This window comes from Apium graveolens, chromosome 10, assembly GCF_009905375.1.
Source record: "Apium graveolens cultivar Ventura chromosome 10, ASM990537v1, whole genome shotgun sequence".
In the NCBI taxonomy this organism is placed as follows: Eukaryota; Viridiplantae; Streptophyta; class Magnoliopsida; order Apiales; family Apiaceae; genus Apium; species Apium graveolens.
In genome coordinates, this window is record NC_133656.1 from 240,430,401 (window position 1) to 240,715,037 (window position 284,637).

The following is a 284,637-nucleotide window of genomic DNA, read 5'->3' on the forward strand; positions in this document are numbered from 1 at the left end:
CATGAACTGTAAATGCAATAAATGACATTTTTTGGTAAAAAAAAATATAAGCAGATCAATTAACAAGATATGGATAATGGAAATATAATTACAGAAGTCATTTAAGTTTTAACTATTTGATAGGGCCTAAGCCTGAAGATGATTTTTAATTTACGGCAAGTTGTCAAATGCCAGAAATAATCTATAGGGCTTGTAGCCAAATCTTACCCTATTTGGTTACCATGATAACCGATTGTATTTGCTCCTTGAGTTTAAATCCGTTTATCATTAACTATTTTATGATAATTTATTTGCTTTGAATATTAAATTATTGTTATACTTATTTTCCTGCGCTTTTTTCAAAGAGCACATTTAGCGTTGAGCATTGCACTTATGCTCCAGGACGCCTGTTTAGCGTTTCTGCATTGCACTTATGCTCCAGGACACCTTTGCGTTTAAGTGCACATATCAGATTTAATATCACCGAGTATGACTATTCAGATAGTACAATCATGAACAATGAAACAGAACCTACATAGAGCAGCTTGCATTGCCTACTATTAATCAATGAACTATATTTAAGTTGGTAAATAATAATTTAATTAGTTTTATCTTTCACTTTTATAAAATGATGAAATCACGTTAGTAGTAGTAGAGTAAATAAGAACAACTAAAGCAGTTATATTATGCTGGCTTTGTTCCATCAGTTATCATTTTTTTAACTTTCATTCTTTCCCATATCTATTCTGCATATGCATTACAGGACAATGCATTTTAAATGCCAAACAAAATATATCGACCAATAATAGAAACCATAATACTCTACGCATTAAACATCAGCAATGATCAAATCAAACGGAAAAAAAGCACCAAATGTTCATCATTTTTAAGTACCTTCCAATCCTTGAAGTCAAATCTGAAGATAAAGTGACTGTAAGACACCTCTCCAGAAGCAACAGCATTTGCAGCAGGAGCATTCTTGGGTGCTGGGATAAGCAAACAAACAAACTATATATAACCTCGCAACAAGCACATGTTACAAAATCTTTTTGAATTCATTTTTAACCAGATAACTGATTGGTAACGAAGAATCTTACAAACTATATGGAATCCCTCCTTTTCATCAATTGTAATCTCAGCTCTGCCATCTTTCACAAGAAATGAGAGGGCAATATATTCTCAACAGTTTCCGCAAATGATTCTCTGTCAGCACTATCCTTTCAAGCCTTACCCTCCTATTCTTCCTCAATATATTGAACATTGTTGCCATATTCTTATCAGTTTCGGTTCTTCTTCTGCAGATTCATCAAGCTACAAAGACAATTACATAAGTTCAATGACAAATTAAGCAAATCCAACTGGCTATAATATCAAAATCAAACAAAACTTAATCAAAGATGCAAGAAACTAGCTACTACAGGTAGAACCAAAATTGATACAAACTAACAGTTCTGTAACCGTTTTGCAAGTAATAGTGATCTTCTAAAGCGTACCCATAACACTGTACAACTTAAGAACTAAGTGCATTGGGCTTAAGGCTACACATACTAAGACTTGTAGAGGGCATTGTATTACCCTCAATTCATTCAACAGTTAATTACAAAAAGGACTTTTAGTTGACAAGAAAAGAATGTAGCAAACAAAGGGAAGAAATATGCTTTCCAACTCTTCAGGACGAGAACTTTCAGTTGGTCTCACGTGCTTTTGCGAGTAGCAACTGCGCGCTGCTTCATTTCAACATTCAGGGCCCAAGCCTTAAAAAAAGGAGGCACCAAACAACTCAGTGATGGCAGTCAATACAAACAGATACAATTAAATAGAAAAACACAAGCAGATATACATTGTGCAGCATCCGGGTGCCCTTTTAAAAGCATGAGGCACGTCTAAACAACTTTCTTCCAATCAATTGAGGCTCCACCCTCTACGCCAAAATCTCTGACAAGACAGGCGACATAATCAGAAGGAGTTATACCTTCATTACAGTGTGCCTTAACAGAAGTCATCAAAGTACTTGTAATATTTAGCAGAGCTTCAGCATCTGCTACCTGCTCTCGAGGTTTTTGTACTGATAAAATAAAATTGACAAACACAAATTAATGAAAATGCTTAGAAAGTGAATAATATCTCATAACCGAAACAAAACGAACGGGAATCATAGAACACACAAACTAAAATCAAATAATAAACATCACCAGAACACATATTAATTTAATAATTACACAATGAGAGAGGGAGAGAGGTACCTAGCAGATGCAAAGACTCGACTTCATTGATGATGGAATTGAATTTGTCAGAATCAACCCTGGAGATATCATCTCTCATCTGTAACATCAACAAAACAACAATTAAAACACACAAACACATATGCACTAAGAAATGGAGAGAGGGAGGGAGATAGAGAGAGAGGAGAGGGAGAGAGAGAGATGAGAGAGAGAGAGAGAGAGAGAGAGAGAGAGAGAAGAGGAGGAGAGGGGGGAGAGAGAGGGGAGAGAGGAGAGGAGAGGGAGAGAGAGAGAGAGAGAGAGGGAGGAGAGAGAGAGAGAGAGAGAGAGAGAGAGGAGAGAGAGAGAGAGAGAGCAATACCACTGATGAGATTCTTAACAGCGAGATAACGAGATCGAAGAACTCTCCGTCGTTTAACACCGTCTTCACCGAATCATCAGATGCTCCCCCACTGTTATCATCATTATTATGGTAATTACTACTACTTGCTTGGCCTTTAGCCATTTCTGACACTCAATTGAAAAATTGAATTAAAAAAACATATGAAAGGGGGATAGTGAGAGAGATGAAGAAACTAAACCCTAGATAAGAACCGGGTCGATTCAATTTTATAAAGTGGATCCGAATCGGAAATGGAGGGATGAAAATTTGAGAATTGGAGCCTCCTCAAATTTTCAAAACCGCTACAATTATGGATTCAACCGCCCTTTCTGACTCCATTTTTTCCTTTTTTTTACTATTAGAATTCGTTCCCACTTGAACACCAAACACAGTTGCATTTGTAATAACGTGCTCGATTCGATATTCTTGTTTATTTGATTTATATTATTTTTTCAAATTTGGTGATAAAATATGAAAAAAAAATCCCATTAAAACTAAAAGAAATATTTTATGAAGGAGCGATTATACCAGTTTTGACGTTAGAAAAAGTCCGATAGATAAAACTGTTGGTGACGAAATGAGAATGTTGTGTTTGGTATGTGTTGTTTCATGTTAGATAGATTGTCGATTGTCTTTTTTACAAGGCAATTTATGTGTTTGCATCTATCATAAAACAAATAAGAGAATATAAATTGTGATGATTTGAACATGTTCGAATAAGACATATATCGATTTAAGTGTGACGATGGAAGGTTTAGTATTATCGGAAACGAAAAGAAAAGGAATACCGGGACGATTGAGATAGCCTACTTTCACTATATTTGAGAGCTTTAGGCCTTCTTGAAAATATGGTACCAAATAAAATGTCTTGGAGATATCGAATTATGGGTTGATGTTAGTTATATATAATATTAGTCTATTCTTTTTTGTTTGTTATTGTGTTTTTTTTATTATTGATATATTATGAATTTCAATCATCATTGTCTTTGATCATGTTAAATTTATTTATAGATCATACTTGTATTTTTGGTAGGTAGAATTTTTTTGTCTTTGATTTTTTTTACGCGAATTCAATTATTTTCAAAGCAACAGTTTTATAAGAGTTCTCGAGTAAGATTGAGTTCGAGTTACCAAATAACATAACACATGCTCTGCTATTGGCGTGTTAGGTGATAAAAGCATATTTTTAATATTAAAAGGTTATTCAATAGATTGACCGCTATACCGATGTTATTATATGGTTATGAGTGTTGGTCATGAGCGTTGGTCATTAAGAAAAAAGTTAAAAAAACGTAGGCCGGAGACAACAGAAATACGAATGTTGCGTTGGATGTGTGGCTGCACATTTCCGGGATATATTTTAAGTGATGCTTACAAAAGAATTTTAGGTGTTGAGTTGATTTTCAAGAAAATACGGGAGGGTCGTTTATGTTGACATGGTTATGTCCATGGAGGACGTTCCTCAACCTCGATTCTCGATTCGAAGGCTTGAAAGTATGTTAGTTGGAGGAAGAGAAAGAAAGGCAAACTTTATATGACACGGCAATATCAATTGAGTTTGGACATGTCCACTCTAACTCTTATTGGTCATGTGACAATAGAAACGACTGTTTTGAGACGTTGTATTTGTGTAGTTGAGGGTGGATCTCATGGTTTTAAAAGGGTTCGATCGTAACGTTTACAGGTAAGTCCCGTGTGAAGAAACTTGAGGCTCGGATAATGGTATTTTAGTATTCGCGGTAGTTTTACCAATGCACATATATCAGTTTCTCTTTTGTCTTGCACTAAGTCGGGTGTCTCGCAAAAAAAGTCTTTATATTATTTCAAAATGGGGACAGGATATACTTACATTCAATCCTTCAGAGACCCCGTTGTAAGGTGGTAAACTGGATATATTTTGTTTAATTTGGTTTACATTTGCATGAGTTGTATCATATATATAAGAGTAAGGCAAATGCAAGATGCGAAATAACTATTGCTATTGTTATAATTTATCACAAAAAAAAAAAATAATAAATTATCGCAGATAACCCGCAGTCGCTACCCTTCAGGTACACACTAGGTAAACCCTAGTGGCTCACACAAAAACCTGCAAATCACGTGAACCAAGATAAATCGCATTAAACGACATGCTCTGTCTCAAGAGGCATAATCATAAATAGAAATTCAACTACAATTTCAGTTACATTTTTGCATTCAAAAAATTTCAAATTTAACTAAGTTTTTTCTTTTTCCCTCTTTCCTAAATTTCATTTAAATTTCACCGCTATACATATCATTACTAGTTGCTTGGCGATGTGACATATATATTCATGTCATGTTGAGGGAAAGTATTTGGGACAGTTTTTGCAAAATAATATTTATTTTCAATTTTCAATTTTCATCTATTCATATTTATTTTCTAGTCCCACGCCTCATTAAAACACTTAAGACGTAGTTTTCAAGTTTTTCACATTAAATTTTCTCATTTTTGTTGGAATGTGACATATTATTTTAGATTTGTGTGCCTCATGAGATTTTGAAGGATTTAAAATAATTCATAAATTTTAAAAGATTTTTGTTGATTCTAATTGTCCGCTGATTTGGACGAAATTGATAAAAAAATGTTGCAGATTCTTGATGATTTTGTGAAATTTTTTAGAAATCCTTCAAATCTCATATATTTTGCCGAAATTTTAAAAAAATAAAAAATGTTATGACAAATTTATCAAAACCCTCCATTTTTCCAAGTAAAACAAATTCAATGGACTTTGAATACTTTCAGATTTCAATATACTTCTTAAAATATATTATATATATAATAGAGCAAATAGGGGGTTTGTGAGACATTTTATTTATGCTAAAATTACTAGTTTACCCCCCACTATTATATATTATTGATATTGTATTTAATGCGCATGTATTAATTATATCTAATTTATGTATATGTATTAGTTAGTCATCATTACATACAGTTATTACAATTTCATTATCTATATTAATAATTTAGTACTTAATATTAATTTTACATTTATTATTTTAAGGGGATATATTCATTACACCGATTATATTCAAGGAAAACAACGCTATTAGAGTTACTGGACTTGAGCACGAAAAATGTAAACTAATTTTTTATGGTAGAGGTAATTGAGATTTTTATAAGAATATCGTTCGATCAAAACTAAATATAAATAGAGACGTACTCGAGTTTTCGTAAATGAAAAATTGATTATGACAATGATTGTTAATCGCAGGGTGAAGGAATTTGTCAATGAATTTATAACGGATACATATGTGAATTGTTTATAAAATAATATACGGGGTTTGTTAGACATTTTATTCATGTTAAAATTACTATATTGCTCCATATTATTATTATATAATAATGACATTTTATTAAATGCATATGTATTAATTGTATTTAATTTTTTATAGGAATTGAATTGAATTTAATATACATGTATTAATCTTTATTATATATAAGCATTACAATTTTATCATTTATATTGAGACTTTAGTACTTTACATTAATTATATTTATCATATTTAATTTTAACATAAATCGATAACAAAATGTATAAAATTTATCATTTTGAGGGAATATATTCATGATACCAATTATATTCAAGGAAAAAATATTATTAGAGTCAGTGGACTTGAGTACGAAAAATGTAAACTATTTTTAATGGCAACGGTACCGTAGAATATTATAAGTATTATTCGAGTAAAACCAAACATAAACATTGTCAAATTAGAGTTTTCGTAAATGTCAAATTTACTATGACAATGATTGTTAATCGCATGTGAAATAATCTGTTAATGAATTTAAAATGACATTTACAAAATATACACATGCAAATCAATATGAAGAGTCGTTTATAAAATAAACATAATTTGCGTATTCAAAAAAGTAAATTATAAAACAGAAAATACGCATGCATGTAACAATATATATACATATAATTTGTTTGTCATCTTTCATATTAAATTATCAGATTTAGACTATAAACAAAAATAAACTCATGACAATATAATAAATATCGAAATTTCATATTTAAAAGAATAATTAAATAAAAGGGATCATTAATATTACAAAACATTAACATTTTAAGATACCAATCATATAACTAATTTAACAATCACTGATTTACTATAAACATGTAGATATATATTATATTTTAGAAAAATTAATAGTTATTATAGAATTTTCCCGTGCCTTACACGGGGTAAAGAGCTAGTTCAAATTGAATATCTTAAAATTTTGAAAGATTTTCTTAAATCTAAATTGAATATACTCAAATTTTAATAAATTTTTACAATCCAAATTGAATACCTTCGAATCTTATATAAATTTTCAAAATCTAAATTGAATAGCGTAAAATTTAAAAATCCTTAAAAACATCTCGAATACGACCCTTTTAGTATATCAACAAGCGAAACATATTTTATGAAAAGATTTGAAATGGAATTGGATTTGAGAGCATGTCCAACAATGGTTGTAAAGGGGTTGCCAAATATTATTACGTGGATGACAATTTTGATTACGGGGAGATATATGGTTGCCAAAAGTTGTCCACCAAGATTACCAAAATTGACAATTTCCCAAAATGATTAAAATTACATATCAAGGGTAAAAATTGGATATCAATAATATATTTTTTAATATATATGGTATTTATAATTTAATTTAGGAATCACATATATAACTTTTGTAGGTTGTTAAATTATTAGAATATAATGTTGTCAAATTGATATAAATTGAGTAAAAATAAAATATACATATTAATATACACGATGATTCGATAAGGTTGGCAACTATTTCGGCACCCCGTTTGGATACTCTCACAAACCAGATCCGTTGCCGTACGTGTGGGTTATTTTATCTACTGTTGCCCGCAAATTATTGAAACAGAAAAAAAATATCTCGAAATCCCCCAATTCAAATTCAAACGCTCCACTTTCAATCTTTAAAACCCCCCTTTTTTGCACCGATATTACCAAAATTAAACTCATTTTAAAGATGAAGGCATCAATTAAGTTCCGGGATGAGCAAAAGCCCCTAATTAGAGCTAAAGTGCCTTTAAGCATTCTAGGGTTTCCTTTTCAATCCGGTATTGTCGCCGGCGATACCAAAGAGCTCTCTCTCAATCTCTCCACTTTCTTCGACTCTGGTCCTTCTCTTAAGCTCGCGTATCGGCCTAATGACTCGTTCAATCCTTTTGGTATCGTTTTTAAATCCGGTATCGGTCATTTTGGATCTCCGATTTCGAGTTCGATTACGATGAGCGCCGAGTTTAGTTTTGTTAGTAAGCAAAACCCTAGGTTTTTGGTTCATTTCAAGCCGCGGATCGGCGATTTCACTTTGAAGAAATCGCAGTCGTCTGATTTTGTGGCGAAGTTGAAAGTCAACGGCGATGATGAGAAGGTTGTTGACTCGAATTCGAATTCGAATTCGCCGTCGCCGGCGGTGTTGAGAAACGGTTATTTTAACGATGAGAAGTTGAGTGTGTTGCCGGCGGCGTTTGATGCTGGTGTGGTGAAAGGATGTTTGACCGGAACGGAGGTGACGGCGAGGACGAGTGTGCCGGTGAGAAGCTACGCGGCGGTGAATTTCCGGTGGGGAGTGAGGTTGCCGCCAGTGGATGATGTGGATGCGAAGACGTTGTTGATGAAGAATGAACGGACGGCTGAGATTTCACTAAGGAGGTTTCCTGTTTTGGTGATGAATAAGATCGGGATCGAACACGTGGCGGTTGCGAAGGATAAGAAAGAGTGTGATCAAGTGGTGGAAGGAAGTGGTGACGTGGTAGCGGCGTGTTTGGATGTGAGGCGTCAGATGGAGGCAATTCAGGTGGAGAATGCGAAGATTAGAAGAGCTGTGGAAGATTTGAGCTCGGAGATTGTTAAGGAAAGGAAAGAGATCAAATTCTCCGGTAGAGGTGATCGGAAGTCGCCGGAATTTGTTGATTTTGAGATTAATAGTAAGGCTTAATATGTATTCTTTGTGCTCGGATTGAGTTTAAAGTTCATTTGTTTTGGAAATTTAGGTATGAGAGTATTATTTATTAAATTTGTGGAATCAATAGAACAGAATCTCTCTGTTCTTTTTGGCATAGCAGCAAAACTATTAAAATTTCAAATGGAATATTATGTGACTGAATTGTTAGCAAATTTCGGATGAGCTAGAGAAGCCGCACCGAAGAGTGCACGATGTTATTAGTTAACCGTTTTACAAAATGTAAAGGAATAGAATTGAAACCAGACACGATCACGATCACAGGGAAAGGCGATGTGTTTACCTGTGATCGTGTTTGTGTAGTCCAGTGTAGTCCAATGCTCCAATCTTTCCCTATTTAACTCTCTAACCTGGTAGGAATAGCGAACCTATTATGAGCATTACTCCAATCAACAAAGTTTAGTTTTGCTAATCAAACTACCTCATCTGTGACAGGAAGTTACCATTCCAATCAAGCTGGTTTCTAGGCTGCCATAGATATACCAGCATTCATTGCAACCTCAGTTTTAGCAGCCATAGTCCATACCTTAAGACCCTTCGCAATCCTATCTGCAAACACCATAGCAGCCACACCTACGATAGGAACCCGAGAAGCTTGCCAACACTGCTGGACAAAAGGACAACGCAACAACACATTGAGAATGGTCTCTGGTGCGTCATTACATAAAGGGCAAGTAGTAACTGTAGGTACATGTTTCAGCTTCAGTTGAAAGCGAGTTGGTATCTTTAGTTGCCAGGGACTTCTAAAAAAACCTTAATTAGGTTTTAGCCGATTACCTTTAATCTTGCAGCAAAAGATTAACATTTTTGGCAGAAAACAAGCCAGATTTTTCCTTTAACCAATACCAGGAACCTTGTTCGATGTTTCTGCTTAAAATAACATTCCAAACCAAATCTTGATCTCTACCAGCACGAGCTAAAACCTCTTCATCCCATTCCACAGCATCAGTCCACAGTTCTGCCATGAAGAGCAGGATGAGTAGACTGAATATACGGATTCAAATCATCAGCTAGCCATTGGTCCTTTAATTTACTCGCTTGATTTCCCGACTTGATAGATTATCTAGCTCCTGTCCTAACGAAAACTTGGGAATCTAGTACACTTCTCCAGATGTAGGTGGGATTATTAGCATTGCAACATAGGTAGAGGAAAATCCATTTTTGAATAATTCAACCATAAAATACTTCTATATTTCCAAAACTGTCTTGTTCTACATGACATGTTTAACAATTGTAATTGTAAAAAGAAGAAGCTATAATCACATCTCAGTTTAATGGCCTTTAGTGCTTTACCGTACTATCCAAAGTTTATAACTTTTATAAACTTTTATATGAGATCCTGTTAGGATAAACAACGGTTTCTTTCACCCTGCACAATATGCATATTGAAATTCTGTTGATCCGCAGTTAGGATCAGGTAGATGAAGTTGTTGCTTATGTTATTATGAGCTATCCCTATTGCCTGACTGCTGCTATTCTCTTCAGTAGACATCACAGGGCCATACTAAAATCTCCGAAACCAAGACTATTTATCATGTGAACTAGGGATGGATTTACTATCGTCAAAGAGTTGAAATCCAAATTGAAATCTGCAGCTAGTCATGTAGAAACCCATCTGATTGAAGGGGCAAGTCACTTTCAAATGGAAGGTGCTGATAAATACGGTACTGAGATGGTGAATCTTATTGTGACATTTATTTTATCACTGTGAATTGCTATATCATCGCAGCATCAGGAGCCTGATCTTTGAACTCCCACAGGAGATGCATTAGGTGATCATCTATCAGATGTAAACTAAATTTTCCAGCTGCGCGCTCTCATCTGCTTACTGTGAGTGCTGCAACATATTAGAAAAGAATACAGCACAATATCTGCATTTCATAAAATTCCCTATTAGGCTTGGTGAAATCTTTTCCAAACAGTATGTAACACATTTTGTCAAATTTCTTTAGAAATATATAATTTTGTAGCATCTTTCGTCGTTATTACTTGACAGTTATATTGTTGCTTTGTTTAACGTGAACAATCTGTTTAAATGTGAACAGGTGCATACATTAATTATCCACACCATTTGTAATGAGTCGTCACAAGAAGTCGAGCCTTTGCCACTACAGTTTTCGAAGTTGAACCTTTGCGACCAGACTATCCATCTATTGGTATTTCTTTACTTCCTCAAGCCTCAACGATACGTTGTGAGATTTAACTGGTATTAAATCTTTCTAATGGGGTTGCAATGATTGAAACAAAGCTCCAAAAGTAAGTTCTTGGTAATGCGCAGTTGTTAAAGCGTACAGATCATTTTCACATTTTTGAATTAGCCGATGTTGTGGGCACAGACGTGTCTGCTGCATTCTTATACTTTCAATAATTAGAGATAAAGTTAGGGGAAGATCCAATCTTGTCGATTGCTACATGATTATAACTGTGGTTATGGTTGAAACTGAGAACTACCTGCACTTATTTTTCAACTTAAAAACAGTGTACATCAATGATTAGAGTAGTAAATCTTTAAGATTACAACCAAGTCTTTAATCATAACATAGGAGCTGAAGTAGAGTAGAATGTAAGTCTTTTCTGGCACTCAGATCAGTCACAGCTAAGTCTTTTACTTACTACAAATAATGCTGGTGCTGCAGTGCTGCTGCTTCTACCATGTGTGTGTCTGGCAAATACACATAAGAGGCACATCCTTATGTCAAAGTTTCGAATTCCAGGATGAAAAATTACCCATCTTTTTGTTCATTGATTTTGTTGTGTTTAGTATAAAAGATCTAAACTTATTAGAAGGTTTACTAAACAATTACATAATTGAGGAATATATTATTCATACATGTTGGCCACTTGGCTAGCCAAAAGAACTATTGCATGGGGCCTAAGCTGCAAACTGTTAGAATAGTATAAGATCCTATTCAGACGTTCCTCTACTGGCTTAAGGTTTTAGTGCGACTGGTTATTTAACATGGTATCAGAGCTCGGTTTAGGAAATGACTCGGGTTCGAGTTGTTGTCAATCGTAGCAAAAAGTATCGTACGATCAAGAGATGATTGATCTTCCGCGCTAAGGCTAGCATCTCATCTCATCTTTCATCTTATTGCTTCGAGCTCTCTTCTGTTAAAAAGTATAAGATAACCGAGGCCAAACTAGCAAGTAGTCAGTGTATAAAGAGATGGAGTTGAGTAGATAATTCCAAAGATACTCTGACTTAGTCCAACCTTACTTGGTACATACTAACACTAAGTGGCTGGAGGGACCATCTTGATTGACATATTCATTGTCTCTTCTGATGAAGAGACTCTAAACTCACATATTTACCCAGGTGGTCTCAGAACTGTGAATCTGAAGAAAGGACTCTATCCATGCATCCTAACAGAAAAGAAAATAACACAAAAAACTAGAGCTGTTCGCGAACCGAGAAGTATGAAAGCTTGTGAAGTCATGAACTCCCATAATTTATGGAATGCAACCTTACATTTGCACAACAGAGGAAATGTACAAATTCAACACCTCATAGCATGTACATCCTCTAAGTCACATAATTGAAAATTAAAACAGATAAAATTTGGTTAAAGAAACCTTAACCCCCACATCACCCCCCTTTCCCACCACACTATTGTAACAAAAACATGAAAGAATTTAAGAGATTATAGAAAGGTCCTCACACACTTCTAGCCATCATTTCTTGAAACATCCTGTATGATTCTTGCTTCTCCAGCTTAAATTTCTCATGGCAATTTGCAATGAACATGTCAGCTAGCTTATCAATCTCATTCATATCATTGGTCTTTTTTGAATCCTCGTTAACTTTCTTTTCAAGCCAATGAAGGTACCCGGAAAGCTGTGATTCTTCCATTTCATGACATCCTGGTGAGATGATAGAATTCCACGTAGCATCGTAATACGAGTGGCTCACAGAGGACTCATTCTGCTGTGGCGACGCCACTGGCAACACAGGAGAAGAGCACCAATTGTAGTGCATTCTAAAGGAACCAAAAAATATTTTATTCCTGTTCTTGTGCTTTTTTGTGGTAAACTCTGTCAGGTATAGAAGCTGAATATCTTTCAAAACCCCAATCAAGATGATCTTGGCCTTGGTGAGAGCCCGCACGACTCGAGAAATGTGTGATAATATGAATGTGTGAGCTAGAGTTTTGAACTTGGTTGAGCTTGTGGTGGTATTAGTAGCAAAAGAAGATGGAGATTTTAAGGAGAAAACATGAGAAGACTGGAGTGGCTTTAGTTTAAGAAGAGAAGGGCTAGCCATTTGTTTTGACAGGTAAAATGTGTATAGTTCAAATGAATTTATAAAGGCTCATGTTTAACAAGATTGCCAATAGAGGTTAGGTAACTTGAATAAAGTGTAAACAACTTTGCAGATTATAAATCAAGTTGGAGAACCTGCTTTGTTTTTCATGGTTTTAAACCATCAGGGATATACACATGACTTGTTTGGTTATTACAGGACCACTTCAAATGTGTAAAATCAGGCCCCAGAGATGTTATAATAAAGTATTAAATTGTTACTTTTGTGCTCTGTTGTAGAAATCAGACGATTTTTTCAAAAATCAATGTTAAATCGCTCAAAAATCGGTCAAAAATATTTGTCCGTCCGATTTGAACGATTTCCGATAAATCGCCGATCCGATTTTTTAAAAATCGTCCGATAAATTGCAAATCGGTATCTCTCCAATTTCCGAAATCTATAGCACTGTTTTGTGTAATTACATGTTCAAAGTAAAGACTTTAGGGAAATTGTGTTTATCTCTTCCAGCTATTCACTTTCTCAATTTTCAACATCTTGGCCTAAATTTATTTGAAATGAGGTGAAATGTCCAATATGCTACAGAGTACAGGGCACAAAATAGTACTACTACCAATGACTAAAAAAAAAACTTGCATGCATAATGTAGAGCAAGTTTTTAGGTACACCTTATGTCTCTAATTTTGTTGAATTACGTGTTTGAGTGTTATCGGACCTATCTCAATCTCGAAATATAATTTAAAGGGTGAAAGTGTTATCGGACCTTCTCCGTTCAAGTAACTCCTATTTCATTCCAACCAATCGACAAAAGCTTGATCAATGGATCAACATGTTCCATTTCAATTTCAGAACTTGATTCGAAAGTGTGACAATCTTGAGAAACTCAAAATACGAAATAAAGCGATAGTTTAGACAATGTGGTCCATTGCAGAGTGAGGCAGAAAGAGGGGGATAACTAAAGTTACAAAAGTATTGTTGGTTCTGTAGGTGACTAATGCCCAAATCTCACGGGGGGCTTATTAGAATCCAATCTGATCTGATCTGGTCATGTAATAAGAGTTAAACATGGCCGATTCCTCGCCGAAATGATAACCCCAATGATATTAGTTTAATCAACCAAAGTTGTCACTCGTGCAGTGTTCTGAAAAGCGGAAATCGGCATTGTTCGGTAGACAACCTTCAGTCGTTAAGCGGATAATCGATAATTAATCGGATTGAATAATCGGAGCATTAATTGGACGTGTTTAATAAAATATAAAATTAATTAATTAATTAATTATACTAAATATATTAATTTAAGAAAATAGTGCAGCGATTACTCGGATTATAAAATCGAATCGACGAGCATATTAAAACGATTAATCGATAAAATTGGTGATTTTTAAAACATAACACTCGTATACTGATACAAAAGATCAAATGTTAATAATTCAAAAACATAAAACCCCACAATTTCTTTTTTGCCTAGAGAACATCAATATGTCAGTGACATCACTTATCTTTCCTCCATTTCTAATCCATTTCATGATTTTCAGGTCATTATCTTAACACTGATTTCTTCTTCTTGGACTCTTATGAGATCATAAGTTTTAATGCTAATCATGATTTGATTAATAAACATAGATTTGCATAATTTACCCTCTGAAACAGTTGTTTGTTTTGTGACACTTGTTTAATGGGAAAAACTAATGAGAAAATTGTTGAATCTCGTATTAAAAGGACTTAATATGTATATCATACTTAATTATAATATCGAGTGCACGATATCAAGGTAAAGACCGGGAAAGAATCTTGTTGGACCTTTCCCTGACACGTTAAGTGATATGAGCTGGTTACCGAAGATGATAATAGGTGAAATTGTGAAATTTTAGTTTGTGTGAAAAGATACATTCAACATCACATAGCTAAAGATTGGGAATATATTCATCACACTTTTCTTTTTCATATTCCCTCTAATCATTTGTCACCATCACCAAAAGTCCTATGTAAACATTTCAGCTTTTGTAGGTTTTGAAAATTTTGAATTTCTATGCTACTTGTGCTAGCTGCTGCTGCTCTCTTTCTGTTTACATCTCTACTTAAAAACAATTTAAGGTTATCGCAGTTTGCAAATATACTTACTAGGAGTCCTGAACACACTTTCTGGTAATGTAGTAGTCAGAATCTAAACGAGTATCGATGAGTATTTACACAATCTGAATTTACAAAATAAATAATTTAAACTCCTAGCAATCTCGTGTTCTTATGTGTTACGTATTGGCTAGAGAGAATGTCGCAGACATAAATAATGATCGCAGAGTTGCAATTATGAATGACATAATGCTCAACTGAAGGCAGCTGTAAACCAAGGCTGCATTAGTACTGAAAAAGATAGTTATGTGTAGGTTTAGAACAGTGATGACAGAACAGATGTCGAGTTTCCTTTAAAAATCTGTCAAGATTCTGAGGATCATCTGCATTATACGATGCAAGATGCAGCTTACGTAGAAGCAACTTATTGAGTCTGAGATCCAAACATGAAGTATGAACTCGGTATAGTGCACTTCATGTTGTTACTGAGAAAAGGAAGATGCATAATCACTAAAGTTTCAGTGACATAGGGTTAAACATATTTAAGGTACTGTAAGCGTAAAAGGAACTAGTATGACATAGTCAGAAACCCCACAAAACTTCATCAAATCATGGTGTAGTTAGTGCATGATGATGCTTAGATAGCTAGTACGAACTTGTGCATAAATCAGCATATTGCAGATTTGTACTGTTTCATATACATGTGAATTGGAAGTTGCAGGAATGGATCAAAGTACAACTTTTTTGAATGCAAGGAGGTTAAGGAAAGAACATAATGCTTCACTATTGTTGATTTTAGCATGTCAATTTATTCCAACCAAGCTGAAGATGAGTACAAGGTCTGATAATTTGCCAGGAAAGTATCTGTAATTCACCTAATCATCTTTAATGGTTCCATATATGAGATGCAAGAGTATATGTTTGGTTATGGATCATGCATGAACTGCATAACTAGAATCCCAGATAAGAATGTACATTTATTCAGCGGCGGATCCGGAGCTCAACTTCCGTGGGCAACTTGTACTTACGTGACTATGTTACGTGTTAGTGTTCGAAATTCAACATTCTTTGATCATTTTCACTAGATTTTTCAAATTTTTTTAATATTTAAGTAATAAAAATTAGTATTTTAATCATTTAATCTACAATTTATGATCATATGACTATAAATAAAATTTAATATGACTTAAATTATGAAAAGTTTACTAACATTATAGAGGCACTTAGTATTTTCCGGTGATCGCACTTTATAAAATATATACATATTTATAACTAAATTTTTTAATAAAAACTCAATAAATTTTTGGTAAGTGGCGTATCCCCGTTAACCCCTACATGAATCCGCTCTCAATCTTTGGAGGGACCAAGTTATAACCAGTCATGCAAATGACAATTTGTTCAGGGGATTATAGATAATTAAGGCCACCTTTAGTTATTTAAGGGTAGTTCTTTTCTTCTTTTATCTCCAGAGAATGAGGGCTAACCTTAGAAAACTTTAATGGGCTCTTCTTCATTTGGTGGACAAGGCCCAGCATACTGGGCTGGACTGAAATACACATGTTGCTTATTACAACCAAGAATGGAAAATTTATAATACAATGGGTTCGTTTGTTTGGAGAAGTGGTATGAGGTTGGAATCAGGAATCGATTTAAGATGGTATGTGGTTGAAGTGTCATTTATGATATCATGTGTTTGGTTGAGTGATGGAATGAATATTTAATATTTAAAATATTTTTTAAGCTATTAATTTTAATTAATTTAAATATTATTTTAATTATCATTTTAATAAATTTGAGTCCATTAAATTATTTTTGTATTACGTTTACATTTGATTGCTTAAATAAAGTTGAAATAGTATAAATAAAATTGATTACACATACCAACTCTCCCCCTGGGTATCAAAAACTCATACCTTGAGGGTACGAGAAATGGGTTTGTAGGAAAAAAAATTCTGACCAAATATCAGGTATGGGGTTGAAATGAACGAAATCCTGATATCACAATGCCTCCAACCAAACGACCCCTAATATAGTTAGGGTATAAATGAAGGAAAATACAGATGTTAACTTTCCTTATAAAGGCCAACAAATGGTTTGTTGACTTTGTTCCTGGAAACTCAAAAATCCGACTTCTGATATGTGCGCGGGTGAAATAATTAGCAAAAGAAATTTAATTTCTTGATAATAATATGAAACCTCACGTGTATATACATCCGTTCATGAATTAAATTCCGACTACTGTCATGCCACGTAATTTTGTAAATATCGTAGGAAGAGAAGAAGAAAGAAATCCCCACGGGGCAATATTAGCAACAAGATTTGCAGGATGTTGTTTAGGTGGTCTGAAGGGGCAGATTGTCCCTGCACATTTGCATTATTTTTTTATTGTCATGACTCATCACCCCAATACAAAATTACTACCAATACATAATATAACACAATTACATACATAAAATAATGCGCCTCGATGACGATGATTTCAATAATTTTTACAACTTATTCTTATATTTATTTTTTTACCCAAATTTTCTATTCTTTTCGAACCCTGTACGAAATGTATCAATATCGCACGCTATCGAGGAAAGACTTTTTATAACATACCATTCCAAACATCATCTCACATATACCTCACAATTCGTTCGTGTTGTATATTTTCGTGTCGTGTATTTTCGTGTTTCGTGTACTTGAAGGTCAAATACAAAACCAATATGTTTAGGGTTCGTGTACTTTCGTTTCGTGTCATTTCGTGTCGTATTTTTCGTGTAAAATCGAATATTAATATTAATTAAAATAAATTAATAAATAATTAAAAATATAAAATTTTTAGGTAATTTTTTATAAAATATATTAAATATATATATTTAGATCACATTTATATACATATTATAAGATTAAGTAATTATTTTAAAAATGAATATGCATATGTCTATTATAAATATAGCTATATACATTATAAATATTACTATTTAATTATAATATTTATTTATATCGTATACTTCGTATCGTGTCGTGTACTCGAAGGAAAAACACAAATCCGACACTAAATTTCGGTCATGTACTTTTGTGTTTGTATATTTTCATGTCGTGTACTAAAATGACAAACACAAACACTAAATTTTCTTGTCGTTTCGTGTCCAAAATTGTCGGGTCTAATCTCCCAACTGTTGTGTAAGCATGTAAATGATTTGTTCCCTCTTACGGGAGCTCAAAAATCCGTGTACAGGACGATGATTTCAATAATTTTTACGTATGCTTATTTTTTTCTAAACACATATGAAATGTATTAATATTGCAACATATCATATTATAGTACATGGCAAGCATGATAATTTCAGACCAAACTTAAATTAATTAAAACATCTGTTCAACTCATAGGCTCATAGTAAAGCTAATAATATGAGTACGAAGATGATTAAAATTTATTATAAATTGTAGTAGTACATTTTAGAAGCTTATAATGGGCATGTTTGGCTACTAGCTTATAAGCTACGTTTGACTTATAAGTTCGTGACAACTTATTGATGACTGTTTGTCGAACCAACTTATAAGTTGAATTCACAACTTATAAGCTGATAAGTGGAAAGTTGACAGTGACGTACTTTTTTTCAACTTATTTTCATTTTTTTTAAAGTTTTGATTTTAAAATATAAATTTTTAAATATTTTCTAATTTAAGATTCATGAACTAAGATAATTGTATTTAATAATTATTTGTTTTAATTCATTTAAGTAAAAAAAACTTCTGACATATAAGTAAATTTATCCAAACACTTATAAAATTTATCCCTTATTTCGCAATTAATCATTTTAAGTGATAAATTACCTATTTTAAGATTTCTCAAACGGGCACAATATGTACTATGTTAAGTACTGACACTTGAGAAGTTATAAAAAAAGCTTATCATGTCCTCGTCTACTAGTTTCCTCATTTCTTTGATATACCAATTAGAGTTTTCGGTCAATAATCTAAGCTCTATTATAAAAATCGGTTGATTTTTCAAAAATCATTGATACATGACTCAAAATTTAATTAAAAATATTTGACCGATTTCCGATAAATCGTCGATAAATCATCTGATTTTTTAAAATAGTCCGATAAATCGCAAATCGGTACCTCAACAAAATAACTCTGATTTCCGAAATATGTAACACTGAATCTACGTGAGTTTCAACTGCATCACCAATTAACTAGAATAATTTTAACCTTACCAGAAATGCGTTTCAAAATGGTTTAGAATGATAATGTGTTAATTAGTTATTAGTTATTTTTTTAAAAAAAATTAATGAACTCCGCATGTATTAATACGAACATCACTAGTTAAAACTTAAAGCACATGCATACATAATTTAAAACTTGCTTAAACATAATCCGGCTTATATTCTTCCATTGCTAATGTTAAACACAAAAGAAGAATTATAGAAAAAGGAAGAACAAATTAGGAATCAAAAAGAAAAAAAAAGGACAAGAAAAGCAGAACACCAGGAATCCCATTAAAATTGCACATATTCCATTTTTCTTATTAAATTCTTCTGGTCTCTTTATTATTCAACTTTTATTCTCATTGGAGATCCTTGTGGCACCATTTAGTTGGTCATGAATATTATAATCCAATAAACTATTTTAAATCTGAGCAATAGAAATTATCATGGACATATTTGTTTTACACTAGGCCTATTCAGTTTTAGGCTCTGTGATTGTCAAAAGCTGAGCTGTTCATTCATATCCATACAAAGGAATCAATCTTATGGCCTCTGTCCATTGCAAAATTTGACATATTCTTGTATCTTATATATCAAGTCTTGTAGGTTGTGCAGCATATTGTGCTGTTATATATCACAAAGAATCAAGAATGCACTAGTCACTATTATCCAACAGTGGCTCTGCAGGTTTTGTGCTTCTTATCTGCATCCTGATATGCTTGTGCTGATGGTATTTTTGTTGGTTTTTTACGCGTAAAATTGAAGAAATTCTATAAATGATTGCTGATGAGCTAGGGTTTTGTTAGTCAAGGGAGTTGGATATTGAGTGTTTTGATTATTTGGAGAATGAAATTCCAGAAGGTTTGTGTTCAGGGAAGTATTTATCAGAATCATGGATTGGTAGATGGTTTTAATTTGGATCATGCAAAGCATTTTTCGCAACAGAGTGGTGTTCAGACTGGAGTTTTTGTAGAAGGGTCACAAAATAGCAGTGATCATGCTAATTTAGCAAGCACCATAATGAGTCATATTGGTTCACCAGGATCTGCCTTTTTTGCAACTGAAAGATACATGGGCTTGCCTTGTTATGATTATCCGGAAAATAATCCTAATTTATGCCCTGAAATAACAAACCAGATACCTTGTTTGCAGCAATCTGTTGGTGAAACTTTGTATGTTGATCAATCATCATTGGAGCAAGCCAAGACAGGCTTTGCATCTTTTGAGTCAGCTACAAAAGCTGGCTCTTGCATTTCTGAGAAATCTTACTCGGAGAGAGACCGGATTATGCAGCTTAAAAGAAAGTTGTTTGAAGATAATTATGATACTCCTGAGAAGAGGCAAGCATCAGTTCCTTGTGATGGAGATAGTGGTATTTCTGTAAGTACTTTTTCCTTTTTATATGTTTTTATTGGTAGTTCTTTATTTTCTGTATAACTAAGATTAAGGTCAATGATCATTTTACAGCTCTCACACAATTCATATGGATATCAAGTTACAAATATGGGGCAATCTGCAGGAGCTAGTGGTAATGCTGCAGTTCCTTCTGCTTCAGCTGCTAATTCATGTAAAACGCGCATAAGATGGAGTCAAGATCTCCATGATCAGTTTGTTGAGTGCGTAAATCGTCTTGGTGGATCTGAAAGTATGATATTTTTTAACCTAAGAGGCATATCACTTTAATCAGTTTTGAGAAAAAGAGTTGATGGTTAATGGTTGTTTTCATATATATTAACAGAGGCAACACCAAAGGCAATATTAAGATTGATGGAATCTGATGTATTGACAATCTATCATGTAAAAAGTCATTTGCAGGTTCCAACTTTATCATAAAAACTTTGTTTTAAACTATATTTGATTTCACCGAGATCTATATTTGATCAAAATATATCGTGTTCATAATTGATATTCTTTTGCAGAAGTATCGAATTGCTAAGTATATGCCAGACTCTGCAGAAGGTAGATTTTAACAACATACTGTTTATTTCCAGTTTCTTGAATAGATTATCAATACACAGTTTAAAAACACATAAGAAGTAAGACAAACTGTGGTCGGTGGAGCTCTATAGATTAATTTCTCTTATTTGTTGCAGGAAAATCTGAGAAACAGACAAGCACGAGTGACACAGAACAGATTGGAACTAAGACGTAAAATCTTTTGATACTTAATCATCGATTATAAATTATCCCCAGAATTTAACTCTGAGAGTTCTTCTGATTCATATTTGATTTCTTTTTAGTCGAGTTTAACATAAAAACTATTTTCAATGCAGTAGCATGTATTTCAAGGAAGCGCTACAGATGCAACTAGACGTCCAAAGGCGTCTTCATGAGCAATTAGAGGTATAAATTCATGAAAGCACTTTTGAGTAAAACATCGTCGAGGATAAGTATTGAATAGGAAATGTAGTAACTTCTCATCTCTTTAGAGTACTGACTAATATGCATGTGCATTTTGTTTGTTAAAAAGATTCAAAAACATCTGCAATTGAGAATAGAAGAACAAGGGAAACAGCTGAAGCAGATGTTTGATCTGCAACAACATAAAACCACAAGTGTTGTTGAATCTCAGAAGTCATCAACTGAACCACCACCCCCTGATGATCCATTGATTACGAAAAGTGATGACAATCTGCAGCACCTCGTCGAGATTGATTAAACAATGCAGCAATTCTACTTTATACTTCATTTCAAGTTTACTGGTTGTCTTGAAAAATGAGCTTATTTCTGTAATTTGAATTCGGATTGGAGTAAAAAGAGCTTTATAGTTTTAAACAAATGTACCTACCTTGTCTTCTGTAAAGGATTAAAATAGAGTCCATTCAAAATTCAGACCATTCCTAAAGAATAGAATTTCCAAACTTGTTTATCACTGGTGTTGAGGTCTCCAAACTATTGTCAGAATTGAAACTGAACCAGTTGAGGAAGTGATCATATTTTCTCCAAAAACAATCAAAGAACAAGGACTCAAGGAAAATCGCTGTATCAGACAATTAGTCATTGCAGGAGAAGCAGAAATTTGTAATCTTTACATAGCAAAAGAAAGTTCAAATTGATTCAAACAATAGGATCACGCGGACCCTTTTTCTCCAGGGTCCCTTCTGCCTAAATTATCTCCGACTTTCCCTCATTAACAATAATTTTCTGAATGTGTGTGTGTGCATATAGTTGGAGGAGAAATAGATTGAAATCGAGGCAGGGAATAAAAAAAATTGAAATAAGAACAATGGAAGAATTACTGATATTTTCTTTTACCATAAACAAGCAGAGTTACTGATATTTTTTCTGAACTCATTAATAATCAGTAATAGTATCGAATTTCAGAGGGATGGTCTGTTCCCAGTTGCCAACCTCAACTCCATACAATTCCGCCAGCACGTATAGTAGTATAAATGTACATTGTACATGTTTGCATATGGGTGTGCATTCGATCTTTTCTGAATATAAAATCAGATTCTTGTAGAAAACCTCACAAGGGGGCCTTCTAGGCCTTGCCTCTGTTGGATATATTCTATCTGTCTTCTATCTATTTTTGTAATTTTGATTAGAATACTTGCAATCTCTAGTTGGAGGTAGATTGCAGGACCAACCCCTAATTGAACATCATTAAATTAAGAAAACGAACATTTTTTATTTGCTTGATGCATGGAGTGTACCTTTATCATACAATCCCTTGGTATAAAGAAATTGATGAAAGGACGCAAACTAAAATTTAAAGATAACGCTGTCAAACAAAGTCGAGTAAAATATTGATAGTATGATTCAGCCATAGAAAATGACAAAAGGAATCATCTCAATTTATTATTTATTCAAATTTGTTATCTGGTTGAGGTTACAAGAACACTACAGCGCTAAACATTGTTGTCAGTAGTCCGGACTTGATTCAGATACGATCCCAATTTTTGTGAAAATTATTCAAATTTGATTATAACTGTGAAACTAGGTATCAGTTACAATCAAAATTTTCACCTATAATTCTTTATGTCTCCGGGCCAAAGTCCAGTTAGTAAGATGTTCACTTCTGTTATCTGCTTATTTCTCATCCTTTAAGACCCATATTTGTAAATGGAAGCACTGGCGCAGAATTGAATAATTCAGAGCTAGAAGAAAAGCAACTGCTTAACATTTCTACCAGCCAAGTGCTGGATCTGCTTCTGCTCCTCCCCTAGTGTACTAAATCATGCTCAGCAAATAAGTAACTTAAATGTCGTCATTTTTACATACTTTGAAGAAGATGAAATTTATATTTCCGTGTTAAGTAATGTAACCTATCCGTCTAAAATCTTAAGGTGTTAGAGGAAGGCCAGCCTGAGCTCTGATACCATGTCAAGGAACTAGTTACTCTAAAACCTCAACGTGTTAGAGGAAGACCCCAATAGGATCTTATATTTAACATTCCCGACAGACATTTTTAGGTCTCCATAGTTCAAACATTTTTCAAGATGACATAATTGGCGCTACTGCTGACAATAATTTGCTTGATGAAGTGTATCTTCAGGTTTATCAAAAATTTACTTAATTGCTTGGTACAGATAAATGATCAAAAGATGCAGACTAGAATTAAGAGAGACAAACAAATTCATTTAAAATATTAGTATTGATTCAACTTCGTTGAAGGACAAAAGGAAACATTGCGATTCTTGGCTAATAGAACTAGTCATTTAATCATCGGTTTTTCCAATACTTCTGGCCCTAGTTTACAACACCAGTACACCATTTTTGTCCTGAACAATTTTGTTTCATATTCTTCTTTGTATTTTCACTGCAGTGTCCATTGTATTTCAGTTTCTTAGCTAAACCATCAGTAGACAATAGACAGTCTGATAACACTTAACATTTCTGAAAAGCATTTAATATTATACGAGGGATGAACATGTTTGAAGGTGAAATGAAAGCTTTGGAAGCCCTTAATGAGGAAATGAACACTTGCAGCTTATCTTTTTTACTGGTTACATCTACTTGGGCTATGATTTCTTGCCGGCTCTAGCTACAAGGGCTATGATATCTTTGTTCATGATTTCGAATGAAGGTGGAGAAGATATTAAGTGTCCATGTCATATTTTGAAGTTCTTGATGGTTCATTTTACTGCTCTTTTTCTTATGATTAAGCACCTTAATGTAATGGCCCATAGGTCTTAATGTATTGCTTAATTACATGGTACAGATAAAAATGATCAAGCAGTGCCAAGTAAAACAAATTAAACAGAGCGCGATGTGATAGCCTACTGCTAAAGGTAAGCCATATTCGAAAAAATTAAAAGAAACAAAAATTCATTTATACTATTGGTATTAATACTATTCAACTTGATAAAAGGACAAAGGGAAAACTTTTGAGTTTTATCTCTTGCCTTGAAGATTACAGAACCAGTCTATTCATTTTCAATTTTTACAATATTTATGCCTCTAGTATACAACACCATTCTTGTCTAGTAGGCCACTAGCATGCCCTATCTTGTATTCTTTCTTCTTGGGTGATTTGAGGTTAATAAAACTCATGAGTCAGGAAAGAATTGTGCATCAAATTGATTTTCCTAATAATTTTGTTTGTTTTCTCATAATTGATCTTCTTTTGCAGAAATATCGAATTGCTATGTATGTGCCAGAGTCTGCAGAAGGTAATTCTATACAACATAATGTTTTTTGCTAGTGTCTTTAAAACAACCATCAATACACAGTTTAACAACACATAAGAATTAAGCCGAACTGTGGTCGGTCAAGCTCTATAAATTAATTTCGCTTATTTGTTGCAGGAAAATCTGAGAGACAGACAAGCATGAGTGACACAGAACAGATTGGAACTAAGACGTAAACTCTTTTGATACTTTACTTAATCATCGATTGGAAATTATCCCCAGAATCTGACTCTGAGAGCTCTTCTGGTTCACATTTGATTTCAATTTACTCGAGTTTAACATAAAAACTATTTGCAATGCAGTGGCATGTATTTGAAGGAAGCGCTACAGATGCAACTAGACGTCCAAAGGCGTCTTCATGAGCAACTAGAGGTATAAATTAATGAAAGCACTTTTGAGTAAAGCATCACAAAGGATAAATATTGAATATGAAATGTAAATAACTTCTCATTTCTTTAGAATACAAACTTGACTAATATGAATGTGCATTTTTGGTTGTTGAAAAGATTGAAAGACAGCTGCAGTTGAGAATAGAAGAGAAAGGGAAACAGCTGAAGCAGATATTTGATCTGCAACAACATAAAACCACAAGTGTTTTTGAATCTCAGAAGTCATCAACTGAACCACCACCTCCTGATGAGCCATTGATTACGAGAAGTAATGACAATCTGCAGCGCTCAGTCGAGGTTGATTAAAAATGCAACAATCTTACTACTTTATATATTCATTTCAAGTTCACTGGTTGTCTTGAAAAATGAGCTTATTTCTATAATTTGAATTCGGATTGGAGTAAAAAAGGTTTATAGTTCTAATCAAATGCACTTAATTTGTCTTCTGTAAAATGCAATGTAATAGCTTAGTGTTAAAGGTTTATCACTTAGCTATGAATACTAGCTTATAAGCCATTTTCGCAAATGTTAAAAGAAACATAAAATTCATTTACACAATTGGCATTAGGGTTCAACTTGATAAAAGGACAAAGGGAAAACTTTTGAGTTGTATCTCTTGCCTTGAAGATTACAGAACCAGTCCATTTATTATCGATTTTTACAATACTCATGCCTCTAGTATACAACACCATTCTTGTCTAGTAGGCTAATAGCTAGCATGCCCTATCTTGCATTCTTTTATCTCGGGTGGTTTGAGGTTCATGAAAATCAAGAATAGAACATAATTGTGCATCCTTAACACGTAGAAATAATATACATGTTATTAAAATTATAATTATGAGATTGTGCATAAGTATTGCTACCAGCTGTCAGTTAATACATTCTCAGTATTGCCATCTCTTCTCTGCATTCTGCTTATTCGCTACTTCTTGTTTAACCTCTGATGGTAGGTACTAAATTTCTGATATATTTACAGATAGTCTTTGTTCTCTGCTTCAACTTGCACTATTTTCAGAGATCTGTGTTGTTCTAGCCTCATGTAAATGATCTTTCTGATGTCCACACTACCTCAGATTAAACGATTAACGTTATTATTGTTGCTTTATTTTACTTAAACAGGAACATCAAATTGCAAAATCTACGCTGGATTCAGAAGAAGGTAAACTTTCACTTATTATGTTTTAGATCTGAGAAAATTTAATTTCATTAGTACAAATAATAATGGTACCATGTTATGCTGTAGTTCTTGAAAATTTATATCTGCATTCTGTTGCAGGAAATCCTGAAAAACAGACAGGGGAGAGTGATGTGGAAGAGTCCGAGACTAAAAGGTAGTGTTGTTGATTTTTAACTTGCTGAAAATCGGAACATATTACTACACTATGATACTCCCTCCGTCCTACTGAATTCTTTACGTACTTTATATTTGTATTTGATGAATTTAGCTTGGTAACATCCCATAATGCAGTGGCTTGTACTTGAAAGAATCACTTCAGATGCAACTAGACATCCAAAGGCGTCTTCACGAGGAACTAGAGGTAGAGATTGAGCATATGAACTTTCAATACAGACATGGTTGATAAAATGATGATGATAAAACTAATGCATTTTGGTTTTACTGAATAGAATCAAAGAACTCTGCAGCTGAGAATTGAAGAACAGGGAAGAGCGCTAAAACAGATGTATGATCTCCAGAAACAGAATCGAATAGAGTAAACTATAAATCTGTAATTTAACATAATGTAATTACAGTTATGTGGTGCAATGAAAATTAAAGAAGTCTGCAGCTTGAATTCATTTTATGGCTCTGGTCCTAGAATGTCAAGCTATTGTTGTTTAATAGCCAGGATTTTGTGTAATGGCATCATATATATCCGCGCGGATCACGGACTTTTAACTTGGTTAACGGAAATGTTTCTAAGACATTTTTGTATTGAAATCTTATTCGTTTCTCGTTAAACAGGTTGGAAACTCGTGATACAAACGGTTTTCGCTTCAAAGATTTCGAGCATTGACTATATAATAGCTCTTGCAATTTTATAAATCAAGCAGCACTTTTAGTGTGTGGCGTGGGCACATGTTAGATGCGGAATCTGGTAGGCAGTAATAATACAAGAAGCAAAGTGTCACGAATACATTTATAGTTGTATTGGTTTCCAGCGAGAATTGAACTGGGGACCAAAAGAATATTATATGGGCCAATTTTGTAGGCCCAGGAAAATATAGGCTTTTAGGATTCAATCATAAACACATCGGAGCTGGGTCAGCCCATTAGATAAATTCTTTTGGAGGCATGTTAATGGAGTATACATGTGTGTGTCTGCATTTATGGAACCGACAAATTATATGCTACCCGATTAAAATTTTATTAAAACCTATAATGTGAAATTTTACTTTTAATATTGATAGTCTCGTTAAAAATACCAAACTGGGTATTAAAAATAAAGTAACATGTCAAAAAGATGATATCATACTATAAATACAATTACAAATTATAATTTTTAAAATATATGTAAAATATATATAAATAAAATTATAGTATTTATGATTTGGTTTATTCGGTCTATTCGTTTCGGTTCGAAATATTTTTTACATGAACCAGATCGAACCAAATTTTCTTTCGATGTCCGAACCGAATAGACCGGAGTTCTGAAAAATTAATATCGAACCGAACTCAATTAACACAGTTCGATTCGGTTTTGCTCAGCCCTATTCTTACTTGAAATATAGCTTAATGTATTTTGTTAAAATATTTGAATAAATATAAAGTGATTGTCAAAGCGTATCGAAAAGTCTCTCAAATCTTACCGAGGTAGACTTGCACAGCTTCTTATGAAACTTAATCAGTAAGACTTGTAAAGGTTATCAATGAAGTTTTGTAATACTTAATAAAAAAATTGAATAGCTTACTTAGTAAGACTTGTAAACCAACTACTATAAATAGCTCATTTAGCTAATGAAATGAGATATAACTTTCTCTCCATATTTTATATTCTCGTATACTTATTATACATTAAACATAACTAATATTTAATAATTTTTTTTTATTTTTTTTTTATTTGAGGTTCAAAATAGTGGATTACTTGCACTAGGTCAAAACTAAAAAACGAGTGAACTTCACCTAGTTGGCGAGGTGGGCCCTTGTCCTGATATTTATTTTCATACACTGATTAGTGTAATTTTTCTCATCTACCTTAATTTAAGCACATTAATAATTAACAATAATAAATAATGATTATTTATCTACCAATCTCCCAGCAAGCACACATCCATAAAATTAAATACTAAAATAAGAATGGACATCGTAATGTTTGGATCTTTTCTGTTTTCACTACTGGATAGTTTTTTTCACTTCACTTCATTTCTATACACACACACACTTACATACTATACTTACACTCTCTCCTCTTGTTTACTCTACTTCAACTAGTGTTTGATTAGCTTCATTTGGGTATGTTTTAAATCTCTTCTTTTTTATGTTTAATGCTACCCCTTTGTCTTATTTTTCTGTTTTTTTAAACAAATTCATGATAAAAATCAAATCTTGTTTTTATGTTCTTCTTGTTTTTCTTTAATTTTAAATTGGTTAGATAAGTTGTTTGAATTTATGTTTATCTAGTGTTCTTTTAAGTATGTTTGGATTTAATTCTTTATTGTTTAGATAGTTTGATACTAATGCTTGATTTTGGTTTTCTTTGTTTTTTTATTTAGTATTTAGATTTGATTAAATGAACCCTTGTTTGTTTTAGCCATTTCTTTGTATTTGGATTAGTGTGGTTAAATAAAGATTTGATTTTTGAGCTCTGTATGAATTGGTATTCATGTTGGCAAATTGTATTCATAATAAGTACTTTAGAGGATATACTTTATCACTAAGTTAGCATAACATAATCTGATTATGTTTCCTATCTATGTAATGGAGACTTTTGATTAGCCGTTATTCGAACTTTCTAGGATGCTTGATAGGAGGATTGAATTTGTATTTAGGGTGAATGGATTGTTTTCGTATTGTTTTTGCTTCATTTCTTGTTTGTTGTAGGGATGTGATTAGTTTAAAGCTAAGGCCTTGATTTATGTGTTAATTACCTGTTGCAGATCACTTTTGTTAGGTGTTTTTGTTGTTTTTCTTTTCGGTTGTACTATGGGCAGAAACAGAGGGAAAGCGAAGAAACAGACCCTAGTAGCAGCTCATGAAGATCATGGTAGTGGTGAGGAAGAGAAGATGCCGGCTAAGAGAAGAGGAAGGCCACTGAAGATATCCAAGAGTGAAACTAAGGATAAAGAAGAAGCTGAAAATTTTGATGATGGGGAAAATATGAACGGTGTTCTCTCTGAGAATACTAACACAGAATCTGGTGTGGAGAGTGGTAGAAAAAGGGGAAGAGCTTCAGAGATCAATGGAAATAATGGAACGGTTGAGGACGAAAGTGGCAGTGAGATTAAAATCAATGGTAATGATTCTGTAAAGCCTGCTGGGTTCAGGCAAAATGGAAGCAGGCGGAAAAATAAACCTCAGAGGGCTGCTGAAGTAGGCGTTGAGTGCAGATGAAGTCTGGGTTAGTCATTTGATAAACCAAGGCTTTTGTCATTTTCAAAATATTATGTTCGCTTTCTCATATGTTTTTTTATATTTTCGGCAATGTGCAACTGCTATCAGTTTTGTTTTGAAAAGATGATTCACTTATGCGATTTGGAGTATCCTCATTTCTTACTCTTTTAATTTGAGTTACCACTTGAAAAATTATATATGTGTGTCTTGTATTGTAGTAGTTAGTTGACCATCTTTATTCCTCATAATAATGTGAAAATTTAAGGAGATGGAACATGGAAAGCTTGATAATATAGCTAGGCTAGGTAGGGGATTCCATGATGGCTAAAATGTAAATCAAGTGAAAGCTGAGAAAAGATGGAATTGGTGCATATACCTTTTTTGCATGATGTGCATTATAACACAATCTGATATGACTAGCCTTCTCGAAATATCTTAATTATGTAATTGTTTACTTTCTGTAAAATATTTTGAGACACTCAATTAAAATTTTGCCATAGGGTACCAGAATTTTCTCTAGTTTATTAGTATATGTTTATTGCTTAAGAGTACATTAACCGCATCTTGATTTTCAAGCTAGAAACTGCTGTATCGAAAAATTGAAAAAAGGAAACCCGTATTCAGGACATGTAGTAAGAAGATATTAGCTTGAGTTCTTTTTAGCTATTAAACATACTGAAAAGCTGAATCTTTAGTAGCGAAAGTGCAATTAGCTTCCGGATGAAGAATTAGTTATTAATTTGGGTCAGCCAAGATTTTAGAGTCTACATTTCAAGCAGCCTAATAGTTTTATTATATATCGCTTCCACCATTTTTAATCGATAGGTTTTATTATATATCACTTCCACCATTATTAATCGATAGGGATAGCTAGGCAGCCATGGGAACTCAGGGTAATGTAGTCAATGTAGATAGTGCCTTAAGATTGTGTTGGTATAGTGACACAGTTACACATTGCAGAAAGGATCGAGGCAAGACACATCCCAACCGAATTCGAGTCACTATGCTTATATGAATATTAGGCTCTCTCACAAAAGTTTCTTTTAATCGGCTTCTTTTATTAGTACTGCAATAGTGCAATGAGATAAACTTTGACTTAATTTTTTCATTTTGTTTTGACCTTTCTCCGGATTTTGCAGAAGACTAAAAAAGTTTGTTCTGCTCTCCAGGCTTCTTATTAAAATGACAATCTATCAGTTCTAAAATACTAAGCGGGCAAGTTTCATAGCTGCATTTTGGCAGATCATATATAAATGCTAGAGATAGAAGTATAGATGAAACTATCAGTAACACAATAGCTAATACCCGTTTTAGATATCCCATGTCGTTCAGGATTGTGAAAGTGTGACTTGATAGGACCGTATTAAGTCCTTTATGTTTTAAATTGTTGGGAAAATATGTTATTAACTTGGATTTTTCTGAAGTCGTGTGAACACTTTCAAATTGAAGTTATTTGTGGTTCACCCAAATAAATCAATCGGATAAAGTCGGAAATTCTGCAACAAGAGAGAATGTGTTTTTGTCGTGAATTTTAAGAAAATGAACCAACCCCTAAAATTGATCAATGCAACACCTATATATGGATGTTAACAGATGTGTCTTTTGCCAACAGACACATCTCATTCTTTTGCCAATAGACACATCTCAGTCTAACAGTCATGGCTAAAACTAACAGACACATCTTATGTCAATAGGTCTTGTTCAATTTAATATTATGATTATATTGATTAACTAGTCAATCCAATTACACTAAAATATCCAACAATCCTCCCCCATTTTAGCGTAATCCATGATTAACTAAAATAAATTCACAACAAACAACAAATTCATGCATAAATGAAATATCGTGACGATTGAATTTCATATTAGTATATTACACATTCCATATATTCGAATATCAAGATATCACTATAGATTGAACCTCTACTATTCATAGAGAATACACGAAAATAATATACACATAAATTTACATTCTCAAATTGTTCTTACTTGACACTATCTTTTACTAGCCTTGTGTCCTAATCCTTCATAAGCATATAAAAGCCAAGTCCTATCTTTTTGAAGCGGCTAAACTTCATGCTCAAATAGGTATCTCGTACCTGCATATGCAATTTTTCAAAAGAACTATTAAGAAGATAAGCTTCAACCTCCTCAACTTGCAGGTCTGAACACATACTTGGGGATGATACTTCTAATGTGTTCCAATCTCTAGATGTTAAGCTTTCCACATTGAGTTCAGCACCTAATGTAATATTAGGTGAGAATTTGGTTTCTCAACATGAGAGACTTTTAGATGGACTTCAATCCCATCCTCACAGCCGACTTGTGCACAAGATCTCTACTCAACCCTTTGGTTATATGATCGGCTAAATTATGTTGAGTTCTTATAAACTCCACTGGTATAACACCGTGCATGATAAGCTCACGAATCATGCTGTGTCTAACACCTAAGTGTCTAGACTTGCCTTTGAACACTTGTCTATAAGCATTAGGCAAGGTAGACTCACTATCACATCTGATAGATATGGGTGATATCGGTTTAGGCTACAATGGAATCTCATAAATCAGATTTCTTAGCCATTCAGCTTCTTTACCAGCCGCTGATAATGTCATAAATTCAGATTTCATCGTTGAATCAGTAATGCAACTCTGTTTCTTTGATGTCCAAGAGATAGCACCTCCTCCAAGAAGGAATACCCAGCCACTTGTGGAAGAATGATCTTCCTTATTGGAAATCCAACTTGCATCTGAATGACCTTCAATAACCGAAGGAAATCCAATATATATCAGACCATAATCCACGGTTCCTTTCAAGTATTTGAACACTCGGCTTAAGGTTTGCCAATGATGTGAACTTTGTTTGCTTGTATACTTACTAAGCTTTCCAACAACATAGGCAATTTCTGGCCTAGTGCTTATCATGGCATACATAAGACTACCAATAGCCCTTGAGTATTTAAGTTGAGATACTGCCACACCCTTATTAGGTAGGAGTTTAATACTAGGATCAAGAGGAGTGCTAATAGGAGAACAATCTTTAAAGTTAAATCTTTTCAATATAATGAGATTGAGAAATTGAAATACCATTGTTCTCACGCTTGATCTTTATACCAAGAATCACCTCAGCCTCCCCCATGTCTTTCATATCAAAATTAGTTGACAAGAACCTTTTTGTTTTATTTACTTGATTTTGGTTAGTACCAAAAATCAACATGTCATCCACATATAAACAAATTATAACTCCCTTACCAAAAGCATCAAATTTGCTATATACACATTTGTCTGCTTGGTTAAGAAAATAACCATTAGACAAGACCACATAATCAAATTATTCATGCCAATCTTTCGGTGTTTGTTTTAAACCATAAAGTGATTTCTTCAACTTACACACCTTGTTTTCATAACCAGGCATAACAAACCCTTCGGGTTGTTTCATATAAATCTCTTCATCTAACTCACCATTCAAGAATGCAATTTTCACATCCATTTGATGAATGACAAGGTTGTGTATAACATCAAGTGCTATTAACAACCTAATAGTGAAAGTCCTAGCAACAGGAGCATAAGTATCAATATAATCAATCCCTTCTTTTTGTCTAAAGCCTTGGATAACCAATCTAGCTTTAAACTTGTCTATTGTACCGTCCACCTTTATTTTCCTTTTGAAGATCCATCTGTTTCCCAATACTTTACAGCCAGGGGGCAGATCACTCAATTCCCATGTATTATTATTCATGATATAACCCTCTCATCCTGGATAGCTTCTTTCCAGAATGCAACATCCCTTGATGTCATAGCTTCACTAAAAGTTTTTGGATCATCCTCAATAATAAAATAATATTGGTATTGATATTCAATTTCATCTCTAGAACCTTCAACTAGATAAAGATGAAAATCATCTCCAAAAGACTTCACTTTTCTAGCTCCAGTGCTTCTCCTTGGTTCAGACGGTCCATTAACATCTTCAGTAGAAACTGAGTTCCTACTATAAGAATTTTGAAGCATGTCCCTTGGCCTAGGCATAGATGTAAATCTGTTTTCATCAAAGATAACATCTATTGACTCAATAATCGAGTTCACAGACACATAGTCATTTGATTCTAACACATAAAATCTATATGTGATGGAATGCTCAGCATAACCAACAAAAATACAATCTATACCTCGTTCACCCAAGTTTCTTCTTTTTTGTTCAGTGAGTCTTACAACTGTTCTACATCCCCAAACTCTCAGAAAACTCAATGTTGGTGACTCTTTGTACCAAAGTTCATAAGGGTAATCTTATTTCTCTTACTAGGAATTCGATTCAATAAATAACATGATGTTAGCATAGCCTCACCCCAAAAACCCTCACTCAAACCCGAGTAGGATAACAAGGAATTAACCATTTTTTTCAAAGTCATATTCTTTTTTTCTGCCACACCATTTTGTTGTGGTGTATAAGGAGCCGTGGTTTGATGTATTATACCAGTAGATCGAAAATATACTGGATCATAATACTCTCCTCCTCTATCAGTACGTAGATTTTTAATCATGGTACCCTGATGTAGCTCTACTTCTTCTTTATCAACAGCTTCATCCTTTGCATGCAACAAATATACATAACAATATCTAGAAGCATCATCAATAAAAGTAACTACATGCTTTTTATTTCCTAATGATGGTGTAGAATAAAAATCACATAAATCACTATATATTAGTTCTAATACATCAGACACCCTATTAGCATCTTTAAAAGGCATTCTAGTTATCTTTGTCAACGTGCATGTTTTACATTTTTCATTGTTTAAATCAATAGCAGGTATGAGACTCATTTTTGACATATCCTTTATTCTTTTATAATGTACATGTCCTAGTCTAGCATGCCATAATTCTGATTTATTCAAACTATTGCTAGTACTAGTAGAAGCCATACAAGCAGATTCTTTATTATATGGAGTATTTACATTCAACATAAACATACCATTACATAAATAGCCAAAACCAACAAAATTACCATTGTTTTGACAAGATATACTTGTCACTTTCATAAATTTGTTCATATTTAATACTACACCGGACAAGAGATTCTTTCCAATCCCCGGAACATACAACACATTATTTAATAATATACATTTTTCAGAAGTAAAAACTAGCTTGACATTTCCGAGTCATTTGATCGTTTCAGTTGCAATATTTCCCATCTTTAAGATAGATCCATCTTCGATTGGTTGAAAGTCAATAAACCAATGAAGATCTTTACATACATGACTCGTTGCTCCTGAATCAATCCACCAAGCAACATTATCATCCTGCACATAAAATGCCTCAGATATTAGTGATACATAATTATGACAAGAATTATAATTTTATATTAAAATCTGACCTTGTTGCTTTTCTGGATCCTTGGATCCACTTGAACCAGCATTTTGCTTTTCCTGCTTGCCTTTACCAACCCGACAATCCTTCTTAAAATGTCCAGGTTTGCCACACTTCCAACATGCCATCTTAGGCTTTTTGTTGGAAGAGTTGTAGTTTCCTTTAAACTTCTGTTTATCACCTTTGTCATCCTTAGATTTCTTAAAAGGTCCACCATCTTCAACCATATTTACAGAATAATCACCGACTTGGTTCTTGCCCCTAGGATTATTCTCAATTTCTTGAGTTCTCAAAGCCTCTTCAATTCTGAAGTGACTTCCAAGTTCAACCAGCGTCATATCATCTTTATTATGTTTCAAGGTGTGTTTAAAATCCTTCCATGATGGTGGCAGTTTGTCTATAACACCATAAACAGAGATAGATTCATCCATCTTCAAATTGTGTTGAACAATCTGTCCCAGAATCCTTAACAATTCATTGTATTGTTCCATCACCGGTCTAGAATCGACCATTTTATAGTTCATAAAATTACTGACCAGAAACTTCTTACTAGAAGCATCTTCTGCCATGTACTTGGATTTAAGAGAATCCCACAATTCTTTCGCTGAATCAACATTTAGGTATACATCGAAAAGGGAATCAGACATACCGTTCAAGATGTGACCACGGCAGATGTAATCATCGTTTTCCCATTTGCAGCGCTTCCTTGTTCGTTCAATAGTTTCATTCTCAATCACTTCTGGCATGGGGGTACTCGGAACATACACAACCTTCAGCGTGGTCAACAGAAAATGCATCTTCTTCTGCCATCTTCTAAAATCCTGACCCTCAAACTTTTCCAGTTTTGCAAACTCGCTTAGTTTTGCAAACTCGCTTGTCATATCTTTTGCAGATTCTCCGTTCGTCATCTTCAGAAAAAAAATAACTTCAATCTAAGTTGGGAAAATATGGTAGCAACTTAAATTTTTCTGAAGTCATGTGAACACTTTCGGATTGAAATTATTTGTGGTTCACCCAAATAAATCAATCGGATAAAGTCAGAAATTCTGCAAGAAGAGAGAATGTGTTTTTGTTGTGAATTTCAAGAAAATGAATCAACCCCTAAAATTGATCAATGCAACACCTATATATGGATGTCAGCAGATGTGTCTTTTGCCAATAGACACATCTCAGTCTTTTGTATCCTTCGGAACCATATCACATCCCAGACATGGCTAAAACTAACAGACACATCTTATTTCAACAGATGTGGCTGCTGCCAATAGATATGTCTCATAAACAATAATACCAAAATCACGATAAACTCGAACAAAGCGTGCACTCCGCACTCTCCCGACTTGTTCAATTTAATATTATGATTATATTAAATATTCAATCCAATTACACTAAAATATCCAACATAAATGGCATGCGTTTAAGCTCAACTTTAATAATCAACTCCTTTTAGCGCCAGAATATTATTCGTCCTTTCTACTATAGAATGAAATTTATAAAATTACTGCATCTTAATCCAAAAAATGTTGTTCAAATTTGGAAACTGTAGCGTGGAACAAGAGTTGTTAGCCTCCTTTCAGCATGTTTTTTTTTGTTAATCCGGTGTTTCGGCCAGATTTCGCACATCTTAACTAATTTGGAGGATTATTAGCACACTCGTACCCACCGAGCATGACAATCCACTTACTCCTGTGTCTCCCAGAGGGTTCGAACTTGTGACCTTAGGATGATAAGTCCCTGAAGTCACACTCTAAAACAACTAGGACACCCGTGGTGGGTAGTGTGTGTGCATGTTGCATATATATTCATGTCATTTTTAGATCATTTTTGGGATGATAAGCCCCTAAAGTTACACTCTAAACTAATTAGGACACTCGTGGTGAGTAGTGGGTAGTCGTTAGTTTAGAGTGCATGTTACAAATATATCTCTGTTGTTCCTAGGTCATTTTTGTGGATAGTACTTGTTTAGAAGGTCGATCCTTTACCTTTATAAAGTTTTAATGTATAAATTCTGTTACAATTCGCAGATTGCATTTCTTTTTAGTGTTTTGAAATTGGCAAGTACAAAACCATGCATTTTTATTTACTACTTTGGAAGCAACAACGTGAGTGTGAGAGTTGGGGGGAACAAGAATGTTTGGTGATTGGCTATAAGTGGAATCCATTGATGAGGGTTGGAGCATGCTCACTTTCAGTTTTGGTCTTTCAAATAACTTACTGTACTCCATTACTTCTTTTGCCTGCCAGCCTTTCCACCTTGCCCTTTTTCACGACAACATTATAAAACTTGGAAATTGGTGCTCCTCGGTTATATCTTCAAAGATTTTAGTAGTTTGCCAATTTTCGGAGTACTCGTTTAAAACCGAATCAGTTAAAACCGAATCAGTTACCCTTTGATTTTTTAAAAGTAGATATTGATATAATGATTTTTTAAGACGCTACCTTTGATATTTACATCGTCTCTTTTTAGTTTTTATATTTGATTTTTTAGCGGTCAATTTGATCAATGATTGAAATTTATTCGTTTATTATTTAAAAAATTGAAATCACTTAATGAAATAGATTGATTGTAATTTCCTATGATATAGTTTTTTAAAATAATTTCAATTATATAACTTACTTAGATCTTAGTCAAAATTTGATTAATTTGATAATGAAAAGTCAAAATATGATAATTAAAAAGAAATGGAGGGATTACTATTTATTTATCGACGCTGATCCACGTCCATCTATGATTGTGCAACTACTTGTCCGCAAAAACTTTTTGCGGATTACAAAAATTAAAAAATCAAAAAATAAAGCACAGATAAAATAGAATGACATCCTGGATTCACGTCAATTTTCGGTGATAATGCTATCCACGAAAATTTACAAATTATTTTCGATTCTTCCTCACTAGAATCATTGAGCAAGTGGATTTTAGTTTGTTAACTTCAAAAAACAATTTGTAGTAAAAGGAGCTACTAACAAAATAGATGGAGGGGATAATATAAAAACTACTCTTTCTGCTCCATTAAATTTTATACGTTACTTTTTGGCACGATTTTCAATGTTTCTTTAAAATATAATTCTATTATTTTTTTAGTTTAAACTTTTATTCAAAACAAATATTTTAAAAAAATATTATAAAACTATACTTTATAAAAGTCTCGAAATACGTGCAAATAATAAACGTATAGAACCCGGTGGGACCAGTAAAAAAGAGAGGATGCATTGATAGAAATGCAGGAGTGTGGGGGCAGACATGACAGATACAGTTGGAGATACCTGACAAGGGGAGGAACTGTAGAATTAAATAATTGAGGACGTAAAACTAAACTAGTGTTTGCAAACCAACCCGTGATAATGAACACTTAGTTAAGTGTATAGAATAATCAAAGTTGTAGCTTAAAAGAGATAGAGAGATCTAACTGATGTGACACACAATCTTAGTAAGTAACACAGCTAGCCTAGCCTAGCTGCAGACCAGCAAATCAACACCACACAAGGAACGTTGAACGTAAAAAGAAGAAAACTCTGATAGTATGGAATCAATCGTATTACTCCATACGTCCCTAAAACGTTTTCTATTTATATTGGACACGTTTATCAATGCACAGTTTTGATTGTTAATATTTTTAATATCGTATTAGTATTAAACATAAAAATTTCATTGTATTAAAGTACTTATATATACGAATCCAACAAGATCACTCATATTATATTTGATCTTATAAATTAGACGTAAATTAATAATTAATCGCTTACAATGAATAGTGTAAAAAGTCAGAAAGAGAAACGTAATATGGGACTAGCGAGTGGTGTATTATTTTCACTCCACAAAACCAGAAACAAAAGATAAAGAACTAGATAGTTCTTGAAGTCTGTATCTCTATTTCAACAATTTTTATATGGATAACAAATTCAAACTTTTAATCTTGTGTGGTACAAGACAAGTTTATACCACCTTGATTTATGAGATTGTTTCTACAACTATTATGTCAAAGTAAGTGTGGTCTAAAGTTCCAAATTTAGATTGATTGGCTTAAATCTCGGTCCAAATTTTGACCGATGAATAGTGTCGGCCTGACCGAGATTAAAATAATAGTTTTTAATATATTTCTTTTAGTTTATTAAATAAAGTTTTGATTTCGGGTATTTATAAATGCAATTAACCGATATTAGGATATTATTATTATTATTATTTATTTAAATAATAATTTAAATTAACAAATATTTAAACATAATTAAATAAATATCATTGAATTTCTTGAATTCAAATTACGAATACATTCAAATATTAAAATAAATATTACAACACATAAAACTTAATTTGAAACACAACATAAATGAAAATGCGATGAGAAGTAAATTATTAATTTAGTCCAACAAATTAAATCGACTAATTAGAAATAAGGAGGCTCATATTGCGATTCGAGATGCACTAATTGAGCATTTGTGGGGAAAATATACTAATCCTGAGAATTAGTATTAGTTAACGATGTTTTAAGATTTAATTAATATTTGTACTTTTCTTATTTGAATGTAATGTTTTATTATGAAAATTATAACTAAACGTGTTTACTATTTTTTCATATATATTTGAAGTTTAATTAGAATTTTATTATTCATTTATTAACAATTTTAAAATAAAACAATTAATTAATAATAATAATAATAAAATATAAAGATAATATCTTACATCATACAAAAATAATATATTTATTATTATAAGACCTTAAAATAATTAAATAAACATTTTGAGATTTGGACCGAAATTTAGACCAAACTGTTGGAGTTGGAGAGGGGTTCGGTCCAAATTTGGACCGAGGTTCGGTCCAAATTTGGACCAAACTTTTGGAGTTGCTCCTAGGTTAATGTGAAATATTATTTCATAGATATTTTAAAAAATTCCTTCGGAATAAAAATTTAAAATTTAAATTTTTTATTTGAAACAAAAATTTCAAAATAAGTTATGAAGTTATATTTTATACTCTTTTTGTGTTTTTATATAAGACGCTATAATTTTTACACACATTTAAATATATGGTTGATCGGATAGTTATAAATATATGTGTTTAAATTTTTGTGTGAATTAAAATAAGGTAAAAAACAAAATACTCATCATTTGGGGGTAGGTGCCCAAAATACAACTTGACGGGAACGAGTGCCCATTTTACTCAATGAATACACATTACCATCATGCGCATTCATTTTTTAAAAGAATACGCATGTCAGATGCTTATTCACTGTTACAGTAAACAGTGAATATGCATGTCAGACATGCGTATTCTTTGCAAAAAATTTAAAAAAATGAAAACACATATGTGGAATGCGCAGTTAGTCGGCATTTTGGGTCGTCCTTCCGCCAGTGGGTATACTAGGCACTTGAAACTGGAAAGTACTATATTTTGGGCATTCTTTCATTAAAATATATGTTGTTTATTTTATGCATAATTTTTTTAAAAAATAATTTTTGTAATTACCCGGTCAAAATATATTAATATACGTGTTTAAAAATCAAAGCGCGTATAAAAAATGAAGGGAGTATACATGTGTGCGACAGTAACGAAAAAAATTATAAAAAATGAGTAGAACAGATGGAATTAGCTACAAATGGCCATCCGTGAACAAAATTCTAGATTGGCTCGTTTAAGCGAACTCGACGCGACTGATTTGAATATGAACATGATAATGAATTCAGATAAGTAAACGAGTCGAACCGAGTTTTTGCTAGTTCGGCTCGAACTCTGCTTATTTAACTCGAACTCGGCAAGTCGGTTCAGATATAATTTAAATATATTAAAAATAAAAAATTATTACTAATCACAACATATTTTTATTAGTATTTTTTTCATCATTTATTATATTTAACTACTTTTTTTCTTTTATAAATTTAATACTTATTTTTTTTAAGGAAAACTATCAAATCTCCAATTCGTGATTTTCATAAACCAAAGTTAAGTAGAATATCGAAATATCATAAAATGTTGACATCGATAGTTTAAAAGGTAACGTAAGATTTCTAAAGTTAAGGATGTCTAAATAATTTAAAATAAAATTGGATATATTTCTAAAACTCACCTTGGATATATTTCTAAAACTCATCTTAAAAAATAGAATAAAATATACTGGGAAATAAATGTAGAGTGTGAGTGCACATATATAATTGTAATATAAAATTAGTATTTGATCTTGATACAATTCGTAAAATTATAAGTTATACTTTAAGATTGGCAGATTAAAATATATATGCGTACTATTAGTTTACAATTTAATTTTGTTCGAAGTCGGCTTGAATTCGGCTAAACTCGACTATTCACGTATAAACTGGTGTTTGATTTGGTTATTAAACTCAACTTGACTTGACTCGTTTTAAAAAAGAAAAAATTAAAACTCGACATGACATGACTCGGACAAGCTTGACTCGTTTTAAAAAAGAAAAAATTAAAACTCGACATGACATGACTCGGACAAAACTCGACTCGGCTCTCTGCTTTTGGGCTCCAGGTGGAAGCAAACAAAAATTAGGTAGGAAAAGAATGGAATAAAAACATAAGGTTGATAACCAAAAAGAAAGGGGAGAGAAAGAGAATAAAGTAGAGGGAGCCCCTCCTTTTACCACTTTTGCTTTCCACATAGCAGTACATTGTATTAAAAATCATTAAAATATTAGTTAAGATGTGGGGTAATGGGGTTTTAGCAGCTACAACAGTAAAGTGAAGTGTGTTTGTTCAGATATCATACATACATTTATAGCCCAGTATTGTCAGTGACTTCACTCCATTGCTTTTGTCCAAATTAGTACAGTATTAAGAAAGCCTACTTACCATACTTAAAAGATGTTTCATATTTCTAACTAGCCTAAGCCTACTGCAACAGAACCCCAAAATAAACAAAGGTGCCTGCAAGAATAATTAAACATGGCTTCTGCATCTCCCAATGCCTTTGAAATCTACTTTGATGATGTGGGTGGTGCTGCAGCTGATGGGTCTCCGGCAAAGAAAGGGAGAGGCGGCGGTGGTGGAGGAGGAGGACAGGTGGTGTCAAGATGTCAAGTGGAAGGGTGTAATGTAGATCTGAGTGATGCAAAGAGTTACTATTCAAGACATAAAGTTTGTGGTAAGCATTCTAAATCACCTAAGGTGGTTGTTTCTGGTATTCACCAAAGATTCTGCCAGCAGTGTAGCAGGTCAGTTCTTGACCACTTTTTTTCTACTTTTCTTTATTATTATTATTATCATTATCATTATTATTATTATTCAGTATTCACTCGTGCAGTTCTTTGCTTTATTTGGTGTTATTGTATTGTTTATTGCCTTTTATTTATGAATGTGGATGCAATCTGTTTTGTGGAGTGGAGAGGAGAGGAGTACATATTTTTGCCATTTTGGGGGTAGGCTTTTTGTTTAAGAAGTATAAGTTTGTACTTGTGGAATTAATAAAGTAATTAGTACTATACAATGTAGATTAATTAAGATTATACAAGTTGTGATTGTTTGACTTTTAAGGGTGTTTGTCCTTCCACCAATTAACACCAGGAGAGAAGCATGTGTAAATGTAGATAGTTTTTCACTAAGATGAGGTAATTGTGTTATGTATATGCATTGTTTGAGTGAGGGCCGGTGTGGCTCTATTCTTGTAATAAACTCGAACTATTCGATTTTTGGTTTACCCTCAAGATAGAGATTTTTGGTTAGAATATATAACATAAGATTCGGACGAGGCCTCCCACTAATAACTTAAAGTTTTAGATGAGTTGATTACTTAACATTTTCACATTCAATTGATGTGTTATTAATCTCGTATTTATAATTATGTTTTATTCAATGACGGTAGCATTTTGTGTGTACAACTTTTGTTGTACTCCATGACTTGATTGGTCTGCAGCATAAAGTAGTGAAGTTTCTTAATGGTCGTACTCGTAGATATTCATGTTGATGAAACATTTGATCAAGTCAGTCTTGAATTATTATACAAGACGAAAATCGTAATTTCAGTTGAGCTTCTATATTATGATCTTTAAGGGTGTGTTGTATATTAGAAAAAAGAAAGTGAGTTATTTTGGCATAAACATTATTTGCAGTTCCATTCCATTTATAATCAGGAACTTTGTGAACAAGAATTTTTAAAAAACTTGTAATGCATGTGAGAATTATGCAAAGTTAGAGAGTTGCATCGGGAGATTACCAAGAGATGTTTTGCATCAAATGAGGTGGTGTATTCAAGGGTGGTAAGCGAGGGAATAACTAATTTTTGTACTACATTGGTATTTTTACTCTTTTCTGAAGGATTTTCATGTCAAGTTATATGTGTTATATATGTTAGTATTTGTTATTGCAATTAATTCGAAAATAGCTCTGCTTGGATGCCATCCTAGCATAGTTCACCTTATATGTCCTTTAATTATATTCTTCGATTCACAGCCTGACTCCCTGTTATGTAACCAAATAAGTGACAAATATTGTATATTACTGGATAAGGACGAGGTAATGATCATTATTGATATCTCAAGCAATCATCTGATAATGACTATTCACAAATTATGCCGTCCATCTTATCCTAGTACAGCAGTAGTTAAATGCTAAACAAGTCTCCACCTGGCTAAACTGCTCTCTCGTGATCGTCTATCCAACTTCGAAAACTTACATAATTTGTATCTATTGCATTCTTTTGAATGTTTGATGTTAATATTTTCATACAGAGAAATCTGTCAGCGAAGAAGGATCCTTGATTTTGACCTACTTCTGGCAACATTTTTTTTATATTAGACATTTTTTTCTGGTGTGAATGGGTGACAATGTTTATTTTTATCAACTTAAAAATTATATATGCAAAATTTTTATCAGCTTATAGATTATATATGTGTTTGCATATAAGGAGCAGCAATAAGCTTGCTTGCTTGCTTTAAAGATTTTTTGTCCGTTGCCTTGTATAAATCTCAAGGTGAAGGTTTTGATGCGTTTTACATTTTACATGTTCTCCCTTTTCTGATGTTCATGCATCTTATCGTTATGCATCTTAAGTACACAAGGGCCCCATCCCTTTTATGTTTGTTTATTTGTTTGTCATATCTCGTGGGTAAATCAACCTCTATGAGGAGCATTGGGTCCTAACCAACAATTCCGGTCAAAGAGATAATAGTCAGTAACCTGCTTTTGTTACATCACTTAAGCTTCTTTGTAGTTGCTATTATGGGGGATTGCAACATTAATATTATGCCTAGTATCCCCGTCTCAATGTTTTCCATGAGTCTTGCCTTGATGTCTTCAAAGAAACAATAAATGTCTTGTAATTACCCTCATCACCTGGGAGAGTAGTTTTATTTCATTAGTTACAATAATAAAAACTTTCATTTATCCAATAATAAAGTTTTTATTGGTGCTACGAGTCTTTGTCTTCTCCTTTACTTAAGATTTTCTCACAATCTCAATTGACCCTTTATAGTCTTCGACCATGGTAGAGCTAACCTTGTTTCGCTATCATTGTTCACTTTCTTTGTTACCAGCATTTGTTTGAATTCTGCAAAGCACCCCCACGAGACAATGGATTGAAATTATCCTTCATCCATTTATTACTTTTTCCTTGTCTCCAGAGGAAATGTTTGAGTTATTAGGGGGATAAAATGGAATAACCTTATCCTTCCTCTATTTATTACTTTTATCTTGTCTTTAGAGGAAATGCTTGAGTTATTGGGGGTGATAGGCGGGTTTAGGACTTTGTACTGCTAGCAGGCACTCCCCCTTCCAAATGTAACTTGTAAAATATGATAAGAAAGAACTGAAATGGGCAGCTGCTGCATTTGCAACTCAGTTCATTCAGTTTCTGACTTTCTGTATTTGTGACTAGAAATATCTTCCATAATATGAATTATAATTTTAATAAATAAAATTATAATGTATAAGAGTTCCATTAAAGCTACCCAAGTCATGAAGGTACTTGAACTAGAAGTTCTCAAGTCTTAGTCGCCTCTTCAATATTAAAGTGCCATATAGTGTTCCACCATATTCTAGGCGGTGTGGACAAATCTGTAAATCGTCTGAATGTTCCGGAACCCTGGGGGTTCCTGATGCATTGTCACCCATTGTCCACAGTGAAGCTGGCAAGGTATGGCATGAAGCTCTCAGATTTCTTCTTTTTGGTACACAAAGAGTTGGAGTACGTGAGGTTGATTTTTGGGTCAGACGTTCAGTGAAAAATGAAGCTATACTTTCCGAAACCTTACTTGGCCGAAATGTAGATATGCTATTGCAACTTAGCAATAGATGTAAATAGAAGAAGAAAAAAAAGGCTTTGGAAACCTGCTTTGCTGCTAAGATGATCTATGCCTTAATCACCTGCTGATGGATATATTATTATTAATTGCACAAGATAAGTTAAGAATGTTATGTTGATGGTACTATAATCTGAAAAATTTAAGGCACTGCGAGGTTATATGTTGGTTTTGGATAGTGCGTGATATTTTTGGTTTTGTGGATATCTCCTCTACCAGGTAATAACATAGGAGGCCTGTGAACTTGTGTAACCAGTTCTTAAAATTAAGTAGAAGTATAACATTTTAGTTCCCGGGAATCTTTAACATCAATGATTTATTTCCTGTATCTTATTGTGATGAGTTTGTACCAGTTTAATGAAATGATAATTTGCTGTTTAATGAAATGATGATTTTCCGGGTCTCCATTTCTGTGGCAATAAATTTATTTTGGATACTATCTTCGCAGGTTCCATCAGCTGCCTGAATTCGACCAAGAAAAACGTAGCTGTCGTAGACGTCTGGCTGGCCACAATGAGCGTCGGAGGAAGCCACAAGTGGGATCCCTGTTGTCTGCACGATATGGAAGTTCATCCATCTTTGGTTAGACATCCTTAAATTATTCATGGCGGATATTCATGAATTGTCGTTAACTTTCATCAGATCCATCTGTTTTGCTTTAAATTCTACTGCTAGCAAAGTTCTAATGCTTGATAATAAATCATTATAGGAAATGACAGTGGAGGTGGAAGCTTTCTTATGGACTTTTCTGCATATCCAAGGCACGCTGGGAAGGTTGAATCCGGAAGTCAGGACCCTGGTTCTGGAAATTTTCTGTCAGTCCCATGGCAAAACAACTCAGAAAGCCGTTCTCCTGAGCTTCAACGTTCAAATAAGAGCATCGCGTACCCTGCTCATGCTGTTCCACCTGGAGGATGTTTTGATGGAGTTTCTTCCGACTCCAGTCGTGCTCTCTCTCTTCTGTCAAACAATTCCCGTGGCTCAATAAACCGATCTTTGAGTCTCGGTACAAATTACGAAATGGATACTTATGGTTCGCATATGGTTCAACCAGCAGTGACTCAAGGTCCAAACATCAATCAGTTCTCTAGCAACTCTTGGGGTTTCAAGGGCAACGAATCTGGAAGCGTCTCTTATGATATGCATCCTGAACTGGGTCTTGGGCAAATTTCACATCCTGGTACCAGTCAATACACGGGTGATCTGCAACTGAACCAGCAGACTGGAAAACAATGCATGGACATTCAGCATCCAATGGGATACGACGAGTCTGCGCAGCATATGCACTGGTCTCTCTAGAGTATCGACTTTGTATTATCGGGCTGTGGCTCCTTATCGACTTTGTGCTTCTTAATCTATGAACTGCAAGCTACTGTCCCTTTCTGTTGTCGCGGAATAAACCCAAGTTATCTATCTAATTTTAGTTCAATGCTGTTAAGTTGCAACTCTGCAAGAGATATGCTGAACTTATTTTAATTAAGTGTTTAGTGGCCACAATCTGATGATCAGAGAAGTTGGTTCACCAAATTATTAATCATCAAGCTGATGAGAAGTGTGTTGGGATTGCATATTTGTATTCCTTTCATCTTGTTTCTAATTTGCTTCTAAATAGGCACGTTTAGGTTTCTCTAATTCTTCTTCTTAGGTACCTAAATTTTTTCTCAAAATTTTCCCAAGTAGTAACACATAACACGTTTTTATTTGTGAACGCATATGTATTATATATGCGCATAGAATTTCATATTATTATTATTATGAAGTAAACAATAATCTTGCAAAACGTGTATACAATTTTTTTTAAATGTTGTCGCTGATGGAGCCAGTTCTGAAGCCCATGTAACTTGCACCATGTAGCTAAAGCCTATCTAGATTTTTTGTAAATAATCATTTGAACAATTTATGTAAAAACTAGTTTATAGCCCGTGCTTTGCATACCGGGGATCTCAAAAATTATTTAATAAAATAAATAAATAAATTTATAATTGAAATTGAATAATATGATTATGAAAAATTAAATTATCTATTATCTATATAATAAAAGTAATGCATCTATATTGTGATAAATTTATTTAAGAATTACTTTCATTACATATATTATTTTTATTTTATATATTTTATGAGATTAATTCTATAAATTGATCCGTTAAAATTTAAACTTTACTTGAAATCTGTTTTAAAAACTTACTATAAGTGGTTTTCAAAAAAAAAACTTACCATAAATAACACAATTCATATTTAAAATTGTATTGTAAAGTTTCTATAATTAAAATGGGTCATAATAAGTAATATGGATACCAAACCTAAAAATGGATAGTCCACTGGATCAAATTAAAGATAAAAATCATATCCGAACCAAAATATGGATACCAAACCTTAGAAAAGGGTTATTCAACAATTTATAATATATAGATTACTCGCCCCTTTTTATATTAGCAAAAATACTAACAAGGTAATTAATGGTTTAAGTTAGTTTTGTCCTCCCACCTCAAGATAAACTTCTTTGTTCATACATTAAACTGTAGAGGATCCTTGATCAAAGAGCATACAGTATTTTTTTTACTGACCTAAAAATTACACACTTCTAATAACCAGGTTGTAAAATTTAATTAGACTCCTACTTCTGGCAGCACATTTTTGCTATGCTTTGCCATTTTCATAATCCAAACTCAACTAAATCAGGTGAAAATTGCTATGGATGAATCTATATACACACATATATAGCAATGTTGAGAAGCTATCTTTTGCCATCAAGCTAACACTATCACATCCAGGTGAAACTCGAGAGATATATAGTACTATTCTTCTTTACACTCTGGGAATCAAGTGGTAACTCAGAAAGTAAAGAGGAACATACAAAAATCTATATTCTGCTGGTCAAACATATAATTAACAGTTTTACAGTAAGCTTTACTTGTAGAAGCCAAGAGCAGAACAGCTACAAAAGGATGATGGACATTTAGGAGGTCAAGTCAAAACGAGGTATATCAAGGTTCCAACTAAGCCAGGAGCAGAGCAGCTACAAAAGGATGATGGACATTTAACAGGTCAAGTCAAAACGAGGTACATTTAGATTCCAACTCGATTTTTTCTTACTTTTGAAGAGCCTTTGCACATATTTCTCCATTTATCTTTCAGGTCTACAGCTGTACGATTCACGAAAACAGCACCCCCAAATTCTAAAATCATCTTCCAGGGCACTTGTTTATCATGATTACTTGCAAATCTCTTTACTCCCGCCTGCAACAATGAAAAGACATTGGTAAGGCATATCTTTAATGACCACTGATCAAAAATATTGATCGAAGAATTAAATGGGCACTGATCAAATATTGATCAAATAATATGGTATCTGATGCAGGACAGCTTTGTAAAGATGATTATACAAAGTAGAAATAAGAATTACGACGAACTTGGGTGGTTCAACTGCAAAAGACCTGCTTCTCAAAGAATTTCCAACGGTGGAAGGATAGAAACTATAGATCGTAACTCATAAACAAAGAGACTCAATTAAAAATAATACTATACTATACATTAAATATATACAAACTACTTAATGACATATACAAATTCTTCAGTTTGGTTGCCCGTCAATATATCTTTTAACTAGAATAAACTGAGAAGTCCCTAATTTGTATTATTCCAAGGCACAAGCCATGTTCGTTTTAAATGGGATATAATAGAATTTAAACTAGAGGATATTTATGCAACATACAATTCATTCCTCCACTGCTAAGAGAGTCCTCATTCATACCTCCTATTAGTGTACTTGATAAATCTCGTGATAAGAAGTTGCATTTAATAGTGTTTTTCACACAAACCTAATTCACTATTCTCTGCCATGTTTAATATCCTTTACATTTTTTCTTTTTATATTCATACCTCATACCATTCCAATCGAAAACAAAAGGGTAATTTCTATGTTACAATTCTCATTAATTCTATGGCTACCTGAACACAGTTGGCCGAGTAAACAATATATAAAACAAACTCAGAGCTTTAAAGAGATGCCATCTTGATGCCTTCTGAAGGTGAGTAAAGATTTCTAGGTAAAAAATTATAACAAAGACATGGGAGGAATACTAAGAAGCTAAAAAATATTCATGGTTGAGTATGGTCATCAATGTAAAAACATCCTACTTTTTTTTCTATATTGAGAGAGTTGCATGTACAACAACGGGTTTCTTATAGTGCTTATAGTGCTCAAAGATAATATCAAAGATCTTTTGTTATTCTTCATGTAGGTAAGTCCTATGTATCTAGTAAGATGTCCACTATCGATTACAAAATCTACGATAGAGTTATATGTCCTCCCAATCTCCCATATGTTTTGTGTTGCACTAAAAGAATGTTATTGTTAGGGAAATACACACAAATATACAACCAAACAAACAATGCAAAATACACACACAATATATAATACACACACAATATATAACGCGGAAAAACCCACGTCCCAACTTGTATTATTAATCCAAATAATTATCAATAATACAATCAATCGTATTCACTCGAGCGATACTTAAGTCAAACAATACTCAAGCATACATCAAAACAATAAAATGACTATGTATATATAGCCATCACGAACTTAGCCAACAATACATACCTAATCTGATTACAATAATAATTGTCTACCCATACAATTATTACTCATTCCCATTATAATAATAATTGTCAACACATACAATTATTACCCAACTCAATTATGATAATAATTGTCTACCCATACAATTATTACCCAATCCAATTATGATAATAATTGTCTACCCATACAATTATTACCCAATCCAATTATGTTTTTTATCACCAAGCTCATACTACGTATTGGGTTTAACTCGAACAATTATTTCATATGCTACAATACGATATGTAACATTCTCATATATCCTCAAACGAATATGTATATATTCAGCAATTTTGCTTCAAATTCTTCAAAGCCTCATAAATTTAGCCTATGCTTTCTTTAATATTTGTGTATACGACTATACGGTTAGAGTTCTGTAAAACCTGAATGCAACAAAGCTAAGTTTCTGCTAAGATTTTTAGTTGCATCCGGAAGTTGAACACTGTCAAGACTCTAAGTTGATTTGAGAGAGTAAAGTGACAGTACAGTGAATATGCGGAAAGAAAAAGACTATTTTAGAGCACTAAATTTATACTGGCTTCATGGAGAGTAATAAACTTGGGCTGGAAACATCAATAAGGTTATCAGATATTGGCCTAAACCCAACTTCATTTTGGTCTTCGACTTATATGTCAGAACTCTAAAGAGATGACTCAAAGCAGAGCCAATGAAAAACCCCAGGTATTGGCATAAAAACAAGTTTAAATAAAGATTGTGCAAACTCACAGACATAAAATTTATAATCAAAAGACTATCAGAAAAAATTTAGTACCGTTAGTGCCTCTTCCTCGGGTATTGACCATGGAATTTTCTTTCTTTTCAACAGTCGGAGTGACGGATACGTGCTGCAAAATATAAGCGATATTAGAATATTTGGGTAGGCTAGCAGTATTATAGTTGGCAACTATAAAAGATAAAAGACACTTGGGTGATAATAGGAAGGTAAAATTTACATTTCAAACAATCTCTTTAGTTTCAAGTTAGAAACTTACTACTGCGGTTCTCCTTTCTGGACTCTCAAGGAGGGATCAGTAATCAATTCCTTTTTCTCTCCTGAACTTCTACCTACACCAGAATGTGTTGGCTTTTCAGGTTCACAAGGTAAAACTGGTTGTTGATTAGAAACATCTTGCTCCTTTTCAGTTCCAGCATGTTGCTTACACCCATGAGCAATTTTCATATCTTTAGATTTCGACCCATGAGCAATTTTCATATCTTTAGATTTCATCTTGCTCCTTTTTGGCTGATGTGAAACTTGCTGAAGTTTATCGACTGAGGCAAGTTGTTCACTTCCTCCAGGCAGTGAACTCTCAGCTTCAGTGTTCTGGGCAAGTAGGACAGGAACCTGCAGTTCTGGTTCGCTTGGGGATTGGAAGCACACAGAACTACCCCTTTCTGCATTTCTCTTGTCTTCTAATGCAACTTCATTTGCTCCACAAGTTACATCTCTTGTCCTTTCGCTACTTGATGAATCACAGGATACTGAAGGCTTGTTTCTCATATTTTTTCTGGAACTATTTTCACTCGCTCTGCTCACAACATTCTCAGGCCTGCTTTGTTCAACACATTTATTGCAAATTTCAGATTCCTTCAAGTGATTCAGATCTTCCCTACGAGAAATATTGGACAATTTCCTCACTTGAGGTTTCTCTTGGTTAATGAAGGTCACAAGAGCTCTCCTTGCCAAGGAGTACTTCTTTTTGCATTCCAAGTACTCCGAAATTGCTTGCGAATATGCACAGTACGGACAGTAAAAGCTCGTTGCAGCATCAAAGGTGGCTGCAACATCCATGCATTTCTTATGGACCACTCTTTGGCAGGATCCAGAAGCACAAACCAACAACTGCCCACCTATCTTACACACCATACAAAGTTTTTTTGTTCCATTCAATGTTGCCAAGGAATCTTCACTGTGTGAATGTTGAGAGTTTAAAAATGCATTATTTCTTATAAGGATCTCATCATGTTCATCATCACTCAAACTTTCTGGTTGATAATCATCCTTCACTGTAGCTTTAACCTCACCACCGCGTACACTATCAGGGTTCAGTAAAAGACTATGTTCGGATTTCTCTTTGGCTCCAATAGAATTTGTTCCTTGATGGACAAACAACGCTGAACTACATCTAGTTTTCAATTCAACAAAGCCTTCACAATCTTTTTTAGCTTCTTCGGACCTGATGTTTAAGTTACGTTCTTTACCAGATGTACCTTGAGTCATTTTTTCAACATTACAAGTACCTTGTAGTTGATTATGCAAGAGTTCGGCATTACCGACAGTGGAGCTCATTTTAAGCTTCTTCGATGCAACGTGATCATAATCAACATTCTCAGAAGTAATGGTCTCTCTTAAATTTTCTACCCGAATTTCTCTAAATAAGTCCAACTCTATTCTGCCACTATGCTGGAAAACGGCTTCAGGAACATTGTCAACATTCATTCTCTCATTAGAAGAATCCAAGTCTTTACCCGCTACTGCCTTTTGATTGCAAGTAGAGAATTCGGCATCACCGACAGTGGAGCTCATTTTAAGCTTCTTCGATGCAACACGAACATAATCAACATTCTTAAGGGTCTCTCTTAAATTTTCTACCCGAATATCTCTAGGTATGTCCGACTCTGCTCTTCCACTATGCTGGAAAACGGCTCCAGGAACATCGTCGATACTCCTTCTCCCTCTAGAAGAATCCGAGTCTTTACCCTCTACCGCCTTTTGAGCGCAGAAGGCATCCTGCTTTCGTTTCAGGCAAGGAGATGATCTCTCTTTATTAGCAGTAGCTGAGTCACTCATAACCTTCTTTCCAGATGACAAGTCCCCGGCGGGAGGATTCTTGATAGCATCAGAGCCGCTCCCTTCAGGCCTCGTTGCATTCCCATCAGAATGATTTTTATTTAGCAAACCGCTCATTTTCATGGCATGAAAGGGAATCAAATCACTCTCTTTTAAAATCACATCCTTCAGCTATAAGCAAACACATAAAACACAAGAATCACACAACAAACATTAATCAAATCCCCACTTGTTATAGCTTCAATTACATCCCAAAACTCTAAACAAAAACAATCCGTACCTGTTCCAACCCGCTTTTAGGCAAACAAGCTCTTTTATCCCGAACAAACGCCTCGACATCCCTTACTGACTCCTGATTCGCACTAGACGACTAATAATACACAAAACAACAATAAAAACGCTAATCAAACACTCAAAAGACATCGAGAACCAGACCACATAAATACACACACCACATACTTTAAGTTGTAGTTGTCTAAGCACATTTTCGCAGGAATCAGAGGGACTAATACGAGCACTAGAATCCGGTTTACGAGTAGAGTTGCCTTTATTGAGAAGAGATAAACTCTCCAAAATTCGCAGGCACACCAATTCCTTGGCATTCTTGCCCTCATTCTTTCGAAACTCCCCCGGAATCTTGTTAACCAAATCTACAACAATAACCGTATAATTTAAAATAAATCTACGACAATAACCGTATAATTAAAATACACACATTATAAATAAATGATGGATACGATAGAGAATACCAGTGAGGAGAGATGTCGGAGTTTCATGAGAGGCGAGGGCTTCAATCGCTGCAATCCAGGGAAGAGGAGTTTGATTACGACGCCGTTTAGATGCCATGGGAGTGTATGCACGATTTTCGAGGGCTTCGGGTGTTCAATTTTAACGTCACCGGAATTGAATTGAGTAAGTTTTGGGGGTTTATACTTATAGGGAACTGGAGGGTTTTTAAAATATAAATTGTATAGGGCAAGGATCAAACTGCCGTAGTTTTGATCATTTTGCCGTCGGTTTCGCCTGAGAAGGTTTTGAGGTTATTCGAACGTTTATGGGAGGCCGGAGTGTTCGATTTGAACTGTGGGGGCTCTTCAGTCAAAAATATTAGTAATTGATATTTGGGGTTAACGCGGGTCGGATTAGTCGGGTTATGGTTAATAAATCGAACCAATCTAATTAATTTGATTTTTAAAAAATGAATCCGATAATAAAAAATATATAACTCTATCCTTCATATGTTGGGTCAGATATGGTTCGGTTTTTGTTGGGTTAAAATTTGAATAAAATTATTTAAATATTTTTTTAGGATTCAAAATTTCAAATAAATTTAACTAAAAGTTGAAGTAAACTTGTAATTCCTCGTAATTTAACTGAAAATAAATATTATTGGATACTATATATATCATATACTCTTCTAGTTTAAAGTCAATAATTTATAGTGTGTTATCTGTAAAATAATAATATTATTTTGAATATATTGATTAATACAATAAATATATAAATTAAAATTTCAAACAATAATATTATAATTATAACATCGGATTGGGTTGGGTTTGTAACGATTTAAAATTTTTAAATCTTGACCCAAATCATTTTATTCGAGTTGACAAAAATTTAAACCAATTAAACTTTGGGTTTTGGATAGGTCGGTTCCGTCAGCAGCTGAAATAGGGAGCGAGTTGGATCCGTTTTGCTGTTTATTCAGTTTTTTTGTTCACCCCTACTTGATGTATCTAAGACTCTTTGACAGCCTCATCCCGAGTTTATAAAAATAAGGGTAGCAACAAATATTTAATATTGTAAATATATTCTTATTATTTGTTCACTTTGAACAACAATGCTTTACAAGAACATAATTAAAAAATTTATGTGTAAAAGTGATGGTTAATTAATAAATTTTTCTATATTTTCGTGATTTAGTGTGTCTATTTCGTTGGTTTGCTTGTTAAATGTTAATGAAATTATGTTTTTTTAATTGAATTTTTTAAAAAAAATACCTGAAATCTGGAAAATTTTCTTAAACTGGGGTTTTTGATGATTCTTGTGAATTGAAAACAATTTGATGGTGTTCTTGATCTCAAATTTTCATGTCCTGCAATCAAAATGAATTGCAAAACATAATTAACAAAAGATAACAATTTTAAAATTTACGGTTCGAATCGCCGTACTTCGTTCGAGTTTTGAACGCACACTTCTCCCACTTCTCTTTTTCCCATTAATCTCTCTCCCCCCACTCGTTTTCTACTCTAAAAATCTATTAAATTCGGCGAGGTACCATAGTCGTCGACCATAGATCGCGATGGTACTCGCAATAGTACCGCCCACTTCCAATCATTTTTGTTCACAATATACACACCAACATAATTGATCATCACGTTCATAATCTATCACTACCTTCAATTTCATCATTTAATTACAAACTCAAAAAACACGAATTTATATATGAACCCTAAGTATTTGGGGGAACTAATACTTTATTTATTTATCAATGAATTATAATAATAAATATTTATAAAATACAAAAATCTGCTATATTTAACGAAAAAATTAACAGGAGGAACGCAAAATCACTACACTACTGAGAAATTTAATAATTAGACATCATTTTGGCACAAGTAAAGACTTAGATATTTCCATGTCAAAAAAAAGGTTCAAGCATACTACAATTAAGTCCTTAAATTATTGACAATCTCATACTTTGTTCATAATTCAGAAGCATGTTAGCGAAATTACTTTCATTATTCAAGGTTTTTTTTAATCCGGAGCAAGTGAGTAATTTCATTTTCACCTTCAATTACTTCCGTTTGTATTCATTTACATTCTTATATTTAAGAATTCGAATAAGCCGTAAAATCTATCCAATTTTAATCTCATTAATTGCCAAAGTTTTATTTTTATACTAAGAGTAATATTATACACCAATTTCAATCCGAATTTAATTGGATAAAGTTATGAAGTGACACGAAAATGATATATTTTGAAAATGGCCTAATTTTAAGGTTCTTTTTACAATTGCAAATTTAGTTTTAATTAATTTTAACTAAAATTAATTATTAATTAAATCAATAAAATGAATTTAATATATCGAGTCGGTAACTGATCTAAAAGCAACATCATATAAGTCATGAAAGTCAATTGTGCGTACATCCTGTTAGTTTTCTTCAAATTTTAATGACGAAAACGATTTTATGTTGAATTATTTCATGTGGCATTTACATAGTAAAATGACAGTTCTTTTTAGCTATATCAGAAAGGTAATAACTCTAAATTATAAATATTATAACTGCCGTTAGTTACTAAATTTTAGAGTAGTTATCTTGAGTGTCTCGTAGCGGTTCAGTGAAGTGAATTATTTGATATTATTTTCAGATCAGTGACCAATTTTAAATATTAAGCTCATTTTACTAACTTTATAATTAGACCTTTTTAATTTAATAAAAAACAAACTCATTTACGAAAACGAACCCAACCTACTATCCGAAAATGTCGTCTCTGTCACTGAGTAAATTTATAATCACATATCCCATAATTTTCTCTTTTCGGTCATTTCAAGTTTAACCTATTCTGAAATTGTTGAAATGACTAAAAGTTCTTCTTTTAAATGAGCATGTTGTATTTTAAAAAATCGGGGCACATGAAATATTATTATTTTTTGAGTAAATGACAGAGTTATTGACATATTTTAGGTCGATTTTCAAAATAATTACCAAATTATAAAAAACTTATAATCGTGGTCAATCTTTTTTCTTCCTTTCAAAATAATGGCTTTTCGTCAACTCCCCTTGAGTTTTCGTCATTAACGAATAAATTTAAAAAGAAAATTACAAGGTGTTGGCTATACTTCACACGTATTTTCAAATGAGTGCTCAAACTTTCATAAATTGCTAACATATCTTTTCACCTTTTAAAATGTTGGTTTCATTAATCACTACACGTATTTACACCTTTATTACCACTAAAATATATGATATCACTAAACAAATAAATATAAACACAACTCAAATAATCATCAACTTTTTCACTCCTTATAATTAAATCAATTATCTTCCACTTTTTTCAATCTCCTCACACAAAATCACAAATCAAAACTTAGCATACATATAGAGAAAAACATCCACATTTTGAGAACTCATAAACAATGTGATAACAGAACGATTTGTTAACCGTCGCCAAATATCGGCATTAATCTAGTAAACCGTCTACAACTCTCCCACAATGACAATATATCATTATTTTAAAAATTTAAACATGTAGGCACAATATATTGAAAATATGTGTAAAGTACAATCATCATTTCATTCTATAATTACGCCTTAAATATATTAGTTAAGCGGGAAGACGTAAGAGGATTTAACGATCTCAATTTTTCAAAAAGCAAAAAAAATATAGGCCATTATTTTGAGAACTTGAAAATTTGAGTAGTCAGAATATATTAAAAATAATTGCAAAGTACAGTCATCATTTCATTCTATAATTTACGTCTTAAATATATTAGTTGATAGGGAAAACGTAAGGGGATTTAACAATCTCTAAGTTTTTAAAAAGCGAAAAAAATTGTAGTACATTATTTTAAAAACTTGAAAATTTGGCCACTATTCTGAAAATTATTGTACGTCACGGCCATCCTTGTTTCCTCTTATTTGTTCCAATATATACGTTTTATAATATACTCTAATTTGTTCTAATAATTTTGTTTTATTTATTATTGATAACATTATAAAACGCCGATATTAACTTTTACTTTTTTTTTCTTAATATAATCGGTTCTTATTTTAAAGAGTATAAGATCATGTTCGACCCTCTCTCTACAATCATAAGATTTTAGAGCTACTGATTACTTAGCACGGTATCAGAACTCGGTCTAGGGCGAGACACAGTTTCGAGTCGTCCCAAGTCCCGCCCTTTTATTTAATTTAAATATTTGTTGTTGGTATCGATATTAATATTGGTTGTATTTGTCGTTATCAATCGTAGCGAAACATCTTGTATGACGGGGATGTTAAAATGTATAAGATCATGTTTGGGTATTTATCTAGCAGCTCGGTTTACGGAGAGACTCGAGTTCGAGTCCTCCCACCCCTAATTGTTTAATTTAAATAGTTGTTATTAATATTATTATTGGTTATATTTATTGTGGTCATATGAGGGGGAGTTTTAAATAAAGATCACGTTCGGGTGTTCATTTACGATCGTAATATTTTAAATGAACCGGTTACTTAAATATATATTCCATTTCTTAACATAATTAGTGCTTGCAGAGAAGTGATTCCCAGTCCACGTCGGACGGGGGAGAATTTTTGATGCTCACACACTTTGCGACTACATAACCGTTTTCGCCGACGTGGCAAATAAGACAAAACCCCCTTTCCCTCTTCACAATATTTGTACCAACACTCCCCCTCTCCTCTCTCTTTTGCGCGCCACTTCTCTCTCTCTCTCTGATCTCTCTCTCTCTCTCTCTCGCTCGCTCGCGCTTCTGATGTTTCTTCATCAATACATTCTGCGTATTCATGTATGTAAGCATTCTTGTGTATATGCATTTCATATACATCATCACCGCCTTCTTATGGACTCGTAATCAAGTATCTATAGTTGACAAGTTAATCTGATTTACACTGCTTGTTCTTCAAGATTGATGCCTGCTCTAGTTTGATGCTTTTCTTGTTCTCTACTTTTACTATCTCTCTACTTCTCGTAGTTGTAGTTGTTACAGTTTAATTATATATCCTCGTCGTTCTTTTTATATTTTCGTTTCTTGCTCATTCAATTGATTCTCTTCTCTATTTTCACTTTGTCTCATTTCATATCAGGAGAGATTACGTCGTTTTGATATAGTATAAGCACTTGATCTTTCCGGTGTTTGTGAAGAATGTCTATCAAGCGTTTGTTGTGCTTCGCTGTTATCGTCTTGTTCGCTCTAGTTTTGCACGCTTCGGCTCAAACTGATCCTCTCGATGGTACGTTTTTCAGAGTTTTTTACGAATTACAATGTGTTTCTCGATACTGTCTTGCTTAATTCTATCATTGTTATGAAGTTTGGTGAAAGTAGACGTTGTCGATTGAAGGTTAATTGTTTTGGTTGTATGTTGTGACGGTAATATTTAGAGCAGAGTTCGTAATTTGACTTGAGCAGTAAAGTGACATGAACCGGTCATAGTAATGTTGAGATCATGAGTGAAAATGAATATTCTGCTTATTGATTATAGCTATATACGAAATGTCGGCCAAACTTACAATAATCAGGAAGGATCTTGATTGAGGATCTAATGGTGAATGGATGAGTATTGGGAACTTAGGAATTAGGATGTGCCAATTTAATTCCTGCTGCATTTTTGTTGTTAGTAGTTAATATGATATCTGTATAATGTCTGATCCCTGATCGTTTTAAAAGACAGCACAAATAATTGGCTTCAAAATAGAGCAATGTTCATGGTCTAGTTCTAGTACTGATTGAGCAAATTTAAGGTTAAGCAATCTCAATGATCATTTTTCATGCTAGGTTTGTTATATTTGACATGGTGGTTATAGGTGTCGAGTAGATAAGAACTTCATTGGTTGAACTCCTCAGTTTTGTGCTAAAAAGTTTTACACTAAAAGATTAACAACATTCAGTTGGACTTGCTGGTTTTCTGGCTTAAATTGTGCAGCCAAAGCTCTTAAAGAACTGTACAGAACCCTGAATATTCCATCACAGCTCAAGGGATGGAAGACAGAGGGTGGGGATCCATGTGGAGAATCATGGGCAGGAGTTACCTGCAACGGCTCATCAGTTATTCACCTGTAAAGACAGCCATTCTAATTTATGTTCTGCTCTATTAACTTGATTAAAGCATAAATAAATTACTTACCATTAACATCATTGACTTGCAGTATAATTCCTGGGCTTCAGCTTGGTGGTAGCCTAGGGGTCCAGCTCTCCAATCTTCTTAACTTGAAGCAGCTGTAAGTTATTCTGAAAAACAAGATTTGTATAAATTTGAAATGCTGATATTTAAGACATTTTTTGGTTCATTTGACATTTCTATCAGGGATATTAGCTCAAACCACATTCAGGGTGAAATTCCGTACAACTTACCAGCTAATGTCACACACTTGTAAGGCATCTCTTTAACGATCATGTTATTCATCTACATAGTTTCAGTATTTATATTTTCCTCTCCCTTCACTTTATTTCAGAAACTTGGCTGACAACAATTTCAGCCAGAACATGCCGTACTCCTTGACAAACATGAAACATCTTCGGCAACTGTGAGTTCATTGTCCGTTTATGGCTTAAATTTGCTCATTCGGATAGAATATGATAACCTCAACTTTATATTTCTCGACAGGAACCTAAGCCACAACTCACTATCTGGACCACTTGGAGACGTTTTCACAGGACTCATAAATCTCAAAGAAATGTAGGATTTCTTCTTCCTCCTATTATTTGTATTTAAAAAGCACAGTCAATAGACTGGTAGAGATATGCAAAATATAGTTTGCATGATAAATTAGTGGTGGCTCAGTTGCTGCAGAACTAGTTACTACTCCTAGCTGCATCAGACTTGTGCTGATAAATGATTTTAATAAAAATATATATTCCATGTTCGAAAAAATGGTAATATTTCCAGGCCTTGCTATCTACTACTTCTGAAATATTCTTTAATTTAATACAACAGAAAGACGAATATATATAGTTTTATTCATTGATCCTTCATGTTAATTATGGGATGTGTGCTTAGGTATATACAACAATCAAAAATCTTTTTAGCATATACAGTGAATCTATGTGGATAAATTTAGGGGAAAAAAGAAGGAAAAAGCTACATTGATGCAATGATTTAGTACCAGAGGGAAGTAAGAATTACTATAACTGTAGCTGCAATGGAAAGTGAAAAAATAGTATTTATAATCCTGTTTCCTCTACTGGAATCTCTTAAATGATGACATTGTACTAAAAAAATATAGTCGTTGATTAAAAAAAATCAATCTATCGTCTCAGGGATTTGTCATACAATAACTTTAGCGGAGATCTACCCAGTTCATTTGGATCTTTAAAAAATCTGACCAGACTGTGAGTCTTCCTCACCTTGATCAAATCATATATAATGGCAGTCTTTTGCAGTATTTTAGAGGCCTTCTAATTTACTTTGACTGGTCTGCAGGTACTTAGAAAGCAATGGATTTAGTGGATCAGTTATCTTTCTGTCTAACCTCCCACTCTCTGATCTGTACGCTTTATCTGTGAAAGCTTCTTATACCTATTATTTGAATGTGTTTCATATGTATTTCTGTGAACTCACCATATTTGTTACCAGGGATATCCAAGATAACAACTTTAGTGGTGTCATTCCAGAGACATTTCAATCTATTGAGAACCTATGGTAAGAAGCAGGATCCCTAGTTTAATTTCTGTTCATATAAAGTTACAGGTATACTTGTCATTGATTTATGTGATTTGTCAAAATTTAGGATTGGGGGAAATAAATTCCACAGAGGAGAAAATTATCCACCCTGGTTTTTCCCGTTGGATACCACGCCTAACATCACTAGTCCACCATCCACTGAGTCAAGTGCTGTTGAGAGTTATCCATCTCATCATACACACAAGCACAAACAAAAAGGACTTGGTCCTGGTGGAATTGCTTCTATAGTTGGTGGGTTTACTCTTCTGGCAGCCTGTGCAGCTTTCTTTGCTGTGGCCCGTATTCAACAAAGGAGAAAAAGTCTGAGACGCTTGGAGGGAAGTCATAGCTCGTGGCAGTCTCTTCCAGTCAGTACAGCAAGAGGTGACATTAATTTTTTTTCTTCTTGTCTTTCTTATTTCGGAAGGCTACATTACAACAGCATATTAATATATAATCTGACTAATTCTTTGTGCTGGTTTAAGAGTTCTCCTCTTCCACTGCTCCAGAGGATAGCTCAGAAGTATCAGCTATTAGTTCTCCTCCTCTGATTGATCCAAAGTATTTGCCACCTCTTCGAACCAGAACTGTGAGAATGTCTCGGAGAAGTTTCTCTAGGAAAAGCAGAATCCCAATAGGTACAAAGATTTACAGTGTGGCAGAGCTACAAGCAGCAACGGATTCCTTTAGCGAAAAGAACCTTCTTGGAGAAGGATCTTTGGGTGCTGTTTACAGAGCAGAGTTCCCCGGTGGACAAGTACTTTACTTCGAACTAAGCCTTCTATGTTTCTAAAACTTATTTGCTCAAAAAAATTACTGAAGTTGATTATGTTTCTATCTTCTGCAAGATTTTTGCTGTGAAGAATGTTAATACAGTAGCTCTGGCCCTGCATGAAGAAGAAAAATTTCTTGATGTGATATGGAATGTAGCCCGTTTGAGGCACCCAAACATTGTAAAACTTGTTGGCTATTGTGTAGAGCATGGACAGCATATCCTTGTGTACGAGCATGTTAGAAATTTGTCTTTGGATGATGCTTTGCATTGTGAGTCCTACATGCCTCTATCTTGGGGCCTTCGCCTTCGAGTTGCACTGGGGGTAGCTCGCGCGTTGAAGTAAGTAATCTTTCTTCTCAATGAAGGTAACTGGAATGTTCAATTTGCAAATTGATATCTCGAAGCAGGCATGCATTCGATAATTCTGCAATAAGAAAAATCAGGATCTATGCATCTTCATATGATCATATTGTTTTAACTCTGAATGCAGACAACCTTCCTGTTTCAGTTCTTGACTAATTTTTCATCTATATATGATGTTTCCAGCTATTTGCATACAACATGCATGCCTCCTATTGCTCACAGCAACTTAAAGGCAGCTAACATATTACTTGATGAGGATCTTATGCCCCATATCTGTGATACTGGGCTAGCTGTTCTAAAGCCTCTTACAAGCAACAAGATAAAAATTAAGGTAAATTTTTTGACTATCATATTTTTTGCCTTCATACAGCATGTGGTATTACGAGAGAAATTATTTCAAAAACAGTATAATTTTGGACAAAGATAACAAAAACTAGCACAACATAGTTTATTTTCCTTGTCTTGCTGTCAGAAGCTCCAGCCAAAGTGAAAGCATGATTAGGCAGTGAAAACATAGAAACACAACTTATTGCTAACTAATACTTTTAAACTAATAAACAAAATCTGACGCTATTTCAATCAGGCTTCGGAAATGGCTATTGGTGATACTGGTTACATTGCACCAGAACACATCCAATCTGGGATAAGTAACATGAAGGGCGATATATACGCTTTCGGGGTGTTGCTCCTAGAGCTTCTAACTGGAAGGAGGCCCTTTGACAGGTTCAGACACGTCCTAATTTTTAGAATCCTCGTCCTTCTTTTCTGTCATGTTTCCTTGTAATGTTTTTTTTCTTAAACAGTTCAAAACCAAGAGCAGAGCAGGCATTAGTGAATTGGGCTTCGTCTCAGCTGCATGACAATGAATCTTTGGAACAGATGGTTGACCCAGCTATCAAAAGGACTATTCCATCTAAGGCTCTCTCTCGTTTTGCTGATATCATATCGCTTTGCATTCAGGTATGGCTACATATAATGCAAATACACCATCTCTAGAAAATATGGTTCTCGGGCAAGTTTCACACTATTTTTTCTGTATTAAAAGTTCAGTACCTATTATCTCCAATACTAAACCATCAACCACTCCAACATCATGTAGAACTATATTTGAAGATCTATGTAGATTCTTCGATTAAAGTAGAAAACTAAAGTTAGTCTAGTTTCTCTCCATGTTATAAAAAAGATAAGCTTTTAATATTTCTGCTTATCTGAATGCAATTAATTGATCAGCCTCAGAAGGAGTTCCGACCCCCAATGACGGAGATTCAGGAAGCTCTGATGTGCATACTACAAGAGCATCGCGTAGTGAGAGGCCATACTGCAGCTGATGGTACTGAAGCTGAACCTGTGGACAGGTCATTCCGCTCAAGCAACTCACGCTTCTTCGCTTCACCAACATTGAGCTATCTGTCAATCTGAACAGAGTTTGCATACTCAGTTGTGTTTCTTATCAGCTAGCTGACCCAATTTTGTACCAGTGGTCGATACAATCATCTTGTAAAGCTCTAGAACTCATGTTGTTTCGGGTAAAAGTGAAATGTCATATGTAAAAAGGTCCATACATGCATGTGTAGTTTTTCATTTAGCTCATGTAATTCTAAAACATCACGATCCCTTTATGCAATTGGATTTGACATTTTACAATGCTGCTCCATATGCATTTCAGTATGCCCTTTAGCTTTTACTAATGCCAAGATTTTTCATTATTGTTATAAAAAATTTCAAATACTATATTTTTCTGTAATAAAATTATTTTCCGTGACACGTATTATTGTAATCCCTGTTGAGAATTTCAAAAATAAATAAATAGAGAGCACCGTTGTAAAAAGCGTATTAAGTGGTGAATTGGTGATAAATTTCAATTCATTAAATTCATTATTTTAAAGTTTAAGATAATTTAATATTAATAGCTGATACGGATATTTAAATCATAAGTAATTACTTAAAAAATATATTTATATTATTGAAAAATTAGAACTAATCAATTAAATTATCGATTCGTAGTTTTATGGGCCGATTTTGGAAATCATGCTCCCCATCGGTCATAAAGAAAATGAAGAAATTATAGTACTCCTTCCGTCCCTTTCAATTGTGATCGTTTTTGGAAGAGTATTCGACACGCATTTTAAGATAATTTAAAAATATAATTCTTTATTTTTTTTAAAAAAATTATTTTTCTAAATAAATGTTTAAATATTCTATTACTATTCACAATTTTTTTAAAATAAAAATAAAAATAAAATAATACTTTTTATTCATCTTAAAACGTGTGCCCGACAGCGACAGTGTTAATAATTGAGGGACGGAGGAGTAATAATTTTAAGTCCGCGCACTTGGTAGGTAGGAAAGATGGCACACGGGGTCCGACCAAAGTTGTGTGGCACGTGTAGAGCCGGGTTTACAGTGGAAGCCGAAGTCATAGACAAGGGTCCGGTTGTAATGGTGCGGCGAGTGTATTCTATTAGATATTCTTCATCCATCTCTCTCTCTCTCTAGAATCCTCGCACACTCTCCCCCCTCCCTCCGTCATTTTCAGTCTTTTTCCACCTTTATCTTTTGTGCTCTCTCTCTTTACTCTCTCTCTCTCTCTACCAATTTTTGATAGATCCTAAAAACCATAAAGCAACTACCTCCTTCATTCTTACAATCTCTCCTCCTCCATCCTTATCACCTCTCTCTCCCTCTCTCTCTCTCTCCAGGTATGTACATCTCTCTCTCTCTCCCTCTCTCTCCCTCTCCCTCTCTCTTCCTCTCTCTCCCTCTCTCTCTCTCTCTCTCTCTCCTGGTATGTACATCTCTCTCTCTCTCTCTCTCTCTCTCTCTCTCTCTCCATATATGTGAATCTTACTGCATTGTGAGTTTATTCATTTTATTTCTCTAATCTATCCAGGGTTTTATATCATTGCTTAACTATGCATTAATTAGCTTTAATTCTTTATTCCTCACTTAAGTGTACCCTGTTTCTATGCTTTTATCCTTGTAATTTAGGGTAATGTAATTAGTATTATCCCCCACGCGCTCTTGCTTTACGTACACACACACATTGCAGTTCAGTTTGTTAAGTTAAGTTATGTTTTACTTGCAGGGTTGAGTGAATATCCCTCAGATCTGAAGTTTTTAATTGCAGCTTTTACTTCTCTGGTATCTACTATTAACTTTATTTCTTTACTTTGATTTTCCTTTATTATCTCATTCTACTGTTTTTTTTAGTTTCTAAAATCTTGCTCATTTTTTTTGAAATTTTTTAGGTAGCTGGTTTTGATAAAATTTAGTTCTTTGATAAGTTTGGATTTCTAAATTGCCTGCTTCTTGGATTACTTGTTTCGATCTTTGTGATTTGTGTTCGATTTGTTTGGTATATTGGACAGAGAAATGATGCAGAGACCTCCACATGAAGATTTCTCCCTCAAGGAGACTAAACCTCACCTTGGTGGTGGAAAGGCCACTGGTGATAAGCTTACAAGTACCTATGACCTTGTCGAGCAAATGCAGTACCTTTATGTTAGGGTTGTCAAGGCAAGAGATTTACCAGCCAAGGATCTTACCGGTAGTTGTGACCCGTATGTTGAAGTTAAGCTTGGAAATTATAAGGGTACAACTCGTCATTTTGAGAAGAGATCAAACCCTGAATGGTTGCAGATTTTTGCCTTTTCAAAGGATCGGATTCAGGCCTCAGTGTTGGAAGTCACTGTAAAGGACAAGGATATCGTCAAGGATGATTTCATGGGCCGGGTTCTGTTTGATCTCAATGAGGTCCCTAAGCGGGTTCCTCCGGACAGTCCTCTCGCTGCACAGTGGTATAGACTGGAAGATAGGAACGGGAACAAACATAAGGGCGAGCTCATGTTGGCCGTCTGGTGGGGTACGCAAGCCGATGAAGCATTTCCTGAAGCATGGCATTCGGATGCTGCGACTGTTGGTGGTGCTGACAGCCTTTCAAGCATTCGCTCAAAGGTGTATCTCTCACCCAAGCTTTGGTACCTCAGGGTCAATGTGATTGAAGCACAGGACTTGATTCCCACCGATAAAACAAGGTTTCCGGATGTATTTGTAAAGGCTATTCTAGGAAACCAAGCTCTAAGAACAAGAAGTTCTATGAGCAAATCAATCAATCCAATGTGGAATGAAGATCTTATGTTTGTAGCAGCGGAACCATTTGAAGAGCCTTTAATATTGAGCGTGGAAGATAGAGTTGCACCAAACAAGGATGAAGTATTGGGACGGTGTGCTATTCCCTTGCAGTATGTGGACAGGAGATTAGATAATAAACCACTGCATACTAAGTGGTACACACTTGAGAAGCATGTCATTATTACCGAGGGAGATAAGAAGAAGGAGATTAAATTCTCAAGTAGGATTCATATGAGAATCTGTCTGGAAGGTGGTTATCATGTTTTGGATGAATCCACGCATTACAGTAGTGATCTTAGACCGACTGCAAAACAGTTGTGGAAGTCCAGCATCGGGGTTCTTGAGGTGGGAATTCTAAATGCTCAGGGTTTACAGCCGATGAAATCAAAAGATGGGAGGGCAACAACCGATGCTTACTGTGTTGCCAAGTACGGCCAGAAGTGGGTCCGAACAAGGACAATCATTGATAGTGCTGCCCCTAAGTGGAATGAGCAGTATACCTGGGAAGTTTCTGATCCGTGCACCGTTGTAACTGTTGGAGTGTTTGATAACTGTCATCTTCATGGAGGGGACAAGGCTGGTGGAGCAAGGGATTCACGGATTGGAAAGGTTAGGATTCGCCTGTCTACGCTTGAAACAGATAGGGTTTACACACATTCATATCCGCTTTTGGTTTTGCATCCAACTGGTGTCAAGAAAATGGGTGAAATTCATTTGGCTGTAAGATTCACATGCTCTTCTTTGCTAAATATGATGAACATGTACTCTCAACCACTGTTACCGAAGATGCATTATGTTAATCCATTAACTGTTAGTCAGCTCGATAGTTTGAGGCACCAGGCCACTCAGATTATGTCCATGAGGCTTAGTCGTGCAGAGCCGCCTCTTAGAAAAGAGGTGGTGGAGTATATGCTTGATGTTGGATCTCACATGTGGAGTATGAGAAGGAGTAAAGCTAATTTCTTTAGAATAATGGCAGTTTTCGGTGGACTGATTGCTGTTGGCAAATGGTTTGACCAGATTTGCAACTGGAAGAATCCCATAACCACTGTGCTAATACACATCTTGTTCTTGATATTGGTATTATATCCAGAACTGATACTACCAACTATTTTCCTCTACCTCTTCTTGATTGGAGTTTGGTACTACAGATGGAGGCCAAGACATCCTCCTCACATGGACACTCGCCTCTCTTGTGCTGATAATGCACATCCTGATGAACTGGACGAGGAATTTGATACATTTCCTACTTCACGTCCTGCTGACATGGTTAGAATGAGATATGATCGTTTGAGAAGTATTGCTGGGAGGATCCAGACCGTGGTTGGTGATTTGGCAACTCAGGGGGAGAGGCTGCAGTCTTTGCTTAGCTGGAGAGATCCTAGAGCTACAGCTCTGTTTGTTATTTTCTGTTTGGTTGCTGCTATTGTTCTCTATGTCACTCCTTTCCAAGTTGTGGCCCTTCTTACCGGGTTCTATGTGTTGAGACATCCAAGGTTCCGCTACAAGCTTCCTTCTGTACCGCTCAATTTCTTTAGAAGATTGCCAGCAAGAACTGACTGCATGTTATAAGCACAGTTGCCCTTGGCTGCTCTTGCCTTTGATATTGTCGTGTCAGTCCTGCCCTTTTGGTCTCCAAGAAGATTTGAAAAACTTATATCAGCCCTCCACCAAGCATTGAGCGGGTTCCTTGTATGAGGTGTATATCTCTTATGAAACTAGAAGTGCTAGTTCGTGGTTCTTACAATTTTTTTTGCATGTTAATTTGTTGAAAATGTCTGACTCTCTGCAGTATGCACATGTTGTTACTTGTTAAGTTGCTTTGTAGTTTGTATTTCTTGTTATTCTGTGATGGACATCCCAATCTTTTATGATATATCAGTAGCTGGCTCATTATGCAAATGTGGTATACAGATAGCATGTCTGCGAATCATACTCGTGGTCTAATTAGTTGTACAGCCAGGTAGTCTTATGTGTCGGTGAATCTTTTTGTTTGTGTTTATATTGTTAGGGACTGTTGAACACTTTGGTCGGATTACCCGTTGTTAGGGACTGTTGAACACCTTTGTCGGATTATTTCTAGGTATTACGGTTTAGAATGTAGTAGGATTGTAGAATAGTGGTGCAGGGGTTGAGGATCGATGGAAGTTAAGATTCTTCTCCTGGAAACAACTTCAAATGGTCGAGGATTCGAGTTTCAGGAGACAATGGTGTATGAATTATATGGAAGCAGATGGGGTGTTGGTTTTTCTTTCAGTTCTTTTGTGTTTTGCCAAGTGATTGATAGATTATTTCTGGTTACTAGACAAATCATAGTACATAGAATTTAGTACACATAAGAAATCATGGATGCAGAGCCTAGGACATAGATTTTGTAATTTTTATAGAATGTTCAACAATTTTAGCATGATGCTCAAGATTATTGAAATGAAGTACAAGAATGGAATACAATGGCATTACTGAACACTTGGTGTCACGTTACGGCGGACTTTTACAACGGTACTTTTTGCTTCTATAAAACAAATCTAAACCGAAAATTTTATCATTAGACAATTTAAAAAGCATAAGTTATTTATTGTATCGCTCAATTATCAGGGACCATACTTCTTATTATGATACTTTTCGCTTTAAAAAATAAAAAATTAAACCGTTCATTTCATTATTTGACGGTTTAAAAATCATAAATTAATTATTCCGTCTGTGCTTTCATCTCTCAACATTAAATATGTCTGATATTTTTTAAACCCGTTGAATATATAAGTTGGATACAAATATTGACGTTGGATCGGAAATATTTTCAAAGTGTTTTTATTCCTGGCAGGTTAATTTCTGATAATGCCATGATATTTTACGAAGTTATGTACTATATGAAAAGGAAGGTGGCTGGTAAAACAGGTTGGATGACGATAAAGTTGGATATGAGCAAAGTCTACGATCGCGTTGAATGACAATTTTTGAAAGAAATGTTAAAGAAATTGGGTTTTGATGATCGCTTCCTTAATTTGGTGCTAGTGTGCGTTACTAGAGTGAGATACAAAATAGCTCATTCAGGAAGAGAATTTGGGTTGATCGTGCCAAGTAGGGGAATCAGACAGGGGATCCCATATCCTCATATTTGTTCCTGATTTGTATGGAGGGTCTCACTGCACTTATCCAGAATTATGAAAGAAGAAATCTCATATCGGGCGTTAAGGTTGCTAGGGGTGCCCCGATTCTGAGTCACATGTTTTTTGCTGACGATGCTTATATTTATTGTAAAGCTAACGAGACTACAACTATGCATGTTGATCAGTTGCTGAGTACCTTCGAAGTGGCATCAGGACAACAGATTAATAAATTCAAATCATCTGTTTTCTTTAGCTGTAATACATTACAGGTCACTCGTGACATGGTGTGCAACGCATTGGATTTTCAGGAAGCTACAGAGGGTACAACATATTTGGGATTACCAAATTTTGTGGGTCGTAATAAAACAGTGGTGTTTGGATACCTCAAGCAGCGTATGCAATTGAAAGTTGGGATAAAGTTTATCTATCAAAGGGTGGGAAAGAGCTTTTGCTGAAAACGGTATCTCAAGCTCTTCCAAGCTATGCAATGGGAATCTTTCTATTGCCCAAACAGTTGTGCAATGAGATGGAGAGTCTGATGTGTAAATATTTGTGGAGAAACTCAGCTACCAAACCAAAAGGTATACACTGGATGACATGGGACCGATTGTGCGCGAAGAAGTCAGATGGAGGAATGGGGTTCAGGAAGTTACACGAGTTTAATCTAGCCTTATTAGGAAAGCAGGCTTGGAGATTGATTACGAAACCGGACACTTTGGTTAGTCGTATTTTTAAAGCAAGATACTATGCTGAAGGCACGTTTTTTACAGCTAAGGTGGGAGCAAATCCAAGTTACGTTTGGAGAAGTATGATGGCAACTCAAGAGCTCGTCAAATCTGGCATGGCTCGTAGGGTTGGGAGTGGAGCTAATATTGATGTGGAATCTGATCCTTGGCTACCGTGTCAAGCTAATCCATACATCAGTACTTTTAATGAGGCGTTGAAAGGTACCAAAGTAATTTCTCTTATGACAGAAAACCAAAATACCTGGGATGCTGACTTGATTCACGATATTTTCAAAGAACGCGATGTTAACCTTATTCTCTCAATTCTAATCCAAAGCACAAATAATGACACATGGTTTTGGCGTAAGGATAAGATGGGGCAATATACAATGAAGTGTGCATACAACGTGTTCAGAGATAACTCTATGGCTGCTAATGTGAGCAATAAAAAAAAGCTTCTGGACCAGATTATGGCACTTGAAAATCCCGTTGAAGGTAAAGCATTTTATGTGGAGATTGATTTGTGACTGTCTTCCTACAAAAGATCTTTTACTCAGCAGGAGGGTTGAGGTCGATAACAAGTGTCCAGTCTGTAATTTAATCGATGAAACATCACTCCATGCTCTAGTTTTTTGTCCAGTGGCAGCTCTTTGTTGGCAACTTCAAGGTGTCCGTTTTGACAGTGCTGCTATTAACAATACAACGGACTGTGTGCAAGAGATTTATTAACACAGTGATCGTTCTGAGGTCAACAAGATTGTTATGATAGCCTGGATGATCTGGAATAACAGGACGTGGTATGGAAACAAAAGGGGAGGGGGTACAAAGATATTGTAACATCAGTTATACAAGTTCTTAATAACTGGGAATTTGCACATGACAAGTCCTTCGACTTTTTAGTTGGGTTTATCTCCCAAACGGAGGGCGACATGTGTTGGAAACAACCACATACAGGAACTATTAAAATCAATACTGATGTTGTTTTGTTTGAAGCCTCTAATCTCTACAATGTTGCCATGATAGCACGAAATCATGAAGGGCAAATGGTGCAGGCTAAGTCTAGCTGCAGACAGGGGTGTGTGAACCCGGAAATGGTTGAAGTGATATGAATAAGGGAATCTCTAAGTTGGGTTAAGGAACACAACTGGCCACGGGTTGTAGTTGAATCCGACTGCCTTGGAGCAATTCAGGCTATTCGATGTTCCTCAGTTAGTCTATCATATTTAGGTAGAATAATTGATGAATGTAAGAGGTTACTTCTAGAGTTAAAGTCAAGAAATGTGACTTTACGTTTTGTTAAGCAATCCGCGAACATGTTGAAGGATTTTTAGCACATAAACGCAGCGAAAATGTAAATTTAATCTTAAAAAAAACCGAAACCCTCCGCAGGATCCATGCGAAAAATAATATTTAATTCGTAGTTCAGTGTGTTTACCTTAAGAAGCTTTACGTTAATGGAAAGATGGAGGTCTTTAATAGCGATCCAAGAACGATGAACGGAGATCCTTAGCAGCTGCTCCTCAAGCGTGAAGCACTCCACCGGTATCCACCAAGAAAACGATGTAATGAAGGAGGAGGAGATGGAGAGAATTAGGGTTTTAAAAATCTTTTTGGTTGAGGCAAAAATAGGGTTTATAATAGTATATTTATAGGCAAAATTTTCAGCTGAAATTTTTTCCATAAAATATTATTATTATTAACCCTTTATTATTCTCACTAGTAATTAAAACACCTTTTAATTATTAATTCTTTTTCTAAACTCTTTAGAAATAATTCTCTCACTTGATTTAATTTCCAAAAATTAAATTCTTAATTAATAATATTAAGAACCTTTTCTTAATTAATTTATAATCAATTAAATCTCATTTAATCAATTATTAAATTTACCAATTAATTATTTATTTAATAAATAAATAATTATCAACCATTATTAATTAATTCCTCCACCATTAAATCATTCTCTTTTATGGTGTGACTTTGTAGGTTCAATATTAAGCCGGTAGTAGAAATAAATAATAATAAAACTATTTTATCATTATTTATATAAATTCTGTAATTCATTAAATATGATTAATTAATTAATCATATTTATTCTACATCGTGAGGGATACTTCTCAGCATATCGCGACTATCCGTATAATACGAATTCACTGCTTAGAATACCAAGAACCTATTCAGTGAATAGTTACCATACAATTAATTCTTTCTACCCTGCAATGTCACGATTAAATACAAGGCATGAAACTTGTGTCAAGCTTATCTTATTTAATCACTTGCTTTCCCATTCACTATGTTTTCTCTGGCCAGAGATTCCTGAACTAACATAAGTGGATCAGCATTGAACATTCTCTTCCTACACTGAAAGGGGTAGATCCTTTATTGATCATACACTATCTTCGTGTACAAATTCTTATACACAGTAGAGCCCTTATAATTGTCCCTTGAGACTAAGAACTAAACCAAAGCATAGTTCAGTGTATACAAGATGACTATGATGATCTCAAGTCTAAGGATACTTGTACAACCATCACTATGTGAACAACTGCTGACACGTGAGTAAACTCCATCAATTGTTCAGCTGTGTGAGTCATGTTCAGTGAACTTATTCTATAATAAGCACCTACATACTAGCAATAGTGTCACCACACAAATGTCTATGAGAACAGACATCCTTCATAATGAAGCAAGCATAGTATGTACCGATATTTGCGGATTATTAATTACCAGTTAGTAATCCTACGACCAGGAACTATTTAAGTTTAGAGTTATCATCTTTTAGGTCTTATTATAATGATCTCATCACAATTCATAAAAAGCTTTACTCTAAACTGTGGTATATCTTATTTAAACATTTAAATAGATAGAGCCCGCAATAAAAACAAAACAAGCCTTTTATTAATATCAATGAAATCAAAACAGATTACATAAAAGTTATGCCTAAATCCTCATACATGATTGGACTTTGGACATATATATTTCAATCTCCCACTTATACCAAAGCCAATCACTCTGGTATCTAATACCCATCTTGTCTTTATGACGATCAAAGTGACTTTGAGAAAGTGGCTTTGTGAGTGGGTCAGCTACGTTGTTATGTGTGTCAACTCTCTCGACGTTGACATCTCCTCTTTCAACAATCTGAATTGCACCACCATTCAGAGTAAACACGTACCCTGACATGGATTTGCTATCACTTTCTGATTGAAAACTAGAGTCAGTATAACTCTCTATTTTCAACTCAGATTCACCACCAAAAACAAGAAAAATGTCCTGAGTCATTCGCAAGTACTTAAGGATGTTTTTCACTGCTTTCCAGTGGTCTTCACCTGGATTGGACTGATATCTGCTCGTCACACTAATTGAATAAGCAACATCAGGCCTTGTACACAACATCGCGTACATGATAGATCCTATTGCTGAAGCATAAGGAATCTTACTCATACGCTCTCTTTCCTCAAGTGTCTTAGGAGACATTTTTTCGTAAAGGGACACTCCATGGCTCATCAGTATGAGACCTCTTTTGGAGTTTTCCATGTTAAACCTTTTAAGCACTTTCTGGATGTATGTACCCTGGGTAAGACCTATCATTCTTCTAGATCTATCTCTATAGATCTTCATACCGAGAATGTAGGATGCTTCTCCTAAGTCCTTCATGGTGAAGTTCTTTGATAGCCATACTTTGACTGATTGTAGCATCGATATATCATTTCCTATAAGAAGTATGTCATCCACGTACAATACAAGAAATGTTACCGCGCTCCCACTAACCTTCTTGTAGACACATGGTTCATCTATGTTTTTGATAAAACAAAACTCTTTGATTGTCTCATCAAAACGGATGTTCCATCTACGAGAAGCTTGCCTTAAACCATATATGGTTCGCAGCAGTTTACACACTAGGTGTTCATTTCCCTTGGAAAGAAAACCCTCTGGCTGTGTCATATACACTTCCTCCTCAAGTTCCCCATTGAGGAAGGCCGTTTTCACGTCCATTTGCCAGATCTCATAGTCGTAGTAAGCAGCAATCGCAAGCAAAATCTGAATTGATTTTAATAGGGCTACAGGCGGAAAAGTTTCATCAAAGTCAATCCCTTGCCTTTGTTTGAATCCTTTTGCCACGAGCCTGGCCTTATAGGTCTCCACCTGACCATCTGCTCCAATCTTTCTTTTGTATACCCACTTGCACCCAATAGGCTTAACACCTTCAGGCGCCTCAACCGGAGTCCATACTTGGTTGGTATACATAGATTCCATTTCGGATTTCATGGCACTATGCCATTTCTCTGAGTCAACACTACTCATAGCCTCATTATAGGTCACAGGGTTGTCATCATCAATGATTGACAACTCATTGTCATTCTTAATGACAAGGCCATAATACCTCTCAGGTTGGCGAGACACTCTCACAGTCCTACGAATGGGCTATTCCATAGAAGGTTGTTCAGTCTGAACAGGTGTTTTCACTTGATCCGTAGTAGTTTGTGCTTCTTGAACTTCATCAAGTTCAATTTTGCTCCCACTGTTTCCTTCAAGGATAAACTCCTTTTCCAAGAAGGTAGCATGTCTGGAGACAAACACCCGATGATCGGTGTAAAAGTAATACCCCAAAGTTTCTTTAGGATATCCCACAAAATTACATTTTACGGATCGAGATTCCAGCTTATCTGGGTCAACTTTCTTGACATAAGCTGGACATCCCCAAATCTTAACGTGTTTAAGACTTGGTTTCCTTTCTTTCCATATCTCATATGGTGTTTGAGGAACAGATTTGGAAGGCACCTTATTCAGTAAATATGCTGAGGTTTCCAACGCATAACCCCATAGGAATACTGGAAGATTCACATAGCTCATCATGGACCGAACCATGTCTAACAAAGTTCGATTTCTCCTTTCAGATACCCCATTTAACTGTGGAGTATATGGAGGAGTCCATTGGGAGACTATACCATTTTCTTTGAGATAATCTGAAAACTCTCCATTCAAGTATTCACCACCTCGATCTGATCGAAGAGTTGTAATACTGTGTTTGGTTTATTTCTCCACTTCATGTTTATATTCTTTGAACTTTTCAAAGGCTTCAGACTTGTGTTTCATCAAATACACATATCTGAATCTAGATCTATCATCTATGAAAGTAATGAAGTACGAAAATTCACTCATGGCTTGCGTAGACATTGGTCCACATACATCTGTGTGTACCAATCCTAGCAAATCTGCAGCCCTCTCTCCATGTCCACTAAATGGAGATTTGGTCATTTTACCCAATAGACAAGACTCGCATGTAGGATATGATTCAAAATCAAAGGGGTCAAGTAACCCTTCCTTATGCAATGTCCGTAGTTTATTTTCACTAATATGACCTAGCCTACAGTGCCATAAATAGGTCAGATTTTCATCATCTCGTTTTCTTTTATTAGTTTGTTCAATCTGGAGTAAATCATGCTCTACGTCACATACATACAGACCATTATTTAAAATGCCACGTCCAAAAAGAACATTATCTCTAAGGATAGAACATTCATTATTCTTAATAATAAATAAAAAACCATCCACATTCAACATAGGAATAAAAACAATATTCCTCACAATAGAGGGAACGTAATAACAATTATTCAAAATAATAGTCTTGCATGTAGGCATATGTAAACTAAAGGATCCTACAGATATGGCCGCAACCCTTGCTCCATTGCCCATACGTAGAATCACCTCATCTGTTTCAAGAGTCCTACTTCCCTTTAGTCCTTGCAACGAATTACAAATATGAGAACCACAGGCGGTATCTAATACTCAAGTAGAAATTTGACCTAGTGACATATTAACTTCGATCATGAACATGCCTGAATCAGAAGCGGTAGTCTTACTACCCTTCTTCTTCTTCAATTCTGCAAGGTAAACCTTGCAGTTCCTCTTCCAGTGCCCCAACTTGTTACAGTGAAAACAAACAGCTAAATTAGGACCAGTCAACTTGTGAGCATCTACTATGCTCCGGAGTGATAGTGCAGAAGACATGACGAATATAGTAAATCTGTAAATGATAAACACATAACAACACTTAGCAAATATTCAATTTCATTTCAAAACACTATATCAATCGGGTCTTTATTCATAAGTGTCTCCCACTAGTTTATCTATTTTTTTTTCAATCCCCTAAGTGAAAATTAAGCATTCATAATGCTAGTGGGAATAGGGATCCTACATTCCATCACACAACCTCGGCTGTGGCATGAAATGTCATGTGATGTTCAATAGGCAGACAACTCTTGTCAATTACATCTTATGTTATTCCCTAATATAAGTTTAGCCTCTTGAATAATTGAGTCATGGTTGTGGCACGACAAACTCAATATTCTAAGTCAAGTCTAACCCAACATTTCGTACAATTAAATCAGTCTCCAACGGCCCACGGCTGTAGCACGTACCGACCTTTAGATTCTAATTCAATGTACACATCTCTATGTAATAGACAAGTATTTCTTATTTCGAAATCAAAGCCCTCGACTGCAGCACGAAACGACAAGTTTTTGTAAAGCACACACTTTCTCAAATTCTCGAATGAAAATATATGGATCCTCTCCCTCTACCCCATAAAACTCAGTGTTGTATAAGACATGCATGTACCTTAACAAGACTAAGACAATTTGTCAACCCTAAATAAGTTGTATTGTTATCTTAGTTTGTATCTGTACTTGTAATATTTTAAAGTCTGTAAAAATGCAAAGGAGCAGAGTGGAGTCTTTTTCCTGAAACAGTATCAATCCTAAGGATTCTATCTGGAAGAAGATCAAGGTGATCATGCCTCAGAAGAATTTTGAAGAAGCTTTGAGTTGAATAAATCTGTTTGGTTAAAAATACTCTAAGTCAAGATCTCTACAAGTCACAGATTTAGTGTTATAGAGAAGTAATTCGAGAACTCCAAATAACTTATCGAGAAGTCAGGAAAGCTACTAGAGAACTCATAGAGATATCCACAAGTCAAGAAGACATGAAGGTTGGAGATATTGACAAGTCATTTCTTCACTAGGGAACTCAGAGTTATCGACAAGTCTACATTCATTTGAGAACTCTGAGTTATCGATAAGTCAAAGTCCACTAGAGAACTCAGAGATATCGATAAGTCAAAATTCACTGGAGAACTTTAAGATGCCGACAAGTCAAAGTAAAAATATGATGCTGAGAGATCTCGACAAGCTAAAATTTCATTCGAGAACTCAGAGACCTCTATAAGTCAAATTCACTAGAGCATTAGAGATCTTGATAAGTCATTATACTTATCGAGATGTCAAAATCTCTATATGCCTAATTGTCAAATCTATGATAGTATATATAAGAATTAATTAACATTGTCAAATATTCGTGTTTATACTGATAGGAAAAATAAATAAATTTATGATGCGTATTTATTCAATAAATTTTATATGGTACCAAAGTGATAGTAAAAAATTAAATAACTTAACAATTATAGGATAAGTGGATTAGTTTTAGATGTACACATAATTTAAAAATTAATTCAATTTTTGATTTAGACTCTGTATTTTGGCTTATTTCGAACATAGCATCGGAATCTACTTGATCTTAAAAAAACAAAAAAAAAATGTCTTTTTTTCATAAATGTATCAAATTTCGGTCGAATTGAAGTGCATTTTTCTCCTTTTTGTCTATTTTACTGACTCTTGGTTGTGAAACAGAGTATTTTTTTAAGATTCCTTTACAGTTATATAGATTATATAGTAGTTATAAGCCCCAAAATGTTCCTTCTTTAATATTTTATACAAAAGATTTTGGATAACATCCTAGCATAAAATACTTGTTATTCAGTCGATGAAAGTTTAACAATATATAATTACCAAATTTGATCACTGATATCGATGTCCGCTTATATCTTTTTATAATAAACATCCTTTCTTTAACATTAAAATATTTAAAAGTTTCATTAAAGTAATATGGGTAATCGTTGATACAAGTATTAAAATAATTATAAATATATTTTATCAACTGTTTTAAAGGTGAATCCATCAATTGAAATATCCTTTTAGGGATTTACGTTTTTCTATCCAAAATAGTCGTAGCATACTTAATCTTATCAGACAAACAAATTTGAAAAATAATGTATTTCATCCATTTGGATATAAAACCTCTTGAAGGCACAAATTTCCCTCTTTTAGTCACAAAAAATATTTACCTCTTAAAGGCACAAAATTAATTCTTGAAGGCACCAAAACATATACCTCTTAAAGGCATCAAACATATACCTCCTGAAGGCACCAAATTACCTCTTGAAGGCACCAAAAATCTACCTCTTAAAGGCACAAAATGACCTCTTGAAGGCACCATACATATACCTCTTTCAGGCACAAAAACTAACTCTTGAAGCCACAAAACTAATATAACATGTTAAAGGCACCGTTATGCCCATATTCCTTCGGTTGGCAAGAACAACCTTCGGCCTATCAAGAACGTCCTTCGGCTATGACCTGAAAAGGAAGAGAATGCGAGAGATTGTCCTCCTGATTCACCTCCGGTGTGAGAATCAATAATCTGGATGTAAAGTGGGTTTAGGGATACAAGAAAGTAGATAAAGTTGAGAGAGTATGAGTTGAATAATCTTGTTTCTTACTTTTCTTGAGGTATTTATACTCAAACCTGTAATAAATGCTTGTCCGTTACGCGAGGAATCCGGACGACCGTCGAGAAGTGAAATTGAGGCGTTATGATCAGGAGGATTCCCAACGGTAGAGTGGAGTGTTGGGTTTCGGCCTTAGGAACTGTGTGGGCCTTCGGTCCATGAGTAACGTGGGTCTTCGGCCAATGATTTTAAAGCTCCACGAGTCTTCGTTCATTGGGGCTTATTGGGCCTATAGCTAACATGTCCCTGTATTTCGTCCGGTCCATCGGCCGGTCGATAAACATCAATATCGACCTATTTTGGGGTGAAAAAACCCTAGGGTGCTTTCCAGCTTCTATCTTCCTCCTGATTCGTCCGTCCACGTGGCAACATCGCGGGGGACTGTGAATTCAAAAAAAAAGGATAGGCATCTTACATATTTTCCCATAGTTTTCATCACATCCGTAGAATTTCACCCATTTTTATCTGGGCCGTTGATTTTAAAAATGCTCAGGAACGGTGACCCAATCGTTTTTTGGGGTGCCTATATAAATACTCCATTCTTTTTTTGCCATTTTTCCACTCAAGCATGAGAAGTTCAAGCACCAAAACACAAAAATTCTGAAATTTTTCGACCATCTCAAGACGACAACGTTAATTCAACATTTCCAGATCACACAATCACTCTCGAGGATCATCTTGTAATCAGTAAGTATCGATGTCCCTTTATAGTGTGTTTTTCCCCTTTTTGCTACATGTATTTCTTAGTTTTTCTGGGGTTTTCCTGAGGGTAGTGTGAGTTTTTGCGCTTCTGGGTTTGTTTTACTCTTTGCAATTATTTTTTTTTCTTTTCTTTTTTTGGAGGCACCGACTGGGTTTAAAGAGGGTATGCGAGGTGTTCTTGGGCAAGAACTCCCTTCAGGGTATTCTTGTAGAAGAACATCCTTCGATAATAAAAGAGATCTCGATAAATTATCTCAAAATTCAGAATACAGTCAAGTCAAGATTCAAGATTATCAGTCAACAAACAATTCATTCACTGAATTGGGAAGTCTACAAAAGCAGCTTGATGAATACAATATTAAGGGTCAATATTCACTGGACAAAGAATAGTCACAGACCTACAAGATTCTGCACAGATTTGCTAACATCAAAAATGGAAACGGACAAGATAGTTTTAGAAAATGTATCAGTACATTTTAGTGCAAGTTTTGTAAACCCGTGTTGTTGATCCATAAAGCATGCACATGTTCTCAGTTTAGAAGTTAACAAAAACAGATTTAGAAAATCTTGTATTCTCTCTCAAGACTTGTAACTGAGTTCTTATTTTCAAGAATACAGATTTGTAGCAAAACAAATTTGATTAATACAGTCAAGTGAGTTTTTGATATTTTGTTTGTGTGCTTACAGTTAAACAATTTATCTCTACACGTTCATACCTGATTTGTTCATTTTCAAGTCAAATATTTTAAAAGCAAAAAAAAATCCAAAGAAACACATTCATCACATCTATGTTATATTTCTCTGCACTCAGTATCTGACATATCGAGCTTTCATTTCATCATATATGATCATATGTTGAAAATTTTAATTAGCAAAAAAAAAGGATCATATGTTGAAAATGAGGAGGATGGTTTGATAATTTTCATTCTCAATTTTATTATTTTGAAGTTCAGCTCGTGTTTATCTTACAAGTAGATTATGTTAATTTATTTTATTTTTACTATATTTGTTCTACTTAGATTTGTTTACCACTCAAGTTGTAGCATTTTCCTTTTTATTTATTAAAATAGGGTGTTCGTGTTTTGTATAAATGATAGAATATATTTTCTAAATTTTAGTTTTTTGAGAATATTTGTTCTTAAATTAATTTTTTAATCAAAATTCATGTATTAAAATAATTTTAATAAGTAAATTTTTATTTATTTTTTAATTTTTATTTATTATTTATCAAACATATTATTGCCATATAAGTAATTTTTACGTAAAATTATTCAAACAACTTAATAACTTATAAGTTACGATATTCATATCACTTATAAGATATTTTTCAACTTTAAGTTATAAGTTACATTTTTAAAAAAATTCCAAACATGCCCTTAATGATTATCGTGCCAAACATGCACAATATTTGGTTCATTAATAAGTATTGAATTCAAATTAGAGACCGTATTAAATTCGTAATATGCTTAAATTCGATTTTAATGGATAAGTGTTTTTTAAGAATTATATGCAAATAATTTGTGATATTTCTCATTAATGAACTTGCTAATAAGTATTGAATTCAAATTCAAGACTACGTAATATATATACATATGTTTAAAGTCGATTTTAACAAATATTTTTGTAAATAAATGGAAAGAGTTCTAATATTTTTCATGAAACCGGACTGTAATCACAAACAATTCACAAATACTAATTACAAGTTTGTTCATCCTAACTATATCCTACACGAACAATAAAATAAGTAAATTATCAGCTTAAAATAAGTAAATTATGACTTAAAATAAATTAACTTATAAGTAATAAGTAGATGAATGTTTATAAATTATCTAAGTGTTTGGTTAAATTTACTTATAAGTAAGAATTTTTTTCCACTTAAATGAACTAAAATAAATAACTTTTACATATAAGTATCTTAATTCGTAAATTTTAAGTTAGATTGACAATAAAAAAAATAGTTTTTTTTTAAAATCAAAGTTAGAAAAATTAAAATAAGTTAAAAAAATACGTCATTGCTAACATTCAACTTATCAGCTTATAAGTTGTAAATTCGACTTATAAAATAGACAGACAAACACTCGTCAATAAATTATAACAGACTTATAAGTAAATAAACCCACTTAATTAGATAGCCAAACATGCCCTTATATCTAAAATTGCCCTATCAGTTCCACCCAATCATAAATATTTTTGAAATTATCTAAGTTCTTAAAATTTTAAAGGTAATAATTAATTGTAATTTTAAAAAATAGCTAAACATTATACAAATATTTCATTGGAACATGATATATTTTTAATATCTAAACTTTAGCCAACAATCATTTTTTCAGTTCTATTTCTATTTTTTACACTCACCCGACTTTTTTCTCCTGGAATTCGAACATATTTTATTATCTCGTGTTATTCACTTTAATCAACCGAATCAATTACACCATTTGATCTCTCGGGTCTGTCGGGGGCTAATAAGTAACAATGATGGAGTGGTTCTGGTATGAATATTACTACTTGTTTGATCCTAATTAAGCTCCTCGCTTTCTCCAACTGGTTTGAAATTAGGGTTCATAATGGCGTTGCTGGATGAGATGCTCAACTCGCAATGTTTTAGGGTATCATCATTTTCTTCTTCTCTATTTTATTTATTTATTTATTTATTTATGCTTCTTCTTCTTCTTCTTCCAATTGTTTATATATATATATATATATGTATTTATCAATGTGTATCCACCCCCCTTTTACAACTCTACTAATGTTATCCCAGGCTTTCACTCAAGTATGGATTTGTTCTTCCAATGATGGATGTTGTTTTTTCTCTTGTTGCGTAGCTCTCACTACGGTATTACCTTTGTCTTATGACTTCCATTCCTTTGTTTTTACGAGCTTCGATATAACCTCCTTTTTAATGTTATCTTGTTGTAGTTTGTCAATCACTCGCTCTACCTGTTATAACTTATTAGATTAGATTGTACCTGTTGTTTTTACATTACTTTCCTACTTTTGCATATACTCTCCCTCTGTCCCTCCCATTTGTTTACATTTTCCTTTTTTGGATGTGTCTTCCAACTGTTTACATTTCAAAATTTTCCAAAAAAAGTAAAGTTTTTATAATTTTTAAAATAACTACATCCACTACTTCCCTCCACTATATCCACTTTATACATATAATATTAATCGGTCCCACTACTTTACTCATTTTTTCAACTTTTCTCCATTACTTTATCATTTTTCTTAAACTCCGCGCCCAACCCAAATGTAAACATTTGGGAGGGACGGAGGGAGTATTGTTTTCAAGCTTTTAATTCCCCCCCCCCCCACCACACAGTGTTTAAGCCCGCCACTGCATGTATCTGAAGTACCGGATGATACAACATTTATAAACAGAATACGTTCATGTGTATTTTACTTGTTACAATTTTTGATTGTAACAGATTCTAAACACCAAAAATGGAAGGAGTCTTTGGCAAAAAACCTTATACATATCCAAAATATTTTATAAGCCCCGCCCGTGTAACTCAGATTGATTTTTTTCCTGCTCTTGCTCTTGATATATGTATATACATGTACTATACCTTTTTAAAATTTTCTTACAAGATCTTAGTTTAGTATCTCTTTTTTTATATTTTGGTGTTATTTCATCAAGTACAAAAAAGTCTCGCTATAATTTGCAAATGGACTTCATCAAATGTTTTCTTATCTATCCCTATATCATTTACAACTAGTATTAATTAAAAAGCCTAACAAGAGAATAAATTAGATAGAATACATTATATATGTAATTCTAATTCTCAGAAATATCTGTTTGAGAAGATATATATGTAAGGATTTTTTACTAGTAAAAACCTATTAAAATCTATTGAATAACAATGTATATAAAAATACAAAAAATCTTACAAGACCAAAACTGATTACACTCCTCGTCACCCCACCCCCACCACAACATAATACTAAATAGTACATATAATTTTTCCCACCCCCACCGCAACATAATACTAAATAGTACATATAATTTTTTGGGCTATACAATTTCAAATTTATGGATGTGATTGTGGCCCAAATGCTTAGACCAATGGAGCTAACAAAAGTCCAATATGATAATAAACTTGGGAATGACATTTTGGGCCGATGGAGAATGAATTTGATGGGGTTACCTAGGATCCAGAAGGATGATTAAAGACCCAGTAGGTTGATCTGTTGCAACACAGCCACAGGCCTTGGCCGGTGAGACCTGAATCTTTCGGGATTACTTGGTAGCCACTTAAATAAATGATTGGTCCATGAGCTAGCCCTTGCCCAAAACGGAAAGCCGATTACTCTCGAGGAAAACCGATTTAATGGGTGTAAAATTTGATTCCGAGGCCTGTGGCTGCAGACAAGCTTACATAAACATTACAGTCCAGTATTCTCTAATTTAAAATAGGACATATTTATCTGACTTAGCAATATCAAATATATTTATATTCTAATTAAATAATTGTATATGGATGCCTTCCCCATTTTAACTTGATATGTCAATTATTTTAGTCAATTCAGTCCTGTTACATGACACATGTATGACGACACACGAAATTCTGCTAAACGGAGAAACGGAGATAGAATTGTGAAATTGGATAAAATCAAGAGTCTCATAAGAATTTTTTAATATGTATAAATGAGTCTGACTCAAAATTTTGAAAGGTCTGAAGTAGCAAGTAAAATTAAATATGCAACATAGGAAAACAATTTTACATTTTTACTTACTAGTATAATAATATCAGTTGTAGACTGGTATATATGGTAATTTAAAATCTATTACAACATTTGCAGCTTGATAGTTGATAACAGATATTAATCTAATATATAAATGTATATAGATATCAAAAAAATAAAGATATATTTGAACGATCCCACGTCATCGTTATACGTGTCAAGAATATGAAAGTTCACATCTAAATGCTCGATTCGTATGCAAGTGCCACTTAATTGCGATTAGTGACCTACGTGTCAAATAATTGGAAGTAATTATATAAAATGAAAAGTTAAAACATAAAGTTTGTTGAAACTTTTTATGAATATACCGATACAAATAATACCTTATAAGTAACTCAATGGAAAACAAAGATTGAAGATATTCAATTTTATATTAAGTGGATCTTTTGCAGGAAAATATATTTTAAGAAACAAAAACGATTACAATTTAAGTAGAATAAATTATAAAATTTATGTTCGATAAGATATGCGAAGTTTTGCAGCGTAACAAGAAAAAGACATACTTTTAATTATAGTTCCCCGTGTATATGTACAAACTATACAGGTAATTGTATTTTTATTCATTTGAAATATGCTTTTAAAAAGTTCCAACATATTATAAAAATAATAAAATGTATTGTCTTGGTGGGGGGGGGTATTTAGTTTCGAATTTACAATATTTTAACGGTTTTCCAATAATATACAAATTATTAAAAGATTTTAGTAGATTTTGATAATATGCAGATCCTAGGAGAGTTGATGTACAGTCTCATAGATTTAGGTAGAAGTGAGAGTTGACGGACAGTCTCGTAGATTTAGGTAAAGGCGTGAGTTTCTTACTAATCCTTAATAATCTCTTTTATCTTGGATTTCTAAAAGTTTAAAATTACTAAACAATTCATCAAAATCCAGCATTCTGTGAGTATCCCAAGATTGTAAGGTGGGGAATTTTTTTTTATAACAATTAACTATCAATCTATACTATTGAATGTTTTTTTTATCTTTTTTTTTAATTAAATAAATTTTAAAACTATTAATTATAAGGCGTTAGCTAACTAGCTAAGAGTCAAGAATTATAGCTATGGGCATTCTTGTCATTTTAAAGCAAAGACCAAGAGCAAGGCAGCCGCTGTGCAGTTTCCATAGACTTCCATTAGGCAGTAATACCTCCAGGTCTTGAGTTGTTTTTGCGGATTACAATCTATTTTTAGACTGAGAAAGAGATAAGGCCGGAAAGAAAGAAAAGAAGGTAAATTTAAAGAGGGCACCGCATTTTCTGAATTTTTGGTTTTACGAAACTCGTCCGGGAGTGAATAGTAGAGAGAGAAAATTTGAAAATGAAAAGAAAGAAAACTTTCTTTCTGAAAACTTGTCGTTTGCCCCTTTAGCATTCAATACTCTCCTCTCCTCTTTCTTTTATTTCTATCTTCTCACCTAAAATCTTTGTTCAGTTCTGCAACCGACTCTGTCTAGATTCATCTATCCATTTATAATTAACTAATGCTGCATGGTAGTACTCAATTTCAAAATATGTGTTATTGTTGTTATTTTCTTTAGGTTGCAGATAGATATCAAAATATAGACAAGCTGCCAGCATGTATCTGTTTCAGAACCATTAGTTTATATTCACCCACATATATATAAACCTTGTACCTATCTTTACCACATATCACAGTACTTGTTACTCTCGTTCTCTCCTAAAAAAATGGGTAGTTTGCCAAGAAGCCTTCTTCAATCCAATATAGCTTCTTCTGAGCAAGAAATCAAGATTCTTTCTGCATCTAATGAAGCTTCTTCTTTCATATCTAATCCAAGCAAAATTCAGGTTTCAGACCGTCATCAGTTTCATCACCAGATCCCTTCCGGCGTCATGATTCAGCCTAATATATCATCTTCAACCCTTAATCCTTCATCTAGTTTCATGTAACTTTAATTAGTACCGGATTCAGTAATTACATCTATATCAATTATCTATCTAGTTGTCTCTATAAATATGACCCATATATACATAAGGTTGTTTTTATTTAATTTCAACTTTTCTTTTTGGTGTGTGTAAGCAGAGATAAAGATGGAGCAGGCCCTTATGATCTTGGCGAATTTGATCAAGCACTCTTTCTATATCTCGATGGACAAAACCCTAATTCCTCTTCTTCACTTCCAGAACAGGGCGGTGAGTTTTCTTTTCTTGCTCTTTCATATGTTGCAAACATACTCTGATCCCTCATGATTTTCTCTTGGACTATTTTTGTCCCGTTTGCATCCACTTTGTTCTAAAAAGCAGCCTATGCAAGAGTTAAACCATTTTTTTGAAAATCGGTTCACTTGGCAGTTCTTAAATATGTGAAAAAATCATGGAAAATCATCTTTTCGAATAATATAAAAATAAAAATAAAAATAAATTGGATTGATTTTCCAGAAAAATTCTGACCAACCCTCCGATTATAACCAATTAATTGCTTGAATTTAAATAGCTAAACCCCACCTGCCTTTTACAGAAAAACATCCCTACATAAATTAAATACTAGTGTTCTCACAGACATATCTATAAACTATCTACAGAGTGTATGTGTATGTATATATAAATGTGAGGGGGGGGGGGGAGGGGTCTTTTCTTTGTTTCTTTAACTTTTCTTCTTTTAATTTCTTTAATTTGCCATGTTTTATATTTTATAGTGAAAGAGATGCAAATGCATGTCCCAAATTTTAATTCACACTTCACTTTCTTTCTCAAATACACCATCTTCTCATATTATTTACAAAAGACCCAGAGAGAGATTTTTTTTAAGTAAGAAATTTAATGATTGCGATAATTAACTGATTTCAAATGTATGCAGCTAATTCTGGGGCAAGGCCTCCAACACTCAACATTTTCCCATCTCAGCCGATGCATGTGGAACCATCATCCTCAACGAAGGTATGCTTTCTTGATTAGTCGATCCTTACATTTTTGTTGGTAACTTTACCGTCTTTCAATGCTGCATCATCTTTTTAATACCAAATTGATAACAGTATAATCAAATTAAGATCAGATTTGATAATGAATTAATGAGTTTGTTATATGTTTGGCAGGTGAGCGCTATAAGTTTGGTTAACCCAGCAAACGTGGGGTCCAAAAGACCGTTATCTGATATGTCCGAGCAAAAAAACAGTATTGTTAATGTCCCTCCTCATTCCGGTGATCCTCCACAGCCTAAAGGTGTCAAGGTAAAAGTTGTGCGTATGTGTATATATTGAATTTATACACTGTAGGCTGATCACATAGCACAGGTGCACACAACTACACACCACAGACACGTACACTACACACCGTCCACTGAAATATACGGCTTAGATGACATGTAATTTACCATCTTATATACACACACACATGTAGCTTCTCGTTATGTATCAAAAATTTATTAATCTTTTGTTTTCTGTTTATGAATTTGTTTCTGTTGATTGTTGCAGCGTGAGGGAAACTCAAGCAGGGGTGCTACCAATCCAGAGAATGACCGACCTAGAACACCAGATGCTAAGGTAAGTCTTTAATTTTAAATTTAATGTGATTTACGGAGAACCTCTATTATCATGTATTATGATTTGTGAATGGATGAAAAGTTGTTTGATTTGTACTGTGGTAAGCAGACATTGAGGAGACTTGCGCAGAATCGAGAAGCAGCTAGGAAAAGCAGGCTTAGGAAAAAGGTTAGTTAGGCTTATATGCAAGTATATGTTTACTTATTTAAAGACCTAATAACTATCAGTCATGAATTTATTTGTTTATTTTAGACAAGTCATAAGTCAATCATTAAATTTAAATATTAAGTATTTATTAACATAATTTATTTAAATATGCCGCAGGCTTATATTCAGCAGCTTGAGAACAGCAGGATGAAGCTTACTCAGCTGGAACAGCAAATACAGAAATCTGCTAGAGCTCAAGTCAGTTAATTTCAATAGTTTAGTTTTAGTTATTCTATAGTTAATACTGGCTAGCAGTTAGCCTTTTTTTTGCTAAGCAGTAGTAAGCTCTTTATTTCTCTATATATAAAATAATAAAAAAATTGTGTGTAATTACCAATAAAAATATGATCTCAGGGATATGCAACTGCTGGAAATTCTCTTGTAGGAGAACATGGACTTCCGGTTGGAATAGGAAACCTCAGCTCAGGTTGGATAGTTAATTAGGTCAATTAATATTTTTTAATAAATTCAAAACTCGTAAAATTATCTACACAGTACACACACAGAGCTATAAAATAAATATTACGACTCGTTAGTTCTTAATAATGTGTAATTAGAATGAAGTTTTTTATGAGAATAGTTTTAGATGCAGTAATGTTTGATGTGGAGTACGCGAGATGGCTTGAAGAACACCAGCGCCTGATGTGTGAGTTGAGAGCAGCAATGCAACAGCATTTAGGAGATAATGAGCTGAGGCTTTTTGTGGACAATTGCTTGTCTCATTATAATGAGATCATCAACCTCAAATGCATGATTGGAAAAACTGATGTTTTTCATCTTCTCTCTGCTACTTGGAGAACTCCTGCCGAGCGATGCTTTATGTGGATTGGTGGCTTCCGCCCTTCCGAAATCGTTAAGGTAGTCTTTATCTTTAAATCTATATGCATGTTCATACACACTAGACACGTTCATCAAGGCTTATCATCATTATAGCTAATAAGTAATAATCGTTCTCTTTGAATTCAAATTTTTAAGCAAATTAATAAATAATCAGCACAGGTTTTAGTTTGGTGAGAGGTGGGATTATGCATTTAGTTGGTAGCATAGTAGAAGTGTTATGAATTTAAAGGTCAAATAAGCTTGCTAGTAAACCGAATGATAGGCAATTATGTATACAAATGAACGTGATGTATGAAGAATATATGACGTGTTCATATTCCATTTATAGTTTGAACAAGAAAGTGGCAAAATTATCTTAGTTGTTTTTAATTTAAACATGGTATATGTTTTAGATATAGAGAGTAATTTATGTAGTCTGGAATTGTTATGCTGCAGATGATTCCAAACCAAATTGAGCCCGTGTCGGAGCAACAGCTGATAGCTTTATATGGATTACAACAATCCACAGTGGAGGCTGAGGAAGCACTGTCACAAGGTCTTGATGCTCTAAACCATTCCTTATCAAACGTGATCGTTTCTGATTCTCTCACTTCAACTCCAAATGTGGCCAACTACATGGAACAGATGGGTTTGGCCATGGGAAAGCTCGCTACTCTTGAAGGTTTTGTGAGACAGGTACGTACATCACTCTCTTCTTCAAACAACCCTGCACCAACTCTGCACACACACACACACACACACACACACACATATATATATATATATATCTGTTTCTGATGTTTATATCCGTATCCATTTGCACATGCATGTATACCAGCTTCATTGACGGAAAAATTATAGCAAACATTCATCTTTTCGCTATTAGATAAATACGGTGTTGGCCCACAAAAAGTATAAATACAGAGTTGGCCCACAAATTTTAAAAAAAAAATATTATACTGCCCAAATCTGAATGATTTGATTGCAATAACCGTTTGACTAAAAACGTACGAAGTGTTGGAACTTGAGACTGCACCAATTTGTAACTGCCCGTTTGACCTTAAACAGAAACACTCTACAAGTTTCTATGCGATTTGACACAGTTTTCTAGATTAAGTTTTCGAAAATGCAGTTTCACACAAAGTTTGTGTCTATAAATTTACACTTGCTAATTTATACTTGTGATCAGTTTAACAATAATATTAGTTGCTAATATGGAGTCAAAACGGAAACTGGGTTTTGCAATTCTGAATTTGAAGCAAGGACATCATGGAAAAGTTTTTATTGATTTATTGGTAAATTATCTGCAGGCGGATACTTTGAGGCACCAGACGTTTCATCGATTGCATCAACTCCTGACGACTCGTCAATCAGCGAAAGGTGTCTTAGCAATTGGAGAGTATTTCAATCGTCTCCGCACCCTCAGCTCCCTCTGGCAGGCACGCCCTCGTCAAGATTAATATAATAAATAAGAAAGTGGTATTTTCCGTGTTAGCTGGTTTATTGATTGTTGGCTATATGTTGTGTTGTAATAATTTCTTTCGAACTCTGTATGTCCTAGCTATGATATGCTGTATTAGATGATAGATCATGTAGATCAACCTAGATCGAAAGTAGTTAACTATCTATTTTATGTGTGTGAAAAGAGTTATCAAGTATTATTGTTATCTAGAGTATATTAATTACATGATAATCGGGGCTTGCTCAAATACATACCATATTTGAATTGAACTTGTTTGTGTTTTTGCCCTGGCTTAAACCAGACCAGAACACCTGTAAGTTGAGGTGTTTCATGGACAAAGCAGAGTCGCTACCCTTACTATTCTATATTGTATATGATTGTTTGCTGTAAAAAGATAAAATGTCTAACAGCAATTTGCAATTTATATAATCTCTGCTAAAGCTCACTTACAACCATGGTTGTAAAAATCGGTAATCGGCACTAATCGGTTTGGGTACCGATTAGGGATTAATCGGCAAATCGGGGATTAATCGGAACAAAAATTGGATATATTTAAATATTTTAATAATATTTAATATATTTACCTTATTTATTATGAAATATATAATTCAAAAATAATTTATAAATATTAATCGGATTTCAAAAAATAGATCGGCCAAATATTTTTTAAACATTAATCGGGGATTTTTAGAACAGTGTTTACAACTATCGTGGTTTGAGTTTTTTTTTTGTTGCAATTTTATGCTACAGAATCCCGAACATATTTATGCCATTTCACTACACCATTTCGATATATTCCCATCTATTGTTAACACTTTCCTTTTTGCGATGTGCTAAAACATATTTTTCTTCAATGACTTTAATATGTCCTACAAATTAACCCGCATTTTCTTCTCTTTTTTTTTACCTTTATCTTCTTATCTCAATCAAATGTTAACGGTTTAGTCCATTTTAATGAAAAGATAAGTTTTATGTCTTGGTCTGGGTATCATATAAGAGGATCAAAACAAACATTTTAATTAAGCAAAAAACGCATATTATTTTGCGAGCCATGCTCTATCAAGGTCATTAGTTTATTCTAAAATTTTACAATCATATATGTACTATATGTATAATATTACAAAATATTTTATTTTATGAAACATGTTTAGTTTGCATAACATTTGTTCAGTTTGGTGAACATACACATTCTATTTATTAAACTAAAATTAAAATGATTTTCAACAATTTTAATAAATTTGTGACTCTAATAGAATATATTTCATAAAATAATATATTTTATAGTGTTTTGATTGCAGGATATGGGTGGTTTCAGAGGTCTTCAATTAAATAGCGGTCTCCATAAAACTTTCTTCTGTATATATGCCACATTTTTTTTTGTTGCTAAATATATATGCCACATTTTTACTTATATTTTCAATAAAAATACACATTCTTTCGATCTTATTATTTTATCTGAATCACTTTTTTTGCACGCATTTTACGAAGTGAGAAAGATTTCAATATTACTACTTTTTTTGTTTTTGCAATTTAAATACAACATAGTGTAGGGGTGAGCAGAAACCGCACAAACCGCACAAACCGCCCGCACCGCACCAATCCATATCGCAGAATGCGGTTTTAAAATTTCGTGTTGCGGTTTGAAATTTTAATAAACCGCGCGATGTAACGTGGATTGTGGTGATTGCATGTAGCAAGTTGTCGTTGATTGCTCCGCAGTGAGGAGTAAGGGGCAGGTTTTCGAAAGACATGGAAGTCTCACGGTATCCAAAAAGAAAATTAGGGGTGTACGCTGTTCGGATCAGATCGGATTTGGGGTAAATGTCGAACCAAATCGCGAAGAGCGGTTTTAGAAAATTGTCATCCGTAACCGCAAATGCGGTTGCGGTTAACCGCGTCAATTGCAGTTGCGAATTTGCAGTTATTGCGGATCGGTTTGCGGTTCAACCACTTATTTTAAAATAATTAATAATTTGTAAAAAAATAAATTCGGAATATTAATAAATTAAAGTTTAAGTTACGTGATAAATTTACATTCAAAAATAAAATACAAATTAATGTTACGTATGGAGCAAGAATATTAAAAACATAGAAAAATACGGAGGCGGGAGAAAAGAAAAAAGAAAAACATAAAAAAAATTAAATGTTGATTACATTTTTCATTTGTTTGGTTATATATCTTATAATAATTGTGAATCCTATGAACGAAATCCTAACATTAACTTAAGATTAGTTAATAAATGTATATACTTATTAATTTGTATGATATCAACTATATTTTTGAAAATATATTTTATTATAAATATATGTTGCGATTTGCGGTTGCGGTTGCGATTTTCAAGAATTTAAAATCACATCCAAACCGCGAATGAGCGGTTTTTAAAATTTAAATCCACAACCAACCCATTTTTCGCGATTATCCGCAAAATACGGTCGGTTGCGAGCGGTTGAGCGGTTCATCTGTACATCCCTAAAGAAAACTACATAAATTCGGCAATTCCCCTTTGTCTTGACGTACCCAAGTAATATATGCGGGATCGGTGGCTGGCAATGGTAGATACATTTGTGGTAGTAGTGGATTGTGTTGCCGGGTTGGTTAAAGCAGTAGTAGAGTAGTTGTTCGTATTTGTGTACTTTCGTGTAAAATCGAATATTAGTATTAATTAAAATAACTAGAAAAATAAATAAAAATATAAATTTTTAGGTGAATTTTTTCGAAATATATTAAAAAAATATATTTAGATTACATTTATATACATATTATAAAATTAGGTAATTGTTTTAAAAATAAATATGCATATATCTATTATAAATATACATATATTTAATATAGATATTAATAGTTTATTATAATATTTATTTATGTCGTATACTTCGTGTCGTATCGTGTACTTGAAGGGAAAACGTAAAACTGACACTAAATCTTGGTCGTGTACTTTCGTGTTCGTGTACTAAAAAATTAAACACAAATTCGTGTACTAAAAAATTAAACACAAATACTAAGTTTTCGTATCGTTTTGTATCATGTAACTCGTATCGTGTTCAAAATTGCCGAGTCTAGTAACCTATAAAAATAAAAACAGTTCCTTTTCCACCCAGTACCTTTCTTTTGGATCTGACAATCTTACAATTATTCTACATCCCCTTACTTTGTACCAAAATTCACGGGGTAATCTTATTCCTAGTTATTCCTTTTACTAGGAACTCTATTTAATAGTCGCTCCGTCCTTTTTATTTCTTTACATTTTCATTTTTGGGATGTCCCATTCATTTCTTTATATTTCAAAACTTACCAAAAATAGTTAATGAGTCCCGACATTTTTTCTCATTTTTCCTCCCTTTTGACACTACTTTTATCCCACTTTCTCTTTTTCACTACTTTATACATATTTTTTAAACTCCGTGTCCAATCCTTTTGATAAGAAATCCTTTTGATAAGAAATCAAAAGGACGGAAGGAGTATATACCACGCCGTTAACATGTCTTTCCCCCAAAATCCACCACTAAGGGGTCATTGTCGTTTGATTAAAAAATTATTTTATTTTTCTGAACAATGTATTTGTTTTAAGTTATTAATAAAATATCATGTCAAATTTTTTCATATTTTCTGGAAGAACAGAAAATATTTTTTATCAATTTTGTATGTAATCATAACATTTTTAAAAAAGGTACAATCTTATAAAATCAATAGTTTTTGTTACTTCATGCGTCTCTGTTTACATGTCCATTTTATTTTTTTAGGAGTTAAATTGACCAATTTTTGGCGTAATATTAAAAGTTGTTGATTAATTATTTTTTAAATATGCAAGTTACATTTTAAAATAAAATAAATATACTTTCCAATAATATTATTTTTATTATTTTTGTCAGTTATATAATATGTGTAAACTTCAGTCAAAATTTGGTCAACGAGTCAAAAATCAAAATGGACATATATTTAGGGACGAAAGGAATATTTGTTTAATTGTAATAAATTGTTTTCATATGAGATTTATAAAATATGATTATGTCAAATGAATATAAAAGGAAAATGATAATAAAATATAAAATTAATACTACATTTTCCCATCACAACACAGGTGTGGTTCAGAGCAAAATTTTAGGCTCTGTCATCCAGAGCAAAATTTGTCTCGTCCAGAAAAAAATAAAATAAACAAACAATCTTAACCAGTCAATAGTCGCTCGTCCAGTACTTTTGGTTTGGTTAAGAAGTTAACAAATGGCCCCTAAAACTAGACATTATAAAATTGACCATTCTCTTTAGGATTTTTTTTTTTCACATTTTCATTTTATTGTGAATAATAAGGTGCTGTTAATTCATGAATAACGCATATAAATTGAACATAACTTGGATTATAATATTCACCACCCCCATCTGTACGAAGTTTCTTAACCTTTTCACTAGTTTGTAATTCAACTTCAAATTTGAAAATCTTAAATTTATCAAGGGCTTCATCTTCAGGAAATAACAAATATATGTAACAATATCGTTAAAAATCATCAATAAAATTATTATATATTTTTAATTTCCAAAAGGAGTGCTATGAAATCACACAAATCACCATGTACTAATTTCAGCAAAACAATTTGTCTTTCAACCCTATGGAAAGGATTTATTGGATGAGGTTATTGCAGTTGTATCTACAATTGAAAAACTACCCCCATCTTGGAAAGATACAAAAAACTTCTTAAAATAAAAAAAGGAAAATCTATCGTGAAATAATTAGGAACCCATCTTCGAGAGGGTATCCGGGTTAATATACTAGATGAAAAACAACCTAGTCGGACTAAAAGGACTAACAAACGTCCTTTCAAGTTAAATAATAATGAATCTCCGTACAACAAGAAGGCAATGAAAGAAAAACCAGGAACTTGTTGGGAATGTGGGATATGTATTCATTTCAGATTTTAAAACATTACTAGCTTAAAACCCGTGCGATGCACCGGTTCATTTAATATTTATATTTTTTATTTATATTTTATATGATTTTCTTGAAATTCTAATATAAATAATTAAATACATAAATGAATTAAATTAAAATTACTAAAATCTTTTTTTTCTCCCTGAAAGTCCAGAGGTTTTAGTCTTGTTCATGTGACAAGTTTTGTATTTACCCTAATCATTCCCAATATTATACTATGGCCTACGATAAAGAGAATCTTGAGAAACTGTATGAGAAGTTAACAATAGAAGATGAAGAAGAAGGCGGAATAGTTGTAGGAGAGGAGGAAGGGCAAGTACCGAAAGAAAGTTTTACTCTTATGGGAAGGTTTTTGACGGATAAAAACATAAACTTTCCGGCTATGCAAAACATGTTGGCGTCGCTGTGGAGACTTAAAGAAGGAGTGGAGATACATGATATTGGTGGGTATAGGTATTCCTTTGTTTTTTACCATACTATAGATCTACGCAAAGTTATAGAAGGGGGACCATGGTCATTTGAACGGAATCTCTTGGTGTACCATAAAATGCAAGATCAGGAGGATGCACATCAGGTAGCGCTAAATGAGATAGACATCTGGGTACAGGTTCATGATATCCCTAAAGGTCTTATATCTGAGAATATTTTGTCAAGCATAGGAATGTTTATTGGGAGGTATATTAATCAGATCCTGCTAGTTTCGATGGTACCTGGAAGGCATATGTAAGGATACGAGTTTCGTTAAATATTCAGAAACCATTGAAAAGGCGTATGAAAATTAAACGTGCAGGAGGAAACTGGAGCTGGGTGAATTTTAAGTACGAGAGAATGGGAAATTTCTCTTTTGTTTGTGGAATTATAGGACATACAGAAAGGGACTGCAATATTGTTTATGCTAACCCAGATAAGGAAGTCGAACGTGCATATGGGACATGGTTAAGGGCATCAGGGAGGGGTGGAAAACAGAATGTAGGACCAAGTTGGCTGAGAATCTCGGAAGGGGGTAGCAGTTGGTCGGCGTACGGTGGTGGGACAAGGCAACAGGCGGATGAGCAGTCCAGTGATAAGGAAATGGCGAGATTTGCGGAGATGGCAGGAGTGGTGCAAGAAATTAGCGGTGATAAGGGTGCAGTTATTGTAACACCTAGAAATAAGGAGGCAAATAATACGGAAGGTGATCATGGGCATGTGCATGCGGAGAATAATCAGGAAAATTCTAATATTGTGTTGGAAACAAAAAGAAAACGGGTGGAAAATAATCATAGTGGACCTGTACTTATGCAAACAGATGAGCCACATTATAATCCTACTTAGACTCAAAAAGGATTAAACGATCCAAAAAACTTGTAAGGGGCGGGTCCTCGACTCCAGGCCCGCCGAGAATTATGAGTTTCCTAGCTTGGAACTGTCGTGGAATGGCCAAGCCACGAGCAGTTCGATTTCTTAAGGAAATCACAAATCAGTTAAGGCCAAGTTTGATTTTCTTAGCGGAGACTCTAGCGTTGAGGAGTAAGATTGAGAAAATATATAAGGCGATTCATTATAGTGGATGTTTTGTAGTGGATGCTCAAGGACATGGCGGGGGGCTTGCTCTCATGTGGAAAAATGAGGGAGGAGTGGAGATAAAAGGCAGTTGCAATCATTATATAGATTGTGAGGTGATGTGCGAGCAGATTGTAGATGGCGTTATACGGGTTTTTACGGTTGTCCGGAAGGTTATAGGTGTCAGGAATCGTGGGATTGATTAAGCAGTTGTATAGGAGTTCTCAATTACCATGGTGCATCCTTGGTGATTTCAACGATATGATGTTCGCCCATGAGAAGAAGGGTGGCAGGCCACGAGCATAAGGTCTCTTAGACGGATTTAGATATGTGGTTAATGAATGTGGTTTGACTGAATTAAACACGTATGGAGGTGACTTTACCTGGGAAAGATCAAGGGGTACTGACCATTGGGTTCAGGAGAAGCTCGATAGAGGTATGGCAAATCATGACTAGAGAAGTATGTTTCCGACAGCTGAGATAAAGGTCATAGAAGTTTCCACATCAGATCATCTACCTTTGTTTTTTGAGCTTAACAGAAAGATTTATACCCCAAAGGTAAGAAGGTTCAAATTTGAGAATATGTGGATTCGAGAAGACGAATGTAGAAAGGTAGTCCAGGAGAGATGGCAACATAATGAGAGCTCTAGCATCAATCAGAAAATGGAATACTGTTCTTTAAAATTAGCGGAATGGGGCGGCGGGAAAGTGCAAGAAATGTGTGTGCAAATTCAGCAATATCGAAAGGAGATGTGGAGATTTCGACCACGCAGGGATATTTATGGCATCTCTAAGTATAATGAAGCAAGGGATGGTTTTTTGAAGCTACTGAAAAAACAAGAGGTGTACTGGAAGCAGCGCTCAAAACAATTTTGACTTCGGGAAGGGGACCACAATACCAGATTTTTTCATAAATTCGCATCAGGGAGGAAACGACAAAATCAGATAACCAAATTGATGGATCCAGCGGGAGAATGGAAAGAAGATAAGGAAGGAATAAGGCAAGTCATCCTAAATTACTTCTCTGAATTGTTTCATAGTTCTGAAAATAATGAAGTGTTATCCGAAAGAGAAATAGTGCAGCAGATTTCAGATGAACAAAATCATAGCCTTATGGAGCCTGTCACGAGTGAAGAAGTTAAGCTTGCTGTTTTTGTGATGCATCCGGATAAATCCCCGGGGTTGGACGGGTTGAATCCTGGTGTTTTCCAAGCTTACTGGAAAATTATAGGAGAGGATGTGGTAAAATTCTGTCAGCACTTTGTTAATACAGGAGAACTACCAGATGGTGTTAACCAAACAGTGGTATGTCTCATTCCAAAAGTCAAAAATTCCCAGAGAATGACAGAACTGCGCCCAATATCATTGTGTAATGTGTTGTTTCGAATCTTGTCTAAAGTTATGGCTAATTGACTAAAAAGCTGCTTACCAATTGTTATATCGGAACAACATAGTGCATTTTTGGAGGGTAGATTGCTTACCGACAATGCTCTTATCGCCTTTGAAGTTACTCACTATATTCGACGGCGTACACAAGGAGTCAACGGTGTGGTGGGACTAAAGTTGGATGTGTCTAAAGCCTATGATAGGCTTGAATGGCACTTTCTGGAAGCAATCATGTTGAAATTTGGTTTCAGTAGCATATGGAAGGATCGTATTATGACATGTATTAAATCAGTGTCTTATAGTTTCTGCAAGATGAGGAGGTTTTCGGAGATATACAACCAAGTCGAGGTATTAGACAAGGAGATTTAATCTCTCCCTATCTATATATCTTATGCGTTGAAGGTTTAAGCTCCATGATTAAACGACATGAAGAAGTGGGTTTAGTGCATGGTTGTAGTATAGCTCGAGGGGCACCAGCTGTTTCACACTTGCTTTTTGCGGACGACTGCTACCTCTTTTTCAGAGCTACACTGGCTGAGGCATCTACTATGAAAAATATTTTACGAAGATATGAACGAGTCTCAGGCCAAACCATCAACTTTGGTAAATCAAGTGTGATGTCCAGTCCCAATACATTGCCAAGTAGTAGAAAGCAGGTGTGTGATGTGCTGCAAGTGAATGAGATTTCTGTACCGGGAAACTATTTGGGACTGCCTATGCATATCGGAAAAAGAAAGAATAATGCGTTTAAATTCTTAAGTGATCGGGTCAGCCATAAATTGCAGAGTTGGAGCAACAACTGTTCTGGTTCGTACCCATTTCTGACCATACTTTGCTACACAGTAAGCATCGGTGGCTCCTTTGCCATCCACTGTATTCATTGGAAGAAGTCCTTGTGCACTTAAGATACCGATTGATCTAGTTCATGATCTAGTTCTAGTACTGATTGAGCAAATTTAAGGTTTTTCAATGATCATTTTTCATGCCAGGTTTGTTATATTTGACATGGTGGTGATAAGGTGTCGAGTAGATAAGAATTTCGTTGGTTGCACTATTCAGTTTTTGGGTTAAAAAGTTTTACACTAAAAGAATAACAACATTCAGTTGGGCTTACTGGTTTTCTGGCTTATATTGTGTAGCTAAAGCTCTTAAAGAACTGTACAGAACCCTGAATATTCCATCACAACTCAAGGGATGGAAGATAGATGGTGGGGATCCATGTGCATAATCATGGACAGGAGTTACCTGCAACGGCTCATCAGTTATTCACATGTAAAGACATCCATTCTCATTTATATTCTGATCTATTGACTTGATTAAAGCATAAATAAATTACTTATCATTATCATCATTGACTTGTAGTATAATTCCTGGGCTTCAGCTTGGTGGTAGCCTAGGGGTCCACCTCTCCAATCTTCTTAACTTGAAGCAGCTGTAAGTTATTCTAAAAAACAAGATTTGTATAAATTTGAAACGCTGATATTTAAATCATTTTTTGGTTCATTTGACATTTCTATCAGGGATATTAGCTCAAACCACATTCAGGGTGAAATTTCGTACAACTTACCAGCTAATGTCACACACTTGTAAGGCATCTCTTTAACGATCATGTTATTCATCTACATAGTTTCAGTATTTATATTTTCCTCTCCCTTCACTTTATTTCAGAAACTTGGCTGACAACAATTTCAGCCAGAACATGCCGTACTCCTTGACAAACATGAAACATCTTCGGCAATTGTGAGTTCATTGTCCGTTTATGGCTTAAATTTGCTCATTCAGATAGAATATGATAACCTCAACTTTATATTTCTCGACAGGAACCTAAGCCACAACTCACTATCTGGACCACTTGGGGACGTTTTCACAGGACTCATAAATCTCAAAGAAATGTAGGATTTCTTCCTCCTCCTATTATTTGTATTTAAAAAGCACAGTCAATAGACTGGTAGAGATATGCAAAATATAGTTTGCATGATAAATTAGTGGTGGCTCAGTTGCTGCCGAACTAGTTACTAGTCCTAACTGCATCAGACTTGTGCTGATAAATGATTTTAATTTAAATATATATTCCATGTTTGAAAAAAATGGTATTATTTCCAGGCCTTGCTATCTACTACTTCAGGAATATTCTTTGATTTAATATAACAGAAAGACGAATATATATAGTTTAAATATATATTTGCGGAGATCTACCCAGTTCATTTGGATCTTTAAAAAAACTGACCAGACTGTGAGTCTTCTCACCTTGATCAATTCATATATAATGGCAGTCTTTTGCAATATTTTAGAGGCCTTCTAATTTACCTTGACTAGTCTGCAAGTACTTAGAAAGCAATGGATTTAGTGGATTGGTTATCTTTCTGTCTAACCTCCCACTCTCTGATCTGTACGCTTTATTTGTGGAAGCTTCTTATACCTATTACTTGAATGTATTCTTTATATGTATTTTTGTGAACTCTGTTGGGTTACTTGGTCATATGAGTGAAAAAGATATAAAGCTGTTAACTTCGAAGGGGAAGATTCCAGAGTTGAAGAATGTGGAAGTTGGATTCTGTGAGCCGTGTGTTCTCGGAAAGCAGAAACATGTTACTTTTGTAAAATCACGGAGGACCCCCAAAGCTAAGAAGTTAGAGCTAGTTTATACAGATGTCTATGGTCCAACAACGGTTGCGTCGTTGGGTGGATCTCGCTACCGTGTCACTTTCATTGATGATTCCACTAGAAAGGTATGGGTTTATTTTTTGAAGAATAAATCAGATGTGTTTGTTACTTTCAAGAAGTGGAATACTGAAGTTGAAAATCAGACTAGTTTAAAAGTGAAGAGTTTGATGTCAGATAATGGATGTGAATACAACAGTGATGAGTTTAAAAGTTATTACGCGGAATTTGGATGAGAAGGCTCTGCACTAGTTAGAGTTATTGATTGAAGAACTGATTTCACTAGACTTACAAGAGTGAAGTGAAGATTGGCCAGACTCCAATTGGGAGATTGTTTGGTTTTGTGGAGTCTTTTAATTAAGCCCGTGAAAATAGACTATTCAGAATCAGATTACTTTATGGATTAGTCTACTTTTCATATTTGAACTGTAATTTTGATTTAGGCCTACTTTTTTCTCTTATAAATACTCATGTAATTGTAAAATCATAACACAACAAATTGTGAGAGATCAATACAAAATTAGTGCGGCTTGTGTAGTATAAATTTCCGAACCACGTAAATCTTTGTCTTGTGTGATTGTCGTTTATTTTCTTATTCTTGTTTATTTGCTTTGAGTTTTTCTTTCGTTGCTGTATAATCAACAAACTCACCATATTTGTTACCAGGGATATCCAAGATAACAACTTTAGTGGTGTCATTCCAGAGACATTTCAATTTATGGAGAACCTATGGTAAGAAGCAGGATCCCTAGTTTAATTTCTGTTCATATACAATTACAGGTATACTTGTCATTGATTTATGTGTTTTGTCAAAATATAGGATTGGGGGAAATAAATTCCACAGAGGAGAAAATTATCCACCCTGATTTTTCCCGTTGGATAACAAGGAACATTGTTGGAGTTGAAATTTAAGATCATGTCTTAAATCACTAAGAGTTAATATATTATAATATTTATAAGAAACCTACTAGAATACCGTTGGACTTACTCTAACTAGTATAACTCTTAATTTATTAAATTCATTGTTTTAAAGCTTAAGACAATTTAATATTGATAGCTGGTACGGATATTCAAATCATAACTAATTACTTAAAAAATAATTTATATAATTGAAAAATCAGAACTAATCAATTAAATTATCGATTTGTAGTTTATCGGTCGATTTTGGAAATCATGCTCTCCATCATCTCTGTTATAAATTTCCGATAAATCATCCAATTTTTTAAAAATCGTCCAATAAATCGTAAATCGATATCTCAACCGAATAATTTCGATTTCCGAAATCAGTAACCCTGTCCATCGGTCATAAAGAAAATGAAGAAATTATAGTAATAATTGAAGTCCGCGCACTTGGTAGGTAGGAAAGATGGCACACGGGGTCCGACCAAAGTTGTGTGGCACGTGTAGAGCCGGGTTTACAGTGGAAGCCGAAGTCATAGACAAGGGTCCGGTTGTAATGGTGCGGCGAGTGTATTCTATTAGATATTCTTCATCCATCTCTCTCTCTCTCTAGAATCCTCGCACACTCTCCCCCCCTCCCTCCGTCATTTTCAGTCTTTTTCCACCTTTATCTTTTGTGCTCTCTCTCTTTACTCTCTCTCTCTCTCTACCAATTTTTGATAGATCCTAAAAACCATAAAGCAACTACCTCCTTCATTCTTACAATCTCTCCTCCTCCATCCTTATCACCTCTCTCTCCCTCTCTCTCTCTCTCCAGGTATGTACATCTCTCTCTCTCTCCCTCTCTCTCCCTCTCCCTCTCTCTTCCTCTCTCTCCCTCTCTCTCTCTCTCTCTCCTGGTATGTACATCTCTCTCTCTCTCTCCATATATGTGAATCTTACTGCATTGTGAGTTTATTCATTTTATTTCTCTAATCTATCCAGGGTTTTATATCATTGCTTAACTATGCATTAATTAGCTTTAATTCTTTATTCCTCACTTAAGTGTACCCTGTTTCTATGCTTTTATCCTTGTAATTTAGGGTAATGTAATTAGTATTATCCCCCACGCGCTCTTGCTTTACGTACACACACACACATTGCAGTTCAGTTTGTTAAGTTAAGTTATGTTTTACTTGCAGGGTTGAGTGAATATCCCTCAGATCTGAAGTTTTTAATTGCAGCTTTTACTTCTCTGGTATCTACTATTAACTTTATTTCTTTACTTTGATTTTCCTTTATTATCTCATTCTACTGTTTTTTTTTAGTTTCTAAAATCTTGCTCATTTTTTTTGAAATTTTTTAGGTAGCTGGTTTTGATAAAATTTAGTTCTTTGATAAGTTTGGATTTCTAAATTGCCTGCTTCTTGGATTACTTGTTTCGATCTTTGTGATTTGTGTTCGATTTGTTTGGTATATTGGACAGAGAAATGATGCAGAGACCTCCACATGAAGATTTCTCCCTCAAGGAGACTAAACCTCACCTTGGTGGTGGAAAGGCCACCGGTGATAAGCTTACAAGTACCTATGACCTTGTCGAGCAAATGCAGTACCTTTATGTTAGGGTTGTCAAGGCAAGAGATTTACCAGCCAAGGATCTTACCGGTAGTTGTGACCCGTATGTTGAAGTTAAGCTTGGAAATTATAAGGGTACAACTCGTCATTTTGAGAAGAGATCAAACCCTGAATGGTTGCAGATTTTTGCCTTTTCAAAGGATCGGATTCAGGCCTCAGTGTTAGAAGTCACTGTAAAGGACAAGGATATTGTCAAGGATGATTTCATGGGCCGGGTTCTGTTTGACCTCAATGAGGTCCCTAAGCGGGTTCCTCCGGACAGTCCTCTCGCTGCACAGTGGTATAGACTGGAAGATAGGAACGGGAACAAACATAAGGGCGAGCTCATGTTGGCCGTCTGGTGGGGTACCCAAGCCGATGAAGTATTTCCTGAAGCATGGCATTCGGATGCTGCGACTGTTGGTGGTGCTGACAGCCTTTCGAGCATTCGCTCAAAGGTATATCTCTCACCCAAGCTTTGGTACCTCAGGGTCAATGTGATTGAAGCACAGGACTTGATTCCCACCGATAAAACAAGGTTTCCGGATGTATTTGTAAAGGCTATTCTAGGAAATCAAGCTCTGCGAACAAGAAGTTCTATGAACAAATCAATCAATCCAATGTGGAATGAAGATCTTATGTTTGTAGCAGCGGAACCATTTGAAGAGCCTTTAATATTGAGCGTGGAAGATAGAGTTGCACCAAACAAGGATGAAGTTTTGGGACGGTGTGCTATTCCCTTGCAGTATGTGGACAGGAGATTAGATAATAAACCACTGCATACTAAGTGGTACACACTTGAGAAGCATGTGATTATTACCGAGGGAGATAAGAAGAAGGAGATCAAATTCTCAAGTAGGATTCATATGAGAATCTGTCTGGAAGGCGGTTATCATGTTTTGGATGAATCCACGCATTACAGTAGTGATCTTAGACCGACTGCAAAACAGTTGTGGAAGTCCAGCATTGGGGTTCTTGAGGTGGGAATTCTGAATGCTCAGGGTTTGCAACCAATGAAATCAAAAGATGGGAGGGCAACAACCGATGCTTACTGTGTTGCCAAGTACGGCCAGAAGTGGGTCCGAACAAGAACAATCATTGATAGTGCTGCCCCTAAGTGGAATGAGCAGTACACCTGGGAAGTTTTTGATCCGTGCACCGTTGTAACTGTTGGAGTGTTTGATAACTGTCATCTTCATGGCGGGGACAAGGCTGGTGGATCAAGGGATTCACGGATTGGAAAGGTCAGGATTCGCCTGTCTACGCTTGAAACAGATAGAGTTTACACACATTCATATCCGCTTTTGGTTTTGCATCCAACTGGTGTCAAGAAAATGGGTGAAATTCATTTGGCGGTAAGATTTACATGCTCTTCTTTGCTAAATATGATGAACATGTACTCTCAACCACTGTTGCCCAAGATGCATTACGTTAATCCATTAACTGTTAGTCAGCTCGATAGTTTGAGGCACCAGGCCACTCAGATTGTGTCCATGAGGCTTAGTCGTGCAGAGCCGCCTCTTAGAAAAGAGGTGGTGGAGTATATGCTTGATGTTGGATCTCACATGTGGAGTATGAGAAGGAGTAAAGCTAATTTCTTTAGAATTATGGCAGTTTTCGGTGGACTGATTGCTGTTGGCAAATGGTTTGACCAGATTTGCAACTGGAAGAATCCCATAACCACTGTGCTGATACACATCTTGTTCTTGATATTGGTATTATATCCAGAACTGATACTACCAACTATTTTCCTCTACCTCTTCTTGATTGGAGTTTGGTACTACAGATGGAGGCCAAGACATCCTCCTCACATGGACACTCGCCTCTCTTGTGCTGATAATGCGCATCCTGATGAACTGGACGAGGAATTTGATACATTTCCTACTTCACGTCCTGCTGACATGGTTAGAATGAGATATGATCGTTTGAGAAGTATTGCTGGGAGGATCCAGACCGTGGTTGGTGATTTGGCAACTCAGGGGGAGAGGCTGCAGTCTTTGCTTAGCTGGAGAGATCCTAGAGCTACAGCTCTGTTTGTTATTTTCTGTTTGGTTGCTGCTATTGTTCTCTATGTCACTCCTTTCCAAGTTGTGGCCCTTCTTACCGGGTTCTATGTGTTGAGACATCCAAGGTTCCGCTACAAGCTTCCTTCTGTACCGCTCAATTTCTTTAGAAGATTGCCAGCAAGAACTGACTGCATGTTATAAGCACAGTTGCCCTTGGCTGCTCTTGCCTTTGATATTGTCGTGTCAGTCCTGCCCTTTTGGTCTCCAAGAAGATTTGAAAAACTTATATCAGCCCTCCACCAAGCATTGAGCGGGTTCCTTGTATGAGGTGTATATCTCTTATGAAACTAGAAGTGCTAGTTCGTGGTTCTTACAATTTTTTTTGCATGTTAATTTGTTGAAAATGTCTGACTCTCTGCAGTATGCACATGTTGTTACTTGTTAAGTTGCTTTGTAGTTTGTATTTCTTGTTATTCTGTGATGGACATCCCAATCTTTTATGATATATCAGTAGCTGGCTCATTATGCAAATGTGGTATACAGATAGCATGTCTGCGAATCATACTCGTGGTCTAATTAGTTGTACAGCCAGGTAGTCTTATGTGTCGGTGAATCTTTTTGTTTGTGTTTATATTTTAATTTTTGGCGGGGAGCTTGATTTTCAAACTTTGAATGATTACGCATCCTCATGAGCATGAATTCTGTGATTCCTCTTTATATGAAGCATGCTTCCATGGGTCAAGTATGGTCTTCAAATCTCATTTGGCATCTATTCAAATTAACACGCCAAATGAAATGAATAAATTGGCAAGTATTCGTACACCGTAAAATTAGGTTATCTGACCGTATATTTCAAGTTAGAAACATTTTAAGTGATAATTTTGTGTTATTTATGAAACGCAATTGTAACCGAAGCAAATGGTTGCTGGTTCCATCCAACTTGTAAAACATGTCTACTGTTTTATTTATTGCTTTGTTTAGTTCCTGCAAGGCAATTGCAGTGAGAGCTCTGACTAGCTTTGGAATAGAATTCACTAATCTTCACCAAACTATTATCTCCTACCTAATGTACTTGTTAGGTGGTTTAGGTTGTTACCCATTGTTAGGGACTGTTGATCACCTTGGTCGGATTACCCGTTGTTAGGGATTGTTGAACACCTTGGTCGGATTATTTCTAGGTATTACGGTTTAGAATGTAGTAGGATTGTAGAATATTGGTGCAGGGGTTGAGGATCGATGGAAGTTAAGATTCTTCTCCTGGAAACAACTTCAAATGGTCGAGGATTCGAGTTTGAGGAGACAATGGTGTATGAATTATATGGAAGCAGATGGGGTGTTGGTTTTTCTTTCAGTTCTTTTGTGTTTTGCCAAGTGATTGATAGATTATTTCTGGTTACTAGACAAATCATAGTACATAGAATTTAGTACACATAAGAAATCATGGATGCAGAGCCTAGGACATAGATTTTGTAATTTTTATAGAATGTTCAACAATTTTAGCATGATGCTCAAGATTATCGAAATGAAGTACAAGAATGGGATAAGTATATCATACAATGGCATTATTGAACACTTGTTGTCACAGTACATCGGACTTTTACCACGGTACTTTTTGCTTTTTAAAAGAAAAAAAAATCTAAACCATTAATTTTATCATTAGATGGTTTAAAAATTACAGTTAAACCTCGATTAAGTAATATCCGATAAAGTAATAACCTCGCTTAAGTAATAATTTTCATCGGTCCCAACTTGGGCCAATGTTGTAAAGTAATATTCTCGCTAAAAGCATAAGATAATAAAAAATTCGAAAGTCATTAAGGGCCCAAGTAATATGTAAAGTAATAATTCCATAATTATATATATATATATATACTGTATAATGTATATGATTACAAAATTTAATTCTTATTAAAATATGAATCTATTGTAGCTTGTTTCTTCTTTCCACCAAAGCCAAAATTAATCTCGTCCTTGACTTTATGTAAAGCAAAAATAACTCCTGGTATGTTTTGCTCGTGTTGTAACAAGTAATTGTTCAAAGTGGTGAGTGCTTGAAATGCTTCCTTTGATGACACGCTTGGGATGACATTGCTATCGTCGGGTTCAGGATCAGTCCCTTCATCAGTGCTCATTACCGACTCAATGATTTCTTCATCCGTAGGTGATTCCATAACCGCATCATTCTCGTTTGGATAGTTTAAGAGATGCTCGACATCCATCACATTCCTATATCGTAAATTAGAGATAACTTCATTTAATCCTTCGACACCTTCATTTATTTCTCCAAGTTCTTGTTCATCATTTTCTTCTGAACGAATCTTGCAATGCCGAAAACAATTTGCAATTGTGGTTGTTTTCACATCAATATTCCAAGCCATGTTAGCAAAACTAATAGCATTCAAGATATTAACTTTTTGGATATAAGTAATCATAATAAAAGTAATTTTAGATCAAATACATTGCATGTGATTAATTCTAGTTTTTATACGTACATTATATATTATACTGTACCACGTAAACATAAAAATTCGGTAAAGTAATAAAATATTACTTTATCGATAAAGTAATTAAATATTATTATATCGATAAAGTAATAAATTCGGTAAAGTAATATTTTTTCCCGGTCCCAAGGGTATTACTTTAAAGAGGTTTAACTGTATAAGTTACTTATTCCGTCCATTGGTTGTCCGGACCATACTTCTTACCGTATACTTTTCACTTTAAAAAAATAAAAAAATTAAACCGTTAATTTTATCACTCGCCGGTTTAAATATTATAATTTTCTTATTCGCTTCATTGATTTTAATTTGTACCGTACCATATTTCTTATCATAAAACTTTTCACTTCAAAAAAATAAAAAATAAAAAATAAAACCGTTTATTTTATCATTCAACGGTTTAAAAATTATAAGTTACTTCCATCTCTTAATTCCTGAATGTTGAGTTTGGATCGAAAGTATTTTCAAATTAGATACGGCGCACTATGTGACATTTTAGAAAATAGATACGACATATTTATTATAATGAATTTAGTGTCATAACTTTAACGTACTTGATATAAGGAAATATTTTTAAACACTCTCTAATAAAAAAAAATGATCATGGTTTGGCAAAGACATAATTATAGATCAAAGTTGAAAACAAATAACAGGGGTGGGGTCCCGCCAGGAGGAAAAGCAAAAGAATATCTGTGAAAAAACTAGAACAATAAAAAAATAAAAATAATAATAATAGAGGGGGCCACGGGTAGGTATGTTTTGTCTTGTACAGAGACAAAGGTTCGGTGCGTTGTTGTAACTCATTTGTTGCAACTCATGTAACCCTCCCTCTACTCATTTCTACATCTCTCTCTCTCTCAACTCTCTTCGCTTGCCTTTTTAACTCTCTCTCTCTCAGCACAACTTGTAATCTCTCTGCCTTCGATCTTATCACTTTCAATGGATTCTCCACCACCAGCGTTGTTAAAAAGATTCGAAAAATATCCGTATTTATATTCGAAATAAAACGGATATTATCCGTATCCGACACGAAGCAGATATTATCCGTATTCGAATCCGACGATTACGGATATGGATATAGGCATATTCGTATCCGATAATATTCGAATCCGAATAAATATATTTTATATTAAAATAATTTAAAAATATATTATATTAAATTTATAGTGTGTTTATGTGTGTGTATATATACACACACGTATATATATTAAATATTATGTTTATACAAATTTTATAGACATCTAGAAAAAATTCATTTGAGTTCAACAATTTAAAGATAACGATTATATTGAAAAGAAAAATAAAATTAATTTTTGAAAAATTAAAATATAATTAAATCACTTTATCACTTATTTTAATTTTTAAAAATGAATTTTTATTTTTAACTATATTTTTTTCCATTTTTTCAATTTTTTCATTTTTTAATATAAAATAAAAAAATCTGATTGAAAATTGGATTCGGATCCGGATATTATCCGTATCCGGATAGTATCAGTCGGATTCGGATTCAGATATTATTCTTTAAATATTTCCGAATTCGGATACAGATACGGATACGGATTTTCGGATTCGAATATAGGCATATCCATTCCGAATTATCCGTTTGACAACCCTACTCTCCACTATCCTCTTGAGGTATATACTCCTCTCTCTCTCTGCTTAAAGAGCTTTATTCTGTTTTGTTTTGAATCTCGTTAGTGCACCTTCATATGTTTAATTTTATGTTGGGACCTTATGTGTTTGATTTTGTTCCCTTTTCTAAGTTCACTTGCTTCTATAGATGCTTTTTTAGCTTGTTCTTGCTATAAATCTTACTTAATTAATGAACTAAGCAATAAAATTAAATAAAATAACATTAAGTAGTTTATTTTAGTGTGCTTGTTGCACCTTTTATTTTACTGAGATATTTAAGATGTACAATGCTGAGGTTTTCTCATAGTTGTTGAAGTGTTCAGATCTACTGATTCGAAAAGTTTTTTTTTAAAGTTAATTCAATTTGTCTTGTACTGTTTCATTTTGCTATTTTCTTGAATTGGGTTAATTGAGATCTACGTTTTTTTAATCTTTGTTTTAAGTTTTTCGCACTTATTTATTTATTCGAATTTTTGTTACTTAGGAGTTCTGTATGTGTAGGTAGATTGTATAACATTAAGACAACTTACATTTAGAATTGAGTTATTTGGAAATATTAATATCTGAAGCAAAGCTATTTTCTTGACTAGTTCTACAGCTTCGACTCTTCTCTCACTGTTTGCGGTGTAAAACATTTGGAGAATTAAGCAACTATGATGTAGAGACCTCCGCATGAAGATTTCTCACTAAAGTAGACCAAACCCCACCTTGGTGGTGGCAAGGCTACCGGTGACAAGCCCACAAGTACTTACGACCTTGTTGAGCAAATGCAGTATCTTTATGTCCGAGTTGTAAAAGCATGGGATTTACCTGCCAAGGATCTTTACTGGTAGTTGTGACCCATATGTTGAGGTTAAGCTTGGAAACTATAAGGGCACCGCACGTTATTTTGAGAAGAAGTCAAATCCTGAGTGGTTGCAGATTTTTGTCTTCTCAAAGGATCGAATTCAGGCCTCCTTGTTAGAAGCCATTGTGAAGGACAAGGATGTATTGAAGGATGATTTCATGGGTCGGGTTCTGTTTGACCTCAATGAGGTCCCTAAGAGGGTTCCTCCTGACATTCCACTTGATGCACAGTGGTATAGACTGGAAGATAGAAACGGGAACAAGCTTTAGGGGGAGCTTATGTTGGCCGTTTGGTGGGGTACTTAAGCCGACGAAACATTTCCTGAAGCATGGCATTCAGATGCAGCTACTGTTAGTGGTGCCGACAGTCTTTCAAGCATTCACTCAAAGGTGTATCTCTCACTCAAGCTTTGGTATCTCAGGGTAAATGTGATTGAAGCACATGATTTGATTCCCATTGATAAAACAAGGTTTCCGGATGTTTATGTTAAGGCTATATTAGGAAATCAAGCTCTAAGAACAAGAAGCTCTATGAGCAAGTCAATAAATCCAATGTGGAATGAGGAGTTGATGTTTGTGGATGCAGAGCCATTTGAAGAGCCCTTAATTTTGAGAGTGGAAGACAGAGTTGCCCCAAACAAGGATGAAGTTTTGGGACAGTGTGTTATTCCCTTTCAGTACGTGGACAGGAGATTAGATAAATAAACCTTTGCATACTAAGTGGTACACGCTTGAGAAGCATGTCATTATTACAGAGGGAGATAAGAAGAAGGAGATAAAATTTTCAAGTAGAATTCATATGAGAATCTGTCTGGAAGGTGGTTATCATGATTTGGACGAATCAACGCATTACAGCAGTGATCTGAGACCGACTACAATACAGCTGTGGAAGTCCAGCATTGGAGTTCTTGAGGTGGGAATTCTGAATGCTCGGGGTTTATCACCGATGAAGACAAAAGATGGAAGGGCAACTATTGATGCTTACTGTGTTGCCAAGTATGGTCAGAAGTGGGTCCAAACACGAACAATCATAGACAGTGCTGCCCCGAAATGGAATGAGCAGTATACCTGGGAAGTTTTTGATCCGTGCACCGTTATAACTGTTGGAGTATTTGATAACTGTCATCTTCATGGTGGGGATAAGGCTGGTGGAGCAAGGGATTCACAGATTGGAAAGGTCAGGATTCGTCTTTCAACTCTTGAAACATATAGGGTTTACACACATTCATATCCGCTTTTGGTTTTGCATCCGTCTGGTGTTAAGAAGATGGGCGAAATTCACTTGGCTGTGAGATTTACATGCTCTTCTTTGCTGAATATGATGAACATGTACTCGCAACCACTATTGCCCAAGATGCATTACGCTAATCCATTAACTGTTAGTCAGCTGGATAGTTTGAGGCACCAGGCCACTCAGATTGTCTTCGTGAGGCTTAGTCGTGCTGAGCCACCTCTCAGAATAGAGGTGGTGGAGTATATGCTTGATGTTGGATCTCATATGTGGAGTATAAGAAGAAGTAAAGCTAATTTCTTTAGGATTATGGCTGTATTTGGTGGACTGATCGCTGTTGGCAAATGGTTTGATCAGATTTGCAACTGGAAGAATCCCATAACCACTGTTCTTATACACATTTTATTCCTAATACTGGTTCTATATCCAGAACTTATTCTACCTACCATTTTCCTCTACCTCTTCTTAATTGGAGTTTGGTACTATAGATGGAGGCCAAGGCATCCTCCTCACATGGATACTCGCCTTTCTTGTGTTGATAATGCACATCCTGATGAACTGGACGAGGAATTCGATACTTTCCAAACTTCACGTGCACCTGATATTGTTAGGATGAAATATGATCGGCTGAGGAGTATTGCTGGGAGAATACAGACTGTGGTTGGTGACTTGGCAACTTAAGTGGAGAGGCTGCAATCTTTGTTAAGCTGGAGAGATCCTAGAGCTACAACACTCTTCATAATTTTCTGCTTGGTTGCGGCTATTGTTCTATATGTCACTCCTTTTCAAGTTATGGCCCTTCTTGCAGGAATCTATGTGCTAAGACATCCAAGGTTCCGTCATAAGCTTCCTTCTGTCCCGCTTAATTTCTTCAGGAGATTGCCAGCAAGAACTGATTGTATGCTATGAGGAGTCATTAGCTGTAATTTCTTTTCGAGTTCGAGCTGTTCGGTACTTTTATGTTATGTAAGATAGTGTGGTAAAACTAGTAGTTGTTGGTTTATGATTCATTTTATGCGTTTCATCAGACAGTTCAGAAGTCCAACTCTGCAGTAAGCACATCATTTTGATTTGATATTGCAGTTTTTTCTTTGTTTTAATTAACTTGTTTTCATTATCCCTGCAGTGAAGTAGATGGTTAATAAATTTTTTGAAAATGTGGATGTCCTAATATTTAATTTTACTACATGTTCCCTTTCTGATTATTGTTGAAAGTGTGATTTGATTCTTGGATATGCTAGCAAATCTGTCAGAAGAGATGGAACATGATTTTTAAGCAATTGGTGCTCTTACATATGAGTTTTTGTGAACTTGAAGAAAATTACTTTTTTGATGTTTGTTTTAGAAAGTTAAGCCGCTAGTATTCTATTTTCTTTTTGTTCTTTATATGTACTGTCATTTTTGTGAAGAAGGTATCGAAAGAAAGAGTATATGAAAGAACAGAGATGATGAGGCTAAGAATTTATCATCACTCTTTGCATGAGATGAGACCAAACTTCCTTCGTTAACCATGTCTATATCATGTAAAATATTTATTTTTTGTTGGAGAGATGTGCAATCTCGAATATCGATCGTACCCAGATACAAAATAAGAAATAAAGAAGTTTTTTTCATATAATAAAGTTTATACATAATAACCCGGAATCTTACTGCTTGTTAAATGGTCAAATTCTTTGATTTTCGTAATCTATCCATCTACGATCATGTTCAAAAATAACATTTGAATAAGATATCATCAAAATTATAGCAAAATTATAGCAATTATGTTCAAAAACAACATATCATCAAAATTATAGCAAAATTATCTTGTAATCTGAGTTCCATTGTAACTAATCACTTTACAGTTTTATAATATAACACTCATTTATGTTTTTTCAAACATCCTGAAAATGAGAACAAAATAAATAAAGAAAATATTTTAGAATAAAAGAAAAAAAATAATATTTGCTCAAACGTATAATTTAACAAAAGAAAATCTTTAGTTAGGCCCAAAAAGCCAACAAATTGACACGCGATTGCCTCTAAATACCAAACTTATGCCATTAATAAGCCACCAAGTACAATAACAAACCTTAAAGGTAGCAAAATCATCTTTTATGGTCCTAGAAAGGTACATAAATAATAAAAAATAAAAGTAATAAAAATGCATTGCATAATTTTAAAAGTTGAACTAAAGAATTAAAAGATTCAGTCACATAATGTAAAATCATTTAAAATTTAAAATTTAACAATGAATTTAATAGTTTCATTAAAGTAAGTAATACATGTAATCGTTAATACAAGTATTAAAATAATTATAAACATATTTTATCAACTTTTATAAAGGTGAATCCATCAATTGAAATATCCTTATTAGGGATTACCGTTTTTCTATTCAAAATAGTCGTAGCATACTTAATCTCATCAGACAAACAAATTTGAAAAATCATTTATTTCATCCATTTGGATATAAAACCTCTTGAACACAAATTTCCCTCTTTTAGTAACAAAAAATATTTACCTCTTAAAGGCACAAAATTAACTCTTGAAGGTAACAAAACATATACCTCTTGAAGACATCAAACATATACCTCTTAAAGGCACAAAATTACCTCTTAAACACACAAAATTACCTCCTGAAGGAACCAAAAATCTACCTCTCAAAGGCACAAAATTACCTCTTAAATGCACCAAACATATACCTCTTTCACGCACAAAAACTAACTCTTAAAGGTACAAAACTAATAAAATAGGTTAAAGGCACTGTTACGCCCATATTTCTTTGGTTGGCAAGAACATATCAAGAACGTCCTTCGACTATGACCTGAAAAGAGAGAGAATGCTAAAGATTATCCTCCTGATTCACCTCCGCTGTGAGAATTAATAATTTGAATGTAAAGTGGGTTTAGGGATACAAGAAAGTAGAGAGAGTGGAGAGAGTATGAGTTTAATAATCTTGTTTCTTACATTTCTTAGGGGTATTTATACCCAACCCTGTAATAAATGCTTGTCCGTTACGCGAGAAATCTGGATAACCGTTCGAAAAGTAAAATGGGGGCGTTATGATCAGGAGGATTCCCAACGGTAGAGTGGAGTGTTGGGTTTCGGCCTTAGAAACCGTGTGGGCCTTCGGTCCATGAGTAACGTGGGCCTTCAGCCCAATGATTTTAAAGCTCCACGTGTCTTCGTTCATTGAGCCTTATTGGGCTTATAGCTAACATGTCCTTGTCTTTCGTTCGGTCCATCGGTCGGTCGATAGACATCAATATCGACCTGTTTTGGGGCGAAAAAACCCTAGGGTCATGGCAACATCGTGGGGGACTGTGAATTCATTAAAAAAGACATGTGTCTTACATGTTTTCCCATAGTTTTCATCACATCCGTAGAATTTCAACCGTTTTTATCTGGGCCGTTGATTTTAAAAAATGTTCGGGAACGGTTTTTGACACCTAGTCATTTTTTTTGGGTGCCTATATAAACATTCCATCGTTTTGTTGCCATTTTCTCACTCAAACATTAGAAGTTCAAGCACCAAAACACAAAAACTCTCAAATTTTTCGGCCATCTCAAGACGGCAGCGTTAATTCAACCTTTCCAGATCACCCAATCACTCTCGATGAGCATCTTGCAATCAGAAGGATCGATGTCCCTTCATAGTATGTTTTTCCCTTTTTGTTGCATGTATTTTTTAGTTTTTCTGGGGGTTTTCAGGGGGGTAGTATGTGTTTTTGTGCTTTCGGGTTTGTTTTACTCTTTACAGGTTCTTTTTTCTTCTTTTCTTTTTATAGAGGCGCCAATTGGGTTTAAAGAGGGCATATTTTATTTTCTCAAAATTCAGAATACAGTCAAGTCAAGATTCAAGATTACTAGTCAACTAACAATTCATTCACTAAATTGGGAAGTCTACAAAAGCAATTTGAAGAATACAATATTAAGGGACAGGATTCACTGGACAAAGGATGGTCACAGACCTGCAAGATTCTGCACAGATTTGCTAACATCAGAAATGAAAATAGACAAGATAGTTTTAGAAAATGTGTTAGTACATTTTAATGCAAGTTTTGTAGACCCGTGTTGTTGATCCACTAAGCATGCAGGGGTCCTTAGTTTAGAAGTTAACAAAAATAGATCTAGAAAATCTTGTATTCTCTTTCAAAACTTATAGTTGAGTTCTTATTTTCAAGAACACAAATTTGTAACAAAACAAATTTGATTAATACATTCAAGTGAGTTTTTGATATTTTGTTTGTGTGCTTATAATTAAACAATTTATCTCTGCAAGTTCATACCTGATTTGTTCATTTTCAAGCCAAATATTTTAAAAGGGAATTAAAATCCAAAGAAACACCTTCACCCCATATGTGTTATATTTCACGGCACTCAATATCTAAATATACTGGGCTTTCATTTCATCATATATGATCATATGTTGAAAGTGAGGAGGCAGGTCTGATAATTTTCATTTTCAATTTTATTATTTTGAAGTTCAACTCGTGTTTATCTTACAAGTAGATTATGTTAATTTATTTTAATTTTGCTATATTTGTTCTACTTAGATTTGTTTACCACTCAAGTTGTAGCGTTTTTCTTTTCATTTATTAAAATAGGGTGTTCGTGTTTTGTATAAATTACGGAATATATTTTATAAATTTTAGTTTTTTGAGAATATACATTCTTAAATTAATATTTTCAATCAAAGTTCATGTATTAAATAATCGTAATAAGTATTTTTTTTTAAAATTTGTGAGTTATTATTTATCAAACATATTATTATTATATAAGTATTTTTTACGTAAAATTATCGAAACAGCTTAATAACTTTTAAGTTACGATGTTCATATCACTTGTATGACACTTTTCAACTTTAAATTATAAGTTATATTTTTTAAAAAATCCCAAACATGTCCTGAATGATTATCGTTCCAAACATGCACAATATTTGGTTCGTTAATAAGTTTTGAATTCAGATTAAAGACCGTATTAAGTTCGTAGTATGATTAAATTCGATTTTAATGGATAAGTTTTTTTCTAAAATGATATGCAAATAATTTGTGATACTTCTCATGAACTTGCTAATAAGTATTGAATTCAAACTCAAGACTATATAATGTGCATACATATGTTTAAATTCGACTTTAACAGATATTTTTGTAAATAAATGGAAACAATTCCTAATATTTCTCACCGGAGTGTACTTTTTATATTTACGTGAACAATAAGTTGTGTTATAGTTTTTACGAAATCATCAATCATTAATATACACTTATATAAAGGAGAAGACGAGGGCATTTAGGTGTCGCATCTCAGATCGTCTCATTCTATTTTTTTAATTTTCTCAATTTTTTGAATTAATAAATATCAAAAATTGCAATTACCGTACAATCTTCTAAATATATTATCACGGTTCATAATATTCTCCTAAAATTTCTACAAAATCTTTAATTAATATTTTTGAAAACAACTTACCATCATAATATTTTTCTAAAACTTCTACTTTTCATTTAAATAAACTTACCATATTAATATGCTCCTAAATTTCCTTTTAATACCAATTATCTTCGTTCTCCTTAAAACAACTTATTATATTTTATTTTTTTATATCAAAAATTACAGTTACCTTATATTCTTCTAAATACACTAGTACCGTTCGTAATATTCTCCTAAAATTTTTACAAAATCTTTAATTAAGATTTTTGAAATAACTTACCATCATAATATTCTCCTAATTTTTTTTCTTTACATTCAAATCAACTTACCATCTTGATACTCTCATTAATTTCTTTTTAAATATCGTTTCTCCTCTTTCTCCTAATATCAACTAACTATATTATATTTTCCTTAAATTTTTCTTTTAATTTTTAGCCTATAAAATACTACAAAACCAAGTATTTATAAATAAGTTTTCTTAATATTTTTTAAGATTATTATATCATTATATTATTCTATGAAGACGAGGATGGTGAGGTGGCGACTTTCAAATTGTTTCAATTTATTTTTTGTAATTTTGTAAATTTTTATATGATTAAATAGAAAAAAATATTACATTAATTATGACTAATACATAATATAATTTTATGACAATTTGTGAATAATGAGAGAGAGTCTCATTGGAATATAAATGTTTAAAGAGAAAACGATTTTCAAACTTTTTTAATTTATTATATCTATTTATTATTCATAATATTCAAATTATTAAGATTGGATAAGAAATAAAAACATAAAAAAAGACGAAAAATTGGTTTAGAAAGTGCGGCACATTAAACTAGTTTTTTTAAATACTTCAAGTTTATATTAATCATTGAAAATTGTTGATTAGATAACCTTTATGTAAAATTGCCCTATCAGTCCCAATTATAAATATTTGACTAATTAGCATTTTATATCCCAAAACTTTGTTAAATCTCACTTTGGTACCATTATTTTTAATCTTAACAGTTTGCATCTTAAACTTAAAAAACGACGACTTTTTGCATCCTTTTGCTCGTTTTGACGTTAACGTTAATGATCAGAAGGGCTTTTTCAGTAACATTTTTATATTTGAGTCCGCATCCTAGAATTTTTCTCAAATTTTACTTTACATCCTAGAGTTTTGTAATTCATGTTATTAAAAAATAATGGTAACTTCAAATTATCAAAAAATAATCGAGTTGTATTATTTTATGTTCACATTATGATTTTAAAATTGGACCATTAGTTAATTTGGTCTAGTTTAAATGATTTTTTAACGCGAAATCTTTACTATTTTGGTTGTATATTAAGTTATAAAAGTCAATTTATAAAATGTTATGACTCACACGAAATTTTAAGAATTTTATAATATGATATGACTTTATTTATAAAATTTACAAATTATAAAAGTATAAGTTATTTATGAATTTAAGTTTATATTTTAAGTATTGTACAGTTAGATATATAATATTATATAAGTTTGACCGTTTAAAATAATTTTCAAGTATCAGGATCAGAATATCTTTAATTATTCTCATTACGCTTATTTTATTTAGCTAATGATTATTTACTCTTTTTTCTTAATATAATACTCCCTTCGTCTTACAATTGAGGCTACTACAAATTATAGTACCATAATTGATTTTTAAAATTTTCTTCTTTTTTTTTGTATTAAAAAATTGAACATTAAATTTTTATTTAGAAGAAAATAATTTTAAAAAATTGAGGCACCTATATTTCATAAGAGTTTTAAAATGCATGTCGAGCCCCCGTCGCCCAATGAAAAGAATTGAGGGGGGTAAACGGAATATTTATACACCGACGTGTGATCTTTAATTTTAAATTATATCAAAAATTGAAAAAAGGAAATTGAATTATTTTAGATAAATTTACTTATTTACTTAAAATAATTGTGGAATGCAAATTGTTACAATATAAAGTTATAGACCTAAAATGAGATTCAAGATAAAATATGTGATGGAGACTGTAATTTAAGTTTGCATAATTTTTTTAAATATATATTACCAGAAATACCCCTGAACGTTAACGTCTGACTTAACGTAAGAAACGTTAAAGGGATTTATTGACGACGTTTGTGAATTTTGGGGTGTAAACTGTGTTAGTTTAAAATATTAAACCTGAAGTGAGATTCGGGCAAAGTTTTGAAATGCAAAGTGCAAATTAGTCTAAATATATTTTAAAAATATCCAAGTTCTTAATTAATTGTAATTTTTAAAAATAGCTAAACATTATAAAAATATCATTGGAACATAGAGAAAAATTCAGTGGAAACCTGATTTTAGTTGGAGGCTTGGAGACCTATTCCTGACCATCTATTTTTTTTTCATCCCATGGTTGTTACTGTTTTGCTTTCTTTTATTTATCACATGGATTAATGAGTAGTTTAGTCCTGTATTATAAGTATAAGTATTATAAAAACAATTATATACGTGAGGCCATTCATATACTTATATAAAATTGTTAATATAGTTCACATGCATTAATCATTTTATCACATTTCCTATAACATAGAAATTTGGATGAATAAATTTTATTTGAATTTAAAAATAATTAAATTTTTCTTACGTTGTGTTTTATTTTCTAATACAAATTTATTGATGTTTCTAATATAAAATTTGTTATTTTTATTACTTAGTTTACATTATTATATTATTAATTAAATGAAAAACTAGAAAATTAAAATCAAAATTGCTCACAATTTGTTTTAATACTATTGTAGTACGTTAATATAACTTTCATTCACTAACTTATTTTGATGTAAAATAAAATTAAGAATTAAAGTACAATTTTTTTATAAAAAAATTCTTTAAAATATTAGTGACTCAATTTATTCTACGCTTAAATATGTATAATAAATGTTATTAGTTCTTGAAAAATTAATAAATAATTATAATGATCATTTAGTAATGCACTCTATTCTATTATTTCATTCAACATTAAACACATGAAAAAATCTCTAGTTTGTAGTTGCTAGTACAAGTCAATATTATATTATACAACCCAGGAGGATGCATAATATTTAAATGCAGGACAATCTTTTCCAAGTGTAGGACATCCTTATTCTGCAAGTTGCATTATATTTTTTATTTAGGTTTAAAAGTTAAATATTTGTTTATGCATAAATACTTTTTTTGTCATTTACTCGCCATCAAATACATTACACTCTAATTTTTATTAGGCACTACAACTTTATTTTTGAATATATTTTTTAGATAATTTGTGTTCTGCATGTTAAATTATATTTTTTTATTTAGATTTTAAAGTACCAAATTTTGTTTATAAAAAATCTACAATATATATGCACTCTATTTTTTTTAATAAATTTTTCACATAATATTTGATTGTGCAAGTTGCAGTATATTTTTTATTTAGGTTTAAAAGTACTACACTTTATAATTTTAAGAACTACACTCTATTTATAAAATTCTATTATATGTTCTACCTTTCATTTTTTTAATATATTTTTTCACATAATATTTAATTTTGCAAGTTGCATTATATTTTTTATTTAGGTTTAAAAGTACTACACTTTATAATTTTAAGTGCTACACTCTATTTATAAAATTTTATAATATGTTTTGCCTACATTTTTTTAATATACTTTTCACATAATATTTTATAGTGCGAGTTACATTATATTTTTTATTTTGGTTTAAAAGTATTATATTTTATTATTTTAAATACTACATTATATTTATAAAGTTCTACAATATGTTCTGCACTTATTTTAATATATTTTTTCACATAATATTTTATTGTGAATGTTGCATTATATTTTTTATTTAGATTTAAAAGTACCAAATTTTATAATTTGAAATACTACACTCTATTTATAAGGTTGTACCATATGTTTTGCACTCTATTTTTTTAAATAAAATTTTCACTTAAGATTGTAATCTTGTTACATTTTTTTTTATTTAGGTTTAAATGTACTACACTTTATAATTTAAACTACTACACTCTATTTATAAAACTTTCAGCACTCAATTTTTTTAATATATTTTTCACATAATATTTATATATATGTTACATTATATTTAGATTTATTTTGCATTCATCTCTAACCGTACAATCTTATAAAATCTAACCGCATGTCTCTGGGGTCTCAAAATAATATTGGCCCAACTGAACCAACTCTTGGAACATAATATATTTTTAATATCTAAACTTTAACCCACAATCATTATTTCAGTTGTATTTATGTTGTGGATAATCAATCGGGTTTTAAGCAAACAATTTCACCATTTGATCTCTCGGGTCTGTCGGGGGCTAATAAGTAACAATGATGGAGTGGTTCTGGTATGAATATTACTACTTGTTTGATCCTAATTAAGCTCCTCGCTTTCTCCAACTGGTTTGAAATTAGGGTTCATAATGGCGTTGCTGGATGAGATGCTCAACTCGCAATGTTTTAGGGTATCATCATTTTCTTCTTCTCTATTTTATTTATTTATTTATTTATTTATGCTTCTTCTTCTTCTTCTTCCAATTGTTTATATATATATATATATATGTATTTATCAATGTGTATCCACCCCCCTTTTACAACTCTACTAATGTTATCCCAGGCTTTCACTCAAGTATGGATTTGTTCTTCCAATGATGGATGTTGTTTTTTCTCTTGTTGCGTAGCTCTCACTACGGTATTACCTTTGTCTTATGACTTCCATTCCTTTGTTTTTACGAGCTTCGATATAACCTCCTTTTTAATGTTATCTTGTTGTAGTTTGTCAATCACTCGCTCTACCTGTTATAACTTATTAGATTAGATTGTACCTGTTGTTTTTACATTACTTTCCTACTTTTGCATATACTCTCCCTCTGTCCCTCCCATTTGTTTACATTTTCCTTTTTTGGATGTGTCTTCCAACTGTTTACATTTCAAAATTTTCCAAAAAAAGTAAAGTTTTTATAATTTTTAAAATAACTACATCCACTACTTCCCTCCACTATATCCACTTTATACATATAATATTAATCGGTCCCACTACTTTACTCATTTTTTCAACTTTTCTCCATTACTTTATCATTTTTCTTAAACTCCGCGCCCAACCCAAATGTAAACATTTGGGAGGGACGGAGGGAGTATTGTTTTCAAGCTTTTAATTCCCCCCCCCCCACCACACAGTGTTTAAGCCCGCCACTGCATGTATCTGAAGTACCGGATGATACAACATTTATAAACAGAATACGTTCATGTGTATTTTACTTGTTACAATTTTTGATTGTAACAGATTCTAAACACCAAAAATGGAAGGAGTCTTTGGCAAAAAACCTTATACATATCCAAAATATTTTATAAGCCCCGCCCGTGTAACTCGGATTGATTTTTTTCCTGCTCTTGCTCTTGATATATGTATATACATGTACTCTACCTTTTTAAAATTTTCTTACAAGATCTTAGTTTAGTATCTCTTTTTTTATATTTTGGTGTTATTTCATCAAGTACAAAAAAGTCTCGCTATAATTTGCAAATGGACTTCATCAAATGTTTTCTTATCTATCCCTATATCATTTACAACTAGTATTAATTAAAAAGCCTAACAAGAGAATAAATTAGATAGAATACATTATATATGTAATTCTAATTCTCAGAAATATCTGTATAGAGAAGATATATATGTAAGGATTTTTTACTAGGTAAAACCTATTAAAATCCATTGAATAACAATGTATATAAAAATACAAAAAATCTTACAAGACCAAAACTGATTACACCCCTCGTCACCCCACCCCCACCACAACATAATACTAAATAGTACATATTTTTTTGGGCTGTACAATTTCAAATTTATGGATTTGATTGTGGCCCAAATGCTTAGACCAATGGAGCTAACAAAAGTCCAATGTGATAATAAACTTGGGAATGACATTTTGGGCCGATGGAGAATGAATTTGATGGGGTTACTTAGGATCCAGAAGGATGATTAAAGACCCAATAGGATGATCTGTTGCAACACAGCCACAGGCCTTGGCCGGTGAGACCAGAATCTTCCGGGGTTACTTGGTAGCCACTCGAATAAATGATTGGTCCATGAGCTAGCCCTTGCCCAAAACTGAGAACCGATTACTCTCGAGGAAAACCGATTTAATGGGTGTAAAATTTGATTCCAAGGCCTGTGGCTGCAGACAAGCTTATGTAAACATTACAGTCCAGTATCCTTTAATTTAAAATAGGACATATTTATTTGACTCAGCAATGTCAAATATATTTATAATTTAATTAAATAATTGTATATGGATGCCTTCCCCATTTCAAGGTGGCGTAGTACTTAGTTTAACTCAGGAAGTGAACTTTAGACAATAACTTTTTACTTATGATATTTACAAATTTTTAGTCAATTCAGCCCTGTTACATGACACATGTATGACGACACACCGGAAATTCTGCTAAACGGAGAAACTGAGATAGAATTGTGAAATTGGATAAAATCAAGGTTCTCATAAGAATTTTTTATTATGTATAAATGAGTCCGACTCAAAATTTTGAAAGGCTTAATGAAGTAGCAAGTAAAATTAAATATGCAACATAGGTAAACAATTTTACATTTTTACTTACTAGTATAATAATATCAGTGGTAGACTGGTATATATGGTAATTTAATAACTATTACTACATTTACAGCTTGATAGTTGAGAACAGATATTAATCTGATATAAATGTAGATAGATATAAAAAAAATAAAGATATATTTGAACGAGCCCACGTCATCGTTATACGTGTCAAGAATATGAAAATTCACATCTAAATGCTCGATTCTTATGCAAGTGCCACGTAAGTGCGATTAGTGACCTACGTGTCAAATAATTGGAAGTAATTATATAAAATGAAAAGTTAAAACATAAAGTTTGTTGAAACTTTTTATGAATATAACGATACAAATAATACCTTATAAGTAACTCAATGGAAAACAAAGATTGAAGATATTGAATTATATATTAAGTGGATCTTTTGCAGGAAAATATATTTTAAGAAACGAAAATGATTACAATTTAAGTAGAATAAATTATAAAATTTATGATTGATAAGATATGCAAAGTTGTTTTGCAGCGTAACAAGAAAAAGACATACTTTTAATTATAGTTCCCCGTGTATATGTACAAAGTATATAGGTAATTGCATTTTGACCCATTTTTTCATTCATTTGAAATATGCTGTTAAAAAGTTCCAACATATTATAAAAACAATAAAATGTATTGTCTTGGTGGGGGGGGGGGAGGGGTTATTCAGTTTTGAATTTACAATATTTTAACGGTTTTCTAACAATATACAAATTATTAAAAGATTTTAGTAGATTTTGATAATATGCAGATCCTAGGAGAGTTGATGTACAGTCTCATAGATTTAGGGAGAAGCGAGAGTTGACGGACAGTCTCGTAGATTTAGGTAAAGGCGTGAGTTTCTTACTAATCCTTAAAAATCTCTTTTATCTTGGATTTCTAAAAGTTTTAAAATTACTAAACAATTCAACAAAATCCACCATTCTGTATCTGAGTATCCCAAGATTGTAAGGTGGGGAGTTTTTTATAACAATTAACTATCAATCTATACTATTGAATGTTTTTTATCTTTTTTTTAATTAAATAAATTTAAAAACTTTTAATTCTAAGGCGTTGGCTAACTAGCTAAGAGTCAAGAATTATAGCTATGGGCATTCTTGTCATTTTAAAGCAAAGACCAAGAGCAAGGCAGCCGCTGTGCAGTTTCCATAGACTTCCATTAGGCGGTAATACTTCCAGGTCTTGAGTTGTTTTTGCGGATTACAATCTATTTTTAGACTGAGAAAGAGACAAGGCCGGAAAGAAAGAAAAGAAGGTAAATTTAAAGAGGGCGCCACATTTTCTGAATTTTTGGTTTTACGAAACTCGTCCGGGACTGAATAGTAGAGAGAGAAAATTTGAAAATGAAAAGAAAGAAAACTTTCTTTCTGAAAACTTGTCGTTTGCCCCTTTAGCATTCAATACTCTCCTCTCCTCTTTCTTTTATTTCTATCTTCTCACCTAAAATCTTTGTTCAGTTCTGCAACCGACTCTGTCTATATTCATCTATCCATTTATAATTAACTAATGCTGCATGGTAGTACTCAATTTCAAAATATGAGTTATTGTTATTTTCTTTAGGTTGCAGATAGATATCAAAATATAGACAAGCTGCCAGCTTGTATCCGTTTCAGAACCATTAGTTTATATTGACCCATGTATATCTAAACCTTGTACCTATCTTTACCACATATCACAGTACATGTTACTCTTGATCTCTCCTAAAAAAATGGGTAGTTTGCCAAGAAGCCTTCTTCAATCCAATATAGCTTCTTCTGCACAAGAAAGCAAGATTCTTTCTGCATCTAATGAAGCTTCTTCTTTTATATCTAATCCAAGCAAAAATCAGGTTTCAGACCGTCATCAGTTTCATCACCAGATCCCTTCCGGCATCATGATTCAGCCTAATTTATCATCTTCAACCCTTAATCCTTCATCTAGTTTCATGTAACTTTAATTATTACCGGATTCAGTAATTACGTCTATATCAATTATCTATCTAGTTGTCTCTATAAATATGACCCACATATACATAAGGTTGTTTTTATTTAATTTCAACTTTTCTTTTTGGTGTGTGTAAGCAGAGATAAAGATGGAGCAGGCCCTTATGATCTTGGCGAATTTGATCAAGCACTCTTTCTATATCTCGATGGACAAAACACTAATTCCTCTTCACTTCCAGAACAGAACGGTGAGTTTTCTTTTCTTGCTCTTTCATATGTAGCAAACATACCCTGATCCCTCATGATTTTCTCTTGGACTATTTTTGGCTGCATCCATTTTGTTCTAAAAAGCAGCATATGCAAGAGTTAAACACCTTTTTTTTGAAGATCGGTTCACTAGGCAGTTCTTAAATATGTGAAAAAATCATGGAAAAATCATCTTTTCGAATAATATAAAAACCGAAATAAAATAAATTGGATTGATTTTCCAGAAAAAATCTGACCAACCCTCCGATTATAACCGACTAATTGCTTGAGTGCAGCTTAAATAGCTAAACCCCACCTGCCTTTTACAGAAAAACATCCCTACATAAATTAAATACTAGCGCTCTCACAGAAATATCTATTAATGTGTTGGGGGGGGGGGGCGGAGGGGTCTTATCTTTGTTTCTTTAACTTTTCCTCTTTTAATTTCTTTAATTTGCCATGTATTATAGTCATAGTGAAAGAGATGCAAATGCATGTCCCAAATTCTAATTCACAGTTCACTTTCTTTCTCAAATACACCATCATCTTCTCATATTATTTACAAAAGACCCAGAGCGAGTTTTTTTTTAAGTAAGAAATTTAATGATTGCGATAATTAACTGATTTCAAATGTATGCAGCTAATTCTGGGGCAAGGCCTCCAACACTCAACATTTTCCCATCTCAGCCGATGCATGTGGAACCATCATCCTCAACGAAGGTATGCTTTCTTGATTAGTCGATCCTTACATTTGTGTTGGTAACTTTACCGTCTTTCAATGCTGCATCATCTTTTTAATACCAAATTGATAACAGTATAATCAAATTAAGATCAGATTTGATAATGAATTAATGAGTTTGTTATATGTTTGGCAGGTGAGCGCTATAAGTTTGGTTAACCCAGCAAACGTGGGGTCCAAAAGACCGTTATCTGATATGTCCGAGCAAAAAAACAGTATTGTTAATGTCCCTCCTCATTCCGGTGATCCTCCACAGCCTAAAGGTGTCAAGGTAAAAGTTGTGCGTATGTGTATATATTGAATTTATACACTGTAGGCTGATCACATAGCACAGGTGCACACAGCAACACACCACAGACACGTACACCACACACCTTCAACTGAAATATACGGCTTATATGACATGTAATTTACCATCTTATATATACACACCCATGTAGCTACTCGTTATGTATCAAAAATTTATTAATCTTTTGTTTTCTGTCTGAATTTTTTTCTGTTGATTGTTGCAGTGTGAGGGAAACTCAAGCAGGGGTGTTACCAATCTAGAGAATGACCGACCTAGAACACCAGATGCTAAGGTAAGTCTTTAATTTTAAATATAATATGATTTGCATAGAACCTCTAAGACGAAAAAAGTGTGTGTGTGTCCTGTATTATGATTTGTGAAAGGTTGAAAAGTTGTTTGATTTGTACTGTGGTAAGCAGACATTGAGAAGACTTGCTCAGAATCGAGAAGCAGCTAGGAAAAGCAGGCTTAGGAAAAAGGTTAGTTAGGCTTATATGCAAGTATATATTTACTTATTTAAAGACCTAATAACTATCAGTCATGAATTTATATGTTAATTTTAGACAAGTCATAAGTCAATCATTAAATTTAAATATTAAGTATTTATTAACATAACTTCTTTAAACATGCCGCAGGCTTATATTCAGCAGCTAGAGAACAGCAGGGTGAAGCTTACTCAGCTGGAACAGCAAATACAGAAATCTGCTAGAGCTCAAGTCAGTTAATTTCAATCGTTTAGTTTTAGTTATTCTATAGTTAATACTGGCTAGTAGTAAGCTCTTTTTTTTTGCAAAGCAGTAGTAAGCTCTTTATTTCTCTATATATAAAATTATAAAATAATTGTGTGTAATTACCAATAAAAATATGATCTCAGGGATATGCTACTGCTGGAAATTCTCTTGTAGGAGAACATGGACTTGCTGTTGGAATAGGAAACCTCAGCTCAGGTTGGATACTTAATTAGGTCAATTAATATTTTTTAATAAATTCAAAACTCGTAATTATCTACACAGTACACACACAGAGCTATAAAATAAATATTATGACTCATTAGTTCTTAATAATGTGTAATTAGAATGAAGTTTTTATGAGAATAGTTTTAGATGCAGTAATATTTGATGTGGAGTACGCGAGATGGCTTGAAGAACACCAGCGCCTGATGTGTGAGTTGAGAGCAGCAATGCAACAGCATTTAGGAGATAATGAGCTGAGGCTTTTTGTGGACAATTGGTTGTCTCATTATAATGAGATCATCAACCTCAAATGCATGATTGGAAAAACTGATGTTTTTCATCTTCTCTCTGGTACTTGGAAAACTCCTGCCGAGCGTTGCTTTATGTGGATTGGTGGCTTCCGCCCTTCCGAAATCGTTAAGGTAGTCTTTATCTTTAAATCTATATGCATATTCATACACACTAGACACGTGCATCAAGGCTTATCATCCTTATAGCTAGAGCTGGTCAAATGTGCGGGTTTGAACCGCCTGCTCGGGATCGGTTTGTACGGGAACCCGGAATTATTCGGCCCGAACCGGTCCGGTTCAAGCCCGCACAATTCGTAAAAATAACCGAGCCGGTTACGAATCATATATTGGAAAACCGGGACCGACCCGCACTGACCCGGCACGCACAGAACCTGCGCGAGCTGCACGCGCCTGCCAACACGCACAGCCCCGCGAGTCAGAGAGTGGAGACAACTCTTTCGAGTGTGTTCTAGCAAATCGAACTGCATTAAGGAAGAGGTTTTAGGCATGTAAACTTTCATGTGATTTAGTACATATACTGAACAATTTGAAGTATAAGATTTAAGAACTGGCAAGTCATTGCTTGTGATTCAAAAATAATTTCAGAAATAATAGAATTTATAGTATTTTAACCAAATAATAAAAATCAAAATAATTATGAAATATTAAATATAATATTATATTACTATAGTTACGAACTGTAATTACTATATATATACTAACTTAAATTACTATAATAAATTAATAATACTACAACTGGCTACAGACTACAAGACTACAACTATTATAAAGAGAAGACAGAATGTTCCAAGTTTCCAACCCGCGACCAACCCGTACGGACCGCTCGTATACGCACGGACCGCACTACTAAGCCCGCACAGCCCGCACCCAGATCATATTCGTGAACCGGTTACGAGTTTATGTTTAGCGATTCCAACCCGGGCCGAGCCTGGTTCGTTTGTCCAATGGGCCGGTTTAGTGTTGAGATGTCGAGTGCCAAACCCATAATAAACCCGGCCCGGACCGCCCGGACTGCACTAATGGCCACCTCTAATTATAGCTAATAAGTAATAATCGTTCTCTTTGAATTCAAATATTTAACCAAATTAATAAATAATCAGCACAGGTTTTAGTTTGGTGAGAGGTGGGATTATGCATTTAGTTGGTGGCATAGTAGAAGTGTTATGAATTTAAAGGTCAAATAAGCTTGCTAGTAAACCGAATGATAGGCAATTATGTAAACAAATGAACGTGATGTATGAAGAATATATTACGTGTTCATATTCCATTTATAGTTTGAACAAGAAAGTGGCAAAATTATCTCTTAGTTGTTTTTTAATTTAAACATGGTATATGTTTTAGATATAGAGAGTAATTTATGTAGTCTGGAATTGTTATGCTGCAGATGATTCCAAACCAAATTGAGCCCGTGTCGGAGCAACAGCTGATAGCTTTATATGGATTACAACAATCCACAGTGGAGGCTGAGGAAGCACTGTCACAAGGTCTTGATGCTCTAAACCAATCCTTATCAAACGTGATCATTTCTGATTCTCTCACTTCAACTCCAAATGTGGCCAACTACATGGAACAGATGGGTTTGGCCATGGGAAAGCTCGCTACTCTTGAAGGTTTTGTGAGACAGGTACGTACATCACTCTCTTCCTTCTTAAAACAACCCTGCACACATGTGTATATATATATATATATATATCTGTTTCTGATGTTTATATCCATATCCATTTGCACATGCATGTATACCATCTTCAGTGACAGGGAAAAGTTATAGCAAACATTCATCTTTTCGCTATTAGATAAATACGGTGTTGGCCCACAAAAAGTATACATACAGAGTTGGCCCACAAATAAAAAAAAAATTATACGGCCCAAATCTGAATGATTTGATTGCAATAACCGTTTGACTGAAAACGTACAAAGTTTTGGAACTTGAGACTGCACCAATTTGTAACTGCCCGTTTGACCTTAAACAGAAACATTCTACAAGTTTCTACGGGATATGACACAGTTTTCTAGATTAAGTTTTCGAAAATGCAGTTTCACACAAAGTTTGTGTCTATAAATTCACTTTTGTGATCAGTTTAACAATAATATTAGTTGCTGATATGGATTCAAACGAGAACTGGGTTTTTGCAATTCCGAATTTGAAGCAAGGACATCATGGAAAAGTTTTTATTGATTTATTGGTAAATTATCTGCAGGCGGATACTTTGAGGCACCAGACGTTTCATCGATTGCATCAACTCCTGACGACTCGTCAATCAGCGAAAGGCGTCTTAGCAATTGGAGAGTATTTCCATCGTCTGCGCACCCTCAGCTCCCTTTGGTTGGCACGCCCTCGTCAAGATTAATATAATAAAAAAGAAAGTGGTATTTTCCTTGTTAGCTGGTTTATTGATTGTTGGCTATATTTTGTGTTGTAATAATTTCTTTTGAACTCTGTATGTCCTAGCTATGATTTGCTGTATTAGATGATGAATCATGTAGATCAACCTAGATCGAAAGTAGTTAACTATCTATTTTATGTGTGTGAAAAGAGTTATCAAGTATTATTGTTATCTAGAGCATATTAATTACATGATAATCGGGGCTTGCTTACAAACCATATTTGAATTGAACTTGTTTGTGTTTTTGCCCTGGCTTAAACCAGACCAGAACACCTTTAAGCTGAGGTGTTTCATGTAAATAATTGTTTGCTATAGAAAGATAAAATGTATAACGGCACTTTGCAATTTATATAATCTCCATTCTCTGCCAAAGCTCACTATTATTGTGGTTTGAGTTTTTTGCAATTTTATGCGACAGAATGCGATATCTCGAACACATTAATGCCATTTCACTACACCATTTTGATGTACTCCTGCCTATCGTTAACACTTTCCTTTTTTCGGCATGCTAAAAAATATCGTTCTTCAATGATTTTTGTATGTCCTACTAATTAACCTGCATTTTCTTCTCTACTCTTTTCTTTACCTTTATCTTCTTATCTCACCCAAATATTAACAGTTTAGTCCATTTTATGGAAAGAGGAGTTTTTTGTTTTGGTCAGTATCATATAAGAGGATCAAAACAAACATTTTAATCTAGTATAAAACATGTATGTGCTAGATTTTAATTGTATTTTTCAATAGAAAATACATATTTTTTCGATCTTATTATTTTATCTGAATCACTTATTTTTGCACGTAATTGTGAAAGAAAGATTTCAATCATACTATTTTTTTGTTTTTGCAATTTAAATACAACATAGTGAAAAAAGTCATAGAATCGGTATTTTGGGTCTAAAATTATTAGTTGAGCCCACTTTGTGGAGTACATATTTTTGTCTATTAACAATTAACAGGCTTTTAGTTTATTAATAGTGACTGGGCCAAATGGATGATACATGAAACTAGGAAAAGTAAAGCCCAGCCCAACTGAACACCCAAAAAAACAACAGGGGATTAGGGTTTATATACATAAAACCAGACAGCAGCGAGAGAGAGAGAGAGAGAGAGAGAGAGGGGAGAGAGATATCTAAAATGGCACCCAAAACAAAAACAAGCAGAAACCCAGATTTGATTCGTGGAGTTGGAAAGTATTCAAGGTCACAAATGTACCACAAGAGAGGTCTGTGGGCAATCAAGGCTAAAAACGGCGGCGTTTTCCCCAGACACGATGCTCAGCCCAAATCTGAAGCTCCGGTTGAGAAACCACCCAAGTTTTACCCAGCTGATGATGTCAAAAAGCCTCTTGCTAATAAGCGCAAGCCCAGGCCCACCAAGCTCAGGTTTGTTTGTTTGTCTTTTTACATTTTTATTTAGTGGAGTGTTTTGTTTTGTTTGTTAATTTAGATGATTTTAAGTATGTGAATTGTGTTTTCTGCGTAGGGCGAGTATTACACCTGGGACTGTTTTGATTATTTTGGCTGGGAGGTTTAAGGGCAAGAGAGTTGTCTTTCTTAAGCAGCTTGCTTCTGGCCTTCTTCTCGTTACCGGTATCATTTCTTTCTTTCAATTGTTTGGATTCTTTTTACGATATATGTGTGTACATTTATGTTTCGAGTGAATTATTCTTCGTGTTTTGAATGCTTAATTATAGAGATTACTATATTGTATGAAATGACAATGTTTAATTTTTAAATGCTCAAAGGGATTATACGTTTTCCTGTATAATGCTTTGCAAATCGGATGTTTTAATCAGGTCATTTCTAGGAATGAATTTAGTTTGTTTAATGTATAATTTTTGATAAGGCGAAGATGTGGTTGCATTGTTAGGTAGTGACTTTATCATCTTAAATTGTAATTACTCCAAAATATAAATGCACAGCTTTCATTTGGGTTTTAGTAACCATTTGATATTCATATGCACTTGTACAATTAGTTGGACAACTAGACTCTCAAATTCCTAACCTTCAATTTATAAAACTTCACTTGCTACTGTTTTTGCACACTTGCATTGCGTAGACACTAAATAACAAATTAAATGTTCAAATGATTTGCATCGCTCATTTTGTTACATTTATAATTGAGGGGGCTAAAGGTAAGCCTGCCTGTAGGTTTTTGTGTTAAGAGGTTTGCCATGTACCCACTGCTGGTGCTTGTTAAACATCTGGATATCATGTAGCTTCAGTTTGCATGTTGTAAGGATGTAGCAAAAATATACTTACATGCTCCAAACACTAAACAAACATATATCGTTCATATATATCTTGTTTTGTTTGCCATCTAACATTCCATTTTTAGGGTTAATCATAGGCTGCTGAGTGTTGTGGTATTATGGATTTATTACAGTCCAGATATATTTTACACCGGTTATTTAATAATTGATATGTTTCAAGCCTGTCATATTTGAATTCCAATTTTTTTCCTTCTTTTTTTGTGTGAAAGGTCCTTTTAAAATAAATGGTGTCCCTCTGAGGCGTGTGAATCAGGCATACGTGATTGGTACTTCAACTAAAGTCAACATAGATGGGGTTAATGTTGAAAAGTTTGATGACAAATACTTTGCCAAGGAGGTGGAAAAGAAGAAGAAGAAAGGGGAGGGAGAGTTTTTCGAAGCTGAGAAAGATGTAAGTTTCGTGCATTTGCCTGACTACTAACTTTCTTATAGTGTTCACTTAAAATGTGATGCTCTTTGAAATTTGTAGGACAAGAAGACCCTCCCGCAAGGAAAGAAGGAGGATCAGCAAGCTGTGGATTCTGTTTTGTTGAAATCCATCGAGTGTGTCCCTGACTTGAAGACCTACCTGAGTGCAAGGTTTTCACTCATGTCAGGAATGAAACCCCATGAACTCATCTTCTAATTGTTTCAACCTTTGAGAGGGACGTGAATACTCTACTTTTGCAATGTGTGACCTATAGTTCTCATTCAGTAGTATGCTCTCTCATGAAATTTGAATCGAGGCTCTGCTTTTTGTATTGTTAGCTACCAAAATGATCTTCGAGTTTGTTGAATGATAATATTCTGTTTTATTGCAATGTGGGCTGTGTTTAATTTTAGTTATGACATATCAAGTTTCTTATGCCGCTAACCTGTACTGATCCAAGTGAGGCTCTAAGCAGCAATAAATGTTTATTATAATGTTTTGGATCAAATTAAGAAACGGGAAGATTTGAGGCTACGTGTGAACATTTTTATAAAATATGCATTTCTATAATTATTATCTTGTATTGTTATAAATTGATCTTTTCTACGATTACACGAAACTCTTATAATTAAAATTCTTTTTTTGATATGGATTAAAAGTTTTTTTCCCCTCCAAGTTTTGCTTAATCACTATCATATATAACCTATCTTGGAACGAGAAATTTTGTTTGAAAACTAATTTCCTAGACAGTTATTTCTTAATTTTATTAATAAGTTATACATTTTTCACTGAATAGATTAAAAGTACATGAGCAATCAACAAAGAACAATATATATACATATATATATATATATTATCGTAGGTAACGCTCGGACGCTATTCTTCGGGTGCGCACTGGTAAACCCTACGGGCTCACCCAATAGCCTGCAAATTAAGGTAAACCGCATTTAAACGACAGACTCAGATGGCATAATCATAAATTCTCCTCTACTTAACCAACTAGTCAACACGCGGCCTAAGAACAATATATTTACCTTCCTGGTCACTTAAATAAACCAAACCAAGCTTTGAGAACATTACTTTACCAGGAAAATGAAAAAAACCCTGTCATTTGTACAACCATTGGACTGAAATTCAATGTGCACTTGTTTTGTTCAATGCAAGCATCATTTGATTCTCACAGCATGCTGTCTGCTCGAGCTGGCAATCTTCTGAAGAAATTGCTAGGAACTGAAGGCTGTTTACTTCGCAGTCTCGGGTGTCTCAGTACAAACAATCCTGCACCCAACATGACTATTCTGAAAGGAGTCGCATAAAGAACAACTGCAGCAACAAGGCAGAAGACTATAAAGAGGCTCGTAGCTCGTGGATCCCTCCAGCTGAGCAAAGCCTGAAACCTTTCACCCTGTGTTGCCATGTCTCCTATTACTGTCTGTATTCTCCCTGCCACACTCCGTAGCCTGTCATATCGCATCCTCGTGACATCCTGAGCCTTGGATGTAGGGAAAGTGTCAAACTCTTCATCGAGTTCATCTGGATGAACTGCTTCTGCCCAAGAAAGTTTAATGTCCATATGGGGTGGATGTCTTGGCCTGAACCAAAAGTTCCATATTCCAATGAGAAACATATAAAGGAATATTGTTGGAAGAATCAGCTCCGGGAAGCAAATTAGTATGAAAAACAGGACATGGACTAATACTGAAGTGAAGGGGTTCTTCCAGTGACAAACTTCTCCAAGCCATTTGCTTATAGTTATTGCTCCAGAAAACAGTGAAACAATCCTGAAGAAGTTGGCTTTGCTTCTTCTCATGCTCCACATGTGAGAATCTATATCAAGCATGTATTCAACAACTTCTTTCCGGAGTGGAGGCTCAGCTCGAGCAAGCCTAGCTGCTACTGTGTTCATTGCCTGAAATCTTAAGAAATCTAGTTGGCTTACAGTAAAAGGATGCAGGTAATGCATTTTTGGCAACAAGGGGTGCCAATAAAGATACATCATGCTTGCTAATGACAAGCAGGTGAACCGAAAGGCTAATTGCAGTTCCCCCATCTTCTTCACCCCGGATGGTTGAAGAACTAGAAGGGGGTAAGAATGTGCATATATCCGGTCAGTTTCAAGGGTTGATAATCGGATTCTCACCTTTCCGATTCTCGAGTCCTTTCCCGGGCCACTGTCATTCCCTCCCAAATGGCAATTGTCAAATGCACCTAAAGTGATCACGGTGCATGGGTCGTAAACCTCCCACGTGTACTGTTCATTCCATTTGGGAGCAGAGCTATTGACTATTGTTCTCGTTCTTACCCATTTCTGACCATACTTTGCTACACAGTAAGCATCGGTGGCTCCTTTGCCATCCACTGTCTTCATTGGAAGAAGTCCCTGTGCACTTAAAATACCGACCTCAAGGATACCTATAGGCTGCTTCCATAGTTGTCGATCAGTAGGTCGTTGATCACTAATGTACATAGATGATTCGTCCAGTACATGATAGGCACCTTCAAGACATGCTCTGAGGTGTATTCTAGTTGAAAATTTGAGTTCCATTCTTCTGTCACCTTCCAGTGCTCCGAAACCAAACTTCTCTAAGTTAAACCAACGAGAGTGAATAGGCCGGTGATCCAATCTCTTTTCAAAAACGTTGAGTGGCAATTGTATCCTTCCCACAGTTTCATCTCTTGAAGATGTCTTATTTTCAACTGTTAGCACCAATTTTTCTTCAAAAGGCTCTGCAGCCACAAAGATTAAGTCCTCATTCCAGAAAGGATTAGTTGTTTTTGTTGGACATGTGTTGGTCTTGAGTATTTGATTCCCAACTTGAGCCTTGACAAATACCTGAGGGAGTTGGCTTTTGTCTGCCGATTCTACATCATGAGCTTCAATTACATTTACTCTCAGATACCAAAGTTTTGGAGAAACATACACCTTTGAGCGAGCACTAAAAACGCCCTCTCCCCGAACTGTAGCAGCATCCGAATGCCATGCTTCTGGAAAGGCTTCATCAGCTTGGGTGCCCATCCAGACTGCTAGCATTATTTCCCCTCTTAGCTTGTTCTCACCTCGACGATCCTCAAGTCTATACCACTGAGGTGCCAAAGGGCTGTCTGGAGGAACCCTTGTAGGCACTTCATTCATATTAAACACAACTCTTCCTAAGTAATCATCTCTAGCCACCATATCTCTGTCTCTCACAAACACTTCAAGAAATGAAGCTTGAATCTTGTCTTTTGAGAATGCAAATACTTGTTTCCATTCGGGGTTCGTTCTCTTCTCAAAATGTTGAGTTTTCCCCTTATAGTTTCCTAGTTTGACCTCAACATACGGATCCGAGCTCCCTGTGACCTGATTAGGAGGAAGATCTCTGGCTTTCACAACTCGAACATAAACAAAGTGCATCTGCTCAACGAGATCATAAGTGCTTGTGATTCTCTCGCTGCTTATCCAACCTCCTCCACCACGCACACCTCCATGTGGCCATCGTTCCCCTAGCTCAGGTTTCGTGTCCTTGACCTTGTAGTCATCGTGGTTGGGATTTACTTGTGAGCCCATTTTATCAAATATAGGATTGAGATGAAGCTGTAGCTATCTTGTCAACTGTGTGTCTGGGGTTTCGACAGGAGAGCTTCAGCAAACAGACAACAGATATTAAGGAATTAGCATAATGTGAACCTCCAGAGAAAGATACTTAATATCAAGAAGACATCTAAGATAGCAAGAATGCAAGACAAACGGAAATGCAGGAAAATTTATTTCAAGAACAGGTTTAGAACTATTACCTGGATGAATGATATGGATTATGATTTACAGAAGTTAAGAGAAAATATGAATTCACACTTTTTTGGCAGTTAACTTTGAAATAAAGAAGGTTCTACAGGACTAGTTGCTACACTTCATCTCCATTTTATGAAACTGAGCTGTGGACATCTCTATCTGTTTTTAACATTCTTGCATTGCCTGAAGTGATAAAATCTTCATGAAATTGACTTCTATATTATGCAGTATGTCTTGCTGTGAGTAATGCTTTTTTTGCTTGTCCAGGGCACACTATATTGTCTGCTGCACTATAGCAACTCAGCAATCAACATAACAGGGTGCTATTTGGAGAAGCATAAAAGTACCTGCTTTCTTAAAACGCATTACTATAAAATTACTTCTTGGTGCTAAATATTAGTCAAAAGTATACATAAACTTCTAGGGAAAAAAGACGATTGATGCCTCCATTGAGACGACAAAGTTGTTCTTTCTACTTGGAAATTATATTCTGTATTGCTAGTTTGCCTGAAAGATTCTGTCATTATTAGCCCCAATAAGTATATTTATACTAGTTTAGCCCCGACTAATTATTAGCCCCGATAAGTATATTTATACTAGTCTAGCCCCGACTAATTTACAATCTTGGTTCCAATGCTCCATGGCAAAGGCAAAATTGTGGTTTCAGTGGCAGTGAACATAGTAGAGAAGTTCAAAGTGGTAGTTTTTGTAATCAGAGAATCCAAGAAACTGATAATGTATCTAATAAATAAAGAGAGACGAGAATTTGTAGTTGTACTTGGCTTTTGCTTTCCTTTTAAGCTCCACTCACTTTTATAAAGATATGCTTTTGTTCCTCATTATTTTTCTTCATCTTCTTCTTTAAGCTAATTTGTTCGTCTGTCGTTGAAACTGCAGTTAGTCATTATCAAAACCCGAAAGTTATTCGCCTATTAATGCATTGATATCTTGTTCCTTCCTGGATGTTTCATCTACAATCTAAAACAGTAGAGCACAAGATTGTGGACCATTAAATAAGAGGCTAATCATTCGAATATTAGGAGCATATAGATCCACATTATTGTAAGAATATCGAAGTACAATTCAGTATACAGTACAGTTATATATGAAACTCCAGACCTGGGGATCTATGTCATATCAGCATATAGTATAGATAAATGATCTTAATGTTTATACAGTTTTAAATCATTTACAAGACGGCAATGAAGTTTACCCATGCTAAGTCCACAAACACCCGTTTTTCCAAAACCTGCTTCAGAATCTAACCAATATAATAGACTGCGTGCCTCTTCAATGGTAGCTCTTCCTAATATCAGCAAGCCACTCACACACAACAGTTTTGCACCACGCTGCAACAATGGTCGCCTTTGTCCATAGAAAGGGCTGCAAACGAAACTCATATCAATAAAGAATAACTAGAGCATGAGGAAAACTTAATGCATCTTATATTTTCACCTCTCAAGTACCATAGTTGCTATGTTTTTTTTTAACAGTGGTCCGCCAATACGTAATCTCCGCTCAAAAGTATGGTCCCCAGTCCCTGCAAAATAATGCACAGAACTTGATCAGGCTCACAGACTGATGGTTTTGGAAATTAGAACTACGGACAGAACTTGTATCAGACAGATGGTTGTAGAACCACGGGTTTTATTCCATATTAAAACAGGGAAGAAGGTTGATAAAATATTTGGCTCATCGAAGCTAGATTTAACTATGGACAGTAAGTTAAGGGAATTCTAATGAGGCAGTGCTGGTTGAGTTCCCGAACCTGGTGGTTAGACACTACTGCAAAGAAGATTTATCCTAACGCTTCTGAATTTGTTAACTTCTACTAGTTTCTAGAATAGTAAATAACCCTTGTGTTTGCACTTTCCCCACTTTCTAACTTCAAATTATAATTAGGAACCAACAGGTGAGAGGACCATCATGATCATAGCTTTTATTATGCATTCTGGATAACTTAGCATGCTTCTACAAGGCAGGAGCTATAACATGTTCTTGTTTTATTATTTGGTATGACAACAAATTTTCTTTACCGCAAGAAACCATCTAGTTTTACTCTTTACTGCTATTATTGAGGTTATTAGCATTCTGAACATATTAACCAAACTAAATCCTAATTGCTTAGACTCTACTACACAAACATCAGGGTAGAGTTCCCACTGCATTGACAGATCTGTATCGCTCCTTGTGATAGCCTACATTTCATGTCAACCCTATAACAGTATCTGATTCATCGAGTTTCTTACAATTTTCTTCTAAGTTGTACGGTTTATATACAAGGAACATAAAGACCCTGTCTGTTTTACATTACAAATATGTTAAAGGGGGAATTGGGGACCAACTTTAGACTTAAAAAATGGTACAAACTGATCCCAAGTCTAACAACTAAATTAAAAGTCCAAATTCCAAACAAAACAAGATAGCACAACTTAAAAGAAATTGAATACACTAATTACAAATTTAATACTGAACCAGAAAATTTAAATGCAAGTTTCGAGTTTTAGTACCTGCAAGATGAACCACACAAGCCATCTTTTGACTTTCCGGAGGCAATGCACTAAGAAGCTGGTCATCGCAAGGAGTCCTGAAAACCCCTTGATTTAAACAAGCAGTTTTCGATTCCCAAACAGTTTTCCAAATAGGCTGGATCATCAAACAAGGTGGCCAATTCTCAGAATGCAGCTCAGGAAAAAGCTTATTGATCATTTTCTCAAGAAGATCGAGGTTCGAACCACCCCAACCTCTTGAAAAAATGGGGGACTTAATGCACCATATACATGGTCTAATACATAATGGAGCATTCCAACATTCATGCTCACCATTGTTAAACAAACCAATTCAAATAAACAACAAAACCTCTTATACTAATTCTTGAATTGGATGAAATTCAGATGATATTTTTGCAAAAATTGAAATTTTCTACTCCCTCCTTCCCAAAATGTTTTCTATTTACGTTTGCACTTTTGATTGTTAATATCTTTAATTAAATTTTAATATTAAATATAAAAACTTTATTATATTAAAATACTCATAAATACGAATTCAACAAGACTATATTTGATTTTATAGATTAGATATAAATTAATAGTCAATCGCTCATGAATAGGGTCAGAAGTCAGAATAGGAAACTTATTATTAGACGGAGGGAGTATATGATTTAGAACAAGAAAACAAACAAAACCCACAAATAAAAAATACAGAATATGTCAGATTCGACAGGTGGGAAAAAGATTAGATTTTGAATTTTTAATATTTATTTATTTTTAGAACCAACCACCAATATTCGCACAGATTAAACTCAACATAAAGACAGAGAGATCAGGTTAAGACAAGATACGAAAGAGACGAGACTTGGCGTAAAAATCTAGAGGATTTCATGTAATACAAATTTATTTTAATTACATATTAACTCTCTCTTGTACAACAATTAAAATAACTGAAAGCCCAGTGCCCAGTTAAATTGCCACAAGATTATATTAAATATCCTAAAAAATATTTGAAGTGGTATATTACTGATTTGAAAGCCCAATATATATTCATAGAAAAATAAAATTATTCAAATATTTGATTAAAACTTCAGTAACTTAATGGTCGTGTTGGTAAACTATATTTCATTTCAAATTCTGAATTTGATCAAATAAGCTGTTTGTTAATTTGGATTTGAATTTAATTTGAAATTCAGGACATTCAAATAATAGTATAACATAAAAATTTTAAATGACAACTCAAATTCTGTCGCTTGAAATTCTTCGGAGAACGTTTGTAAACTTACATTTCATTTCAAATACTAATATTTAAATGTTTTGAATTTCAAATGAAATCCAAATTTAAATTCTCAAACAGCTTATTTGATCGAATCATGAAATCTAATTTACTAAGCGGGCCATGATTTGAAATGAAATGTAAATTTAAAATCTAATTTACCAAACAGGCCATGGTTTGAAATGAAATGTAACATTTTTAAGCGCCCTCTAACAGAATTTGCTATATTCTCAATCAGAATTTTAAAGTAATAAAATTATTCAAATATTTGATCAAAACTTCAGTAACTTGACAGAATTTGTGATGTACTCAATCAGAATTTTAAAGTGTTCTTTTAAATTTAAAAACTGAGCAGTAGATTATTCAAATATAATAATATACACAAGGCCAAACCTTAATTTACTCAAAGTTTGCATATCCGCCAATGTACATGGTAGTAGTACAACTAAATTCTCATGTAAAGAGCAAATAAACATATATCCAGAAACAAGATCATTTGTAGATATACATATGTAGACTCTGGTGATCAAAACAAACGTGGTAAAATAGAGCTTAATCCACATACATTTTCATTGATATACTTTCCCAGACAACAGTTTCGCTACACGTAAGGCCGTAACAACAAACCAACTACAACTGTAAGATTCATCCTAAATTTTCTTCTTGAAAAATTGAAACGGCATGAGATTCTTTTAGCTTCCGTCTGAAAATCTAGTCTAGTTTTGCAACAGAAGGCCTGATAGAACTGTTGTACTAAACATAATGCACTATAAACAGCCGGCATACACTAGACTTAAACCCTGCCTAGGTTCTTCTCCCTTCATCTTGTTGGAGGTTCATATATGTGTAACCACCGTTGTACATCTCTCCACTTGGTTGCTTCGATCTCTTGGCCGGTCGATCAATAGGTTGGTAAAGAGGGGGCTGATAAGTAGCTGATGGACGATCTACAGGTTCCACAACAGGGGCCTGATAAGGAGAACCGTAGTCTAGCATTCCGAGCTGCAAGTCTGTATTTGCTTCTGGACGTGCCCATGATAAGGGCCTCACTGCAAGTAGTACAAAGTCCTTGGTCAAAGAGCGGGTATATTTTACTATACATATTAAATCTCCTCTTTTTCTTATTATTTTAAAATAATTAGTTTATACAACATTGGACACTATAAGCTGATGCTAAAGATAATATTATCATGTGTGCTAAGTTTATCACCCACCTTGAGAAGATCCGGGTGTCCCTGAAGTACTCCCATCAGGAAAAGCTATACGAGGTGTTCGCTTTTTCACATAGTTTTCCTGCAAAGGCCTTGGGATTTGAAAAGAAAATTGAGACAAGGCCACTCCTTCCGCCTCATCTGGATGTTCAAGCAAGTACCTGCCAATGTATAACAACCCCCCAATTGGGATAGTAGATAGCAATTGTCAGTACAGAACTCAACAGCCCAGAGAACCTATTATTGATTTGTTCTAGTACACGGAACAAAGATAAGGGTAGGGTAAAAAATCTACTTGTGAGGAGCAACTGGCACACCACTACACCAGTGCTATACATAAAATTATCCATATATTTAAGTGCACGATATTTTAAAAACAGAAGTGAATTCCCATTACAAATGTTGAAACTTCTTTTTTTAGGTCGGGAACAAGTGTTGAAACTTGAAAGGATCACAAAATTCAAAAGAGAGATTTATAATGTTAAGAAAAATACTGAAAAAGCTAATAAAAGTTTCTTGTAGCTCCACATTTTCAACTTCCTATAACCCTAATTACCAATTAGTCAGAACAATCATATTAAGAGGTCGTTTGGTTGACAGAAATTTAGATGGGTACTTGAAATACATGGGAAATAACAATTAATATAGTTGTTTGGTTGCACAAAATATGGGTATTAGAATTAGCCAGGAACTTCAAATGCCTATAAAACGTGGGAAGTTGGTCACCCCCCTACCTAGGTTGGTAACACTTCCCATGTTTGAATATAAAATCAATCCATATATTAAATAATTAAAGCCTAAAATTTATGTGTAAATAAAATATATATTTTTATTAAAGTTATTTAAAAATTAACAAAACCTAACTCATTATTTTAATAAAGTATAGTATAGGTGCTAATAATATTTCATAATATTAAAATTTGTAATAATATATGATACTTAAAATTTTAGTTAGCATACGGGTTTGTAATTAAAAATATAATTATTTCAATTCAATTTTTATTAATATTCAACTCAATTTTATTTTAAAATTTGAAATGTACATTTACAATTTATTAAAAATATTGATGATAATAAAAATAATTTCAAGTCATATGTTAAAATACTAGTAATTATGTTTTTTAATACACTAATAAAAAAATAAATTGAAAAGATGCATATTTTTGTATGATAATTTTTTATTTTATATATTAAAAAAATTAAGATAAACAATGAGATAGATATTGTAATGAAAAAGTAATAATTAATAATTCAAAAAAATTATTATGAAAAAATAAAATAAGTAAATTAAATAACACATAAATGTCAACCAAACAAGTTTATTACACTTCCTAGGAAGTGTAGGTAGAAAGGAAGTACAACTTCCTCGGTGAATTAGTTCTCGTGTGAAACCAAACAAGCACCAAGTAATTATGTCGCAACTATTTAACAATTGTTGAGTAACATAAAAAAGACCTACACATGATGAAAGTGAAATTACTGCAATTCTAAGATTACCAAGTAGCAGAAATAGGTACCTTTGAACTTCAACCATGGACCGGAGCCTCTTGCCTGATGGTGTAACATAATACCTGGAAAAAAAGAGAAAGATGAATAGATGATGCAGATGGAAAACCCTAAAAACTAAACCAGAATGTTAGGTGACACGTACACATCTGCGAATTTGGTTCCTCCGAAACCCCTAATCCTTAGAAGCCGCTCCCACCCAAGAGGGGCTTGAGCAATGTTAGGCCTGTCAATTGCCCACAGCCTGCTGCCATCCTGCCTTATATCAGGCTCATCATCGCATGATATCTCAGGACGCCACTCACGAGCTGCTTCGCATACAAAGGGCTGCTCCAAAATGTGTTCACGAATTTCCTCGTATTTTTCCTTAGACGGAATAAGCCTCCATTTGAAACATTTCGCACACTGAACGGTAAAAGCTCCCACAGATGGCAAATTCCTGGAAACCGAATTCTGTAAGTTGTATAACTGGGAACGTTGAGATGGCGTTAAAAAGTTAATAGGTACGGCGTCAGGACTAAATCCAGCGTCACCGGAAGCGCCATCAGGAGGACTGTAAAGAACCAGCTGATTCTGAGCATTATTGCAATCTTGATCATCATCATCGGAGCTATTATCCTTTACTTTTTCTACTGAAGTAGCTTCTGCAGGTCTCGGAAGATTGCTTTCCTCCTGATCTTGTAAAGCTGGAGCATTAATGTCAATCTGCTCCCCTATCTTACAATCTTGGGGTGCACTTGTTGCAGTGCCACTGATGACAGCTTGACCACTAATGCTGCTAGGCATGAGAGCATCAACGTCATTCTGTTCTCCTTTAATCTTGATTGTGAATTTTGGGAGACTTGGCTGCATTTCAGGATTCTTAATCACCTGTAACAAGATAGTATTAGCAACTCATGCACTTACTCTTACGATAACCAATATACTGCAAAAAAGAGTAATTATAAATTATTGCAAAGCTAATAAGTTACCAAGTTTAGTTTAACAGAGAGAAAGTAAAATAAATCACCGACTGAATGCGGTAAGAATTTAGAACTTAAACAAGATTTATGCATGACATCTGTTCAATCTTCCGTTACATTCTCCAACTTCAACCTAAATTTTTGTCCTGCCAATCTACAAAAGGATGTTAATCCCATCCTCCTACAAATTCATTCATTTTATTCTTACATTAATGCAATTCATCCAACAGAACACGAAGTCAAAGCGCCAATTTAATAAATTGAATCCGGTTTACCAAATAAGAATTGCGATGTAAGAGCAAAAAAAGGGGCATAAATTTGTATACCTATGAAGAATGTTAATCCAGAAGCTGTAGCGGGTGAGGAAACCAATGAAAGAAAAAATAAAGCTTAAACCTTTAATTTGGGAAAGTAAGGTTAGCTTTTAACCTGCAAAAATAGAAAATTCATAAAAATCCCACAAAGCCCTCATTAAAAAAAAACTTTAAAACTACAATATAAAGGAAATTAAATTATATGTGGGGTTCGAGCATTGCGCAAATATGATAAAAATGGATCAAGATTTCATGAGCTTGAGATATAAATGGATCAAAGATAATCATCACCAAAACAAAACTATGAACAAATAAATACATACAATCAAGTAAAAGATTAAATTTAAACCGTGGCTGAGCGAGAGAGAGAGAGAGAGGGAGAGAGAGAGGGAGAGAGAGAGAGAGAGAGAGAGAGAGAGAGAGGGAGGGAGAGAGACTGACAAGATCTAAGGCAGGGGGAGAGGGAGAGACCGAGAAGAATAAGAAGCTGCGGAATTGAAGTGGGGGGGGGGGGGTTAGTTAACATTTAATGAATACATTTTTTTGTTGATTTTGCCTCGGGAGATGAGATTAGATGAGATGAAACTCAAACCAGATGCGAGACGACGATGACAAAACACAACATTCGTTTTCCTGCCGTACATGTATACACACACATTACTTGTAATTATAACTTTAATTCTAAAACTCTTTATTCATAAATTAATTAAGTAAGTTACTGTTTATCTGCCATTATTTAAAATCATTTTCATACAAGCTAACCATTTTTTGTATATATGTTATTTCATCTATTCTTAAATAAAGATTTTTCATTTCTATTACAATTTTATTTTATAATTTATAATTGTAAATTAACCCAGTGCTAATAAAAGTATATTAATTGTAAATAAATTAAGTTCGTCAATTTTAGAGAAAATCATGAAAATATCTTATTTTGAATTATTTTGGGGGTCCACCTGTCTAAAATATTTTTTTATTATAAGTCTCATTCAAAATATTTAACGTTGAATACGCATGTAAAATAAGCATATTCTAACTTTTAAATTTTTATAAAGAATACGCATCTTAAAGATGCGTTATAAACACTTCAACGTAAAACGTAAAAAATGATACAGGCCTGACTGCAAAAATGGTAATATCCATGAGGCTGGTCATTTCATATAGCCATAAACACTGTTTGAAATAGCGTTCACCAAAAAATTCTTTTCTCCTTTGGACAAGTTCATTCTCAAACGATGGTCAAAGATAATTTTCTCACACTTGAATATTGTACTTGGGCAGTTCGAAAGTTTATTTTTATTAATAACATGTGGTTTGAAGTGCTGCAATGAGGGGATAAAATATTGTGGTGGGAATTAAAAAACAAATATTCATTGGAATTAATATATTCATTATTCTATTCCGATATAAGGTAAAAAATGAAATATTAATGTGTAAATATATGTAATTTTTAGGTCCCAAAATGACACACCAGGTTGAATTTTGTTATAACTAGTTCGTGAAAGTATGTTGACGAGCTTATAAATATATATATATATATATATATATATTCATAATTCTTTTTAGTATGTTTCAAAATGTTACACTTCTACTTTAATATAATCCAAAAATATGATATATAGAACTATGTTAAGTTTAGCAACGAAAATGACTCTGACATTTCATAACATGTGAGTTCATTTGCCAACAAAAAATAACAACACAAAACGAAAATAAAAAATAATACAATGCAAAAATACAAGTTTATGAAAAATAAAAATACATCATGCGTATCATTCATCGTCATCGTCATCGTCATCTTCATCCCTTTTTAACCCGCTCTATATATCAATATACAAGTTTTGGGACTGAATGAACGCCTTCATTTTCTGCAATGCTTCTCATAACCATATAATTAGCTGCATTATCCTTTCAACCAATGCATCAGTTAGGTAAATCGCAATAACATATACATAGACACATACATATGTTATCCATATAATATATTTTTTCATCACAATTAGCCAACATATAAAACATAGACTAGTTTACTCGACAATCACTCGGATCGCTGTTTACAAGCTCTACAGACGCAGACTAATTTACCCCATTTTAAATTTTCAACACATACAACGAGATATGTCTTGAATGGAGGGTATGGTGGTAGAAGTAGGTATTGTGAAACAAATTGAGGGTATGGTGTTGAGAGAAGACTAGAATATCAAAAGACAACTTTACAAAATTCATTTTCAGTTGTTATCAGAACCGTGGTAGAAAGAAAATGAACAAGAAAATTATTATCCTTCGTTCAAAATGCCATTATAATCTTAGGGAAAAAATGTCATGCTATTAAAATTCTCAAGTAATTTTTTAACTATTTTATAGTTAATCCGCAAGATTTCAGAACGACGTTTTTGACATGTTTTCTGGGACGAAGGGCCCTTTTCCTTCACGCCACGGGGTTGGAGTCCTCCGGAGTCCTTCCCCATGCCCCGTGAAGGGTTGGAGTCCTCCCCCATGCCTAGGGCGCGCCCTAAGCATGGAGAGGTCCTTCGGGGCCTCCTCTTCCTTTCTTTCATGATTCTCATGCTTTGTTCACTTTCCAGTTTAGTTGTGGGAGCAACCTCCTCGCTAATTCTTCATTGTCATCTCACTTGTGTTGAGAAGCGGCCACCCCGTGCGGCCACATAACACGAGCTATGAGGGTCCAAGGACATTTCCCCGGAGCCCGGGTTGTTCCTCATTTTTTTATCATTTCACTCTTTCTCCCTTAACTTTTGATCATCCTTTTTTAGGCTCCTTATCAATACTTCTTATTCGTCTTCTACTATAGCGACTGTCGTGGTACCCTCGTAGTAGCGGTCGTCGCGCACTTCCTCCACCATGATCGTCGTATTCTTCCGTCGTAATGGTCATCATAAACTTTCATATGCAATTTCACCAATCGTCGTCATAACTTCTCATCTCAATAGTCGTCGTAAACGACTCCCAATATAGAGAGAGCCCTATAGGGGGCGCTCTAGGCTCCGGAAACGTGTTCTCCGGAGTCGCCCGTTTTCTTCGTCGGCGGTAATCCGACCAATTTTCTTAAATATCCGATAAAATATCATGACAAATTTTATGATATAACATCTGTTAAATTTTGATATTAAGATATTAGCTATGTTCCTGAACCATTATAACACAGAGTTTTGATTGACAAACCAAAGATATGATATGAACAGATACATTGAACACCAGAGAAACACATTGAAGGAATTATTTCTTCATTGAACAGATACATAGACCATACATACATTAATAAACGGATTTGGGAGTTCTATATAATGCTAAAAATTTGGAGTGATCATGGTTTCGGATGGTGTCCAACAGCAAGCAATGCAGCATCCATGGCAACAGTGATGACTTTGATAACGTCTGCTGCTTCACAGGTATTTCCCCGAAATGTTGTGCCTCTTGCTTTCTTGAAGTTCCCTACGCAGTTCAATAAGTTCAGGTTGCATTCTAGGTTTAGATAATCATCTGCACATCAAACCATTAGTCCATTACCAACCAACCACTGTGTCATTTTCAGTTTAGAACAGGCTAGTTTAGGCCACTGTAATAAACATATCGGAAAGGAAATGGATGGCCTGCGGTAGAGTGGGAAGTACTCACTCTGTTTGGATATGATACAGGCGTCGTGTTTCATACAACAGGCGTCTAGTTCATCACAGGGCTTCTCTCCGGGGCATCCTCCATACAGAATCCCACAGTACTTCCCATATCTTAAAAGCGGAGCCACTGTAACAATTATACATCCTTGTATTACGCTAATCAGACACACACACACACACTCATTATATTAAAAAATTTGTATATATGATTATTAAAGTTGATTGTTTAGTTCTGTTTGTTGTCCGTATTAGTTGACCTGCTGGTATGATTCAGGTAAGACACCTTTCTTAGCTGTAATCTTTGTTTTAGCACTTCTGTCACAAATCTTAAATCTCTTCTGATGAAAAATAATTATAGTTGACAAGGAGAAGGTTTCTCTAGGTAGAGAACATACCACTGCAGAAGGATGATTCACAAGTTCTACTGCAATGTTTGCCCTGCAAAAGTGATTAACAGATAGTATTGTCAACCACATTGAGTCGAATCACGGAGAAGACTAGTATTTCTGATAATGATCAGAAACCGAAAATTGAAGGCAGAACCAAACTAGAAGAGTATGTATAAACATAAAAACCTTCACATGTAGAAAAAAGCGTGGCTGTGAAAGGAACATGAAAATTGAATTACCGGAGACAGACGAGTGTCAGCCTGAATCCCAAGGTCAAGGGCGTCAGCGGGAGCGGGAGCGGGAGCATAGAAGAAGAGCAGTTGGTGGATGAAGTAAAAGGATACAAGTAGCAACTTGGAGGGAGTCATGGAATGTAAGTGTGTCAAAGAATGACGCTTGGATTTTGCTTAAAAGCTTTATACTTCTGTAAATAGAATACAGAACTGGCAGAGAAGAGAATGCGTGAACGGCTGCAGCAATCAGCTGAAGCTACACCGGGGAGAGAGAGAGAGAGAGAGAGAGAGAGAGAGAGAGAGAGAGAGAGAGGTTTTGTGTTGTAACCTCTCGTGAGTGGTGACAATGTTTCTTTTGTTTTCATGTGTTTTTAGTTTGCTCAAATTTAACTAATCTTTGTGGCCCCTCAGCACACCACACCTCACCCATTTCATTACCTATATTCTATATCAAGTTGGAGTCCAGATCCTCCTAAATTATTGTTGCTGCATATTTTTCGGCATTCGTTATCCGTAAGATTATTGTTGCAACATATTTTACGGCGTTTAGTGAAAATGAGTATATTAGCAATAATCTAGTACTACTACAGTTAAATATTGATGAAGTAATAATCGATAAAGTAATAAGCTCGTTAGAATAATATTTTTCTCCGGTCCCAACATAATAGACACAGTGTATTTTTACTTTTCGTAAAGTAATAAACTCGGCCAAGTAGTATTTTTACTTGGTTCCGACCCAATTATTTTAAAGAGGTTTAACTGATATGTTTTGTTGTGACTATTAGCTAGGTAAAATGAGGAGAATTTCATAAAACAGGGCCATATCTATGATTTCAATATCACGCGTAACTGTAAAACGTCGGAATTACAAAAGAAATGTTTTTGGCATCAAGTCCTCCTTTTTTCTAGCATGCTAGTATCTTTTAATCCTCCATTGTTTACCCATTTTCCCCTTGAATACTTTGGTGTCAATTATAACAACAAATATATTTGATAAGAAATCGAGATTAATCTAGGAACCAAGGACTTCTGTATGATGCAAAACGGATCTCATTTGATTGGAATGAAATTTAAAATGGAAACATAAACACATACAGTATTTACATTTTGGCATTTTAAGTTCAGAATCTGTCAACTGCTTGTTCAACGATTTGTCTGTGCCAATTAGATTGTTTTGTCAATTGGTTTATCGATTTGCAAGCTTAATCGCAAACAAGAATTAGTAAACTTACAAAATGAATCGCTGACAATCAGGCTTTCATCCAAACAAATATTATATCCATGTTCTATAGCAGATTTACAGAATACATTTAAGGGTAGGTTCTGCCCTGTCGGGCATATCTGAGCATGGAAATTTTTTAACTGGGATAATGTTTAGCATTAGAACAGTGAAGACCATGATCTATGCCAAAAAGAATGGTTGATCAAGTTGCAAAACTATATCTAATTAACCCATTTTCACTTTTAATGACAAACAAACAAGTGTACGAATCCACAGAAAATGCATGATAGGATGATCAGAAGGAATTCAAGTTAAAACATACAAATAATGTTACCAATAGCAAACAGGTTTCTAAACCAGAAGAAAAATACAGCCTTTCATAGACAGAGACCCGGAGTTCCTGAATATTCTGGAATGCTAGAAAACTAGCTACTTACCATGACCCTTCTGCTCCAGCTGTTGGATTCTGAAATGCCCCATACCCCCAGAAAGTTTTCAAAGAGTAGGGCTGGGATATTGTCATGCCCTCTTCAGTGAGGTTTGCTATCTGCACTTGCAAAAATTCATTTTAGTTTGCATACAATGTTTAGAAATAACTGAATCATATTTATGCATACCGTCGCCTAAAGCTTCCTAAAGCACAATAAGTGGCAAATTATTGTGCGATTGAGTGCTAAATTACATGTATGAAATATGCGAACATGAATTGGGTACAAAGGAAAGATGGAACTGGAAGGTTGAGCAGATTAGAATGATCTTTCTTGCTGGAGTGACAATGACAATAGCTTCAAATCTAATAATTTCTGACAATGAAAAGATTAAGTTATCACTATCATCATGATTGACAACAAGAAGTTATAATTACTTTACTTCCTATAGAGGTCTATAATGTACAGAACGTTCTTACGTTCACCGTCTTCATTTAACTCAGATTCTATTGTTCCATTCAGGCTACACCGAAGGATATTCATACAAAAGATAATTGTTTACTTGATACATTTACAATATTTTAAACAGAACCTGTCATGAAAAAAGGATATTTCCAGGAATACTGAACTAGAATTTTAAAGACAACAGTCAACACAAAAGGCATTTGACTTGGGTACAATGGTCTGTCAGATAATCTTTGTGACGAGCACACAAAAATCTGAGACAAAAAATTCGCATACTTCGGAGCACGCTCCTGAATTATTGAACTGGAATTATAAAGACAACATTTAACAAGAAAGGCAGTCAACTTGGGTGCAATTTTTTCTAGGATAATCTTTGTGAGATGTACAAAAAATTCTGAGATTCACAAATCACATACTCGTAACACGTCTAGCACAGAACTCTCACAGTAGAGAACATGATATGTCTCATTGGAGTCCTATCACCTTACATTATATTTACATACTATAATTTTACATTAAACACTGCATACTATTTTTCACTTTTTTGCAGTTCTAAAAGCACATAACATTCAAAGCAACCTAAATTACAAAGAGAGAATTTAGTAGCTCATCATTAATGTCACATGTGTAAGAACATGCTGAAAAGTTGTAAGAAATGTAGTGGCCTAAATTGAGAAGTGCATTGTTTAAAAAAATCATTTAATATAATCAAACAACTGCCAATCATGGAGCTGCGGATGTAAACCGCAAGGACACCATAAAATTTTGATGCAGAATTAATCATGGATCAGATTGCAGCTCAGGAATACAGTTGTAAGACTCTAGTGTGATAAACAAACCTGAAGCTTGTTGACAGCAGACCTATCACGGTACAGAAGAACACGCATGCACTTCTCCAGTAGCTTGACACCCTCTTCAAAACTTAGGTCTTCTTTCCATTCATCACGTAGAATTGGTCTTGCCAGGTGATTACCAAATCCAGTTGCCACGTGATTATCCTCAAAATGTACACCAATCATGCTGACCTGCAGTGACATTAGCATCGTCCCAATCTAAGTCTACAACAAACAGGTATAAGCTCTCAATAAGAATCACATGATGATTAAGAAAGTTTACCGATCCCAGGTACTTTTGCCCATTTTTCACTCCACCCAGAACAAGGGAGTTCCATAGTGGGTTGAACTTGTTGCGACGGTTATACATCAGTCGAGTCAAATAGTTGTGCACCTCTTTAGGTCCCAAGGAATTACCATCATCCCACATGTTGTCATGCAAGCTGCATGGGTAATGTTTCAAATTAAGGTCTGTTGAGACTTGTAAACGATACAAGGAAGCATCTTATAAATGGCAGTCGTATAATTTCAAGGTTAAAAATGGAAAGAAACAAAGAGAGTGATTAGATGGTAAGCAATCTTTTATATTAGAACAGATACTCACATAAGCTCATCAAGATACCGTAAAATTTCCTGGAAATCACTAATTTCCCCACTAGCACCTAGAACAGAGTGTTTCCCCACTGACTTCATTCGCTCTACACTCTTGTAACGCAATGTAGAGCCATAGGAGCCTGAAGACAAACAGAATGAATAATGTGAAAATGAAGCACATAATTTAAGGTACTATTTACTTAAAAAAAACTAGTTGTACAATGTTAACCCACTTATCGGCTAATATAGTTCATAACAAACAGTACATTATAATATTCTATTATCCTCTCTAACACCATCAGCAAGAACAAGTCAATTCACAAACCAGTTAAATGCATACTTTTTTAATGATTAAAAACATATGTAAAACCTCAAATATGATTTTGAATGCCTGAGAGGATGTCACCAGTAGAAGTTGGACATACATCATGGAACTCAACTTAATAGCTTTTTTATCTTCCGTTCTTTTCACTCATATCATTCCTTTCAGAGACATCATAGAAAACTCTATCTAAGCAATAAAATTTACAAGACGTTTTAATAGAACTATGTTAGGACCTGTCCAGGCCTGCTCTTTGTATAAATATAAAAGGAAACAGATTCCTTTATTGATAAACACACGCACACACAATCGGGTGGTATTCGAGAGACCACCCACTCTCCATAAACACACTTAAATCAATCTTATTTCTTCATCACTCAAACATATAAATGGCTTCCCTATTTATAACCCCAATCTCAACTCACAATCCCTAGATTAAAGCTAAAATATTATGATTCCCACCAAATCCTCCCTTTGAAATCCATAACTGATGCACACACTAATTATTCAGATTCGTAACTGATTTAATATTTATTCTATTTATTATGTTTCCTAACATTACCCGCCGCCCAAACTTGAACCTTGTCCTCAAGGTTCAAATGAGAAAATTGTTTCATTCTTTCTTTTTCTTTTTCTTTCTAATCCAGAACCCCTGCCTCTCCGCCAATAATTTTCTAAATTCCTCCCAGTTACAAGAAGGCCGCTGACATTCCCCGCAATAGTCCAAGAACAAAAGATCATTTCTCAAGTATACTATAACCGACCATACCTTCTTAGTTGGCGTTGAGAGGTTTACTAATTCAAAATAACTGTCAAAATAACTTTCAGCCTTCAACGACCCACCTTCAAGTTTTAAGCCTTCGAATATTTCAAGTCTTTGTGATAAAGAGTCCATGGATGAGCTTGGAGGCGATGAGACATCAAACAAACAAGTCTCTTGTTTGTTGTTGCCACTATTAAAATTTAATGGAGTCTGCCCTAAAACCTCCGATACTGGTGGTTGCTGATGAGACCTTTCATCTTCTTGAAGTTTTCCAAAATCATTTTTTTGAAAATCTGATTTAAGCCCTCTATCATTCGCTTTTACTCCCTTCAGCTTCTCCTCAGTTTCGTAGACCGACTTCTTGGCTTGTTCCAAGCCTTGCGAATCCTCACGAGCAGACGAAAATGGTCCAGTAGTCTTGCGACTATAGTTGTCCATTTTTGCAAGTATGGCAACCATACCTTCTTTGAGGAAAGAAATGTCTTTTTGAAACTTTTCAATATCCAACTTCAAAAATTTTGCTTCCATCTTTTCAAAAAAAAATCCCCTGGAAGTCGTCGACTCGATTTTCAACTTGTTTTGCACTTGTCGTTGCCCCAAGAACAGACGTGTTCTGATACCACTGTTAGGACCTGTCCAGGCCTGCTCTTTGTATAAATATAAAAGGAAACAGATTCCTTTATTGATAAACACACGCACACACAATCGGGTGGTATTCGAGAGACCACCCACTCTCCATAAACACACTTAAATCAATCTTATTTCTTCATCACTCAAACATATAAATGGCTTCCCTATTTATAACCCCAATCTCAACTCACAATCCCTAGATTAAAGCTAAAATATTATTATTCCCACCAAATCCTCCCTTTGAAATCCATAACTGATGCACACACTAATTATTCAGATTCGTAACTGATTTAATATTTATTCTATTTATTATGTTTCCTAACAAACTATTATCTTAGGCAAGTTGAAATAATATGGAGTCATGTAGTCCTATGTCATAGCACCATCTTTATTAAAGGCAAAAACAAGATAACACCGTAATACCAATCAGATTAAGAAACCTTGACACACCACTAAGTAAAAGGTGGGCATGAGATAAGTTGTCTACAAATATGGGGAAAGGTCATTGTAATAGTATTAGTAATTGCTGGGTGTAAAACTAACCTCCCATGTCAGCAGCCATAAGGATCCCGTCCTTGTATTTGATAGCGACCACAGAAGTACCAGTCACATATGGGTACCTGTAGGAACCCGTGAAACGGAATAAAAAACCCAGCTCCTAAAAAAGTGTTAAGAATTCAAACACGGGTAAAGTATCTACTTAGCAGTGATTTGGAGATTCGATACTGTATGTCAAATGATCCTTCATTGATCAACAAGTAAAGAACTAAATTATCATCATTCCGAGGTTCCGAATTGCTCAATAGAACCGGAAACATAAACTTATGTCTACGAAATAAAAATGTAATGGAGCTCGGAAAAATACATACAATGTTCTTTGAGAAGCTGCTTCGGGGTTCATTAGGGTATTGGTAAGTTGAACAGATTCTGACATCTGAAGAGAGAAATTATATAATTAGGCTAAACAAATAATAATACGAGTTTAACAGACATAAATTATAAAAAACCTTACATTCATTTTCGGAGCTTGTTGAGTTCAATTTGGGAGTAATTGTTAATCCTAATGATAATACAAAATTAGAATTGAGGTAAAAGATAAATAAACACGAAATAAGAAACATATATCGTCTCCAATGGTATGATCTGCGATGTGAATAAACCTAAAATGAGAGAGAGAGAGAGAGAGAGAGAGAGAGAGATTATACCTTTGTTGGCGATCGACTGCAGAGAGAGATAGAGATCGAGAGACTCCAGAGAGATATGAAAAGAGACTGAACTTGGACAAGGGGAAACCGTGAAGGAGCTGCAAGTTATAAACCCCCATGGGCCTACCTGCCTAAACTAGCCCTTCTCTCCTTGTGTGTATTGGGCTTTTGTTTCTTTTGCTCTATTAGCTTCTAGGCCCGTTTTGGCTTTCCTTATATTAAAATGAACAAATTATTACGGTTCGGACCTTGAAAACATGGTTTAAACCATTACATGATTTTAGGCCTCACATGGGTCGGATTGACATGGTGAAATGTGCTTTTTATAACCATATTCAATTACAACGTGTCGGGAAAATTTTAACCTTATCCATAAAATATAAATTTTAAAAACATACATATTAAACTTAAAAAATATATATAATTAAAAATGACACATTAATGAATTGGGTTGAGGTTGGATTTGATTGGTTTAATATTACAAATTTTGTAAATCGTATATAACCCATTTACGTTCGGGTTAAATAAGTAACAATCATATATTATTTAGTATATTTTGAGCTGGGCTTTTTTAATTAAAAAAGGTTGAGTTGGATCAGTTTAAACGATTTACACAACCCATGTGCAGTACTTCTTATTTCAATTTATTTTATTCTAGTTAATTGTTTTTACATTGTTATTATCGGTATATATTAGCACTCATTATCACTGCATAAATTGCTCTTGAATGAATGTTTGAGTGATTAATTTATTTATAATTAATCAAATTAATGATAAGTCAATGAATGTGCTTGGCTATGATAGATAATCAAGTTTACTAGGTTGTAATGACTCTTATTGTTCACAAATAAAAGATTTGCTAATGATTAATGAAAGTTCGTGGTGGTGTTGAATTTAATATTATCTCATAATATATCATCAACAAAGCATGCACGTGATAAATGGTAACCTGGTTATAAAACTTTAATTCTCTCTGAATATTACACTTCTTTATTTTCTAAATATTGATATGGTACATTTTTGTGTCAAAATCGATAAACTCTAAATGTTTGTTCAAATAAGATCCATGAAAATGATGAGACTCGTTTGTGCACAATGATACAACTCGAAGAGGTACTACAGCCGATTAATTATAAACGAAGGCGTGCACATCGATTATCAAAAATATTTATAAATCATGTCTGCTCTAACAAGTCTTACCAATTATATATATCCAACAAAGTAACATTATGCCTCATTTAAGAATTAACGATGATCAATTTTACGCACGACAGAGTAAGATGAGTTTGATATTAAGTTGGTTTGTCAACCATCAGATAGCCCGAATCTTAATGTACTGGGTCTTGGTATTTTAAGTATTTTAGGATCCACACCAAGAACCTTCAAAAGATATGGATAAATTACTAAATACTGTAATGAAGGCCCTCATTGTATAATTTCCACATTGTCGTAATAATGTAATTTTATCACTGTAATCTGCATTATAAAAAAGATCCTCCTGATAATGAATGATTCACTGCAACCTGCATTAATGATTTAAACACTCATTAAGTGCCTCAAATAAAGGTCAACTAACTTAGCGTGGATAATTTTCATATGATCATTAATTGTAATGTCATTATGTGAACAAGTTATTACAATTTTACAAACCTAATATATTCAATAGTCTGGGTACATAACTCTTGCTAAAACATGACTTTTAATGTAAGTATTATTTATGTCTTCTTAAAAATAATGTAAAAATATGGACAATCAACTTTAAGTAAGTTTACGTGTTCGTATGGTTTTGTTATTAAATCACGATGACTTTTGTTTGTGTGTTTTTACTTGCTTTAGTTTTAATGCACGTGTAATACTTTGAATCAATAATTATTCCGGATAATGTATACTTTTAAACTATATTTGAAGTACGTTTTATATATTAAAGTTGAGTTTGATAAATAATTTTTATTCTTTTCGAGACATTTCAGATAGAAAAGTAGGCCACATAAAATGAGACGGTTTATTTGAGAAATTACAATCGTACACTAAAGAATATATATCTCGGTCATACATAGCCAATTATTATATATAGGTGATTTTGTTGTCAAAAAATTAAAACTTAGGCCATTAGACCGCAATTGAGTCAATTTAAATTTAAATTAAAAACAAAATAATAGTAAATAACACAAGAAAGTTTAGCCAAAAGGTCGGGCCAAAAGCTCTCGCGCAGCGTCGAACAGAAGTAAAGGCCCTGTTATATAGGGCAATAGCCAAAAATACCACATTTTTTAGAGTCTGTGACAAGAATACCACTTTTTCAAGTATATGGCCAAAAATACCCATTTAATACACATTTGTAAAATGGGTAATTTTAATACGCATTTGAGAAATAGGTATTAGGTAAAAAAAAAAAACAAAACAAAAGACACGCATTTCTGAAATGCGTATCACCAACATTTCCAAAATGCGTATCTTCATGCTATACTCTCAAAAGTTTAGTTCTAAAAAAATTTCTCTCTCGCATGAAAGTCGGCCGCCCTAGCTTCACCTAACCCTAGCCGCCCTACCTTCTTTTTCCCCTTTCTACCCATCTCTATCTCCATATTCATCTTCAACTTCTTCTTTTATTCACTTTTTCTTTAATAAAATCGAGATTTGTTTTACAAAACTCGAAAAATCCATTACAGTTTTTCACTTTAGTTTTCAGATCTACTAAGTTAAGAGCTTGGATTTTATAATAAAAATCAGTTTTTGGATTCAAAATCTCTGGTCTAACAACATATTACAATTTGGTGTTATTCCGAGATTTTTGAATTTTGGGTTTTTTTGTATTGTTTTGTTTAAGTTATTATTTGTGTGTTTGATTGTCTCGCTTTATGCGATGTGTCTCGCTTTGTGCGATGTGGTGGTTGTGTTGAAAATGAATTGGATGGTGTATTGGGAGATCTGGATATCTCGCATCAACAACACTTTCGGCAGGTCTATAGCTGGTGTCCGGCAGGTAGATAGCCGGGGTGCGTTTGGAACGGTGATGAAAATAACATGTGCTCATCTCTCACGAAAAATATTTGTTCATAATATGAGGCCTCTAAACTCCGTTGTTGCAACTGAGTCCTCTGAACATTGCAATATCAATCGAATTAATGTGAGGGTCAATTGTGAGCTACTGTTTTTGGGGGAGATGCGTGCTGGATTGTCCGGGAAACCATTACCTTCATTTTTAATTTTCAGAATATTTGTATTCAGTTTGTTAAGCAATCCGGAAACAAAATGACTAATTATTTAGCTCTATTTGTTTTTCAACCTGGTTGCATGATCAGTTGGGGGTTTGTCCCGATTGAATCTCTTTCAAATCATTAATGAAATCTGCATTAAATTTGGCAAAAAAAAATGCGTATCTTCTTTATATATAATTTTTAAATTTTTTTTAAACATTTTTTTACACAAATTACTCATTACTTATTTGTTAAATGCGTATTAGTGATACCCAACTTAAAAATGCGTATTAGAGTGTTATTTATGAACATATGCTTGAAAAGTGGTATTTTTGTCATGACTCTAAAAAAAAGTTGTATTTTTACCATTTTTTCTTATATATATCGATCCATATATAAAATATCAAACGCTTAGTACTGTTTTTTACGACGAAGCCTAAGAGATACAGTGCCAAATTATCTTCTCCTCCCAGGTATGCTGCTATTTCGATTGTCGCTTATTTCAATTAATCGCTATCTGTTTTTTAGGGTTTTAGAACACTTATGTGTATTATTTATGTAATCGGCGCGTTGCAATTAGGCTATATAATTGTTATTTTAGGGTTTTTGCTTGTGATTCCTTGCAATTTCTACATTCTGGTTATCTTCTCTTGTTGTATGTGATTGAGGTACTTTATCGAGTCGATTGAAGTAATTATGCCTCTTTTATATTCATATACTTGTTTATGTTTATGTATGATTGTTATGTTAGGCACTTGTTTGACACTGATTCAATGTAAATCGACATTTCTCGTTTTGGTTATCTTCTTTTGTTGTATGTGATTTCGAGATCCTGTAAGTTGACTGAACTAATTCTGTCTTTCTGTTATATTTATCAGGTATAATATAGATTGATAATCCTTTGTGCTAGGTAAGGTGTGTAGTCATTTTGCACCTGGACATGGATCGTGATGACTCTCCGGTTAGAGAGAGATGGGAGGGAGGGAATGATGATTTGGAAGATGGTGTTGAGGTACCACGGGAGTCGAGCAGGCATCGTAGCAGTAAGGATGTGAGTAAGAGCAGTAGAAGAGATGAAAAGAGTCGTCATAGAAGTAAAGATCGAGAGCGCTCTAAAGAGTTGGAGAAAGAACGGGTTTCGAGTAGAGATAGAAGGAAGGAGGGCAGGGATGAACACAGCAAAGACAGGACGCGAGAGAAAGCCAGGGATAAGGATGGTGATTTTGACAAGTACAGAGAGAGGGATCGTGAAAGAGATAGAGAACGCAAAGATCATGGAAAGGAAAAAGAGCGGGAAAGGGAAAGAGAGTCGCTCAAGGATAGCGAAAGAGGACATGACAAAGAGAGAGGAAAAGAAAGAAGCAAGGACAAGGATAAAGACAAAGAGAAGGAAAAAGATAGAGATACAAGGGGGAAGGACCGGGAAAGGGAGAAAGAGAGGGAGAAATATAAAGGCAAGGAGGACAGAGAGAAAGAGATACTTGATAGGGAGAAAGGAAAAGATAGAGTCAGGGATAAGGAAAGAGAGGTAAATATGGATAAAGAGCGATCTAGAGAGAAAGATAAAGCAAACCGCAAACAACGGGATGAGGGGCATGAAAGAAGTAGAGATCTTGTCATGGATGACAAATTGAGATCAGAAGCTGAAGATGCACACATTAGGGATACGACCAAGCAGGTGAATAGAGCGGATGACACTAGAAACCTGAAGCTGGATAAAGTTGCTGATAATGAACCAGTGGCTTCCCACACAGCAGGATCCGATCTTAAAGAGCGCATTTCAAGGTATGTAAATAATGTGACAAATTGCAATATCTTAATATTCACTTTGTTATAAATTGCTTATAGTTGCTAATTTATCCCGTGTTCTTGAATCTACATGTCATATTTCTAACAAATAGATTCAATGTTTTTCTTTGCACATCATGACACATTAGTATTGCAATAATTGTCTAGTGTTACTCCAATTGCAATAATACCTTAAATTCAAGAATACAGCTGCTATACCTTTTAGTGTAATGTATTTGGTAGATTTACAAAGTGTTCTGTTTTCAGGTGTTTTATGTTTACGATAGATAGATACAAACTGTCAGTATATGTCTTTATTCATGCACTTGTTGCTTCCAGATTTTGTCTGCAACTTCTGTAATACTCCCTTTTATTGTTAATTGTTGAATTTCTATATTGTTTGTCCACTTTTCTGTTTTTTTTTAAAACAAGTTGTATTACCCTTTTATACCCATACTGGATGATAATGTGTTGAGAGTTCCTATACCTGATTTACATTCCTAGAACACAATAAATACCACTTAAGTCCAAAACTCTTTCTTTTCCTCGTTTGAGTCCAAATACAAATCAGGCTGTTTTTTGTGGGACGGAGGGAGTGTTTTATTGACATTTGTCTTAATTAACTTATGTCAAATTTCTCTGGAATTTTGGTTTGGGGAGAAGATTATTTCACCGGCTTAGACTTGGTATTCTATGAGTGCGGTCTGTGGATGAATATGAACCTTATCTTTTTAACTAAGAAGGGCCCAGTGGGCAACCATAATTTGAGTATTTTAGCTTTAGTTACCCTCTTTCTGATATGAAGGAATATGGATAATACTTAAAATATAGTGTAGTATGATAAGTACATTTCTTGATGGGTTGGATGTACCTTATTAAATAGTCTGCTCCTTTGAATCATAGTCATACAGTAAGCTCTTCGTCTAGTTTAATGCAGCAGCATCTTTTAACTGTCCTATCGTCAGGATGAAGGAAGAAAGATTAAAGAAAAAGTCTGAAGGCTCTTCTGATATACTATCATGGGTTAACAAGAGCCGCAAGATTGAGGAGAAAAGGAATGCTGAAAAGGAGAGAGCTTTGCAGCTCTCAAGAGTCTTCGAAGAGCAGGTCCTACCCCCGTCCCCTAATATATTGTTGTGCACAGTAGTTTATAAAGGAAGGTTTTGCTCACTGTAATCTGATTCTTGATTCTCAGGACAATATTAATCAAGGTGACAGTGACGATGAGGCCGCTCCTGAGCATATTTCTCGTATGAATCCTTTTAAAATCAGTTGTCAATAGACGTAGTTTATTTGGATGTCCCAAAAGAATAATAAATTGTAACTGACTCGTGTTTTGGTTATCGATAAATAGATGATTTGTCGGGCGTTAAAGTTCTTCACGGGCTTGATAAAGTGATTGAAGGTGGGGCAGTTGTTTTAACACTCAAAGATCAGAGCATACTTGCTAATGGAGACGTTAATGAAGGTGACCTCTTTGGTCTCATTCTGTGCCTTGTTTATTTTTTTGTGTTAACTAATTCCGTCATAACATTGAGTTGTATGTACCAGATGTTGATATGCTTGAAAATGTGGAAATTGGTGAACAGAAGCAGAGGGATGATGCTTATAAGGCTGCAAAGAGGAAACCTGGGACTTACGAGGATAAGTAATATAAACGTTTCTACTACTTTTGGTGCCTTTATGTGCTATAGAAATTTAACTAATGATCTGGCATTTATAGGTTTAGTGACGACCTGGGTACGGAGAAGAAAATGCTTCCACAGTATGATGATCCAGTTGCTGATGAGGTAAGGAAGCATGAATTATTTTTTGTTAATATGTACGTGCTTGTTCAGACATGAACTACATTGCTTATTCTCTCTAGGGGGTAACATTGGATGCAGCTGGACGTTTTAGTGGAGAAGCAAAAAAGAAACTTGACGAGGTAACCTCTATTCTTAGCTTTGTAATTTATGTATGGGTTTAGTAGCATTTCATTTAAGTGCACCTTATAAATTTACAGATTCGGAGACGAATTGAAGGTGTTTCAACAACAAGTCATTTTGAAGACCTTGATTCTTCTGCAAAAACATCATCAGATTATTATACTCATGAAGAGATGCTCCGGTTCAAAAAGCCTAAGAAAAAGAAATCATTGAGGAAGAAAGATAAGCTGGATCTAGATGCTTTAGAAGCAGAAGCTGTTTCTGCTGGGCTCGGGATTAATGATCTTGGTTCAAGAAGTAATGGGAAAAGGCAGGCTCTGAGAGAGGAGCAAGAGAAATCTGAGGCTGACAAGAGAAGCAGCGCATACCAATCTGCACATGCTAGAGCAGAAGAAGCATCAAATGCACTTCGTCCGGAACGACGTACCAGCTTACAGCCAGTGGAGGAGGATGAAGATGCAGTTTTCGGTGATGATGATGACGACCTCCGCAAATCATTAGAAAGAGCAAGAAAATTAGCTTTGGAAAAGCAAGTTGAAGCTGCACCTTCTGGTCCTCAGGCAATTGCACTTCTTGCTTCTTCTGCAGCAACGAATTCAGGCGCAGACAACGATAACACTCTTTCTGGAGAGCCACAAGAAAACAAGGTTGTCTTTACAGAGATGGAAGAGTTTGTTTGGGGTCTGCAGCTTGGTGAAGGTATACATTTTAGATTTCCACTCTTTTCCTACCAAAAATCTCTCGCGTTAATTTTTTTTAACCGGATGCCATTTAAGAATGTCTTGATGGTTTAATGGAATGTGAAAAATGAAAATAGATCGCCAATTAACCTTATATCATTTAGTTTCATAGTATAGCGTGCATACCTTACCCATTAAAAAAGCTTCTTTTCATATGTTCGAAATATGTTATGTAAATGGTTTTCCAATTTTAAAGGTTTAATTTATATATAAGCTTTTCAATTAACTGTCACATTATTCTATAACAGGATATGCTATCTAGGAATGGGTTGATAGTCCAATGGAACAAGGAAATAGTTGCCAATTAACCTATAATTTAGTTTCATGATATAGCATGAGTACCTTTTTTATATAAAAAAACTTATTTCCACGTGTTTGAAATATGTTATTTTTGTGGTCCTCGATTGTTAAAAGATTTAATTTATTTGAAGGCTTTCTTAATGCCATTGCAGTAACTTATAACAACTGTATAACAGATATACTATCCAAGAACATCTTGATAGATAAATGGAATACGAATGTAGATTGTCAATAACCTATAATTTAGTTTCAGAGTGTAGCATGCATAGCTTATTCATAAACAAAACTTCTTTTTATATGTTCGAAATATTAGTTAATGCTCTTCCAATCTTTAAGGTTTATATATAGTCCTTTTGCACCTTTAGGCTTTAACATCTGTGTGCGTGCATTAGTACTTACAGAGTTTGGCTATTTCCTCTGAACAGTTTTTACATTGAATTTGGAGCGCGGTGCTGGTCTCTTGCAAAAGAGTACTAATTTTACACTTTCATTGATTATCATTATCTAATATATGCCCCACATTTTGTTTTTCAGAAGCTCACAAACCTGAGGGTGATGATGTTTTTATGGAAGAAGATGAGGCACCGAAACCCTCTGATGGGGAGAAAAAAGCTGAGGACGATGGTCAGACAGAGATGCAAGACATTGATAAAGATGAAATTCCATCAAAGGAGGAGGACAAAGCAATGGATGACACGATTCATGAAGCTGCGGTTGGAAAGGGCTTGTCAGGAGCGTTGAATCTTCTGAAAGACAGGGGCGCGCTAAAAGAAAGTGTTGAATGGGGTGGTCGCAACATGGACAAGAAAAAGAGCAAGCTGGTTGGTATCTCTGATAATGATGGTAAAAGAGAAATCCGCATCGAGAGGACCGATGAGTATGGACGAATTGTAAGTACTCCTTTCTAAGGCTATGATTGTTTTACCAATTTTTCTTTATGAATATAAAATTATACGTATATGTACTATTTTGAAAGTAAATGCGCCATTGGTGCCATCAGTGTTAGCTGGTCTAGCCAAACATGTGGTTACTTGGGTTGGGTAACTGTAGGCTCAAGTGGATACTAGGAGTTGGATACCCCGGTGAAGCATTTAAATTAGTACGGTATAGGTTGGTAAGTGTGGGTTGTGAGTTACAATAAAGAAGGGAAGGAGTCATAAGGTAAAATAGGCGATATACTAATACACCAGTAATTTTCTTGAATTTGAGAAGACATGCTGTCTATGATTAATTTGAGATTTATGGTTTATTGCTGGGAAAAAAATTACTTGGCATCACAACGGTCGGGATTTTCATTAATTTCATATCACTATAATTAGTTTGTTTACATGTGCATGGTACATAGTATACTTGTGACAACCATTTGTGTTGGAAATATTCGAAAATATCTCTGTAGTAGTACAAATGCTTACTAGAAGAGAGTTGAATCGGTGTTGGCTTTTATTGATGTTGGTAAGTGGAAAATTACTAGAAATTTGTTTTTACTAAATTTTGGTGAAAGTGTCAGGAACTCAGTTTTGTAGTTTTGCATATTTGAATGTTTTTGAGATTTATGAGTGCAGAACTGAAACAAACAAGTAAACAGTTTATATAAACTAGATATGATAGAAGAACAGAGAATTGAGAAGGAGATTAGATCAGAGATAGAGAAGAAGAAAGGAGGAAGGTAGAAACTCGGGGAGAAAGAAATTAAGAGAGAGAGAGAGAGAGAAGAAGAAGTTTGTGGAATGAATTTGATTTTCATAAAGCATAATCCAAATTACAATACCCCCAGTCTTTATATAGACTTACAAATTCAGCATTAATAGTAATACTTATATAAAGACAAAGTTGCCCTTACTAACTAACAACAGAGTTTTACTCTATTTACTATTAAAGCAGCAGTATAAGGCTGGTTCCTGACAGAAAGTAATTAGGAGGATGTTGGAACGGGAAAATTTATTTTTACTTTTTGAAGTATATATGTTGCACTTCCTGATTTTGGTGAAAGTAATTAGGAGGACGTTGGAACGGTCAATTTACTTCTTTAGTCTGTTATCTTGAGAGTTGAGAAAACACTTTTTGCTTTCAAGTAGGAATATTGTTACAGATATTCTCCATTATTGATAAGTTTGAAGTGAAATTGTTTTTAGTTACAGAAGTAATAATCTGCTCTGTTTATAATTAGTGACAAATAAAATCCTTTGTTTCTACCAGCTGACTCCTAAGGAAGCTTTTCGGCTAATTTCCCATAAATTTCATGGGAAAGGCCCTGGAAAGATGAAACAGGAAAAGCGCATGCGGCAATACGAAGAGGAACTTAAGGTGAAAAAAATGAAGAATTCAGATACTCCATCTTTGTCTGTGGAGAGAATGAGGGAAGCTCAAGCACAGCTAAAGACACCATATCTTGTTCTGAGCGGAAATGTTAAACCAGGGTATGAATCTAGCACTTGCTCCCTATGTTTATATATGTGTAATCTATCACCTGGTTGGTGTACATGTCGTGGAATTGCATTAGAATTTAAAATTCGAGTGTCAGATGTGTGGTTAATACAGAGGGGGGGATGTATGCAGGTTTCAATTTAGAAAGTTTTTTTTTGCACAATTTATTCAGATTTGAATATTTTTTTTATTATGTCTGTGTATCTTCTATATTATTTATCATTTATAACTACTTTGTAAATGATATCTTGATTTTTAATTATAAGCTTATGTTTTTATTATATTATTGTTAATCAAATTACGTATATAATAATTTTTTTGATGGAAGTGTTTTTTACATAATAAATACTCACCCAAATCTCCGGGTCTGCACTGGTTAATGGCCTGAATAAATAATATATAACCCGGCATCGGCTGGCAGGTTGGGTGGTACTTGGTAGTACACCTAAAGTTACTTTATGCTTACCTGACATGCACATAAGCAATAGGCTTGTCCAACCTGCAGATATGAAGTTTTTCCTACAAGGCTACGACCATTCCTATTATGTTACGCACTTCCAAAGTTTCCGTCATTGCCTTTTTCCAATTTACCAATCTGTAATAATATTGAGTGTGGACACACTCAGGTAGAGTGAGATACAGTATCATCTGTTAGGCTGTTCATGTTATAGAAGTTTCAAAAACATTGAAATCTTATCTTAAGAAAATCAACTCTGGAATGCCATGCCGCTTATGAACTGTGACTCATTCTCTTATTTTAGGTTGAGTACATGTCGGAGACTGTATATGAATAATGTTTTACCCACAGTGCTTGATTTACCTCTATAACTTTCTTTTTTTATTTAAATTAGACCTCAGTATGGACACTCAACCCTCATTTTCGGCACTACATGAAAATATTTTCCGAATAATTCAGAGTTATAACTTACCATGTGTCCATTTTGGATACTTCCAGTTAATTCCAGGTAACGTATCCCAAGAGGGGTGATCACAGATTTTTGTTTGGTCCTTGTTATCTATTTTTTCAAACCAACCTACTAGATCGTTTTAATAGAAGTTCAAAACCAAACAGACCAGTAAAATTTTTTAAACAGTTAACTAAATAATGAACTGATTTAGGTTTTAAACCAGTCACAACTTTGTTATTATTCTATTTTCATAATTATTACTTCCAATGTGTTTGTTATAATTATTATGAAACCGGGTGATTTAAAAGGATGCAGTCAAGCACTTTAAAAATTACATTTAAACGTGTCAATGTCTCAATGATGTACGTGTGTTCGTATTTATGGTCTTTTAGAATATAATTATGTTTTTATTATCCTATAATGACGCATGAGAGTAGATTAGGCAATCATATATTACGGTTGTAAACTTGTACTATGTTAAATCATACATAAGTTAATATATTTAATTTTTATACCAACAATAAATATAATTTTGAAATTCAAATTTAAACTCAACTGTTCTTTTAAATAAAACTTTGCCACAGAGACAACAGCATGCTCAAACAGCATGCTCAGTGATCTATTTCTCCAATTAAGGAAGCATATTTGTTATACCACTGATTTATTTATTAAAACTATATATCATTGTGTTGAATATTATATATTTATGTGTAAGTGGTCCGGACGAGCCGTATATGTTGTTCATTACATTTTCCAATCAGGGTCTTATCACTTATTCTAATTGAATTGTAGGATTAATCAGTTGACTATTTTTGTACCTTATTATCTTGATATAAATAATGTGCATCATATTTAGCAGACAGGTACTTATCGTTACATTCCAGGCATATTTACTGAAGTAGTCAGTACCATACAGTATAATGTAAGAAATCTGTTTTAGTATGAATGCGTAGAGGTGATCAATTTGTTCATGTCTTGAGTTGATCCATTTATGCCATGAAAAAAGTGATAGTGCGTAGACATTACAAATAATTGGTTGCTGACTTGGTTTTAAATCAATTTTTCACTTCATTACACTATTTTTTATCTAATTAATTGTTTTTCAGGCAAACTAGTGACCCCAGAAGTGGTTTTGCAACTGTTGAAAAGGACTTGCCCGGAGGATTGACACCCATGCTTGGAGATAGAAAGGTTTGTACTTAATCGGGGTTTATATTATTTTCTTCAAGTGTATCTAAAGATTTTCTGAAATTAGTTTCTATGCTGGAAAGGTTTGCTGTAGTCGTTTATATTGTTTATTGCCACACTCTCTGAACCTGAGATAATAGCCTCTTATTCGGGTCATATAATGTTTGGTGTTTATCTGCTTTTTATGTAATTGTTATCTGGTTAATTAATAATTAATAGCCATTAGGGCTCGGAAACTATACCCTATGGGCTCAGGAAATTAATTAATTTTTTTGATGGATTATTTAGGTGGTTATTTGACACTGGAAGTCAATAAATGGCAATGCATAATTTCTCCGGCCTTTCAACTTCTGTAAACAAGCATAAATTAATAAAGCTATAATCTCCTTTTAGAGTGAAGTTTTAACTTTTCACTAAAGAGAGTGTGCGTTGAATATATTTTTACCTGCGTACATCATTTGTATGTATTTCATCATTCTATTGCCATCTCTAATAATTTTGCTCATGATGTTTGCTAATTAGTATAACATTGTTAAAGCTGTGTATTGTTCTTTTCCATTTCAATTCAGCTGTACACTATTTAATAACATATATTACACATGCCCTCTTAGGTTGAGCACTTTTTGGGCATCAAGCGCAAATCAGAGCCTGGTGATATGGGTCCACCAAAGAAGCATGGTGATATGGGCCCACCCAAGAGGCCGACGTACTAAACAAGAAGTGATGCAGGGCTAGTGGTTATATAGAAGCAAGTGGCGACGCTGCTTGCCGGCGGCAGTAATGAATGTTCAGTTGTCCCCATTTTTGAGAAGCTAGTACTGTGTCATGGAATCATTTTTTTGTACAACTGAGATCAGTGTTTGATTTGTCTTGCAATTAAAGTAAAACACATATCAGAATATAATGACCAAGTCCAGAATGTTTGATAAAGCTGTTATCATTAGTGTATTTTCATATTTTACTGGATTTATTAACAATTTACAAGTAAATGCTGGATTTTAATAATGTAAATTTCATTGGCCTTGCTTTTTTTAATCAAATATTGGATTGAGCCAATTCATTTTACTCAACATAGGAATGCAAAATGGGGAGAAACATTGCTGGAATGTGGTGGTTATAAACTTTAACATCATTTCAGGCTTGCATATTTCATATCTGCCTTGATTTTTGATTAGCAGGTGTGTTTTCCTAAACCATGAGAATTGATGTATAGAAGACCACAAGGATGGATTTTCATTATCTATACCCATAATTATTTATCTATGATTTTGTCAATAAAACTCTTGCTGAACATGAACAAAACTGTACTACATTATTTGTAGCCTGTTTCTCTGAAACATTTTTTAGAATTAGGTTCAGTTAAGACCTACACATTACATAACCCAAATTAAAGCATGTAACAGCTAGAAATCTCGGCAAGAGCATGATCCATCCTTAAAATGGTGAAAATATTTATTGTCCTTTATAATGATCTCCCTCCCTGAAATTTTTGAGGTCACCTTCGCAAACTGATGACAATTGCGACAAACACGAAGATTTTTTGTCACACGAATTGTTTCACCAGCTTGTGTGCTGATCAGCCCAAAAGACATTGCCAGCAATTCACTGTGTCCAATTGGAATACATTCCCTCTCCTCGTCAACATCATGCAAGCTGAAATCAGTATTGGGCATTATGCCGTCTTCTTCTTCCATTTTGCTCATTAAACACTTCAATTCCCAATAAATTTTCTCTGATCTTGGGTGAGTAACATCCCCAGTTCCAAATACATGAACTTTGTTTCTGAATTCTATCCAGCTATAAGCTTTCTTTGGAGTCAAGGCCATGTCTCTGATTGTTTCTTTAAGTTCCTCTACCATGTCAGGTTTTCCAGCACAAGCATACAAATTGGACAGCAACACGTAGTTATCTGCATTAAGAGGTTCCAATTCACATAGCTGCTCAATGACCCGCTTTCCTGCACTTATATTTTGGTTGACCCTGCATCCATCTAAGAATGCTCTCAGCACCTCTGCTTGTCGTGCAATCTGTCTCCCCTCAATAAGACTCCTTGCCTCATCAAATAATCCAGCACGAGCAAGAAGAGCAACCATTAAGGCACAAGTGGCTACCTTGGGTGACCTTATGCAGTTAAAGACAGATTGACCCTCTTCAACCATAATGGCAGTACAACAAGCATAAAGAACAGCATTTTGTGTAATCCAGTCAATATCTTTGGTTGAGCTTTTCACTATCTCCTGGAATAATTTAACTCCAAGTTCTCCTTTTCCGTGTAAACTGTATCCCAATATCATCACAGTCCATGAAATGTTATCCTTCTTGCTCATCCGTGAATAAATCTCTGAAGCATAATCAATGAGTCCCGACTTTACATACATGTCTGTAAGAGCATTCTGCACTTTAATATTCATGTCAATGCCATTCCTTAACAAGTAGCCATGAATTTCCTTCCCATTCTTATATGCCGGCATCCTTCCACAAGCTGGAAGGACACTTGAGACAGAGACAACATCAGGTTTCAAATATTCAGCATTCATCTGCCTAAACAATTTCAAACCTTCATTGAACTCTCCCTTCTGCACATAACCGCTAACCATGGCAGTCCACGAAATTTTATCCCTAGATTTCATCTGATCAAAAACCAAGCGAGCTTCACGTATACTCCCGCAATCAATGTACATCTTTAAGAGTGAATTGCTTACCAGAACATCAAACTCCAGCTCACAACTTTTAGCAATCCGATGAACATTCCGACCCTCTTGCAGTGACTTCAATAGACCACAGGCACCAATAGCAGTCGCCAGGGACAAAGAATCAATCTCAGTGTTAGACCTCACCATTTCATTAAACAATTCAATAGCCAAGTTGGGTTTACCCTCCTTTACATACAACTTAGCTAGTAGAGTCCAAGACACCGTGCTTTTTACTACAAGAGATTTATCAAACACCCGTTTAGCAGCTTCAGCACCATCAAGTCTTCCATACAATTCTAAAAGAGCAGAATGTACATAATGAGAGGAAGATAAGTCATTTTTTATGGCCTGCCCATGTAGCTGTTTGCCTAATTGTAAGCAACCAAGAAGTCTCGAAACTGATAGAATTCGAGGGAGGGTGTGCTTATCAGGTCTAACACCTTTGAGTAACATTTGGTGATAAGTAGTAACGGCACGATCAAAATCGCCGCTGCGAAGATGGGTCTGGATTAAAGTGTTCCAAGCAAAAGTATGATGTGAGTCGGGCATTTTATCGAGCACCTTGTGTCTCATATTGTAATCCTCAAATTTCACTGCAAACCCATGATTTAGAGATGAAAATTGCTTCAAGTAGATGCTGTTTGGTATGGGTTTATCCGGATTGGACAGGAAATGATGATGTATGTACATGGACGAGAAATTGGCGTCCATTCTCTCTCTCTCTCTCTCTACCCCCCCCCCCCCTCTCTCGCTCTCCCTCTCTGCCCTCCCCCTCTCACCTCCCCCTCTCTCCCTCGCTCGCTCTCTCTCTCTACCTCCCTCCCTCCCTAATGGTAGTTGTTGAGTTGTTGTAAGGGAATCTAAGGCGGCAATGCCAATATACAAATACAAGTACTAGTCTGAAACATGCTGACGCAGTTGCACTTCCGGTTGTTTAAAATGTAGATAAGATTTATAGATTTTAACAAACACAACATTCTGACCTTGAACCTGTTTTGTACTTTTGTTTGGCGTTTCTGTGTATAATCAAGAATCTCAATTATGGCTGAATAATATTGTTTGGTAAATAAATTAATACAAAATCTGTACGATTTTTAAAAAAAAAAAAATTACACATTTGTCAAACACAGTTATTTCAAAATTATGAATTGCAAATCATATTAAATAAATATTTTTATGATAACAAAATTGATAGAATAACATATTATAATTTTGAAGTAAACAAAATTAAATAGATTTGGTTTACAAAGTATAAAAACGCCTGATTGCTCTTCATTTATTATACAGTGAACCAGTAACATATGTTCTGAAAGAAATCAGTAACGTATTCTGAATGGTTCAGCTAAAATTTTCTACCTTGGGGGCTATTTGTTTGCCCTGGAGAGAGCTGAATGAGATCTAAGCTGACCGATTCATGGGATAAGATTGTTTGTTTTCAATTTTTTCTCCCATGAATCGTCCATTCCAAACTGAATCATTCCTGCTAAAAATTCTACATGAACCATTCATGAAATGATTTTAAACGCATGATACACTATTCCTTTTACTACTCATCTATCATTTTATCCTCTATTATTTCATTTTTAAAATTGTTTTAAATGTATGCATATAATTTTATTTGTAAGTATTATATTTGTCAAGTGAACCATTTTCTTTGCTCAATATTTTCTTTACTGAATTTAATATTTTGATTTTTTATTGTAATTAATTGTTAATTAATTTTTTATGTAATTATAATTATGATATAAGTTGCAATTATAAAATTCGTAAAATATTGTTTTTGGAATAAAATATTAATAATTTCAAAAAAAAAATTATTATAATATAAAATTTGATTATACATTATTTTTTGGGGTTCAGAAAAACTAGATGCCAAATGATATTATTCATTCATATTCAGATTTATTAATTATCCAGATTTTTGAATTATTCAGATTTCGGTATTCACATTAAACAAATGACCCCTTAAAGAGTATGATAATTATGAACGCTTCAGGAGGATTTATACTACAACCAAACAATCTTAATCATATTAACGATTAAGATAAACTCATTCAGCTATGTTAAGAGGTATATAAATAAGGCCTTAGTTTATTGTTGGTAGAATTTTTAACCCTCAAGTTTCTTTGAATTTGATTTTCAAACCTTGATGTCGGTGTTTCTGAAAATAAAACCCTTCATGTATAGTTAGATAAAAATTTAAAATTATATTTCACAAGATAAAACCTCCACTTATAACTATAATCATTAACAAAGTTGCTAATTTCGAATTTTTTTTACACAATTTAGTGTTTAAATTGCATAATAAAAGATTATGTTATACACGATGTGCTATCATAATTTGAGAAATTTAAATATTAAAGTTGGATTTATCATTTCATTCAATTTATTATATTTGTGATTTCCATTTTCTTTATATTCATTTTTTTTCAAAACAAAATAAGTTGACAATAAATAAAGATTTATTTATTATTAATAATATATGAAAATACTTTAATAAATTATTAAAACACAATAAACATTAACTAATGAAATAATAAAAATATGTAATGAATTGAATTTGTAAATTAAAAATATACAATCATCCTATTTTTACTAATGGAAGTGATAGATTAAGGTTTTATTTTTTAAGTACAAATATCGAGTTTTTATGTCCAACTAAGTAATACATATATAAGAGTTTATCTTTCTGAAATACAAACTTTAAGGTTTGAATTTCAAATTGAATGAAACTTAGAAAGTTTAAAATCCTTTTAAGCCTTTTTTACAAATAAATAAGTAGTTTTCATTAAATAGAACTTAATATAGTTGGGACAAATCCCCAACTACTAATACAATCAGGTTGAAAAATAAATAAAATATTAAAACAATTAGTTGATTTATTTCATGATCGATTAATACATAAAATTTAAAAATTCTTAAAATTAAAAACGAAATCAATGACATTTCAAACGAACCAAACTGCATCAATATCCCTCAAAGCAGCATCATCACAACTGACTTTATCATATAAAAAATATTGTTAGCCCAATATTCTGAAACCCTAGTCGTATAAATCGAGGTTCAAATAACGGCACCGAGCACCCCGGCTATCTAAATGCTGGATACCAATTATAGACATGCCGAAAATGTAAGGGTAGTGGCCCTTAATTCCCACCACAAAAAACAAATGGCGCAAAATGTCTAAATTCAGAACTAATGACCCAAATACCCACCTGACACATATGTGCTACATGCGTATCCAGAGATAGGGGTGTACAGATGAACCGTTCAACCGCATTCAACTGCTCGCAACCGAACCGCATTTTACGGATAATCGCGAAACGCAGATTGATTGCGGATTTAAATTTTAACAATCGCTTATTTGCGGTTTGGATATGGTTTTAAGTTTTTAAAATTACAAAATCGCAACCGCAACCGCAAACCGAGACATATATTTACAATAAAATATATTTTCAAAAATATACTTGATATCATATAAATTAATAAATAAACATATATATATTATTTATAAAATCCATTCTTTAATATTCTAAAATTAATTGACTTTGTTCGTTAATACTTAAGTTTTTAATTTATTCATGCTGAAGTAGATTCACCATAGTGACTAAGATGCAAAATTTGCAACTTAATTTTTATGTTTCTAATTTTGCATAAAGTGCGTATTTTGTTATATTTTTAGTATCCTTGTTACGCACTGAGCATTAATTTGTATTCTATTTTTAAATATAAATCTATTAGCTAACTTAAACTTAAATTTATTAATGTTCCATATTTATTTTTTTGTAAATTATTAAATATTTTATAATAAGTGATTGAATCGTAAACTGATCCCCAATAATCGCAAATTCGCAACCGCAATTGACGCAGTTAACCGCAACCGCAAATGCGTTTGCGGATGACAATTTTCAAAAACCGCTCTTCGCGGTTTGGTTCGACTTTACCTTAAAACTGATCTGATCCGAACTGTTGGATTTTTAACGCAGCGGGACATGGCAAAACACTTTTACACATACAAAATCCAAATAAAAGCATATAAATCGCGAATAAAAAGTCTAGGGATCGAATCTAACCTTTTAAAATAATTCGGAGACAACGATCAGAGATCCTTAGCAGTTGTTTCTCAAGTGTGAAACACTCCACCGGTATCCACCAAGAAAACGATGTTAAGGAGGAAGAAGGATGTGGAGAGAATTGGGTTTTCCAAACTTTTTGGGTTTTCGGGTTTGATGTGGGTTAGAATAAAATAGTGTCTATAATAGTGTATTTATAGACAAAATTTTCAGCTGAAATTTTCCCAAAAATATTATTATTATTATCCCATTTATTATTCTCATTAATAATTAAAACACCTTTTAATTATTAATCCTTTTTCTAAACACTTTAGAAATAATTCTCTCTCTTAATTTAATTTCCAAAAATTAAATCCTTAATTAATAATATTAAGAACTTTTCTTAATTAATTTATAATCAATTAAATCTCATTTAATCAATTATTAAATTTGCCAATTAATTATTTATTTCATAAATAAATAATTATTAGCCATTATTAATTAATTCCTCCACCATTAAATTATTCTCTTTTTATGGTGTGACCTTGTAGGTTCAATATTAAGCCGGTAGTAGAAATAAATAATAATAAAACTATTTCATCATTATTTATATAAATTCTCTAATTTATTAAATATGATTAATTAATCACATTTATTCTACATCGTGAGGGATACTTCTCAGCATATCGCGACTATCCGAATAATATGAATTCACTACTTAGAATACCAAGAACCTGTCAGTGAATAGTTACCGTACAATAAACTCCTTCTACCCTACAATGTCCCGATTAAATACAAGGCATGGATCTCGTGTCAAACATATCTAATTTAATCACTTGCTTACCATTTACTATGCGTAGTTCTATGCAAATTAGAAACTCCTTTATAATTTCATTCACTCTGGCCAGAGATTCCTGAACTAGCATAAGTGGATCAGCCTTGAACATTCGCTTCCTTCACTGGAAGGGGTAGATCCTTTATTGATCATACACTATCTTCGTGTACAAATTCCTATACCCAGAAGAGCCCTAATAATTGTCCCTGGAGACTAAGAACTAAACCAAAGCATAGTTCAGTGTACACAAGATGACTATGATGACCTCAAGTCTAAGGATACTTGTACAACTATCACTATGAGAACAACTGCTGACACGTGAGTGAACTCCATCAGTTGTTCAGCTGTGCGAGTCATGTTCAGTGAACTTATTCTATAATAAGCACCTACATACTAGCTATAGTGTCACCGCACAAATGTCTATGAGAACAGACATCCTTCATAATGAAGCAAGCATAGGATGTACCGATCTTTGCGGATTATTAATTACCAGTTAGTAATCCTATGACCAGGAACTATTTAAGTTTAGAGTTATATTCTTTTTAGGTCTCACTATTATGATCTCATCATAATCCATAAAAAGCTTTACTCCAAACTATGGTATATCTTATTTAAACACTTAAATAGATAAAGCCCGTAATAAAAACAAAACAAGTCTTTATTAATATCAATGAAATTAAAACAGATTCATAAAAGTTATTCCTAAATTCTAATACATGATTGGACTTAGGACATATTCCTTTCAATCTCCCACTTGTACTAAAGCCAATCACTCTGGTATCTAATACCAATCTAGTCTTTATGATGATCAAAGTGACTTTCATAAAGTAGCTTTGTGAGTGGGTCTGCTATGTTGTTATGTGTGACAACTCTATTTCAATACAATACAAAAAATGTTACCGCGCTCCCACTAACCCTTTTGTAGACGCATGGTTCATCTTCATTTTTGATAAAATCAAACTCTTTGATTGTCTCATCAAAACGAATGTTCCATCTTTCGAGAAGCCTGCTTTAAACCACATATGGTTCGCAGCAGCTTACACACTAGGTTTTCATTTCTCCTGGAAAGAAAACCATCTGGCTAATTTCCAGATCTCATAGTCGTAGTAAGCAGCATTCGCAAGCAAAATCCGAACTGATTTTAACAGGGCTACAGGTAAAAGGTTTCATCAAAGTCAATCCATTGCCTTTGTTTGAATTCTTTTGCCACAAGCCTGACCTTAAAGGTCTCCACCTAGCCATCTGCTCTAATCATTCTTTTGTATCCCGTATACATAGATTTCTTTCCGAATTTCATGGCACTATGCCATTTCTCTGAGTCAACACTACTCATAGCCTCATTATAGGTCATAAGGTCGTCATCATCAATGATCGACAACTCATTGTCATTCTCAATGACAAGGCCATATTACCTCTCAGGTTGGCGAGACACTCTCCCTGACCTATGAATGGGCTGTTCCACAAAACGTTGTTCAGTCAGAACAGGTGTTTCCACTCGATCTGTAGTAGTTTGTGCTTCTTGAACTTCATCAACTTCAATTTTGCTCCCACTATTTCCTTCAAGGATAAACTCCTTTTCCCAGAAGGTAGCATGTCTAGAGACAAACACCCGATGATCGGTGCAAAAGTAATACCCTAAAGTCTCTTTAGGATATCCCACAAAACTACATTTTCCGGATCGATATTCCAGCTTATCTGGGTCAACTTTCTTGACATAAGCTGGACATCCCCAAATCTTAACGTGTTTAAGACTCAGTTTCCTTTCTTTCATATCTCATACGAAGTGTGAGGAACAGATTTTGGAAGGCACCATATTCAGTAAATATGCTGAGGTTTCCAATGCATAACCCCATAGGAATACTGGAAGATTTGCATAGCTCATCATGGACCGAACTATGTCTAACAAAGTTCGATTTCTCCTTTCAGATACCAATCTGGAGGAGTCCACTGGGAGACTATACCATTTACTTTGAGATAATCTAGAAACACTCCATTAAAGTATTCACCACCTCGATCTAATCGAAGAATTATAATACTATGTTTGGTTTGTTTCTCCACTTCATACTTATACTCTTTGAACTTTTCAAAGACCTCAGACTTGTGTTTCATCAAACACATATCCGAATCCAGATCTATCATCTATGAAAGTATGAAAATCCACTCATGGCATGCGTAGACATTGGTCCACATACATCTGTGTGTACCATTCCTAGCAAATTTGCAGCCCTCTCTCCATGTCTACTAAATGGAGACTGCAGTGCCACTATAAAGTGAGATTTTCATCATCCCTTTTCTTTTATTAGTTTGTTCAATCTGAAATAAATTATATCACATACATACAGACCATTATTTAAAGCACCACGTCCATAAAGAATATTATCTCTAAGAATAGAACATTCATTATTCTCAATAATAAATGAAAATCCAACCAAGTCTAATATGGGAATAATATTCCTCACAATCGAGGGAACAAAATAACAATTATTTCAAACAATAGTCTTGCCCGTAGGCCTATATAAATAAAATGATTCTACATCTTCAGCAGCAACTCTTGCTCCATTTCCATCAGTAGAATCACCTCCTCTTCCTCAAGAGTCCTACTTCTCCTTGGTCCCTGCAACAAATTGCAGATTTGAGAACCACAGGCGGTATCTAATACCCAAGTAGAAATTTTTATTTAATGACATATTCATTTCTATCATGAACATACCTGAATCAGAAGCGGTAGTCTCACTACCCTTCTTCTTCTTCAATTCTGCAAGGTAAACCTTGCAGTTCCTCTTCCAGTGCCCCACCTTGTTACAGTGAAAGCAAACAACTTTGCTCTTGGGGTCTTCAGCTTTTGGTGGAACCGGCGTTTTCTCACCTACTTTCTTCTTCTTGGAAGAGTTCCTCTTCCTTTTCTTAGGATTGGAACCTTCACCAATTAGAAGAATAGAACTTTTCTTAGGGGGGAAATTCGATTCCGCAGTCTTCAACATGTTGTGGAGTTCAGGCAGGCTGACATCCAACTTATTCATGTGAAAGTTCACAACAAACTGCGAGAATGAACTCGGAAGCGATTGCAAGACCAAGTCTTGGCTCAGCTCCCCATCCATGGCAAAACCAAGTTGTCCAAGACGTTCAATCAAATTGATCATCTTAAGTACATGGTCATTCACAGATGATCCCTCAAACATCCTACAACCGAACAACTCCTTCGATATCTCATATCGAGCTGTCCTTCCCGCCACATCATACAACTCTTATAGATGCATGAGGATAGTGTGAGCATCCATATGCTCATGTTGCTTCTGTAGCTCAATCTTCATGGAAGCTAGCATGATGCATTGAGCAACATTTGCATCATCTATCCACCTACGATACACAATATGTTCATTATTATGTGCATCACTGGCAGGTTCAGTAGGCTTAGGTGAGTCAATCACGTATTCCAGCTTCTCAATCCTGAGAATAATTCTCAAGTTTCGAAGCCAATCAGCATAATTTGGACCAGTCAATTTGTGAGCATCTAGTATGCTCCTGAGTGATAGTGCAGAAGACATAATATATATTGTAAATCTGTAAATGATAAACACATAACAACACTTAGCAAATATTCGATTTCATTTTAAAACACCATATGAATCGGGTCTTTATTCATAAGTGGCTCCCACTAGTTTTCCTAATTTATTCAACCCCCTACGTGAAAAATTAAACATTCATAATGCTAGTGGGAATATGGATCATACATTCCATTACACGACCACGGCTGTAGCACGAACCGCCATGTAATGTTCAATAGGCAGACAACTCTTGTCAATTACATCTCATGTTATTCCTGTTGGGTTCCGAAGGCATAAAACGCAGCGGATAAACGTAAATAAAACAAAATTTCGAAACCCAAAACATGATCCATGTATAATTATGGGCAGATTATGGAGATAACGAATCATACCTTTCAAGAGCTTAACTTTCACGAACTCAACGGAGATCCTAGCTATCACGCTTTGTGTCTACCTCTCGGAGAAACACCTCTATGGTATCCACACGAGCACCTTCAAGAACGTCTCACGAAATTGACTACGGAATGGATGTACTAGCCTCCTTCTTGATGATCTGAATTGTCTCTGCCTCTCTTTGCTGCTAGGGTTTTTTTCTTAAAAACGTACAAGCCTCTTTAACCTATCATTATCTATTTATAATGGCTGATTAAAAAGGCCCATAATAGCAAAGCCCAACCCTAGTAGTTATTGGATTAAATAATAAAAACGAATTTCTATTATTTAATTAATAACTAAGTCATACTTAATTATTATGGGCAAAAACATTCCTTTTAATTCGAATTTGTATTATCTCAATTAAGTCTTACTTAATTATAATAAAATTCAAATAATCATCAATTAATTTAAATCTATAATTTAAATTAACTATTCCATTAAGTGCTCTATTTGTGCGACCCTATAGACTATTATTTAATTGACAATAATTTTATTTTCTAATAAAATTATAAACAATGAGCGGTATCTAGTAATACATCATTGTTACCCAATTAAATAATAATTAAATCGTGATTAGATAAAACCTTTCGTGATTAATATTTTTCGTGTAATATAATCCATTTAACCATACATATTATAGATTAAACTCGAGGCATGTATTTAGTCATCCTCTTCAACATTTTATCCGGGTTTACTTGATCCATGAGTAGATTATCGAGACAAATCATTATTTGAGCATGGCCATTCTTTTATAATCTCACTCAATCAAGAGGCCAATAATATCTCTCCTAATTATAGGAGGGTTAAATCCTTTATCTATCATTCATATTTCTCATACGACTCATGATATACCCGTTGTCCACTTTTATCATCACCCGATCAAAAGTAACTTTTAATGTAGTCAAAGTATATTAATCCTCGTATAGAAATATAATGATTTCAAGTCAAAGGATCGTTACACCATTATCACTGTGAGTTTTTCTTATGACTTTATTAAACATGAAGAATCTCATTGTGGGTCTGTCCAATACCATGTACTCTCACATGTACCTATGTATTGACTTTAGTATCCCCATACTTATAACCAATGAGATGTGGTTATCTTGTCAAACAACATACTAGTCTATCTATGTATTATTATTGTCCTATATAATAATACTCGACTAGGGACCTTTAAGAATATGATATATAATATAATCTCAAGTTCAAGTCATGTACTTAAACTATACAATTTGTATCATGATTCTAAGGACATTTATTATGCTAACAAAATATCGCAGTAATTAAGGTCATAATAAATACATTTATTGAATGATCAACTGACATAAAGATTATAAAAGAATAATGTATTGCCTCTAGGGCACCTACACTAACAATTCCCTAATCAAACTTTAGCCTCTTGAATAACTGAGTCTCGACTGTAGCACGACAAACTCAATATTCTAAGTCAAGTCTAACCCAACATTCCGTATAGTTGAATCAGTCCCCAAAGGCCCACGGCTGTAGCACGTACCGACCTTTAGATTCTTATTCAATGTACACATCTCTATGTAATAGACAAGTATTTCTTATTTCGAAATCAAAGCCCTCGGTTGTAGCACGAATCGACAATGATTCAAAAATAAGAACTAATTTTCTATCATGTTGGAAGGCTATGACCGACACAAGCCCGTTGTGTCATTGGCCAATTACTACTTGATATTATTTAATTTTAGAGGGATTATATTACGTTACAATCATAATCACATTATAAAGAGATTCTTCCTTTTAAATTAAATATTTCAAATCAATAATCAATAATCAGATGATTCCCAGATCGGGTGGAGCATTGTCAAGAGGCGTCACTTAATAACCCTTTCTTACAGATAGAAATCTGTTGTTGATAGAATCATCCTTTCTCTCATATCGAAAATTCATATTCAATTACGTGTTTCATAAACACAAGAATCTCATGATTGTATTCATAATATTATTATTAAGGCTATGAAACAATTTCACTATACTAGGTTGTCTAACAAACGCCTTATGTTTATTTAAGTTCACCTAAATCTATCATCGCATGATAAACTAAGCATATATCACATATATCAACATGAATAAACATCAAGGTAGGCATGTTACATCATCTAGCACATTAGTCTAAGTATTATACATCTCTATGTATCACATGAAGCATTTAAAAGCAATTAAAACAGTCAAAAACAACTTTAAAACACTTCATGGAGATATAAACAGTTCAAACCTTTTATATAAACTAAAATTGATCACTCCATTAGATCCGTCTCGAAAAAACGAATCCAACGGTATATTGCACGCCTAAAACGGAGTTACGAAACTCCCAGAAAACCAATTTTAATCTGGACAGTCGGGCTGTAACGCATTACAGGAACGCGTTACAAGCCCTGTAACGCATTCCGGTGATGCATTACACACCCTTTAACCCATTTAAGGGTGTAACATATTCCGTGAATGCGTCACAGGTATGTAACGCATTCCCGGAATGCGTTACACCCCTATTATTTTTTTTTATTTTTTTTTGTTTCTTCAGCCGCCGCCTACCTCGATTGACGCGCCTGACAGACCTGTCTCTTTCCCGTCCCTTGTCTCGTCTGTCTCCGTGCAGCAGCAAACAACAGCAGTACAAGCAGATGTACAAACATATATATATACTATATATACATATATTTACTTATTTAATTACGAATTTTAATTACAAGAACTTCAAAAATTCATAATAAAAAATCTATACATCATAAAATTATGAAAAAAATATCGAGACGATCTACAACACTTGTAGAACCCAGATAAACATTCAAAATTATTCTGAGAAACAATTTCTCATCAGACAAAATTAATCCATAATATAACTTGTAAAAATCATAATTAATTCATACAAGCACATAAAATTCTGAAATTTTTACCACAGATCTATATGAATACAACCTATGCTCTGATACCATTGTTCGATTTTTAACGCAGCGGGGCATGACAAAACACTTTTACACATACAAAATCCAAATAAAAGCATATAAATCGTGAATAAAAATTCGAGGGATCGAATCTAACCTTTTAAAATAATTGGAAGACAACGATCAGAGATCCTTAGCAGTTGCTCCTCAAGTGTGAAGCACTCCACTGGTATCCACCAAGAAAACGATGTTAAGGAGGAAGAAGGATGTGGAGATAATTGGGTTTTCCAAACTTTTTGGGTTTTCGGGTTTGATGTGGGTTAGAATAAAATAGGGTCTATAATAGTGTATTTATAGGCAAAATTTTCAGCTGAAATTTTCCCAAAAATATTATTATTATTATCCCATTTATTATTCTCATTAATAATTAAAACACCTTTTAATTATTAATCATTTTTCTAAACACTTTAGAAATAATTCTCTCTCTTGATTTAATTTCCAAAAATTAAATCCTTAATTAATAATATTAAGAACTTTTCTTAATTAATTTATAATCAATTAAATCTCATTTAATCAATTATTAAATTTTCCAATTAATTATTTATTTCATAAATAAATAATTATTAGCCATTATTAATTAATTCCTCCACCATTAAATCATTCTCTTTTTATGGTATGACCCTGTAGATTCAATATTAAGCCGATAGTAGAAATAAATAATAATAAAACTATTTTATCATTATTTATATAAATTCTCTAATTTATTAAATATGATTAATTAATCACATTTATTCTACATCGTGAGGGATACTTCTCAGCATATCGCGACTATCCGAATAATATGAATTCACTGCTTAGAATACCAAGAACCTGTCAGTGAATAGTTACCGTACAATAAACTCCTTCTACCCTATAATGTCCCGATTAAATACAAGGCATGGATCTCGTGTCAAGCCTATCTAATTTAATCACTTGATTACCATTTACTATGCGTAGTTCTATGCAAATTAGAAACTCCTTTCTAATTTCATTCACTCTGGCCAGAGATTCCTGAACTAGCATAAGTGGATCAGCCTTGAACATTCGCATCCTTCACTGGAAGGGGTAGATCCTTTATTGATCATACACTATCTTCGTGTACAAATTCCTATACCCAGAAGAGCCCTAATAATTGTCCCTGGAGACTAAGAACTAAACCAAAGCATAGTTCAGTGTACACAAGATGACTATGATGACCTCAAGTCTAAGGATACTTGTACAACTATCATTATGAGAACAACTGCTGACACGTGAGTGAACTCCATCAGTTGTTCAGCTGTGCGAGTCATGTTCAGTGAACTTATTCTATAATAAGCACATACATACTAGCTATAGTGTCACCACACAAACGTCTATGAGAACAGACATCCTTCATAATGAAGCAAGCATAGTATGTACCGATCTTTGCGGATTATTAATTACCAGTTAGTAATCCTATGACCAAGAACTATTTAAGTTTAGAGTTATCATCTTTTTAGGTCTCACTATTATGATCTCATCATAATCCATAAAAAGCTTTACTCTAAACTATGGTATATCTTATTTAAACACTTAAATAGATAAAGCCCGTAATAAAAACAAAACAAGTCTTTATTAATATCAATGAAATCAAAACAGATTCATAAAAGTTATTCCTAAATCTTAATACATGATTGGACTTAGGACATATTCCTTTCACGAACCGCGTACACCCCTATCCAGAGATACACATTTTTAGAATGCGCATAACGGGATACGCATGTCACACATGCGCATCTTTTCTTTTATTTCAATAACCAAAAATTGAAAAAAAAGAAAAAAAAAAATAAAACAAGATACGCATCTGTATAATGCGTATCTTTTGTAAAAAAATTAAAAAAATAAGTTCAGACACGCAAACCTGAAATGCGTATCCCTGGATGCGCATTTGACAAATGCGTGTCTTTTATAAAATTGGATACTCCTTTTCAAAATGCGTATTCCGTCAGTATTTTGGGCCATACCATTCAGATTTGAGTATTTTGGACCGTTGATGCTGAAATGTGGGTATTTTGGGCATTTTCTCAAAATATAAATTCCCAAAAGATGAACAATCTTTGTTTGTGAAAGATAAGCTTTTGCAATAATCAAAACCGTTGCAGATTCGATGCTGACTTTCCAGATCCCCAAAAAGCATCAATACAATCATTCTTAATGGATTCAATTGTTAGGTTTAAACCCAATATGTGATAAGGGCTTGGATTGGGTAATAATTGTATGTGTAGATATATTATCATAATAGAAATGGGTAATGATTATATGGATTAGACAATTATTATAATAAGATTAGATATGTTTTATTGGTTAAGTTTGTGATGACTATATATATAGTCATGTTATTGTTTTGATGTGTACTTAAGAGATATAGTCGTCTTAGGTATCGTGCGGGAGATGTTTGAGTATTGGTTGACTCAAGTATCAATTTATGTGTGTACTCCGCATTGGCAAAATTGAATCTCGTATGTGTGTATGTTTCCTCCTAACAGGTGGTATCAGAGCCGAGGTTCGAGGTTCGTGATCAATTGGGCTGGAGGAAAGTTCGAGGTTCAATTAGTATGGTGGGGTACGTTGATGGATTTGCTGACAACGCTATGTGCGGTGTGGCCGTTAACTTGCATCGTGGATCAATTCGTTCGGACTCGAGTTGAAAGATGGAAGGGATCATTGCAATAGTTTCAGTAGTTTGATGGTTGATCAACTAGGTGAAAAATTTTGGATAATGTTTTTGTTCTTATTCAAGAGGTCAAATGATTGTGAAAGCAAGGATCGTGCGACTCAATGCTGCAAGGAAGCACTCGTGGTTGATGCACGTGATTTTGTGGATGGATATGCCGTAATGATGAAGAACGATAGTTTGGAGTTATTGGAGGTCACTATACGAGTCTTAATGATTCTCAAAAGTTGGAAGAACGAGCTGAAGGGATTCTTGTTTGAGGGGAGGTATTGACGAACAGACGTTAATGGCTTGAAACGGGATTATCATGAAACTGATATCAGGAATAAGAGGAAAACGAGAGATATATTATTTAATCTTATAATCGTATTATTCTATTGGTTAATAATATATTCTCATATCAAGTTGGTAAAGATCAGGACGTAGAATATTAGGCATATGGGTCAAATTTGGCGAATGTGTTATTTATTGCTATTAGTTATTTTTTGACTAATGTTTTGTTTGTTCATATTAGTTATTTTTTCACATTGCATATTAATTATCAACTTGCTCGTAATATATATTCAAAATTAACAAAAAGTTGTCTAGACAATTTGATAATTATTTAGGATTATTTAAAAATGATATTAATTAATTATAATATATATTCACCATGCCTAAATTTCAATTTAACCCAATTCATATTATCCAATTCAATCCATTCATTTTGGTGAATATTTTTCCTCATTTGAAGTATAGGTGTACGCGGTTGGGATCAAATCGATTTTGGGGTAAAAATCGAATCAGGCCTCGAAGAGCGATTTTAGAAAACCGTCATCTGTAATCGTATTTGCGGTTGCGGTTAACCGCGTCAATTGTGTTTGCAACTTTACGAGTATTGCGGATCGGTTTGTAGTTCGACCACTTATTATAAAACAATTAATAATTTGCAAAAATAAATAAATTTAGAATATTAATAAATTTAAATTTAAGTTTTTTAATAAATTTACATTCATAAATAAAATACAAACTATCCGACTATCGGACTATCGGGCTAATGACTAATAGAAATTTTGTGAAAGATAGAACTTGTGGGCAGAGGGAAAGATAGGTTCTTAGATATTGGAATACTGGGCTTTGGGCTTTGAAGTTATGACAATCAAGTATTACTCCCTCAGTCCCACTAAATTATTTACGTTATTTTTCAGTACGATTTTTTATACTCATTTAAAATATTCTTCCATAATATATTTTTTTTTAAAAAATTATGAAAAAAAGTTTTATGTTTAAACTTTTATTCAGATTTTTTTTTTTTAAAAAAACATTATGAAACTATACTTTATTAAAGTCTCGAAATACGTGCAAACAGTGTACGTAAACAAATCACCGGAACGGAGGGAGTAATAAAGATATGTTAATATTAGTATATTAAAAAGTATCTTTTTAAAGAAATAAATATGTTTATTTATTAATTTATATGGTATCAAGTGCATTTTTTTAATATATTTTATTATAAATATATGTAGCGCTTCGTAATTACGGTTGCGGTTACGATTTTGTAATTTTTTTAAAATTTAAAATCCTATCTAAACCGTAAATAAGCAATTATTTAAATTAAATCTGCAACCAACCAGCATTTCATGATTATCCACAAAATACGATTCGGTTACTAGTAGAGCGGTTGGGCCGATCAGGTATACACCCCTAATTTGTGGTAACATTCCGCTATAATCAAATCTGTTTTTATTTCTTGTTCATCCTAATTGATACAAGTTTGTTTGAGTCGATCTAATAAAGTTTGACTAAGCTAACGTCTCCTCCCAAAAACAGATTTGCTTGGATTTTCAATTAAAATACTAAACATGACCAATGATATTTATCATATTTATGTTCATTTTAAATGTCATTAATTTAATAAAAAATAAAAGTATTACGTATCATAACAAAAATGTGAAAATCAAACTTTTTTCCACGGAAACGTTGACTATATATTAATTGAATGGTATCCTGTACGTTAAAAAAATGAACGGTACGAGACTAATTTTAAAAAAATAAAATTTATGGATATTCTACACTTCATCATAAAAGTTAATATATTAGATCTGAATATTAAAAATAATAAATATGAATTATTTATATACCAGAGATTTTTTATTATTGATTAGCAAATTTATGAACAATTAACATCAGATATACTCAGATATTAGCGTGAGATACTCAAATATTTAATCGCGTCATTCTGTATCAATTTTAACGCATGCAATCCGTAATTATGCGCGAAAATATTTAAATCGAGATTTTTTCTTTGACTCGAATATTTAATCGAGATTGCGCAGTACAAAAGAGGGGGTAAGTTGTAAAAACAAGTCCCGTCCCGTGTGTCGAAGTCAAAGCGAAATTGACTAGGTACCCTCCCGTCACTAATTTGTTTGTATTTCACTCCTTTAATTATCTCTCTTTCTGACTCCTCTCAATCTCTCTCTCGCAGCAATCTCTCCCAATCTCTCCCAAGAAGAGAAAGAGAGAGACTAGTTGTTCTTCTCCGATGGCGTTTACAATAAAGAACGTGAACAAAATCAGGCAAATCGTACGACTGAAGCTAGTAATGCAGCGGTGGAAAAGCATGAGCGTGACGGCGAAACGCGTTCCTTCAGGTTCACTGGGAGTGTACGTGGGAGTGGAACGGTGTCGTTTCGTGATTCCAACGCGGTACTTGAAACTGCCGCTATTCGTGTCGCTTCTGGAGAAAGCGGAGGAAGAGTACGGGTTTCAGAGTGACGGCGGCTTGGTTTTGCCCTGCGAAGTTGATTTTTTCGAAGCAGCTTTGGAGCTTTTGGAGAGAGATGAGCATAAGTTCGGTGGAATTCAATACGATGAGTTGTTCGAATTGTTCTCGTCTTCGTCATCTTCATTCGAATGTGATGTTTCGAAAGGTGCGTTTACGCCTCTGTTGCACCGCAAAGCTAGGGTTTGAAATTCAATTACAGTGACAATTACAATCCCGATTATTTAATTTAGGGGTTCAATTACAGGGGAGATTGAAATAGTTTGGACGTCCTTGAACTCGTTGTTATCTATTAGTTCATACAATGAGTCTCAGTGTGATGTTGTTTTTGTATTTTCCGGTGCTTTTTTTTGATTTTGTTCAAGTACCAATATCCGGTTATGACGATGATGATGAAAATTTGAATATTTGATTTTGTTCATTCGTTGTTTTTTGGTTTTCTGTCTTGAATTGTTTAATTAGCGGCTGTAAAATTTGGATTTCGACTGCAAAGGTTAACCTAACCACGAGCACGAAGCATACTATTTTACCCCATTTATCTATCTTATCAACGCATTAATTAAATAATTCACAGAGTTACGTGAGAGCTTGAAATACCCTATCGAAACAATGATAAAATGAATTTTACTTGTTTAAATTAAACAATAATCCTTTATAGTTTTAAAATTTTCATCAGACTAGAATCATATTTTTAAATTTTATCCGTGTATTTGAAAGAATATTAATTTCTTTGATTTTAATAAATTTATTTAAGGGTTTTAGTCCCTAATCTAACACAATAATTCACAACCCTTAGATTTTTATTTCAAAAGTCCGGATTGAAGATTTTTTTTTATCTTCCACTATAAATATCTGCTATAACGCCAGTCAAATAGCGTTTTATTTAAATGGTTCATGACATACGATTGTTAAGGATTATTGACCCTTTATTTAAACGTTGAACTTGCAATTGAGTTGTATTACTTTTTCCGTCTTTTTCATTTCTTTACACTTTCCTTTTTGGCATGTACCAATTATTTCTTTACATTTCAAAACTTATCAAAAATAGCCAATGAGTCCCTCCATTTCCCCACTTTTCTTCCTTTGACACTACTTTTATCTCCACTATCTCTCTTATATAAATTAAAAACTAATGAGTCTCATCAGGTCATCCACTTTTCTTTCTATTTTTCACTACTTTATACATATTAGTTAATTTTTGTGCCCAATCCTTTTGATAACAAATCAAAAGGACGGAGGAGTACATGCATATTCAACTTCATACAATAAATCATTGACAAATAATAAGAACAATGTGATTTATTTTAAAGCTCTTTTTCACATTTTCAATAATAAAATTTTAGTAACAGCTAGTATTGTAATGAATGATATTCAGTACATCAAAAATCATTTAACTGTAAATCGGTTATTGTATTGTTATAGCAAATGGAAGGACAAATAAGTTTTCCATCGTCCGTTTGTTAGTTTTTTGTCTACAATCAAATTTTGAATCTCCGATAATTTAACATAAATAAATTGGGTCAATTATTGCATTCGTGTTGACCCGGCCGATTTTTTAAAAGGTCAATATTTTAAAATTCGATGATAAATCACTAAAATATTGGTTAAATATATTTGTCAATCAATTTTTAATACATCGCCGATATATTTTTTAATCTTTAAAAATTATCCGATAAATTGTAAATTAATAAATCAGTCGAATAATTTAGATTTTTAAAATTTATAATCATGTTGTTGACGTAGATTTGTGTGTAAATTAGCAATTATTCAATTATCAAAGTGGAAAAGCCAATTGTTCCATATTTTTGTTTATGGTGTTTTAGAAAACGTCTTTGAGATTTTTCATTAAATAGCAAGCGATATAGGCTCATCATGATCTAAATGGGTGCAATGTCCCCTTATGACATGCTTAGAAGTATAATCAGATTTCAAACTCAAGACTTGACATAAAAATAGATGTGTTACATAATATTCAACGAAGCGAAACTAAATTTAGTTTAAGATCCATTTACGTTTTGGTTTACAATTGGAATAAGGGAAAACATGTTTACAAATAAGTTTAATATGCATGACTATGATTAGGAATGTGCAAATTACTCCCTCCGTCTTTCCCGATTGTTATCGTTTTTGGGAGAGTATTCGGCACGCATTTTAAGATAAAGAAAAAGTATAGTTCTATAACTTTTTAAAAAAAAATTATTTTTCTGAATAAAAGTTTAAACATTCCATTTTTATTCAGAAAAAGAAAATTTTAAAAAAAAGTTATAAAACTATACTTTTTATTCATCTTAAAATGCGTGTCAGACACTCTTTCACAAACGATAACAATTGAGAGGGACGGAGGGAGTACATTTTTTAGAAGAATATAAAATATCATGAGCAAGAAATAATGAATGATGGCTTAATAAGATATGCGTGTGAAAAATATAATTTTATTATTCAACGAGATTCTGCGACACAATTCGTATAATTGTTTAGATTTATTGTAACTAAATAATGCTCAAATGAAGGTAATATATTAGCAAAACTTAGATTTTTTTTTTATTTTTTTTAACCTTTTGTTATCCTATATTAAAATTTTATTTATACTACATGAATGATGTATGAAGACAGAATAAGGAAGAAGAATTGGGCTTATAGACCGATAGGGAGATGAAATATTGGGCCGAACCATGCATAAGGCCTACATAATCCATTAAGTAAAAGGGGTCACAACAGGAAAATTGAAGTCGTAGAAGATTGTAGTAGCAAGGGGAGAAAATGATGAATTATTACACGTGGCCAAGAGAAAAATTGAGAAAGGTCTAGAAATATCGCGAAGAGGATAAAGCTGGGGGCCGCATACAAAAACCCAACTACCCACCCGCCAAAGCAGAAACAACATCCTCCCCGCTTCTAATTTTAATTTTAGGGTTTCCAATTGAAATAAGCAAACTGAAATTGATCTGTTCCGATGATGATGACGACGACTACTCAGAAGAGAAAGGCAGTGGATCAAGTCAACCATGATTTCTCCGACTTCTCTCTTTCCTCTCCCGCTACCAAAATCCGTCGACTCGTAAGCTCTCCCTCTCTCTCTCTCTCTCTCTCTCTCCCTTTCTCTCTGTCTCTCGCCGTCTCTCTCTCTCTCTCTCTCCCTCTCCCTCTCCCTCTCCCTTTCTCTCTGTCTCTCGCCGTCCGTCTCTCTCTCTCTCCCTCCCTCCCTCCCACCCCCCCCTCTCTCTCTCTCCCCCCTTCCTTGATAATCAAAAGTAATTTGAATTGATTGATTGTTGGTTCAGGATTATCTGGAATTGGCACCAATAATGGAGGAAGATGAACACCAAGTAGAAGAAGAATCATATACGCCTCCTGCTCCTTTTGTACAACAAGAAGAAACACCAGTAGGTGTAGGAGAGGTTGAAAATGAAGAGAGAGCTATTGTTCTGTTCAATCCCAACAATACTATTATCCAATCCTCTCCTTCTACATTTTCTCTCACTCCTCACATCCTTGAACGCTTGAAAGGTATGCTCCTCCTCCGTATGTAATGCTGCCTTTTTAATTACTAATATTATTTGAATTTTGGTTGATCTAAGCTACTGTAATTTGACTATACAGGCCATGGAGATCTCTGGTCTAAACACAAGAATTTGTTGAACAATTCTTCAGCTCAACAAGGCGAGGACACGACATTGGAGGATGATGAGAGCTCGGACCGGTGTTTGGCCGTTGTTCCTTGGGTCCTCTCTCACTTATCTCCACCACCGCAGACTGTACCATCCCCAGCTGTACAAATAGATGCTTCTGAGACTATGATGATGGAAGATGAACAACTAAACGAGCAAGAGGTTGCAAGTATGGACATTGAACAAGAAGAGTGTAATAATAACGGCGGCATTCAACATTGGCCAGAAGATGGATTTGGTGGACCAGGTGGCGTTGGTTTCCATCAGTGGCAACAACAGCATTGTATGGTACCTTCGCAGCTTCCTCACAATGCTGCTGCACCAACAGCAACTCCTGTTGTTTGGTTCCGTTAATGTTATAATTTTTGGGAAAAATATTGTCCATTCGTGCAGGAGGGTGAAAGACCGGAGGCTGTCTAGGAAGCATCAACAATTGGGCTGGCTTGTTTGTAGAATTTGCCAAAAGCTTAGGGTTTTACAGGTTTCGATTGCCATTTTATGCTCGCAGTGTAGTATGCCTTAGCTAAGAAAAACTCAGATGTATTACGTCAAGAATTTTGATCCTCAAGGCTTTGTTCCAGTAATCTTGCCTATAAAACGGTCGTGATTTTTTCCTGCTCGTCTTGTATTGAATGGTTTTTAGTTTGAAATCCCTTTTAATCTGAGAATGTTGCCTAAAGCTATGTTTCTTTTAAGCTCCTTGAAAATTATTTAAGCTATTCGAGAATTATCCAACTCGAGAGGTATGGTACATTTGTGGCACTATTTAATCTAGATATTATTTTTGTAGTTGCTCTAATTTGGTGATCATTATGTGTTATTAAATGCAAAAAAGTAAACTCTTGAAAGTATAGACTAAACATCATAGTATGCATCTCCGGTTCACAAGGGTTGGTCAGAAAAATAAAAGAAACAAATAGAAGTTCATCAGGCTTGATAACCTGAACAAGATAAACTAACTATTTCTCATCACCTTTCATCTCAACAAATTTCCATTACGCACTTGAACAGAACAAGAATTCATAAACAGGGGCTCAAACCCCAAAATAAACAAAAGAATTATTGAGGAATTAAATTACTTTACAAAATTAACCATGTGTTGATAGTTATTAGTATCATTTGTGCCTATGTGACCATGGGAGAAATACAACAAGATGATCTAAAATGCTACCACTAAAAGAGTGTATAGGACATCCTTCTACATTGTCTAATTTTCTTGCATCTTCTTGTCGAGAACATGACATGGTTTGTAAGTTGAGTAGCAGGTACGGGGAATAGCAAATTTGAAAAAGCTAGTTTGGGAGGGGATTTTGCAGTTGTTTTTCTTTTTCTCAATCCCCGGAGATATATGTCTTCTGTGCATAATATTTTTTCTCGCTTGCTTCCTTCTTGGCATTGCGTTTCTGCACATTGGGAACATCAGTTCCGGCATTTGCAGTATGATAGAATATGAACGAATGTATAACACAAGAACAGACTACTTTCATTAATATTCTCCAGCAAAGTTAAGAAATATAACAAATACATTAAATTACCATCTAAACCAATTCTATATCACGACGACTCTTGTTTATTTTACCCGCTCATAAATTGCCATCTTGAGTGTTAAAAGGCAATTTAATGTAATGTACATTTGAATCCAGTCAGTCAGTCGCTACATGTACAAATATCGCACTTGAATGTGTAAAGTTAAAAGTAACACTGACCACAAAATTAACAAGTGTAGCTTTCCAAACGAATTAAATTAAAAAATTCAAACTAGGGACCGCTAGTGTCTAATTGGCAACAGAGACTAAATAATATATTAGCCTAGTATGTTTTAATTGATTTTTAATAGTTTAGCATTCCACTCTTGGCGTTGCTATTCCAAAAGTTTTTTTAACAAAAAATTAGACATGAAGTCCAAACAGATTTTTATGCTACTATTATTACTCTCTTCCGCCTTCAGTTCCTTTTCTGCAGCTGCTCAAAAAATTAAAAAAAATCAAGAATTATATAGTTACCACAACTTCCCATTTTTTTCTCTTAAAACCCGGAAACCTATACCTACTAGAGTAATAAAGGCAGTTTTACTCCGAGTCGGACGACACTGAATATTTGGTTTGGTTAACTTTTAAACCATACAAGTTTAATAGTTGAATTTTGAAAGCAAACTGAACCAAAATGTGGATAAACAGTTAGTTCCAACAGAGAAAAATATTTCACAAATGCCTAAAATATACAGCAAACAACTTTGCTAACCACTGACAAAGTAAAAACTTGGGTTAAGTTTTCAATAATGTTGCTAAACCTTTTGTCCTATGCTTGTACTTTCTTCTATTATTTAACCACTCAATAATTCAGATTTTGTTTTAGCATGCGAGACGGCAGCCGTAACATCCGGTTCATACAAGAAACCCACTAACTGGATGAATAACTCGGTGCAATCATGTGAATGAAAAAAAATGATGTATAAATATATACCTGGTAAATTTCATGATTATCTACGATTCGTTGAGCTACTGTGGTGGTAGTAATATCTTTTGGGCTCTCAATCATCCGGAAAATTCCCATGCTTTTTGGAACTGCATAAGGATCAACTGCCCCCTGCATTAATGCATGAACTTACAGTCAGAGGAGTTTCTAGATGTACATCAAATAGTAGCTAGTAATGTCTGTCCACTAAATACAAGCTGATAGTGCGCAACTTACATTCAGAGTAGAGTTTCTCTCAGAAACTGTTCCATGTACAACCAAAGAGATGTTGAATGTTGTTATCTGTTCGTTATGGATTATGAAAACAGTGTTAAAAAAATGTAAGATCAAAGTAGCAGATTAAAAATTTGGGAACAGTGTGAGTGAAAAAAAGAGAGCCGTATAGCAAGAGGATATCAAATTTTAAAATGTTCTAGAAAAGCCCGATAGAGGAATATAGAACGACAAATCTGCATTTCCTTTAGAGGTACCACATGATTTTGAAGCAGTTTTGCTACTTCAATAAGATTGTTTCTCTGACAACACAACATAATATTTACCCACTTCGATGTTTTCTCTGGGCACACCAATATTTACTTCTATATAGTTCCAAGCTAATATACTTAATTGTTTCCAGTCCTCTAAACATTTAATTATTTATGATTCACATTGGCCAGCTTGCAACAAGATTCATGGTAAAACAAACCAGACTCCTTATCCGAGGATCCTCTAATACATTATTTGACAACTATATTTTAGACCACAGTAGACACTCCTTGTCTTTTTCAATACAAATCAAGGTTAACAAAATCTTTTAAAAAAAGGTTGCTCGTTCAAAATTTTCTAAACATAATTTCTTTTAGGTTCTTAAAAGAAGGTTAACCTCACTATTCAACTGTATAAAGGAGCGGATAAGTATTTTAGACCGATACAACTGTGTGGCAGTACCAATAACACAATCTGTTATGCTACCTGGTCCCAACACCAAATAATTGGTCAATCAGTATCGCTATCAGGATTATGCAGGAATTTTCTCTGAACAAATAAGATGCATTTGTGTCAAGAAGACGAAATATGGTCTGTTTTGCTTCTGTTTTATTAGGATAGGGTGGTGAATATTATAATATGCCCGTGCAATGGATTGGGCCTACTTTACAGATTGTTAATTTTTTTAAACTTAAAACCCATGTTACCCAGACTCGGGTATGGGTGTCGGACACGGGTTCATATCCAAGTGTCGGACTTGACAATATTCTGAAAAATTTACATGTTTTTGGCCTAAAATAAGTGTCCAAGTGTCCATACCCACGTCCGAGTGTCGAGTGTCCGACACGGGTACTCGAAGCAAAATGAAGAGTCTGGGTAACTAAGCTTAAAACAAAATGTATACGTTTTTTATGTGAAAATAATTAAACAAACCATGTCCTTAGTAACTTCCCAGGGTGCACCAATAATGACTTCATCCACATGACGACAGGCTAGTACACTAAGACTGCGTTCATGTAGGTGCATAAGTGGAAAATGACTTCCCCTGTGCTCACTGCATCAAAAAGAAACAGCCTTGTTATTGACCTTAATTAGGGAATATAAACAAATTTTAAGATAGTTGTTTACTTATATAAGTATCAGTAGGATTTCATTGTATTAAAAAGGAAAGATATGTTGTAGTCTTTCAAGGCAAATATTGGGATTGAAATCATCATAATTAGGATGTTTATTATCATATACGCGCATCTTAGAGCGCATCTAGTTGTCCTACATCTTTTGCTCTATAACCTTATACAGGATGGTAGTGATAAGCAACAAGGCAAAGATGAAAGAAATGTAATTGACATTATTACATACATACATTTAGAAGTAAAAATGGAATGCTACATGCAATTATTGTTCATACCTGATAGTCTGATCAGTGTAGATTCCAACGAGCAGAAAATCCCCAAGTTTCCGAGCATTCTTAAGAATCTGTATAATCATAAATCGTAAAAAAATAGCAGAAAAGAAGTGATTCAGTAGTCTATTCGAACCAAAGTTACTGCTACTATTTTAAAGGAAAATATTACACTAAGATGATGTTAATAGGGATGCTTCTCTATGAAATTTCTGTGCCACTTGAACTTTGTTGATAAGTAGCTACGCCTAATTTAGAAGACTTGTATTCCTTGATTATTGTTTATTAATGTCCACATATTTATAGAACACCACAAAACTGGTATATATATATATCAAAAGTACCATCAAGTCAAGTTGCCTCTAGGCATTTTTACCAGCCCAGCCTCATCACCAAAGAAAATCAAGTATTTCGACTATTTCAGGGTTGAATATACAACTCTACAAATCAAATTTTGTAGAATACTGTTTGCGCTATTGTTTACAATTTGTTTTAAAACCTGCCATGTGTACATGATTACATCCTAGCACAGAAAGGAAGCAAAACTGCTACAAGCTAAGCTAAAACTCAAAATGAAACTGTAAAGATATATATTGGTAAAAAAATATCAAGGGATATCTATTAACCTAACAATATTGCTTTTAAAAAAAAAAGGAATAGCAATACTCCATTATCTAAATTTACATTTGGTCAGAGATAGCCACAATAAATGACTGAAATATGTAGGGCGCTACATTTATATCATATAACCCACATAATTATGGACCTTGTTAGCTTATAAGCAATAAAGGTTCTGTTACTTCTGTATTATACAAACGGAGCACCTTTTATATGAAGTGAAAAAAGAGGCCACTAACCACCAAGGTATGAACAAACACATGTTGAAAGTGAAAATTATACTTAACTTGTGAAGGCACTAATATTTATAGGTGTTGAGCAGTCTTAGTTTGTAATTCTGTCTACCTCGTATCCACCATGGTTCTTGAATTACAAGAGAAGTTTTACTACATAAACTTGCTAAGCCGTCAAGGTTTGTACGATCACTTACATTGGCCATCATAGCGACTATATAACACTCTGTATAATCATGAGTACAAGTCTGCGTTCATATCTCTTTTGGATTTAGCTCGTGGATATCTCATTTTGCAAGTGAAAGGATTAGCTTGGTCACAGTTTTCAACTCCCCTCCATCAATTTATTAGGCCTCCTAGAAAGTGTCATATTCTGTAAACTTATCTATTTCAGGGTCCATATGTATGATTTGTAATACCCATGCCTTGTACTGATGAACCAGAAACAGTACATATAGAGTTGTAACTAGTTTTACGAAATAGCACAATTTCCTCGAGATACATCAAATTACCCTATATATTAGCAGGGCAAGTAAATCGGTATCCTGGTTGTCAGTTGTCACAACTTCAGATGTGTTACAATATATTTGTAAATAATTTAAGTACGGCGTGTGTTTGTCACGAGCCAGAAGGCATAGTTCAAGCTCCCCGGAAATAAGAATATATTCTGATAAGATATGCAACACTACAGGAACAGATAAAAACCATCAAATTTAAGTGGTTCACAGATACCATTCCCAACTATAATATTCTTTTCATGGGATTTGGGAGAATTTATCATAGAATATTGAACCATTATATATACATATCTGTTTATTTAGACTTCTTTATCAATATTTTAAAGTTCAGTCAGCACGTTTAAAGCTTAAATTATAAATTAAATGCAGCAGAAATATGATATAGACATTAGATATACAACTAACAAAAGTTAATTCTTCACAGCTTCATGAAAAATATCACATGAAATCCCAGTACTACAGACAATACAAACCTCAACATGTCCAGCATGGAAAAGATCAAATGCTCCATCAATGTAAACCACGTGAGCATTTGGTCCAGGCCCCTAATAATACATTAAAAATAATGAGATGAAGTGACAAAAGCGTCAGAGGATAGCAAAAGATTGACACAATTGATGGTGGCTAAGATGGCCAAGAAATATACTGTAGGTGTCTAATCTAGAAAAAAGCAACCATTAATTTTAGCACAGAAAAGAATAACTAACAAACAGAGTCAAATATAAGGTCAGTACCATATAATAAAAAAACAAAAGTGACATACCTTGCCATTTGAAAACTGCACAATTCTTCTAGATGTCGGTAGAAAATGAGACATTTGCTGACCGTTAGCAACCTTCTTATTATTCTCAAGTTTGTTCATTGTATCAGTTTCAATGTGTTGAGATGATACATTGTCATCTTCATGACCTTTCGAATCCTTTTGAGAATCAAGTATCCTTCCTACAGATAGTATGCAATACATCTCATAAAAATTAAAAATCATTACTGAAATATAAAATTCCGATAAAGTTCAAGCGGATAAACATAAGGTTCTAGGTTACAAATAAAAACTGATTTTACCCTAACACCGAAAACTAAGGGGCAGCGACAATTTCGACAAAATTAACCTCCAGGGTTGAAAGCTCAAGTAACATGATTAGCATTTTAGCACGTAAGGATTCTGACCAAAAAGAAGAAAAAATATCTGGCCATTGTTTTTCGGGTAAAATCGATCCCGGGAAATTAAAATACCCACGCACACATCTGTGTCCACCAGGACTCCAACACTTGACCTCTTTTTACCTAGGGGTATCCACTGGGTTACAATTTAAGGGATGAATCTTGCCATATTTGGTCCAACTAATTTTAAAATACACAATCTTTACTAAAGAATGAGATAATAGTAGTACCTACAATGTCTGTGCTCGAGACACCTTCAGTGCGCTTGATCTGCTTGTAACGGCCAGCACTTTTCGCAAGAGCGTAAGCATCAGTTCCATCAGGAAGTAGGCAAGGATCATCACCATGTATAATATAGTCAATTTTATGATCATTGAAGAGACGTTTCATGAACTCTTCAGTAATCTCATATGGAGCATCCGCTATAACTTCGTCTACCCACTTCAATCCACTTACAAGAGTCAGCCTGGAATTAAATTTTCATCAGATAATACAAAAAAGGAGCATCTGCTTGAACTGTTACTTTATATTGCTGACAAGGTCTTGTAATTAACATATTCATAAACAGGTGAACTGTTGACAAGTCGAATAACTATTTGACTTGGAATCTAATCCAATGAGTTCAAATAAGCAGTATATCTGGATGCCACCACCTAAAGATAGTGAACTCGATAAATATAAAAACCATACAAAGACAGAGGTGATAACAACTATGACATGCATAAAAGATTCACAATCTTCTATTTAACATAAACACAACAGCTCTAATGCCAACAATATATACATCGTACAGACTGGAAAATCTGATTATTTGACTTACAACAGTAGTAGATAGTTCAAATCGTTTATTCATCTTACAAAAAAACAACAATTCGGACATCGGATAAATAGAAGTATATCTAATTGAAGAGGTGTTTTTCAGTAAATGCTATACAGGGCGTCATATAAAACTCTTATGCTTAGGTCATATAATAATAATGATAGAATATTTCTAAATTGAACAGTGAAAATAGGTCACCTTTCTTCCATAGATAAAACAGGGGGGCCTTTGTTGGCTATAATTTGCTCATCGCTAACAACTCCAACAATTAATTCATCACCCAGTGCCTTAGCTTGTCTCAATGCATTAGCGTGGCCATAATGCATGAGATCAAAACAACCATCCATGTAAACCCGAACACGCCTTTTCTGATATTTCTTCTTTTGAAAAAGTTTGAAATCGGAGAACATGTAGGGCAAGTGTGGGACACTGATCCCAGCAAAATAGCTAGTGGACAAGCCAAGCAAAGCAGCAGTGAGCATCAAACCACCGAATAAATGAGGGTGATAGTAAACCCCATCCCAAATCGAATTAACACCGTCGAAATCCATATGTCCAGACTCTGTTGTTCAGAGTCCCCAAATGGTGGGCTCAGGAAGAGACACAAACCCTGCAAGATGATAACAATAAATTAGGGATCTAATTCAAGATGACAGCTCATGCAAATAATACAACTCAATTTACAAAAAATAATATATTAAAAAAACACACTCCAGGACAGGGTGTGAGAGGAAAGCTAGACACAAGAGAATGAGCACATCCAAATCTAGGCACTAGTTTACACAATTCAGAAATTAAACATAATATGAAATAAAAGTCCAGAAATCAAAAAAATAAAATCTTTAGGGAATTGAGAAAATAAAGATTCAATCTTTATGAAATTAAAGATTCAATTTTGATGGAATTAAAAGCAAGGGTGTTAAAAAATGTAAGCAGCCCGTGAAGCAGAAGAAGAAAAGAAGGCTGGATGTACAATATCTTGAGAATGGCAGTACAATAAATAAATTAAAAAAAAATAGATGAAAAAATAAAGCCTGAAAATTTGGTGGGGGATATGAGATTAGTATGAAATGAGGGATGAATAAATGAAGACAGACCTTTTAGTGTTGGTGTTCGTGTCTCCTCTGTGTTTGTCTCTGCTTTCTCCTCCTGCCCTCTCTCTCTCTCTCTCACTGTGTTTGAAAGAAGAAATTAATTACTTGGAGACTTGTATTTTGGTTATGTATGAGAATTGAGAGAATACATACACATTGTACACACGTTTAGAAGTGTACAGGTGTGTGTATATGGACACATATACCCCCTCCCCTGTGGCTCTCGATGCACCCCACACACGACTGCAAATGCTCCAATCAAAACACTACACTATATTAGTTATTTAATCATCCTCAACATATATTGTGACTATAAAATATTATTTCCTTTAACTCTAAAAGTATTTTACAGTAATCAAATAAAAAATAATTGTTGTTATAATTAAAATACTTTAACATAATTGTTGGAATCAGGTTCTTCTTTCTGCAAGCGTTTGTATATTCAAATGGTGTTTTTTCTCTCCCCCTTTCTTCTGTTAAGATTGTGGTTTTTATATCCTTGTAAATGGATCCATATGGACCTCTGTATAGGCTTTCCTCACAAGCCCAGAATATCGCCCCAAATTAGTTAGAAGTCCTTCAGGTCTTCTTTCAGTATAATTTTCAACTTTAATTAACCCTCAAAGTAAAGTAACTGAGAATTTTTTAGATGTCATGTTCCATCGATTAGAAGTGGCATAAAATTTCTATTACAAAGAGAGTTTTTGAAGGAATGCATTAAGTTGATTATAGCTCGCATATCCGGACATCTCAAAAGTGAGAAGACAGCTTAGGATAATCGAAGAGACTCGATCCCTATGAAGTCGAGTGCGGAGGCATATGTTGGTGGAGCCTGCTAACGATGAAAAGTAACAATACGATACCATAAGAAAAGCTGCAGCTTGATCATCATGTATTAAAGAGCATTTTAGGTGATCAACAACTTTGGGTTGATCAATTCTACAAATATACTTGCCGAACTATTTTTTCTCCCGATCTGGGGGCTTCATTGTCCTCCAATCACGTAAGCCGTCTTTTAACAAAAATTATTCAGCTCAGAGATGAGAAGGCTTGATCCTTGCATTGTGAAGTTCAATGAGCAACTCTCTTTCTTTTTATCTTTAACTCGAGGATGTGGAGTTTAAGTCCTCCCGTAGAGATGAGATCAAGTGCACTGAAAATGGGACATTGAGAACGGTATCTCTTTTGCAAATTACGTAAATTGCAATGTAAATATTTGTAAAAGACTATCTAGCTCTTGTTAAGAACCTCTCAAATGGACCGATGAAATTGGTGAACCTTCATAGGACTTTAGATGAATTTATTATGAGAGAATATGACATATTCTCATTGGATGATCAAAATGGATGTTATCATCTATTTATCTTGCTGTAAATAGGCTTTGGATTATGCCCTACGCGACATCATCTAGAGCTTGCAAGCTTACAAAATGTCTTACCATTGACACAAACACTTTTCATTGTGTCAGACACATACATATAGAATGTAAAAAAAAATGAGGTCAGTGAGCAGTATTTGCAGAACTTAGTCCAACTATACATCATATATAATGGCGCTCACAGTACAACCTATCTTTTAAACTCTGTGAACAACTTCATATCATAAATTCACCCTCTGATTGATTAGAAAATTTGTTGAGACCAACCATTGAATTTTGTCAAGTTCAAGCTTCATTTTGAGGATTTTGACAAGATATTTGCAAATGGGACTTTTGTCAAATATGTCAAATTTTTGACTAATTTCACCCGTACTGTCCATTTTTTCATTTTTCTTTTTATAGAGATTGTGCACGTATTTTCACATTCATCATTTTATGTAGAAGCCAAACCTTACTTTTGCAAACCTGCACTCGCTTCTAGAGAGGTTATACTCATTTTTGGAGATTTCTTTGCAATCGATAGGCATGGGTGTGTCGTGTGGATCCAACCATCATCGGTACTTTAAGGTGCTGTTTTTTAGTTGAATTTGGCCATGTCATATAATGAATCAGTAGACACGTCTACTGCTATAGGCGAGTTTCAATCTTGCAACGAAAATAATCATGAAATATGTGCTAGTGTGCCATCTGATCTTGTAACTGATTCCATCATTTAGCTAGAACAATAAGTGAGCATCATACACACCTGAGATGGAATCAAAAGGCGTCTAAATATTAGCAATTTGAATCAGCTCCTTACGAATCCAGAAGTTTTCTTGGCATACAGATTTCATAAGCACTTAAACTTTTATTCCCAATGTCTAAGTTCGTTGTTGTAGAGCTTTTGAGCTTTTCTGACGAGCTTTGAGCTCGTATTTTTAATTTGTTGCATTCAGCTTCATTCTTGGAGAGCTTTTTGATGTGTATTTGTCACATTTTATGGCCTTTTGAGCTCAATTTGTAGAGATTTTGCAGGCTTTTTTGATCTCGGGGATGAGAAGATTTTATCCTCAAAAAATTCTGAAATTGTTTAATATTAACACTGATTTCTCCACTGCTCACTTCACGGGTGGTCGTGGCTTTGCCACTCTAACTCGTGTAGAACTCCTGAGCTTGGAGGAGACCTATTTGCCACAAGAACTTTATGCAAAATACTTTTGATGATGAAATTTCAGGTGTGCAAATCAATAACCGGAGGTTTCTCGTTATTTTTGACGCCAAACAATGGCCGCGACATAGAGAAACTTGTTGGAAACACTCGGAGAAGTCTTGTCATGCAACTTTTTTCACACTTGGAGGAAGATTTTGCGAGGCCTGGCAGATTTTGTAGATCATTTGTTGTGCTTGTAGTAAACACATTAAGTTTTGACATCTCTTGAGCTCGAACTTATAACTTTTAGGACTCTTATTTCTCGAGCTCGCTTCAATTGTACTTGTAGGAAACCATTCAAATTTCAAACCTTAACATTTTTGAAACAGCTGAGTTTCTGACTGCTATTGGCAAGCTGTGATTGTTTGTCTAAATATTTATCAAGCATTCAGGTCATTATGTCAAGATTTTAGACTCACTTTTATTCAGCTTTCAAGCTTTAGATTGTAACTCTTGGCGAGATCTTGAATTTGTCACTGTTGAGTGGTACGAAAATTTGAGGTCATACAAACTGAGCTTCATGGTCATTTGACACTTTCATCGAGCTCTTGAATTTAAAATTTATCAAGCTTGTATTTTCCAAAATTGGAGAATGAGGAGAGGTCTTTTGGAGATTTATAGCTTGCTTTTTTGGAGATCAATGTGAAAAGAACATTTAAAAGCATGATATCATGACCATATAGCTCAACTCATATTGATTATAAATGGGTAAACAAGAAACAATATATAGAATTAAGTGAAGTGTATATCATTTATCACCAGTAAGCATAGGTGTGCATAAAGATTAACCACAAATGTTTAGGTGTTTCTTAAAACCAACTAATCGCATATGGACAAATACAGAATCAACCAGCATATAATGTTGCACATAACAATCCCACTTAACAAATTTATACACCTCAGTTGGCCAGTAATAATGACTTTGACCTAATTAACATAATCGATTAATTTCAACTCCACAAATTTGATCATTCTACTATTAATCTACTACTAATCAACATATAACGACGGTGCTACTAATATCAGCTAGTATCTATAGGAGATCTACAAAGATGAGAAAAAAAAAAGTCAAATACTTTGTGTACGAATGGATACCTCAGTTAATATGGAGTCAACTTGTATTTTGAAGCTTTCATAGAACCATAGATCGTAGTCAATTAGCATTAGAAGATAATTTTAAATAACCTGCCAGAATGTAAATGCTCGAATATCTGCCTCTTTGATTTGCTGAGAATTTAAATAAACCTGACAAACCCGTACTCAATGTAATGTTATGGGTTTATCTTCCATGATACAGGACTGGATCCCGAACCGAAACAAGAGAGATAGCATCCAACCATGGAGAAATTGAACACTTCCCCTCTTTCTAGCGCCAAATGTTGGAATCGGGTTCTTCTTTCTGCAAGTGTTTGTATATTCAAATGGTGTTTTTTCTCTCCCATTTCTTCTGTTAACTTTGTGGTTTTTATATCCTGATAAATGGATCCATATGGGCCTATGTATAGGCTTTCCTCACAAGCCCAGAATACCGAGGCCCAACAATAATATTCCTCAACTTCGTGTGGATGCATGTGAATATATAAATTATTACTCCTATCAATTATGTAGAAGATAAAATACAATTATGTAGAAGATAAGATACTACGCAGACATATGAACTGATTAATACTAAGCAAACACATGAACGAATCATGATTCGTGAAACTATATTTCACTACTACTCTCAGGTTTGATTTATTACATATTGTTTGATTTTGTAACATACATTTTCAAGTTTTTTACCATATAGTAAATAATAACAATTTTTAACTTATCTTAAAATTAAATTTTTATTTTTATTTTTATTTAAGATTTTTTTTAAAAATTTATCAATTTAACTATATAAGAAAAAGATTTAGAAGTTTGTAAAAAATGTCAAATGACATAAAAGAAGAAAACATGATTATATTTATATAGACTAGTTTGGTTAAGTCCCGATTTCACCTCAAACAAAAATTGAAGGCAAATTTATAGGAGAAACTTTTTATTTGGTGATGGCGGTATTGAGTAAGCTATGAATCTAGGAAAAAAATTCCCTCCAACTAGAATTTTTTTATGACAAACAATATAATGATTGTTAAAATTGTTGTTATTGGCATAAACAATATAACTACTATTATTATAACATATAACTTGAAATTATTGTTATTGTCATCGATATTTTAGTAATTATAAGCACATGTTTTAAATTTTAAATAAAATTGAGTCGAAATAATAATAAATAATTATTTTTCGTCTTTATGTTTTTTTATTGCAAACCCTTGTGCTATTTTAAATATGAAATATTATTAAATGGATTTAAAAATAAATATTAAAAAATATTATTAACACATATTCTATACTTTATTAAAAGATGAGTTGTATTTTGTTAATTCTTAAACAACTTTAATTAAATGTATATTTTATTTGTGTTTTACTTTAATAATTTATGTGCAAGAGAAGTTATAAAAGAGATGTTTGGTCAATTAATTGTTCTTTGACCAAAAAACTTGCTGCAAATTTGAATTTCATCCATCAAAATATAAAATTGTGTTAAAATATTTGAATAAAAAATAAAGTGATTGTCAAAGCGTATCGAGGAAGTCTCTCAAATCTTACCAAGGAAGACTTGTAAAGCTTATCGAGGAAGACTTATAAAGCTTATCGAGGAAGTTTTGTAATACTTAATGAAGAAGATTTGAATAGCTTACTTAGTAAGCCTTGTAAACCAACTACTATAAATAGCTCATTTAGCTAATAAAATACTGTTATTCCTAGTGGACTAACAATGAGATTTACAGAAGGGGGGTTGAATGTAAATCTCAAAACTTTTTCAGGTTTTGAGCAGTTTATAAAGTTGTGTGTTCAAGAAGAACAAGTGTGTGAATTGCTTTAAGCTAATACAGACAGATATATATTCAAGCACAAATGTAAAGAACACAACAGACCTTAAAAACTTTTCTGGTGGATTTGTTGTTCCACCAGAGATGGTATTTTTAGAAAATCTGTGATTAAACAATGTTGATCACAGCTGCATCCTAGTACAAACTAGATGAATTTTCTCTCAATATATTTCTAAACAGCTCTGGAAAATCTCTCCTCTAATTACTAGCTTCTACTTGGTTTATATATTACCAAGTGTACAAGTGAAAAATAATATAAAAATACAGTAATAAAATAAGTTCTTCACTTGCTTCTTTTCCTGTTCACTCCAGTACTTTGTTGACTATTGCATCTTTATACTGAAGAAGAACGGCTGCTTTTTCTGTTGTTCCTGAAATTCGGCTACCACATCTCAGTTGTCTCTATCAACCCATGTGCCTCTGTTCGTACGTACAACTACCCCTTATCAACGGCTAATCATCAGAGCATCCGTTGAAGCTTTCATCCGTTGATGCACTCATCCGTTGAAGGATATTATCCGTTGAAGCTTTCATCCGTTGATGCACTCATCCGTTGAAGCTTTAGAGACATCCGTTGAAGCTTAGCTTCTTATCCGTTGAAGGTCTTTAAGTCATCCGTTGATACCACTTCACTTATACAAAATTACAAGGCATGAAGTATTTACAATTGGCCTTCCTATCTGCATATCATCTAGTAGTCAACATGACTCATAGTTTCTCTCAACTTCCAAGAATTACATTTTAAATACAGAGACTGAAATATGCTACAACACTAAACTTATTTCTAAGTAAAGCTACACCATCAACGGATAGCCAAAGTGGTCTTATCTGTTGAGGCTACAGACACTAAATTTCTACTTAAGTATTTTGTTAAACATATCATCAAACTAATGCACATACATTCCTAACAATCTCCCCCTATTTATGTCTATAAGAATTGTAGGCATAAATTCAGGGTTAACTTGATGATAACAAAACACTTAACAGATATATGAATTGAAACTAAGTAGAAATTTAAAAATGCTGCAAAAGTGTATGTACTAGGAGGTAATTGAAGATTTACAGTGTTTCCAAGGACACTCCTTTAGTCTGAGCAGATCATCTTTTTCTTCTTTGTTCCCTGGTTTTCTTTCCTAGCCCTTTGTCATTTTCCTCAATTTGGAGTTGGAGTTGTCTGAAGAATTCAGCTTCATCTTCAACACTGACATCCAACTTAGATTGCATTTCTTTGAGAGTTTCATTGCTGGCAATCTTGAGTTGGTCTTCAAGTCTGAAAAATCTTCTGACTCCTTCATCATCTCTAAATTCCATCAACCAATGAGGTGATTTGTGAATTGTAATTCCCCTTTCTTGAATGAGTAGAGTCCTGGGTAAAGCATTGGGCTCCCTCCAAGTTTTCCTTATATTGGCTATCTTGTTGAGAATTTCAGTCTTGGCAGTTCTGGTAAAGCCAGAATCCTTTTGTATGGCTGAAAAGACTCTTATCAAGGTAGAGTAGCCTTCATCCAGAATCCTGTGGAGAGGCCATGTTCTTTCCCCAACTCCTTTATATCTGAACACTAATCTCTCTGGTAGCTGTCTGTAGGCAGCTATTCCCCTTACATCCTCCAGCTCATCCAGATAGAGTTCAATGTCTGAAATTTCTTTTATGTCACAGATGTGAACATAGTCATCTTTAGAAATGGGTGACTTAGGCTTAGGTTTTTGTTTTTGAGTGAATTTCTTAGAGGTTATGGGAGGTGTAGATTTTGGTTTTCTTTTCTGTTTCTTTGGTGGTGGAAGAGTGGTTAGAAAGGTAGGCAATTTGATAGTGTCCCAATCAATAGGTTCCTCTTTTGGAATGATTGGTTCACCATGGATGTTTATTGTGGGATCAGCAATAAGAGGTTCAGGTATGGAAGATAGTGGTTTAGATATAGATTTGGTTACTTCAGTGTTATCTCCACTCCTTCTATGTGCCTTGGTCTTTCTTCTGTTTCCCTTCTGCCATTCCTCTCTTTCTTCCACACTCTCACCAAATATACTCCCTAAAACCTCATCTAGGTTTGTAGTCTTGTCTTCACCCCTGACTTCAATCCCTTTTTCTTTTTCAACTAGACTTGACTTTAGCTGTTGTTCAAGCTTTGCTTGTGCTCTTTTGTCAGCCTCTAATTGCTTGTCTTCTTCCTTCTTGGCTATTGAGAATTTGGGATGTCCTTGCATCACACATATGCTCTTTCCCTCTCTAATGATAATAGCTATATTTCTCCTTACAGCCTCATCCATGGACTTTTTGAGATAGGCAATACTCCTGCCTAAAATCTTGTTCTCATCATCTTTTGGAGGAGTAAAGTCCACTTCTTTTAAAGGATTCTTTGTTGAGTCCTTATTGGATCTTTCATTGGGCTTGAGAATTATAGCTTGTAGTTCTTTGGAAGAAGCTTCTCCATCCTTATGACTCCCTACTGGCATGAGCTCCATGTTGATTGGTTCAATTTTTGTGCTGTGTTTCACAGATGTTGATTTGTCTTGTGTAGAACCAAACAACAGTTGCAACCTTTCATCAATTCTCCTCCTTTGCTCTTTCACTTGGATTTCAGCTGCTGCAAGCTGAATCAAATCAATTCCATTAGGCTTGCCCTTGATTTGAATGATTGGAGAAGTAGTGATGGCAGGAACTAGCACTTTAGATATGTTGACTTTTGTAGATGGCTCTCCTTCCCCTTCCCTTTTACTCTCCCCCTTTTTGTTATCATCAAGGAGAGGGGTCAAGCCTTGTGCTTTTGCCAGTTGCATTAGGAGACTGGTTTGAGATTGTTGATTGTGAAGAATGGTGGCCACAGAATCTTCAATAACTTGAACTCTGTCTTCTAACTTGGCCAACCGTTTTTCAGTAACAGATTCTTTCTTCAATCTCAAAACCAAGTCCTGCAATGTACCATAGGGCATGACTGAATCCAATTTATCTGAAGTATAGGTTTTCAAGTCAGCAATATCCTTCCTCAGATCATCCATACCCAGATTCTGCTTCACTTGCTGCAGCTTCATGAGATGCAGTGAGTCCAGGTGAGCTTGAAGGATAGCCTTGATACTTGCATGTGAAGTATTCTGAATGGCCTGTTGAATAGTGTTGATTTGTTTGACTAAAGAGACATTGAATTCCCCTGATCTATACTCCTTAGTCAAGGCCCATTCAGGTAGATTTGGAATTGAACTAGGGCCTTCATCTCCCCCTAAGTCCATGCTTCCATCAAAAGAAATAGAGTCATCATCATCAGAATTTGCTCCAAATTCCTCAGATGGCTCACCAGCTGTAGAAGGCATTTTGTTAATGGCAGCTTTATCCCTTTGAAGAGATTCTGTTGTGTGTACCAGATGTAGTGACCTTTCTGCCTCCTCATTGCCCTGAGCAGCCAACTTTTGATAGGCTGTCACAGGATGAGTAAAAGTGTCAGCATCCAAGGAAATGTTATCAATTACAGCTTTGTAATGTTGCTGAAATTGTCTTTCCTTTTCAGCATCATCCACAATCATTGACTCATTAGCAATGGCCGGTTCCACCCTTGTATCTACTGTACCTGCTTTTCTCTCTTTATCTCTATGTTCTTGCATCAGGGGCTCCCCCTGGCTCACACATCTCACTCCCTCACCTTCACCTACTAAGGTGGTACTCCACTCATTCACTTTTGCCATGCTGGAAGAAATAGCATGCATTTTTGAGCTCTCAATCTCTCCTTTTGCCTGGGAGCAACCCAGCCTCTCACTCAAATTGTCACTCCCTTCCCTCAATCCTAGGAGTGATTGCACAGTATTCATGTCTTCTACACTTGGGTTTAATTCAGTTATTTGTGTAGAGACTGTCAACGGATGTGGAATATCCGTTGAAGGTGAAACTGATGTTATCAACGGATAACTGCTGTTAAGCTTATCCGTTGAAGAACAACCACTTGTCAACGGATGAGTGATATCCGTTGAAGAAGGAAAGGAAGTTGAAGTTGAAAGTGATATAACTGTTGAATCTATGTAGATTGATTTGAGATGTGGTGACACAGATCCTTCAATTATATCTGAAAGAATTTGCGGGTGATCCAACAAATCATCTAATAGATGATGATCACCTGTTTTTGAGTGGGGCTTCTCCCTGAGTTGTAAAGAGGGAGAATCAGGAATTGATGGGAATAACATATCCACATCCAGAGATGGTGATGAAGTGTTTGGTGATTGATGTGTGATTATTTTGAGAGAATGGGGCTGTGACTCCACATTTATTGGAGTCACATCAAACTGAGTTTGAGAAGGCATAGATACAAATGGATGTATCTGTGCAGTGTGTGCACCCTGTGTAGAAGATTGGGTTCTGGCCTTCTTTCTTCTAATAAAGGCTTTTGTTGGTGAGTGTTTGGCTTTAGTGTCCCTCCCTCTTTTGTTATGTGTTCCTGGTTTGGAACTATTTTCAATAGTAACATCCTTTTGGGAGGATGCTACTAGGGATGTGCTAGATACCTTTTCAACCACCACAGCTTTTTGAGAAACTGTGGCTTGGCTAGCTTGGGAAGCACTCAACTTTCCTTCCTTATCCTGGGGGTTTCTTTGATGTTCACCCCTCCCCTCACCACTCACACCCTGTTCACTCACCTCAGGGTTAATAGTTGGTATTACAACTGTTGTCTTTTGAGAAACAACAGAGGTGGATTTCTTTGTCTTGGATTTTGAAAGTTTAGTTTTGGTGACCTTGGTAGAAATCTGTTGGGGCATCACAGATTTCATGGCCACACTAGAAGATAAAGAAATAGAGGGGTTGGAAGAATTAGGAGTTGTAGAAGCAATTACCTCACCTACCTGAGGTGCATTCATGATTGGTAAATATACCAATGGCACACTGCTGTTAAGATTCATTCTCTTCAAGTCTGCAAGAACTCTTTTCTCTTGAGCCCAGCACTTGAGTTTATTATTCTCATTGATTATGACTAAACCTTCAGCAACATGGTTAGCCAATAACATAAAGAATCTAGCATAATAGATGTTATTAGGTCTATTAGCTTTGTTACCTAATCTAGTACCTAATTCTAGCATCACATAGTTGCTAAAGTTAAAATACCTATCAGAAACAAGCATATAGAACATATTAACCAGAGATAAAGTTATGGCATCAAAATTACTAATTTTCCCAGAGAAAACCTTTATAAAGGCATCCCCAAGGAAACTCCACTCTTTCCTAAGGCCTTTTCTTCTAATACTCCCTAAATTAGCAGAGTTAAGAGAATAACCTATGGAATCTAACATGCTGGATACATCACTATCAGTATGTGGTGTCATGGCATTGTTTTCAGGCAATTTAAAATATGCTTGTAAATCATCACAGTTAATACAGTGAGTTTTACCTTTGAGAGTGAAGGAGATAGTCATATCCATGGAGTTGAACTCAGCAGTTGTCCAAATCTCCTCAACTACTTCACAGAAAATTGTTGGGGCTTCCAGCATTGCATAGCTAAGTTTGCAGTTTTTGATGAAGTCCATCATTTCGTGATAGTCTGAGTGGGCTTCATTCTTCTCTACCAAAGCTATGAAATTGTTCTTTTCATAGATGAACCCGGATTGAGACATAATCTTCACGACTGGTGCCATTTTTGTGAGTAGAATTTGCAGAGAATAACTTGAAGTTTTTGCAGAGAGAAAATGGTAAATGCTTGAAATTTTAAGAAAGCGTAAAGTAAAAATGAACAATCAGAAGGACTTATATGCTCTCTCAAATTGATAAACAAAAATATAAAAGAAAGATTTATCAATAAATATGCGTTAGTGAATTTCAGCCGTTTAAGAGTAAACTATAAGTATTCTAAAAGACTACCTTTAAGACCAATACATACAGATGTATGTATGAGTATCAACGGTTAAGAGAATAGAATCAACGGCTGTTAAACACCTGAATCGACTGATGTGACATTTCAACGGATAAGGCAAATTGTCATCCGTTGAAGGGTACTTCAGTTTTATCCGTTGACGGATAACAATTCCAGAAATGTATTTGTCTTTCAACGGATAATGACTATCCGTTGATAGAGCAATTTTGACTTTCAACGGATAGGGAACATCCGTTGATGAAATAAACTATATTAAAAGTCAAATTTGTTCTAGCAACTAATATATTTCAGGCTACAATTCAAATTGCAACAAAGACATGAATTTTAAGAATAATTAAGCATACCTAGCTCACTTACCAATCTTGTGAATGTTGATTCATCAAGTGGCTTGGTAAATATGTCAGCAATTTGTTGTTCACTTGGAACAAAATGTAGTTCCACTGTACCATTCATGACATGCTCCCTAATGAAGTGGTACTTGATATCAATGTGCTTGGTCCTTGAGTGCTGTACAGGATTCTCTGTTATGGCTATGGTACTTGTGTTGTCACAAAAGATAGGAATTCTATCAACATGAAGTCCATAGTCAAGGAGTTGGTTCCTCATCCATAATACTTGAGAACAGCAACTTCCAGCAGCAATGTATTCAGCCTCAGCTGTAGAAGTAGAGACTGAATTTTGCTTTTTGCTAAACCATGATACAAGCTTGTTTCCCAGGAATTGGCAGGAGCCTGTTGTACTTTTCCTATCTATTCTGCAACCTGCATAGTCTGCATCTGAATAACCAATTAGATCAAAGCCAGATTCTCTAGGATACCAAATACCTAAATTTGGTGTACCCTTGAGATATCTGAAAATCCTTTTGATAGCAATTAAGTGAGACTCCCTAGGATCAGCTTGGAATCTAGCACATAGACATGTAGCAAACATTATATCTGGTCTGCTAGCAGTTAAATATAAAAGTGAACCAACCATGCCTCTATAACTTGTAATATCTACAGACCTTTCAGTCTTATTTAATTCAAGTTTGGTGGCAGTGGCCATGGGAGTTTTTGCAGATGAACATTCCATTAGGTCAAACTTCTTTAAAAGATCATAAATATATTTAGTTTGACTAATGAAAATTCCATCACTAACTTGTTTAACTTGTAAACCAAGAAAATAGGTTAGTTCTCCCATTAGGCTCATTTCATAATTACTTTGCATTAGCTTAGCAAACTTTTTGCGAAGTTTGTCATCTTTAGAACCAAATATTATGTCATCTACATAAATTTGAACAAGTATACTAGAGCCATTAACATCCCTAAAGAAGAGAGTTTTATCAACAGTACCTCTAGTGAAGTGATTCTCCAAAAGAAATTTTGATAAGGTCTCATACCAGGCTCTAGGTGCTTGCTTCAGTCCATAGAGTGCTTTCAACAGATAATACACATAGTCTGGAAAATCTGGATCTTCAAATCCTGGAGGTTGACTTACATAGACTTCTTCCTCTAATTTCCCATTTAGAAATGCACTCTTGACATCCATTTGATAGACTTTGAAATTGGCATGGGCTGCATGGGCTAGAAATATTCTGATGGCTTCAAGTCTTGCAACAGGAGCATATGTTTCATCAAAATCTATTCCCTCTTGCTGAGAATAGCCTTTAGCAACCAGTCTGGCTTTATTCCTTATGATAATGCCATTTTCATCCATCTTGTTTCTGAATACCCACTTTGTGTCAATAGGACTCTTGTTCTTTGGTTTGGGTACCAGCTTCCATACTTGGTTTCTCTCAAATTGGTTCAGCTCTTCCTGCATAGCTAATATCCAATCTGGATCCAATAGAGCTTCTTCCACTTTCTTAGGTTCCTCCTGAGACAGAAAACTACTATACAGACATTCATCTTGAGTGGCTTTTCTTGTTTGCACTTTAGATGATACATCACCAATGATCAGTTCAAAGGGATGATTCTTGGTCCATTTCCTTTGTGGTGGAAGATGTGCTCTAGATGAGGTGGCCTCTGTATTGTCATGATGTGAGACAGAGTGTTGACTAGTTGAAACTCCCCCTGAGTTGTTGGTCCTTTGCAGGGAACTTGGAGTTCTATCAACTGATGATGTAAATCGATTATCCGTTGATGAACCATGATCAACGGATGCTTCATTTTGTACTTCAACGGATGATGCACTATGTCTTTCAACGGATACTGCATTGCTTCTATCAACGGATGCAGTATTTTGTGCATTATCCAAGGGCAAGTTTTGAATCCCTTTTGAAGTGTCATCTCCATCAGTCTCCTCTTCACTATCATCACAATATATCTCAATGTTGTCAAATTTGAGTCTCTCATTATGTCCCTCATCTGTTAGTCCATCAATCTTTTTATCATCAAACACAACATGCACAGATTCCATAACAATGTTGGTTCTTAGATTGTAGACCCTATAAGATTTTCCAGCTGAGTAACCAACAAATATCCCTTCATCAGCCTTTGCATCAAACTTCCCTTTATGGTCAGATTGATTCCTCAGTATAAAGCATTTACATCCAAAGACATGAAGAAAGTTTAGAGTTGGTTTTCTTCTCTTGAACAACTGATAAGGAGTCATGCCTTTAGCTTGATTGATCAAAGAAATATTCTGAGTGAAGCAGGCACAATTAACAGCTTCAGCCCAGAAATATGTTGGTAACTTTGATTCTTCAAGCATTGTTCTTGCAGCTTCAATTAAAGATCTGTTCTTTCTTTCAACAACCCCATTTTGCTGAGGTGTTCTTGGAGCTGAGAACTCATGCATGATTCCATTTTCTTCACAGAACAGCCTTAATGTCAAATTCTTGAACTCAGTTCAATTGTCACTCCTGATATTTCTGACCTTCAAGTCAGGATGATTGTTGACTTGCTTGATGTGATTGATAATGATTTCACTTGCTTCATCCTTTGATCCAAGAAAATAGACCCATGAGAACTTTGAGAAATCATCTACAATCACTAAGCAATATCTTTTTCCTGCAATAGACAATACATTGACTGGTCCAAACAAATCCATATGTAGCAGCTGTAATGGTTCATCAATTGTTGTTTCAAGCTTCTTTTTGAATGATGCTTTCCTTTGTTTGCCTTTTTGACAAGCATCACACAAACCATCCCTTGAGAATTCAACTAGAGGGATTCCTCTAACTAAGTCCTTTTTGACTAGATCATTCATTGTCTTGAAATTCAAGTGGGATAGCTTCTTGTGCCATAGCCAACTTTCAACTGAGCTTGCTTTGCTGAAGAGACAAGTAATGGATTCTGCATCTGTAGAGTTGAAGTCAGCTATGTACACATTTCCTTTTCTAACTCCAGTTAGAACCACTTTGTTGTCTTTCTTACTAGTGACAACACAGGCTTCAGAATTGAAGGAAACTGTATTCCCTCTATCACATAGTTGACTGATGCTCAGTAAATTGTGCTTGAGACCATCAACTAATGCAACTTCATTAATGATGACATTCCTTGTTGAAATCAAGCCATATCCCATAGTAAACCCTTTGATGTCATCTCCAAAGGTTATGCTAGGGCCAGCTCTCTCCTTGAACTCTGTGAGCAGGGAGAAATCTCCTGTCATGTGTCTTGAACAACCACTGTCCAAGTACCATAGATTTCTTTCATTTCCCTGCACACCATAAAATCAATCAATTTGATTTTGGTACCCAAGTTTCCTTGGGTCCATTCTTGTTAGCCTTTCTCCTAGACTTCATTCCTCCTGCATCTTTAGACTTAGGTGAGTTTGAGTCAACCTTGGTCTTAGATGTAGTTGGTTGAGGTGTAGGGTTAGTCACAGAATCATTTAGCACATTTGTAAAATTATTAGGCATTGATTGTGCAAACATGTTATTCCACATGGGCATATTGTATGACATTTGAGGCATACTACATGCAGCAAGATAAGGATTGTTAAAATATGGCATGTTTACAAAATGTGCATAAGGATTTTGTTGAGACATAACAGGCATAGCATGCAGAGGTGATGCAGACATATTAGGCATAGAAGAGGGTACAGTTATGGGAGTCTTCTTAATGGATTTACAATTAGCAGATAGATGATTAACACTACTACAATGCACACAGCTTTTTCTAGGAGCATGCCTATCAGGTGTGTAATTGTTGTGTTTATTAATTCCTACCTTCCCATTTCTGTTGGATTTTCTTTTAGATTCCTTTTTATCCTCAACCATCTTGAGCCTATTATTTAACTGTTCTAAGGTCATGTGCCCTACATTCACCTTACTGACATCTTTGGATGTGCTTGCTTCTTCTTTGACAAAGTTCTTTGAAGTTGAACCAAACTTTTTGTTGAGTTTCTTTAGATTCTCTCTTTTAGAAACATCTGCCTGTTTTAATTGAGGAACCTTCAACGGATGCTCCTTTTCTTCCTTCAACGGATAACTTTCATCATCCGTTGATTCCACATCCGTTGACAGCCCATCAATTAATTCTAGTTTCTTTTTATTTTTATTCCAGGCAGTTTCACAGAATGATTCAATTCCTTGGACCTTAGCAATTTGAGCACTTACATCCCTAGATGTCTTCCAGGCTTTAATCACCTCTTGCTCTTTCTCTAATTGATTGGAAAGTATTTCTACTTTCTTAACAGATTCAGCTAGTTCATTTTCAACAGATATACAATGCAACTTAGTTTTCTCTAGGTGAATCATCTTATCTTCTAACAAAGCATTTCTATTACTTAAAAACAGATTGTTCTCTTTAATCCTACTATTTTCTTTAGCAAGAGATTTAAGAGATACACGCAAATGATACAATTCAGTAGACATGTCATTAAAGGCATCATTGCACTCTTCTTTAGTAAGCTGTGTTAAGTCAGTAGTGATTACCTGATTGCTTGATGAACTAACTTCATTTTCTTCAGAATCAGCCATGAGAGCAAGGTTGACATACTCCACATCTTCATCCCCTTCATCTCCATTAGTTGCCCAGTCCTTTTCTTGAGTAATGAAAGCCCTCTCCTTTTGCTTGAGCAGATCAAAATATTTCTTTTTGTAATCTACTTGTTCAAATTTCTTCTTTTCAGAAGTTGGCTTTCTGCACTCACCTGCAAAGTGTCCACTTATACCACAATTGAAACATTTGAACTTGGATTTGTCCACAGTGTTTTTGTGAGGTTTAGTGGCTCTAGTGTTTTTCTTGAATTTCATCTTTGCAAATCTTCTGGACAGAAATGCAAGATGCTCATCAATACCATCTGAGTCATCTTGGCTGGAGTTGTCTTCATTTTCAGCAACTTGCTCTTTCCCCTTGCTTGATTCCTGACTTCTTATACCATCTTTGGAGTTTGATGTAGATCTCGCAGTTTCTTGTCTGCATTTCCTCTCATTTTCAGCTATCAATGCAACTGAACTTCCTTTCTTTCTCCCCTTCTCTAATACCTCATCCTGTTCCAGCTCTAGTTCATAAGTCTTCAAGATTCCATACAATCTTTCAAGAGTGAAGTCCTTATAATCTTGAGAGTTTCTTAAGGAGACAGTCATGGGTTTCCATTCCTTTGGCAAGGATCTTAAAAATTTAAGATTTGAATCCTTTACTTGGTACACTCTTCCATACAGCTTCAGTCCATTCAACAACTTTTGAAACCTATTGAATGTTTCATTTAAAGATTCATTTTCTTCAAAATGAAAGTATTCATACTGTTGAATGAGAAGCTGCATTTTGTTTTCTTTCACTTGTTCTGTACCTTCACACAGTAGTTGAACTGTGTCCCAAACCTCTTTGGCAGTTGTGCAATTTATCACATTATCAAACATATCCATGTTAAGACCATTAAACAAAATGTTCATAGCCTTCTTATCCTTGTGGACTTCTTCTGTGTCTTCCATTGTCCATTCTGCTCTAGGTTTTGGAATGGATTGACCAACAGCAGCTGTGGCTGTAGCAACTGTGGCTACTTTGTGGGGAATGTGAGGACCATTCTCAATGCAGTTTACATAACCTTCATCTTGGGAGAGTAGATGAAGGTGCATTTTCACCTTCCAATGGTGATAATTGTCTTTGTCAAGAACTGGGATCTTTACTCCAATATCCTTCTTACTCATCTTTGTTAGATTCCAAGATCTTTAAACTCTTTGTATGTCAAGAGCCTGCTCTGATACCAATTGTTATTCCTAGTGGACTAACAATGAGATTTACAGAAGGGGGGTTGAATGTAAATCTCAAAACTTTTTCAGGTTTTGAGCAGTTTATAAAGTTGTGTGTTCAAGAAGAACAAGTGTGTGAATTGCTTTAAGCTAATACAGACAGATATATATTCAAGCACAAATGTAAAGAACACAACAGACCTTAAAAACTTTTCTGGTGGATTTGTTGTTCCACCAGAGATGGTATTTTTAGAAAATCTGTGATTAAACAATGTTGATCACAGCTGCATCCTAGTACAAACTAGATGAATTTTCTCTCAATATATTTCTAAACAGCTCTGGAAAATCTCTCCTCTAATTACTAGCTTCTACTTGGTTTATATATTACCAAGTGTACAAGTGAAAAACAATATAAAAATACAGTAATAAAATAAGTTCTTCACTTGCTTCTTTTCCTGTTCACTCCAGTACTTTGTTGACTATTGCATCTTTATACTGAAGAAGAACGGCTGCTTTTTCTGTTGTTCCTGAAATTCGGCTACCACATCTCAGTTGTCTCTATCAACCCATGTGCCTCTGTTCGTACGTACAACTACCCCTTATCAACGGCTAATCATCAGAGCATCCGTTGAAGCTTTCATCCGTTGATGCACTCATCCGTTGAAGGATATTATCCGTTGAAGCTTTCATCCGTTGATGCACTCATCCGTTGAAGCTTTAGAGACATCCGTTGAAGCTTAGCTTCTTATCCGTTGAAGGTCTTTAAGTCATCCGTTGATACCACTTCACTTATACAAAATTACAAGGCATGAAGTATTTACAATTGGCCTTCCTATCTGCATATCATCTAGTAGTCAACATGACTCATAGTTTCTCTCAACTTCCAAGAATTACATTTTAAATACAGAGACTGAAATATGCTACAACACTAAACTTATTTCTAAGTAAAGCTACACCATCAACGGATAGCCAAAGTGGTCTTATCTGTTGAGGCTACAGACACTAAATTTCTACTTAAGTATTTTGTTAAACATATCATCAAACTAATGCACATACATTCCTAACAAATACAACACAACTTTCTCTCCATCTTCTATTCTCCTATACTTCCTCTACATTAAACATAACTAATATTTTCAGTCAAGGTTTATAACACGTTATCAGCACGAGTCTCTGCCAACTGAAGCTTTATTCTCGAAAGAGCTACGACTCATTCTGACCCACGAGTCCCTATCAACTAAAACTATTTCATAAAAGAGGTACGTTTTCTTTTCCTCATTTTCTTCTAAATATTATTACATATTTATGTTACTGATTGAAATCTATAAAGATGGCTATGCCGTCAAGTAATACTACTATAAAGATGGCGCTGCCGTCAGGTAATAATCAAAAGTTTTCTGGCCGGCTATGCCGTCGTAACTTTTTTATAAAGTTGTTATTTCAACTTACATGTTTAAATATTATGTGACATATTATATCTTATTTAAAATCTATTCAGAATGGCGAATCTTGCAAAATTAGAGTTTGTTGCCTGTGATGTTTCCAGAAATAATTATTTGTCATGGGTCCTTGATGCGGAATTACACCTTAGTGCTAATGGCCTAAAAGATACTATTGACCCGGAAAAGATCCCAACTGTTGAACAAAATGCAAAAGCGATTATCTTTCTTAGGCATCACATCCACGAAGATCTAAAATCTGAATACCTCACTATCAAAAATCCACTCACCCTTTGGAATAATCTCAAGGATAGATTTGATCACCAAAAACTTGTTCACTTGCCATCTGCCCAATATGACTGGATTAATTTGAGGTTACAAGATTTCAAATCTGTAGCTGAATATAATTATGCTCTTTCAAGATAAACTCAAAATTAATTTTATGTGGTGAAAATATTACTGATACTGAAATGATTGAAAAGACCCTCTCAACCTTTCACCCCAACACTATGATCCTGGCTCAACAATATAGGGAGCGTAATTTTCAGAAATATGGCGAGCTGATATCTCTCCTTCTTGTGGTTGAAAAGAATAATGAGTTGCTACTGAAAAATCATCAGATACGTCCCACAGGCTCTTCCCAGTTACCTGAAGTACATAACACGTCATTCCTGAAGAATGAACGTGGAAAAGGGCATAGAGGAGGACGGGGTTATGGACGAAACCGTGGACGTGGAAATTTTCGTGTTCGGTTTCACAATCAATATCATTCTGGCCACCTGAAGTGGCAACGTGATGGTTACAACTCTGGCCACCAGAAATGGCAACGTGAAGTGCCAAATAAAAGAAAGGCGCCCCAAGAAGGAGAGAACCGAGGCATCTGTCATAGGTGCAGATCTGAGGGGCACTGGCAACGTACTTGTCGCACACCCAAACATCTTGTTGATCTCTACGAGTCATCCAAAAGGAATAATGGAAAGAGAGTAGAAACCAACTTCGCTAATTATAATCTAGTTAATGAACCAGTCAATAAGGCCTCAAATGAAATAGACACTGATGCTAATCTTTATTATGGTTTAGACTACTAGACTTCATATGTATTGTCATGCTTTACTTATTTTCTTTGTGTTTTACTTATGTACTCATTTTATGTACTTGTTTCATGTTGTTGTTCTATGTACTCGGTTTGTTTTTAATAAAGATGTTTTTCATTTATATATGTATAGAGATGGAAGATATATGCATTGTTGACTGCGCAACCACACACACTATTTTACAGAGTCGGAAATACTTCTCACAGTTGACTAAAACCAACTCACATGTCTGGACGGTATCGGGTACATCAAATATAATAGAAGGTTTTGGGAAAGCTAGTTTTCTTCTACCAAATAAGACACACATACACATACAAGAGGCTCTATACTCTAGCAAGTCAACTAGAAACCTACTGAGTTTTAAAGATATCCGTCTTAACGGGTTTCACGTTGAAACTATTAATGAGAATGAAAAAGAATACCTTCTCATCACCTCAGACACCGTTGACAATAAAAGGGTCCTAGAAAAATTCCACTCGGTTTCTTCAGGATTATATATTACAAGTATACGAGTTCGTGAATCTCATAGTGTCAACATCCCCAAAGTCATAGACCCAAAACTATTTTCCCTTTGGCACGAAAGACTCAGTCATCCAGGAGTATCTATGATGCGTCGTATCATTGAAAATTATGTGGGACATCCTCTTAAAACTCAAAAGATAATATCCCAAGATGAACTTCATTGTTCAGCATGTTCCTTGAAAAAACTTATTGTCCGACCATCCCCAGTTAAGCTTCAAACCGAGTCCCCGAAATTCTTAGAAAGAATTCAAGGTGACATTTGTGGTCCTATACATCCATCTTCTGGCCCATTTAGGTACTTTATGGTTTTAATTGATGCGTCAACTCGATGGTCTCATGTATGTCTACTTACAACCCGAAATACAGCCTTTGCCAAATTACTTGCCCAAATAATTAAACTCCGAGCTCAATTTCATGACCATCCCATTAAATCAATCCGACTAGATAATGCTGCTGAATTTACATCTGCAACTTTTAATGAATATTGTATGTCAGTAGGAATCTCAGTCGAACACCCGGTGGCTCACGTACATACACAAAATGGTTTAGCAGAATCCTTAATTAAAAGACTTCAACTTATTGTTCGTCCCTTACTCCTAAGGGCAAAGTTACCTATATCTGTTTGGGGTCATGCAATACTTCATGCTGCAAATATAATTAGAATAAGGTCTTCTGCTTACCACAAACAATCCCCTCAAGAATTAGTTCTTGGTCAAGTACCTAATATATCTCATTTAAAAGTATTTGGTTGTGCTGTGTATGTTCCTATATCACCACCACAAAGAAATAAAATGGGACCTCAAAGAAGAATTGGTATATATATTGGTTTTGATTCTCCATCTATTATAAGATATCTGGAACCGTTAACTGGTGATGTTTTTACTGCTCGCTATGTTGGTTGTCATTTTGATGAAACCATGTTCCCTAAATTAGGGGGAGATAATGATTTGCATAAATTAAATTCCGAAATATCATGGAATGCATCAAGATTAAATTCTGTTGATTCACGTACTAATCAATGTGAATCCGACGTTCAAAGAATTATTCATATGCAAAATATTGCTAATCAAATGTCGGATGCCTTTAGTGACTCTAGACATATTATAAGGTCACAAATACCTGTTGTTAAAGCTCCGGCACAAGTTGAAATCCCTACTAAGAAATTAATTCCTGGAGAATTGATTAGTGATTCAAAGCCACGCCAGAAGCGTGGTAGACCTATTGGTGCAAAAGATATTGTGCCACGAAAACGGAAATTGATTGGAATTGCCCCAGAAGTGGCAAAAGTTTCAGAAAATACCCCAGAAGTGGTATTTCCTCCTGAAGAGGTTCAAGCCCCTGAAGTGGATGTAACAAAACTCCCAGACGTGGGATTGCCTCCAGAAGAGAATGTTGCCCCAGAAGTGGCACATGCCCTAGAAGTGGCAAATGCTTCCACGGAAGCAAAGGTACCTGAAAATTATGAGATCTCAATGAATTATGTCCATAACGCGAAATTACTGGATCGTGGGAGTATTGAGGTTGATGATGTATATGCTTTTTCCGTGGCATCTGATATTATTATGAACTCCGATCCTGAACCACAAAGTGTGGAAGAGTGTCGACACCGAGATGATTGACCAAAATGGAAAATTGCGATTCAAGAAGAATTGCAATCATTACGCAAGAGAAATGTATTTGGACCTGCAGTCCAAATGCAGTCCAAACACCAGCTGGTGTAGTCCCTGTCGGGAACAGATGGGTGTTTATACGAAAACGAAATGAAAGGAATGAAATTGTGAGATATAAGGCCCGACTAGTAGCCCAGGGATTCTCTCAAAGACTTGGTTTTGATTACCAGGAAACATACTCTCCTGTGATGGATGGAGTTACTTTTCGTTTTCTAATGGGTATGGCTTGTATGGAAAAACTGGAAACACGTTTGATGGACGTTGTGACAGCATACCTATATGGATCACTTGATAGTGATATTTATATGAAAATTCCTGAAGGGTTAAATATTGAGGACACTAAGCCTCGACATTTATATTCTGTTAAATTACAACGATCATTGTATGGTTTGAAATAATCTGGTCGTATGTGGTACAACAGGCTTAGTGAGTACTTATTGAATGATGGATATGTTAATAATCAAGTGTGTCCTTGCATTTTTATTAAATAATCATCAACTGGTTTTGTTATTATTGTTGTATATGTGGATGATTTGAATATTATCGGTACTACTGAAGATATTACTAATGCTGCTAACTATTTGTAAAATGAGTTTGAAATGAAAGATCTTGGAAGGACAAGATTTTGTTTAGGTATACAGGTGGAGCACTTATCTTCAGGAATATTTGTTCATCAATCAAACTACACTGAAAAGATTCTTGATCGGTTCTACATGGACAAAGCTCATCCACTAACCACACCAATGGTTGTTCGATCACTCGAGGTTGAAAAAGATCCTTTCCGTCCTAGAAAACAAGATGAAGAGACTCTTGGACCTGAAGTTCCATATCTCAGTGCAATTGGCGCTCTCATGTATCTTGCAAACAACATACGTCCTGATATTGCATCTGCAGTGAACTTGTTGGCAAGATTTAGTTCTGACCATACTAAAAGGCATTGGGATGAAATAAAACATATATTCAGATATCTTCGATGGACAATCGATCTTGGACTATTCTTCCCAAATAATTTAAGATCACGGCTAGTTGGATATGCAGATGCTGGATACATGTCAGATCCTCATTTTGGGCGATCACAAACAGGTTACCTATTTACATATTGTGATACTGATATCTCTTGGAAGTCTACAAAACAGACTATGGCCGCAACTTCATCAAACCACGCAGAGTTACTAGCAATTCATGAAGCAAACAGAGAATGTATTTGGCTAAGGTCTGTCATTCAACATATTCGAGAATCATGTGGATTATCAAGTATTTCAGACAGTCTTACAGTTTTATTCGAGGATAACTCGGCCTGCATCAAACAACTTAAGGAAGGATATATTAAAAGGGGATCGGACAAAACATATATTGCCAAAATTCTTCTACACTCATGAACTTCAAGAAAATGGTGATATTGATATTCAACAAGTTCGCTCATACGATAATCTGGCGGATATACTTACAAAGTCACTACCTACATCAACATTTGAGAAGTTAAGAAATAATATGGGTATGTGGAGGTTAAAAAGTTTGCTACATCGAAATGTTAAAATGTGAGACATTTTATTCAGGGGGAGGCTGTACTCTTTTTCCTTCGTCAAGATTTTTATCCCACTGAGTTTTTCCTTGCAAGGTTTTAACGAGGCAGTCAATTTTTGAAATAACTCGCATTTGACAATCAAGGGGGAGTGTTAAAATATTTGAATAAAAAATAAAGTGATTGTCAAAGCGTATCGATGAAGTCTCTCAAATCTTAACAAGGAAGACTTGTAAAACTTATCGAGAAAGATTTGTAAAACTTATCGAGGAAGTTTTGTAATACTTAATGAAGAAAATTTGAATAACTTACTTAGTAAGCCTTGTAAACCAACTATTATAAATAGCTCATTTAACTAATGAAATACACCACAACTTTCTCTCTATCTTCTATTCTCCTATACTTCGTCTACATTAAACCTAACTAATATTTTCAGTCAAGGTTTATAACAAATTGAATAAAATTTAGTAGCGTGTAATTTACTCGAAAAGTATTCTAAAATAAAATAAAAAAAAATTATAATTTCTTGGTCCAAAGGAGTATTATTATTATCATATATTTGTGTTTCCGCTTGTAGAAAATAAGTAATAGGGAAACGAGTACGTTGCATTTAAACCCAAAAAAGAAAGTAAAAAGAGAGTGAGGTGCGTATGTATAAGCCCTAAACGGCGCGACACAAGCTCTGCCTCTGGCCGCTGCTAATTTGTTTAGGTAAATTTTGTAATTGCATCCTTCATCTTATGTATATTGTGTCTGTATGTATAATATGTATATATCTTCCCTGAAGACTAGTAATGTAATGATTGATTGCCTACCCATTTTATATAATCAGATACTCTCCTTTGAATTGTTGTAATTATTTATTGCCTAAAGTTCATATGAGTAATCCGTGTGCCCCCTTTTTTTTAGAAACAGGGGTTTATTATTGCTTTGGTTTTTACGATTAGTAATTGGAATTCGATTTTTCATATATGTGCTGCTCACTGCTTTCTGGTTTTTCTTCTGCCTACTGATTTATTTCTTCTATTTTTGAAATTAGGAGATTAATTAACAACACAACAAACAATGTCGAGGCCAGAACTTCAAGCACCACCGGAGATCTTCTATGACGATACTGAAGCTCGTAAATACACATCCTCCTCTCGTATTATGGAAATTCAGGTTATTGTATTTTTAGATTCAAATATCTCATATTCACTTGTCATACACATTGTTTATATTTACATCATTGCTCTTCATTCTGACAATATAATCCAAATAAAATTAATTTAGGCACAACTTTCAGAGAGAGCACTTGAACTTCTTGCGCTGCCTGATGATGATGTGCCGAGATTACTCCTTGATATTGGTAAGTGGTTACTCTATTTCCCTACCTTCCTTCCATTAGAAGCAGGGATCATGTAATCAAATCCTATATCCATACTCTATAGAACCACATTTCAAATTTGTAGGAATGATAACGGAAAAGTATAGCTATTGATCGTTGCCATATGGTGCCCAAGCGAACGTAATTGGTTTTTTCTATCTTGATATGTGTATTCATATGGCGGACGCTGCATCAAAGCTAGTCTACTTGCAGGAAGATGATTTGTTTACAACACTCATTCTTTACACACACTTGTAGTTATTAACAAACAAATAACTGCTCACTTATACAATATAGATTTTTCTCATATAATTGAAGAATTGTTTGACAAGCAATTGATTTAATATTGATAAGTTTGTGTAGTTTTTAATTTCTTCACATAATTATTTTATGTCACTTCCCTGATAATATATGTAAGATTCCATGTTATTTATCATCATTAGATAAATTTGATTATTCATTTAGATATATGTAAAGTGATGCAGTTCAAGTTTTTACATTTTAGCCGTACTAACATATTGAAATGAATAACAAATAAGATCTTAAAAATGTATGGTTGAAGTTATCTGCACTTTTGTAGAATATTTGATGACTTCAAGTTGAACGTAAGCATACACAAGGCAAATTATCCAAATGACTTACAATACTATATTATTACGGAGATCAATGTATATATATATATATATATATATATATTTATATTTGTATGTAGATATATAAAACTATACATGTGAACACGATAGGCAGCATATTGATATATCATCCCGAAGGTCTACTAGCTGTGCGGCTTGCCACGGCACGCTAATAATTAATATAACTGACCTTAATTGTTTTGAAGGTCCACTAGTCATTCCGATTAAGATATAAATATAAAATATTTATTTTTAATTAGAAACTTGAAGTGATATTAACTCACCTAAATTATTTAAGACTTGGAATTATGACAGAGTCTGTCTTTGTTCGCGGTGGACCTTAGTAGCAAGAAAAATAGGAGACTTGAAGGCGTACCTTTGGATCTACACCTTTCTTTAGACTAGTGTCTAAAATGCCAAATCATTTGATTTGAACTTCTCTTGGTCTTCCCCTGCACGTGATTTGGTTCAACCATAGAACTTTCAAGTGCATTAGGGGAAGTTGCCCGAGTCAGCATATGTTTATAATTTTGACAGTTTTAGCCAGGACTCTTAGACTCTGTTCTTTTCAGTACATATTTATGTAATAAAGACGGTTGCTAAGCAGGACCGGGACATGTATATGGATTTCTTGGAAAATAATCAGTCAATCAAAAGCACCTCGTGCTGTATAAAATTGAACATTTAAGTACTGAGTGTTTCACAGTTTACTCTTTTTAACACTTGTGAAGTCACAGTACACGTTCTAGTATAAGTAAATGTAGTTCTCACGAGGTGGTAGCACTTCTTATTAAAGTATTTATGCTTCGTGTGATATTTAGCGGGTATTTTGTGGTTAACTTGCCTCTTGTCACTCTTGTGTTTGCTATTTGCATATAGTTGCAAATCTAAGTGTTCTGTTATTCTGGTTCTTTGTAGGTTGTGGATCAGGGCTTAGCGGGGAGACATTGTCAGAGAATGGACACCAGTGGATTGGGTTAGATATATCAGAATCGATGCTTAGTATGTAAAGCTCTTGTGCTGTTATTAATTTAAGTTGTTTCAGTTTTTTCTAAAGTTGTATCTCTCTTCTTGGTTGTATGGTTCTGTTCAATAATATTAGTCTCCAATATCAGATATAGCAAGGGAGCGTGAAGTTGAGGGGGACCTAATACTAGGTGACATGGGCCAGGTAACTTAGTTTTCCACACATTGTATTGTAAAAATTTGTTTAAGGTGGCTATTCCCATGGCTGAAAATCCTTCTTAAGGTCGTGTTTGACCCTCAAGACCAACTCCGTGTTAACCGCTTCAAAATTCTGAACAGATATTACAACATACTGCAGATGGGATTGTCCTATTACGTATGTTTTCCCCTAATTATCATATCAAAAGGACAACGGTTTTGATCTATGTTGTGTTTGTTTGAAGAGAATGGAAGGGACAAAAATTATGAAAAAAAACGAGGGAGTGCAAAATTTTCATGAAGATGTAGGGACATTTAGTAGGAAGGAGAGTATCATTCCTTCTCAAGTCGGCGGGGTTGAGCTCTGATTTGAATATTTCTGGAATGAATTGAACTTAATAACGTTTACTACAAAATAGTTCAAGTTTCATTCTTTTCCGCCAATTTCTTTCTCCCCAAAGTCCAAACCAAATGCAACATTAGTGTGTTGAATTAGGTTCTAGATAATACTCAAGTTTAATTGGGATGCGAAGCTGGGAGAAGCTCGAGCTCGGCTTACTTAACAAAGATTTTATGATTTTTTAGGCTCCACTTAACTCATGGAAAATTCAGGATCTTGATATTGAGAAGCACGAGCACAGATTGACGTAGCTCGAATTACAACCCTATGTAGGCTTTTCGAGACCTGAATGTTCTCTTGGCTCCTTATGAGTGTTGTTATTACTAACTAAATGTTGCCTGCTGTTATTTTTTCCCTCTACAACACTTAACCAGGTCCTTTACTGGTTTCTCGTGTCATCACATCCAAACCACGCCGTGTTCCTTCAGTTGTGATTAAATTAATCTTAAAACATGATCGACTCAGATTTATATTAATGGATCTCTATTCTAAAATTTGTTCGCACAACTTTACCAATAATTTGTGTTGTACTGTACTGTGTAGTGGAATCTTTTATGTTTATATATCTATATTTACGAAATGAACAACAGTAGTTCTTATCATTTCTATTTAAGTAATCACAATTCATAACTCGTATCATAGTTCTGATCTGTTATTGCCTTTGTTATATTTTAGGGCTTAGGACTTCGACCCGGTGTGGTTGATGGTGCCATCAGTATATCGGCTGTCCAGGTCTGTTTCTATGTTCATGCGATATGATTTATTACCAGCAGTTTTTTATTATCAACTTTTGAGTGTGATATTATACTTATCTAAAACTTGTGTACTTATTCACACATGTATGCTTGGATGAAATTAATATATTTTTCTCTTCTAACTTTTAACCGGATAATCTGGACTTATATGTCCGAGTTTATGTTGTTACTTGATTCAGCCTGATGACTTAAGTTGTTACTATATTACTCTTTTATGTTCACGAGTTCATGCTTTTTCACTTCTATGTGTGTATGATGATCTAATGCTATTTAATGTGACCCTGTTTTCCACTTCTGCATACCTACTTTTTGGTTTTGATGGCTCTGGTATTGTGCCAAGTGTTTCAAATATATGTTTGTTTGGCATTGATCTCTTGTCACAATGCTCAATTCTTTTATGGCTGATGATGCGATTATGCAGTGGCTTTGTAATGCGGACAAATCCTCTCATGAACCACGGTTAAGACTGAAGTATGTTTTCTGTCTCATGACTTATAGTTGTGTTTCTTAATCAGATAAAATAATGTGCTTCATGTAATTGCTGGTTGTCCTCTAGGTTCTCTTTGATTTAAACATGTTTTCAACAAAAAATATATTTCAGGGCTTTCTTTGGGTCGCTATATCGATGTTTAGCTAGGGGAGCAAGGGCAGTACTGCAAGTATATCCTGAAAATGTTGCGCAGCGTGAATTGATACTTAGTTTTGCTATGCGTGCTGGATTTGCTGGTGGCGTTGTTGTTGACTACCCCCACAGGTATTCATCAGGAGTGCATGTCATGATATGCTATTTATCTTGTACTCTTTTCTTTTTTTCATGATTATTTTGGAGCTCATTAAACATCTAGAGAATCCTTTTGTGCTGCAAGTGTTGATAGTAGCAGTAGATTTTCCTAAAACCCCGTAAGAAGTCGGTCTTTTAAAATTATTGTGAGGATGCTTCGTGTATCATTAATGATATATACTTTAGTAACTTTACAGGGAGATATTTGAAAAAACAAAAGATATGAAAGAGAAAGACATATCGGTGTAATCGGGCCAATGATAATTTATAAAAAATACTCAAGCTCAAGCTTAAAATATTGTTCAAGCTCAGCTTGTTAGGAAAATAAAGCGCGTTTATTTTTACGAGCTTTACTCGGAAACCACTCACGAGCCATTCATGGATGTTATTAACAACAAGCATCTTGTTAATCCGTTCAAAAAATTATAGACGAGTGTTTACAAGCCAGCTCATGTTCCAAGTTGACGTGCTTAGTGCTTACCATATAGAAAAGGTAATAATATTAGTGAAAAATGCTTACTACACAAACGCTTGTGGAGGATACTTGTATTTAAATGTTTTATTTATGTACATCATATAGTATTTAAATTAGCATCGCAGCTGGATGCTCCTCAGCCTGTTATTTTTGAATAAATATAATAATAATTGATCTGCCCGTTGATAGAACTCTATGGGCAATGGTGCTTTGACTTTGATCAACATTGGAGGGTTTTCTTCTTTAGTTGTAGCTGCTGCTTGTAGTTAGGCTTTACTTCCTTGTGCAGTATGCTTCTTGTGATATTTCCATTTGTGTGGCTTTCAAACTGGTTTGTTTCTGTCCATATAAAAGAAATTAGAGCTTGTACTTTGTCTTGAAATTACATGTAGAAGTATTTTAACAATCTGATGTTAATGTAACAGTTCGAAGAGCAGAAAAGAATACCTTGTGCTTACTTGTGGCCCCCCCTCTCTCAGCAGTGCTACACCAAAAGCAAAAGGTGAAGACGGAGAGAGCTGTTCTGAAGATGACAGTAGTGGAGATGAAGAAAATCCTACTGTGAGTACTCGTATACTGTAATTTAGAGATTTTTATATACCTAGGCCCTCTTTTAGAAGTCAATAAAGATCCCTTCTAACTGATTATCATTTTCCCCTCACCTATAATTTGTTATTGCGTTTTATGTTTGACTTACAGCAACTTTTTTCTTGTAGGTTTGCATTTCGGACAGGCATAGACCAAGAAAGAAACAAAAGGTTAACAAGAAAGGGAAGGGAAGAAATTGGGTGCTAAAGAAAAAGGAACAGATGAGGAAAAAAGGAAATGTAGTACCTCCTGATACAAAGTACACCGCGCGGAAGAGAAAAGCACGTTTTTGAACCACTCCAACCACCACCACCTCCAAACTGGGTTTTATGTCTGTTTATCGTGTTTGTTGTTCGATGCTTGTACTAGCACATCCTAGAATCCGTTAAGGAGTTTTGGTTGCATCCTTTTTTTATTTAAAACATGTCTGAAATCTTCACTGATACTAATCAGGAGTTGAGGACTAGTTCATCTGAATGATGAAAAATGATACTCAGAAAGAAATGAGAAAAATGCTCTAAATTATGTACTTGGGGAATTAATGGTCTTTGCGTTGAAAAATCATGAATATTTGAATGTATGGTCCTATTTTGTGCGTTAAATATATATAGACAATTTAGTTTGTAGGGAGTTGAGTTTTCGTTATAGTCTAATATAAGCTAATATTTTGTTTTTTTTTATAATTGATCAAATATACCATCTTCATCGTCCTCGATTAAAAGCATTATGATCTGATGTCTTGTTTAATATTATATCCTGAGTTTTTTGAAGTAATATAAAAAGACATTCATTAAAAGACGTTAATCTCAAACATACATTTTAGATAAACACTCCAAACATATATCTAAACATATCATTTTTTTAAGTATAGTAGCACTAAATAGTTCGCAGAATTTCAATATCACTTCTTTCACAAACAATCTCCCTTGCAACTGATGTTATTAATCCACAAAATCCAAGTACATATCATGTTCGACTTTTAATCATATTTAGAGCATATGCACGGGAGCCATCAGAAAATCAATTCAGCAGATGTATCAATGCTTCAGTATAAATATATAATGCAGCGCCTCTTTTTTCCCTCCATCAATTATTGATGGAGCATCAATCCATCACCCCCACCATCAATATTTGATGGATCAGCTGATGTCATTGATTAGTGGGCTCCACAACTACTTTTCTATTTTCCTTCTTTTTTACTTGCTTTGTACATAGCTCTCTGGTGTTCTAACGGCTATACAACGGTTATAAATTTCCAACAGCTCTATTTTTTCATTTAACGGTCATATTTTGTAGCCTATAAATTACAAAATTTTAGATTCATTTGTGACATAAATTTTTACACACTTATATTTTTTTATATATTTTCTGTTTTATATAAATACATATACATATTTAAGAAAATGGGTACTAACTGGCTCCCCTCCGAAGAATTACAATTATGTATTTCTTGGGCTCGACAATCTGTTGATCCAATTACCGGTCGATACTCAAACAAGAATAATTTATGGGGGCGAATTCATGAGGATTATGCGCAAAATTGGTGTGGCACTCCCGAAAATCCTCGTGCCGAGCCTCGTTTAAAAATTGCTCTTGACTCACACTTTGCACCATTGAAGAGATTGCTCAAAAAATGGCAATGTGCCAAGAATCAAGCTAGTAGATATAGTGCAAGCGGAACCAATTTGGTAGATGAGGTAAGATTTATATATATATATATATATATATATATATATATATATATATAGTAAAGATGTTTTACATTATTTGTGTAATAATTTAATATCTATAATTTGTTATGTTTTAGATCATTCAAGCTCAGGGATTATATTTCAAGGATACAAATAAGACATTCGACAAATGGGAATGTTATGAAGCGGTTGCTGGACATCCTCAGTTTGTAGATGTTCCCACTACTTCTCCTCCATTTCAACGAAATTTTCCAACACAAATGGATTCACCACCAATCAATTTGAATAGTGATGATTGCGTTGATGAAGAAGGTTTCACGACTCCAGAGTCTAATCGAGAAACAGAAAGTCCTTCTAGTCCAGTTAGACCGATGGGAGTAAAGGCGTCCAGACATGCAAAAAAGAAAGGAAAACAACGTATGACCGAAAAAGAAGAGATGTCTATAACTATTTTCAATAATATGCAATGTCACCAAAAACAACTAGTGGAGGCCAACATCAAAAGAGACGAGGAAACCCTTCAAATGTCGAGAGAGATGTTAGAACTTGAGAAACGAAAAGAAGCAAGGCAGGCAAGACTTGATGCACTTGAGGAACGGAAAGAAGCAAGATTGGCAAAACACGAGGCTATTGAAGAATTAAGGGAGCAAACAAAGATCATGACAATGGATACTAGCCAAATGACCCCTAATACGAAAAAATGGTTTAAAAGAAAGAAGGCTGAGATCATGGAACAAGTGAATGAGACTACTACTGGCAGTGCTTATGTTCCTCGCTTTGATGATGATTTTTATGATTAGATTTAGCTATTATGTTTTTAATTCATTTATGTTCTATGTTTTTTAATTTTAATTTTGTTTGCTACTTTTGAATTCAATAAAATAAATTTATTTAAATTATGAAGTCGTACATTTTAACAGATAATAAATTGAAAACTATTGATTAGCTTCTATTGCCCAGTTGTGCTCCACCAAGTCATTTTGAAGCATTGTATGGATATAAGCTGATTCCAAGTTCTCAATACGATCCCAAAATGCTTGTTGATTTCTTCCATTTCTTTGTACTGGTGCAAAAGGAATTCGAACTCCATTACTATCTACTGGCCCATCATAAACTTGTGATGCTAATGGATTCATTAAATCTTCTTCTACCGGCTCTACAAAATCTTCTTCCACGAATTCATCCTCGACTATCATGTTATGCAATATGATGCAAGTCATCATGATGCTTCTAAGTGTGGAACGCTTATGCATCCGAGCACCATGACGAAGAATAGCCCATCGAGATTGCAAGATACCAAAACACCTCTCCACATCTTTGCGATATGCCTCCTGTTTCTTAGCAAATAATTTTTGTGATTGAGTGGCAGGATTTGATATAGTTTTTACAAATGTTGAATACCTCGGATAAATTCCATCAGCAAGATAATACACATTGTTGTATCTTTTTCCATTGACGTGAAACACCACCGTTGGACTATTTCCTGCGATGACTTTATCAAATACATGAGACTGACCTAGAACATTAATATCATTTTGAGCTCCAGGCACACCAAAAAAAGCGTGCCAGATCCAAGTGTCATAAGAAGCGACTGCCTCTAGAATAATAGTAGGTCGTCCTTTTCGACCACTATAAGCCCCTCCCCACCCGCTTGGACAATTCTTCCACTCCCAGTGCATACAATCGATACTTCCAATCATACCTGGAAATCCTCTTTGTTCGCCCCTTGTTAGAAGCCTTCGTAAATCTGTTGGTGTCGGAGCACGAAGGTACTCTTGACCAAAGAGCCCTTCCACTTGTTGACAGAATTTTTTCATACACTCAAGTGTGGTTGATTCTCCCATTCGACATATTTCGGCACACTGATCAGCTGCTGCACCGTAAGCTAGCAGTCGTAGTGCAGCAGTCATTTTTTGTTGTGGTAGCAACCCCAATAATCCAATTGCATCTGTTTTTTGATGCCAATAGGAATCTTGAGTGCAAAGAGCTGTCATGATACGATTAAAAACATGAGGGCGCATTCTATACCTTCGACGAAAATCATCTTCATTGAATATTGGACGATCAACGAAATAATCTTCCATGAGATTTTTTCCTCTCGATAGCCTTTCTCTGGGATGATTAGAAGATTTTTCAGGTCGTGAGCCCCGTCCTTGTTGTTCATCTGGAGTATTGATGAACTCCATCATCATCGCCGATTCAGTCACCATGGTATTCATAATTTCAGTCTCTTCTTGACTGTGTTGTTGCCTCTGACTCAATAATCTTTTTAATAAATTCATTATTGCAAAGATTTGTAGTGATTTTGAGATGACTATAATATGAAGATCATGATATTATTTATAGACAATTTTCAATCTATAAATCTAGATCAAGACACGTGTCATAATGTGATTCAACGAAAATCTTATCAAAAATTTAAATTTATCCACAATCTTATCAAAAATCTAAAATTATCCAACAATATGTTATTGGATATTATTTGTGGGACCATTAAATAATAGAGATGAAATTAAATTTATGATATATAGTATAATTATTTATTTAATGAATAGTAATTGATGAATTGATGAAGTTATGTGGGTATATAAAAATTAAGGAAAAAAGTGAATTTAGCATGAATAGTAACCAACTCCATTGATTCAATTGATGAATTGATGAATTGATGTCCCCGATGGGTGCATATGCTCTTAGTACATGGTCTGAAATATATTTTGCTACATTTATTTATGGAATCTGACAAACAATCAGACAATAAGAGTGTAATTCATACTGCTCGTAATTGTGTTTTTCATGTGCACACTGAATATCTTGATATTGATTGTCATTTCAGGGTAATATTACCTTACTTAGTTAAATATAAAGTAGATGACTAATTCTATTAGTTGTATTAGTTAAGTAACCACTTCATCTAAAATCTTAAGGTGATAGAGGAAAATCTTAAGGTGGTAGAGGAAGGTCCAAATATGATTTTATACTTTTTAATACCTGTCATCGATCGCACTATAGGTTTCACCTCGATTAACAACAACAAATATAACTATTACCAATACCAATAACAAGAACAAATATTAAATAAATGGGGTGAGAAGACTCAAACCGAGTTCCTCCCTAAACTAAGTTCTGATACCATGTAAGCGGTCGCACTAAAATCTTAAGGTGTCAGATGAATATCCGAAAATGATCTTAATTTGATCAATTTCGTTAAAGTCAAAATATAAAATTACCCAAAATTGAAAATTATAACATAGATGGTCAGAGCTAGTTTTGAGGTTCAATATGATTGCTAAACTTGCTATTTGGCTAAAAAATAATGATAAAATTTTATTTTGATTCTTTGAAATTTCAAAAATGGTATAAACAATTTGTTTTCACTTCACGATGAAATCTTAATGTTTGAAAAATCATATGTATTTGAATATATGGTCTTATACTCTTATTTATGTGCGTTAAATGTATATAGACAATTTAGTTTGGTAAAAGAGTTAATATAAGCTATTCTATTATTTACTTTCTTGAATAATAAGGTTTAAAATTAGTTCTACTCTAACAAATTTTGGGTGAACATCAATCCAATCATACAATATATTATATATCATGATGGAATAAATAAAATATTATTTAAATTTTAATATAATTGCTACCACGATTGATATAAATAAATTATTATATGGAATACAATATTAGTAAAGGGAGGAAGAAATAAAAGAATGATAGAGATAATAAAAAAAATAGAGAGAATTGCAGAATGCACTTCTTACCTTTGACCAAAATTCAAAATTTTATACCTGTTTTGAACATTTGCAGATTACATCCCATTACTTTCAAACCCGTTTCACGTTGCACCTCTTTTGTAATTTTCCGTCAAATATGACCGTTAACGTTAAGTATTTGAATGGTAAAATTGGTATATTAGTATTTGAACAGTAATTGCAGTTTGCAACCCCTAACTTTCAGTTTGTATGCAAAATGCACCCCTTTGACAGTTACAACTAAAATAATGAGGGTAAAATAAGAATTTTAATATAAAATTTAAATAAATTTAGTAGTTATAATTCGAAAAAAGCTAAAAAAAATTATAATAATGAATTATTCCCCTTCACTAAAAAAAATAATAACATCACATTATTTAAAAAAATTGATGCAACTTATTAAATATTAAAATTTAATATATACGTAATTTGAATTAATTTTAGTGGATTATAAATTTTTGAAATTAACACCATGTAATAAAAGCTAAATTTGAAAATATGACTCAATAACTGAAAAATATAAAATATATGTAAAATTCAATTTTTAATACAATTTAGAACAAATAAATATTTGTTAATTAATTTTTCAAGCTGAAATTTCTATTTTGCCCCTGCCCAATAAAGGAAATTAGGTAAAAGGGGTGTTTTTTGTACCGAGTTTCAAAAAAAAAGGATGCAAACTGCAATTTCTGAAAATAGGTGTATGATATTGATTTTGGACCAAAAGTAAGAGATGTAAAATGCAATTTTTTCAAAGATATAATTATGTTTCAGTTATAAAAGTACTAAATTAACCCCGTTGACTAATGTTAACGGTCATATTTGACGAAAAATTACAAAAGTGGTGCAACATGAAACGAGTTTTAAAATAATGACAGGCAATCTGCAATTGTTTAAAACAGATATTGAACTTTGAATTTTGACCAAAGTCCAGGGTGCAACGTGCAATTCTCTCGTAAAATTAAGTAAAAAAGAGTAAAGAATTGTCGAACGAGAAAAGCTGGTTCTAAAACCCAGAAAAACCCTAGGATGTGATGGTTAGTTATAATAAGGGCGTCGAGATTCAAGCAACGGGACGAATTAAAGAAATTGCGAGCTTTATAACTACAACAACAGGCAGTACTCAAATTTCACGTTGTATTTGATTACTTTAATTTAATGGGGGTTTAATCTGAATCAATCTGATTTATGCAGGCATAATTACATGGAACAAGGAGGAAAGATGATTACATTGGTGGGTAGAAAAGCTTGCTTTGGCCTTCCTACTGCCTGCCCTTCTTCTTTGCCTGTTTACGTTTTTCTTAAACTTACTGGCCTCCCCTTCTCTTTCACCTATAATCTTACCTATCCTGACTCAGGTACCTCTCCCCCCCTCTCTCTCCCCCCCCTCTCTCTCAATGGTCTCTCTCTCTCTCTCTCCCTCCATCCCTCTCTCTCGAGATCTCTCTCTCTCCCCCTCGCTCTCTCTCTCTCTCTATCTCTCTCTCTCCCTCTCTCCCCCCAATTCATATCTCTACTAGTAGTCTAGACCGTTAAGTTTATATGTTTTTTAATTTTGTCAGACCAAATTCCTTATGTGGAGACTGATGAATGCTATGTTGCGTTTGATAATGAGAATGGCGGCGTGATTGAGACTCTAAAAACAGATGGTATTGTTGATTTGGATACCGGACTGGATGCCGTTCCTGAATGGACTTCCATTAAGGCTATGATTACTTCCTGGCTTGCTGATGCTGTTTTGTATGAACTTTGGGTGGGTTCTGATGGAACTACTGCACACAAGATTTACTATTCAGATCTCCCCTGGCCGATATCCAAGTATTTGTATTATAAGCAAGTAACTCTTGCAAAGCAACTACTTGGCATTACAAAAGAAAATGCGGCTCGAAGAGAGAAAGAGGTATTCTCCCACCATCTATACTTTGTAACACCTCATTTAATGAGTATTACTATGCTTGCTATTTTTTACTTGGATATTAAAGTATTTTTATGCGGAGTAAACTTGATTTCCTCTTTAAAGGGCATGAGAGTGGATGATTACATCCTCGTCTGATTTTTTTCTCCCTTCCAAACCCCTTGTTCCCCAGATGCACACATATTTCAATAACCTTTAAATAGTTCACTATTTCATTGTGGACAGATTTACAGGAAAGCAACCAAGGCTTATGAGGCTTTGTCTACGAGGCTAGGTGAAGAATTGTATTTATTTGAAAGCAGGTAATAACTGAATACACTTCTGTAGCTATAATTTCAGGTTACATATCATCTACCTCTTATATGCATCAAGTCCGGTTCATGAAAAAGTGAGTAAATTGTCATCTCAATATTGCCCTCTGTTTTTATCTAAAACAGGCCTACGAGTTTGGATGCTTTACTTCTTGGACATGTACTCTTCACGCTCCATGCTTTGCCTGTGAGTTATGTTTGGATCATATTCTTTTAATAATTGGAGAAGCTATGGGACTTCCTTGGGATGTTACTAAGCTTGTTACTACATTGCGTTTAGTAGCTAGGACAGATAAAACACTTTTGCATGATGCTGAACAATGGTTAATATTTTGAATATATGACATCGTGTTGGAAAGTGTTTTCATCCCTATTTTTTTTTGGTCAATTTTTAATTTTGTTAATATCCATAGTCCTGTGTGAAAAGAGGTTTTTCAATATGCTATACCACGGAAAGAGAAAAAAAGAAAAAGAAATAATAAAAATAAGATATCGGAACAATTGCATGATGTGACGTCAATTTCCCTGTGATAGAGTGAAGTTACTTGTTGGATAAAAATTATTCTCAATTAGTTTTGATGTATGTTCTGTATTTATTGTTAATGTTTCTTTTAGACTATTAGCTTCACTGATGTCCTGAAGCAATATAAATTTGTATATTTACACAAGGGTACTTAATTTTTCCTTCGTGCTCAATTAGGAAACCTCGGTTTTGAGGAGCAAGCTGTTGACACATACGAATCTTGTAAATTCTGCTGAAAGCTTCATGACAAATTACATTGGGACTAGTAACTCATCATCTGGTCTACAATCCGGGGATCCTTTGTCTTCTGGATCACAATCTCACCCGCATCAATCAACATCTGCATCTGGAGGAGGTTCATCAAACTGGCGTAAGTCCCAAAAATTATCAAGTACTCTAACTATTTTGTAATAATTTTGAATATGGAAAGCCTTCCTATTGCTTTCCTGGCTGGTCTAAGCCATGATTATGATACTATAGTGTGCATTAATTATCGTTTTAGGGTCTCAGTTTTTCAGAACCAGTCCATGATATCTATTGCTTAGTACTTGCACGACTGTCTAATATAGCACTAGTTTTTTAGTTTAAGTTAAATATCATGGCTTAATCCATTATGAAGGTTAGACTGTTATATTTTTCGGTAGAATGAGAAACACGTTTATTGTTGGCTCTTGTAAAAGTAGCCAATGAGGAGTCGAGGATCCAGCTGTATGTTTATAGTGCTTATCGGTGAAAGTAATAAATGTTGAGCATGCAGTGATCATATTTAAAAAGGGATTGCTTTTTTTAGCCAAGCCTCTATCATTGTACAATAATGCCGTTCTGAAATAGTGTGGAGGGGACTACTATACAAGTAATATAGAAAACGTATTAATGATTCATGCACAAAAAAGTTTGATGAGAAAAATCAAGTAACTCTGTGTATACATTGTCAATAACTATGAAATTAATGGCATGATTTTACAGGTGTTCGCTGGACAACTATTAGTTAGTACTGAGTTTAGGTTATAGAAAAATTATTATATTGGAAATGTTAACTAATCAGTAATATCATTTATAGGTTTTACAGTAATTTCAAGTCACGTCCGGAAGAATGCTTTCACAAGAGTATGGATATTATACTCAATTTGACACACCTTAAAAGCATAGTATAGTTAGCACATGAAATGACCCCTAGTTTTGCAAAAAAGGTTTGATGAGCTTTTTATCCTAAAATCAATGCTCACATTGCGAAGTTTTAATCCGGGTTTTTACATACAATGTACTCCTGTTACCCCCATTTCGTGAATTTGCAATATCTTAACAAATTATTGATTTGGGAACTCAGTTGAAACCTTGGACACATTTTCATTTCATTCCGGAGCCTTATTGCGGTAGTAGCAATCTTGATAAAAATGGCTTATCTATAGTGTGTAATACACATAACAATTTCGCTTTACAGCAGTCTACTATACACTTTCTGGATGTTGCCTTTCTTTATGCTTGGTTTACTGATTCATAAGCCCCTGTACTATTTTTCATCCAGGTTCAAATCCGAGGAGCAAGCCTAAAAGGGAAAAGACGGAGGAAGAAAAAACTTTTAGAAAAAGGGCCAAATATTTCTTGGTTACCCAGCTAGCTGCTGTTCTTATTTTTCTATCTCTTTTTGGAGGATCGGATAATGTTGATATGGAGCTTGACAATGATGATGGTTCAATCTATGGATGACTAACAAGAAATAGCTTTTTTTTTCTATGCCCAGCTACTTTCATCAATTAATGCGAATTTTTATGTACTTGATGAGTAAATCCTCAAGTTTGTTCTTTTCTTTTTGCATGGGTTCAGGATTTTCGGAGAGTTTAATCCTTCTCTTGACATTTTAGATACGAAAGTGTCAAAATCATTTTGTAGTTGATACATGGCTAAGAATTATCAGTTTTGTTTTGGTTGATTAATAAAATTGAATGCAAGTATATACCATGTAGTACGTACACACAAACCTTAAAAAAAAGTCATACATATTAACCCATAATATATCAAATATATATATCGGGGTTTTAATCATGAAATGCCACACTTTTTGGTAGGATATTGTGGGCATAAAATTATTTTTCCCTCTACATTTTAGAGTCAATTTTTCACCAGCATTAACCTCTATACTATATTACATAGTAATATATATTACATAGTAATATGTACTCATCTAATTTATTTTTCACAATTATCTTAATTCAATCCCTAATATTTAATAATTCAAAAATGTTTATTGGAGTAATGATCAAATATACATATTCGATATATAAGAGGTTCGATATATAAGAGGTCGATGTGTGACTTTTTAATTTTGAGTATTTATGTGTAAAAAACATAATACTTCAAGGTTGTTCAATTGAACTTTGAAAGTGAATATTATTCTGAAGTTCGACTTAAAATGATAGGTTTTCATATTTGCATCAAATAGAGATATTTTTGAAAGTAAACAAGCAGGATCTGTTTTGGTAACATTTTATGAATATAAAACCTTGTTTGTCCACAAAACTACTACATCTAGTATCTCAGTCCCAATCACTTCCTAATCTAATTTTTTCTGCCTTCTCAAAACGAGCCAAAAAGTTAGACCATACTTTCCATATTTGATATAACATAAGCTCAGACATACATAATTTACATTAATTTCCTTACTAATCCTAGCTACCAAGTGTCAAATACTCTATTTTCGAGTCCCTCCCAAACTTCGTGTCCGCTGGGCACTTTCCCATTGCTTCACTACATCAGCATATCCTTCAGCTGAACTTATAGCGAATTCTGTCAAAGAACTTACAACAACAGACATTCCTGCACAGAGTACCCTAATGGCAACTTCAACCATTTTTTCTGCGCTAAATACATCTTCTTCCAAATGCCCAACCTCCACCATCTCCTTCCCACATGATTCTGCTGAAAACCCGCCTCCGTACCTCTTTGATCCAGTTGGAGTCCGGTGACGAAAATCTTCCTTCAGCTGCTGTGTAAATAGGGAACCGATACCCGCCACACAAAAATCCAGTCCATCGAGAACTGGAACTTCTCTAACCGCATCAACAAATCTAGACCATTGTATGCAAATACCGTATATTGGCAGGGACGTTACCATGGACCGACGAGGAGAGAAAGGTAAATTTGAAGCATCTGCGTCTGATCTGACACAGCGTAGGAGCCATCCTGTTAATGCATGTATGTAGGATCGTTGAGAAGTGATCCATGATTCAAAACAGGCTCTCCAATTTCTAAGTTCATTTTCAAGGTTGGCAGCTGCACAGGCTAGCCGATGTGGCTCAGTAGGTGACATTAGAGTATATTTCTTTGTTCCAGACAACTTTGACGGGGTTCCAGCTAACAAAAGCTTGGCATCATCCAATATGCGTTTTTGAGATAGATGGCAGTCGGCCATTACCTTCCACATTCTTGTTAGCCTGTGTATCACCATAAAGAGGTTGCTTCATTAGACTGTGCATAAGCACTTAACGTGTAAGTGCATATATATTTGCGCTATTCAACAACATTTATAGTTGGAATACAACCTTGGTAGAACAACTAATAATGTATTCAAAGGGAAAGTTTATACATGACTAAAAGAAATCACAGCCTTGGAAAAGCAACTAATAGATTCATCAAGTGATAGTTTTATGTATGACTAATAGTTTACACATTAGCTATGTTTACAATATTGTGATAATAACCAATAACATATTTTATTAAATGTTGACAAACACCGATTTGAGATGGTCTGTTGTCTGCCACATGTAAAAAAAACATAAGGGGGAAAAGAGCGAAAATTTTATTCTGGTAGACCGATATTAAAGCAAGATAAGACGTGCCAGAAAGGCGCTTTAAAATTATACATAATTTTGAGTGCATTTAGACAACACTTGTGTGGAAAATAGCAAAAGGAGGTGAGATACTGAGATGATGGCATCATTTAATTTAAATTGGAATATTCAAATAATTATGTTAAATATAAGAACCGAAGGCTGGTCAGTGGTCATAACTCATACCCTTGTATCATATCTAACAGCTGTGGTTGCAGCTCTTCATCTCTTAATGTTTCGATCCTCTTTGAGACAGCTTCAACTGAGTGTATTGAAACTTTTATCTGGGTATGCAGATCTCGTATAGCAGCTCTGGTCTTATCTACTGAAGAAGGATCATCTCCTTTTACGTCTTTATTCCGTAGTTGAGAACATTTCTTCTCATATGCTATGCGGACCCGTTCACCGGCCTGTCAAGGAAAATAACACCAAAAGCAATTTTATTTATATATATATATATATATATCTACACCCTTTTACTCGAAGATAGATGGCTAAGCAGGGCCTAGGCCAATAGGTTGACTCACACAAATATTAAGTGCTTAAAACAAGTTTCTTGAGAAAAGGGACGACTGAAAGTTGAAAGACTGTTTGATTACTAATGTTTTGGAATTGTATTAACGACAATATGATAATCACTAATCACACATCAGGAAAGATTAGTAAACCCAAAAACTGAAATGGACTTCTGACATCCAGCCAGCTGAGATAGACTATTAAGCTCTGCAGCCTCTGCTACTTGTATACAGACCTTAACCTACCAATGCGTAACTGGATAAATGCATATATGCAAGCCATCTGGTGTGAAATATTAAATCGAGCTAAATTGGTTTAAGTGACGTACCCTAACTTCCTGGTAAAGTTTTTTCTCCCAGGCATATAGTTTATCTAGAGTTGACTGGTGACTACCAGAGAACGTACAAGACTCCTCAGAGAAGTCGCTACTGCTTTCATAAGCCTCGTCTTTTGAGCTTGAGGAATTGATTGCAAATCTTGATGAAGATGAGCGTGAAGAAGCTGAACGCAACAAAGCTACAGGATTTAACATTTTCATGGCTGCAAAAATAGAAACATGGTAACTGGTATCAGAAGCATCTGTAAAATAGATATATACATTAGACGATGCTAGCAGGAACAATCATTATATCGAAGAAGACAGCAGCACTTATGTTCATTTGATTAATTGACTCATAAACTTTAAAATGATCAGTTGTGCTCGTTTGTGGAGCTAGCATAATTCAAGTGAACCAGTGACGACGATGTAATTGACTTGTGTGCTCAAAGTACATAGTACTATCTCAAAGAAAAACTGGAATCATTGACTGTAAGATGGGTTTATCAGGTTAACAGATATATTTTACAAAAACTATAAGAAAGTTCTCTGACCTGTGAGTTCATTTGATGTTGATGTATACTGAGCTTTGCCGGCTTCTAACATAGCTGACACCTCGATAGCAGAATTGCAAATGATCTTGAACTGAGCTTCAAGATCTTTAACAACTTCAGTCATGCTAGTTGGCCTTCGGTTCACGTAAACAGTAAAGCCCGGGGTTTTCTCATTCGCATCCCTATTATCACCAACTGCTGTTTCTTGGTTGCTAACTTGCCCAGCATTCTGTGACTTTGATACTTCTAGCTTTTGACTTCCTTGAGACTTTTTCACTTCAAGCCTGGCCTCAACAGGTCCTGTTACTTCATGTTCAGACTCAGTTCCACTGTCTGTTACATAATCATCATCGTCGTCGTCGTCATCGCTGTCATCATCTTCCACAAGAACTTCTTCTCTGGCACTGTTAACCACAACTTTAGCTTGCTCATTCTTCACATTAATCGTAGGTTCAAGGTCTTCTTGTTCGGTCTCCTCCTCCAACTCAGGAATCCCTTCTTCTTCTCGAACTTGTCTTAGCCCAGATATGTCATCATCCAAAACAGTATGATCAAGACTGGTTCTTGTAGGATACCCATAATTATCTAATGATGAAAATGGGTTCCAAAAGAAGTCCCACTGGGAAGTACGTGGTGAAGGGGGGGGAAAGCTAGGTCTATGGATGGGGGAGTAATTGAAAAATGAATTGTTCATTGGTGGGGACTGCATTGCAAAAAACCCATCCATCTCGTACTGGTGAATGGGTGAATAAGCTTCAACCCTAACAGTTTCCGGGGAATGTGGTCTCTCCTCAACAGAAACTGAAGGATTTCCGCCTGATCTTAAATAACTTACTTTGATGGTTGAATTAGGTGTGGTTTGAATTGGTGATACAGTAAAAGATTTTGGTGATATAGAGATGAATCCAGTGCTCGATTTCTTTATTGGCGTGAAGGATGGAGTTGTAAATGCATCTAACATAAGATCGTGTTGCTCATCTCCTTCAATATAATCATGGAGAGCAGCAGAAACTCTTTTCAAGGACTGTATATAAGCAGCATGCCCGGAGGCAAATCGAATTCTCTGCTCGACGGCTTCTTTAATGAAGTTCTTCCTATCTTTACAAAGCTGAACTGCCTCCTCATCGTCCAACTTAGATGTAGAACATCCCATCCCCCCACTTGTCTGTAACTCTTAATATCCAGTCCCTGTGAGTTTTCCGTCCGTGAACCAAAATGCAAATCAACAGGGGAGTCCTTATACAGCCTTCACCAAATTCACGAGAAATTCTTCAAGCTATTCATAAGAAGCAAAGTGGTTCAACAAGAAGAATTTTGAACATGTAGAAGTGCAAACAAAGAAAGAGATCACGAAACAAAATTTTTAAAAGTTTCAAATCAGACAGATAATTCACTTGGAACTGTGATATGGCTTATAAACCATGGTTTGCAAGTCATCAGATGATTATCTAATGTCTATGGCTTATTCTTCTTATATTTCAAACACCAACCAAGATTATTAAACAAAGATTTTATATAGCATAACAAATGAAAAACCAACTAGCAAGGTATTGATCACACACAACTACTAAAAGAAAGCTGGAAAACAATAAGCAAAGAAAAATAACAGAGAAATGATCCACTTAGTGAAACTGCATTAAAAAACAGGAAAAAGAAAAAGAGCATTTGAAGTTTGAATAAGAGCAAGGAAATAAACAAATGAGGGGTAATGATTAAAATTTTAAAAAAAAGGTAAAAGGAGAAAGCTAAAATAGGTATAAATTGGGATTAAATAATTAAAATTGGGGAAGAATTCTGTAAAAGTGGTAATAGAAGATGGGGCTACAAGCCACATAAAAGAAGATAAAGGTATGTAAAGCATATCCATTTCACATGATGAATGAACTCTGCATACATAATAACTGGTCAAAAAGATAGGTTATATAGTGCGCCTGAGAAACAATGCTCATAAATGGACACAACTGGGAACAGTAAATGTACAAAATTGCAGAAAATTCAATTAGAAAGCAAAGCACTAATTTCAATTAGAGGAGGAAGAAGAAAGCCAAAGCCCAGCTGTAAAAATCAAAACTTGAAAACAAAGAATGCATATACAAGGGTCAAGATTGCATGCAAACAAAAACCATCAAGAAATTATATTACATGGATGACAATTCACAGGCTTAATGGAAAGCATACTACCTAAAATAGGTATAACGAAAGAGTTTAAGGAACAAAATGGTACCTGAAAAGGAACAAGGGGAAATAACATAACATAACCGATGATGATAAGAAAGAAGAGGAGAGTACCCACTGGCCACTACAGAGAAGAGCCTTCTTCAGAGAGAGAGAGAGAGAGATGGGAGAGAGAAGAGGAGAGTACACACCACAGAGAAGAGCCTTCTTGAGAGAGAGAGAAAGAGAGAGAGAGCAAAGAGAAAAAGCAACGGTCAAAAACTATGCTTCCTTTTCTTTTTCAAAGGAGTGTGAACCTAACTAAAGCCCAAACACTACCCCAAGTACCCAACACACACAAATGAAAACTAAAGGAGCAAAGAATATTATTATTTTTATATTGTTTTTTATATTTTGTACAATACTGATGTTATAATTTCTATAAAATGTTTTATTGAATAAATAAATTGTAAAATAAATAATGACACATTTTTTTTAAACTAATCTTTTTCGGTTAAAGTAAAATATAAATGATAAATAATGTAAGTCATGTGTGCAGTATGTACCTGCGCATCACAAATCACAAACAATAAAAGAAAGAACAAACATAAACTTTGCTACTCGAATATATTGATTCGGCTATCTCTTATGTTTTCTTTAAAAAAAAGCAAGCCATCTCCTCGTATTTCTCTACACCGCCATGTATTGATCATGAAATATAATATGATTTTAGGAAGATAATAAATCAGTTAACTAAATGGTATATAAATATTTAATTTTCCAACAAAAATATATTTATTTTCTTTCTTTTAGCAATACATTTAATTGGAAACATCTAGTGTATAAATATTAAAACATATTAAAACATATTAAAACCATGTAAGGTATTTTGGAATTCTTAAAGAGATACTCAAAATATTTTATGGCCGAATTTGTGCAGAATTTTTTAATTTTCTGTATTAACATTTTTAAATTCTTCTAATATTAATGTCATTTTTCTGAATCTTTCCGGAAGGTTCAGGTTTTTTTTCAAAATTTTATTTTTCATATGAAAAAATTATTCAATTTTATAAAATACAGATACAATTTGAAAATTTTAAAATACTTTATTCATAATTTTAGGAGAAATCATAAAATCTAAATCACTAGTCTTTTCTTATATCCAAATTTTTTAAAAATATAATATTATAAAAGCCCCAAATTTTGTTACAATTCTTTTTATCTAATACTTTATTAATGGTAATTTTCCTCACAACAATATAAGACCATGCATTCATATGGGGCAACAAATTAAATTTTGACAATACTACGTCATTTTATAACTATTTTTATATAAATTTTGGGTTAACAAACATGGGTTAGATTTTATGGAGTCCCTATTTCATTGGAGTTCATATATGCTCTATAAGTAAAAAAATAACTTAAATTGTTGCAAAACATATCATTTTTCGAATGATATTCTACAAATATCACAATTTTATTGAAAATCTTGCAGATTGCATAGATTTTACAAGTAGAACGTTGCAAAATATATTATTTTACAAAACATGCTTAGTTTGCAGAATATAAATGTTTATGTTGTAGAACATACATGTAAATATATGAGATTTACATGATTTTATTAAACTAATGATATTTGTCAAATATGTTTTGCAAGAAAACACTTTTATATTTGAGTCCAAATAAAAGTGCACTCCATGAAATTTTACTCTAACAAGCATTGCACTTTTTGTAAAAACTAGTAATTTTTATTTATATGCCGGTTTGATTTAAAAAAAGCTAAAAATAAAGAGGGGCCAGCACAAAGTAAAAGGGAAAAGGTGGGAGGATCAAATGCATGACTAACTACTTCCAAATACATATCATTATTACATTAATTATCACTAATAAATTGAATGTAATATTTGTAGTTAAATGTCTTTAGCAATACTCGCTCTCTTTTTATATATTTATTGTTTAACTTTTCTGCACATAACTTTAAAGTGGTTTGACGGAAAGAACTATTTTTAATTTTTTTTTTACAAATTTTAGTATAAGTTATATATTTTTATTCAGAAAAAAAAAATTTAAAAATAATTACTAGCAAGTCAAAGCAGTATGTAAAATCGTTGGGAGTACTGATTATGAATGGGAGATATTCTTTATAAGTCGATTTATAATTAATATTTAACTAAAATAATAATCAGATACGTTATAGTAATATTATTATCTAAATTACTATAAAATATATTATTTAAAAAGAATTCATAATAACAATCAAATTACTTCTTTCAAAAAAGACAATCAAATTACTAAATTTTTTATAAGAAATAGGGTTAATTGCACTTTGCACCCTACTACTATGTTTCAAAAAACAAATTTATACCAGAACTTTAAAAAATTCAGTTTACACCCTCATACTTCAACTTTGAGATTTATTATGCACCCCTTTTCAGAATTTTATTGAATTGGGTAGGGGTAAAATCGGAAATTCAACGATATACTTAATCAAACTAAATTTCAAAATTTTTATTACTCTACTTAATTAAATTTAGTTATATAATCAAAATTAATTGTTAAAATATTTTTTTGTAGAATTACAAAATACTAGAATTAATAATATAAAATGAAATCAAAACTCAAATTACTATTCTCATTTTAAAAATTAAAAACTTACAATTTTGTATCAAAATTCAATTTTTAACATTATTTTAAAAGATATGAAATTAATTTACTTAATATTTTTGCTGGATTTCCGATTTTGCCCCTATTCAATTTAACAAAATTCTGGAAAGAGGTGCATAATGAATCTCAAAGTTGAAGTATAGGGGTGCAAACTGAATTTTCCAAAGTTCTGGTACAAATTTGTTTTTAAAATACTCCCTCCGTCCCTCCCAAATGTTTACATTTGGGTGGGGCGCGGAGTTTAAGAAAAATGATAAAGTAGTGGAGAAAAGTTGAAAAAATGAGTAAAGTAGTGGGACCGATTAATATTATATGTATAAAGTGGTTATAGTGGAGGAAAATAGTGGATGTAGTTAATTTAAAAACTATAAAAACTTTACTATTTTTGGAAAGTTTTGAAATGTAAACAATTGGATGGGACATCCCAAAAAGGAAAGTGTAAACAAATGGGAGGGACAGAGGGAGTATAATAGTAGGGTGCAAAGTGCAATTTAATGTAAGAATTAAAAGAAACAAGACGTACTTAAATGGAAGATAAGTGTGGGCATACGCCATACAGCATATATATTGCTTGAAAGTTGTTCCACGTACACACATGCGTATCCCTTCCCCGGCCAAGAAAACAATGTTTACAATATGAAAAGCAAAACACTAAACAAGTAGGTAAAAACTAATAAAATATTAAAGACCAACCAAGTGCATATCTATATTCTAAATATTGTCATTGCCACAATACCTTCGTCAAGAAGGTAATCTTCACCATCAAAGCTTATTATATTGTAAATAATGATTATAATAAAGCCCAACATAGATAGATTATGATCAAATCACTGCAAGAAATTCAGTGCATTTTCGACCAACTAGATTAGACTGCTGCTAGAATTTCCCCAGATAACTGGGTAACCTGAACTGCAACTAAAATAATAAGTTAGTGCATGGTTTTCTTAGTTCTTTTTACATGTAACATTCTATATTCATCCAATTTTTATACAACATCTCAACTAATAAGAATGAAAGGCTAGGTCTGAGCTCAAATATAATCCAAGAATGTAAAGCTAATGGTTACACACCCATCCTTATACCATTCATCAGGACACCATTCTTTCTTACTCCAACTAAAGATTTCGCACTTGACGTTTCTAACCTTGTGTCAGTTTACAGGTCTAATTATGTCCTGCATGATCATTTTGATTCTTTGTGCTTGTTTTATTTATCAAAGTTGTTTTTGTTTTAATGCCCTAATCATTAATCTAAGTTAGGCACCTAATGTCTTTGTTAAAAAGCTCTACTGTAACACTATGTTGGTATTATGAGTTGGAAATGGTATTAATCATCCTAATGACTATTACTCAAAGCTACTAGCAAAAGTTTGAGCTTGAATTTGTATTAAGTGACAACAAACAGGCCTCCTACACAAGGACGAGTCTACAATTCTGAATTCGCTCTGCATTTGTTTATTAAACCTTGCTTTCCGCTAATACCTTACCAAGTGCCCTTGTTAAATTTGTAAATTCTGTTTCCCAACACCCTCATAGGGTGCGCCATGTTGATACAATAACCGGTATCTATCTTGAAGCTTGTATTTTTCACTTTAAGCGGGGAAGAGAAAACTGCAATCAAGGAACGGATTCGATTGAATGAGAGGACACTCCTATTTGTTCCTACAAGGTATCAAGTCATCTGTTTATGGAACAGGGGTATCAAGTCATCTGTTTGGTATGAAGATATGGGCACAAAAACATGGATGGTTCAGGTATCAAGATTCAGAAGAGGAGGAAATATGTTGCTCATCACTACAGATATAGAGTCTAATGAAATTAAGATCCTGGCGGTTGATAAAATTATCACTACAGATCAAGCAAATGAGAGAAGAAAAATCTTTTATGGTTGTCTGCCTCGAATACTAGTACATTTGTATGTTAATGAGGTTCAGAAAATGTTGACTAGACGGAAAATGTTTGTTTGCACTTTGCAGACGTGGCTGTCGACTCGGATTAGAAGTACTACGTTACATGGGCAACAAAAAAAAAACTTAAAATCGCAATTAAATTACCACTTTGAAGTGGTGTTGGCAATGAGAACAGGGGAGAAGTGTTGTCAGTTGTTCTATCATTTTTGAAACAACACGTTGAGTTGTGCCATAAAAGTAACACCCCTGTTCAAGTATACTTGAAAGCAAACTTACTTGGTCACTTTTACATAATCATTTTCTTTATTTGTTAAATTATTCTATCACAATTTCTGAAAGTCTTACAACTCCCAACACTCCTTCCTGACCGCAACACTCCTTCCTGAAAGTCTTACAACAACCTCTAACATGTTTTACTTTTATACTTGGATAACTAACACTGCTCGCTGATGTACATCCAGCTTCGTCCGTTGAATGATGGCCGCAACAACTATTCACTATGCTCTTCAGTTCGTCCTCTGTGACGTAGTCTTTTGCATGCTCATTGGTGTGTCGGTCAGCACCTGGAGAACTGATAGGTCGATGATCATCATCTAAACGTTCATGGCTTATGGTACTGGACTCTTGATGGTGGCAATGACTTGTGTGTTTAATTGTTTTACAAGGTTTCGGCTCATGCTCTGAATGGTTTGTTGAGCAACATCCATGTCCTCTGGCAACTGAATCAATACATTTTTCTTCTTCATGTGAATGTACAATGTCACATATACCATGGTTCGTTTGTGTTTCCTCTTCATATTTGTCACCCTGCTCACAACAACCATGATTGACATGCTTTACGTGTTCTACTTTTTCAAGCCTGTCATCATATTCACAGCAACCATCTGTTTCAGCAGATTTGGAGAGTGGCTTGATCTCCCCACATGATTTTGGGCTCATAGATCCACACTGATGCTTTGGAGAATTAAGATGAGGAATGCACTTTGTCTCAACTTGGTTGGCAGAGCAACAATGTTGGTGACACGGGGATTTTGACTCGGAAATGGCTACATTATGTTGTACTCCGCGAGTTTGATGAGCATCAAGTTTACAACAACCTTGGTCTTTAGCCAAGGACGTCTTCCTGTTGATCCCACAAGAAACTGAACTGACGGCCTTGGAGTGACTCTGCGAAGAACATCTTTTGTGTACATGTTTCTTCACAGGTTTAGTACTGGAGCAGCAATGCTTGTGGCTATGAGCATTCCTCCTTTTATGAGCAAAAATAGAGGACTTGAAACACCCTTTACCATGGTTGTCTTCATGTGCTAAGAGTAACATGCTATTACAGATAACTAGTAAGCACGTCCCTGCATCTGCAAGAACAGCAGCCCAAACAAGCGGATGCCCCATGATAGCCAGAACTACTATAGCAGTCTTGGTGATAATTGACAGAAATATGTTCTCAAGGATTTTTACTTTTGTTTTTCTTGCAAGTCTAACAGCTTGTGGTATCTTTCTAATATCATTTGACATGAGAATTATATTCCCGGTTTCCATTGCCAGTGCTGAACCAGAAATTCCCATGGAAATACCAATATCTGCAGTGGCTAATGCTGCAGCATCATTTAGGCCATCTCCAATCATCGCAGTGGCTGATTCATGCTGGAAATCCTTGATGATTCTTGCCTTGTCTTCAGGTAGAAGTTCCGCATGGACAAGTTCCAGAGCGCCACCAATCTGAAAATGAGTACAATGGTATTCTTTATTAGAACAGTTAAATAAAAGATAGTAAAACACAATGCTACACATAAGGAAGCTAACATGTTTGATTTTTTTGCAGATAGTAACAAAATAATTGATGTAAGTTGATGACTCGACAATTTTCAAAAGGTGCTGTATTAGGATAACCTGATCTTGTGCATGCTTCGCTGCTGCTTGATGATCTCCTGTAAGCATAGCTGATTTTATTCCCATAGATTTGAGCTCTTGGATGGCCTCTTTGACTCCAGTTCGACAAACATCAGACAGGCTGAAAATTCCAGCAAGAGAAGACCCTGAGAATATGTATCCAATGGACTTCCCTTCCATTTCATCATCTCCTATGATTGGTACTGAAATGTTCAAATGTCTAACCGGGATTATGACCAAACAAGATTAAAGGGCGCTAAAGAAGAGTTGAAATAATTAATATGAACTTTATGAAGTCAAAGTTATATATAATATGAAGCTTTCTTACATGTTGCACATCCTGCTCGAATAGCAATTCTTTTGTTTCCAACATATATATCTTTCCCATCAATCTTTCCACAAATTCCTTCTCCTGGAAAGTTATGGAACTCCTCAACATCATCTGGCTTGGGCTCAACAGAATTAGACTTTGCATATTCAACTAATGCCTCTGCCATTGGATGACTTGACTTGCTCTCGATGCTTGCAACCCTAAACGATATTTAAATGTATAAATATCAAGTGAAGATTTATCGCTTTGAGCATTTCATTAGTAGTAGTGAAAGTGGTTTGTGTTTGTTGCATTTAATCTATTTATGGAAACTTCGACGGGTAGGTGTATTTTTATTTACCAGTACAGTAGCTTGTGCAAGGTAATATTATCATCCTGCAAAAGCGGTTTGAAATCTGCAACAACAAACTCCCCTGTGGTAATTGTACCCGTTTTATCAAATGCCATGATCTTAACTTTAGCCAGAGTTTCAAGATGTTCTGCTCCTTTGACAAGAAGACCTGATTTAGCTGCATTTGAAAGCGCACAGAAGGCAGCAACTGGGGTGGAGAGGACAAGTGCACAAGGACACGCGCTCACCAAAACAACCAACGCCAAGCGATACCACTCACTTAAATCGTGAGCTCTTATTGCAGAGGGAACGATTACTAAGCAGAGAGCTATAGCTATAATAACTGTCAAATTACAAAATTAGACAGTCGAATGTATTTGAGTAAATACTTCATCCATTGAGAATAGCACTTCCCCGCTAAATAATTATAAAGTTGAAGAAACTTACGCGGGGTGTAATATTTTGTGCATTTGTCAACGATTCTTTGGGTTTTTGATTTATTCTTTTGAGCCTCTTCAACAAGGTTTGCCATCCTAGCTACCACAGAATCTTCAGCTAGAGCAGTAGTTTTAACACTCAAATAACCTAAAAAAATTAGTTGTTTAGATGAAAACAGGGGAAAAAGGTACTTTAGTTGTGACATATATTCATATTTAAAAATAGTTAATATGTGTAGTATACAATATTTACCATTTAGATTAATGGTGCCGGCCCAAACAGTGGAGTCAATTTGTTTTGAAACAGGAAAAGATTCGCCTGTTAAAGTTTTCTCGTCGACATCACAATTTCCTTGTACAACAACTCCATCAATGGGGATTACATCACCGGGCTTAATAGAGAGAATTGTGTTGAGCTGGACTTGATCAGCATTCACTCGTTCCCCGGTTTCAGCAATAACTGCAGTTTGAGGGACTATGTTTGCTAGTGATGACATAGCAGAAGTAGCCCTGTGACTTGCCTTTGACTCCAGCCATTGAGCAAATGTGAACAAGAAAACTATTGTGCCCGCTTCCAAGTAGTCTTTTAGCACAATTGATCCAGCAACTGCAGATACCAAAACAGTTCAGCTTCTGGTAACCCTTTGTGTATCATTTCTAGTCAAATATGCGTACATGTGTTGTTCAAGTGTATGCGCTAGTGTGATATTTGTAGTTGATTTCACAATTTAATATTTGTAAGACTGATTGGAACCAAAAAATTCTCAAGAAAAATATTTTTAATTTGTTGTGATGGCGGCACTCATGTCTCTACTCTACTCACATTTCTATAGAAACTTAACACTTTCATTTCTATACCGTGGTGAATTGAAATCAGAAATGTGGTCCTTCCGTATAATATTTTTTTAAAAATATGAAACATAGTTAGGAAATTCGAAACTTTGGGAGAAATTGTAAACAGAAAATCTAACTGGAAAAAGACGTTTAAATTGTTTACTACTAGCTATCAAGTTCAAATCTCCTGGAAAGTACTTCCCTTAAGGAAAGGCAGGTTTTGCCAATGTGTTTCCAGTAGTAATGGCTTTATACAATCAACGGGTATATAAATTTTTTCTTAAGGGAGGATTATGAGAAGGCATCCTAATATTTTTAATTTCTAAAAAAGGCATTTTTATAATTTCTTTTTCAAAAAACTTCAATACTGAAAAACGTCAAAAAAAATTGTGGGGACGCAGTGTCGGGTGCGCCTTACTACCATGTGCTTCTGCATACACTAATGTTAAAATGTGAAAACAAGGAGACAAACAAATTAAGCAAATTACGTGATAAAGTCGGCAGGCATGGGGAGATGAACATAGGTGGCTAAAGTGTCCACATTGCATAATTTGCAATGTTAATCCACTAGTTTTTGTTAAGACTAAGTGGTAACAATTGATTGATAATTTGATTCATGTAGCAGTAATTTAGTTATTAGTTGCATATATAGCTTACTTGTCTGTAATGTAAGAAGAAAAAGCAGTATATTTTTAAACAAACAAACAAAATGGGAAGTACCTGTGATAAGGACAAGAATGTTGATGTTAGTGAGGTTGCAGTTGCGTAAAGCAGCAACGGCTTTGAAGAAAATGGGGAAGATAGCAAGTGCCACAGCTGCGAGACCCAGGTAACGTAGAGGATGATATATGTGTTGGAGTATAAAAGTTAACACTACCATTAATCCTGAACCTACTACAAACGGGCTTGGCCATCTCTTCTTATTCTTATTCTTCTTCTTATTACTTTCCCCTCCTCCAGCTTTGTCTTTCACGCTTGCTTCCAATCCTGATTTGTTCAGTGCGTTCACTGCAATTACACACCATTTTCATACCAAATATTAATAAATCGGGTTTTCTAATATGTGCCCAAGTGCACACAATAAACACTAACTCCCGTGAGTTGAGTTTGGTGCATCATCTCATCATAATGGACCCTGCATTTACAACAACTCCACCAATAAAAATGCACCAAATTCATGGGAGTTGGTGTTTATTGTGTGTCCTTGGATTGTGTGCCCTTGGACACACGTTAGAAAAACCGTTAATAAATTAACCACTCACAACTTAACTTTTGGAAATTCCATGTTCTTTAAAAAAAATTGATTAATTTTTTAAAAAAATATTCTCTATTTCACATTCATTTCTCAACATTTTATAATATCACTATCAATTCTTTTTGTTTCAGAAATAATAAATTTTTATAATATACAAACAAACTACATTCACTCATGATCCGGTACTCTATTCCACTATATTCAATATATACATAAAAAATTAATCAATCCTATCATTTTACCCATTTTTTATTTTTTATTTCTATATCATACTTTTTCTTAATTTTTGTGGCGGGCCCCAAGAATTTAAGGGGACCGAGGGAGTAACAACCAGTGCTGCTAATGTCTTTAGTGGGGTAGAGTTTACTGGGGGCAGAGGATACGCCGAAAGGTGGGGCCATTGTAATGAATACTAGAACACCATACAATACAACCCATTATGAAAGAGCTAAAGATGTACACTCAAACTATGTCATCAATCCCTTTCACTTTACATGTGTATTCCATCACCCACTTCCCATGGATCCCATTACTCTTATACATATACACTACAGATGGTACAATTTTTTCATATATATTGATTAATCTACACTTTGTAAACATCACAAATTATATCGCAAATGAACTAAGATGATCTAGCTTCGCCGAGTTTGAAGGGAAGGGTTGGTTGAGTGATCGAGGTTTTAATTTCGATCAGTCGTGAGTTTAACTATTAAAAAAAGTTTGAAGGAATTTAAGAAGTAAAAAATAATAAAAAAATTGCATGGCTGGGGGGGAGCTAGTAGGTGTAATCAAATAATTTGATAATAAATGGGTTCAATGAATTAGTAGTTCTGTTTGATATGTCCGGTTGAGAGAGACGGTTCAAAATTTGTTGCGTAAGTGTGTGTAAAATCAATCAGTAAGGGGAGAAAAAACAAGTGGACAAAATTAAAAGGGGGAATAGAAGAAGTATTATAGTTATAGAAGCCGCGTACCGATTTGAAGCTGGGAAATGTGGAGGGAGTGGTGGAGAACGATAACAGTTTTGGAGGGGACGATGACAGTCACCTCCACTACACCTTCAAGTTGCTTCAATAATTTCTCTATTAGAGGAATTTCCGAGTTGCAGCATATTCCCGATACATACAAGTAGCTTTTCTCCACCTTATCATTATCCATCTTCTCCTTCTTCTTCTATTTCCTTCCTGCATCAAAAACAAATCAACCCCCTCAGACCATGGACAGAGAGAGAGAGAGAGAGAGAGGGTGAGAGAGATTTTCATACTTGTCAACAGAAGACAAGATATTTCCTTGATCCTGAAATATGAGTGTTTCAGCTAAACAAGATTTTAATCTTGAAACCTATAAGAGTAAATTGTATGTATAGTGTGGGGGGGTTTATTTAGCTTGCAAGAGAGAAAGATCGGCGTAATTAAGCCCATGCAACTAACACATGTGAGAGTAAGATGGCATGTACCATATTCTATTTATATACACACAAGCACCACTAAACAATGAGATTCATGAATGATCTACTCCACTTTTATACATATATATATTTTATTTTTCTTATCTTCCTTTTCTTTCCCCCTTTAAAGTTCAAGTAGCTTTCCATTGTTCGGTTATTATGGACGTAAATTAAGGTGCTTTCTCACTTTCCTTTGCCAAAGTATTTAGAATTTTAATTTTACAATCTTTATCTCTCATTGTCATTACAAATTTAGGTATTTTGGGTCTTTCCAACTCTAGGCAGTATTGCTATATGGGACTTGCGTAAAATGTCAAATTGTATATTCTTTCGAGAATTTTATAATATAAACTTCAGAAATTAATCATATATTTATTTGCACCACCTTTTTTCTTTTAGTCAATTCTAGCTACTTTTTTGTTTACTCGTCAATTTTATTTTATTTTTACCCACAAACTCGATCTTCTGAATCTTTCTTTTTTTCTACTCTTTTTCCTGTTTATTCTGTTTGGGTCGTTTAGGATTTCTTTGATTTTGTTTTTACCTTTCTGATTTTTAAAATTTTGTGTTTTAGACGATCCGAAAACAAATCATCTAATTATTTTTAGTATATTTTTTTCAGTCTGGTTGTATCGGCCGTTGGGGTTTATCAAGACTATATTACATTGAATTTAATGAAAATTGTTCTTTATTGATCAAAAATTAACTTCTGGTGTGGTAATTTGTTGTCACCTAATACCTATGATTGATGATAGTATATTAAAATAATTAATTTGTAAAGTCAAGTTCATAACCAAAATAACTTATGACACTTTAGGGGTGAGCGAAACGAAAGAGAAACCGATAGCAACACTCTTTTTGTGATTTACAATTCATGAGTTGTTACCTTGTTGGGTACCAATTATTTAGCATACAACTGCTAATTGTATATGTGCATTCTCTTAGAATATATATATATATATATATATATATATATATATATATATATATATGGTAAAAGTTCTACGGCCACGGTTGGCTCCACGCGGCTGGGAGCCAACAGAGAAGGATTCCGCAATGAAACAATGCGGAAGACATCCGCTATGATACATTGCGGAAGCTTCCGCATTGTTTCCGCAATGAAACAATGCGGAATCGTTTTGTTTTTTTTTTTAATTTTTTATTTAAATAATATGTGCTTTAAATATGTTTCTGATTTAATATATTTATAATTTAAAACAAATATAATATTTATAATTTAAAATAATTAAGTTATTTTTTAAAAATAAAGTACTTAATAAAATTTAAGAAAGAGATTTATATTGAATTAAATATTGAATAAAATTTAAAAAAAAAAATCACTTCCCTTGCTTACCCATCATATTAGTTCGAGGGAAGGCTCATGGACTTCCGCAATGATTCATTGCGGAAGCCATGAGTCCTTCCGCAATGAATCATTGCGGAAGGGTTGGTTGGCTACGTAATAGACCCCAACCAACCATGGTTGGGGAAGTGCACCCTATATATATATATATATATATATATATATATAGGGTATTTTCAGTATTTAGTTTATATTGATTTTCTATATAAGTTCGGATATGTATTATAAATTTTATGTTGATTGTAATAAAGGTTTACGTTTGTATTATATCTCTAAATTTAACATGGTATCAAGAGTTAGGTTTCGAAAGTTTAGTTGAATCATTGTATAGATAAAGTTGCGTTACAACAACAAAAGTTTCTTGAAAATTCGTAGAAAATTTTCTGCCCAGATTAGCCAACTTATTTTTACGATTCCCAGAGTTTCACCATTGGATCATCTTGAAATTTGAATCACGTCTTCTTTGCATCAGTATCTAAATTTTGAACGGTGTAGATCGTATTTGGAGCTCCATAAATTGATTTTTTTTATGGTTCCAACAGGTTACTGTTTACTTTTAGTTCATTCTTTTCATCGTTGTTGATATTGTAATTGGGGTTATTTGATTGATTGGATTTTGTAGTACTAGATTGTTGGGATATTACAATTGTAGTAATTGATTTATCTGCTTGAGATTTGATATTAGTTTTGGATTTGCAATTGGAATTGAAATTGGTTTTCGATCTAATTTCGAATTTGATTTTGGATTGTAATTGGTTATTTGAGTTTGAATTTGATTTCGATTTTGGTTTCTTGATTGAATTTGGATACAGTTTAAATTTGGTGTTGCATTTGGATTCGACTTTATTTCTGATTTGGTTTGAGTTTAGTTTCAACAATATCTCGACATGTATGTCTCATCATCATAGCATGTCTTTTTTCAACTGGTACTTCAAGTTTATTTTCTTCTCTATGAATTCTAAAATTCAAGTGCATCTCATCACATGTCTCCTCATTGGTCGTTTTTCGTTTCATTTTCTGATGATTCATTTTTATCCATCATGACTGTTGATGACACTCCTATGTCATTATGAGGTGTTGGTTATGTAGTTACCCCTACAGTATCTCTCTTTGATATTTATTATATTTTGGATCTCAAGTTAAATCTTATTTCAGTTAGTCAATTATGTGAATCTGGTTATTTGGTTTCTTTTTCTTCTACTACTTGTTGTGTTATGAATCCGAGATATCAAAAAGTAATTGGGAAAGGTCGTAAGCAAGAAGGACTTTATGTTTTGGATGAACTCAATGTACTTGTTGTGGGAACTCCTAGTGTTGATTTATCATCTTTTCGTTTGAATGATTTGTCTTCTAACTTCTACATATGGCATGCTCGTTTATGTCATGTTTCTCAATCTCGTTAACAATTTTTAGTTTCAACTGGAGCCTTGGGACAACTAAAAGTTCATGATAATTCTGACTGTAGCAATTGTAAATTAGCGAAATTTGTTATTTTACCTTTTCATAAGAGTGTTACGTATTCTCTTGCTCCGTTTGATATTGTGCATTCTGATGTGTGGGGACCTGCTCCTATACACAAAAGGAGGATCTAGATATTATGTTTCGTTTATTAATGATTTCATTGGTTATACGTGGATTTATTTTATGAAGCGTATGTTTGGTTTTTTGGATATTTTTAAAGATGTTAGAGCTCATAAAAAAACTCAAATAAAGCTGTCAGTAAATGTTTTCGTTGTAATTTGGGAGGTAAATACAGCTCTAACGCTTTTTGTCGCTTGCTTGCTTCTGACGAGACTGTACGTCAAACCTCATGTACTGACACTTCTCAACAGAACGGTGTTGCTGAAAGAAAATATCGTCATCTTGTTAAAATAACTCGCTCATTTTCGTTGTCGGCTGATGTTACAAATGTGTTTTGAAGGATATCGTTGTTTTGACCCGATCAGTGGAAAATTGTATGTTTCTCGACATGTTTACTTTTTGGAGCTTATTTCGTTTTTATCTGTTCCTTCTAGTTTGCATCATATGACACAAGAATACTTCAGTTTCGGAGGCATCTACATCTCAAACTCACACATCTCCACCGACTTCTACATCTACATCTTAGACTCCGACGTCTCCAACTGCTTCCATAACCAGTCAATCGTCACTAGAGATTTTAGATTCTCCTCCCACTCAGTCGTCTACCGAAAGTTCGACTCCTCCGCCAGTTTTCCAGTCTACTCGCATACGTATGTCCACCCAACTGTCTGATTTTGCATATTCATCTTATTCCCCGTCTTTTGCTTCATTTCTTACTTTTGTTCACAATTTGTCTGAGCCTCCATCATATAGAGAGGCTATTCATGATCCTCTATGGCAGAATGCTATGGCCGAGGAACTTACTGCTTTACATCAAACTCATACATGGGATTTAGTCTCATTGCCTCCAGGAAAACATGCAATTGGTTGTCGTTGGGTATAAAAAATTAAGACAAAAGCTGATGGATCCGTTGAGCGTTATAAGGCTCGACTTGTTGCTAAAGGTTACTCTCAAGAGTATGGCTTGTACTATGAAGAAACTTTTGTGCTTGTTGCAAAGATGACGATTGTTCGTACTTTGATTACAGCGGCTTCTGTTCGAAAGTGGAAAATATTTCAGATGGATGTTATGAATGCATTTTTGTATGGTGGTCTTAATGAAAAAATTTACATGACACCTCCTCCCGGTCTTCCGCATCAACCAGGTTATGTCTGTAGACTTCGTAAATCTATTTATGGTGTCCGTCAATCATCTCGTTGTTGGTTTGAGAAGTTTTCTACGGTACTTTATTCACTTGATTTTCGTCCTAGTAATCATGATTCTACTCTTTTTGTACGATCTACGAGTGCTGGTCATATTTTATTGTCTTTATATGTTGATGATATGATTATTACTGGTGATGATTGTGATGGTATTGAGTCATTGAAACGTGAGTTGGCTCGTTGTTTTGCTATGAACGATTTGGGTTTGCTCCGTTACTTTTTGGGAATTGAAGTTGCTAGCTCACCACAGGGGTATCTTTTGTGTCAATCTCAGTACACTGTTGATTTGCTTGACCGTGCACGTCTTACTGATAACAAGATTGTGGAAACTCCTTTAGAGATGAATGCTAGATATCCTCCATCTAATGGTCTTCCCTTAGCAGACCCTACTTTATACCGTACGATTGTTGGTAGTCTTATTTATCTCACTGTTACTCGTCCGTATATTGCACATGTTGTTCATATAGTTCGTCAATTTGTCATTTTTCCTACTACCGTATATTGAGCTGCAGTTCTTTGCATTCTCGGGTATCTTCATGGGACTCAGTTTCAGAGTCTTTTATTTTCTTCTACATCATCTTTAGAGTTTCGTGCTTATAGTGATGTTGATTGGGCTGGTGATCCCGATGATCGTAAATCCACAACTGGTTTTTATATTTTTCTTGGTGATTGTTAGTCTTCCTAGTTACACCCCATTATATTGTGATAATAAGTTTGCAATTATTGCACGTAATCCGGAATTTCGCGAGCACAATAAACATATTGAGATTGATTGACATCTTACTCGCCATCATCTACTGTAAGGCACTATTTCATTGTCTTTTGTTCCTTCTTCGCTTCAAATTACTGATATTTTTACAAAGGCTCACTCTATTTCGCGATTTCGTTTCTTGTCTGACAAACTTTCAATGCTCATTGTTGCAGTATCGTGAGTTTGAGGGGATGTTAGAATTTATATATATATATATATTAGGGTATTTTCGGTATTTAGCTTATATTGATTTTCTATATAAGTTCGGATATGTATTATAAATTATGTGTTGATTGTAATAAAGTTTTACATTCATATTATATCTCTAAAGTTAACATCCTCGTATGACTTTATTTTTGTCATGGTTTAACTGTTATAAAAATAATTTTATATTTAATTTAAATATACATTTTGGATTTTATATGAAAACACAAACCATTTTAACTTAAATGCAAATTCGTGTATATATATTATATTTGTCTACGTCTTATATATTCATTCACTTTGAATTGGAAGTGTGAACATAAATCCACTTTCATAGTCAGAAAATCATTCTTCCATGTATATGTCACCGTCCGATGTTAAGAAAATCAGCAACACTTCAGAATATGTCTCACTTCACTTTTGTTTGTATATGATTGATTTCAGATAAATATCTATATTAGTTCTGGAACAATGCAATATAATCGGGACTATACCCATTAATTTCGATAATTAGATCGATTTCGGATCGATTTCACTTTCAGAATATTATATATGTGAAGATCATTGGATTCAGATCGGATATGATTGGGTTCGTGTCTATTTCAAATTAAAATCAGTTGAAATTTGAATTAAGATCAGATAAAATCCGATTCACACTAAATTTAGTTCGAATATTCTCGAATCATAACCTTTTCACTTTTTCAATTTGTGAGACTTTAAAAATTAGTAGCTTAAAACTCGTACTATGCACGAATCACACGTTTTTTTTAATATTATACATTTTTTTAAAAAAGAAAATGAATTCAATTCTTAATTTTGTTCATTTAAAACTTTAAATTATATGACTTCATAATAATTATATTATTAGACATATATGTTCATAATTTTTTTAGAATATTTAAACTTATTTAAAGTGATAATATTGGTAAACGGAGAAATGTTATTATAACGAAATTATTATTTTATTGAGGGTAAAAATATAATATCTCCATTATGTTGGGACCTTAAAAATTATTATTTTAGCATGGTGATTACTTAATCGATTAACTATAATTTTACAAAAGATATTTGAAAAAAACAGTATTACTACTGACTGAACGATATAGTTTTATTGATAATTCTATGTGTATTGTTTTAAAAAAAATTATGTTTTAATTAAAATTTGATTTTTTAGTTCACATTAATATGATTCGAATTATACATAGTCTAATGTTAATTTGATTTATCTCGGATTAGTGATTTACATTGTTTTATTTTAGTCTGATGCCAAATATACCAACCAAATCAAACTAATTATTTTTAGTTTAATTTTAATTTTTTCAAAAGTCTAGATCAATAAGATAATTTTGTTTTAGACTGAATAATTAGTATAAATGATTTTATTTTTGTTGGTCGAATTGTATTTTTATTTCAGTCTTGTGTTAGTCTGAATCAATTGTATAATGTAATTTTTTTATTCTGGATAAATAAAATATATTATTTTGTTTATCCAAATTCATTAGTATATTTTTTTAGAAGGATTTATAGTATTATGATTTTATCTTAGCTTGATTCGCGTGATATATCAAATATTATTACAAATGTTTTCTCAAATACTTTATATATGATAATTTTACTTATAACAATATGGGACCCGGCGTGCATTAATATACGTTCACGAATTAAATTTCGACACCTGTCACGTCACGTCATTTTGAAACTATTTTGGTATAAATCTTGGATTATCTAGTATTAATCTAATGTAACTTTTTGAAAAATTATAATTAAATAATTATGTTATCATAAATATCAAATTGTTTAAGTATAAATTTTATTTATTAAAAAAGAATTTTCTTATCGATTAATGTATATGGACAATAACTAAACTTGCCTCATTCTATCATTTTGTTAATTTAGATTTGTATTAGATAGCATTTAAAGTCTCATCGGTTCAAATAATATATTATTTGGTTTCACTTGTTTTAAGTTAAAATTTTGGATCGATTTAAATTAATTTTCAGGATCATTATTGAAGTATATGATTCATATCTTGACTCAAATCTCGGATTTATAAATTTTGATTCGACTTGATTTTGCGAGTACAGACCCATCTTGATTCCAATTAGTAAAATTAAGATCTAAGAGTGCCTTGTCGTCACTCCGCTGCTTAAGTTTTACAGTTACTTCTCCGAACGGCAGGAAAAAAAAATATCCTCGTGCCGTGTGTTCCAGTTTACAAGCTAGGCCTTGTCAATTTATTCTTTATTGGAAAATTAACGGTGAAGAATAAAACAAACTAGCACGAGAGAGCACCATTTATATTCGCTGACAGTGAGAGAACACCTTTTTGGAAAGTTAAGAGGTGGAATACGGATTCAAGATGTCTTTATAAATTCATTTTTGAAGGTACACGTATGAAATTAATACTGTAAAAAAAATTATTTGGAAATTAGATACAATATTTTAAAAGTTTCAAGTTTATTAAGAAAATATAGTATATTATAATACATTGTGCGGTACTTAATTTTATTCTTGACTATATATATAGAGAGGGCTAAGTTTTATAAGCTACTCTATTTAATTGGAGTACTTGAAATGCATATATATTCAGCAAGTAAAATATATCTTAAAATATTATAAAATATATTATTTTTTGACAAACATCACTATTCTATTAAAAATCTTATAGATTGCATATATTTTACAAGTAGAACATTGCAAAATATGTGTAGTTTTCAGAACATAAATATTCATGTTGCAGAACATACATATTGTAATGTAAATATATGAGATTTGCATAATTTTGTTGAGGATATGCTGTTTGTGTAACATATTTTATAAAATAACACGTTTTACAAGATTTTTTATTTGCAGAACGTAGATGGAGTCCGAAGACTCCAACAAAAATGTGGACTTCATAAAATTTTACTCATATATATATACACACACTCCACGTATAGTACCCTCTTATATGAAGAATCGTGAAAAACTATTATTTAAAAAATAAAAAATATATAATTTATTTTAATTTTCATCATATATAGTTATAAATTTTAATTATCAAGTTAAAAATCGAAATTACACAAATTTTTAATTTGAACAAATATTGAAATTATTGAAAAAGTTTAAATTGGTTCTATAGTAAAATTACAATGGAATCATATTCATGAAAAATTGTTCCACTGTAGAATTAAATTTAAAATCAAGTAATTTTATCAAATTTTAATTGTTAAATTTTCTAGTATATTTATTATTATAAATTAGCATTGAATTTTATATTTTTTGAAATAAAATTTTACAATTTATGATGAGATTTTATGATAAAAATAATGGTTCTCCACGGTTTTTCATATAAAATAATTGTACACGGAGTAAGGGTCTATATATATATATGGTCAAATAAAATATCGTTCTATTTTTTAAACATGTTTAATATCTCAAGTGAAAATTCTTAATTCTAAGTTTAGCTCTAAATATAATATATTTAATTTTACAAACAAGTTTAAACTCTCATAAGAATAACGATTTTTCTCTTGAATGTTATAATATACAACTATTTTTAATTTCGCAAATAAAGTAACCCGATAAGTTGGGCTCCTAGTAGTATATAATTTATAGTATACATTTAACACAGTTGAAAGAACATTTTAACACATGTTTTACTCAAATTTAAGTTTGAATATTAAAAGATTCTCGTATATACACCTGTTATACTAAATAAATAGTTTGTAGTATTCCAAACTTTCTGACCCCTCCCCTATGGAAAATTCGACAACGGATTGATGAAGGATTAAATTTAAATATTCAGCATTGCAATGAAACTAGGTTATTATCAGTGTAACTCTCATGGCACTTTATGATAGGCCTGCATTTATAATTTAAAATTAATAATGCAAAAAACGCGCATGCAGCTGGGATGATAATGGAAAAAGTAAGAAGAAGCACTGAATATAAAAAAAATGCATGGCAGTACGTGCAGTTTTAAAAAAATTATAGAAATTAGATTGTACAACAATCATATAGTGTAGTTGAATCATGAATGAACAATTAGTATGCCGGCCATAGTGTTAATTGATTGGATAATTGGAAGGGTGGTGGGAATGTTGGCTATATTAACAATGGAGAAACGAATCATTGCTAGTGCTCTACGATTTGGTTAATGCTGATTCACTTTCCATTTACGCTATCTTTTCTTCATAATTTCTCCCTATCAATCTCTTTTTTGTCGGATCCAGGGGTATCCATATTATTTTCACAACGGACGATTTATTATGGGAAAAATATTAGAATCCTAAAAATCGTTTTCGTATTATTAAATAATAAGTTGTCACCGATTTTTTATAGATAGAATGAATAATTTTTGTGTCGATTTGAATTTTTAAAATTTAAAATAAACACATATTATTTTTAAAATATTTAAAAATATTTTATGGGTATGCAGGATTATTCCCTATTGGAATATGTAAGGGGTAAGCAATACATTTATGTTGTGCTTCGGGAATTTTTGGGAAACAAGAGCTAGGAGTAGAAAAGAAAAGAAATAGTAAAGAAAAAATAACCAGATTCGTGTAGAAGAAGAGAAAGTGAAAAAAAAAAGATAATGTGAGAAGATTTTTCTAAATTTTTCATTTTTGGAAAAAAAGTTTTATGGAAAAATTAAAGAAAATTTTCTTTACCGATCATTTCTCTTCGTTAAAAAATCGGAAAAAATTTAAAATTATCATTTATCTTCTATTTTCTTCATTTTCAAACTCCGGAGCATGTAATATAATTGGGGGGACTGCTATGAATGAAATTAACAGTGACTCAGTGAGGTCATAAAACGGATAAATTTGAGTAAAAGATATATGACTGGATGTTCTAATTTGAGACGAAAAGAAAGATATTACTTGTTTTTTGATCATTATCCTGTTGAGTGTTGATGGCTGCATTTGTATATTCCTCCCTCTTTGTTTATCGATTGCTTATGAAGTGTTTTAGCGGCCACCTAAATCAACTCCTGAAAAATGAATTTAACTTTTAATTTAAAATATTTATGTAATAACTGACAAAAATTAATATTCATTTGCTGGGTCCACTTTATAAATTGCGTAGTTGTTTTTCTGTATTTAATAATTACTAAACTATAGAAAAAAAAACTTGGAATTTAAAATTTTTCACTTTCTAAGTTTTGCTTAAACAGGCCCCAGCTAAGATTTTTTGTTGGCCAAGCCATTTAAGGAGGATCGAGGCACCACCTGGCCTCCTCCCATTGTAAATGCTCTAAACTTATTGCATAAAACAAGTTGAGTCACGTCACGTCTGTATAAATCAAAGTTATATTAACTTATAATTCGTGTAATGTGCTGGTATTCGTTTATTTTATTTTTATTAATAATTCTAATATAACTTATAAATACTGAAATATTTATTATTTAATCATAAATTTTATTATGGGTATGTCCGATTTTTAATAATAATTAAAATAATATATAGTTTATGAGATTTGAATCATATAACTTTTTTTATATTTTTAGAAATATAAATTAAATATTTATTTAAATATGTCATTGATCATTTAATTTGAAATATCTAAATATGGCGACGGAGAGAGATAACAAAAATGGGTAAATCAAATTACAAATTATATCTATGTTTGCTTATATTGTTTAGTATTAATAATTATAGTGTAAGTTATAAATATTTAATTTTTTTATTTTATTATTAATTAATTACGAGTATGTCCGATTTTGGATAATAATTAAAATAATACGTGGTTAATGAGATTTGAACCACATAATTTTGTTTGTATCTTTAGAAAGATAATATACTGTAAATCTTGATTTTAGTATGTCGTTGGCATTATTCGAACATAAAAAATTTGGTTGTTTATATATTTAGTATCCATATTTAACAGTTGTGATCATTTAATATAAAAAATTTAACAGTGATGATAGAGAGAGATAACCAAAAATCAAAAGATTTGTATTTAGATTTTACGGTTCTAATCATTCGATTTAAAATTTTAACAGTGGTGATGGTTAGAGATAACCAAAAGCCAAAAGATGGGATGAACCAAATTATAAATTATATCCTCATTTGTTTATTATAGTTTACTAGCTTTATAAGCGTAGTCTTTATTAATATTTATAATGTAGAGTATATATATATATTACATATAATTAATAAAAAATTAAAATATGTAATTAAATATTGTAATTAATTATTATGGGATTATAATCTTATTCTGAAAATTTTAATTTTAACGTGTATAATTTTTGATTAAGATCAAATAGTATATGTTTGGTAAAATTTGAACCATTAACCTTATCTTGTATCTCTATATATAATAATATAAAATTTAACCTTCGCTAAATTCGAGAATGGAAAATTACTTATATGTTTATTTATAAAAATAAATAATAATATAAATATTTGTTGTTGACAGAATTCGAATAAGAAAGCTTTGATTTTTTATGTATCTAGGATTTTGATTTAACAATGCTAATAATTTGTTTTACTATATCTAACGGTTGTGGCTGTAAAGATAACCAAAATGAGAGGTTAACCAAATTATAAATTATACCTCAGTTCGTGTTATTTCTAGTGAACTAACAATGAGATTTACAGAAGGGGGGGTTGAATGTAAATCTCAAAACTTTTTCAAGTTTTGAGCAGTTTATATAGACTGTGTGTTCGAGATGAACAAGTGTGTGAATTGCTTTAAGCTGATACAGACAGATATATATTCAAACACAAATGTAAAGAACACAATCAACCTTTAAAAACTTTTCTGGTGGATTTGTTGTTCCACCAGAGATGGTATTTCAGAAATTCTGTGATCTAAGAATTTGATCACAGCTGCATCCTAGTACAAACTAGATAATTTTTCTCTCAAGATTTTTCTAAACAGCTCTGGAAAAATTCTCCTCTAATTACTAGCTACTACTTGGTTTATTTATTCCAAGTTTACAAGTGAAGACAATGATATAATAATAAAGTAAGATCTCCACTTGTTTCTTCTCCAGTTCACTCCAGTACTTTGTTGACTTAATGTCTCTTTATACTAGAGTAGAACGGCTGCTTTTTCTGATGTTCCTGAAATTAGGCTTCCACATTTCAGTTATCTCTGTTCACCCACGTGCCTCTGTTTGTAGGTACAACTACCACTTATCAACGGTTAATCAGAACATCCGTTGAAGCTTTCATCCATTGATACACTCATCCGTTGAAGGATGTTATCCGTTGAAGCTTTCATCCATTGATGCTCTCATCCGTTGAAGGATGTTATCCGTTGAAGCTTTAGAGACATCCGTTGAAGCTTAACTTCTCATCCGTTGAAGGTCTTTAAGTCATCCGTTGATACCACTTCATTTATACAAAATTACAAGGCATGAAATATTTACAATTGGCCTTCCTATCTGCATATCTTCTAGTAGTCAACATGACTCATAGTTTCTCTCAACTTCTAAGAATTACATCTTAAATACAGAGACTGAAATATGCTACAACACTAGACTTATTTCTAAGTAAAGCTACACCATCAACGGATAGCCAAAGTGGTCTTATCCGTTGAGGCTACAGACACTGAATTTCTACTTAAGTGTTTTGTTAAACATATCATCAAACTAATGCACATATATTCCTAACAATCTCCCCCTATTTATGTCTATAAGAATTGTAGGCATAAATTCAGGGTTAACTTGATGATAACAAAACACTTAACAGATATATGAAATGAAACTAAGCAGAAATTCAAAAGTGCTGCAAAAGTGTATGTACTAGGAGGTAATTGAAGATTTACAGTATTTCCAAGGGTGCTCCTCTAGCCTGAGCAAATCATTATTTTCTTCTTTGTTCCCTGGTTTTCTTTCCTAGCCCTTTGTCATTTTCCTCAATTTGGAGTTGGAGTTGTCTGAAGAATTCAGCTTCATCTTCAACACTGATATCCAACTTAGATTGCATTTCCTTGAGAGTTTCATTGCTGGCAATCTTGAGTTGGTCTTCAAGTCTGAAAAATCTTCTGACTCCTTTGTCATCTCTAAATTCCATCAACCAATGAGGTGATTTGTGAATTTTAGTTCCCCTTTCTTGAATGAGTAAGGTTCTGGGCAAAGCATTGGGTTCCCTCCAAGTCTTCCTTATGTTGGCAATCTTGTTGAGAATTTCAGTCTTGGCAGTTCTGGTAAAGCCAGAATCCTTCTGTATGGCTGAAAAGACTCTGACCAAGGTAGAGTAGCCTTCATTCAGAATCCTGTAGAGAGGCCATGTTCTTTCCCCAGCTCCCTTGTATCTGAACACCAATCTCTCTGGTAGCTGTCTGTAGGCAGCTATTCCCCTTACTTCCTCTAGCTCATCCAGATAGAGATTAATGTCTGAAGTTTCTTTTATGTCACAGATGTGAACATAATCATCTTTAGAAATGGGTGGCTTAGGGTTAGGTTGTTGTTTTTGAGTGAATTTCTTAGAGGTTATGGGAGGTGTAGATTTGGGTTTTCTTTTCTGTTTCTTTGGTAGTGGAAGAGTGGTTAGAAAGGTAGGCAATTTGATGGTGTCCCAATCAATAGGTTCCTCTTTTGGAATGATTGGTTCACCATGGATGTTTATAGTGGGATTAGCAACAAGAGGTTCAGGTATGGAAGGTAGTGGTTTAGATATAGATTTGGTTATTTCAGTATTATCTTCACTCCTTCTATGTGCCTTGGCCTTTCTTCTGTTTCCCTTCTGCCATTCCTCTCTTTCTTCCATACTCTCACCAAATATACTCCCAAAAACCTCATCTAGGTTTGCAATCTTGTCTTCACCCCTGACTTCAATTCCTTTCTCTTCTTCAACTTGACTTGACTTTAGCTGTTGTTCAAGCTTTGCTTGTGCTCTTTTGTCAGCCTTTAGTTGCTTGACTTCTTCCTTCTTGGCTATTGAGAATTTGGGATGTCCTTGCATCACACATATGCTCTTTCCCTCTCTAGAGATAATAGCCCTATTTCTCCTTACAGCCTCATCCATGGTCTTTTTGAGATAAGCAATACTCCTACCTAAAAGCTTGTTCTCATCAGCTTTTGGAGGAGGAAAGTCCACTTCTTTTAAAGGATTCTTTGTACAGTCCTTATTGGATCTTTTATTGGGCTTGAGAATTATAGCTTGTAGTTCTTTGGAAGAAGCTTCTCCATCCTTATGTCTCCCTACTGGCTTGAGCTCCATGTTGATTGGTTCAATCTTTGTGCTATATTTCACAGATCTTGATTTATTTTGTGTAGAGCCAAACAACTGTTGCACCCTTTCATCAATTCTCCTCCTTTGCTCTTGTACTTGAATTTCAGCTGCTGCCAGTTGGATTAAATCAATTCCATCAGGCTTTCCTTTGATTTGAATGATTGGAGAAGTAGTGATGGCAGGAACTAGCACTTTAGATATTTTGATTTTTGTAGATGGCTCTCCTTCCCCTTCCCTTTTACTCTCCCCCTTTTTGTTATCATCAAGGAGAGGGGTCAAGCCTTGTGCTTTTGCCAGCTGCATTAGGAGACTGGTTTGAGATTGTTGGTTGTGAAGAATGGTGGCCACAGAATCTTCAATAACTTGAACTCTGTCTTCCAACTTGGCCAGCCTTTTCTCAGTAACTGATTCCTTTTTCAATCTCGAAACCAAGTCCTGCAATGTACCATAGGGCATGACTGAATCCAATTTTTCAGAACTGTAGGATTTCAAGTCAGCAATATCCTTCCTGAGATCATCCATACTCAGATTCTGCTTTACTTGCTGCAACTTCATGAGATGCAGTGAGTTCAGGTGAGCTTGAAGGATAGCCTTGATACTTGCATGTGAAGTGTTCTGAATGGCCTGTTGAATAGTGTTGATTTGTTTGACTAAGGAGACATTGAATTCCCCTGATCTATACTCCTTTGTCAAAGCCCATTCAGGTAGATTTGGAATTGAACTAGGGCCTTCATCTCCCCCTAAGTTCATGCTTCCATCAAAAGAAACAGAGTCATCATCATCAGAATTTACTCCAAATTCCTCAGATGGCTCACCAGCTATAGAAGGCATCTTGTTAATAGCAGCTTTATCCCTTTGAAGAGATTCTGTTGTGTGTACTAGATGTAGTGTCTTTTCTGCCTCCTCATTGCCCTGAGCAGCCAACATTTGATAGGCTGACACAGGATGAGTAAAAGTGTCAGCATCCAAGGAAATGTTATCAATTACAGCTTTGTAATGTTGCTGAAATTGTCTTTCCTTTTCAGCATCATCCACAATCATTGACTCAATAGCAATGGCTGGTTCCACCCTTATATCTACTGTACCTGCCTTTCTTTCTTTTTCTCTATTTTCTTGCATCAGGGGCTCCCCCTGGCTCACACAACTCACTCCCTCACCTTCACCTACTAAGGTGGTACTCCTCTCACTTACTTTTGCCATGCTGGAAGAAATAGCATGCATTTTTGAGCTCTCAATCTCTCCTTTTGCCTGGGAGCAACCCAGCCTCTCACTCAAATTTTCACTCCCTTCCCTCAATCCTAAGAGTGATTGCACAGTATTCATGTCTTCTACACTTGGAATTGATTCAGTTATGTGTGGAGAGACTATCAACGGATGTGGAATATCCGTTGAAGGTGAAACTGATGTTATCAACGGATAACTGCTGTTAAGCTTATCCGTTGAAGAGCAACCACTTGTCAATGGATGAGTGATATCCGTTGAAGAAGGAAAAGAAGTTGAAATTGAAAGTGATATAACTGTTGAATCTGTGTAGATTGATTTGAGATGTGGTGACACAGATCCTTCAATTATATCTGAAAGAATTTGCGGGTGATCCAACAAATCATCTAAGAGATGATGATCACATGTATTTGAGTGGGGCTCCTCCCTGAGTTGTAAAGAGGGAGAATCAGGAATTGATGGGAATAACATATCCACATCCAGAGATGGTGATGAAGTGTTTGGTGATTGATGTGTTATTATTGTGAGAGAATGGGGCTGTGACTCCACATTTATTGGAGCCACATCAAACTGAGTTTGAGAAGGCATAGATACAGATGGATGTATCTGTGCAGTGTGTGCACCCTGTGTAGAAGATTGGGTTCTAGCCTTCTTTCTTCTAATAAAAGCTTTTGTTGGTGAGTGTTTGGCTTCAGTGTCCCTCCCTCGTTTGTTCTGTGTTCCTGGTTGGGAACTATTTTCAATAGTAACATCCTTTTGGGAGGATGCAACTAGGGATGTGCTAGATACCTTTTCAACCACCACAGCTTTTTGAGAAACTGTGGCTTGGCTAGCTTGGGTACCACTCACCTCTCCCACCTTATCCTGGGGGGCTTTTTGATGTTCACCCCTCCCCTCACCACTCACTCCCTGTTCACTCCCCTCAGGGTTAATGGTTGGTGTTACAACTGTTGTCTTTTGAGAAACAACAGAGGTGGTTTTCTTTGTGTTTGATTTTGAAAGTTTAGTTTTGGTGACCTTGGTAGAAATCTGTTGGGGCATTGTCACAGATTTCATGGCCACACTAGAAGATAAAGAAATAGAGGGGTTGGAAGAAGTAGGAGTTGTAGAAGCAATTACCTCACCTACCTGAGGTGCATTCATGATTGGTAAATATACCAATGGCACACTGCTGTTGAGATCCATTCTCAATAAATCTGCAAGAACTATTTTCTCTTGTGCCCAACACTTGAGTTTATTATTCTCATTGATTATGACCAAACCTTCAGCAACATGGTTAGCCAATAACATAAAGAATCTAGCATAATAGATGTTATTAGGTCTATTAGCTTTGTTACCTAATCTAGTACCCAATTCTAGCATCACATAGTTGCTAAAGTTAAAATACCTATCAGAAACAAGCATATAGAGCATATTAACAAGAGATGAAGTTATGGCATCAAAATTACTAATTTTCCCAGAGAAAACCTTTATAAAGGCATCCCCAAGAAAACTCCATTCTTTCCTAAGGCCTTTTCTTCTAATACTCCCTAAACTAGCAGAGTTAAGAGAATAACCTATGGAATCTAACATGCTGGATACATCATTATCAGTGTGTGGTGTCATGGCATTGTTCTCAGGTAATCTAAAACATGCTTGTAAATCATCACAGTTAATACAGTGATTTTTACCTTTGAGAGTGAAGGAGATAGTCATATCTATGGAGTTGAACTCAGCAGTTGTCCAAATCTCCTCAACTACTTCACAGTAAATCGTTGGGGCTTCCAGCATTGCATAGCTAAGTTTACAGTTTTTGATGAAGTCCATCATTTTGTGATAGTCTGAATGGGCTTCATTCTTTTCTACCAAAGCTATGAAATTGTTCTTCTCATAGATGAACCCAGATTGAGACATAATTTTCACGACTGGTGCCATTGTTGTGAGTAGAAATTACAGAGAATAACTTGAAGGTTTTGCAGAGAGAAAATGGTAAATGCTTGAAATTTTAAGAAAGCGTAAAGTAAAAATGAAAAATCAGAAGGGCTTATATGCTTTAAAAAAAAAATTAGTAAAAGATTAATCAATAAGTATATGTTAGTGAATTTCAGCCGTTTAAGAATAAACTGTAAGTATTCTAACAACTACCTTTAAAACCAATACATACAGATGTATGTATGAGTATCAACGGTTAAGAAATTAGAATCAACGGCTGTGAAACACCTAAATCGACTGATGTGTCATTTCAACGGATAATGCAAATTGTCATCCGTTGAAAGGTACTTCAGTTTTATCCGTTGATGGATAAAAATTCCAGAAATGTATTTGTCTTTCAACGGATAATGAACATCCGTTGACAGGACAATTTTGACTTTCAACGGATAGGGAACATCCGTTGATGGAATAATCTGTGTTAGAAGTCAAATTTGTTCTAGTGGCTAATACATTTCAGGCTTCAAATCAAATTGCAATAAAGACATGAATTTTAAGAGTAATTAAGCATACCTAGCTCACTTACCAATCTTGTGAATGTTGATTCATCAAGTGGCTTGGTAAATATGTCAGCAATTTGTTGTTCACTTGGAACAAAATGTAGTTCCACTGTACCATTCATGACATGCTCCCTAATGAAGTGGTACTTGATATCAATGTGCTTGGTTCTTGAGTGCTGTACAGGATTCTCTGTTATGGCTATGGCACTTGTGTTGTCACAAAAGATAGGAATTTTATCAACATGAAGTCCATAGTCAAGGAGTTGATTTCTCATCCATAACACTTGAGAGCAGCAACTTCCAGCAGCAATATATTCAGCCTCAGCTGTAGAAGTAGAGACTGAATTTTGCTTTTTGCTAAACCATGATACAAGCTTGTTTCCCAGGAATTGGCAGGAGCCTGTTGTACTTTTTCTGTCTATTTTACAACCTGCATAGTCTGCATCTGAATAACCAATTAGATCAAAGCCAGATTCTCTAGGATACCAAATACCTAAATTTTGTGTACCCTTGAGATATCTGAAAATCCTTTTGATAGCAATTAAGTGAGACTCCCTAGGATCAGCTTGAAATCTAGCACACAGACATGTAGCAAACATTATATCTGGTCTGCTAGCAGTTAAATATAAAAGTGAACCAACCATGCCTCTATAACTTGTAATGTCCACAGACCTTTCAGTCTTATTTAATTCAAGTTTGGTGGCAGTGGCCATGGGAGTTTTTACAGATGAACATTCCATTAAGTCAAACTTCTTTAAAAGATCATGAATATATTTAGTTTGACTAATGAAAATTCCATTACTAACTTGTTTAATTTGTAAACCAAGAAAATAGGTTAGTTCTCCCATAAGGCTCATTTCATAATTACTTTGCATTAGCTTAGCAAACTTTTTACAAAGTTTATCATTTTTAGAACCAAATATTATGTCATCTACATAAATTTGAACAAGTATACTAGAGCCATTAACATTTCTAAAGAAGAGAGTCTTATCAACAGTACCTCTAGTGAAGTGATTCTCCAAAAGAAATTTTGATAAGGTTTCATACCAGGCTCTAGGTGCTTGCTTCAGTCCATAGAGTGCTTTCAACAGATAATACACATAGTCTGGAAAATTTGGATCTTCAAATCCTGGAGGTTGACTTACATAGACTTCTTCCTCTAATTTCCCATTTAGAAATGCACTCTTGACATCCATTTGATAGACTTTGAAATTGGCATGGGCTGCATAGGCTAGAAAAATTCTGATGGCTTCAAGTCTTGCAACAGGAGCATATGTCTCATCAAAATCTATTCCCTCTTGCTGAGAATAGCCTTTAGCAACCAATCTGGCTTTATTCCTTATGATAATGCCATTTTCATCCATCTTGTTTCTGAATACCCATTTTGTGTCAATAGGACTCTTGTTCTTTGGTTTGGGTACCAGCTTCCAAACTTGGTTTCTCTCAAATTGGTTTAGCTCTTCCTGCATAGCTAATATCCAATCTGGATCCAATAAGGCTTCTTCCACTTTCTTAGGTTCCTCCTGAGATAGAAAACTACTATACAGACATTCATCTTGAGTAGCTCTTCTTGTTTGCACTTTAGATGATGCATCACCAATGATCAGTTCAAAGGGGTGATTCTTGGTCCATTTCCTTTGAAGTGGAAGATGAGCTCTAGATGAGGTGGCCTCAGTATTGTCATGATGTGAGACAGAGTGTTGACTAGTTGAAACTCCCCCTGAGTTGTTGGTCCTTTGCAGGGTACTTGGAGTTCTATCAACTGATGATGTAAATCGATTATCCGTTGATGAGATATGATCAACGGATGCTTCATTTTGTACTTCAACGGATGATGCACTATGTCTTTCAACGGATACTGCATTGCCTCTATCAATGGATGCAGTATTTTGTGCATTATCCAAGGGCATGTTTTGAATCCCTTTTGAAGTGTCATCTCCATCAATCTCCTCTTCACTATCATCACAATATATCTCAATGTTGTCAAATTTGAGTCTCTCATATTGTCCCTCATCTGTTAGTCCATCAATCTTTTTGTCATAAAACACAACATGCACAGATTCCATAACAATGTTGGTTCTTAGATTGTAGACCCTATAAGATTTTCCAGCTGAATAACCAACAAATATCCCTTCATCAGCCTTTGCATCAAACTTCCCTTTATGGTCAGATTGATTCCTTAGTATAAAGCATTTACATCCAAAGACATGAAGAAAGTTTAGAGTTGGTTTTCTTCTCTTGAACAACTGATAAGGAGTCATGCCTTTAGCTTGATTGATCAAAGAGATATTTTGAGTGAAACAGGCACAATTAACAGCTTCAGCCCAGAAATATGTTGGTAACTTTGATTCTTCAAGCATTGTTCTGGCAGCCTCAATTAAAGATCTGTTCTTTCTTTCAACTACCCCATTTTGCTGAGGTGTTCTTGGAGCTGAGAACTCATGCATGATTCCATTTTCTTCACAGAACAGCCTTATTGATAAATTCTTGAACTCAGTTCCATTGTCACTCCTGATATTCCTAACCTTCAAGTCAGGATGATTATTGATTTGCCTGATGTGATTGATAATGATTTCACTTGCTTCATCCTTTGATCCAAGAAAATAGACCCATGAAAACTTTGAGAAATCATCTACAATCACTAAACAATATCTTTTTCTTGCAATTGACAATACATTGACTGGTCCAAACAAATCCATATGTAGCAGCTGTAATGGTTCATCAATCGTTGTTTCAAGCTTCTTCTTGAATGATGCTTTCCTTTGTTTTCCTTTCTGACAAGCATCACACAGACCATCCCTTGAGAATTCAACAAGAGGAATTTCTCTTACTAAGTCCTTTTTGACTAGATCATTCATTGTCTTGAAATTCAAATGGGATAGCTTCTTGTGCCATAGCCAACTTTCAACTGTACTTGCCTTGCTGAAGAGACAAGTAATAGATTCTGCATCTGTAGAGTTGAAGTCAGCTATGTACACATTTCCTTTTCTAACTCCAGTTAGAACCACTTTGTTGTCTTTCTTACTAGTGACAACACAGGCTTCAGAATTGAAGGAAACTGTATTCCCTTTATCACATAGTTGACTGATGCTCAGTAAGTTATGTTTGAGACCATCAACTAATGCAACTTCATCAATGATGACATTCCTTGTTGAAATCAAGCCATATCCCATAGTAAACCCTTTGCTGTCATCTCCAAAGGTTATGCTAGGGCCAGCTCTTTCCTTAAACTCTGTGAGCAGGGAGAAATCTCCTGTCATGTGTCTTGAACAGCCACTGTCCAAGTACCATAGATTTCTTCTATTTCCCTGCACACCACAAAATCAATCAATTTGATTTTGGTACCCAAGTTTCCTTGGGTCCATTCTTGTTAGCCTTTCTCCTAGACTTCATTCCTCCTGCATCTCTAGACTTAGGTAACTTTGAGTCAACCTTGGTCTTGAATGTAGTTGGTTGAGGTGTAGGGTTAGTCACAGAATCATTTAGCACATTTGGAATATGATAAGGCATGGATTGTGCATACATGTTATTCCACATAGGCATATTGTATGGTATTTGAGGCATACTAAATGCAGCAAGATAAGGATTGTTAAAATATGGCATGTTTGCAAAATGTGCATAAGGATTCTGTTGAGACATAGTAGGCATAGCATGTAGAGGTGATGCAGACATGTTAGGCATGGAAGAGGGTACAGTTATGGGGGTTTTCTTAATAGATTTGCAATTAGCAGATAGATGATTAACACTACTACAATGCACACAGCTTTTTCTAGGAGCATACCTATCAGGTGTGTAATTGTTATGTTTGTTAACACCTACCTTCCCATTTCTGTTAGATTTTCTTTTAGTTTCCTTTTTATCCTCAACCATCTTGAGCCTATTATTTAACTGTTCTAAGGTCATGTGCCCTATATTCACCTTACTGACATCTTTGGATGTGCTTGCTTCTTCTTTAACAAAGTTCTTGGAAGTTGAACCAAACTTTTTGTTGAGTTTCTTTAGATTTTCACTATTAGAAACATCTGCCTGTCTTAATTGAGGAACCTTCAACGGATGCTCATTTTCTTCCTTCAACGGATAACCTTCATCATCCGTTGATTCCACATCCGTTGACAGCCCATCAATTAATTCCAGTTTCTTTTTGTTTTTATCCCAGGCAGTTTCACAGAATGATTCAATTCCTTGGACCTTGGCAATTTGAGCACTAACATCCCTAGATGTTTTCCAGGCTTTAATCACCTCTTGCTCTCTCTCTAATTGATTAGAAAGTATTTCTACTTTCTTAATAGATTCAGCTAGTTCATTCTCAACAGATATACAGTGCAGCTTGGTTTTCTCTAGGTCAATCAACTTATTTTCTAACATAGCATTTCTATTACTTAAAAACAGATTGTTCTCTTTAATCCTACTATTTTCTTTAGCAAGAGATTTAAGAGACACACGCAAATGATACAATTCAGTAGACATGTCATTAAAAGCATCATTGCACTCTTCTTTAGTAAGCTGTGTTACATCAGTAGTGATTACCTGAGTTGTTACCTGATTGCTTGATGAACTAACTTCATTTTCCTCAGAATCAGCCATGAGAGCTAAGTTGACATACTCCACATCTTCATTCTCTTCCTCTCCATCAGCTGCCCAATCTTTTTCTTGAGTAATGAAAGCCCTTTCCTTTTGCTTGAGCAGATCAAAATATTTCTTCTTGTAATCTACTTGGTCAAATTTGTTCTTTTCAGAAGTTGGCTTTCTGCACTCACTTGCAAAGTGTCCACTTATACCACAATTGAAACACTTGAACTTTGATTTGTCCACCATGTTCTTATGAGGTTTAGTGGCTCTAGTGTTTTTCTTAAACTTCATCTTTGCAAATCTCCTGGACAGAAATGCAAGATGCTCATCAACACTATCAGAGTCATCTTGACTGGAGTTGTCTTCATTCTCGGCAACTTGCTCTTTTCCTTTGCTTGATTCCTGATATCTTGTACCATCTTTGGAGTTTGATGTAGATCTCACAGTTTCTTGTCTGCATTCCCTCTCATTTTCAGCTACCAATGCAACTGAACTTCCTTTCTTTCTCCCCTTCTCCAATACCTCATCCTGTTCCAACTCTAGTTCATAAGTCTTCAAGATTCCATATAATCTTTCAAGAGTGAAGTCCTTATAATCCTGAGAGTTTCTTAAGGAGACAGTCATGGGTTTCCATTCCTTTGGCAAGGATCTTAAGAATTTAAGATTTGAATCCTTCACTTGGTACACTCTACCATACAGCTTCAATCCATTCAACAGCTTTTGGAATCTGTTAAATGTGTCATTTAAAGATTCATTTTCTTCAAAATGAAAATACTCATACTGTTGAATGAGAAGCTGCATCTTGTTCTCTTTTACTTGTTCTGTACCTTCACACAGCAGCTGAACTGTGTCCCAAACCTCTTTGGCAGTTGAGCAATTTATCTCATTATCAAACATATCCTTGTCAAGACCATTAAACAAAATGTTCATAGCCTTCTTATCCTTGTGGACTTCTTCTGTGTCTTCCATTGTCCATTCTGCTCTAGGTTTTGGAATGGATTGACCAACAGCAATTGTGGCTGTAGCAACTGTGGCTACTTTGTGGAGAATGTGAGGACCATTCTCAATGCAGTTTACATAACCTTCATCTTGGGAGAGTAGATGAAGGTGCATTTTCACCTTCCAATGGTGATAACTGTCTTTGTCAAGAACTGAGATCTTTACTCCAATATCCTTCTTACTCATCTTTGTTAGTTTCCAAGATCTTTAAACTCTTTGTTTGTCAAGAGCCTGCTCTGATACCAATTGTTATTTCTAGTGAACTAACAATGAGATTTACAGAAGGGGGGGGTTGAATGTAAATCTCAAAACTTTTTCAAGTTTTGAGCAGTTTATATAGAATGTGTGTTCGAGATGAACAAGTGTGTGAATTGCTTTAAGCTGATACAGACAGATATATATTCAAACACAAATGTAAAGAACACAATCAACCTTTAAAAACTTTTCTGGTGGATTTGTTGTTCCACCAGAGATGGTATTTCAGAAATTCTGTGATCTAAGAATTTGATCACAGCTGCATCCTAGTACAAACTAGATAATTTTTCTCTCAAGATTTTTCTAAACAGCTCTGGAAAAATTCTCCTCTAATTACTAGCTACTACTTGGTTTATTTATTCCAAGTTTACAAGTGAAGACAATGATATAATAATAAAGTAAGATCTCCACTTGTTTCTTCTCCAGTTCACTCCAGTACTTTGTTGACTTAATGTCTCTTTATACTAGAGTAGAACGGCTGCTTTTTCTGATGTTCCTGAAATTAGGCTTCCACATTTCAGTTATCTCTGTTCACCCACGTGCCTCTGTTTGTAGGTACAACTACCACTTATCAACGGTTAATCAGAACATCCGTTGAAGCTTTCATCCATTGATACACTCATCCGTTGAAGGATGTTATCCGTTGAAGCTTTCATCCATTGATGCTCTCATCCGTTGAAGGATGTTATCCGTTGAAGCTTTAGAGACATCTGTTGAAGCTTAGCTTCTCATCCGTTGAAGGTCTTTAAGTCATCCGTTGATACCACTTCATTTATACAAAATTACAAGGCATGAAATATTTACAATTGGCCTTCCTATCTGCATATCTTCTAGTAGTCAACATGACTCATAGTTTCTCTCAACTTCTAAGAATTACATCTTAAATACAGAGACTGAAATATGCTACAACACTAGACTTATTTCTAAGTAAAGCTACACCATCAACGGATAGCCAAAGTGGTCTTATCCGTTGAGGCTACAGACACTGAATTTCTACTTAAGTGTTTTGTTAAACATATCATCAAACTAATGCACATATATTCCTAACAGTTCGGTTATCATGGTTTAGTAGAAATTATAGATTTCATACATAATATATAGCATAACTAAGGTGTGTTAGCCGGATAAACACAATAACAAAAATATATGATATCTTTTTCAATAATCTTCATGATACAGAATGATTTGTTTGCCTTTTTATGTTATTTTTTTATTTGATCTCTTTTTGGTATCAGTCATGTGACGGCCTCAACCCCGGGGTCAGGAGTTGACGTCATCAATATAACAATAATAACAACATAATATAATCCAACTCAACATTATTATATAAACACAACACCCCCTTTTTCCAGGATCTTTTCCAGGTTTAAGTATGACATAGGTTACAATCCTCACCAAACCAACTTACTAAAGACAATTCTGACAATACTATCTTCGTACAGCAACTCAACAGACCTGTTTGGGTCAAGTACAACTACCTCAGAGGAGCCTGACACGGAAGGAACTGGAACTCTGCCCTGACCACCACGGGAAAATCCCCTAGGCAGCTGCAATACATATATAAAACATTTTGCAAGGGTGAGCAATAGATTGCTCAGCAGCACCACTATATGAATAATAATCAAAAAACAGTTTATGATAACAATTATAGGAACAGAAATCATATCTTGCTAGAAAACAAGTAAACATGTATGAACTGGATATCAAAACTAGCATGCTCTGTAAACCAAATCATTAGTAGTGTGATGTGCATAAATATCAATTTTAGTTTCAGCATGCTTCTTTCATTTTCAAATCTTCCGTCCCATCGCAGGACCAATAAAACCATTTGTCCCGTTACGGGGACCCAAAATCATTTGTTCCGTTACGGGAACCATAAAACTTATCCTATCACAGGATCTATAAAACTTGTCCCATCACAGGACCTATAAAACTTGTCCCATCACAGGACCTATAAAACTTGCTCAGATATAAAAGTATTGGATGATCCCTGGTGAGAAAGCTGATCAGGCTATCCTATGAAACTTGTTCCGGAACTCAGAGACTAGCTAGGTCTCTGTCACGCGGGCTGGTGGTTATAACAGGGTGCGCAACCACTTCGCCTCTTACGCTAACTTCCAGGCCGTACGGGCCTTCTGCGCACACTCATCCAATTATTTGATCATTTTTATCCAGTTTTCCAAATTACTTACCTATCTCTTATCAAAACAATTATAACACAGCACATTTTCCAAAATATTTTCATTTTATTCAGAACTTAGAGATAGGGCATTTTCAGAAGTTACTTTTTCCCCAAAACACAAGTTAACAAAATAATTTGAATCCAGGGGATACGTAACTTAAAACATTTCTGTTCCATTACGAAAGTAAAACATTTAGTTATTCACATATACTGAACCATAAAAGAATGGTCAGAGTACTTGCCTTGCAGAGCCTTACAAACATTACCGATTGACCTTGTGCCGACACGAACGCTCAGGCTTTATCACCTAACCACTAGATTACCCTGGATTCGACTTCAACACTCAGGTCCTTCGATTGAAACCTTACTGAGCTCATCGACTGTCCACTAGGCTATCCAATGCCAACTCTTGGGCTTTCCGACTAGCCACCTACAAAGTCGAAACACCCTAACTTAGACCTTCGATTATGCTTGACATATCCCTCGCTAACAATCTACCCGAACGTTAACAAAATCCGACTCGTAACATACATCATATAATAATACACGTATCAATTAGGGTTCACGTCTTCGAAAGTCGGTTCGGTGTTCATTTTTAGAAATAGGTGTATTTATCCATTTATGAAATTAGGGTTATCGATTTTTGTAAGTATTTCATCACAACACATCATCAGATTTCATATAAGGTACGTACATATAACCGATCGACGTCCCGATAGTCATTGGGTACGGCCTCCTATTTCCGTAATTTAATTTTCCGGAAATCGAGCAGCACCTTCTTTGATTATCGGTAACCCGTCCAACATCCCGACGTCAAAACAATCACAACACAGTCAATCGCAATTTAAAACCCAACCACCGATTTTCAGTAGTCAATATCAGTCCAAATTCTCAAGTACCAATTAAATATGAATTATTAATCGTTATTATCCTTATTTACGCTTTATGATTGATATTTATAATTTAAATCATATTTTGTATTTGTAAATCGTAGGACTCAGCAACAAGCATCATCACGGTCCACCGTCAACTCAGCGAAAATCACTGTGACGGCGGTAAAATTCGTCGGTGTCCGATTATTTCGGTGTCCATTACGAATTTCACCGATTTTCCTCTAAAATCGAATAAATAATTCGATAATCACGAAAGTCTTATCGATTTATTCACCAAATTCAACCAAAATTGAACAGAAAATCCAGAATCACAACCCAACTCAACTGATACAGCCACAGTATACCACAAACGTATATAACACCCGAGCCCGTGACCTCGCCGGTCGAAACCGGCGGCGCCGGAAAGGAAGAGAACATGCGACCAGTAACTCGCCGATTGAAGACACCATACAACACAAATACATACATACAGAACACGCCACACATACCCACACACACGGCAAAAAGGCGGCGGCGATAGTCGCCGGGAACACAGAAACACGGCGAAGGCGAGGGAAGAACAGGGTAACAATGGGGAGAAGAGTAATAGAGCACAAGAGAAGAGAGAATAGATGTCGAGGGAGATAGAGATATTGTGAGGAAGATACCCAGAGAGATTAGATAGAGGGCTGCGATAGGATGATAGACGAGAGGGGGGGGGGTCGGTTACAGGGGAGTTTTATTTGTGTATTGTTTTTTTTATCCGCAACACGAATTCTGAAATACCCCAAAATAAGAAACATATTTAAACGGGCAATTACGAGTAAAATAATTCTAACATTTTCCAAAATAATTTTAAATTAGCACAATAATTATATATTAACTGAAAAAAAATTATTTTTTTTATAGATTTTAAACATGCACTGGATCCGTATTTTACAAATAACGAAATACGCGCGGTCAAATAAATCCTAAATCTCCAAAATAATTTTAAAATTTCCGGAATATTCCAAACTTATAAAGTGCATATTTCATAATTTTTGAAACACTTCTGATTTACTGACTTTACAATATATGAAATCAGAAAAATCATTTAAAGATTAATATCATAAATATTGATTTCTAAATTTCATAAAGTCCTAAAAATAAATAACATTATAAAGTG

General features: G+C 34.3%; 31 protein-coding genes and 3 pseudogenes across 47 annotated transcripts; 20 read left to right on the forward strand and 14 right to left on the reverse strand.

Annotated features, from left to right (window-relative positions):
- Positions 1–370: 370 nt before the first annotated feature.
- On the reverse strand, positions 371–2,706 carry LOC141692186 (non-structural maintenance of chromosomes element 4 homolog A-like; annotated as a pseudogene).
- Positions 2,707–7,403: 4,697 nt separating this feature from the next.
- Positions 7,404–12,968, forward strand: LOC141689908 (uncharacterized). Of its 3 annotated transcripts, none has more exons than XR_012562596.1 (4): positions 7,405–8,543; positions 10,064–10,242; positions 10,339–10,408; positions 10,624–12,968. XR_012562596.1 is itself a non-coding variant. In XM_074494432.1 (2 exons), exons 1-2 carry the CDS (start codon positions 7,583–7,585, stop codon positions 9,043–9,045), a joined length of 993 nt encoding a protein of 330 aa, XP_074350533.1. In that variant the 5' UTR covers positions 7,404–7,582; the 3' UTR covers positions 9,046–9,705. The 3 variants fall into 3 exon arrangements, 1 of the variants encoding a protein (XP_074350533.1); XR_012562597.1 differs by having other exon boundaries at positions 10,067–10,242; XM_074494432.1 differs by lacking the exons at positions 10,064–10,242; positions 10,339–10,408; positions 10,624–12,968 and adding an exon at positions 9,014–9,705 and having other exon boundaries at positions 7,404–8,543.
- Positions 12,234–12,839, reverse strand: LOC141692187 (uncharacterized). Its single transcript, XM_074496921.1, has one exon. The coding sequence runs from the start codon at positions 12,837–12,839 to the stop codon at positions 12,234–12,236; it is 606 nt and encodes a 201-aa protein (XP_074353022.1).
- Positions 12,969–19,472: 6,504 nt separating the features above from the next.
- Positions 19,473–21,937, forward strand: LOC141688871 (uncharacterized). The gene is made up of 7 exons (XM_074492995.1): positions 19,473–20,485; positions 20,573–20,750; positions 20,844–20,920; positions 21,025–21,064; positions 21,199–21,253; positions 21,379–21,448; positions 21,576–21,937. The coding sequence occupies exons 1-7, from the start codon at positions 19,952–19,954 to the stop codon at positions 21,762–21,764; spliced, it is 1,143 nt and encodes a 380-aa protein (XP_074349096.1). The 5' UTR covers positions 19,473–19,951; the 3' UTR covers positions 21,765–21,937.
- Positions 21,938–24,491: 2,554 nt separating this feature from the next.
- On the forward strand, positions 24,492–27,076 carry LOC141693885 (uncharacterized). Of its 2 annotated transcripts, XM_074499076.1 has the most exons (9): positions 24,492–24,586; positions 24,681–24,720; positions 24,856–24,910; positions 25,041–25,110; positions 25,245–25,424; positions 26,247–26,286; positions 26,404–26,458; positions 26,596–26,665; positions 26,754–27,076. In XM_074499076.1, the coding sequence occupies exons 2-9, from the start codon at positions 24,696–24,698 to the stop codon at positions 26,841–26,843; spliced, it is 585 nt and encodes a 194-aa protein (XP_074355177.1). In that variant the 5' UTR covers positions 24,492–24,586; positions 24,681–24,695; the 3' UTR covers positions 26,844–27,076. The 2 variants fall into 2 exon arrangements, with proteins under 2 accessions (XP_074355177.1, XP_074355176.1); XM_074499075.1 differs by having other exon boundaries at positions 24,503–24,720.
- A 1,293-nt stretch (positions 27,077–28,369) lies between these two features.
- On the forward strand, positions 28,370–29,816 carry LOC141688866 (uncharacterized). Its single transcript, XM_074492988.1, has 2 exons — positions 28,370–28,578; positions 29,223–29,816. Exon 2 carries the CDS (start codon positions 29,269–29,271, stop codon positions 29,674–29,676), a length of 408 nt encoding a protein of 135 aa, XP_074349089.1. The 5' UTR covers positions 28,370–28,578; positions 29,223–29,268; the 3' UTR covers positions 29,677–29,816.
- A 2,404-nt stretch (positions 29,817–32,220) lies between these two features.
- LOC141692188 (secreted RxLR effector protein 161-like) lies at positions 32,221–32,812 on the reverse strand. Its single transcript, XM_074496922.1, has 2 exons — positions 32,761–32,812; positions 32,221–32,711 (listed from the first exon to the last, which is right to left on the reverse strand). Exons 1-2 carry the CDS (start codon positions 32,810–32,812, stop codon positions 32,221–32,223), a joined length of 543 nt encoding a protein of 180 aa, XP_074353023.1.
- An 8,878-nt stretch (positions 32,813–41,690) lies between these two features.
- LOC141688809 (squamosa promoter-binding protein-like 15) lies at positions 41,691–46,912 on the forward strand. Its single transcript, XM_074492919.1, has 3 exons — positions 41,691–42,199; positions 45,729–45,862; positions 45,990–46,912. Exons 1-3 carry the CDS (start codon positions 41,931–41,933, stop codon positions 46,577–46,579), a joined length of 993 nt encoding a protein of 330 aa, XP_074349020.1. The 5' UTR covers positions 41,691–41,930; the 3' UTR covers positions 46,580–46,912.
- Positions 46,913–47,946: 1,034 nt separating this feature from the next.
- LOC141692909 (uncharacterized) lies at positions 47,947–53,786 on the reverse strand. Its single transcript, XM_074497867.1, has 6 exons — positions 53,445–53,786; positions 53,155–53,345; positions 52,976–53,065; positions 50,897–52,866; positions 50,677–50,749; positions 47,947–48,517 (listed from the first exon to the last, which is right to left on the reverse strand). The coding sequence occupies exons 1-6, from the start codon at positions 53,539–53,541 to the stop codon at positions 48,347–48,349; spliced, it is 2,592 nt and encodes an 863-aa protein (XP_074353968.1). The 5' UTR covers positions 53,542–53,786; the 3' UTR covers positions 47,947–48,346.
- A 4,279-nt stretch (positions 53,787–58,065) lies between these two features.
- On the forward strand, positions 58,066–63,877 carry LOC141692942 (protein STRUBBELIG-RECEPTOR FAMILY 2). Its single transcript, XM_074497904.1, has 17 exons — positions 58,066–58,210; positions 58,509–58,655; positions 59,346–59,478; positions 59,569–59,640; positions 59,727–59,792; positions 59,875–59,946; positions 60,027–60,098; positions 60,680–60,751; positions 60,843–60,908; positions 60,996–61,061; positions 61,150–61,466; positions 61,568–61,839; positions 61,931–62,196; positions 62,404–62,551; positions 62,804–62,943; positions 63,024–63,180; positions 63,451–63,877. Exons 2-17 carry the CDS (start codon positions 58,568–58,570, stop codon positions 63,637–63,639), a joined length of 2,196 nt encoding a protein of 731 aa, XP_074354005.1. The 5' UTR covers positions 58,066–58,210; positions 58,509–58,567; the 3' UTR covers positions 63,640–63,877.
- An 843-nt stretch (positions 63,878–64,720) lies between these two features.
- LOC141692940 (FT-interacting protein 3-like) lies at positions 64,721–68,253 on the forward strand. Its single transcript, XM_074497903.1, has 3 exons — positions 64,721–64,919; positions 65,306–65,361; positions 65,589–68,253. The coding sequence occupies exon 3, from the start codon at positions 65,593–65,595 to the stop codon at positions 67,921–67,923; it is 2,331 nt and encodes a 776-aa protein (XP_074354004.1). The 5' UTR covers positions 64,721–64,919; positions 65,306–65,361; positions 65,589–65,592; the 3' UTR covers positions 67,924–68,253.
- A 13,618-nt stretch (positions 68,254–81,871) lies between these two features.
- LOC141693294 (bZIP transcription factor TGA10-like) lies at positions 81,872–90,427 on the forward strand. 5 transcript variants are annotated; one of them, XM_074498341.1, is made up of 12 exons: positions 81,872–82,114; positions 82,267–82,341; positions 86,291–86,400; positions 87,065–87,144; positions 87,300–87,434; positions 87,678–87,746; positions 87,855–87,914; positions 88,071–88,151; positions 88,308–88,380; positions 88,540–88,811; positions 89,229–89,468; positions 90,083–90,427. In XM_074498341.1, exons 4-12 carry the CDS (start codon positions 87,115–87,117, stop codon positions 90,230–90,232), a joined length of 1,110 nt encoding a protein of 369 aa, XP_074354442.1. In that variant the 5' UTR covers positions 81,872–82,114; positions 82,267–82,341; positions 86,291–86,400; positions 87,065–87,114; the 3' UTR covers positions 90,233–90,427. The 5 variants fall into 5 exon arrangements, with proteins under 5 accessions (XP_074354442.1, XP_074354444.1, XP_074354440.1 ...); XM_074498343.1 differs by lacking the exons at positions 81,872–82,114; positions 82,267–82,341 and adding an exon at positions 85,559–85,740; XM_074498339.1 differs by lacking the exons at positions 81,872–82,114; positions 82,267–82,341 and adding an exon at positions 85,747–86,153.
- A 7,228-nt stretch (positions 90,428–97,655) lies between these two features.
- On the forward strand, positions 97,656–99,312 carry LOC141692191 (uncharacterized). The gene is made up of 3 exons (XM_074496925.1): positions 97,656–98,003; positions 98,387–98,891; positions 99,224–99,312. The coding sequence occupies exons 1-3, from the start codon at positions 97,656–97,658 to the stop codon at positions 99,310–99,312; spliced, it is 942 nt and encodes a 313-aa protein (XP_074353026.1).
- Positions 99,313–102,117: 2,805 nt separating this feature from the next.
- LOC141689239 (FT-interacting protein 3) lies at positions 102,118–105,775 on the forward strand. The gene is made up of 3 exons (XM_074493468.1): positions 102,118–102,462; positions 102,827–102,882; positions 103,111–105,775. Exon 3 carries the CDS (start codon positions 103,115–103,117, stop codon positions 105,443–105,445), a length of 2,331 nt encoding a protein of 776 aa, XP_074349569.1. The 5' UTR covers positions 102,118–102,462; positions 102,827–102,882; positions 103,111–103,114; the 3' UTR covers positions 105,446–105,775.
- A 1,367-nt stretch (positions 105,776–107,142) lies between these two features.
- On the reverse strand, positions 107,143–107,622 carry LOC141692192 (uncharacterized). The gene has a single exon (XM_074496926.1). It carries the CDS (start codon positions 107,620–107,622, stop codon positions 107,143–107,145), a length of 480 nt encoding a protein of 159 aa, XP_074353027.1.
- Positions 107,623–109,428: 1,806 nt separating this feature from the next.
- Positions 109,429–112,526, forward strand: LOC141689191 (FT-interacting protein 3-like; annotated as a pseudogene).
- Positions 112,527–121,111: 8,585 nt separating this feature from the next.
- Positions 121,112–130,493, forward strand: LOC141693183 (bZIP transcription factor TGA10-like). Of its 3 annotated transcripts, XM_074498202.1 has the most exons (12): positions 121,112–121,315; positions 121,468–121,542; positions 125,524–125,630; positions 126,269–126,348; positions 126,504–126,638; positions 126,880–126,948; positions 127,076–127,135; positions 127,292–127,372; positions 127,531–127,603; positions 127,760–128,031; positions 129,305–129,544; positions 130,119–130,493. In XM_074498202.1, the coding sequence occupies exons 4-12, from the start codon at positions 126,319–126,321 to the stop codon at positions 130,266–130,268; spliced, it is 1,110 nt and encodes a 369-aa protein (XP_074354303.1). In that variant the 5' UTR covers positions 121,112–121,315; positions 121,468–121,542; positions 125,524–125,630; positions 126,269–126,318; the 3' UTR covers positions 130,269–130,493. The 3 variants fall into 3 exon arrangements, with proteins under 3 accessions (XP_074354303.1, XP_074354302.1, XP_074354301.1); XM_074498201.1 differs by lacking the exons at positions 121,112–121,315; positions 121,468–121,542 and adding an exon at positions 124,841–125,386 and having other exon boundaries at positions 127,766–128,031; XM_074498200.1 differs by lacking the exons at positions 121,112–121,315; positions 121,468–121,542 and adding an exon at positions 124,859–125,386.
- Positions 130,494–131,378: 885 nt separating this feature from the next.
- Positions 131,379–133,397, forward strand: LOC141692752 (large ribosomal subunit protein eL6z-like). The gene is made up of 4 exons (XM_074497685.1): positions 131,379–131,686; positions 131,787–131,893; positions 132,786–132,967; positions 133,046–133,397. The coding sequence occupies exons 1-4, from the start codon at positions 131,439–131,441 to the stop codon at positions 133,199–133,201; spliced, it is 693 nt and encodes a 230-aa protein (XP_074353786.1). The 5' UTR covers positions 131,379–131,438; the 3' UTR covers positions 133,202–133,397.
- Positions 133,398–134,001: 604 nt separating this feature from the next.
- On the reverse strand, positions 134,002–138,106 carry LOC141693607 (FT-interacting protein 1-like). Of its 2 annotated transcripts, XM_074498760.1 has the most exons (3): positions 137,968–138,106; positions 137,533–137,732; positions 134,002–136,605 (listed from the first exon to the last, which is right to left on the reverse strand). In XM_074498760.1, exon 3 carries the CDS (start codon positions 136,530–136,532, stop codon positions 134,163–134,165), a length of 2,370 nt encoding a protein of 789 aa, XP_074354861.1. In that variant the 5' UTR covers positions 136,533–136,605; positions 137,533–137,732; positions 137,968–138,106; the 3' UTR covers positions 134,002–134,162. The 2 variants fall into 2 exon arrangements, with proteins under 2 accessions (XP_074354861.1, XP_074354860.1); XM_074498759.1 differs by lacking the exons at positions 137,533–137,732; positions 137,968–138,106 and adding an exon at positions 136,760–137,466.
- Positions 137,761–139,691, reverse strand: LOC141693608 (uncharacterized; annotated as a pseudogene).
- A 1,374-nt stretch (positions 139,692–141,065) lies between these two features.
- Positions 141,066–145,168, reverse strand: LOC141692472 (methyl-CpG-binding domain-containing protein 2-like). Of its 3 annotated transcripts, none has more exons than XM_074497327.1 (6): positions 144,954–145,168; positions 144,525–144,627; positions 143,382–144,106; positions 143,244–143,301; positions 141,734–141,887; positions 141,066–141,568 (listed from the first exon to the last, which is right to left on the reverse strand). In XM_074497327.1, exons 3-6 carry the CDS (start codon positions 144,086–144,088, stop codon positions 141,324–141,326), a joined length of 1,164 nt encoding a protein of 387 aa, XP_074353428.1. In that variant the 5' UTR covers positions 144,089–144,106; positions 144,525–144,627; positions 144,954–145,168; the 3' UTR covers positions 141,066–141,323. The 3 variants fall into 3 exon arrangements, with proteins under 3 accessions (XP_074353428.1, XP_074353429.1, XP_074353430.1); XM_074497328.1 differs by having other exon boundaries at positions 145,050–145,068; XM_074497329.1 differs by lacking the exon at positions 144,525–144,627.
- A 2,498-nt stretch (positions 145,169–147,666) lies between these two features.
- LOC141690304 (phospholipase A2-alpha-like) lies at positions 147,667–149,294 on the reverse strand. Of its 2 annotated transcripts, none has more exons than XM_074495036.1 (4): positions 148,776–149,294; positions 148,543–148,585; positions 148,149–148,274; positions 147,667–147,965 (listed from the first exon to the last, which is right to left on the reverse strand). In XM_074495036.1, the coding sequence occupies exons 1-4, from the start codon at positions 148,902–148,904 to the stop codon at positions 147,838–147,840; spliced, it is 426 nt and encodes a 141-aa protein (XP_074351137.1). In that variant the 5' UTR covers positions 148,905–149,294; the 3' UTR covers positions 147,667–147,837. The 2 variants fall into 2 exon arrangements, with proteins under 2 accessions (XP_074351137.1, XP_074351136.1); XM_074495035.1 differs by having other exon boundaries at positions 147,684–148,013; positions 148,776–149,239.
- A 917-nt stretch (positions 149,295–150,211) lies between these two features.
- LOC141690303 (proteasome subunit beta type-4-like) lies at positions 150,212–155,345 on the reverse strand. The gene is made up of 8 exons (XM_074495033.1): positions 155,232–155,345; positions 155,039–155,086; positions 154,896–154,960; positions 154,570–154,646; positions 152,322–152,451; positions 152,001–152,160; positions 151,724–151,909; positions 150,212–150,538 (listed from the first exon to the last, which is right to left on the reverse strand). Exons 2-8 carry the CDS (start codon positions 155,042–155,044, stop codon positions 150,425–150,427), a joined length of 738 nt encoding a protein of 245 aa, XP_074351134.1. The 5' UTR covers positions 155,045–155,086; positions 155,232–155,345; the 3' UTR covers positions 150,212–150,424.
- Positions 155,346–158,795: 3,450 nt separating this feature from the next.
- On the forward strand, positions 158,796–168,693 carry LOC141690125 (SART-1 family protein DOT2). 3 transcript variants are annotated; one of them, XM_074494774.1, is made up of 13 exons: positions 158,796–158,901; positions 159,307–160,213; positions 161,182–161,323; positions 161,412–161,466; positions 161,571–161,684; positions 161,768–161,864; positions 161,940–162,006; positions 162,084–162,143; positions 162,222–162,843; positions 163,719–164,074; positions 165,381–165,601; positions 167,623–167,707; positions 168,316–168,693. In XM_074494774.1, the coding sequence occupies exons 2-13, from the start codon at positions 159,369–159,371 to the stop codon at positions 168,415–168,417; spliced, it is 2,766 nt and encodes a 921-aa protein (XP_074350875.1). In that variant the 5' UTR covers positions 158,796–158,901; positions 159,307–159,368; the 3' UTR covers positions 168,418–168,693. The 3 variants fall into 3 exon arrangements, with proteins under 3 accessions (XP_074350875.1, XP_074350876.1, XP_074350877.1); XM_074494775.1 differs by having other exon boundaries at positions 158,804–158,901; positions 159,339–160,213; XM_074494776.1 differs by having other exon boundaries at positions 158,813–158,901; positions 159,344–160,213.
- Positions 168,694–168,945: 252 nt separating this feature from the next.
- On the reverse strand, positions 168,946–171,131 carry LOC141690126 (pentatricopeptide repeat-containing protein DOT4, chloroplastic-like). Its single transcript, XM_074494777.1, has one exon. The coding sequence runs from the start codon at positions 171,106–171,108 to the stop codon at positions 169,108–169,110; it is 2,001 nt and encodes a 666-aa protein (XP_074350878.1). The 5' UTR covers positions 171,109–171,131; the 3' UTR covers positions 168,946–169,107.
- Positions 171,132–190,506: 19,375 nt separating this feature from the next.
- On the forward strand, positions 190,507–191,955 carry LOC141693262 (uncharacterized). The gene is made up of 3 exons (XM_074498293.1): positions 190,507–190,726; positions 190,950–191,175; positions 191,269–191,955. The coding sequence occupies exons 1-3, from the start codon at positions 190,622–190,624 to the stop codon at positions 191,688–191,690; spliced, it is 753 nt and encodes a 250-aa protein (XP_074354394.1). The 5' UTR covers positions 190,507–190,621; the 3' UTR covers positions 191,691–191,955.
- Positions 191,956–192,359: 404 nt separating this feature from the next.
- On the reverse strand, positions 192,360–200,284 carry LOC141689528 (ethanolamine-phosphate cytidylyltransferase-like). Its single transcript, XM_074493850.1, has 10 exons — positions 200,126–200,284; positions 199,227–199,638; positions 198,439–198,674; positions 197,811–197,989; positions 197,521–197,592; positions 195,685–195,752; positions 195,210–195,330; positions 194,028–194,093; positions 193,800–193,922; positions 192,360–192,739 (listed from the first exon to the last, which is right to left on the reverse strand). The coding sequence occupies exons 2-10, from the start codon at positions 199,577–199,579 to the stop codon at positions 192,668–192,670; spliced, it is 1,290 nt and encodes a 429-aa protein (XP_074349951.1). The 5' UTR covers positions 199,580–199,638; positions 200,126–200,284; the 3' UTR covers positions 192,360–192,667.
- An 18,780-nt stretch (positions 200,285–219,064) lies between these two features.
- On the forward strand, positions 219,065–219,430 carry LOC141692193 (uncharacterized). Its single transcript, XM_074496927.1, has one exon. It carries the CDS (start codon positions 219,065–219,067, stop codon positions 219,428–219,430), a length of 366 nt encoding a protein of 121 aa, XP_074353028.1.
- Positions 219,431–219,474: 44 nt separating this feature from the next.
- Positions 219,475–220,092, forward strand: LOC141692194 (uncharacterized). The gene has a single exon (XM_074496928.1). The coding sequence runs from the start codon at positions 219,475–219,477 to the stop codon at positions 220,090–220,092; it is 618 nt and encodes a 205-aa protein (XP_074353029.1).
- Positions 220,093–223,003: 2,911 nt separating this feature from the next.
- On the forward strand, positions 223,004–223,669 carry LOC141692195 (secreted RxLR effector protein 161-like). Its single transcript, XM_074496929.1, has one exon. It carries the CDS (start codon positions 223,004–223,006, stop codon positions 223,667–223,669), a length of 666 nt encoding a protein of 221 aa, XP_074353030.1.
- Positions 223,670–224,383: 714 nt separating this feature from the next.
- Positions 224,384–230,603, forward strand: LOC141693306 (18S rRNA (guanine-N(7))-methyltransferase RID2). 2 transcript variants are annotated; one of them, XM_074498365.1, is made up of 10 exons: positions 224,384–224,523; positions 224,852–224,973; positions 225,085–225,160; positions 226,729–226,812; positions 226,926–226,981; positions 228,050–228,106; positions 228,551–228,600; positions 228,731–228,883; positions 229,811–229,946; positions 230,102–230,603. In XM_074498365.1, exons 2-10 carry the CDS (start codon positions 224,878–224,880, stop codon positions 230,264–230,266), a joined length of 873 nt encoding a protein of 290 aa, XP_074354466.1. In that variant the 5' UTR covers positions 224,384–224,523; positions 224,852–224,877; the 3' UTR covers positions 230,267–230,603. The 2 variants fall into 2 exon arrangements, with proteins under 2 accessions (XP_074354466.1, XP_074354467.1); XM_074498366.1 differs by having other exon boundaries at positions 224,401–224,523; positions 224,855–224,973.
- A 5,758-nt stretch (positions 230,604–236,361) lies between these two features.
- LOC141693925 (mitochondrial outer membrane import complex protein METAXIN) lies at positions 236,362–240,063 on the forward strand. Its single transcript, XM_074499117.1, has 7 exons — positions 236,362–236,532; positions 236,611–236,774; positions 236,979–237,316; positions 237,557–237,633; positions 237,769–237,829; positions 238,343–238,535; positions 239,691–240,063. Exons 2-7 carry the CDS (start codon positions 236,621–236,623, stop codon positions 239,870–239,872), a joined length of 1,005 nt encoding a protein of 334 aa, XP_074355218.1. The 5' UTR covers positions 236,362–236,532; positions 236,611–236,620; the 3' UTR covers positions 239,873–240,063.
- A 574-nt stretch (positions 240,064–240,637) lies between these two features.
- On the reverse strand, positions 240,638–245,848 carry LOC141692571 (nitrate regulatory gene2 protein). Its single transcript, XM_074497452.1, has 5 exons — positions 245,603–245,848; positions 243,379–244,654; positions 242,837–243,048; positions 242,179–242,402; positions 240,638–241,596 (listed from the first exon to the last, which is right to left on the reverse strand). Exons 2-5 carry the CDS (start codon positions 244,529–244,531, stop codon positions 240,855–240,857), a joined length of 2,331 nt encoding a protein of 776 aa, XP_074353553.1. The 5' UTR covers positions 244,532–244,654; positions 245,603–245,848; the 3' UTR covers positions 240,638–240,854.
- A 4,481-nt stretch (positions 245,849–250,329) lies between these two features.
- Positions 250,330–256,676, reverse strand: LOC141693310 (putative inactive cadmium/zinc-transporting ATPase HMA3). The gene is made up of 9 exons (XM_074498371.1): positions 256,451–256,676; positions 256,161–256,370; positions 254,649–254,936; positions 253,348–253,701; positions 253,105–253,242; positions 252,667–253,000; positions 252,324–252,526; positions 251,996–252,198; positions 250,330–251,824 (listed from the first exon to the last, which is right to left on the reverse strand). The coding sequence occupies exons 2-9, from the start codon at positions 256,342–256,344 to the stop codon at positions 250,421–250,423; spliced, it is 3,108 nt and encodes a 1,035-aa protein (XP_074354472.1). The 5' UTR covers positions 256,345–256,370; positions 256,451–256,676; the 3' UTR covers positions 250,330–250,420.
- Positions 256,677–284,637: the final 27,961 nt, after the last annotated feature.

Coding starts and splice junctions, on each gene's coding strand:
- LOC141689908 (XM_074494432.1), top strand. CDS start 7,583: ATGAAGGCATCAATTAAGTTCCGGGATGAGCAAAAGCCCCTAATTAGA. Junction 8,544..9,013: donor TGTTGATTTTGAGATTAATA/GTAAGGCTTAAT, acceptor CATCTGTGACAG/GAAGTTACCATTCCAATCAA.
- LOC141692187 (XM_074496921.1), bottom strand. CDS start 12,839: ATGGCTAGCCCTTCTCTTCTTAAACTAAAGCCACTCCAGTCTTCTCAT.
- LOC141688871 (XM_074492995.1), top strand. CDS start 19,952: ATGAAATTCCAGAAGGTTTGTGTTCAGGGAAGTATTTATCAGAATCAT. Junction 20,486..20,572: donor ATGGAGATAGTGGTATTTCT/GTAAGTACTTTT, acceptor ATCATTTTACAG/CTCTCACACAATTCATATGG. Junction 21,254..21,378: donor GAACAGATTGGAACTAAGAC/GTAAAATCTTTT, acceptor TTTTCAATGCAG/TAGCATGTATTTCAAGGAAG.
- LOC141693885 (XM_074499075.1), top strand. CDS start 24,600: ATGAGTCAGGAAAGAATTGTGCATCAAATTGATTTTCCTAATAATTTT. Junction 24,911..25,040: donor GAACAGATTGGAACTAAGAC/GTAAACTCTTTT, acceptor TTTGCAATGCAG/TGGCATGTATTTGAAGGAAG. Junction 26,666..26,753: donor GTCTTCACGAGGAACTAGAG/GTAGAGATTGAG, acceptor TTTACTGAATAG/AATCAAAGAACTCTGCAGCT.
- LOC141688866 (XM_074492988.1), top strand. CDS start 29,269: ATGGGCAGAAACAGAGGGAAAGCGAAGAAACAGACCCTAGTAGCAGCT.
- LOC141692188 (XM_074496922.1), bottom strand. CDS start 32,812: ATGGGGGAGGCTGAGGTGATTCTTGGTATAAAGATCAAGCGTGAGAAC. Junction 32,712..32,760: donor GATCAAGCGTGAGAACAATG/GTATTTCAATTT, acceptor TTAACTTTAAAG/ATTGTTCTCCTATTAGCACT.
- LOC141688809 (XM_074492919.1), top strand. CDS start 41,931: ATGGCTTCTGCATCTCCCAATGCCTTTGAAATCTACTTTGATGATGTG. Junction 42,200..45,728: donor TTCTGCCAGCAGTGTAGCAG/GTCAGTTCTTGA, acceptor CTATCTTCGCAG/GTTCCATCAGCTGCCTGAAT. Junction 45,863..45,989: donor TGGAAGTTCATCCATCTTTG/GTTAGACATCCT, acceptor AAATCATTATAG/GAAATGACAGTGGAGGTGGA.
- LOC141692909 (XM_074497867.1), bottom strand. CDS start 53,541: ATGGCATCTAAACGGCGTCGTAATCAAACTCCTCTTCCCTGGATTGCA. Junction 53,066..53,154: donor TTAGACAACTACAACTTAAA/GTATGTGGTGTG, acceptor GTGTATTATTAG/TCGTCTAGTGCGAATCAGGA. Junction 52,867..52,975: donor CTAAAAGCGGGTTGGAACAG/GTACGGATTGTT, acceptor GTTTGCTTATAG/CTGAAGGATGTGATTTTAAA.
- LOC141692942 (XM_074497904.1), top strand. CDS start 58,568: ATGTCTATCAAGCGTTTGTTGTGCTTCGCTGTTATCGTCTTGTTCGCT. Junction 61,467..61,567: donor TCCAGTCAGTACAGCAAGAG/GTGACATTAATT, acceptor TGCTGGTTTAAG/AGTTCTCCTCTTCCACTGCT. Junction 62,197..62,403: donor GGGGTAGCTCGCGCGTTGAA/GTAAGTAATCTT, acceptor TGATGTTTCCAG/CTATTTGCATACAACATGCA.
- LOC141692940 (XM_074497903.1), top strand. CDS start 65,593: ATGATGCAGAGACCTCCACATGAAGATTTCTCCCTCAAGGAGACTAAA.
- LOC141693294 (XM_074498339.1), top strand. CDS start 85,936: ATGGGTAGTTTGCCAAGAAGCCTTCTTCAATCCAATATAGCTTCTTCT. Junction 87,145..87,299: donor AACCATCATCCTCAACGAAG/GTATGCTTTCTT, acceptor TATGTTTGGCAG/GTGAGCGCTATAAGTTTGGT. Junction 88,152..88,307: donor AGAAATCTGCTAGAGCTCAA/GTCAGTTAATTT, acceptor ATATGATCTCAG/GGATATGCAACTGCTGGAAA.
- LOC141692191 (XM_074496925.1), top strand. CDS start 97,656: ATGGATCCAGCGGGAGAATGGAAAGAAGATAAGGAAGGAATAAGGCAA. Junction 98,004..98,386: donor ATGGTGTTAACCAAACAGTG/GTATGTCTCATT, acceptor AGTGTCTTATAG/TTTCTGCAAGATGAGGAGGT. Junction 98,892..99,223: donor TTGGAGCAACAACTGTTCTG/GTTCGTACCCAT, acceptor TATATTGTGTAG/CTAAAGCTCTTAAAGAACTG.
- LOC141689239 (XM_074493468.1), top strand. CDS start 103,115: ATGATGCAGAGACCTCCACATGAAGATTTCTCCCTCAAGGAGACTAAA.
- LOC141692192 (XM_074496926.1), bottom strand. CDS start 107,622: ATGGCTTGGAATATTGATGTGAAAACAACCACAATTGCAAATTGTTTT.
- LOC141693183 (XM_074498200.1), top strand. CDS start 125,142: ATGTTACTCTTGATCTCTCCTAAAAAAATGGGTAGTTTGCCAAGAAGC. Junction 125,631..126,268: donor TTCACTTCCAGAACAGAACG/GTGAGTTTTCTT, acceptor AAATGTATGCAG/CTAATTCTGGGGCAAGGCCT. Junction 126,349..126,503: donor AACCATCATCCTCAACGAAG/GTATGCTTTCTT, acceptor TATGTTTGGCAG/GTGAGCGCTATAAGTTTGGT.
- LOC141692752 (XM_074497685.1), top strand. CDS start 131,439: ATGGCACCCAAAACAAAAACAAGCAGAAACCCAGATTTGATTCGTGGA. Junction 131,894..132,785: donor TGGCCTTCTTCTCGTTACCG/GTATCATTTCTT, acceptor TTTGTGTGAAAG/GTCCTTTTAAAATAAATGGT. Junction 132,968..133,045: donor TTTTCGAAGCTGAGAAAGAT/GTAAGTTTCGTG, acceptor TGAAATTTGTAG/GACAAGAAGACCCTCCCGCA.
- LOC141693607 (XM_074498760.1), bottom strand. CDS start 136,532: ATGGGCTCACAAGTAAATCCCAACCACGATGACTACAAGGTCAAGGAC.
- LOC141692472 (XM_074497329.1), bottom strand. CDS start 144,088: ATGCAGCCAAGTCTCCCAAAATTCACAATCAAGATTAAAGGAGAACAG. Junction 141,888..143,243: donor TGGTTGAAGTTCAAAGGTAC/CTATTTCTGCTA, acceptor ATTGGCAGGTAC/TTGCTTGAACATCCAGATGA. Junction 141,569..141,733: donor GACACCCGGATCTTCTCAAG/GTGGGTGATAAA, acceptor TACTACTTGCAG/TGAGGCCCTTATCATGGGCA.
- LOC141690304 (XM_074495035.1), bottom strand. CDS start 148,904: ATGACTCCCTCCAAGTTGCTACTTGTATCCTTTTACTTCATCCACCAA. Junction 148,275..148,542: donor TGAATCATCCTTCTGCAGTG/GTATGTTCTCTA, acceptor TAATTGTTACAG/TGGCTCCGCTTTTAAGATAT. Junction 148,014..148,148: donor CTGTATCATATCCAAACAGA/GTGAGTACTTCC, acceptor TTTGATGTGCAG/ATGATTATCTAAACCTAGAA.
- LOC141690303 (XM_074495033.1), bottom strand. Junction 154,647..154,895: donor GCAGCTTCTCAAAGAACATT/GTATGTATTTTT, acceptor GGGTTCCTACAG/GTACCCATATGTGACTGGTA. Junction 150,539..151,723: donor CTGCTGTCAACAAGCTTCAG/GTTTGTTTATCA, acceptor TTGCAAGTGCAG/ATAGCAAACCTCACTGAAGA.
- LOC141690125 (XM_074494774.1), top strand. CDS start 159,369: ATGGATCGTGATGACTCTCCGGTTAGAGAGAGATGGGAGGGAGGGAAT. Junction 160,214..161,181: donor CTTAAAGAGCGCATTTCAAG/GTATGTAAATAA, acceptor TCCTATCGTCAG/GATGAAGGAAGAAAGATTAA. Junction 161,467..161,570: donor CGCTCCTGAGCATATTTCTC/GTATGAATCCTT, acceptor ATCGATAAATAG/ATGATTTGTCGGGCGTTAAA.
- LOC141690126 (XM_074494777.1), bottom strand. CDS start 171,108: ATGGACGCCAATTTCTCGTCCATGTACATACATCATCATTTCCTGTCC.
- LOC141693262 (XM_074498293.1), top strand. CDS start 190,622: ATGATGATGACGACGACTACTCAGAAGAGAAAGGCAGTGGATCAAGTC. Junction 190,727..190,949: donor CTACCAAAATCCGTCGACTC/GTAAGCTCTCCC, acceptor TTGTTGGTTCAG/GATTATCTGGAATTGGCACC. Junction 191,176..191,268: donor CATCCTTGAACGCTTGAAAG/GTATGCTCCTCC, acceptor TTGACTATACAG/GCCATGGAGATCTCTGGTCT.
- LOC141689528 (XM_074493850.1), bottom strand. CDS start 199,579: ATGGATTTCGACGGTGTTAATTCGATTTGGGATGGGGTTTACTATCAC. Junction 195,753..197,520: donor TCCATGCTGGACATGTTGAG/GTTTGTATTGTC, acceptor ATGATTATACAG/ATTCTTAAGAATGCTCGGAA. Junction 195,331..195,684: donor TACACTGATCAGACTATCAG/GTATGAACAATA, acceptor TTTTTGATGCAG/TGAGCACAGGGGAAGTCATT.
- LOC141692193 (XM_074496927.1), top strand. CDS start 219,065: ATGGCGAATCTTGCAAAATTAGAGTTTGTTGCCTGTGATGTTTCCAGA.
- LOC141692194 (XM_074496928.1), top strand. CDS start 219,475: ATGATTGAAAAGACCCTCTCAACCTTTCACCCCAACACTATGATCCTG.
- LOC141692195 (XM_074496929.1), top strand. CDS start 223,004: ATGGACAAAGCTCATCCACTAACCACACCAATGGTTGTTCGATCACTC.
- LOC141693306 (XM_074498365.1), top strand. CDS start 224,878: ATGTCGAGGCCAGAACTTCAAGCACCACCGGAGATCTTCTATGACGAT. Junction 225,161..226,728: donor GAGATTACTCCTTGATATTG/GTAAGTGGTTAC, acceptor GGTTCTTTGTAG/GTTGTGGATCAGGGCTTAGC. Junction 228,107..228,550: donor TCAGTATATCGGCTGTCCAG/GTCTGTTTCTAT, acceptor GCGATTATGCAG/TGGCTTTGTAATGCGGACAA.
- LOC141693925 (XM_074499117.1), top strand. CDS start 236,621: ATGGAACAAGGAGGAAAGATGATTACATTGGTGGGTAGAAAAGCTTGC. Junction 237,634..237,768: donor TTGTATTTATTTGAAAGCAG/GTAATAACTGAA, acceptor TATCTAAAACAG/GCCTACGAGTTTGGATGCTT. Junction 237,830..238,342: donor TCACGCTCCATGCTTTGCCT/GTGAGTTATGTT, acceptor GTGCTCAATTAG/GAAACCTCGGTTTTGAGGAG.
- LOC141692571 (XM_074497452.1), bottom strand. CDS start 244,531: ATGGGATGTTCTACATCTAAGTTGGACGATGAGGAGGCAGTTCAGCTT. Junction 243,049..243,378: donor AACATCAAATGAACTCACAG/GTCAGAGAACTT, acceptor CTATTTTTGCAG/CCATGAAAATGTTAAATCCT. Junction 241,597..242,178: donor CTGTTAGATATGATACAAGG/GTATGAGTTATG, acceptor GGTGATACACAG/GCTAACAAGAATGTGGAAGG.
- LOC141693310 (XM_074498371.1), bottom strand. CDS start 256,344: ATGGATAATGATAAGGTGGAGAAAAGCTACTTGTATGTATCGGGAATA. Junction 253,702..254,648: donor CATTCTTGTCCTTATCACAG/GTACTTCCCATT, acceptor TGGTATCTGCAG/TTGCTGGATCAATTGTGCTA. Junction 253,243..253,347: donor CGGCACCATTAATCTAAATG/GTAAATATTGTA, acceptor TAATTTTTTTAG/GTTATTTGAGTGTTAAAACT.